This window comes from Hippocampus zosterae, chromosome 15 (assembly GCF_025434085.1).
Source record: "Hippocampus zosterae strain Florida chromosome 15, ASM2543408v3, whole genome shotgun sequence".
In the NCBI taxonomy this organism is placed as follows: Eukaryota; Metazoa; Chordata; class Actinopteri; order Syngnathiformes; family Syngnathidae; genus Hippocampus; species Hippocampus zosterae.
Genome location: NC_067465.1, coordinates 6,983,027 through 7,259,622, shown reverse-complemented (window position 1 = coordinate 7,259,622; position 276,596 = coordinate 6,983,027). Strand labels below are relative to the sequence as shown.

General features: G+C 47.1%; 23 protein-coding genes across 40 annotated transcripts in view; 13 read left to right on the top strand and 10 right to left on the bottom strand.

The window, feature by feature from the left end:
* LOC127616341 (guanine nucleotide-binding protein G(olf) subunit alpha) overlaps positions 1–37,833 on the bottom strand; it is a 39,896-nt gene extending 2,063 nt beyond the window's left edge. Inside the window, exons 1-9 of one of the 2 annotated variants that reach the window (XM_052087872.1) lie at positions 37,007–37,833; positions 27,803–27,875; positions 25,910–25,964; positions 24,520–24,639; positions 16,994–17,091; positions 742–796; positions 580–653; positions 187–245; positions 1–82 (exon numbers count right to left, since the gene is read on the bottom strand). The exon at positions 1–82 is cut by the window's left edge and continues 39 nt beyond it. In XM_052087872.1, coding sequence (XP_051943832.1) covers positions 1–82; positions 187–245; positions 580–653; positions 742–796; positions 16,994–17,091; positions 24,520–24,639; positions 25,910–25,964; positions 27,803–27,875; positions 37,007–37,490 — 1,100 coding nt within the window. In that variant the 5' untranslated portion in view covers positions 37,491–37,833. Of the gene's footprint in view, positions 83–186; positions 246–579; positions 654–741; positions 797–16,993; positions 17,092–24,519; positions 24,640–25,909; positions 25,965–27,802; positions 27,876–28,148; positions 29,282–37,006 lie in introns of those variants that run through there. The other variant, XM_052087873.1, reaches the window with a different exon arrangement.
* A 1,128-nt stretch (positions 37,834–38,961) lies between these two features.
* Positions 38,962–42,209, bottom strand: pak1ip1 (PAK1 interacting protein 1). Its single transcript, XM_052087877.1, has 10 exons — positions 41,902–42,209; positions 41,245–41,407; positions 41,056–41,176; positions 40,843–40,917; positions 40,686–40,738; positions 40,451–40,596; positions 40,263–40,360; positions 39,682–39,781; positions 39,468–39,612; positions 38,962–39,122 (listed from the first exon to the last, which is right to left on the bottom strand). Exons 1-10 carry the CDS (start codon positions 41,977–41,979, stop codon positions 38,983–38,985), a joined length of 1,119 nt encoding a protein of 372 aa, XP_051943837.1. The 5' UTR covers positions 41,980–42,209; the 3' UTR covers positions 38,962–38,982.
* Positions 42,210–42,464: 255 nt separating this feature from the next.
* On the top strand, positions 42,465–47,393 carry si:dkey-222f8.3 (Poly(U)-specific endoribonuclease-C-like). The gene is made up of 7 exons (XM_052087880.1): positions 42,465–42,600; positions 43,689–43,788; positions 43,928–44,039; positions 44,811–44,932; positions 45,012–45,124; positions 45,663–45,816; positions 45,891–47,393. The coding sequence occupies exons 1-7, from the start codon at positions 42,590–42,592 to the stop codon at positions 46,149–46,151; spliced, it is 873 nt and encodes a 290-aa protein (XP_051943840.1). The 5' UTR covers positions 42,465–42,589; the 3' UTR covers positions 46,152–47,393.
* A 447-nt stretch (positions 47,394–47,840) lies between these two features.
* On the bottom strand, positions 47,841–56,120 carry cc2d1b (coiled-coil and C2 domain containing 1B). 4 transcript variants are annotated; one of them, XM_052087867.1, is made up of 26 exons: positions 56,010–56,093; positions 55,625–55,737; positions 55,400–55,553; positions 54,418–54,521; positions 54,242–54,334; positions 53,762–53,908; positions 53,367–53,676; positions 53,081–53,199; positions 52,653–52,725; positions 52,502–52,570; positions 52,295–52,422; positions 52,143–52,215; positions 51,921–52,057; positions 51,216–51,342; positions 50,538–50,710; positions 50,338–50,463; positions 50,210–50,268; positions 50,013–50,129; positions 49,689–49,762; positions 49,557–49,615; positions 49,400–49,451; positions 49,233–49,332; positions 48,674–48,764; positions 48,390–48,512; positions 48,285–48,307; positions 47,841–48,219 (listed from the first exon to the last, which is right to left on the bottom strand). In XM_052087867.1, exons 2-25 carry the CDS (start codon positions 55,685–55,687, stop codon positions 48,296–48,298), a joined length of 2,583 nt encoding a protein of 860 aa, XP_051943827.1. In that variant the 5' UTR covers positions 55,688–55,737; positions 56,010–56,093; the 3' UTR covers positions 47,841–48,219; positions 48,285–48,295. The 4 variants fall into 4 exon arrangements, with proteins under 4 accessions (XP_051943827.1, XP_051943826.1, XP_051943828.1 ...); XM_052087866.1 differs by having other exon boundaries at positions 47,841–48,307; positions 56,010–56,120; XM_052087868.1 differs by having other exon boundaries at positions 47,841–48,307; positions 50,538–50,707.
* Positions 56,121–56,478: 358 nt separating this feature from the next.
* On the bottom strand, positions 56,479–60,853 carry alg3 (ALG3 alpha-1,3- mannosyltransferase). The gene is made up of 9 exons (XM_052087874.1): positions 60,618–60,853; positions 59,260–59,359; positions 59,033–59,180; positions 58,660–58,820; positions 58,439–58,559; positions 58,165–58,370; positions 57,878–57,953; positions 57,426–57,571; positions 56,479–57,352 (listed from the first exon to the last, which is right to left on the bottom strand). Exons 1-9 carry the CDS (start codon positions 60,799–60,801, stop codon positions 57,178–57,180), a joined length of 1,317 nt encoding a protein of 438 aa, XP_051943834.1. The 5' UTR covers positions 60,802–60,853; the 3' UTR covers positions 56,479–57,177.
* A 1,599-nt stretch (positions 60,854–62,452) lies between these two features.
* Positions 62,453–80,462, top strand: klhl24a (kelch-like family member 24a). 2 transcript variants are annotated; one of them, XM_052087870.1, is made up of 8 exons: positions 62,453–62,722; positions 65,072–65,175; positions 66,763–67,607; positions 70,061–70,245; positions 72,783–72,901; positions 76,691–76,879; positions 77,315–77,503; positions 77,690–80,462. In XM_052087870.1, the coding sequence occupies exons 2-8, from the start codon at positions 65,101–65,103 to the stop codon at positions 77,888–77,890; spliced, it is 1,803 nt and encodes a 600-aa protein (XP_051943830.1). In that variant the 5' UTR covers positions 62,453–62,722; positions 65,072–65,100; the 3' UTR covers positions 77,891–80,462. The 2 variants fall into 2 exon arrangements, with proteins under 2 accessions (XP_051943830.1, XP_051943831.1); XM_052087871.1 differs by lacking the exon at positions 62,453–62,722 and adding an exon at positions 64,692–64,803.
* A 953-nt stretch (positions 80,463–81,415) lies between these two features.
* yeats2 (YEATS domain containing 2) lies at positions 81,416–97,791 on the top strand. 2 transcript variants are annotated; one of them, XM_052088118.1, is made up of 29 exons: positions 81,416–81,562; positions 81,843–81,959; positions 82,068–82,165; positions 82,999–83,091; positions 83,170–83,400; positions 83,613–83,731; positions 84,193–84,354; positions 85,594–85,705; positions 85,871–85,915; positions 85,989–86,151; positions 86,265–86,501; positions 87,029–87,196; positions 87,863–87,954; positions 88,403–88,606; positions 89,301–89,529; positions 89,610–89,768; positions 90,754–90,878; positions 91,308–91,454; positions 91,839–92,021; positions 92,396–92,756; positions 92,826–92,960; positions 93,418–93,562; positions 93,708–93,784; positions 93,892–93,971; positions 94,724–94,928; positions 95,073–95,305; positions 95,440–95,514; positions 95,700–95,773; positions 96,680–97,791. In XM_052088118.1, the coding sequence occupies exons 2-29, from the start codon at positions 81,860–81,862 to the stop codon at positions 96,786–96,788; spliced, it is 4,161 nt and encodes a 1,386-aa protein (XP_051944078.1). In that variant the 5' UTR covers positions 81,416–81,562; positions 81,843–81,859; the 3' UTR covers positions 96,789–97,791. The 2 variants fall into 2 exon arrangements, with proteins under 2 accessions (XP_051944078.1, XP_051944077.1); XM_052088117.1 differs by having other exon boundaries at positions 86,259–86,501.
* A 142-nt stretch (positions 97,792–97,933) lies between these two features.
* map6d1 (MAP6 domain containing 1) lies at positions 97,934–104,346 on the bottom strand. 2 transcript variants are annotated; one of them, XM_052088136.1, is made up of 3 exons: positions 103,422–104,346; positions 102,360–102,639; positions 97,934–98,385 (listed from the first exon to the last, which is right to left on the bottom strand). In XM_052088136.1, the coding sequence occupies exons 1-3, from the start codon at positions 103,826–103,828 to the stop codon at positions 98,314–98,316; spliced, it is 759 nt and encodes a 252-aa protein (XP_051944096.1). In that variant the 5' UTR covers positions 103,829–104,346; the 3' UTR covers positions 97,934–98,313. The 2 variants fall into 2 exon arrangements, with proteins under 2 accessions (XP_051944096.1, XP_051944095.1); XM_052088135.1 differs by having other exon boundaries at positions 97,934–98,388; positions 103,422–104,342.
* Positions 104,347–109,318: 4,972 nt separating this feature from the next.
* LOC127617014 (growth/differentiation factor 15) lies at positions 109,319–111,927 on the bottom strand. The gene is given in 5 exon segments (XM_052088877.1): positions 109,319–110,446; positions 111,340–111,697; positions 111,699–111,748; positions 111,751–111,778; positions 111,919–111,927. Coding segments are annotated over 5 exon segments (978 nt in total). The 3' UTR covers positions 109,319–109,913.
* A 1,786-nt stretch (positions 111,928–113,713) lies between these two features.
* On the top strand, positions 113,714–116,415 carry tmem70 (transmembrane protein 70). Its single transcript, XM_052088139.1, has 3 exons — positions 113,714–113,931; positions 114,478–114,574; positions 114,911–116,415. Exons 1-3 carry the CDS (start codon positions 113,806–113,808, stop codon positions 115,345–115,347), a joined length of 660 nt encoding a protein of 219 aa, XP_051944099.1. The 5' UTR covers positions 113,714–113,805; the 3' UTR covers positions 115,348–116,415.
* Positions 116,416–116,701: 286 nt separating this feature from the next.
* Positions 116,702–122,690, bottom strand: LOC127616505 (junctophilin-1-like). Of its 2 annotated transcripts, XM_052088125.1 has the most exons (7): positions 122,174–122,690; positions 120,804–121,563; positions 120,292–120,410; positions 119,584–119,844; positions 118,321–118,721; positions 117,112–117,198; positions 116,702–117,007 (listed from the first exon to the last, which is right to left on the bottom strand). In XM_052088125.1, the coding sequence occupies exons 1-7, from the start codon at positions 122,550–122,552 to the stop codon at positions 116,789–116,791; spliced, it is 2,226 nt and encodes a 741-aa protein (XP_051944085.1). In that variant the 5' UTR covers positions 122,553–122,690; the 3' UTR covers positions 116,702–116,788. The 2 variants fall into 2 exon arrangements, with proteins under 2 accessions (XP_051944085.1, XP_051944087.1); XM_052088127.1 differs by lacking the exons at positions 116,702–117,007; positions 117,112–117,198 and adding an exon at positions 117,886–117,981.
* Positions 122,691–123,686: 996 nt separating this feature from the next.
* On the top strand, positions 123,687–137,431 carry LOC127616513 (proenkephalin-A-like). Of its 2 annotated transcripts, XM_052088137.1 has the most exons (6): positions 123,687–124,268; positions 124,391–124,663; positions 129,782–129,955; positions 134,316–134,458; positions 134,612–134,758; positions 136,644–137,431. In XM_052088137.1, exons 5-6 carry the CDS (start codon positions 134,615–134,617, stop codon positions 137,208–137,210), a joined length of 711 nt encoding a protein of 236 aa, XP_051944097.1. In that variant the 5' UTR covers positions 123,687–124,268; positions 124,391–124,663; positions 129,782–129,955; positions 134,316–134,458; positions 134,612–134,614; the 3' UTR covers positions 137,211–137,431. The 2 variants fall into 2 exon arrangements, with proteins under 2 accessions (XP_051944097.1, XP_051944098.1); XM_052088138.1 differs by lacking the exons at positions 123,687–124,268; positions 124,391–124,663; positions 129,782–129,955 and having other exon boundaries at positions 134,211–134,458.
* Positions 137,432–138,036: 605 nt separating this feature from the next.
* On the top strand, positions 138,037–145,936 carry LOC127616509 (epidermal retinol dehydrogenase 2-like). Its single transcript, XM_052088132.1, has 7 exons — positions 138,037–138,152; positions 138,666–139,005; positions 139,372–139,503; positions 139,605–139,704; positions 141,909–142,053; positions 142,253–142,378; positions 145,493–145,936. Exons 2-7 carry the CDS (start codon positions 138,685–138,687, stop codon positions 145,587–145,589), a joined length of 921 nt encoding a protein of 306 aa, XP_051944092.1. The 5' UTR covers positions 138,037–138,152; positions 138,666–138,684; the 3' UTR covers positions 145,590–145,936.
* Positions 145,937–146,070: 134 nt separating this feature from the next.
* Positions 146,071–159,164, top strand: LOC127616506 (choline transporter-like protein 5-A). Of its 3 annotated transcripts, XM_052088130.1 has the most exons (23): positions 146,071–146,304; positions 146,621–146,704; positions 150,083–150,131; positions 150,378–150,451; positions 151,123–151,207; positions 151,747–151,831; positions 152,761–152,889; positions 152,979–153,039; positions 153,150–153,273; positions 153,739–153,822; positions 154,379–154,491; positions 154,578–154,709; positions 154,856–154,955; positions 155,034–155,126; positions 155,615–155,702; positions 155,999–156,267; positions 156,898–156,992; positions 157,079–157,182; positions 157,265–157,338; positions 157,721–157,791; positions 157,883–157,971; positions 158,056–158,140; positions 158,522–159,164. In XM_052088130.1, the coding sequence occupies exons 2-23, from the start codon at positions 146,689–146,691 to the stop codon at positions 158,617–158,619; spliced, it is 2,118 nt and encodes a 705-aa protein (XP_051944090.1). In that variant the 5' UTR covers positions 146,071–146,304; positions 146,621–146,688; the 3' UTR covers positions 158,620–159,164. The 3 variants fall into 3 exon arrangements, with proteins under 3 accessions (XP_051944090.1, XP_051944088.1, XP_051944089.1); XM_052088128.1 differs by lacking the exons at positions 146,071–146,304; positions 146,621–146,704 and adding an exon at positions 148,639–148,777; XM_052088129.1 differs by lacking the exons at positions 146,071–146,304; positions 146,621–146,704 and adding an exon at positions 148,794–149,147.
* Positions 159,165–159,844: 680 nt separating this feature from the next.
* LOC127617013 (potassium voltage-gated channel subfamily H member 6-like) lies at positions 159,845–174,828 on the top strand. The gene is made up of 22 exons (XM_052088876.1): positions 159,845–160,313; positions 161,998–162,228; positions 165,377–165,541; positions 165,790–166,150; positions 166,510–166,607; positions 168,263–168,333; positions 168,582–168,686; positions 168,833–169,005; positions 169,633–169,771; positions 170,100–170,231; positions 170,573–170,727; positions 170,832–171,073; positions 171,207–171,406; positions 171,550–171,637; positions 171,775–171,939; positions 172,217–172,338; positions 172,427–172,498; positions 172,651–172,750; positions 173,164–173,266; positions 173,374–173,522; positions 173,609–173,813; positions 174,363–174,828. The coding sequence occupies exons 1-22, from the start codon at positions 160,238–160,240 to the stop codon at positions 174,826–174,828; spliced, it is 3,618 nt and encodes a 1,205-aa protein (XP_051944836.1). The 5' UTR covers positions 159,845–160,237.
* A 1,032-nt stretch (positions 174,829–175,860) lies between these two features.
* LOC127616503 (uncharacterized) lies at positions 175,861–276,322 on the top strand. 6 transcript variants are annotated; one of them, XM_052088122.1, is made up of 11 exons: positions 175,861–176,120; positions 177,098–177,182; positions 177,971–178,132; positions 178,261–178,458; positions 178,732–178,890; positions 179,469–179,549; positions 179,699–179,825; positions 180,025–180,069; positions 180,160–180,612; positions 180,957–182,299; positions 182,735–183,300. In XM_052088122.1, the coding sequence occupies exons 1-11, from the start codon at positions 176,059–176,061 to the stop codon at positions 182,780–182,782; spliced, it is 2,763 nt and encodes a 920-aa protein (XP_051944082.1). In that variant the 5' UTR covers positions 175,861–176,058; the 3' UTR covers positions 182,783–183,300. The 6 variants fall into 6 exon arrangements, 5 of the variants coding, with proteins under 5 accessions (XP_051944082.1, XP_051944083.1, XP_051944084.1 ...); XM_052088123.1 differs by having other exon boundaries at positions 175,862–176,120; positions 177,098–177,155; XR_007967126.1 differs by lacking the exon at positions 175,861–176,120 and adding an exon at positions 276,313–276,322 and having other exon boundaries at positions 176,640–177,182; positions 182,735–182,977.
* Positions 183,499–190,268, bottom strand: LOC127616510 (tissue factor-like). The gene is made up of 7 exons (XM_052088133.1): positions 190,095–190,268; positions 187,667–187,778; positions 187,312–187,401; positions 184,823–184,926; positions 184,456–184,634; positions 183,914–184,079; positions 183,499–183,839 (listed from the first exon to the last, which is right to left on the bottom strand). Exons 1-7 carry the CDS (start codon positions 190,159–190,161, stop codon positions 183,703–183,705), a joined length of 855 nt encoding a protein of 284 aa, XP_051944093.1. The 5' UTR covers positions 190,162–190,268; the 3' UTR covers positions 183,499–183,702.
* Positions 194,911–205,181, top strand: fam110b (family with sequence similarity 110 member B). Its single transcript, XM_052088131.1, has 5 exons — positions 194,911–195,360; positions 199,588–199,680; positions 199,788–200,120; positions 200,218–200,606; positions 201,755–205,181. The coding sequence occupies exons 3-5, from the start codon at positions 199,998–200,000 to the stop codon at positions 202,668–202,670; spliced, it is 1,428 nt and encodes a 475-aa protein (XP_051944091.1). The 5' UTR covers positions 194,911–195,360; positions 199,588–199,680; positions 199,788–199,997; the 3' UTR covers positions 202,671–205,181.
* atg10 (ATG10 autophagy related 10 homolog (S. cerevisiae)) lies at positions 206,177–209,620 on the top strand. The gene is made up of 7 exons (XM_052088142.1): positions 206,177–206,295; positions 207,448–207,554; positions 207,620–207,761; positions 208,014–208,178; positions 208,475–208,572; positions 208,681–208,778; positions 209,069–209,620. Exons 2-7 carry the CDS (start codon positions 207,450–207,452, stop codon positions 209,193–209,195), a joined length of 735 nt encoding a protein of 244 aa, XP_051944102.1. The 5' UTR covers positions 206,177–206,295; positions 207,448–207,449; the 3' UTR covers positions 209,196–209,620.
* Positions 214,292–221,637, top strand: cnpy1 (canopy FGF signaling regulator 1). 2 transcript variants are annotated; one of them, XM_052088140.1, is made up of 6 exons: positions 214,292–214,695; positions 216,179–216,280; positions 216,976–217,091; positions 220,355–220,576; positions 220,872–220,968; positions 221,484–221,637. In XM_052088140.1, the coding sequence occupies exons 2-6, from the start codon at positions 216,193–216,195 to the stop codon at positions 221,522–221,524; spliced, it is 564 nt and encodes a 187-aa protein (XP_051944100.1). In that variant the 5' UTR covers positions 214,292–214,695; positions 216,179–216,192; the 3' UTR covers positions 221,525–221,637. The 2 variants fall into 2 exon arrangements, with proteins under 2 accessions (XP_051944100.1, XP_051944101.1); XM_052088141.1 differs by lacking the exon at positions 214,292–214,695 and adding an exon at positions 215,451–215,604.
* Positions 225,137–229,812, bottom strand: en2b (engrailed homeobox 2b). The gene is made up of 2 exons (XM_052088134.1): positions 228,892–229,812; positions 225,137–226,785 (listed from the first exon to the last, which is right to left on the bottom strand). The coding sequence occupies exons 1-2, from the start codon at positions 229,352–229,354 to the stop codon at positions 226,469–226,471; spliced, it is 780 nt and encodes a 259-aa protein (XP_051944094.1). The 5' UTR covers positions 229,355–229,812; the 3' UTR covers positions 225,137–226,468.
* paxip1 (PAX interacting (with transcription-activation domain) protein 1) lies at positions 233,131–244,166 on the top strand. The gene is made up of 23 exons (XM_052088119.1): positions 233,131–233,355; positions 234,158–234,292; positions 234,594–234,637; positions 234,767–234,830; positions 234,957–235,067; positions 235,188–235,263; positions 235,345–235,848; positions 236,107–236,222; positions 236,338–237,175; positions 237,357–237,451; positions 237,724–237,819; positions 237,976–238,113; positions 239,062–239,183; positions 239,286–239,470; positions 239,550–239,593; positions 239,704–239,771; positions 239,898–240,000; positions 240,619–240,787; positions 240,930–241,030; positions 241,320–241,454; positions 241,913–241,988; positions 242,109–242,173; positions 243,891–244,166. The coding sequence occupies exons 1-23, from the start codon at positions 233,275–233,277 to the stop codon at positions 243,900–243,902; spliced, it is 3,378 nt and encodes a 1,125-aa protein (XP_051944079.1). The 5' UTR covers positions 233,131–233,274; the 3' UTR covers positions 243,903–244,166.
* On the bottom strand, positions 246,928–267,550 carry si:ch211-207d6.2 (sickle tail protein). The gene is made up of 22 exons (XM_052088116.1): positions 266,683–267,550; positions 261,423–261,715; positions 258,706–258,874; positions 258,387–258,585; positions 258,209–258,302; positions 257,364–257,640; positions 256,147–256,420; positions 255,731–255,973; positions 255,475–255,579; positions 254,889–254,914; positions 254,543–254,703; positions 254,281–254,456; positions 253,691–253,827; positions 252,973–253,120; positions 252,544–252,892; positions 252,235–252,285; positions 252,021–252,162; positions 250,869–251,001; positions 250,729–250,798; positions 249,977–250,129; positions 249,249–249,359; positions 246,928–248,243 (listed from the first exon to the last, which is right to left on the bottom strand). Exons 1-22 carry the CDS (start codon positions 266,960–266,962, stop codon positions 247,500–247,502), a joined length of 4,335 nt encoding a protein of 1,444 aa, XP_051944076.1. The 5' UTR covers positions 266,963–267,550; the 3' UTR covers positions 246,928–247,499.
* Positions 276,323–276,596: the final 274 nt, after the last annotated feature.

Genomic DNA, 276,596 nt, shown 5'->3' with positions numbered 1-276,596 from the left:
CGTAGCCGGTTGGTGTTGTTGTCTTCCCTTATTACCATGTTGTAGCTGCTGCTCGCCACGACGAAGATGATGGCCGTGACGTCTGAGACGGGAAGAAAGCGAGCGCACGAGGCAACAACGTGAGCCGGTACAAAGGGGTGGGGGCGAACACAAAAGAACCCAGAAGTAACAATCGTTGCATCTCACCGTTAAAGCACTGGATCCATTTTCTCCTTTCGTCCCGCTGGCCGCCAACATCGAACATGCTGTGAGGACGGGACAAAAAAAAAAAAAAACACCGTGAGGAACTCACTGCCGCCATCTTGTGCTCGCACACGTCATAACACACATGCAGCAAAATGCACATTCACTATATTCTTATTTATTACATTTAGTAAAATCCAAAATAACTATTTTTCCCACTCTCATAATCTAAATAATTACGACTATGTTAATTTGTTATTCTTGACTTGTAATTTCAGACTCATTTTGGCATGGGACGTTTTATTTAGGTTAGTTTAGTGAGGTTAAATAATTACTTATTATTTAAAAATCTAAAGAGGAATGAAAATCTATTTTTTCTTAATCCCCCAGACTTACTGAAAGTTGACTTTGTCTACTTGGAATCTCGTCTCAAAAATCCCTGAAGTTAACACTCGGCATCGCAGCAGGTCCTGAAAAACACACGATGAATAAAGATGTCTTGATGGCGAGAAAATAGGCAAGTTCAAGAACAAATTTGAGACAGGGGGGAGGACTTACCTGGTCTGTTGGTGTGTAGTCGCTCTGTCTTACAGAGTCGATTCTGTCGAGGAAACTGCACAAAGAACACACACAGTTATCAAAGCAAATAACACACGTTTTGCAAATATTAATGATCTGAAGTGAAGATGTTTGGTTCAACATCAAAGAAAAGTTACAGGCAATCAAAGACAATTTATCGTCTTCTACAATCATGACCTTAAAATAATGTGAAACAACCCCAGCCCATCTATCCATACATCATTTTTTAAAAAAAAACAGTTACCCGTCTTCTGCATCAAACCCAAAGCGGGCTTTTATCAAACTGACCTGTTTTTGGACACACCCATTGCAAATGTATTCAACAAGCATACCATACAGGTTTACGTAAATATCAAAGTAATTTAACTTCAAACGACCCTTTATTGAGTGAGTGCTTTCACAACAGCTGCACCTGCAACAAAGCGCTTAGCGTTTATGTCTTTATAAACATTAAAGACAAAATTATGTCTTCAATGAGTCCAACATGACCGCTTTTTGTTACCTCCGAGGATAATATAGACCTGAAAAAAATACATATATCATCAGAAACAAAATAGGCTTGTGCCCAAGTACCACATTTGCGTAAACTTTTAAAACAATTTAACATTGTCCATGAGCCTGCCGTACGAGTTATCGGAAACATGAAGAAAGCTTAAAAATAATTTCCTCTCAATGAAAGTTTTGGAAACCTCAAAGACAATGTGGCACACCGAAGTCAAATGAGCAGTATTTATGGCATCTTTGCAGTCAAGACAGTCCACTTATTGTTAAAAACAAACTACCAAGTCCTCTCAGTCCTGTTTTTTTTTTTCCCAGTCATGCATTTGGGCTCCAAGCCGCGATAGCTGACAAGAGGGGAGGGGGTGCAGAGGTGGGTTGTGTCCACAAGGGGGCAGGTCTGCTCAGCCGTAGCTATTTTTGGTCTCAACTTCCCCCTAGCTGGAGAGATTACATAAGGCAGACAGAGTGTGTGTGTGTGTGTGTGTGTGAGAGAGAGAGATAGCATCGGATGTAGCATCAACATCCTAGCTCCGGACACAAGGCAGGACCCAACCCGGTTTGGTGACCATAAGGCAAGACTCAGACAATACAATTACAGTTCGGAACATTCAACTCTCATTATAATATTAGAACGATTATAAACAGAGCAGCAACCCAAAGCAGCGATATCAGTGGACACTTAAATCGCCAGCACAAGAGTTACATCATTGAGCGTTACAGTACTTATTGCATCTTTACATATATATGACTTTTTAAAATGTTTGTACTTGCTCACTTCATCATCCTACAGAAACCTCAAAATTATGATTAAAAAATCCATTAAATATATGTAGTACACAAATTGCTTTTGTTTTAGTTTAGTTTTTTTAAAGAATACATCCAATTTATAAATCAGTTTTTCTTCAATTAAATGTACACTGAACAAAACTATAGATGTAACATTTTCATTTTTGCTACCAATTTCCATGAGCTGAACTCCAGACTTTTCCAGTGTAAACAAAAGGTCTATTTTTATCCAATATTGATCACAAGTCTGTCTCAAGCTGTGGTAGGAGCACTTTTCGCGCGTCGACATATTCTATGAAATAGCGTATGTCATATTTGATAATTTGTATAGTGTTGTAGTGTGTTTGACACTTAATTTTTTTTCTCTTATGGAGTTCATCGTGGCTGAGCTGGAGTCTCGCGAGATTTATAAACGCCATGCATGATCATGGATGGAAGTCTTTGATCGAGGCGATCCGCTCAGGACCGTTTCCCCATAGTATGTTCCTGTATTATTGTGGTTGGCGCACTGAGGCTTCAGCATGAGAGTATTTTAGTCTGCCTTTTCCCTGCACGGTTCAACAATGGTATAATTACAGAGTGCTTTGTGACTGTCATGTGACACCACCAGTGTGGTTAGTATGGCGGAGACGTACACCAACCGGAAAAGGGCAATGCAGGTCGAGGATTCAGATCCAGTCAAAACATTACATTAAACACCTTGGTGGTTTGCAATATATGAATTAACTTTGGGTGTGGAATAACAAGTTGAACACCAACAAGTGCTGTTATGTATGTCGTAAAAGGTTTCTCCTCTGTAGAATTAATCATTGACTTTCCAATTATAGACTGTACAGGATCATATTTGCTTGTCTGTGTTTATAAATGAGACAATTGAATCCCTCGCTGTGTTTTTCTCTACAGAGTACAGAGTATGAGAGATGGCAAAATACAGACAGGGACATTTGATGCAGTGGGCGCCTCGGGCCCCATGCGGTCCAGGTCACATGTTGCCACCCATCTAGTCCCCCCACCCCCCAAAAAGGGAGGGGGAAGCCTCAGGGTCTTGCATCTTGGATCACGGTAAAACAAGGCACTTGTACTCAACAAATACAGTGATCGCCACTCGAAACAAATCCAACCACTGGAACACTCATGTGTTCATTTGATAATTGGCTTGACTTTTTACAAATAGTACGACATCTTTAATTAGCAGCGCGGTCCGCAGGCCCGATCAATAGTTTCCATATTTTGAACTGCCCAGGCTGGCAGCATTATGTACTTTTTAACTCCAGCCACACGGACAGGAAGAGCGCTTCCTTCTTGTTGTGTATATCTATTATAACAGGAACCAATGCTTAAACCAGGGGTCACCAAACTTTTTGAGAGTGAGAGCTACTTCATGTGTCCTGATTGTGTGAAGGGCTACCAAATTGATACGCGTCTGAAATAACATTTGTACAAATTACATTTAATAATATTAGAACATTAGCTAGCTAGATATATACTGTAGCTAGCTAGTTAGATAGCTAAATAGGTAGCAATAGAATCTATAATACTGCCCATGTTTGTATTGTTAAATCATAATTTCTACGAGCAAATCACAATCCTAGCACTGGCGGGCTACTGGTGTGGTCCTCACGGGCTACCTGGTGCTCGCGGGCACCACGTTGGAGACCCCTGGCTTAAACCCTTAAAAAAATAATTAAAAAAAATCTGTATCAAAATACAGTATTCGCAAATGTACCCATTCAAGCGTTCTAAATTCGAGGGGGGGAAAAAAAAGTACTGATAACCATATTTTCACAATGAATTTCCTTGTAAGCATTGATTGTATTGAGACAACAAACATTACTGTCGGCTGTAAACATGCCCCCCGCCCAAAAAGTAGTTGTCCATTCCACCAATCATTTGCGGCGCAAGGCAGAAGGCTTTGGTCATCTTTGGATTCAGTTTTTTGGTTTAGGAACTTCCCTTGCATTTTTGGACTGCTAAAACTAAAAACAAGGCCAACAATGCCCTTTGCAACATCAGATTAAAAAGCTGATCGTCTATTTTGCCCGGTGCCAGAAAAAGTCACCAAACCTAGCTTTGATTCATTTGAAATGAGTGAAAGGCTCCAAATTTAAATGATTATCGCACAACATGTCAGTTGACTTTGTGGCAGAGCAGAAATGAATCCGGGTGACTGTGATCCTACTGTGGCGCTTATGGAACTTGTACGTTCACATTATCTTTCATGAACCAAGAAGTAGCCGACTCAACTAAGGCTAGCTACTTCAGGCGACATCATTCAGATTTTTTCTGCTGTTGATTTCGGTGCACCATTTAGGCCCTCAGAGTGTTGATGTACCTTTTAAGTTCACAAACCAGGAAGTATGCTGTTTACTAAATTAAGTGACAAGTCAGATTTTTATTTTATTTTTTGCATCTACTGCAGCGTTGATTTATCTGTAAGTTTATCCATAGAAGCGGAAAGAAGTTGATGGTTGGCTCGGTATCGGCCCTAAAAAACACACATCGGTCTATCGCAAATTGAAATACACCACCGCATGTGCAATATATATGACGACGTACACGTCTGTGCCCTCCCACGCACTAAAAGGCAATTCAAAGTTAACGAAAAAATAAAACATCGGCGGTGAACCCAAAACTAGAGCAAAAGCATAGACGATGAAATGTGAAGTAACTATATAAAAGATCTATCGAGCCTAAAAAATTACGTCAATATGCTAGATTAGAGATAAGATAATGTCAACTATGGGAAAGTAATCTAGAGTCATCCCAGTGTCTTGTCGGTCAGCCAGCAGAAAGATCTCAGGCTATCCATCCAAACAGGAACAAGAACGTCGTATGGACGAGATGGATTGCCGAATGAGACCAATCAATCAGCGGCTCTGTGGACCCGTCCTAAATATAGGAACAGCAGAACGGAGACACTCCTGAAAGTCAAACCAAATCTGGTGTAAACAAAAAGTGGCTGTTCTATGTCAAGTCGGCCGTGTTTCGGCCTTTCTCGTGGCCATGCTGAGAGGTAGTACATGCTAGTAGCATGTCGCTGCTCAATGTCCCGCTTAAAATGGAGGCAAACAGAATTGTGTAGAACAAAACAAAACATAAATATATAAATATTGTAACTAAAATAAAATCAAGTACCCCCTTTCGACCATCGCTGTCGTGGAAGCAGAAAAGTATGTAAAATTAGCACCGCCAGAACCATCGGGTGAGGGTTTTGATACGGCGGCTCTGATAGTCCGTTTTGTTTGGATGTTGAGTGGTGACCTGTCGACACTGAGGTTTTTCTCTCTCTGCCAGAAATCTTAAGTCAGGAGCAAGCAGTGACTAACACTTTAGCTGGTATAGCCGCTAATGGACTTGGAAGGCTTATGCTAAAACCAACCCTAACAACACTCTCTGGAACTAACACGAGTTTCGACGGCTGATCGCCCAGTTTGCGCCGTGAAGGAAAAACATGTGGAAATCATGGCAAAAATGTAGCCATTTGCAACGTGACCCATTGGTTGAATTTCCGGCACATCAGAAGTGAATCAGATCATTGTCCACAATCTGTTGTTGAAACCTTCGAGATGTGAGAAATTCCGATTTTCATGCAATGAGCCAGTTCAATTTTTGGCATACCAGAATATAATCTGATTGGTGAGTGTCCAGTTGTTGAATAAGACAGAGACACGACGAATGTCCAAAATACATTCAGTACATCTCTTGTTTTGGTTCTGTCTAAGTGTGAGGATCCTCAGGAGTGGGTGCTATTGCGCCCGGTGGCCTGCGGGAGGCATAGTTACTGTCACGCCACCAAAGCAGCACCAACAAACTGAGGCTGCCTGCTTTCAGCAGCTGGGTTCCCATAGCAACCCCATTCGGTCCATACCACTCACCTTTCTCTATCTTCTCGCCGGACCACTTCGATTGCATCCTGCCGTTCGCAAGCCGGAACTAAGCAGGACCGATCATTTAAAATCACCAACTAAGTCAGATATGAACTATACGGTGCGAATCAACCGTTCATTTATGTTTGACTTATTTTCGTGTATCATGAATGCACAATATATTTTCCCCAATTCAGGTCTATTTTCGACCCATTTTAAAGTTTAAAACTACAAAAATAACAAAAAAATTGTTTTAAACTAGTGTTCTTTTGCCGCGTGGAAGAGGGACGCAGGTGGGTGCGTACGTTGCAGCGGCCCCGTGCCGACAGACTGGGACAGCCGACGTCTCACTCGCGATAAATCCAACACGCGAGGGGTTATGCAAGTTGAGAGCTGAAGCGAGGGGGATAATTGATAAGGATGTTGCCTGTCATGGAGCAGTTAACAAGGGTCCCGTGAGACAGGCCGGCCCCACGGTAACACCCGCTATCACAAGTAGCTGTGTTGATGAAAATATACATCATATAAATAGAGGATTAGCTCATAAATGCTTACAAAATATTTCATTTCATAAGAATGATGATACAAATGATTAAAAGTAGCTTCCTGTTAATCCCATCTGATCATGTGGACACGGCAAAGAGGTGATTTGATGTGCGAGTGATTAACGGGATAACGTCAGTGGAATAATGAAGTGACACCGCAACAATTTAACTGGATGGAGCGCAGCTTAACTGAATGTGGAATCCAACAATTACCGTGCACACTGCACGGTTGGTTGACTCGACTGCCCACACTTTGTTAATGTCGTTCCACACAAGTCGTGTAGGTGTCACGAGTGTGCGTTTCCAACGGCCGACTGTCAAAACTCAACTAGAAGATCACACATTTCAGCTGCCTGTGCACTCGGATCGCTAATGCTAACAACAAAGCTAGCTCAATCTAAACTCATACCTTTGGGTATGAGTTTAGATTGTACAATCACCATGTGACCAACCGGGAGACTTCTCCGAAATCCAACTTGACGAGCGTTAATACATAACTGAAACTTAAGTGTTCACATTGGTTAGTAGCCCCCACCATCCGGCGCACTCGGCTCAAGCTGTCTATGCAAACAACCCCAGAGACTGAGAAGATATAAAAGCTTTCCATAAATAGCCCGTTGTGACCTGCTCGGACCACATTCTGCAGGAGGTTAAAGTTGAGTTGACTCAAGAAGTCTGAACGGAAAGTGCGACCTTTTTTACACTGCTTATTTTATTATTTATTTTTGCGCTCGGCCAGGTGTGGCCGGCTGGACGATGCTAACAGCAAGCACAATAACATCTCAATGGGTGGTAGGCAGTATGGTGATATGCTTAATTTCTCGGAATCAGTGTTTATCATTCTTCTTTTGACAAATAAATCGCCATATACATGACCAAAGTAGACTATTTGGCAAGTGTGTATACCTACGTGAAAATCTATTTATTGGTGTGGTTAATATCAGAGAAAACACAATTTGCACAATTTGGAACATGCTGTAATGTTCCATTTGCGCTAGGTTATAAGTTTTGGAGCAAATGATATCTTTTAAAAGCAGTAAATTGTGATTTGTGTGGCGTTGAAAACCCCGTCGGAATTTAAGCAAATTCGATTGTTCAACCTGTCACCCTATGTCAATGGAATAGATAGATGAAAAAAGATATATTTGTTAGTAGGGCTGCAACTAGTGATTATTTTAATAATTTAATCATCTGTTTATTTTTATTTTTTAATCGATGAATCAACTCCCACCCAACAAAAGACTAATTAATTCTCCTGGTGAAAATGTGTTTTATAGGTCTAACCATGACCCATCAAAAGTCATGCCCCCCCCCCAAATTAAAATAAATAAATAAATAAATAATATCTGCCCCGGACACCAGTGTCAAAGGGCATGTCTATCATGACAGACACTTGGGTGGTCTGACATAACAACGACGCTCAAAAGAAGTGTCAAAAACCCAACGTTCGGCTTGAAGCAGCCCATACTGGATGACTTCAAACTCCGACAAGGGAATTTGTCCAAATGAGTCCCATATGAAGTCGGAAGAAGCTTTCGTATGTTGCGGTCAGACTGAATGTGAGCCGAGTGTTTCTGGCAGCGCGTTTCCATATATAGTCAATGCAGTTTGCACAGTGAAGACACACACTTAAAACTACTATAACCCCTGCATATTTGCAGTTCGCCACCTGCGGATCCACATATTCATGGTTATTTTTCTTCCTTTCTTTTTATAATAAATTTAATTCACATTTTGGGTTTTTCTTTTTCATGATTCAACTCCAAACAAGTGCCAAATTCAAATTTTAGATGATGTCTAATCCACATAATTTAAAGCCTGGAAATGCTATCGTTTCAACACATAATCCTGGTCCCTATCCCCAAAACTCCCTTATGATGTAACCTAGTAAGATAGAACGAGCCATCAAAACGAGTTTTAAATTACGTTTATAAAAACAGTGATCATTATTTTTGCTGTATATTATTATTTGGGCTGGGAAAAAAAAGATTTGTCTAACTAGGCTAAGTCGACCACAAAAATTGGCCGACAATAGTACCTGCCTCATAACAGAGGGCAGTGCGATTAAAACAGAATAATCGAAAGGATAATCAATTCAAAAAATATATTTTCATGGCAGTTATTAATTAATAATGAATTACAATCATTTATGTGAAGACACACAAATGATTTCTCACAAAAATGAGGAAAACTGTAAATTCCAATACTATATGCAACACTATTTCTATAAATTGATCCCGTTGTTTGTATTTTAAAAGAATCAATCATGTGTTCCTTAGGGGCTACATTGGTGACCCCTGTTCTGGCATTTTCTCGCCATTCTTTGATGATCATCTCAAAATGGGGAGGGCATTTTGGGGGGGGGGGCGGCGGGGGATTTGCAAATGAGCGTATGTTCCAACAGGATGATACTCCTTCACGTGCGATGTGTTTACTATCATAAAATGAGGAGTTGAGCAGGTATGGTTGAGGGCATACGCACACCATCAAACATCAAACTCACACAGAAGCGTTTTGTGTCTCACCTTCTGCTACTGACCTTCCCTTTGTTTACAGCGCATTGCCGGGATACTCCCTTTGATTCGGCTGCGCACACGTGACCCGCTGCCAGTTTCTGCTCTGCAGTACTGCTGCTGCTGCTAAAAATAGCCTCCGCTTGCCCTGGCTCCACTGCTAGTTTACATAAGCTCTAAAGGGGAGGAGGGAAGGAGGTGTGTGTGTGTGTGGGGGGGGGGGGGGGGCAGCAGAAGTGGGGGTTGGGGGTGGAACGGGGGGCCTGTGTGGGGGTGGGGTGGGGTATGGACTACCATTCCACAATCTCTCCGAGCAGCGCCACTGCTGCTGTCCTCCAGCGGTCTGTGCTGTAACTCCCGGTCAAAATCACCGTGTGTGTTTGTGTGTGTGAGTGTGAGTGTGTGGTCGGCACACACACCGCCAAAACGCGCCATTCACCACATGCCTCACTCCCTCCTCTCTGTCCTTTAAAATGGAAGCACATTTAACCCAAAAATAAAGTTCTATTTATAGCTTGGCTCCCTTTGGCTTTAACATAAATGTTTTTCAACCCCACGACAGCTCGTGTTCACGATGAGGTGGAGGAAACCGGCAAGGAATGGAAAAAAGGTCACGTCGATGTCACAGGAAAAGTGACAAAGTCAATATCCTCACGTATTTTTTGTTTGATGTATTTTTTGAATAATTTGATGTTTTTATCCATTATTCGAACCGCTTACGCTCACGAAGGTTGCGTTTATATTATTTTTCAAATATTTTTACATGGATTTTTCATTTTACAGACTAGTAGTTTGGTCGAATATTTTAATATACTATCCATATGAGTTATGCATTATTTTCATATTTTTCTAGTATTTATGTATTTTTAATTGCATTGTTTTGTTTTTTCCTAATATTTTTCAAAATGTATTTTCAAATGAGGAGCTTCTGTCTTTGCATTTTCTTTCGACGTTTGAAGTATTTCTTTTCTAATATCTGTGTGTGTGTGTGTGAGCGCGCGCGCGTATTTTAGTATGTTATTAATACTTATCTATATCTTTTGTAGAAATTCCATATTTTTTGTAAATGTAATTTTTGGGAGTTTTGCATTTTTGTCAGGTACTTTGCATTACAATTTTGTAATGTTTTTGTATTGTACCTTTGCAGTATCTTTTTTTTGTCATGACATTGTTCGCATTCTTGGTGTATTTCAGTTTTGCATTTCTTTTGTAATATTTGTGTATTTTTATGCAACACACCCTAAAAAAATCCCAATATTTTTGTTCATTAGGTTTAGTTAAAATACAACAAATCCTCGAACCAATCTTTGCGGATGAGCATACCCAAATTTTGTAGCAGTGGTTATTTTTATGATACTATGACAGTAATTTAAAATATGACTTTAGCATTTATGATATGAGGCTAACGATTTTCTTCCGATGGTTTTGTATTACTTTTCCAATATCAATTATGTGTAAGACCGTTGTCTAATATTGTATGTTTCTTCAAATATTTTCAAATTTCTGTTGTCATTTTGGAGGGGAGGTTTGTCCAATATTTGAGGGTTTTTTTTCTTAACAGCTTGTGCACAAAGATAAGGGTACAACTAGATGACGACTAAAACAATGCAATGAATGCCAAGTCACATAACTAAAACTAGCATGGGATGACGAACAAGTAACGTAAACGTGACCAAGCAAATCGAGATGGACACATTGTCATGACGACCTGTGAGATACACACAGCGGCTAATCTTGTGACATGTTGCGTGGCCCGAGGCTTTCGATGCTTCAAAGCAAGACACACCCATAAAGTACGGCGAGAGACATGATACACGTGGAACTGTTTCAGTGTTTGCACAATTTGGAATTTGAACTTGTTCTTTTTTTCTTTTTGCATTTTCTTAAGACTTTCTGTGCGTGGTCTTTCACAAGCGTAATGTGATTACAATAATGAAAATGACAACATTAAAACTACATTAAAAGGGAAATTGTCTATGCAAAAATAAGTTTTTTTCAAACAGAAACTTATATTATGAGATTCTTTGTAGGATGAATAAAGTATGTAATACGGATGTGCATTAGAAACTGACATTTCTTGGGAAATCTTGCGGGATTTCCACAGGATGGGAGTCACCTTTACCTTTAATCCTGCGATCATTTTTGTTCTTTTCATTCAACATGTTGAATAACTTCCCAAAGGTTTTTTGTGTGCATTTTGTCAAGTATTTGTGTGTTTCGTCTAATATATTCCCATGTAGTATTTGTGGATTATTTTATTTACATTTTTCATTGTTGGCAAAATACTAATTATTTCCCAATGCTTTTGTAGTTTCTCAACTCATTTTCATATTTTTGATTTTTTTCCTAATACTTTAATATTCAGACAATAACATTTGTGTAAACGTCGCTAATATTTGTCTACTTTTCATTGAATATGCATGTATTTTTTCTCACCCAGTGGTTCTTAATCTTGTTAGCGGTACCGAACCCAACCAGTTCATATGCACTTCACCGAACCCTTCATTAATAAAAAAAAAGACTTTTTACAAATTCAATACATAAAAAGCATTTGTTAAAAACGTAAAAAGCATTTGTTAAAAACTGAAAAGTAAATAAAAATTTGAGAAGTTTTTTTTTTTTTTTTGGTACGACGTACTATCACTATGACGACTCAGCGAACTAAATTTCCTGCAGCACTGATTGGACAAGCAATGTAATGTGATCTGCAGCCAGCGATGGCCAAGCACGAGTGTCAAAACTAATTGACATATTGAGTAGGGTATGTCTTAACCTCCACGGCAGAGGCTCCATCGAACCCCTGAGACTGGTTCACCCAACCCCGAGTGTTCGATCCAACCCAGGTTAAGAACCACTGCTCTAACCCTTGCGATTTGACTAACCCTAAACAATCCCATTAGCCATTCCCTCTAAAATAGCAGTCATTTAGCTCCCTATGATCTTGATGGGAAATGTTCACAGGGTTTCCTTGCAAATCAGGCTAGAATATTCTGAAGAGATTCCACCAAGCGGCATTATGCAATGTCCTGCAAACACGATGGGAGAGACGAGTCGGCCAGAGAGCGCAAATGAGCGGAGGGGAGTGGGAGTCCCGCGGGGAGATGCAACAACCTTAAGGACAGTGGTTTGTGAAGATGGGAGTATCACTGAGCTTCCAGCAGATCACGTTGTGGAGTTGGTATTAACACACGTACACACACACAAATAATGCGCCTTTGATACAGCGTCAGTCAGCTGACAACAGTGTCATCTGATTCCGGCTACGGACATTTGGAAATCATCTTGATTATTAGAGATCTTTGAAAAACAGTTCAAATTTTAGGATGTGTGTCGACACATTTGCGACTTAACATCTTTCAATCTACTATCTGAGTGAGGAGGGTGTGAGCCAAAGGCAGCACAGAAAAGGCGGGGCCTTTTGCACAATGTGACTCAAAGCAACACATGTCCGGAGCAGGTGCTAAAGTGTAACTAATCAAAAGATTTTGCCGCAATTGACATTTTGTAGTTGCGGATGAGACAGAAATAGATGAGCATGTTTGCCTCGAGGGATACTTTATTTTTAATGTTTATTTATTTATTTGTATCGAGAGTTTAAGAGAAGGAGCCGTGACCAGGCAGTTTGTGATACTGTACTCAACAGTCAAAATTAGTCGACATTTTGGTAACCCCCCCCCCAATAGAATTGTATTTACTTTTTTGCACTGTTTGTTTTTACTCCCCTAATAGTTGTGTATTCATCTTTCTAATACTAGTTATTTTTCATCTAATTTATATTACTTTCCAATCCGCAGCGGACCCTGAATATCTGCGGAAGACAGGGGCCATAATAGCAAAAATCTGCGTTTAATTGCCGCCCACTGAAAAACATTGAAGAGGAGAAAAAAAGACTACAACAACAACAACAACAAAAAACATTTCTTCTAAAAATGTTGAAAGTCATGCCACATGCGTTTTCCACCAAAAAAGAGGGTGAAGGGGCGGGGGCAGGGGGACAACACCCTTCCTATTCATGTATTCCATGAAGGCAGATTGATTATCTTTGTGTTGAATCAAAATAAGACATTTGTTTCATGTTATATACCAAACCAGTAACTGAATCATAGTCAAATCACGTTTGTGCATTTTCTGAACTTCCAATTTGAAATAATGTCCTATTTTTCAAGCACAGGATGGAAAATATTTATCGGCCCGATCATTGACTAGTTGAAACAAATAAACTTTTTTTAAACAATATATTTGCATTAAAAATGTTGCTATTTTTCATTTAATATTTGTTTTTTCTAATAGTTGAATTTTTTTTGCACTTTTCTGAAAATGAACTGAATGATCACATTATTTTGCGGGAATTTCCTTGAAATCATCAATTTTGACATTACAAAACGGCCTCTAAAATCTCAACCTTTGCTAAAACATATATGTTGTAAAAAGCATTAAACTAAAGCAACTTAAGCTGTCGGGGTTGGGGGGGGGGCAGCATATATAAATACATCGCTCTCTCGGGCTCTTCTGTGAAGAGAAGAGGCTCCTTATTGAGACTGTTTGCAAAGCTCTGTTTCGCTGGACCCTCCAGGGGCCGGCCTGGCTGACAATGGCGGCCATTCTTAGCATTTTACTGCCCCAGATGACTGCGTCAGTGCCCCCGCCCCCTTCTACACACCCGGGGCTGGTGGCGGGGTCCCGTGACCGGCACGAAGAGAACCAGCCGCAGCCTGGCCCAAGACAACCAGAACACGGCCTGACTTCCTGTGACGCTGCCGCAGACACGTTTGTCTGTCCTGGACTCGCCATACCGAACCATTATAAAAAAACAAACTTTAAAAGCATGTTTCAGAATGTTAACTTCCAAACATCGATCTGCGGATTTTGTACTAAGCCACACAATTAGTTTTTCTTCGTTTTTTCTGAAGCGGAGCATATACGCGATCCCTTCCTGGAACAACTTAAACTCTTATCTCAAGGCACCATTGAATGTGCGCCGTGAATTTCAAAGCTATCATGATATCAATAATAGAGTCCGATGGTCCTGGACCTGAAAAGTAGTTGACAGGTGCCAGAAGTTTTTCGCACATGTGAAGCACTTGTCAGAAACAGCATTTATACAACTAACAACTAATTGATATCCGCGCTCACGCGCTCTCCTCCCATTTCCTGATTGTCAACCAACCAGCATCCGTGAAATTTAGAAAATTGTGACAGCAAAGTTTTCGGCCTGACACCAGCATATAGTTTCCCCACTGCGAATCTCTCTTAACTTTTCTATTCTTGATTTTCTTTTTTCACCCGCCACAGAGAGAGATAGGGAAGTTAGCTATCAAGCTATAATCTGATACAGAGCATCTCTATAAAGGATATTTTATCCTATTGTCAAATGTAATCTGTTCTGTACATGGTCCTTGGCAAATAAACGACGAAAATAAACAAATACAAAAGTATGACTGCATCAAAGCAGTCTGGCACGACACTGTTGGTATTATTTCATTGTTAATATTCCTTGTGATCACTTTCTGTGCCTTTGACTCATCCAAAGCTCCCTGCAATGGAACCAGTTCGGCAGCATCCGAAAATAACTGGCGATCAATCAACTGGCAGACACATATCTGTGCTGTTAAAACATATAAATGTGCAACGCACAGGGCCCATCGATTGATTCCACAAGCGTCAATAGGAACCGCCTCTTTGGCTCTGGCTTATTTCCTGTCCAGAGTGCTGGTTCTGGTTCCAGCTTGAGGCCTTCTGGAAAAAATGTGCATACGGATGTTTTAAGATTTTGTTTGTGTGTGTGTGTGTGTGGGGGGGGGGGGGGGGGGGTGTTCTAAAATTTCTGACCAAATTTTAGCTCGTCCGGACATAGAATTCGTAAAATGTGTAAGAAACAGGAAAAACGGAGTCAGCACGATATTAATCCCCGCATGACGTGATTAATGAGCGATTGTCTACATAACGTGATTTTTGAACACTTCCTAATGTTTATTTCATGAAAATGATTTTTGGGGAAGAATTTTGACCGACTGAACCATTACTACCTCGTAACTCAGAATTTACCCGAGTGAGTTCGAATTCATTTAACGATGGCAGTCACATATCTCCCCTTGAAAATGCTGATTATCGTAAAAAGAAAGAATATTCCATCGCCTTTTGAATTCCAAGGGAAATGCGGTTTTGTAATTTCTCTTGGAATAGGGAGCTTACAAGTTTTTTTTTCGAGGAAGATTACTTTGGTTGAGGCCTGTGAGCACATAGAATGCCTGAAAGCACAGAAAGAGGAACCATGTGCTTTAAAGGCGGAGCTTGGTGAGGCCATGTGAACGCCACCTCACCGACCCCTCCTCTCATTCCTGCTCTCAGGTCAGGACTTGACCAACAGTCAAATTTATGTTCAAAGAATCCGGTGTGTTTGAGAAGAAGGATGATCACAATAATAAGAATAAAGATAAAGAAAAAGAACAAAAGCCTCCTGAGACCTAGGCTGGATTTACATGACATGCTTTAAGTGACACAATTCAGAGTTTCCGCACAATTTGAATGTGGGTCGCAGCAGCGTCAAGAGAAAAAAAAATGCTACAATATACAATTTAAATCACAGGAACCCTTAAATTGATCAGCGGACATCAACCTTCATTCAAATCAATGATGGGGAAAGAACTAGTCCAGGACCAATAACACAATGAAATGTTTAACATTGTTCTTGTACACCTGATGGTGACACTGGTGTAGTTGCTCACATTCATTTGTGACATGGGAGCATGCACTTTAAATGCCAACACGATGAGACTGGAAAACACATGTTGAAAAACAGGCATTAAATCCAAATTGGACACTACGACCTGCATCATAAAACCACTAAAAGTAAGTCACTGATTAAGTGTGCCTTTGACCAAACCCTACCAGATAAAAGCAGCCAACCTTTGGGATAGGGAGGGGACACAATTGGCATGCGCATGTCCTCATGCTCACCGACAAGTCAATCCAGACGACAAGGAGAAGGCTTCTTTTGACAGTCACGCGAGGGCACTACAACAACCACCCAAACATCAGCAGCGGCCTTGCCACACACCATACTTATTATCAGCATTTCCAAACAGAGTCAGGGATTGTACAACTGTTTGAAGGGGAAAAAAACAGTCTGTGCAGGTGCTGGGCCCTTCAAAAAAATTAAGAAAAAAAAATACATTGTGACCCACATACGATACGCTTTTGTCCCACTGGGATTGAGCAATTCAAAGTAGATAATTGTTCAATGGATTTTATTACACACTGTAAAAGTCATTGCCCGCGACAAAGTCAAAGATACTTTGACTGCTCGCATTGCACGTCCGGCCTCCTGCTCCAATTAAGGTACCGCTAGTGTGCATTTATAACCAACTGTCAAAAATACTATTACAAGCAAGCCTCAAAAACACTTCGAACTAACTCGAGAACGAACTTACGAGGACACTGTTCCACTCCAGGCCATTTACAGAGTGCCTACTGCCATACACAGCAAGACTTTTCCTCACCTGCTGAAACTTGTGGGTCACTGCCCACTTGGCCCCCAATGCAAGTGGACTGTCATTGCTACATATGAAAATTGCTTCCTGGAACTACACAGACACTGAACGGCAAGAACCGCCCATGACCAAATTATTTCACAGTCTTGATATTGTAAGGCATACGACATTGCAATGTATTGGGTTTTGCCGGTGTATCTTATGAGGTATCTGATGAGGGGTATTTACAGTAAATGGGGGATGGGTGTCTTTATATTATGTAGGCCAGTTCAGACTTTTGCAAATATCACACACACAGATGCATACACAAACACACACACGTAATTTTCCAGAGGACAAACGCTCGACCGCCGCTTGTCTTGCTTGCCCCACCAAGAACAAACACAAATCTTGTCATATTCATATGTGACGCAGCAACGGCGCACAACGCGGGGCTTTTTCGCCACACAAAGACAACAGATGATGTTCACAGGGCTTTCAAAAAATAGATATTGCAAACTGTGGAACCTAGAAAGAAGTATCAAACTCACTATTGTGCGCAGTCGATCAGTTGGTACTCGTTGGACCTCTCGAAGCACGCCTTTACCCCTTCGTCGTCCCACAGCTTCTTCGCGTGGTCAAAGAACTCCTGAGGATGGGGGGAAAAAAACGCAGTGAGTGAGGCATGATGGGAAATAGACGGTGTTTTCTGTGGCAACATCATTACAGAGGAGTTTAAGATATCCTTTATTTGTCCCACACTGGGGAAATTTACAGCGTCCAGCAGCAAGAATGTGGGTAGAAAGAAGAAAAAACAAACAAACACCGTTCAATTAAGTGCAATATAATTACAAAATGGACAAATCGCAGTGCTATTTACAATTGTTTTTCACATCACACACATCCCATTATTTAATTGTTATTATTATTATTGTTGTTATTTTTATTCAGCAGCCTGACAGCAGTCGGTAGGAACGAGTGTCGGTATCTCTCATTCTTACAGCGCGGGTGTAACAGTCTCTGGCTGAAGGAGCTACCTAGTGCTGTCAGGGCGGGCTGGAGAGGGTGGGAGGGACTGTCCATCATAGCTTTTAGCTTAGTTAGCATCCTTCTGTTGCCCACCTCCTCCAGAGTGTCAAGGGAGCAGCCCAGGACAGAACTGGCCTTCCTGACCAGTCGCTCCAGTCTCTTTCTGTCCCGGGCTGAGATGCTGCCTGACCATCAGACAATGCCATAATGGATGGCCGAGGTCAAGTGATAAGAGGGTTGAAAGCAAAATTAAAAGGACAATTGTGGAAAAATCTGCTGAAACATAAACACGGACACAGACAACATTGTGGAACCAACACATAAGAATCGCCTTTTCCACAAATGGAACCACAAGACCCAGATTACAGAGGAGGAAGATTTGGTACAACAAATAAGTAGCAGCGAAAACTTGGCACATAGACACGGATGCACACAACATTGTAGAGTGGCCACACGTCAGCGTGTACGTGAGCCCAGATCACAGCGACGACGCCATTGCTACATAATAAAAGAACATCTACTTTGACGGAGGCAGACTCGTTGGAATAAATAAGTCGCCAGGGAACATACACTGTGAAACGAGTTGTCCTTTGAGAAACAAGTTTGAATTGGTTCCAAGTTATCTTTCCCCACTGAAATGAATGGAAATGCCATTAATCTGTTCCAGCCAATGGAACAAAAAAAAAGTTTGCAATGTGATTTCATGTATTAGTTTAACACATTTTAATCATGTGCAACTGAAAGTACTTTTTCTTTCAGTGTGGTATACGCAGTGTCTGAATCACCGACCCTACGCGAGATGTCATTTTATCGGGAATACAGTGTAAAAAGCGTCCCCGTGCTTAAAAGCAAAAATGGCCTCAAACATAGAGAGAGCCTTATTGTTGTAGTGACGATGCAGTAAATAACGTAGTCTTTCAGTCAGCATCCTGCTGCAGGACAACAGGGAGCATTATGAGAGGCGCTCCCGCTTATCAATGACTTTGAGACATTTCCCAGGACTCTCTGCTGTGTATGTGCCTTTGCACAAGACGATTGGGCGAGTGCATCTCTCCTCGTCCTCCTCCGTACAGCTCTGGGCTCCTCCCCATCGCCCAGAACCACCACATGACCGTGTGCGCTTTCTCACTGGCTCTGCGCTCGCACTGTGCAAAGAGGCTCAAAGTAGCTCCTGACCGGAGACTGATAAATGATCACATGCTCTGGGAGACATCCTCTCGGCAGATCCGGTGATTGAGTTCAGCAAGGAAGACAACCAATAACTGTTCACAACACACGTTTCAGAGAGAAGTCCTTTGCTAAGGCACTGAACATAAAGTGAAAAGCCTGGTTCTAAAATGTCATCAGAGGTGGCTACTGTTTTAACTCCAGTCCTGTAGGTGGAGGTAATGTGCATTTTCGCAAAGTGGTGGGCCATCTTAAAAAAAAAAAGAAATCTCAGGCACCATCTTCTTCAAATGTGCCCAGAAAATATTGACAGGTCAGTTGTAAATTGTTTTCGGTTACCATCAGACTGAATGAGGGAGGGAGGTCGTATATTTTACTCGCATGCAGATGAGGGATACATGTTAGATTTTTGGAACAATATTCCGGAGTTGTACCCAGTTCAGGGTGTACCACACTGACTGTCCGAAGAGAGCTGGGATAGGCTCCAGCTCACCCGCGACCCTCATAAGGATGAGCGGATAAGAATGATGGATGGATGGATGGAGAATTACTTGTTGCGATCTATTTAGTTTTAGTTGATCAGACACTTCCTACTTGGGTGGGAACCACTAGTGAGGTTGGCTCATCCAGACTCGCTGCCCACACACGTCTTTGTGCTAAAAGAATCTGTTTATCTTATTCCAGCAATCCGCAATGGCTGTGTGAGCGCACAATGTCCTGCTTGGTGAGTTCTGTCTAAAAGAGAGAGGCAAATAAATACCAGTCTACCATTCCACCTCCAATGCATCAAATTATCAGAAATGTAATGGTGAAAGGGTCAGCACGCTGTACTAGTGGTTCTCACGTTCGAGAAGTTTGGGATCAAATCGAGAGCTGCGGCCTTCTTGTGTGGGCATTGCACTCCCCCCGCCCCAATGCTTACTTGGGTTTCCTTTGCTTCTCCCAAATTTTTAAAAACACGTATGAGGGGTTAATTAAAGACTCAACTTGTCCTTGGGTGTGAATGAGAGTCGTGGTTGTTTGTCTCTGCGTCATTCGATATGCCAGCAACCTCTCCAGGGTGTACAAGGCCTGCTGCCCAAAGTCACCAGCTCAACCGTGACTCCAATGAAGATAAGCGGTATAATGAAAATGGATAGATTCAGTGTGAAACTTGAAAGCGGTTCCCATTTTAAATCAGCTAATTATCTTACTGTGGAAATTTGCAGCAGCCATGTGAACACACAGGCATTATTTCAGGAAATAAATAAGAAAACGTAATCACTAGTGCATTAGCTTCGCTTGGTGGGGTTACCTACTCATGAACAGGATGAACTCGCTAGGCTTTTTTGCGATTATACTTTTTTTTTTTTAACCAGCACGGTCACTGCGTTCAACCACACAAAGGCAACAGCTCCATGTTTACTTTCTTTTCAGCTGTTCTGAATAAGATTTACTGATAACATTCTACATGTGCCGCTTCTTGCCAAATCTCCCAACGAAGGAGGGGCTCAAAGTCCAAGGACAGGCGGCCCTATATGGATCACGGACGCTGGGTACAAGGTACAAGAATAAGGGCGCTGACGGTAGAAGGTGTTTTTTTTTTTGCTGTAAGTTGGAGGCTCCTTGGGCTCTTTTCCACAGAGGCGTGTGACACTGGGCCTTTGAATAAATGCAGTGTGTTCTGAGGTGCCCTACAGAGCAACTGATAACTTAGAGAACAGGAGGAAATTTGCTTAAACGCTTTTTTTTAACCCCTTCCAGTGATGATCATTCAGCATCTGATCTTGGCGACTGTGTGCGGGGAAACCGTTCACTTCAATCAAGTCAGGCATGTCAGGCAGGCTTAGCAAAAGAAGGCCGAAATCTATGGTTAAATTAGCTGGCGACAGCTAATTACAAAGTGCCATTTCGTTTGCAGTCTGGAAGAGAAGGGATGAACATCTGCCCTGGAGAGAGTGTCAAAGTCTCCAGTAGTCACAAAAGACACCACAAAAAGTCACTAGATGGCTGCTAGTCACTTTTGTGAAAAGGAGTTGTTAGCGGGGGTCAGAAGTTGCTAAATATAGCAACAAAGTGGCTAATTTTGAAAGTGCTGTGTCAATAAAAATGTACTGGATTGTATAGGTTGGCAACATGGAGTAGCCCTCGCTTTGTCACAATGTTCAAGCTCCGACAATAGGAGCCGTACTCTGCATTTGCATGAAACAGAACTCCTAACGTCGAGTCCAATCAGTGACAAGAAAATCTTAGGTGTGCTGTAATTCTTTATGTATTTTGAAGGCAGAATCTCAAGAGACCCCTTATTAAGACCCCTGGAAAGTCGATTGAATGATGGGAAAAAATGCACACATCTGTGTCCCTTAAACAAACGGGCGGCCTTTCCGTCTTTTAAAGCAATTCTATTGGGTCAAGTTATTAAAAGACAAAAGACGATACTAACAAACTTGTTCATCTAAAGCTGACCAATAAAGTAAAAGCTTGTTGTGAGAAAATCTTATTGCCCTGATTGAATCCCAAATTAGACTTGTTGAAACTGTGATGTTTGGAGCAAAAAAAAAAAAAAAAAAGATTGAGCTTTGTCAATCATCTGCTTAATACGCAACGCTCCTTTTCAAAAGTTGCTGCCATTTGGTTTATTCAAATAAACGTTTCTAAAAATGGCCAGCTTCATCGCTACTTGCAGCCTTATCCATGAATTTTCAAAGAAAAAAAAACTAGGGGAGTACATTCATTGTTCTTAATTTGTTTGTGAAATTTGGAGTTACATGCTTACATTCCTGAAGAGAAATATACATTTGGTGGTGGAATGTGGCGCTTGATTAATTATTATTCTCAGAAAGGCCCAGTTTATGCTTCGCTGTTCAAAAGGGCAAAACTGTGCAAGCGCACTAAAACAAACTGAATTCATCCATCCAACCATCATCTGAATCAAGTCCGCTTTAAGCCCGTTTATGGTTTCTTCACTTTGCTGGCACTGTGATTTTTGTTGAGAAGGCACATCGCTACATAAAGAATGAACAAAAGCAACTCATAATTATGGGTTTGTCATCAAAAGACACCATCGCGCAGAAGTTATGAGTATATGTCTGCATCAAAATTGGATGGGAGGATGTCAGATAATGTTTTCCTGTTTAAATTGCCATAATGTGTATCAAAATTTACCATGTTGTAATTGTGTCACTTGACACGTGCGGTTGAAAAAAATGAGCACAACTAGCGCTATGAGTGACTGCACCTGCTCACAAAGTAGAGCAGTGGGCGTGGCTAGTGTGAAGTTGAAGCTCACCTGCCACACGACACTGTAACTCTACCTGTGGGGCAAACAAACAAGACAAACCCTAACCCCCTTTTTTTTCACTCGCTGTGCAGCCCCTTGCAGGCATTCGCTCAATATTGATGATAAGTTTAACGACCAAAAGGTTTCGATGCTGGCTTTCCCAAAGCCTAACACGCTAAACTTTGAGTCGAGGACGTAGCAAGGCTAGCGTAGAAGTGGCGATGGCAATTGTTTCCATATGCATAGGTGAGCCCATATAGCTAAAAAAAAAATTTAATCAATCCATAAAAAGACATCCGTTATTTGCTGAATGACATAAGACTGTACCATATTTCATTTCATCCACGAGTCATATAAACTTGAACAAACAACACCACAATTTTGTCAACTGATGATCACACACGGACATCAAAGAGGTGAGCCCATTTCAACTCTGTCGCTAACCAACACAGTAGCACTAAAGCATGTAATACAATCTCTCAGATGAATTAATAACTAACAAATATTGGACACACAAATAAATAAATAAATACATTATGTGAACAACTGGAGTGATTAACTGACCGACCAGAAAACAAACTGACCGACTGACTCTCTAGCCACATACTATGCCTCTAATAAAATATTTGATTATTATTTCTAAACTGGTTACGGCGCAACGAAATGGACGGATGGAACGTGTGACCCATTAATGTGGCACTCATTTTTTTCATGCATCCCACGCATATGTAACCTGACCTGCACTGAGTCTGCCGGTCCCAGCTGACGAACACAGACCCATCGCTATGATGGTTTTTGTTCAACTCTGTTTAGCAATAAAAGTTGATAACATAGAATTAGACAGCCCTTAAAAGACAAAGGATAAATATATGTCATGATGATTAACCCTTTCAGGGACAGCGGTTACTACAGTGGACATCTTATCATATTATATCAGGTTACAGGTTATCATTATTGGTGCATGAATCGTCAGGTAAGGTGATCATCACTCGTGTATTCTTAATTGATTGTACATACATTCCGAAAAAACACTTCCCAACATAAATATGCCGTGCTACCAACAAAGCAGCCTTGGCTCACATGCAGCTGGCTATACAGTAGGTACAGCTGCGTGTGAGGTGCGGCTTTGGTCAGATATGTAAAATTGTGAATGATCATTCCTCTTTTGTATTTGATATAAATTGTAATATATTGACAATATTGTTTATCATTCATCATAAAATGCAAACAAATGAACAAACGTATGCCTCCCCCAATCTACAGGAGAGGAAAACAAGGATCCAAATGGCTGTGGTAATTCTACATTTGCACTTCATCGTATTTTTTGGCTTTCCGATAGTATTGAAAGGTTTCATATTACTACATATAGTTGTACACACTGTAATTCACTTTTTGTTTTCAGGTGGACTTTGAGTAATTAAGACATATTCCTCATCTAGAGAGGGAAAAGAAAAACATATTCAGTATTGTGCTTAAGCAGCCAAAGGAAGAAGGCTCAAGTGTGCAGCCGACCTCGTGAAACAAAGGAAATTGCTCGCGGGGGCAAGTTTTATGGTCGGACGAGGCAAAGGTTGAGAGTGTGGCCAACAGCAACATGTTGGTGGCCGCCATAGCATTTTGCTGCTGGTGTTTGGCTTTTGAACTGTCGCAAATGCGGGCGTGAAGGAGAAACATACAACACACTGGTTTGTAATCATTTGAAAGTGTGAGACCATGAAAGTAAACTATTATCCAATTACTGTATTGCAACAGTAAGATCCACCTGTTTTTTGGCTACAGTAAGATCCACCTGTTTATTGGCTAACGGGCTACTTCCTGGTTCATGGAGGCCGATGCTACAAACGGACCTTTCTTTATTCTGGAGGGTGGGTAGACTGTACCAAGGACGCTGCGGGGACTCAATCAACAAAAATACTGTACATTCCCCCGCAATGTCTACCAATCTTTGTGAGTCTATTTTATTCTATTTCATCTGAGATATATTTTCTTTATTGTCTTAAATTTCAATGCCAGTGCTCCATATTATTGAGAATGAAGTTACTTGCTGGCTACAATGGATGTTCTTGAATTATTACGCTCAACTACCATTATATATATATATATATATATATATATATTTTTTTTTAAAAACATTGGATGCTGTCGTACATCCTGATAGTTCCTCAAAAGAAATGTATTATTGTGTGAGGCCTACTCATTCTATAAAATTAATACAGGCCTGTGCTGCCTAGTTTCAAGGATTCATACTGTAGCAACATGCGTTGAGGTAGAACTACGCAATCCATTATGCAAAATTTGGGTAATAAAAACTAAGAGAGAATGCTGTTTACAGAGAGCGGCAAGCTGACCAAGTGTGGCGAATCAACAATCAAAATATAGCAAGCAGATAATAGTTTCTTTCGCCCACAATTCTGCCGCTGACAACAACAACAAGAGAGAAACATTTGAACCCCCAGTCGTCTTTCTCAAGCTCAGCGCTCATCTGCAGCCCTGCTTTGCCACACTGCACATCCGGCATAAAAAAGAGGGGTCCAGGGGTCTTTGACACACATGACCTTGTGTACACACAGGTAAAACTGAAACTTCAACCTGCATGCGGGGGGAAAACGAGGAGCATCGTACCTGTGAGTAGTCAAAGTCAGAGAGTGGTGCTATGCTCTCGATGTATTCGATCCTGAATTGGTCCTCTGGGTTGGCTAGCGGGACAGGGGGTATTAAAGTGCTCATCGCCGACACTATCGTCTGTACAGAGATTGGGAGAGAGAGAGGGGGGCGGGGGGGGGGGGGGGGGGACAGCATAAAAAGAGGAATTAAGTTATTGTGCTAGAGCATTGTTTCATGTGGCAGCTGTAAAGGAGCATAACTGCGCCGCACGAGAAAGCCATTGTCGTCATAGCTATTATACGGACCTTACCTTATAAACATGTTCTATTACGTACTTAATATATAAATCGCAAAGTAGCTTAAACATTAAACCTACGTCTTTCTAGTAATAAATTTTTCAAGCGACTGTTGTTTGCATTGTTTTTTCTAAAGTGCTGGGAAAGTTCGGAAAATGATGGACTAGCTCAGATAGCAATTCTCAGTGCCACTGGTGTTACGTGAGAGAATCACTGAATTAAATGTTCAATAAATACACTATGCAGCTTCTATTGGCATGTACTCATAGGCCACCGGGGGGGGGGGGCATTGTAATCATAACAGACATTCACGTACACAAAAAAAAAAACGACAGACACAACTGCTCACAAAAATGCTATAATAGTGTGACAACGCCTGTAAACATGTTGCCGCACCGTCTGTGTTGATATATCAATTGGACTGTGACAACAATGCAGGTTTTGTTAGCCGGTCTATAGAGTTTTACACTGTGTGTTATACCATTAAGCTCGCGGACGATGCTACATGTCAAAGTTATGTGGTCGTTTTTTTAAAGACGCAACATGTAATTCTGTTTTGCATTTACAATAAAAAGAAAGAGTTCACAATATGCCAAAGTGAACTGAAATGTAACACAAAAAAAGTTGTCTGTGTGATTACTTGCTACCTCCCCCAAAAAATCAAGTTAGTCTTAAGTTGCTTGACTTACGACATTATTTTTCTGAAATCCTTCTCTTCTTTCATCACACGTATAATGTGACAGATGTTTCTCTTCACAAGTATCAAATGCTAGACAGCGGAACCTTGGGTTATGAAGTGACCTAACCCAAATTCGTACAATGTCGGAATATGCACTGCATCAGTGGGACGGTCTTAAATAATTGCAGTAAATATTCACGTTAAAAATACAGACTCTTCTAGGCCACGAATATAAAACTATATAATAAAAAAACAGGAAGCACAGCAGTAACTGAGTATGCCATCTTGAACCACGACCAAGTATTCTTACGCAAATGCACAAACTAGTTCATTGCATGTCTCTAAAAGCCTGAAGATGTTGAATGTAGGCACCTTTGGAAACCGAGGACCAACTGTAATAAATGGGGTGAAATGTGACTGCGAGCCAACTCACCACTATGGCATCCTTGACGTTTTTCCGGATGTCCTGGATTTTCTGTTTCTTTTCCCTGCATGGGAAGACAAGGAGAGTGAGCCGGTTAGGGAGCCAGACGAGGCAGATGGCTTGTCAGGGTGGACAAAAGATGGGAACTGGGAGGAACGATTTCTGGAGGTACTTCCATTTCAATTTGCATGCGTCTTTGTTGATGCCTGTCATCCGTCCTGTGACGGATGTGATGGAAGATCGCTCAGTAAAGCGCCAAAACTATGCAGACATCTGTTTGTGAGTTACAAGGCCACTTCCTGGTTCGTGGAGGCCACCTCAAGACGCCAGGACAGAACCAGTTTGGATTCAAGGCGAGCTCAGCAGCTCTTCTCACAGTGAAAAATGAATCGTGCACTCAGTTATCTACCAGGCGGATCCTTGAAAACAAATTGAATTATCCTTTAAAATGACCACATTAAATCTGGAATTTAAAAAATCCCAGAAGCTACATATCATTGAGGTGGTCTAATCAAATGTGGCTTTGTTAAAACCTACAGCTGTAGAAAAACTATCAGTGAGTCAGTAACGTAGTTTTTGCTCAACTTACAAACCAAGACTAAACCTCACTGTTTAGTTGTACAAAGGCGAGGTTAAAAAAAAATGGATCGCACAACATAGTATTATAATAATGCTCTCGAGAGTGAATCGGACCTCGAACTTTTTAGGAAACCACAATCTCAAACGTAAAAGTCACAAAAGACACGGACAAGATTGGCTGATCTGCTGATCTACGCAGGGGTGTCCAAACTCGGTCTATAAGTGCGGATGCCTTGCCTGTTTTTCACCTCTCCCTGCTGAAACTCTCCTGATTCAAAGGATCAGCAAGCCCACAAAAAGCAAAATAATGATCGTGATGATGAATCAGTAGTGTTGCAGCAGGAGAGATGGGAAACAGGCAGGACATCAACCCTTTTGGACCAAGTTTGGACACCCCTGCCATAATGCATGCTTTTATCAGCATATTGAATAAAATATTGTTTAAATATGACTTAAAATGTGACCATTACAGTATTTGAAATTATCGTTTCTGATGAGAAAGTCCATGTGAAGGCATCAAGTGACCTCCTTTGCATGTGTTTTTTTTCTTTATCAGTACAAGCAAACACATGCCTCGGCAAGATAACTTAAAACAGTTCTTTTACTGGATTTAAAATGTTTTTTATGATGACAGGAGTGCTTGGGGCGCTTCTCCTTTCTGCATGATTTCAGGTTATCCATACAAAACAAATGATGACAACAAAAGCAGATATAGACAAAAGAATCTTATCATGAAAAAAATACAAAATAAATTTCGTATGACCTGGACTGTATTTAACATGGTTGCTTATGACACCAAACGTGCCTGAGAAGGCAATCGTTCCAATTTCCCAGGGCAAATGAACACAAAATCAGAACAAACACATCTGACTTCCGGCTGTACGCAATTGTGCGATTGCTGTTCTGTGATTGCAAACCGACTCCTGGACCGATCAATGGCGCGCGCCAGGCCCTCGCAGCAAAAACAAATTATCGATAGGCAACCCCTCGTCCCCCTCGTCGATGGCAACCATTCACCCGCCCTCCCTGCCCGTGGAATAGGAAGCAGTGAATCTGACATGTGCGTGACATGGTCATGCCAATCCTCGCATATGCATGGCCCCACGCATGGTGAGAGAAATGCAGGGAGGGGGGAAAGGGGTAAGAGAGAGAGAACAGGGGATAGATGGGATGTAACTGCCCAACAGGCGCTGCAGTGCCTGGGGAAGGAAGAACCACTGGGCAGGCGCTTTGCATGGTGTCGCGTCCTCAGGCTAGTGGATGATGATGGGTCATGAAAATGAGCCTCATCGGTCCATATACATATAGCTATTGTATACTTACTCAGCATTGAAACCATTCACGTGGAGAATCTTCATCTGCTTCACTATGGTGCTCTTTCCGGACTCCCCAGCACCTTTAAAGATATACAAAAATACATATAAAAGGTGGTGATGATGGTGTGTGTGTGTGTGCGCGCGTGTGTGTGTGTGTGTGTGTGTTTGGGGGGGGGGGGGTTGTAGGCATTTTGGGAGGTAGCCTTGCATCAATGCCCCCCCACCCCCTTTTCCCTCCGATGACATGTTAGCAAGGCGCTGCTGTCATAGACATGTTGGCTAATAAACGAGGAGCAAAATGGGGGTAGCGGGGGTTTACTAGCTCACATTTCATCATCCCAGACGAGTCTTACCGAGTAATAAGAGCCTATGCGTTGCTTTGTACGCTTGTCGCTCCTTCTGCAACTGTTTCTCGATCTTTTTATTCGCCTCTCGTTGAGCCTTCTCGTCGATGCGTTGGTCTTCAGTCTTGCTGTTGCCCAAACAACCCATCTTCCGTCGCCCCCGAAAAAAAGCCCTTCCTTCGCCGACAAAAAGAAAATGCAACGCCCGGGGTGTTCTTTCAAAATGGTGACGGAATGGTCGATTGTTTTTCTTGATAATAATACATAAAAAAAGAAAAAAAGAAACCAATCTCTCGAGAGGCTTCTCGGGAAGGGAGGAATCCGTCCCCCGTTATGATTCCGCTATTAGCCGCAGCCGAGCGTCATCCAATCCGCCTGGTAGTTGACTGAGCAGCCGAGAAACCAAGGGAAAGACCGAAATGTGGTTGAAAAAAAAAAACTAAAATAAATACCAGAGAGAGGGGAGGCCTTTGTAATGTCCGTGAATGTAGCTAAACGTTGCTATCTCTGGCCCCTCTCTCTTCTCGCTCCCTCTCTCTCCCTCCTCTATCTATCAAGATTTGTGTCTCCTCAACTCAGCACTGCCTCTCGCTGTGGAACCAGGAAGTAGCCGTGGCCCGTGGAGGTGGAAAACGAACGCGCACGCTAAAGTGGTACATTAACCAGCACGTAGCGACGCAGCGCTTCCGAAACCTGTGTGTCCGAATCGACAGGACCCATTCCCTGATTTAGTCCCTCGCTGTATTTTCTGTCAAACCAGTCGGCGGAGGGGTGGGAACCTGGACGCCTCTATCCGCTGCCTGACAAGAGGGGATGGGTCTACAGCACGGCGGCCTTGACCTGAACTAGCAACGAGCTTTAGTATCGGGATTTACCATCCTCCGCTGCCTTCAAAAAGCACAATCGCGGTGGTACATGAACGCACCTCAGCTCCCAGTAACACCAACGACACACAATGAGGTGCGTTTAAAAAAACGACAGTCGTGGTAATTCATGAATGCCTCTGGCTTTTTATCGGAACGTTACACCCGCCCTCCACTACTGTGATTAAAAACTACAAATATGGCGGTCCGTGAGCGCCTACTTAATTCAACGGAACAAATTTTGTACATAACGATGAACATAAATCAAAAAACATTTTAATAAAAAAATCTTTGGGAATTGTTGTTGTGATCTGACGTTTTTATGAAAATAAGTACATATGAATCTCTCTCTATCTCTCTCTCTCTCTATATATATATATATATATAAATATATACAGTATATATATATATATACACACACACAAAGTTGATGAAATTTCATGATGGGCCTAAAACTGATTCCAACCTTTATAGGTGAACTTAATGTGACCTCTCAGCTTTTGAATGCACATGTAAGACTGTTATCAGTACTTTTTGCAAAGTTGTTCTCTAGCGATGAGCTTAACGGCAAAATTCACAACAGGCGTTTGATCCTTGAATGGACGAATGTCCTGGTTCAATTAGAGCTGATGTTTAAACATTCATGCTCATTGTGCTCTTCACATTGTGACATCATGAGACCAAGACAACACCCAAAATTGGATCAACAGTACCTTACTACTGAGCTTATTATGTCACAGAGTGTCATCAGTAGGTTGCAACAGATACCGAGAGACTGGAAGAGTCACAGAAAGTTGTAGAAGTGAACGTTCTTTGCTCACATCCCATGCTGATAACCGCTACATTATAAACAATGCCCTGAGAAACCGGATGATGAATGCCACTCAACTCCAGGCATGTTTAAGGAAGGTGAGAGGCACCCAAGTGTCACGTCACACCATTCAAAACTGTTTACACCAGTGGGGTCTGCGTGTGAGACGACCTGCAAGGGTACCTGACCACTCCACCAGGCACAGGCGTCGTCTCGCATGGGCCAGGGAGCATTTACGCTGGACGAGGCACGAATGAGCTTTAGTGCTGTTCTCTGATAAAATTCAAATCACGTTGAGCAGAAATTATGACTGCCAACGATGTTTGGGATATCAAGGAGAGCGCTACGCATCAGCCATTGTGGTCATCAGACGAGCTTTTGGTGGTGGCTGTGTTACAGTGTGGGCAGGTATGTCCAGTCAGTACAGAACTGCCCAACACTTTGTTATTGGTACAGTGACAACCCCATACTAGCCAAACAATCCAATCCAGTGATTGTGTTCTAGATGAACAACACAGGCCTAATTTCATCTTCATGGACGACGATGCTCCAGCTCATCGAGGTCGCATCATCAGGGAATGGTTGTTGAAGACTGGTGTACCTCAAATGGAATGCCCTGCAGCTTCTCCAGACCTGAATCCTATTGAAAACGTATAGCTGAGTCGCCGTGTAGAGGTTCGAGACTCTGCAAACCTTCTGGGTTCCTCAATGACCCGAGGGCTGCCCTTCAAGAAGAGTGGGATGCTGTGCCTCAACAGACAATAAGTGGACTTGTGAACAGCATGAGACGTTGTTCTCGAGCTGTAAATGATGCTAAAGGGCACATGTGTGTGTGTGTATATATGTGTATACAGTATGTTTGTGTGTGTATATATATATATACGCACACATGCATTATAGATAGATTTCTTGCATATACCTAAATGTTATGTCTCTTCAGCTTTTAAGAAAAGGTTTATGCCTAGTTTGATCTATGTCCATGCAATAAAAAAAATAATCATGTATGTTGGAATGAAATCGTAATTTGATCAATCATTGTCAATTTTAGGTTGTGTTACTATTTCCTTATTTTTATCAGCTTCCTTTGCTTTTTTTCTTTTCTATTGGGTGGGCTGTGAGTGATTTTGTTTTCAAGCGGAGGATTTTATATAAGGCATTGGACTTTTTTTTCTCTCCTACACAATTGCTTGCCTTGTGTAACTCAAACTATTATTAATCACCGTGTATAGCAATTAATAAATAAATAAATTTGAGATACTAGGAATGATGCAGGCAGTGCGGTCACAATGCTAATACACTAAAAGTTAATGTAAAAAAAAGTTAACTTTGTGCAAAAACATTACAGACGCGCGCGCACACACACACCATTCATGCGCACGCACGAACACGCGTTCAGCATTTACTAGACGAAGCTGTCCCACACCTCCCTCGAGTGGTAAGATGTGGTAGTGCACACAGTTCAGTGTTGCAACCATCATCACATGGTATGTTGGTGTAACTCAGCATTGCGCTAAACATGATTCATTTCTTTGATGGCCCCACAATATTCACTTAACTACACTTCTACATTCGCACGGCACTACAGCTTCGTGAGCATCCAGAGCCTTAAAGTGTGTTGGCCTTGATCTTTGGCTTTTAATAACCATAGAAGATAAAATGGAAGACATGGGGAAAAGTCTGTCAGTTCTGTATAAAGCATGAACAACGGTTCCCAAACTTTATTTATTTCCTCAAACAGGATAAGTGGTACTAAAAATGGATGGCTGGATAATGAACCTGAACAAGCCAAATTGTCCCAGAACAAACTGTTGGAAACAAACAACAACAACAAAGCTGCATGTGTCAATGTGCGTGACGGGAAAATAAGACAGATGCCTTGTGTTATGCAACATACCGTAGATGAAACCATGAGTATAGTAGCTGGATTGAGAGAAATGTATAAATTAGGCATCCAGTTAGATAGTAAGTCCCACTTTTCAGTCAGTAGGTCAGTCTATTTATGTGAAAAAATATATATTTTTCTATTTGGGGCTTTTCATCTAATATTTAATATGTATTTTTGTTTCATAGCTGGTGCTATTTTGTAGTGCTTGTGTTTGTGAGTCATATCTGAGGATTTTTCTTAAACACATGTCAACAAAATTGTTGGTAACCCTCTATTAATGAAAGAACCCCCCACCCCACCCCCCGCCCCAGTCGTCACAAAAACAATTGAAATCTGACAAGGGTCAAAATCAATACAAAGTTCACGCAAACTAACTGATGACAATGAAATTGTGATTCAACTGAATTATTTTGTAAAAACTCATGAATAAGGCCTGGACAAAAATGCTGACCCTAAAAAAGACTGAAAATAATTTGACCACAAGGACATGTTCAACCAATTTGTGTCCTCTAATTAGCATCACATGTGTCTTCAAAACTGTAATCGGTCAGTCAGCCTATTTGAAGAGTTACAAGTGATCACTGTGCTGTTTTGTCACGTAGTGTATACCACAGTACACACAGACCAGACACATGCCTTTAGTTTCTGTTTTTTCATTTAATATTTCTTATTTGTTTCTCTTTTTTTATATTCTTCATCAAATTAAAAATTCATTTCCCAGAAATGTTATTGTATTTTCATTTAATATTTTTAAAACATATATTTTTGTATCTATTTTTTTGCATGTGCATATTTATGGGTATATTTTTGTTTTATTTTTGGCTAATCTACTTTATTTTTCAATCAACACTTGTGTAATTTAAAAATACTTCTGTGATGTTCTTCCAATACTTTTTTTGCCATTTAATGCTAATATTTCCTATTTTTCAGATAATATGTTACACGTTAAGCAGAATTAAGCACAATAATCCACCAATTTTCAGTCATCCAAGGAAGCTAAAATTCTATGCGGCACCACCCGCTACTGTCATCTGAAATTGACGTCAACGTGCCCGAGGGCTTGCATCGGGAGTGTCACATGACCAAACCCACAAAACAGATGAGCTGTGACCAGGCCCACCCACAAAGATGCGGGTAACCCCCCCACAATCCCACACCACTTTAGGCATGCATCTATAAAATAGATATGTTTTCTGAGCTCGGTCATGTGACGTTCACAAGCTGAGACGTGATTGCTTGTTACCCGAGCCCTGAGCTACTGTGATGTCATTTTCAGGTGACGCAAGCGGCAAAATGGAAGCCTCGCGAGATTACTAAAAACTGGTAATTATTCTGTTTAATTTTTATACTGCATCCACAAACGCAATATTCAAATGACTACTATGTTTAGACAGGTGGGGGGCACAGAACTTATTGCAAAGAAAATTTTGGACTTAACTTCCGCTTTAATAAATCTCATTTTGTCCTGCAAACATAACAGGAGGGTTATTAAACTATATAAAACGACCGCAAACAGTGGAAGTTCCTTTTTAATTTGGCCGCCTGTTTCATTTGACGTGACCTATAAGATGAGAGCGTCTCGTCGATGATGTCATGTGAAGTTATGTAATCATACAATATTGCACGGTGAGAGCGCGGCTTCTTGTCTACAACTCGGTCATTTGATAGTTTAGATTGTAAAAGTTTAAAAAAAAAAGGCTAGGCTGATTATTCGCGCAGTGCAAATACACAATAAAGCGATAAAGATAAAGTCCAATGTCCTTTCGGGGTTGTTTGCTTTAACACTCATGTTTTGTGAAGGGTAAAGTTGATGTATGTAAAAAGAAATGAGGTAAGAGTACAAACTTCTGTCAAACTGTCAACATGATAGGTCTGATTGGAATGGCCACATCAAAATCAGTACAGTGATCCCTCGCTATTTCGTTTATTGTGGCCTCAGTGCAAAAAAACATTTATTTTCCGATAGTTGTTGATGAAATATTTAACTATTTTTTTCTCATATCTTTTTTTCTATTTTGCGTTATATTTTAGTGTGTTTTTCATCTGTTTTTATTTCCCCTCAAATTTTCCAATTCTTTTCAATATTTCTGCTTTCCATCTCATATTTTTGTATTTGCTTCTGAAGTTTCCAATTTATCTACATAATACTTAAAGGTTTTCACATAATTTTTGTGAAAAAAAATCTAATATTTCTCTCACACACACACACACACACACACACACACAAACAAAAAAGATGAAGGGTTCATGTGAAGAAAGACGGTGGGTCAATTTGATCTTGAATAGTTCTAGCATCCATTTGTCAACATCAACACAAAGAAATTATTTTATTAAAGTAATTAAAATCAATGTCTTGTCTCTCCAAACAACATTCAAATCATTTAAACATGGACTGTGACTGAATCATTAAACAGCCTCAGGTCAAGTTGACCCGTCAACATAATTGCTGCTGCTTTGAAGAAAGCAAAGTAACAGAAGGGCTTACGATAGGGTTGTGTCTCTCTCCAATAAAAGATGTATTTTGAGACATGGGATGCGATAAGATCCGACAACGGTTAGATTTTTAAGTCTAACGATTTGATTCGGTTTGATTCAGTGGGATTATGATCGTTGTGGTACGGCTCAGTTTGAGAGAGTATGATGCAATTAGCTAGCTAGCTAGCTAGATATCTATTTAGCTTTTCTTTTTTTTGCTCCATCCTTAGTGCACCACAACTCCATTCATATCAACAACAGTGATGCTAAGTGCTAAGAGCGAGAAGACGATTCATTATCACAGCCCCCGCACAGGCGCAGCCCACGGGAGCAACAATAAAGTGGCTTCCTGTCCGAGACATAAAAGCCACTTCCTGTTCCCATCGTCGGTTCACCCACAAAAGAACGCAACCACTGAAAAAAAAAATCAGCAATTTCACAGACCAACGTGAAATATGACTTTGTTCTCCTGATTTTCATTTTCTTGCACTAATTCCTATGGCATTTAGTTGGGACCACATGATTGTTTTGTATTGGGCGAGGGCGAGCGCGCTGCAACACATTTACAGCCATCAAAACAATACAATTCCTTTTTCCAAACTAGCGATGTAAATTGAGTTAAAATGTGAGATGTGAAATTGATGTAATACATAACACGTGATGCTCATGTATGCGTAGATGACAAGCGAGTGTGAGCGCGACTATTAATAGTTTGTAGCAAATTATAATTAGAAATGGTTTTGTGTGTTTTTGACGCTGATTTTGCTGAATTTTGTTTTTTTCCTTCATAATAGTTTTTGAGGCGCTTTCATTTGATGTTTTTTCCAGTTTGATAGAATACTATAATGATATATTTTTATAAATCAACATATATTTATAGCTGACACCTGTTGCCAACCCTCACACTTAAATCATAAATATTATGACATATATTAATATATTTTTATTAAGATTATTATTATGAAAACCAGATGTACCGGAGAAAAGTATACTTACATCTCTGATTAAAACAAATTGGGAAATATTTTTGGACCAATCTAGGTAATGAGCTCCACTTCCTAACTCAGTGGTCCACTCATAGGACAGGAGTAGTTACAACAGTAGATAACAAGGCTATGTATTCATGTAGTCAGTTGGAATACTTGTGAGAGAGTCAAGAGCATTTTGAAAAACGTCGTAATCGGACAAGAAAAAAAAAAGTCCTCACAGTGTAACATAAAAAAGTCACCCAAAAAAATTAGGTAATCGCCGTAAATTTCATGAGGAATCAAATCTGTATTTTATTAGAATAACATATATTTCAGGAATAAAGTCATACTTTTATAAGAATAAAAGTGGTATTTTAAACTCACCTTTATCAATAAAAAATGTACCAAAGTGCTGGCTAAAAGTTGTTTTTCTCTTGTTTTCCCAAAACAATCCAATAACAATGATGACATTAGGCTCATGGTATGAAGGACAAAATAGTGGGGTGTGAGACAATTCTACGTCAATAAAGACATAGTACCCTGCAACGTCCCCGTGAATAATTTAGGGTGACATTTGCTGTTATAAGAGGGAAAGAAATTATTTCATGAGAATAAAGTTAAAATGTTTGGAGAAATTGCGGTAACAGGTATGAGGACAACATTGTAATATCGTCAGCCTCACAGCACAATCGCTAAGGTAATTACTGTTACAATATAAATAGAAAATAGCAATGTGCTTGCTATAAAAAGTTGGGGGGTTTTTGCGTTCCAAAATTGTCGAAAAACGATATAGGCAACTATACTATTATGGTAATTATATGACAAAGTTGTAGAGTTTTGCAGGGAAAAAAAAGAATGAAATTGTAATATTATTAGCCTTGTAGCATTATTGCCAAAGTCGCTCAGAAAATAGCAAAATAAAATGTTTGGGGTTTTTGCCTTGTTCAACGAAATCATCCAAATACGACAGGCAATTATGCTATTGAGGCACACTTATGTTGGGGGCGTGGCCATGTGTCCTGGGAAAAGGCTTTTCTTTTCTGTACTGTACTGGAATCATGTGTAATTGCACATGCACTACAGTGGGTGGCAGTGGCGCTCACATTTCTTTTTGTTTTATTTTGATACTGTTCTAAATTTTTCTGATTAGAAAAAACATGATTAATAAAGTTGATCTATATGTTTCCTTTTTGTTTTCTTTCAAGTTAATAAGGACAGTCTGTTATGCAGAGGTGTACTAATAACCCAGTTATAGTTAAATGATACGATTTATAGTCATGGCGGAGAGTTGGGGGGAGGGGCTTAACAAGAACATGGAGAAACACTGTATTAGGCTAATTGATATGACAAGTTGTCGAGTTTTGAGATAATTATACCATTTTACGAGCATTAAGTTGTCCCATCTCGAGCCTCAAAGCATAACTGCCGATGTCATTTTTAATTCACTGTCACATGCAAACCCAATCAAAATACAGCAATGATCTTGCTAAAAATGGCATTCCCCCTTGTTTTCCGAAAACACGACGTAGGCAATTAGTTTTGAGGACAATAACACCATTTTGCTTGCTTTATACTATCGAGTGTCGTCAACACAATACTGCTGATAGTCTAAATATTAGACTACACACTTAGTTTGACTACAGTGTGTGTCAGTCTACTTGTACGGCGAGTGCAGTACAAGACTATATTCCAGTGTGCTATTATATATTATTCTAAGTGCGAGGCCCAGCGTCAACGATGACAGCCCGCGTGTGGCACAATGAAGCAGTGCCTTGGAGGCCACGTTGCCTGCTCGCTGTCACAAAACCAAAAGAAGCAGAAGGTGGAGGTGGAAGCATGAGGAGGAGGAGGGCCGGGGGTCTTACCGAGAAGCAGTAGCCGGTGCGTCTGCTTGTATTCCCGCTTGAGCTCCTTGAGGGCCCGGTCGATGCTCTTACTGACTTTCCTCGCCTCCTTCTCGGCCTCCTTCTCCTCCATTAGGAGCTTGTCCCAGTTTTTCTGCTTGTTGCCGCTGTTGTTGCTTTTGAGCGGCAGCTGGAGGCGACGTCCTCCCCGTTCCTTGGCCGTCGCCGCCGCCGGCGCGGACGACGACGTCCCTTTGCCGCCACCTCCTCCGTTTTGAATGAGCACGCCGTCCCCAGCCGAGCCGTGAACCCGTCCGGGTTCGCATCCTCCACCGCCACCGCCCTCCGAGGGGCGAGCACCCTGGGCGCGGGTCGGCGCGGAAACGGCGGCGACGGAGGAGGCGGCTGCCGTGTCAGGATGCGGCTCCGAGTCCGAGGCGGCGTTGGAGATGGAGCCGCTCAGGTCGCCGAAGAGCCGCGGCCGCAAACTGTAGCACAGCCCCATGCTGAACGAGCTATGTGCCGAAAGGGATCGCTCATAAAGGAAGAATCTGCGCCAGCGGCCCTAGCGAGCCATCGTCACACACACGCAAAGACACGCGCGCGCACACACGGCCGTTAAGTCCGTCGGTACGTCCGTCCGTCGTTAAGCTGTCGCTCCAGAGTCGAGGCGGAAATGAGGAGCACCGGGTGGGCGCCGACATTCGCTACATGACATTGTGCCTTCGAGGCCCCCCTGGTTAATGTGTGTGCGTGTCCCCTTCTCTGGTGGGCTCGCTCGTAGCTCCGTCTTGGATCACCTGATCTTGTCAGTGGACTCGCACACTGCGGGGACAAACCAGCGTTTACCGTAAAGTGGACGTGTAGGACGCAAAATATATTTTGCAGTGCGCGTTTGTGGGTGGCATTACGGTATTGCAATTTGTGTTGCCAAAACTATGACACAAAAAACTGTTTTTAAATGTTCATACATTGACAAGAGACGATTTTATCCTCCATGTTGTGATTTTCTTCCCAGATAAAATATATTTTTTACACGTTCCATTGACAGATTTTACCTCTTTATTGCCATAAGTTAGAACTTTTCAGTGCTTAATTTTATTTCCCTCCTAAGTGTGGCTTTCTCCTGACATTGTACTACTGTTGTTGTATTATTTTGATTTATTTTAGTAAAATCGCAGCTTTTTCTCAAAAATATGCCTTGTCATTAATATTACAGGTTTACTCCAATAAAATGTTGCAAAATTACAACTTTCTTAAAGTTCTGACTGTTAAAATCGTATCCCCCATTAGCCACTATTTTTTAGCACACTAGATAGCACTTGTTCTATGATGCAATATGGCCATCATTAAAGCTTTAGTAAATATAGTCACAAATAAATATGAAAGAAAAAGAATAAAGTCCTACGATTGGGGTGATGCGGTGGGTGACTGGTTTGAACAGTGGTTCGAATCTGGGCTTCTGCCTTTCAGTGTGGAGTTTGCATGATCTCCCCATTTCGACGTGGATTCTCTTCACGTACTAGGGATGACTCCAAATTGTCCGCAGATGTCATCGCGTGTGAACGATTATTTGTCTTTGTGTGCCCTGTGATTGGCTGGCAACCAGTTCAGGGTGTCCCTTGCCTACTGCCCGAAGACAGCTGGGATAGACTCCAGCACGCCCACTTACCCTTGTGAGGATAAAGCGGTTCAGAAAATGGATGGATGGTCATACTAAACAGTAGCAATGACAGAATTACACACTCGCACGTGAAATATTCCAACAATAAAGTGGTCCAACATTCAGCACCGTAAAACATGAAATAACCGAACAGGGCAAGTTTCTAAAACCATCTATGGATTAAGTCTAAAATTAAGAAAAAAATAATTTCAAACAGCTGCTGTTACAAGTGTAATGTGTCTATACTAATGTTTTTTTTGTTAAATAGGTGTTTGTGGAGTGTGTGTACATCCAAAGGAGTCACACACGGGTGGATCTTTTTTTAAAAATACATTTATTTGGCTTCCTCCTGTTGCCCACCGACCTTTCTCTTCTTCCTCCTCTTTTTCTTCGGCTTGCTCTCATCTTCCAGGATGACTTCTTCATGTGTGAAAATTCGCACTCGCTTTGTCTTCAAAAGTGCCCCAGCCTCCTCTGCGGGCATACGGACAGGTAAAGAAAAAACAAAACATTTACATTAATGTAGTTGTTTTTTACATTTTACATTTTTTACAATAATCATATGAAGAGAAGAGACTTTTTCAGAAAATTTTAATTTTACAACAATAAAGTCCTAATACTGTGAAATTCATGTGTTGAGGAAAAAAAGAGTAAAACTTTTTTTTTTACAAGACTAGTTAAAGTTTCAATTTGACTAAAAGGTAATTTCTCAAAAAGTCAAAATTTAACAAGAATTAAATATATCCACGTCTCACAAAAAATGTTTCATTTGAGGGTATTTAAAACCACAATTGAATCAAGTCAGTATACATATTTTACCGGCTCCTTTTTGTGACGTTGTGGCCTCGGCTCCTTTGGCGTCTTTTTCTGTGGTGTGCTGTGGCGCAGATGGTTTCCACACAGCAAGACAGGTCAGCCTGGCCGTGGTGTTGACCTCCCCCAGGAGGGTGGGACATTCCAACTCCTGTCGGGTTACACCTTTGGTTAACATACAAGAGTGCGTTTTGACAATGCAGTTTGGAGGCCGACCGACTTCATTCAGACGGAGCTTCCACATTTTGATGAAGCCGTCGTTGGAGGCCGTGACCAACACGCAGTGGTCGGTCATCATGAAACTCTCAACTGCTTTCACCCTGCGAAAGGAGAGCGACACACCTCAGCACTTACGCGGTTGTTTCGGGCTAAAACGATTCAATCCAATCACTATTAGTATTCTGTGTTGCAGAAGTGAAACATCTAAAACATGCACGATAGTGGCCCTCGAGGACAAGAGTTGCCCAACCAAGGTCTCGGCTCTATTTCCGCAAGAAGATGCTGATTCCAGTTTAAATGCCAACATTCCTCGCCCTGGTCATTACTTTATCTAACTTGTGACTGGCTTTTATTTATTTTTTTACCCTTGGGGTTATTTTTGACAAAAGTGCACAGATATGTATTAAAGAGGGTTTTTTTTTTTCAAAATCGTGAAAGATGTCCCGCGCCTACTGCCCGAAGACAGCTGGGATAGGCTCCAGCACCCCGCGCGACCCTAATGAGGATGAAGCGGTTCGGAAGATGAATGAATGAATGAAAGATGCATCGCGTCTCCTTTTAAATAACTGTTTACTTGTGTACCTGGTTTCATGGGCCTTGAACTCGCACACCCATTTCTCTTGGGCAACATCACACAATCGCACTATTTCATCATCACCTACAACAGCCAGGATGGAGTTCTGGAACAAAACAAGCAAATAAGATTAAAAAAAAAAATAAAGAAAAACAAGTGTCGTGAGGCATCCATGGGGAGAAAAAAAAACACGGACGTTTAAGAAGTTGATGGCCGAGATCCTTTTGGGGTTCTTGAGCGTGCTGGTTAGCGAGGCTGTTTGCAGATTGTACAGGTCTAGCTGGTCATGGATGACTACCACATATTTCTCGCCGTTCGGAGACCACCGCACAATGTGGGCATCTATACACAAGGAAAAACACACACACACACAGTTTGACCTCAATGTGCCTCAGGAAAACCAGCGTCACATTTTATGGTAAAAAACTGACTTTGTTTGATGTTTTTGATGAAGGCTGATCTTCCATTAATTAGATTCCATGTACTGAGAGACAAAATCAAACATTACATCAGCGGCTGTGGCATTTATTCTGCGGCAATTGTTACTCTGACATTTATTGCGCACGCGTATATATGTGTGTGTCTCACCGCAGTGTTTTATCGGTGCCCACCGTCAGTGCAAGTTTACCAGACGGATGCACAGACAGCGATGTCACATGACCCCTGAAGAAAGAATATGATTAGAAATAAAATCTTGTTACGAGGGATACATTTTTTTGGTTCATATTAAGTGCTTCGTTGCATTTTTTTTTCTCAGCGTGTATTTGCCCTCTCCTCCTCATAGCATGACCCAGGGCGTACCTGTGCGCTTTGATGGACTTGAGACACTCCCACTTCTTGGTGCTCCACACACACAAGAGTCCATCTTCTCCTCCGCTCAGCAGATGCGTCCCACCGTAAAATTCCAGGCAGGTGATGGTGCCTGAGGAGTATTGGTTGTCAGGAGGAAGCATCGTCACGGCAACTGCATACCCCAAAAGCGCCACTCACCGTCGTGATGTAGCAGAGCGCCGTGTTCCACCTTCTTGTTCATGTCATACAGGAGCATGGTTTCGTCTCTACTGCCCGTCACCACAAACCTGTTGCTGGCCGCCACCGCCGACACAGATGCTGTGTGTGCGTGATGTGTGAAGTCCGCCTTGGCTGTCCACTCCTAAAGCACCACAGCCAAAAAATGTACAAAACGTGATGTCTACAAATTGAGGGGAATGCTGCACTTTTAACCGCATGGTTGTTTTTACTTTTTCGTAACACTGCAAAGTTTATGTGAAATTAGTCTTGTTCTTTTTTTGTAATGCAGTATTAGCCATTAGTCACCTCTTAAACACACACATACGGTAACCAATCCCTTAAAATAAAACCGATCTAATTACAGGTGAAAAAAGTCAGCCACTATCCTTTTCATTTCATCTATCTTGAAACTCTAAACCTTGCAGGAAACCCTAACGCTGGCCGTGAAACCGCATTTTAACGGGAATAGCTAATATTGACCAACCCCATACTGAAAACTATTGGCGTCAGAGTACGAAACTTTGAGGTTTCAAATCCCCGTTATCAAGTAGCTTTAATTAGAGTCACTAATGATGCCCACGGCCAAGCTGAAATTGTTTCGTAGAGATATACAAGGTAATGTGAAAATCCACTCACGGTCTGGTCAGTTCGAACACGGTAACCAAACACAATTTGCTCGTAGCAGCCAGCGACTAGCTCCACGAAGGCGGCCATGACGGAAAACTAGATTGGATCTTCCTGCGTTTTTGTCGTCTCAAGCTCTGCCACCTTGTCAGACCAACGGTAAATGTATCACGACTAGTAAAAACACAAGACGCGTGCAAAATTAGCGCAATAGAGCAATTTGGCGACGGACTTAAAACACATTATTGCCGCGTGCACGTTCACACACGTGAGGAACCAAAACAACGCAAAGACCGTGTACTGCACATGCGCGGTTGCGTTCCTCTTCGTCGTCGTCTGCCTAATGTCGCACTGGCGCCACCCAGAGGAAAGGATGGCTCCCGCGTGACAATTGAAATGGATAAAAGTGAACAAAATATGCGCGGTTACAAAATAACAGATAAACAAAAAAATACATATAAATATATATATTAAAACAATAATCCTTGTGCAAACATAATTGTCTTTATCGCATAAATAAGGATATCACGAGGTCGGGATCCGCCCGTGTCGCGGTGGGCGGTAATCGCTGAATTTGTCAATTTCCTCATTGGCTGGCTTTCAAAACGTAATGATTGACAGAATAACTAACTGTGCTGCAAAAAAAAACGGTGCTTTTTTTTTTGCTCTAGAGTAAATTCTGCCCAGTCTGAACGCAACAATGGCAAGACGGTAAGTAAAATTTGCCCAATCCATTTTTAAAGTCAATTTCTGTCATTTATGTTGTAATTGTGAGTTCTACGTCAAGACTTGGGAACGTTATTGACACTCCAAATAGCAGGTATTTAATGCAAACAAGCCTGTAGGCCAGGGGTCCCCAAACTTTTTCTTGTGAGGGCCACATAACTTTTCCCTTCTCTGATGGGGGGCCGGTTTCAGTTTGTAACAGAAAAAGTGTGACGATCGTAGGGGAGCTTAAAAATGTCTTGTTTTCCAGAAAGCCACACATAACCAAATAACCCTTTCTCTCACTCTCACTGGTGTGCTCTTTGCAGTGGACAAAAAAGTTTCGTTTTGATGGTTTTTACAGTTCCGCTTGAGAAAAAAACTGTTTTGTACGATGTGCGTAGCGTTACTGCGTTTGTGTGAAGGTCTGCTGATGATTATTACCGGTAGTTACACACAAACAAACAAAAACAGTCACACAACCCATCCGCTCAAAATGATGAAGTGGGCGGTTATGTAAAAACGGTTGAGTAATCCTTCAACGAGGAACCAGAAAATGAACACTTTGCATTTAGCCTCTGGGAAAACGGCATCTCAAAAGTATATACTAATGTATGGGGGAATGTATTGGGGGTTAAGGGTGTCATATTTTTTTTAAATCACATGCAATTTACATTGTAACTTGTCATTTCATGTGATTAGAAGTTGTTGTACTGTTAATAAAAGTATTTTTCTCCAGATAAGACATTTCTTGTGTATAAAGTTTTACATTATGAAAAAGTAGTAATGCTCCTGAAAAAGAATCAGATTTATTTTTTGAAAAAACAAAATTAATGCCACTTAAAATAAAGTCTTGCATGAAAAATGATTTCACTGGAGTAAAATTCTTATATTACAAGGAAAGTAATATATTTTCAAGGAAAATAAAACATTAATGTGAATAAAGTTTTTTTTACAAATATTGTTTGCAGGGAAACTGTTGTCATTTCACGTGAATAGAGTGTATAAAATACTACAAAATGTCATGTTAATTGTCAGCATTTTCACAGTCTGGCAATTTTTTCTATCGCTTTGACTTTTTGTAAATTTTTCAGCCAAGTGGCCAATCAGGAGTTGTCTGAGGTGTTGAATGAACTGTGGCGTCTGGACGTCAACCGCCTCAAGCCGGGGACTGATTACATCATTGCCCCTCAGGTGAGTGCACGCTGCACTCATCAACTGTCAATCTCAAGACATGAATAAATCTTTCTAATTGCAGCTATGGCCCTTTACTTACAATACATGTGGCAGTAAGTTCCATATCTTATACTCTGGTTATCATCGCACTTCGCAGGGACGAGCCGGCTACGTGGCTCAGGGCAGCAACTATGCCAGGGATCGCGCCCATGCGCCACTCTTCAAATATGTCGATGAGGACAAACTGAGGAGCATCGAGACATATGCACGTATGGCGAAAATGCATTTTATATAGAAATATATATTAGGGGTGTAACAAAAAAAAAGACAACAATTTGAATCGGAAAACCATTATTTGATTGACAAGATCCGAATGCATCGACTCTGAATCGTTCCACTTTGAAATATATCGAGATACATATCAAATCTTTTATTTGTCTATTGAGCCTCTTATTGGAGAGTTATATCTTACAAAGGAATGACACATTTTACACAAATGACAAGTTCATTAAAAAGTATATAAAATGACCATAAAAAAGTTTTTGCATCATACCCTTTCAAATTGAGCTGACCCAGTTTGAATAGAATCATAATCCCACTGAATTGAACCGAATCGAATGGTTCCACTTTCAAACCGAACCGTCCTTGAATCATTTTGTTTTGCACCCGCAGATCGAAAACTGTAATTGAATCTTTTGACTAATGCGCACTATATAAACAAATCACATCAGTTGCAGGTGGTCAAACAAAAAAAAAGATGGTCAATGCTGATTTCAAAAGACAGTCCTATCAACAGGAAGTCCAACCCTACCAAAATAAAACCAGCAATGGCACAGACAGACTCAAATACAGAAACCACATCACAATAGATCCAAATCAATGTCTTTTGTTGACAAAAAAATGGTCAACACCAGCTGTGAATGAGAACCCTGTCAATGGTACCAAAACATTAAGTAGGAACTCAAAATAAAGTAAATAAGTGAACAGGAAATGTTAACAATTGTTTTGGCCAGCATAGCATCGATTTTCCTCTTCTTCAGACTTCATCAACTTGCTGGACAATTACGAGATGTCGACAGGCGTGTCAGAGTCTGTGACCCATGAGGAGCTTCAGGAGAACCGCAAGTTCCTGGACGCCATCCTGGACACAGACGTCATGAAGGTGCAAAATTGGACTGTTGAGGGTGACAACAAGCATGCTGAGAAAGATGTTAACATGTGTTGTTGTTTCGCACTCACAGTGCGCTCACCAGTACCTGGTCAAGAAGAGACAGTCTCCGCCTGATGTGATGAGTTTCAAGAAGCAACTCTACAACATCTGGTTCCGCCTATACCACCGTGACAGGAGTGGAGGGTGAGACTGCAATGTTTTTTTAACTCACATTTTAATATTCTTAACCGTCCTGCAAGCTTAATGAGAAAAAATTGTGTGTAAGTAATAATCATTCAGCGGTTAGACAGATGTGGCTGTCTAAATCACTCTGTCAAGCACCACAAACAGATTAATCTCCACATGAGTCCCACAGGAAGTAGAAATAGAAGTCCTTTGTTTACAATAAATTAGCCAGACAATCATTGGTCCACCCCCCACCACTGCCCAAAGACTGCTGGGATAGGCTCCAGCACCCCCCGCGACCCTCGTGAGGATGAAGCGGTTCAGAAGATGAATGAATGAATCATGGGTCCAATTGAAAGCCTTAGTGACAGGAAATAGAAACCTACCAAATTAAAACTTTAAAAAAAACGAGTGCACAACGCCATTCCCAAGTGATCCAAATTGACACTCCTTTGTTCACAAGATCTTGCTCAGATCAATTAAGGGAATCAAAAGGAACTTCCAATGAAACCTCCTCATCCTTATTTTGTCAACATTTTCTGCTGGTTGTGTCCAGGGCGGACTCATGCGGCTTCGAGCATGTGTTCGTGGGCGAGACCAAGCAAGGGCAGGAGATTACAGGCCTCCACAACTGGGTACAGTTCTACCTACAGGAGAAGCACGGCCACATTGACTACAAAGGTTACAAAGCACGGGACAAAAAAGACACCGTAAGACAAATCCACACATTCATCGTAGCAACCGGGCGCTACCGTCCACTAACAGGAAGTCCATTTATCCATAGCCCGATGAGGACGACCACGTGCTCAACCTGCAGTTTAGCTGGAAGGGCCTGGTCAAGCCAGTGGGCGGCTCCTTCATTGGGGTCAGTCCCGAATTGGAGGTGGCGATGTTCACCATTGTTTTCCTAGAGTCTGGAGACAAGACCAGCACGCTGGAGTTGAAGGTGGATGAATACGTTTTGGAGCTTGTGGTCCACAGGCACGGCCGCTCCATCGGGTCATCTTATCCAAAACTCCTCAGCAGCAACCACCGGGACTTGTAGCTTGCTACCGGCATTAAAATTGATCGAAATTCTATACACAAAAGGGTTTCAAGAGAACAATATATTTATGAACATTCCTGCATATCTATTCAAAATAAAAGACCATTTTTGCAGTCATGTTGAAAATTGAGCTATTTTACATTCTATTCCTGATTTTTTACATTACATCAACATCACCTAGGTAATCACAATTTGTGTATGTAATTCATCATGTTACATGAGATTCCACCACTTGTTCTAGTCGTCACAATTTTACAGTGACACTCAAGGGAATGGGACCCCACCCAAAAAAAACCCAGGAAGTAGAATCACAAGCGCACACAAGAAGAATTTTAAGAATTGTAACATGATGAAACAAACACTAATATAACTAAAATGACTTACTGGTTCTCTAGTTGTTACACCTCCCTCCACCCATCAAGTTAAAAAAAGGTACAGATTAACATGATAAAAGGGACAGACAGAAAGAGCAGAGTACAACCAAATTTTATTATGATTTTCAAGAGGATCCAATAATAAAATAAACTGTCATCCATAATCCTTGTAAACAAACGTGAGCATGCTTTTCTTTTAATTTCCTCAATACAATGCTAAGAGCGTAGCAATGTTCATGCATGGTTTTGATGGTTGCAGCAGACACTTGACAGGCTTAATTTGTCAATATGGCTTCTTCTTGCATTGTCTACTAAGGTTAATGGCGCATTTGGTTAGCGCCTCACAGCAGCAAAGCCCCTTTTCACACCACCTTTTTTAAATTGTTCTGCATCATGGTTATAAGCGTTCAGATTCTCTTGTGTGTGAACAACATGGATGCAACTCCTACAGTTGGACCTCCTGCAAGGCAATCATTTCAGGCTTAACTGTCACGCAAGTGTGAAAAGAAGATCAAAAAGTCAACATGAAACCTTGATGATGCCGGGACAGACTGATATGTAACAGTATAAGTAAATAGCCACATGATATTTGCTTGGTAAAATTATTTGAAATTGCATGCATGTCATTATTGTATTCCTGAAATTGTGTAATAGAATTAACAGCCATATTGTTAGCTTAATTGCATAAAGTCATTTACTGTCACAGTATCAATTAAATATATCAACATGCTGACTAAAAACTCTGCCACTGGACTCATTTGTGTAGTTTGTTGGGATATTTTCTCATTTTCCAATAACGGTCAAGAACAACAGAGGCATCTTTGCTCCATTATTAGGCTAAGGATATTCCAAAACACATTTTACTTGCTCTCCCGTAGAAAAAAAAATTCCTCGCAAAATGCAGCCTCGGGTCAAAGATAAAAACAATTTTTGGACAACAGCTTACCTGTCAGCACGCTCAACCACATGGTAATTATGCCCATTTTTATTGTTTTAAATTTGAACACATTAGGGCGTTCCACTGTCATTTAATCATTTAATCATGTCAATTTAGTCATTTAATTTTATTTTTGATGGGATTACAACACTGTTTTTGTTGATCAAATATGAACAAAGAAACAGTTCTATTTCCTGTCCTCTGTTTTTCACTTCGACATTTGTTGCTGGTCCCTTAATCTGGTGATATGAATAAAAACAAAAGGGAAACAAAAAAAAAGAAAGAAAACCCCACACATACTTGGGTAATTCTTCAGCCCCGTCATATTTTCCATACCGAATTGCAATTTTTACTCACTTTTAAGAAATATGACAAGCATTTCTTTCCACTAAATCCGTTTTTAACATACAAAGGAGATTACACAGTCAGATTTGTGCATGGTTTGCTTACTTATTGTTTGTATATGAACAAATTCTTTGTGCCAATATATTACGCTGAGCCTTGGCTACAAATAGCTTCGGATTTCTTTTACAGCAACATGGATTACTTTGGTATATTAGTGCATAGACACCACTTGAGCTTGCACGTAGTCTTTAAGATGCAGTCTTACACTTGGCCACCAGATGTTGCTAAATGCCTTATGAGTGACTTGACCAAGCAGTTGGGTGTCTTGCCAGTGTGCAAATAGTTTAAAAGTGGTCCGAGGGGAAGGGGCGGGAGTTGGGTCACCTCCTGAGTAAGATCGGTTGCCTTCCACCTGCACAAGCATGAAGCATGGTCAAGCTCATTGGCGTAGCATCATGGCAGACGTGGTGTACTTACATCTTGTAGGTCTAGACGAGAAGCTTTGGGAGAGGCGGGGGTGGGGGGGCAGAAAGATGAGAAGCGGTGGAGATGGAAACGCGTGGCAGTGTGGTGAGTGCGTACCTGAGACCGCTCCACCACCAGCCAGCGCTCGGTGCTTGCCTGCGTGTCCTGCCCGTTTAGGGGCTCCCGGAGGCGGACACGGACTTCCACGCGACCGCCGGTAGGCTTGCGGCCATCCATCACCTGATAGGTAAGAGGCCATAGACATTAAAGGCCATTTACATTGAAGTGCTTTTTTCCTACAATTTGACAAATAATTTCCACGTATTCTAAAAAGTTTATCGTGCAATCAAATGGGGTGTTGTAATTCTCAACCTGTTATGAACATTACGTGGGTGCTTTACCTCGACGATCTCCCTGATTTCACTGTGGGACTCCAGCTGCTCCAGCTTTACGTGTGCCGTCCCGATGGGTTTGTCGCTCCGCAGGAAGCCGCTTTGCATCACACACACAGGAAATGTTAGTGGAACGAGTGCTGTGTCAAAACAAAGTCACTATCACACCCGCTGGTGCTCATTTCATTTCGATAGGTTTCAACTAGTGTACCAGTTTTTCTGCCAGTCCCTGTGACAGGAACCTTCTGCAGATGGTATTGTGCAACTTTTATGGAGCTTTGATTTTAATCTGCATGACAAGTGTGTGCATTTGACCCCATTAGTTTGGGTGCTTACTGCTTTTATTTTGGTAGGTTTGTACTTCCTGTTATCTTTTTGAATGAATAGTAGTACTGTCCAGCAAAAACGCCACATGTCCAATTCATTTTTTTTACAAATTGAAACTGATGGCCCCTCCCGATTTATTCTGTAATTTGTAGACTATGTCAACCAATTTACACCAGATACAGTATGTAGACTGCTGCGTTAGCGTCCCGAGCAAACTTGCTCACTGCGGCATAAGACTCACCCTTTGTGCAGCAGCTCCAGCTTGAGACCTTTGGACGTTACCACCCTCCTAAAGCCGCGGTGATTACGGTTGATTGACAGGCTGAAGCTCTGGTTGTACTCTGGTGCAAGACAATGAGGTTGCGTGTGTGAGTAATGCAGGGAGAAATCACATGCAAGGAGTCTCACCTGGACAGTTGGTGTTCTTTATGACGTTCGTTTTGTGTCTCTGCGGTTGCTCCTGGAGGCACAAATTAGGAACAAATGTCAAACAAGTATTAAAAAAAAAAAACAACAACAACGCGAGGAGGAGCAAATGAAAATCTGAGATGGCTGGGATGTTCACCGTGCTGGGGTAGGGGAAGTCGAACTTGACGTAAGCATCCAGGTCGTTCGTTTGGATGCCTGCAGAAAGAAATGTCAGACGCTTTCATCAATAGTTGATATCTTAAGAGTGTGTGTGTGTGTGTGTACATACCACTAGGAGCAGGAAGATTCATGCCTTTCACAATAACCACCACCATCTCTGTGCTGCTGAGATCCGGGAACATCCTGTAAGATATTAAACAGCAAATGTAGTGGCTGTCAAAATGTGCAGTGATCACCATTTGTCAGTGGACGCCACATGTGTACAAGTGTACTTTCAAACGTTATGCATGCTGTCGTCATGATGTCTCTGAACCACCGGTGAAAAACAAGTATTGTCAATGTTTAATGTGTTCTGGAGTATTATTGTTATTTTATGTTCAATGTTCTGGAAAGCGTTTTGTTACAGCTGTGGCTCTTGTGAATGTTTGCTCACCTGACCGTGTGGAAGGTTCTGTCTTCAAAGTGATGTTTGGGGGGAGGCAGACCCTTAGCTTGAGATATCTTCAGGACCTCCATACTCTTTTTACATGAGTCGGCCATCTTCTCGAACCTGACAGACCACCCCCCCCCAAAAAAAAGATAAGTTTACCCAATGGATGCACCACAAGTGTCCTCATCGTCATTCCTTACTTGGTGGTCTCTGTAATGTTTCCCAGGTGGGTGAATTGCTTGGAGTAAGTCAAACATTTCTAACAGGAAACATAAGGGTGATACAGAGTGGTGCCAAAAAGAGCAAAGGAAAGGTCGGTCATAGCTACCTCGTGCTGCTCTTTGAGGATCTTGATCAACTGTGAGTAGAGTTGCTCTGCCTTCTCCGAAAGCCCCACATCGCTGTGGTGCACCAGGACAAAGTCCTCCTCCTCATCACCCGGGGGCGACGGCACCTGTCAGCCATCATTCCCGTTTCGACGTTTATATCACAAGTCCATATGGTCGTTTATAATCGCCGCGTTCTCACCGAACTGACGTCCACCGCTTTTCCGCTGCGCGCCGCCTCCACCATGGCCTCGAGACCCTTGGCGGTGCGCAGGAAGCTCTTGGCCTGCTCCATGTCGTTCTTCTGCTTGGCGTGGAGCGCGGCCTTCATGTACTGTTTGCGGCGGCCCTCAAGGAACTCCAACTGCTGCGCTGCTGGAGGAGCAAGAAGAAGTGCTTTGTTGAACACAACGTCCTAATTTCATTGGAATTGTGTTTGTATTATTACATTTATTTTTAAATGGTAAGAACAAATGCTTGCAATCCCTCAACATTTTGAAAAGTGAAGACAATGTGTAATCTTTGTATTTTAGCAAGAAACCTGAAGTCGATGCTTAGCCCACAAAAAAAAAATTAGTACAAGTAGAAGTAGCAGTAGTAGAGGTACAGGTAGAAGAAGAAGTAAAAGTAGCACTCCGAGAAGCAATTGAACAGGTGCAAACGGAAGAAGCGTGGGTAAACAAAGTAAAAGTAGACAGCAGAAGCAAAAGCAAACAAAAGTAGTAGAGGTTGAAACAGTCGAAGTAGAATAAGAAGTGGTACCGGTAGAATAAGTCAAACTACAAAAATAATAATAGGGAGCGAAGGAGAAGAAACAGACGTAGTAGAAGCAGCTTAACCAACAGAAAAGGACGCTGTGATGACATGTGGCAGGAGTGACCTGCAGGTGAGAGATCTCTGGCGGATGTTCTCTCGGGCGAGGCAGACGGAGATCTTTGACCTCTCGATGCAGACGGAGATCTCTGACCTCTTGATGCAGCTGGGACGCTTAGTGTGCTCTTTTTTGGCTACAAAAGATACTTTCAACTTTAGCCTCTTTCACACAATGCAGCATGAGAGCTGTAATAGAACTGACAAGTGTACGAAATCAATTTTGCAGGATTGCTGTGTGGAAAAATAAAAACAGTAAAAATAAGAACAGCCGATCCGATCCGATCCGATCCTGGGCAGTCGGCCCCCGTCAGGGACTTGCCCCGAGCTTCAGTTCTGTTTCCCCCTTCCCGTCCCGCCCTTCCCTTCCTCCTGTCTCCCCTTCTCGCATTTCCTCTCTCTTCTTTTGTCGTTTCTTTCTCACCATCCCTATCCCACCCCCTGGGGAACCTTTTCGGTCCCACCTCGTCGCGCCACGTGCGGGTCCTGAAAGGGCCCTCGCCTGACTTTTGTTTAAGAAGGGTTGTGGGGCGGCTACTCCCACTTCCCTCCTTTCCGGCGGAGTGAGCATCGGGTGTCTCTCCTTCCGGTGAGGTCCCTCCTCCTTCCCCATCGGCTGGTGGGCACTCAGCCGCAGCAGGGGCTCGAGACCCCCGGCGTTCCCCCTCGCGCCACTTGGAGGCATCCCACCATGTGAAGAATAAGAGCTGCCCACCTCCACTTCCTTCTCTTGTTCCTCATCTGCACTCCCGGCATCATCATCAGTAGTGGAGATCTTGGAGGCGGCCTCCAGCGCAGCAAACAACCCTTGCTCGGCCGTCGTGGCCTTCTGGCCCGGGATGGGAGGAAAGCCTGGTCAAAAACAAAACAAAAATCCATGATCAATTTCTGAAATGTTGTCAAACGACATTTCCAACACACCACTCAAAAATGTCACCTGGTGGAACAGGGAGCTCATCAAAGTTGACTGTTTTTCCCGCTTTGTGAGCTCGGATGGCACTTTGGTATTGCTGGCGGAGGAGTAAGGTTACAGACGGCGTATGTAAATGGATGTTAACAAGCACGGAAGCACACGTTTGTCATTTGCACCTTAGCAATGCGGTCGTGCATGCGAGCCTTCCGCTCGTCCCCACCCACTTTGGCCTGAGCCGACGCCTCGGCGTACTTGGCTCGCCTCTGCTCCAGGGCCTCCAGTGCATCCCTGGGAGCCGGCGGGGCTAACGGGCAGGACGACAACCGTCAGTTCGGACCTTTGGGATTCATACTGTTGTATTCAATAATGAGTTCTCAAGGCACCTGGAGCTGCTGCGGTTGGCTCTGGGACTTGGACGTTTTGCTTGACTGATGCTGCACTTCCACCTGTACCTTGTGACAAAAGAGGGCAGGTAAATAACTGAAGCTTCTTAAATCTAATAGTTTTTAAGATAATAATGATGCGTAAACCAACCTGGAGGTGGTGGCAGGCCGCTCAGGTCAACAGCTTGTCCTTGTTTCAAGGCCTCGATCACGGAATTAAACTTCTGCCTCAAAACGGCAAAGAGGAAGTTTGTTTCGGCTATTATGTGATCATACCAACAAAGTAATTACTTATTTTGAAAAAGTAATTACACATTTTGAAAGCCTTTGAGTATCATTGAAAAGCACATTTTATTGTGTCACCAAATGAGGTCGTACGGACAAAAAAATAATGTTGAAATTGCCTCACCAAAATGTTTTAACTGAGATGTTACTGGATGTGGTTTGTTGCAAATGCATTTTTTTTTACCTTGACATTTTTCAGAACCTCTTGCCTCGATAGAGGTAAGAACATCAACAACAATGGTCAGCAAGCTCACTGGATTCATTCAACTGAACATGTGTCGTATTCGTACGCACCTTGCTGGTCCTGAAGTAGACCATGGCTTGCTGAACCTCTCCTGCCTTCTTGGCTGCCAGGGCAGCCATTTTGTACTCTTGCTGCCTTTGCCGCAAGAGTGTCGCCACTCGCTCGCTCGCTGCGACAGGAATGAAAAGCGGGTTTCACCTTTTGTGTGGTCATCTTGATGCAAGTCAGAACTAGAGTTCAGTTAGCCACATTTTTAGTTCCTAGGACTTGACGTAGAAATGAGGCTCTAGCTCAAAGGTTTGTTGCTTGGTTTACTTGAATTAAAATGACACTGACTGTCAGTATTAGGAGTTGGCGAGGTGTCTGCTTGCTCCGTTGAAGGAACCGTCTGCTCCTGTGAAGGTTTCGCCTGCTCCTGTGAAGGATGCGCCTGCTCCTGTGATGGCTCAACAGGGAGTGTTGGCGGGGAGGTGGATGAGTGCTGTTCCTCCTCTTCGCCATCAGGCGTGATGATCTCAGGAGGTGTGACGAGGGCCGGGGCGGCACGCGTCGTGGCGCTCTTGGTTCCCGTGGCGACCGGCGGAGGAATCTCCGCCTCGCTCACCTGGCGACCTTTCTTTACTGCAGCCAGCATGGACTCCAGCGTCTGTAAGGGCAATAAAAGGGAGACATTACAGTCATAACCTACGAATGGGAATGAATGCTGTAAAACGATTGATTGGTAGTCACACCTTTAATCCGCGTTGGAGCCGCCGGGCTTTGGCACCCTCGCCTGCTGTCTTGGCAGTGTGCAGCGCCGTCATGTACATGGAGAGCCTCTCCTCCAATGTGTGCTGCACGCTGCCAGGCACAGCTGCCACTGGAGGCACGCTCATTTCCTGTGAACATAGGCAGACGAAAGACAGTTCTTAAATTAATAAAAAAATAATAACAATTCATAAAGCCATTAATCATCCTAATGGTGATTTTTTTTTGCGTTAAAAGGGAGTGTTGCAACACAGTGGAATTACGGTTTCAAGCCTGCTTCACATGTTCTCCCCGTTTCCCCAGAAACCTTTTCCCACGTTCCAAAAACATGCGTTCAGTTCACTGAAAACTGCCAATGGTACGCATCTCATAAAAACGATTTTTCAAGGAGGACCTCTATACCTACAGTAAAATGGACAAAGAGTTGAATTAAAGCTTTTCAAAGTCAAGTAAACGGTGTGTACCTGCACTGAAGAGTCAACAGCGGCCACCGCAGATGAAGAAGAAACAACCTCAGGCTCCCCGCCATCCTCGCCCACCACTTCCTCTAGCTCAGCCTGGCAGGAAAAAAAAGCAGACAAAGCAGCCAATGAGAACAAAGCACAATGACCAAGGAAACATCAGAGAGAAAAGGGCCAACCAGGAGGTCTTCGTCATCCTCTACATTGTCGTCATCTTCATCCTCATCCACGTCTCGCATACATTCATCAGCCATTTTGGCGATGTCCTCCATCGGCAGTGGGCCTGTAACCCAAATCATGTGAAATTACAAGATTTATTCAGAGTCCAAATTGCACAACACTAACAGTAATATTGAGACACTGCTTTAATTCATATGTTTGAAGAAAAAAAATCATGCATGATCGAGTAGAGCCTCCACAAAGAAAGAAGGGTAAACACTAACAATCAATACAAATCTTATAGTGGTATTATGTACTCTGTACCGGGAGAGATGTTACAAGGCACACTTTTCAAGAAAAACTGGAATCGATGACGCTAGGTCAGCCTACACAGTTGTCGGCTGGCTTGTTTCAACCTCAAAATGGATTTTTGGGCACTTTCAAAGCAGTTTACATGAGTGCTACAGCTAATTTATACAGACTGGCAGGGGCGAAGAAATTAGGTCGGCTGTATCCGCATCAGCATTGCTGATGAATACGATGCACTTTATTTCAAGAGTTTACATTGAATACTGCTTGTGAACTGCTACATTTTAGTGTAGACGTTTGGGATTATTTGGGAGTGATGTACTGGACGTTAAAAGGTAGATAAATATTGATTGTAAACTGATGGATTGGCGTGTAGATGTTTGGAAGTGTTTAAAGGTAATGAATGCAATGGAAGGTAACGGTGATTGTGTTTCTTGCCTAGTAATAATGGTATTCATTCTTAAATACACAAAATGCCATTGTCTCTTTAATGCCTCGCATAGTTAAATAGGAAATTTGGACATGATTTATGAGAGGTGGATAAGGTTACTTAAGTGCACACTGAAAGCCCAGGTCAGAAACTCATCACCCGCCACTGATGCAGATATAAACACATGTATAAATAATGTGTACACACATATATAAAACACAATGCAGGTTTTGTGTGGAAGGGGCTTTGTTGTTACAACTCACTTCTTCCCTTGTGTTTGGCTTTTCCCCCTGCAACAGTAGCCGCTTTGCCCCCAGTGATGGCTGCTAGCTCAGCCTCTAATTCCGGGTCGTCCAAACTCTCTTCGGCAGCCATCGTCATCATGTCTTCGGGGTCCATGCCTAAGAAGAGGCCCATCTAAGCAGCAAAGACAGAGATGGGCTTGAAAGACTTTTCTAACAGGGTCTCCGTTTCACTCTTGTTGTTACCTGCTTGGCAGCGGCGGCGCCCTTTCCTCTTGGGAGGGGCTCACTCCTCTTCTTGCCGAACATGTTGTTTGTTGATTGAAAGTTGCTCGTCAACGATATACCGCTAAAACAAACTAAAAGACACAACGAGTGATCGTTAGAGTAAACGAGTCTTCCTTCAACCAGCTGCGCCGTTTCTCAATTAAAATCATGTGAGCAGCTGTCAGGTGCCTGACCCCGAACGCATACACACACATATGCTGAGTGGTGACGTTAGCCCGTTAACTAGCAGTTAGCTTATTTACGAGGCTGCGCCGGGATAAACGCATTCGTGAACTGACCAAATAGCGCAGCGGTTTAGCAAGAATAACCAACACTTTCATGACTGTCGTATTATGCGCTTTACCCGGTTGTCCAGCATTTTATCGGCAACTGTACTTTCTTCTTCATATAACTTGTTCTTCGTCGTCGTCTCGAGTGTAATAACCTAGGCGCCTTTGTGGCGCACTGCTGCCCCGTGTGTCCATAACCCTTATTGCATATTTAGCTCACTTCATATCGGTAGGGGGCGCAGATGGGATTATGGAATCTACTCAACTCAACTGCAGATAGATCTAAAACGTCTTTAATATCTCTCAGCAGCTTAGAGGTAACGTGCCTGTGTGTGTGAGTGTGTGGAAAATAAAATAAAATAAGAGGAACAAAAGGTGCTGTACTCATCGGGATCAGGAAAAATGGTCAAGGTGCTCTCTATCTATATATTCAATTAACCTACCATGCATGTTTTTGGAATGTGAGAGGAAACCGCAGTACCCGTAGAGAAAACCCATGCAAGCACGGGGAGAGCATGCAAACTCCACATAGAACGGCCGGAGTCCAGATTCTTAATATTTATTTTAAAAAAGAATTATTTTCAGTCAAAGCTTCTTGACGAGTGTTGCGATTCATTACATCACCAGATCACAACCAGCTATGATTGTCTCTGGGCTGATCTATTGCAAATGTAACGTCATGTGTACAGGAAATAAAAATACACACATTTAGATATCAGCATAAGCATGTTACAATTTTAACATGAGAGTGAAACACTGTCTCGGATACATTTGTGACCCACAATGCTTTGTAAGTACTGTAGTTAGTATCATTCTGATTGCACCATTGAGATATTACTGCAACGTTTGCTGAATCAGGTCACCGCAATGTGTTTTCTTAATATTACACGTGATATATTCTCCCTACATTTTTCATCATAACGTAGTACAGTATACTGATGGCACTAAAAGTTAATGTGACAAATTGTTGCAAAACAAGACACCTCCTCTCCATGATAAATTGAAACCTGAGAATCCATATTTTCCCCTCTTCATACCTGCAAACAAATACATGATGTGGACTTGTCTAAAAATTCAACCTCCTACCCTTTGTCACTTTTAGCACAAAGCTAAGAGGTAAACAATGGCTCCTTAAAAAAAAGGGCTAAAAGAGTCTGCCCCAGCACAATTCTCTGTGCAGGAGTCACGAGGCTCAGAGAGAGGATGCAATGACACACACACACCTCCCACTTCTACTTTTCCTCATTGACATTTGTCCTTGATGGGTCCTTTTGCCTGCGTTCCAGCTGATGCAAGGGGTGGAGCCAGCCATAGCCAAAAGAGAATGATGAGGTGACACACGTGAAGGGCTATGGAGCTGCTGCAAGTTGAAGGGTAGGTGTTCCACGAAAGCTCAACAAGACCCAGGATGAGGACCCTAAAAGCATAGCAACACTCTCCTAGACCACTGAATGTGTCTGTGATGTTGACTTATTTGTAGTGCATCTTACCTGAGGAGATGAGCCATCTTTTTAACTCCTCCACTCCACAGCAGGTAGGGCAGCGTGTGGAAGTACCACACGTAAAACTGGTAATGCAATGAGCGACTGAAGCACATGCCTATGAAGTTGGAAGTAAACAGGATGAGCACGATTTGTGATTGGCTGTTAAGGTCTGACCGAACACTTGGGAACTTCCAAACATATTCCGATCGGGTCCACATTGAGAAAAATACAAGTAAAAGCAGTCAATTAAGAAAAGGAGACAAAGTCCATTTGAAACTGCAGTCTTTTCCTATGTTGGGAATGAAGCACTTTTCATCTCATCCTGATCTGATGTTTTCCGCAAAATTTTAGGGAAGGTGGTGTAAATGTTCGGAGATATGACTTTGGAAAAAGGCCCAGAGTGTGGATAAAAGCCGATTAGTTTCAAACTGCTCAAACTCCTGCACATGAAGGATATGGTTGATGGTGTTCTTCTGAGCTGGGACTTTCCTCTTGCCAGGTTCCTTTAAAAGTTCCAGTGGGCTTTCCCCAGATCTTCAGAAAAAGAAACCCCGATTATTTTCTCAATACATGATAAGTATGTGACATCTGAATTTGAACGCAAGTCGAAATGTGCCAATGTCCATCACTAAATAAACTATGTTAGTGCAGTAAACGTGACATTGTCCATCACTAAACTATGCTAGCGCAGTAAGAGTCATAATAAAAATATCTTTTGTCTACTTTGCCACTTGGTATGTCTCACCTCTTCCAGCGGCGGAGGGCAAAGAGCAGCAGGCCCAGCAGGTGAGCTGCCAGGAGAAGGAAGTGGAAGTAGCGGTTTAAAAAGAGCCACTCGGGCAGGAAGCGCCAGTTGACGGTCCACTTGAATATGAACTGACGCCCCAGGTCGAAAGCCCGACTCACATAGCCGACAGGATTCTCCAAGAGGAAAGGCAGACCCAACAAGAGCTGCAATCGGCGTCGGTTAGAAAACACACTAGGCAATAAGAGATTGTAAGGCAGTGTACATTATTTACCTGTATGGCCGCACATAGACCAAGCTTTGGGATTGTCCTGATTAAACCAAACTCAGACAGCAGGAGGAAAAGTAGTCCCGGGGCAAACAGGAGCACGTTCATTTTCACAGACACTGCTAAACTGTCAGAAAGAGAGGAAGACTGGCCTGTAAATTGAAAATATCCCTACGATCAAAGGTAGGCATTACACAAGGAAATGCATTTAAGCAGCCCTCACTTGCCTGTAAATGCAACAGCCCAGAGACCAATGTCCATCAATGAAAAGGTTCACAGCTGCAAACAGCAGCATCATGGCCACTGGATCATTGAACAAACGCAGGACGAAGATGGAGTGGATCCGATAGGAGGCACAACACATGAAGAAGAACACATAGGGAGGAACCTAGAAAAAAACATGAGGACATTTGGGGGAATATTAAAATAAATTCCTGTCATGATATGGCCTCTCTATATGGTGTGGTGTTGTTTGATATCTATCTCGACAAGCACACACACAAAAAATAAAAATAAAAAATATGCAATGTAATGCTGTTTTTAGAATTCTTAGTGTGACCACTAGGCGGGATTACTCTAACTCTACAAACCCAAACTTACTTTCTTGATACGGCAGTATATTCTGAAGACCAGAAGCAGTGTGATGAGGTAGAACACAGCAAAAATGTATTGGCCAAGGCGGATGTTCACCCCGGAGCTGGTTATGTAGTAAAGAGCTGTGAAGATGTACACAAAACCAGCCGGGTACCTGCAACAACAGGGAAGTACATCCTCAATTCTGCATTGTTTTACACATGGATCACTCACAACTGCCTAGTAGGACTTACACTAAGGGGCCAGTGTCGCCTTTAAGCTCGGTGTAGTCATAGGTGCCATTGAGGACTCCCTCCACTTCGTCCATATAAGCCTTCCAGTCGATTTCAGTGTCTGGAGGAGAACAGGTTCATTGTTTTAAGCAAAATATTGTCCCTCCCTGCCCCTCGCTTCCAAAAATAGCAGATTATTTACACCAATATTGTGACTTTGTTTATCTATCTATCCATCTATCAAGCTACATATACTAACTGGTAAAACAATTTAAATGCTCTTTCACTAGATGGCAGAAGATACAATTAACCCTTGTATCCACCATCTTTTAAGTACAGTGTGTATACTTGTGACAATTTTGTTTGGTGGTGTCCCGGGAGATTTTTCTAATGTAAAACATGCGCCTAGGAAAACGGTCCTGTTGATGAATAAGTAAAATCTACTTAGCGGGGTAATTATAATGACTTACGGAATATGTTTAATGCAGGCGTGCCCAAACATTTTGGATCGAAGATCTACTTTTTGATCAACTAATCTCACGGGATCTACCCTTACCGGCGCGCGCACGCAAACACACACACACAAATTTAAGATTTACCTGCTTTATTTTATTTTTTATTTTTTTTGTGAAAATGAGACTAATTGGTGTGCAGTGTATATTAACACAAAAATACATTACTAACATGTACAAAGACACACAAATGGTTGGTTGTTTTTTTTCTTCTCGACACTCCTCGGATCTACTTGGGACCTGTCTTAGATCTACCGGTAGATCAGGATCTACCTAATGGGCACCCCTGGTTTAATGTATGTACAGTATTACAGTGCCTTAAACTTTTTTTAAACCTAGTACAGATCACTTGTCAAGTCTATCTCAGCCAGCGATGTACAGTGACAGGCAGATCAATTAAATGCTGTTCCACTAGATGGCAGAAGGTACAATGAATTTATATTCACCTGCTCCAATTCACACAACAAAATATTTAATTCGGGTTCAACGAAATTTAGTGATTGGACCGATATTTTACAGCGAGTAACATTTTCAGTAAATTATGGCACAATCATAATTTTTTCAGTCTATGGACACTTTGGGGACATTTTTAGTGGTGCACCTTTTTTAAAAAAATATTTAATGTACTTAAGGGTAGATACAAGTTGGAACGCAGTATTGGACTGTGAAAATAATTTGAGGTAGTTAAAAAAGTATGTACATATTTTAACTCGACAAGCTAGGATTACTATGCCATGCGTCGGCTGTAAATTCCATTTGACAGGTGGTTGCCTACGTGTTCATGCTAAGGCTAGCCTTGTAGCATTCAGATACGTTCGTTCAGAGGACACAGTGCCATAGCATGCTAACTAGCCCAGAGCTACTTACATGCCACTTTTTGAATGACCCACACATTGATCCCGATTTCTAAGAGCCACAAGACGGACACCACTAGGAAAGTGTATTCGGTCTTGAAGAGAACTAAATGTTTTTCCTGCCAAAGGGCTTGAAGCGTCGTTCGTAGAGGAAACGCGGAGCCGGGAGGCTTTTTTCTCACAACTCCACCAGCCATTGCTCAGCTAGCTGCGGAGTTGACACGAGCCGCTCATGCGCGTGCGCGATCTAGTTTAATGTGTGACATCATGACTCAAGCAGCGTCACGTGACGTGGGCCGTTAAAAACGGGCAACATGATTTAATATTATGACGAAACATCCACGAGGCGTTCATTTTAAGTAACTTTATTTTTCTGAAACCTACAATGAAAAATGTATCTACTAACTCAGACATTGGTGATACTTTATCGTATTTTATTTTGCAGGTGATTGTAATAGGTTTAGACGCCTTGTGTCATGTATTTTGGTGTAGCGGTTCACTCGTTTGACTTCCACGAAGGCAGCGTTCGTTCTATTCCTACTCAATGACAGTGAGAATACGAGCGTGAATAACTGTATTTCTCTATGTGCCCAGTGATTGGCTGACAAGCAGTCCGAGGGGCATCGTAATATGCCCTTCGTCCAAAATCAGATGGGACGGATTTCAGTTCCAGTTTACCTGTGACCATGAGCAAGATAAGTGATAAAAAATGGATTGAAGGTTTGAAAGTGATTCTGCGGTTGCCATGTGTGGAGAGACAGTGCATCAATTGAACAGCAGAGGGACACAGTCTTCTGTCACATAGAGCAAATAGGCACTGTTCAAAGCATTTAAAGAGCCAGCGGGGCCTCCGCAACTGGCCACATTTTAAAATGACAGCAAGTGGCCAAATGGACACAGCCCTAAAATGGATTAAAACGGGTGGATTTTTCGGAATGTTGGTAAACACGGGTAGCTGCTGATGAACAGCTAAATACCATATCCAGATGTGAATGTACAGCAACAAGAGTTAGATGCAATTAGCATACTCTCTGTATAAACCTTTGTGATTGAGAGCATGGATAATTGTGTTGTGAAATGAGAAAATAATTTAATGACACCCCGCTCCCAATTTTTTAAATATGTATTTTCTGTTTTCAAAATCAACTCTGTTGAATTGATTTGAAGGCCTCCACACATTTTTTGGATCATTTGCATACTTATTCAACCACCACAGTAACTTCCCATTGTTGTACAAAAGCAGTTCTTGTCACTTGTGGTTTTGAATGAAAACAATGTTAAGCGGGGGCCCTAAAAACAAGAGCTGAGACGAATTCGTGAAAATCAGAGGGGAACTCTCAGAAATATGTTGCAACGACCCGAGGAAGTTATGACGTCTTTTATTTTTGTCAAGCTGGGCTCCTCCTACCCACCCCATGAAAAAGGTGACAATTGTTTGTATAAGTTACGACCAGTTCCGTACTAATTAAAGCACATTCTTCGTATTTTTAGGTTCTGTTTCGAAATAAGCTAAATAACGACTGCTAAGTGTGTGCGCGTGTCTATCTATATGTGTTTTAATCTGATTTTGATTATTTGCGAATTGTTTTGTCGCACGGTCATCCAAACAGCGACATTGAAAAGGTTGAATTTTTTAAATCGTGCCCATTTGTTGTAGCTTCGTGCTTTGGTTTACTGTGTTCTTTCTTCGAAACTCAAGTTTGTTTGCAAACAAAAGCGAGCCACGTGGAGATCCTTGCTGACCTGGGAAGTGTAGTTTCTAACCAAGGCAAAGAGTCAGCAGTAAAGATTATATAAAATACATTACCCATAATCCACCAGTGACACCAGCTGAGTGGGCGCCCTGGGGAAGATTTTTTTTCTCGTGTCAAGTATAAATAGCTTGTGTGTTTACGTTTAGCTAGATAGAGTCCTTTGTTAGTCGCATCGTTTTGCTATCAAAAATGTGCGGGCCGTATAACAACCTACTTATTGTTCCGTAATTCCTCGTGGGGAGTTATTAAAAATATTTTCACAAACGTTTTTTTCTCTTGAGTGCAGTTTTTTTCTTCCTTAGCCCTTTAGTGTATACTTGGAACCGAAAAGGAAGCGTCAATTCAAGTGGAAACATTCTTTAAGGTAACACCTGTTTTCTAAAACTGATGGAAAGATAATTTCAAATAATAACGGTCTGTGTTTTGTCTAGGCTATATTTTAACTACAGAGAGTGAAAGCAAATGACCGTTAATTTGATTATTTTCTTGACGGTCGGCACGAGACATGTCCCCTTTGTTTGCCACATGCGCACGTTCTCCTGTACAGTATTCCTGTATCGCACGTTGAGCAGCATATCTACTTCATGATGCATTTAACGCTTCTAGTTATTCATTGAAATGCTTTCGTATTAGAACCGTTACTGGACATTTTATTTCAATATTTTGTTTCAAACTCATAAGTGTCACTATTACTGTATTACTATTATTTACATGTTAATTGACATAAAATACGTCTTTATTTGTGTTATATATGATTCATTCTGTATTTAATTCAATAAATGACATCAGTCCTCAGTCCTATTGAAGTACAGTGTAATAGCCATCCATCCATTATGGCGTATCCTCACAAGGGTCGCGGGCGTGCTGGAGTCTCTCCCAACTGTCTTCGGTAGTAGTACCGATAAGTATTGGAGTGATGCAGGCCTTCTTTTAAGGTATCAGGTACCCAAGAAGGCTGCTAATACCATATTTGTTCTTTATTATTTCACACCACTACCAGTGTCACTATCCATCGTCCATATTATTAGTAACTTTAAGATGACCAAAAAGAATTCTATTTCTATTGAGTGATGGAAGTAATATTCCACTTAATTCAGGTGTCATGTGTCACCTGAATTCAGCCAGGAGCATTGTGGCCCAACCAGTTCTCTTGTCTCGATGAGGTGCTAGTTCGCATGATGTTAGCAGGTTTACTTATTTACCTCGCACACGTGAGAAGAGATTGAGAGTGTTGAATGTGAGCCAAAGTCTAATAATAACCTAAAATAAATGACCTCACGCCTGCATCTGTCAGTCAGCTGCTTCTATTTTTTTTAACAGGACATATCACTGCAGGAAGTTATATTCAGGTCAAATACAGTTCTGATGGTTGGGCGGAAGGGATTGTTGATTAATCATGAATTTTGTTGATTAATTGGTGAAGCCCATTAAAAAACAAGTTTTAATTTCCACCCCTATATTCAAAAACAGAACCTCATTTGAAAAATGAGAAATCAAAACATTAATCATAAATTAATATTTAGTTGTGGTTTGGTCTGTAACATGTCAGAAAATAGGCAAACATGTCGATCGTTTTTTGCCAAAGTAAAAATAATGTTTGCAATTGTTTTATTTTGATTCAATGCAAAGAATGTAAAAACAATCTGGGAATATTTACTGTCCAGAGGCTGAAATTACAAAGGTTTTGGTCTCCAAACGATTAATTGGGTATCAAAAATAATTATCATTTCATACGATAATCCATTAGTTAATAAGTTCATTTTTACATTAATTTAATTTCAATCTTTACAAACAATTTTCGAATATTGATTATGCTGCATTTTTAAAATTTTAATTTATGTGCCATCCATCCATCCATCCTCTACTTAGCCTTATTATTGAAATTATTATGAAATAATGTTTTTAAAAAATTAAAAAATATATTTAAAATTTTAGGCCAGTTCATTGAACCTATTCTGGTACTGCATTTTAATGTTGGTCATGATGGTGGTGCTTTCAATAAGTGACTCAAGTAATATTACTTTTTTTTCTCTGGTGGTACTGTATTATTTGGTGTAAAAAGTTGGAGAGTCACGGCAATACAGTATAGATGGAATTTTCAAGGATCAAAATGGACCCCTACTTTTGACAGTTAAGTTTCTGGTCCAAGGACAAAGTAATTTGAGAAGCACTCGTCACATCTTTTCAAGTCTCAATCCAAGTTGCGAACCTGTGTTGTGTCAGCGTTAATGATGTACCGTCCCTGTTGAGAACCCGCCCCTACCGTTTCAAAACAAACCTGACTGACATGTAGGTTGGTCCTTCCAACGGTTGCACAACCTGTTTCCCGCTTCTTTCGCTCTTCCGCCTAGTTGTGCTCTGGGGCACAACTGTTTTAATGTCAGTGATGAGCTAGTGGAAGTGTCAACATACATTTTCATACATTTTCAACAGCCTTCCTGTGATGTACGTCATGTAAGACATTTCCAATATTGTCTCACACCTCTTACATATCTTCTCATTCCTTATTTTTCTTTTTTTTTTGTCTTTTGTGTGCTTGTTTTACCTTTGGTAATGGTTTTTATTTTGTTTGTTTAACCCCAGTGATTCAAAGTGGTTGCTATGTACTGTGTAATTCACAAGTACACTATGAATACTACAAATAACCCCAAAAAAACAGGAACTAATTCAAGATATGAAACTGTGCGCTGTAATGACAGGTGCTTTTCTACAGGTCATCTTTAGGCTTTTAAGGCTGCAGCCATGGTGTTGATTCTTGGCAGACGGATGAACAGGGAGGACACCGGCATCAGCGACTCACCGGCTGTAAAACGCAAGGTGTGTTGCAAAGCGTCTCACCATTTGTGGTAACTGAGAAAAGGGATAGCTTGTAACCATCACAGTCCTGGTCCTTTGATTTTCTTTTTTCTTTTTTCCCCTCTGCAAGGACCTTCTCATAATCTTAACGCGATTAAAGTGTGTGCAGAGGCAGAGAGTAGAGTGGAAAGTAGGCAAGTTACAATAATATTTACATTTATTAAATATAAAAGTAGTAATTTTAAAAGCATATTCTTAGAAGAGCCAAAATGTATATTTCCAAGATGAAGTTGTAATAGTGTAGTGAACAAAAATGAATATTTCCAAGATTAAGTCGTAACAGTGTATCAAAGTCAGAGTTCATTGAAGGAACAAAGCTCTATTTTCTTTTGACAAGAATTCCAATACTACAACTACTTTGTCGTGATATTCCGCCTTTTATTCTGGAAACTTGACTGTAGGTGTTAGAAAAAAGTGCCCTTATGTGATGATTTGTTTGTTGCAACCGTACAGATCATATACACTGACGTCAGTGTCATAAAGCGACAGACGTTTCTCTTTCAGTGTCGTAAAGTGACACAAGCGCGTTGTAGCAAACAACTTCTTTGAACGATGAAATTCCTGTTGGTAGTTACTGTTGAGGAATAAATTCCTCCCTGTGATTTTCTACCCCCCCCCCCCCCTCTGTTAGTTGGCTCTGTTTAAGCAGATATTTCCTGTGATTATAATCATCTCTAGTGCCCCTTGACCCCCACCACTTTTAGGACCCCTTCTGAGGACATGTTTAACATCAATAGAGGAACTGTTATCTCAAGTATCTGTGTTGCTGCCATTACGTCAAAGCTCAGACCGAAGTCAATGGTGGGTAGTGGTGGTCTGGTCCCACCTCACCACTCCCAACTTTTTCCAGCCAGATGACATGTTAACTGCTTTGTTTCCGGGATTTGCATGGAGGCGTAACGCCTTGCCTCATTATCATATTGTCTGTATATATTCTCATGACTGTATTTTTTCTGGGCTTCCTGACAAGATCTGAAACTCTCAGGAGCCCAAATCGATTCATAAACTGCAGAAAAGAAAAAAAACTTCAAAGGTACCGTTCATCGTCTCCAGCCTGTATTTGGATAAGCATCATCCTCATTATCCCAAAATTAACGAACACGTGGAGAAGGAGAAAGGCCGACTCTTCCCCCAACATTCCTACCAGTGGTCCTTGCATTAACTTAACATTTTGGCAACAAAGATGGCGCGCCACTTTGGCCCCCAGCCCTCATCCCTTGCCGCTAGTCCAAAGGTACATTTTGAGTACCGATCGAATTAGCCAAAACTAGCGAGGCCAACCGCTAGGGCTATGTATCTCTCAGAAAAAAATCAATTTGATACTAATCTTGATAGATGGGCTGCGATCAATCGTAGTAGGGACGAGGAATTTGTTTTGTATGTCTACTCGCTCACTGGTCCACATATGTCGCTTTGGACTTCTAAAAAATGAAATGACCAATTATTTATTACCAAATTATTTTTGTGATCCCCGAGTTATGGCTCCTGGACTACAATTTGAGCACCACTGTTTTTGAAATCTGCAACTAAAACTTTTTGTCCCCTCAGGTGTTTGAGGTGGACTCCAAGACCGTAGCCAATCAGGAGGTGTTGGACTTCTGCTCCGGCTCCTCCCACTCCGAGGGCATCCTGCAGGTGTTCAACGAGTTCCGCGACTGCCGCCTGTTCACGGACGTGGTCATCAGCGTGCAGGGCCGCGAGTTCCCCTGCCACCGGGCCGTGCTCTCAGCGTGCTCCTCCTACTTCAGAGCCATGTTCTGCAACGATCACCGCGAGAGCCGCGAGATGCTGGTGGAGATCAACGGCATTCTGGCCGAAGCCATGGAGTCCTTCCTGGCTTATGTTTACACTGGCCGTGCCAAGATCACCACAGAGAATGTCCAGTTCCTCTTCGAGACCTCCAGTCTCTTCCAGATCGCCACGTTACGTGACGCCTGCGCAAAGTTCCTGGAGGACCAGCTGGATCCGTGCAACTGCTTGGGCATCCAGCGCTTTGCGGATGCGCACTCCCTCAAGCAGCTGGCCAGTCGCTGCCGCAGTTACGCTTCGGCCAATTTCTCAGAGGTGGCTCAGCACGAGGAGTTCCTCGACCTCCGCAGGGAAGAGCTGGAAGAGTACATCGACAGCGACGAGCTGTCCATCGGGAAGGAGGAGGTTGTGTTTGAAGCCGTGATGCGCTGGGTTTACCACAGTGTGGAGCACCGTAAACCCATGCTGAAGGCCTTGCTGCACCATGTGCGCTTGCCTCTCCTGCACCCCAACTACTTTGTCCAGACCGTGGAGGGAGACCAGATCATCCAGAATGCTCCGGAGTGCTACCATCTGCTCCACGAAGCCAGGCGATACCACGTACTTGGAAATGAGATGATGTCACCCAGGACCCGGCCACGCAGGTACTCTGTGCCTTCTGGTTATTGGTGATGTGAGGGAAAACCGCTATCCGCACTCTAGATCAAAAAATAGGGATTGACTAAGTGGCCTTCATCAATTCAAGGGGAAATAAACGAACCAATGAATTAATGTGGGCGGCCCGGTAGTCCAGTGGTTAGCACGTTGGCTTCACAGTGCAGAGGTCCCGGGTTCGATTCCAGCTCCGGCCTCCCTGTGTGGAGTTTGCATGTTCTCCCCGGGCCTGCGTGGGTTTTCTCCGGGTGCTCCGGTTTCCTCCCACATTCCAAAAACATGCATGGCAGGCTGATTGAACACTCTAAATTGTCCCTAGGTGTGAGTGTGAGTGCGAATGGTTGTTCGTTTCTGTGTGCCCTGCGATTGGCTGGCAACCGATTCAGGGTGTCCCCCGCCTACTGCCCGAAGACAGCTGGGATAGGCTCCAGCACCCCCCGCGACCCTAGTGAGGATCAAGCGGCTCGGAAGATGAATGAATGAATGAATTAATGTCTTTTTTGGTTGATTCAGTGATACCTTGACCTTTGGCTTTTTCCTTCCCATATGGCATATGCATGTTCTTCTCCTACATTCCAAAAGCTAGGGCTGACAAATTGATCAAATTCAAATCTGCATCATGATGTAGTCATGCAGTTTTCAAATCACAAATCCAGCAAAAATATACTCCAGTCGGTTGGTAGTGGGACCTTGAATTTTGAATGCCCAAGCTATTTTTATTTTTTTTTTTGCGCTAAGTAAAGTATGCATTTGTTTTGTAGATCCTTTTCAAGTAGAAGTGATAAAGGAGGAAGCAGGGCATGTTGGTACACAGGACTCAGCAGCTGGTGGAGTATAAAAAAAGACTAATAACATGATGCAACAAATGACCACAAAGAAACGTCAGTCTTGTTTGTCATACCCGCAGCACGATTCAGTTCACTTCATTCCGCCATATTTGGTTGTCATTTAAGTTTTTCCGATAGGACAAAGCCCGGTGCTGATTGAGGCTTCATTAATGAAACTTAAAACGGAGTACATGTTGGGCCAGCTGTACAGCACACAGCAGCTGCTCCATTGAGCGAGGTGACCTGCTGTAGATCTTTGTGTTTTGAAGTCGTGGAGGCTGCCTGGTGTGTAATTTGGCTGTTATTGTGTCAGTATCCAGGCAGGTTTGTTTTGAGCGAGAAGCAAAGCAGCAGACACTTGGATGTCGTTTTTTGCAGTTTGCCCTGGGGGGGCATCAGTTCTCCTCCGCTCAAAATAGTGGATTGATTTTCTCCCTCTGCGGCTGTGCTTTTGGGAAGCTTCCAGAACTTGCAGACAACATCACGTGAACAAATTATTATTACCGGTAATAACACGAGCCACACCTGGTATAGACTGTCTCACACATGTACATTATACACGCATGGGGAATCCACTGTAATCAGCCTGACCTGCTTTCTTTATCATCACAACAATTTTCTCATCAACAACAAAGGGAAGCTGGATTTTTTTTCCATCCAGCAGTTTGGAGCATGTGATCATGGAAATGGAGCTCCGTGTCTTAGGCCAAGTTTTGTTTTTGTTGCGGCTGGGATTGATAGAAGTGCCTGGAAATGAACTTTGCCTTGGAGATAAGTTGAAGCTACTCATATAGGAACGTCACCTCTGTCTTCCCCGTCATAATAAATCCCTCAAAATGTTGGCGTGCGCCTGTGTACGTGTGCACGTGTGTTTACATGTTATTTATTGTCTTTGGCTCAGTCAGCTTTAGAACGGAATTAAAAGCAATGATTTCAATTCCATACATTTTTAATATGAGACATTTCTTCTTTCATCGGCCATATTACAGTAAGTACAACTACAGAATCTTTAAAGGGGAAGTGCACTCCCCCAAAAAATAATATGTTCTATGTCTAAACATGGTATTCAGATTAATAATGTTTGTGGAATATGAATTATGGAGCAAAGTCCACTCATTTTTATCCATGTCAGGGAGGCGTCCATTTTGCCACTTGCTGTCAACGTCAAAGTGCCAAAGAGATCTTTAACTCATTCACTCCCAAAGACGTTTTTAAACGTCTTTTCAGACTTGGTCCAGAATTGGCTGGTACTGAATGAGTTAAGATCTAATATTGTTGATTCAGTCATTGACACTATTTGGCACACCATATCAACCACGTCTTCGCTTTGCTACAACCTCAGGACACTTGTCAGGAAGCCTTTGTATCATTCATCTTTATTCATTGAACAGTGAGTATAATATTTGTTTTAAAATGTTCTCCGCCAAGAATCCTTTGTGTTGATAAAAACCAAAGTCTTTACATCTTGGCAAAGCTCAATGCTCTGCTGAGTGCTATTCTAGTTATTGTTGTAAGGACAGGATTATTGATTCTTCTGGGTCCTATTAAATTGTTGTATTATTCAAACATGTTTACCTTCCTGTGTTCCTCAACCTCAAATGTTTTCCTGTTTCTAGGTCGACTGGCTACTCTGAGGTGATTGTGGTGGTGGGCGGTTGTGAGAGAGTAGGCGGCTTCAACCTGCCCTACACCGAGTGCTACGATCCAGTGACAGGAGAGTGGAAGTCGCTGGCCAAACTGCCCGAGTTCACCAAGTCGGAGTACGCCGTGTGTGCCCTCCGCAATGACATTCTGGTGTCAGGTAAGAGCCTGGTGCGACTGAACTACTTTCCATACCAGGAATCTTCATTAGGGTCGTGAGTAAGCTGGGGTCGATCTCAGCTGACTTTGGCTGGTTGACAGCCAATCACAGGGGGACTTAAAAGACAAACAGAGAGAGAGGAGAAACAGCTGGAGCACAGGGCAAAATCCAGGGCAAGAAACAGTTGGATACTCAATATGTTTACGCAAATACAAGCGTGTAGAAATAAATCAAGATTAAAGGTAGTTCCTCTAATTTCTCCACGGGCGGCATTCCAGAATACTGGAGCCCAAAGAAAATGATTCTAAATGTAAAAATAATATGATTTTATTGTTTTAAAGATAATGATGGATCATTGGACAATTAAAAATGTTACCAGAATCCTCACGGGCTCATATTCCATACAGACTTGTTACCAATCTCAAACAGGGCATCTTGTTTCTTGCTCCCTCCACCCTTCCTCCCCCATACTATTTTATCTTGCTTAATTTATGGTATTAAGGTGTAGGCCAGTAATTTCTGCCAGCTAAGTGACTGCTTCCTATCCAATCATAGTTTTACCATTGCATCCCACTTGAATCGAAGGAAAATAAGAGCAACATTTGGGCGCACTTCTGTTGCTGGCCTGCTCCCTTCTCTCTGAGCCAGTTCTTAAGGCCACCATTTTTTCCTCATCAGTTTTTATATAGGATGCCTTCTGTTTAATATGAGATACAGTATAACATAATAACATAATATATAATATATATCTGATATCACTTAATGATTGGGCCTCGTTTTTATTGAAAGTTGCACTTTTGGATCCAAGCCTGTGTTAAGAATGCCGTAAGCCTTCTTTGGTAATGCGCAGATAAGCACATTATATTATTTATTTTTATTTTAGAGCCAAACTTTCATTGTCTAAAGTTCACTATTTTTCTTGTTTTCAGGTTGTAGATGTGGAAGTTTTTTTTTCCTTCCAAGAATAAGCCGTTTTAAATGTCTCTCCAAGCATAGGTCATGCTCAAACATGCCCAGCATAAGACTGAAACACACTGGACAAATAACAGCAGGAGCAGCAGTTAAAAAAGAGGGCGGAGGGAAAATGTGGTCTTTCCTTCAGTTGAGTGTGTGTCTTTTTTTTTTTATGAGCTGACTGTGCCAAGTCCTCACGTGTGCGATCTTTCTACGCTCAAGAACCCGCCTGGAAAAGTCAACACATCCCTTCCCCCCTCAAAGACACACATATGCAAACACATTTTCGTTAACCCATTTCCATCTTTTTTTTTTTTTGGGTGTCTGTTTTGTTATTGTATTTCCAACTTTCCTCAAGTTCTTACCCTCCTCCACTCTGCCTGTATCCCCCCTTGCGGGTTGGGGGCTTCAGTTCATCCTGCACAGCTGTAGTAAGCTGTGGTCTTAAATAGCCTGCGGCCCAAATGTTTACACAGAACCAGTCATGCTTATGTTCCAGGACAAAAACTCTTGACACCAACTGTATCGTTTCAAACCCACCACTAGGCTTAATCAAGTGCGACACATGGAACATTTGTCTCTTGTCATGTACGTTTGCCGACCACCCTTGCGTAGCTCATATGTTGTTTTACAGTTACCTCCATAGGCAACAGGAATAATTGGCAGAACTTTTAATTTGAAAATAGAACATCCGGTAACCGTCGTCAGCCTTATTGTATTTTACTTTTTAGTTGAAAATGACTTGCTTTAAACAACATCCCGCTCTGCATTGTGGCCATAGGTAGAATCCATGCCGGTTATTGCCCCTATTGGTGTCATACAAAAAAATACTCGTCGTCGCTGGCGGGGATCAGCAGCATCAAACTAATCTACCTAATCTAACTAGCTGGGGGTAATGGGGTGTGTTCTCTCTGGGTCTAACGGCCTTCATTTTTTGCCATGCGTGATGGCATGAGAGAGAAGCTAGCGACAGGGTTGTTGATCCACCGCCGAGATTAGCTTCATTGACTGAACAGCTGAATAGTTGATTCAAAGCTCATTTGCTGGCTAACTAACTACTCCAATACATGCGCATCCACTTTTGGGTGAAGGAACCCACCTGCATGTTCCTACACAACACAAAAGCGGTGATTAGCAGCTAATCTGAATCTAAAGTCAGTTTTCCATATGAAAAAAAGCCCCATACCGTGCTTGCTGGTGATGTTTTCAAAAGCTTTTTCCAAGATGACAAGGCAGCCTTTGTAGTGGTACTTCCTCCAATGGCCTTATGACTTATCTAAATAGTTGAAACCCATAAACCTTCAGGGCAGCAGGCTGTCTGGCTCTTTGACTTTGTACACAGCACATAATTGATCATGGACGGGTCTGACTCACTTCCTTTACAATCCGTAGTGTCACCAAAAACTTGTTTGGTCAACTGAAGACTCATGTCAATAGGTGTAAGTGTACAACGAAATGGTTGTCTGGATGTGCAGAACAGCAACTACTGAAACCTTGAACAGTTCGACATGCATTCAAAAGTTAACAGAAAGTCAGATAAAATGGTCCATTTAATATTGTCCGGACCACTGTCCCTATTACAGGTGGACGCATCAACAGCAGGGACGTGTGGATGTACAACTCACAACTCAACCTGTGGATCAGAGTGGCTTCATTAAATAAAGGCCGATGGAGGCACAAGATGGGTGTCCTGCTGGGCAAGGTGAGCGTGGTCTTTTTTTAACACACTTGTGCTGTGATGACAAATTTGGATCATGCACCTGTGTTAATGACGCATATTCTCTGTGCTTCTTGCCATGAATTTAATCCTGTTTAAAGGTTGTTGTTTCTTTAAGGTTTGGGCAATGAGGGTGAATTGTTCCAAGTAACAATCTCTCAATTGTTCACCACCAATATCCAGCTCCACTTGCCTTATAAAAAAAATATCTAGAGTCATACAACTGCCACATGGTGCCGCTGCCGCTGTTAAAACCAGAGTCAAAATAGTGTGTATACCACTCAGCACGAGTAAAGTAAATTTTACTTGCTATTCCTCACAAATGTTCATTTTAATTTGTGCTACGAAAAAAACAGGTTCACTCATTAAGCCCATAAAGCTACCAGGTGCGAAAGAGAGCTCCGCTCAACCCATAGCGCACACAAATCCATTTTGATGTCCTCTAGTTTTTAATCATTCCCAACTAATGTGCTGTGGAATGATATAATGTAGCTTTATTCATCTATCTATTCCAGTTACTTATCGTGACAGGCAGGACAATTAAATGTTCTTCTTGATGGCAGAAGGTAATTTTGATTGTGTATCCAACGCTTGTCGTTTATTACGACAGAAATATTTCACAGTAAATTAGTATATTAATGAGCCAGTTGAAACCATTGTTCTTTTGGTTAGTATAGTGTACAGTGAAACTCCTCTACAACGAAACCTGCATGGGCGAAAACCCCCGTAGTGTGAAGGTGTATTTATATATATATATATATATATATAGTGTTTTTGTTTGGTGGTGTACCACGAGATTTTGTGCCTTGGCTCAAAGAAAGTTGGGAAACATTCCTCTACATTGAATGGAATTCTGTCCTCGCGGTGACTGCAATACTTGACCTCACAGTTGCAATTTCTTACTTTGACGAATACAGTAAGTGCAGTACAGTTTTGACAAAAAAAAACATTTGTACACGTGACTTGATGCCTTGATCTGCCATCTCTGCTTTGGCACTACTCTCTGTGCTATTTACAGTCTAATGCACAGCCAGGTGCGCATTCCTGTTTAAGGGCAATCCAAGTTTCTTGGATCTTGTCCATTGCTCATGTCTGCATGTGGTCTACCACCGCTCACGTGTCTGCTCTTTTAGGTTTGATACCTATGCTTGGGAACGTAGTACTTGAACCTAATCAAGGCAAATCAGATTACGATTACTAGTTAGATATGTCTTCTGTTCTAAATATTCTGGTTCTGATTATCTGACAAAGAGAACAGCAATTGATCATCCTTGTTAAAGCAGTGAACTAAATAGGGGCGTGGATTTGGGCTTGCATATGTTTTGTGTTTGTCTCCTTTTTTCCGTACAAGTTGACACGCTTGTTTACTGCATGGAGTAGGGTACCATTTTAAGGGCTTTGTTCTGTATTTTTGTTGTTGTTTTTATGGTTGTGGGATGGTTTTCATTAGTAGCCATTGTTCATTATTATTTTTGGGGATGCCTTGTGCTGTGTGGACGGTCATTCATTCCAAAGACAGTTGCGCTCATTTACAGAACATTCGACCACCAACCAGCCGTGTTTACAAATGTGAGTTCTAAACATCATTGTGTGCTCAACGCGTTATGAGCTCAGCTTGCCTGATTTAGATGAGCCAAACACGATACGGTGACACAGTTATAGTACTCACACATACTTACACAGAGATATATTTCTCCTGGAGACAAATTCCATTTACTCCCAGTGGAGGTTGAATGGATGCACATGTGTGCATTTTTGTCTTCATTGCCCCCTGCCCCCTCCTCCTTTTAGGAGCAACTTTGTTTCTTTACATTTCTACAGTGTACATTTACATCTTGTATTGTTTCTGTTTAAAAACTATTCGTGATGCCGTTTTATTATTTCCACGTCAGTTCATTTTCCGAACCGTTTGAACCAATTGCTGTTTATGATGCTGTGTTTTACCCACGTTCCTCCCTTTCTTGTGTTTTGTTCAGTAAATGTTTGCGGTTGATGGTTCCCACATAGAGAGATTCAGTTCCTCGTCTGTCATTTCCTCATTCTATTTTCAATTTCCTCATGTAATTTCCCATTTTGAGCTGCAGCACAGTTGCTCGCATAATTTGTGTGTTGTAAACAAGCTGCTCAAGCTGCCTGCCTTGCTAGCTCTTTTAGCTTTTCAGCGCAATCGAGAGAATAGGTCTTATCCCACTGACAGCTGTTTTATTCCATCACTGTCTGTTCTTTGCACTAATGTACAGGCATTTGTTTGTATCAATTGCTCTTTGACTTGACATTATTCAACTCTTATGCATATTTAACGATAAATCACGAGATCAAGATGAAGATCATCAATCACATCATTCATCACTTTTGACGCAATGGCGTATGTGAGTTAGTGCCGAGTGTATGCTTGAAGCAGAATACCTACCTGTCTTGATGAAATGTATTACTTCATTGGCACCGTGGCAACTACTTATTATTGAATGTGGGATGGATTGTTTTGTAGCCACATGCAAAACACATCATTAACTGCTAGGCCAGGCAGTTGTTCCCTCAGGTTGGAAATGCAAATATTTATGTTCAACGTGTGTTGGCTCCCTATTGCCTCTTTCTTGGTATTTCTCACTGTCTTTGGCCCCTGCTCTCTCTCTTTGCCTCTTCACTGTACAGTATTTATTTTCACAGTAACGTAGAAGGCGAGGAAGAGCATGGGGGAGGAAGGGGGGCAGGGGTTCAGTTGCATGAGACCACGTTGCATTATTGACAGTACAGAACCTAATATAACATAGATGTCAAACTCAGGTCCTGGAGGGCCGCTGCCCTGCATGTTTTCCAAGTCTCCCTGTTGCAACACACCTGATTCAAATGATGAGATCATCAGCAAGCTCTGCGGAAGCCTGACATTCAACCTGTTCCTTTGAATCAGGTGTGTTGCAACAGAGAGACTTGGAAAACATGCAGGACGGCGGCCCTCCAGGACCCGAGTTTGGCACCTATGTAATATAACAATATTGCCATCGAAATAATGCAGTAATGAACACAACAGGTTCTCTGATGATTTTTGTTTGTGATCATGCTTGAGTTCTCGTTAGGTAATACTTCTAATTAGAGTTAGATGATCATGCTCGGCTTTGAAAATGACCGGCAGTGAAGGAGTTCATCTCTGTTTGATGGAGTGCAGTTTTTGCACTTTAAACCACAACCAAACATGATTTTGAGAGAGAGAGAGAGGGGGGGGGGAGGGAGAGGGAGAGGGAGAGGGAGAGGGAGAGGGAGAGGGAGAGGGAGAAGGAGAGGGAGAGGGAGAGGGAGAGAGAGTTTTTTTGTAAAAAGACAATATTTTAACTGGATCTCATTAGATTGTGCTGGTGTACCTAATATTATGACTGGCAAGTGTAATGCCTCATACCCGGGTTCACCTTTAGCTTTCAAGCCTCACCTGAGTGTTGAATAGTCTTATTGATACCCAAAGAAGTGTGTCAATGCGAAACAATGGCTCAAGATAGGTACTGTCTGTGGTCGTCAAAAGACATGAATTACAAGGGTGAGTCAATAACAATAGCCTGTGGGTTGGAGTTTACAGACGTCAGTCAGAGGCGAAATATTGAAAGCAGTGCGTCATTTATTTTCCTCTCTGCACTAGATAGACTGGTTCTCTTTGTGCTGATGTACAATCATGTTCACCTTTGTAATTAAATGAGTTGTTTACCATTTACCATTGTAAAATGTATTTTCTGACGCGAAAGCTTTTGGTACACAACTAATATATCCGTGTGGGCGTGTATATTCCAGGTCTACGCTGTGGGCGGTTACGATGGCCAAAGCCGCCTGAGCAGTGTGGAGTGTTATGACTCCTTCTCAAACCGCTGGACAGAGGTGGCGCCCTTGAAGGAGGCAGTCAGCTCGCCGGCTGTGGCCAGTTGTGCCAGCAAGCTCTTTGTCATAGGAGGAGGGCCCGACGACAATACCTGTTCAGACAAGGTGGGAAACAGATGTCTTCCTGCTTCAAACACACACTCTCGGACAAATAGTGATGACAGCCGCGGTGCCTTTTTATCACGTCCGTCGTATATTGTCAGGAGTATACCTATCGGGTCACAAACTCTCTAAAAGTATGTGTGATGCCATTCAGATTTTTTCTTGTCACTTTTTTATGCAATCTGGGTTTAGTTAGAGAATGAAAGGAAATTTATTGGATGGGATCAACGTTATTGTCAAATGTACTGTGTGTGTAACATACAGCACAGATGAAATTTCTTCCTATTGTAAAACAAAATAAAACAAAACAAAAGAAAAAACATGCTGCTCCGGCAGTACTTTGGACATCACTGCTTTATATATTGTCAGTATACACCTAATGAGCTGCCCATGGTATGTTTCATATTCATATTTGCATCTCTTGACTGTATGTCCCAGGTCCAGTGTTATGATCCAGAGACAGACACTTGGCTCCTCCGAGCTAACATCCCCATCGCCAAGCGCTGCATTACCGCCGTGTCGCTCAACAACCTTGTGTATGTGTGCGGCGGTCTCACCCGGTCCGTATTTTGTTACGACCCTGCAGAGGACTACTGGATGCATGTGGTGCATACATTTGCAAAACAGGTAGGACATATTTGTGGTCACTTTAATTACTATTGCCGAAAGCTTGTTTAACCTGAACGTCGTGCATGCATTCAGTACCTGCAGAAGTTCAGAATCTTTCTTTTTTTAATGTAATAACATGATGGCAAAAATATAAATAGATAAGGCTTTCCTGGCTGAAGGTCATTGCTTTGCTCCTGTGTGTAGGAGAGCTGTGGCATGTCGGTGTGTAACGGCAAGATCTTCATCCTGGGAGGCCGGGGCGAAAATGGCGAAGCAACGGACACCATCATGTGTTATGACCCAGCGACAGGCATCATCACAGGAGTGGCTGCGATGCCCCGTTGCATCTCTTACCACGGCTGCGTAACCATTCATCGCTTCAATGACAAGTACCATAGGCCATGATCAGAAACGCGCATGTACTTAGAGTGTCCGAGTGCGCAAACGCACACATAAACACACAATTCATTGCATCACGAGCATCAGTCAGTTAATTTATTTTCTCAGAATATCATGTAGCAACACGGAATTGCTCTGGACAAACAAAACAAAATGAACATCAACAGTCAAACATGGCAAACATGCAACATTTTGTTGTTATTAACAGCAGGTTTCCTAGAAAGTGTCCAAAGATCATCAAATAATGCCGCATCAGTTTGTTTGTTTTTTTGGATGCAGCATCCCTAAAAAGTTATTATACACTTCCGATTTCCTGTTTTCTCCATTTTGTTTCAGGTACCATTCGGACAACTAAGGCTTTTTTGGAAACACATTTCCTTGCCCATGGATGATCAATTGACATTGGAACAGCGTTGCAAAATTGCCGCCGAGCAAGCGGGTTTTCTGTTGCTTACTGCAGTTTAGTGCTAATTTCAGAAGCTGTATGGTGACGACACTGTTCCAATGCGTCGTGCACTTTGTGCTGTGCTTTGCAAGTTTCCCGAAACAGGATGTGTTTTTTTTTTGAACAACCATGCAGCTCTTTTGCCCGCCAATGAAGGGGCTGAGGAAAGTTAGCATGGATAGCGTAAATTGTATGATGCATAGGAACATTGTGAATGCTAAAGCTTCTCAAACAGGTTCTACACTGCCGTGGGGGACAGAATTACTTGTTGCCAGGTGGCAATTTTGAAACCCGCCTCCTTTGTCAATTGATGAGCCCCCTGCAAAGGATCTGCTAAAAAAAAGAGTTCAATGCATAGCTGTCAAATTCTGATGGCCTCATCTCATGCTGAATGATATGTGAAATTGAATTGTAAAAGGGAAGTGTATTGTGACTTGTGGAACACCCTATAAATAAATCATGTAATGTGGAAAAAAAATATTTATTTTTGAAGTTAGGTCAGACAAAACCAGCAATGCTAATTTTGTTTCCAATGCACTTTTTTTTCTCAAAGTGCTGGCGAGTTAAAAAACAAAAACAAACAAAAAAAACATTAAAAACAGTTCGGTAAAAAATTCAATAACAATGAAAATGACTTAGTGTAGTTTTTTTTGACAGCCTGCACTAATGTGCTTCGAATCAGAAATATATTTCCCTTCACCTGCAGGAATGATAGAAAACAAAAAGACAGTATCAAGTTATGGCAATACTATTAACATCCCTTTTTAGATCATTAAATTGAGCTCCTTCCATTTCTTCCATGTCCATTTACCGTACCTTTGCCACTTTGATTCACATCCATAGTTCTATCTAAGCTTTATTTTGCAATGTTGTCATTCATATTCATCTTATTACTGGTAATTGTAATTGTACGAACTAGAAGTTCTGTGTGTGCGTGTCGTGTGTTTTTTTTCTTTTTTAATTCTTGTGTATACGTTTAACCAAGTGTGTTCTGATTGTTTAATAGTGTGGTGGGCATGTGGGTGGTGGTGTAGATATAAAGAGAGGCCTTTTTGTAGATCAAACTCTCATCTTGAGTGTGCTCTGAATATTGAATGTGCCTGTACAGACACGGTTGATGCGTGCGTGACTTTTACAACGCAGTTTGGATGGTGTTAGCGATGCATGGCTGCTCCATGTTAACAAATGCTGCTTACACCATTGCATTAAACGACACAAGATGTAACTCGGGTCAACCGTAGATACCTCCGTGTGTGTTTGTGGATTTGAAAGTGGGAGGACATGTTTGAAGCACTACCCTTGACTTGAGGTCAGTAAAAAAAATTTTTTTTCCTTTTTTACGATAGGTGTTGGTAGACAAGATGTTGCTGTGAACTTTTTTTTCTTGTATTGAAATGGATCTTTCTTCCTCTAACTGAAAGCCCCAATTGTGCACTTTGATAGAATCATGTTAAAAATATAAGTTGACCAAAAAAAAAGAAAAACATAATAAAAACACTTTTTTTTTACTGTATCAGTAAATATTATTTGCTTTCACGTGAAACATGGAGGGGATTGAGTAGGACGCCTCTGTTTAGACATATCATGCCACGGTTCAGATATGACAACAAAGACACGAGAGGGCAAAGTTCAGTGAAAGGACTTTAGAAAGATTATAAAGATGTGAGAGCTTTGCTTTTGTTCAACATTTTTAGTTAAGAGGACATGGACAAAACAATCAATCCAGCAATCTGTTTTCAGCAAAGGGCCATAAAAGAAGGAAAAGCATCACAGGAGGCCAACCAGCCGGTAGGATATCGATAGCAGAAGCTGTTTGAGAAGAAGTGTGTGTGTGTGTCTGGGATTTCACTGAGTATTTACTCAAATGCGATATAGCACTTCCTCCAGTGTTGATTACCTTCATACATGTTTGCTTTAATAAGATTTATACTCATTTTGTGTTTGTATTTTGTGTGGAATTGTGTGTTTTCCACAACAAGCACCCCATGTGCAAAACGTATCAAGATTTGAGCTATTTTTTAAGAATTTATTTGATATGTACTTAAGTAGAAAACAACTTGGGTAAATTGGATTTGATTCTGATGTCACCTTGTGTAAAATAATGTGCCTTTAAAGAATAAACCAGCAAGGGAATTTTGATTTTCTTTTTATATGAACCACCACAAATGTATGTGTGATGCTATATTTTAAAATGTTGTTTGTAAGGATTCAAGGAGTTGTTTTTGCAATCGTTGACTTGTTTACAAGATCAATAAAGTTTTTTTCCTTTCCGTACAAAATACAGTCTACTTTCTTGTTGCTCTTTATCTTTAAAAAATACATTTGGATCTTGAAGACATTCAGCCCCATTCATCCATTTTCCATTGCGCTTAATCTCATTACGGTAGCAGGTGAGCTGGAGCCAGCTGACTTTGGGCAATAGCCTAGAGTTGGGGTACATCATGGGCTGGTTGCCAGACAATCAGAAATAGATGAGTGTTCAACCTCTCGTTGATTAATTGATTTATTTGAAAAGCAATTTTCAGTCAAAGAAAAACAGTCAATATAAAATTTTACAATAAAACAAAGTCAGCCAAAGAGACGAAGGGTGAAGCCGCAGGTAGTACAGTAAGTAAAAATACATTTATTCATTACATCGTGAAAAAAAAGTATGAAAACATCTAATAAATTACCTTTATTAAAATAGTGAGTTTGTGTGTGGAAATCCACAATACACATTCATTACTTGACAATATAATAAAAATAAATTTTCTTTTTTTAAAATAGTACGTCGAATGAAAAAAACAAATACATACATTCACCTATTAAAATTAGAATAAGAAGCACAAAAAAGGCACCATACCCATTATTTATTACATCACAATCATAAAAATATGTCTTTATAAAGCGTGTATATAAAATCAAAACAAATACATAATAAATTCAACAACTATATTCCCTGTTAAATAAGTATAAACCATAAAAAATTACACGAGTAGACAGTACAGTATACATTATTTATTACAAACACCCGAATTAGTACAATAGCGACTCCTAGTGGAATTTCCGAAGAACTTCCAAGACTAGCTATCCGCAATTTAGCTTTCTTGCCCACATCGAGATTTAGCAATTCCCCCCCACCCCCCAAACACGAGTGTGAAAGATGCAAAGTGTAACAGTTAAACGGCCAGCAGCGATTAAATAAGAAGGAAGGCGCCGCAAAGGAACCTTCCTACTCACTCCAAGGCTTTATAGTAAGTTTATATCGTAGCCTCCAACGCGTTTGTGTCGTAAAACGCTGTGCTAGGTTTTGCTAGCATACTAGCACGGCGCTGCTACCTGCAAGAGCAACTACAATCAATTTGCCCAACTTTGAGCTGACGAGATATGAAAAGCGTTGACGATCACGTTTATAATGTGCCCCTGTGTACACTTCGTTGTGGGATTTAAGTCAAATCGGGACTAAACGTATGTGATATTGGAGCACCGGTATGATTTGTTTTAATTGGACACCTTTTTTTGGTGCTTCCCCAGGTGATAAAAAGAAAATCATGTCGGGAATTAAAAGGAAAATAGAAGATGGTGATCCCGACTACGAGGACGTTGCACTAGTCCAAAATAGCAAGCGAAACAAAGCTGCGGAGTTAAGTGGTAAGTTCTTCCATACCTACACTGTACACCTGATTTTTGTCATGACATGCATTGAGTAATTCGCTCTCGTTGCGTTTGAAAAAAATGTCGCCTCCCTCTCTTTATTAGCTCGAGATGCTACAGTCCAGAAGATAGAAGCCATAATCACTGAGCAGTTCTCCTTGGAGATGAAGAACAAAGAGCATGAAATAGATATTATTAGTCAGGTAAATGCTCCTTGTATATTTTATGTTCTTTCCCCTTTCTGCCTAACTTTGTTCCGGGGTCACCTCCCCATTTCTCCTCACCCTCTGCATCTTCTGCTTGAACTCTTTTCTTCACCACATCATGAATCTCCCTTTTGGTCGTCCAGTTCCAGCATCCTTTTAACCATGCATCGTTTAATTTCATTATAAACCTTTATAGGTGCATCTCTAGATTTATGATAAAAAAAGCTAATATAATATAATCCCGATACAAACCAAAAGTTGTAAAAATATCACGGTTAAGGGTAAAGTATGAGCCTTAATGGAGACTTCTTCTTACTTTTTCTTTTCTGATTGATATAAAAATGATTTAGTAGATATAAACACATAACGGGGTAGGACTAGATAAGTTTTTTACTTCATCCTACTCCCTTGAACATAATAACTGTGTTGAATGAAGACTGATTTATTTCTTTTTACTTTTTTTATCTACCTTATTTTCTGTCAAATTATTACTGTATATGTTTTATGTTCAATGTTCAATAAACCTTTCTGACCCTGACCCTGAATATCTGCCAATCAAATGGTCAGGATCAACTATAGATGATGTCACCAAAATCCAAATCTTCTGTCTTCTGGTCATTGCCACAATCTCCAAACTATACAACATGGCAGGTGTCATTACCACCCTATAAAGCTTTTACTTTGCTTCAAGTGGTCCTTTTATGTCACCCCTGACAGCGTCTTTTACCTTCTTTATTCTTCCTGTATTCTCGACAGTCTAGATTGTCCAATCGTCTCTAATTTTCACAGAAAAAAATAAAATAGAGAGAGATCATCTTTTTGTGTTTTAGCGACTCAATGAAGCCCGAAGGATGATGGACAAGTTGAGAGCGTGCATAGTGGCCAATTTCTATGCCAATGCTGGGATGACAAAGCTCCAGGAGGTAATTCCCTCAATTTTTAATATCCAGTCTGCAGTCAACTTTTTTTCCACACCACAATGGTTCTTTGTATGTTTACAGAGCTCAAAGAGTGACTCCGGAGCGCTCAACCATCCAGCCATCCGCCGATTCCTGGAATTTCCCTCTCGTTCCTCTTCACCTCTCAACCAGGGTTCCGAGACGCCTTCTCTGGTCCAGTCTGAGTCCGAATCTCTCTCGCAGCACGGAGACAGTACTGAAAAGGATGCTGAGGGAGTATGGAGAGAGGACAGCTGCAAGAATGAACGGAGACCGGGTCGCAACACTGGAAAGGTTGACACATGTCTATGATGTATTTTTATTGTCATGTGATGGTGAAGGGCAAAAGTTTTTTGGGAGGTTCAATTATGTTACATCAACCGCTAAGCCATAGGAAACCGGAATGTGCCATTATTATTTCGAGCTATTTGCCTATGTAACCTATTGTTAGCCGAATAGCATAAGTACTTTAGAAAGTTAGAATATATTCCTATTGTTTGTTGGAGGACACTTTTGGTGTGCCGACAAAGTTGGGAAATGAGCAGAGGATGACGTGCCACACCCTAAGCGATGAGGCTTCCAGACTCTACGCAAAGAAGACAATCGTCGTGGGAAATGTTTCCAAGTATGTGATTTGGTGAACTACACAGTCCTTAAGTTCCTCAGTAAGTGCATGTGCTCACAATGGAAAGTTTCTGCCCACATCACCTACGATAACACCTTTTATTTCAAAGGCTCCTCACACTGGCCCTCACATGCCAGTCACATGGTTGAAACGTCACCAATGCACTTGCTCAACCAAAACTGTTTTTCTTCACTCAGTAACTCATTCTTTTTACACACAAAAAAGGACAAGGATATGGAATTTTTTAAAATTAATGATCTATCTTGGTCTCATTTTTGTTTTCACATCACAAAAACCTGGCTTTTGTGCATGGGTGTTTAAACTTTGTATATCCGCTGCAACTTACAGGCAGAAATACGTTTATAAACGCTTGAAGTTTCTATATAGAAACCCTGTTGCCTAAAACCTATTTTTACTGAAACTTTGACCCCCACCCTTTGTGCCCCCCCACCCCCTCTTAGATACATTCCTCCCGATAAGCGGGAGGAGAACGACCAGTCAACTCATAAGTGGATGGTGTACGTCAGAGGCTCCAGGAAGGAGCCCAGCATCGACCACTTTGTCAAGAAAGTCTGGTTCTTCTTGCACCCCAGCTATAAACCCAATGACCTGGTGGAAGTCAGGTTAGTGCCGATCAGCGCTCGCTTCATTTATTTTTATTTTTTTTCTTCAGGCCTCAGGTAGCTCAGGACAAAATAAACTTGATCCAATTAAGGTTTGCTGCCGCGTCATGCTCTTATGTGTCTACAGGGAATACTGTATTTCGTTCCAACCCGAAATCATTATTCTGGGTCATTAGTTTGTCTTCCCCCCCACCCCCTCAATTTTCCTAATCTCCCCAGCTAACCTGAAGGAACTAGGAAAACGAGATGCTTAATAAGAAATATCCTCTGCGACAGTCAGGTATTGATTGGAGGACGCACTGCAATGAAAAAAAAATCAACATATCAGCGGAATCATGACGTTCGATTATTTGGTACTTGTTTGAACTCACAAGTTCAACAACAGCTCAGTGCTGTTCCACCACCAGCCTTTTCGCATTTGACACCACAAACAAAAAAAAGTACACACGGGCTGCGTGGGCGAGTGTTGTCACGCCGCTCAGTATGACTCAAAGTGGGCACACCTTGTGATGTACTTGTTTTGCAGTCACCGAAGAATAACATGCAAATTTAGGGCATGTCTAAACTCAAATGACAGAGCTTTGTAACAGGAGATCTGTGTGGCACACAAACATTCAGTGAAGCCTCGATTGCGAAACGCCGTCTGAGTTGTCCGAATGAGAATTCAAGCTGGGCTCTGTTTGCGAAGTCAATGATGAAGTTCAAACGGCAGCCATCGTGCGTGAAGCGATGTGAGGTGCCAAGTCAAAACTTGAATTTACCGTGGCAGCTAGGTCAGCAATACGTCTGCCACGCTGACCTCCATGCACTTTCAAATATTAGAATGATTCAGAAGTCATCCAGTGTTGTGGAACAGGCTGCGTTGACTTAGATGGAAGCTAGTTCACACGATGAAAATGTTTTACTTTATTTTGAAGCACTCCCTCGATCAGACCTACGGAGCTGCTATGAGTCACCAGTCGACAAACCAGTAAAATAACCACTCCCATTCACGTGTTTTGTGTGTTCCGTGTGCCAGCGATTTAAATCCGTCAGGATTGTTCAGATCGGGTTTTTCGCTTTGCCATGGTACTGTGGAGCATAAGCGCTACTGTCTGATTCAAGTTTTCTTACACATGCAATGCATCATTGCAGGAAATAGTATATGATGTAGTATTTAATAACCATAAATAAATAAATGACGCATGTTTTTACAATTTGTGCATTTGAATGACGTGGGGACCTTGCTTCTATTCTCAGTGAGCCTCCATTTCATTTAACACGTCGAGGGTGGGGTGAGTTTCCTGTCAGGATCCAGATCCACTTCAAAGACCATCGCAACAAACGTATCGACATCATCCATCAATTGAAAGTAAGACCCATGTCATCCTTAAATTCATAAATGAGATTTGACCTTTTTAACTCATTCAGTACCAGTCAATTCTAGACCATGTCTGAAAAGACGTTTAAAAATGTCTTTGGGAGTGAATGAGTTTTAAGTGGGCTGATTGCCTTTGTGTTTTTTTTTTTTTTGCAGCTTGACCGAACTTACACTGGCCTGCAAACACTGGGGGCAGAGACGGTAAGATGTTTGGGGTTTTTTTTCGTAACATTTATTTGATTCAGAAACTATTTACCGGCTATTTTTGTTCCAGGTGGTGGATGTGGAGCTCCAAAGGAATTCTCTTGGTGAAGAATTTCCATTGCAGCCATCTTCCTCCAAGGTGACCCACAGAGCGAAGAGCCCAATGACGGTCTCCTCTCAGCCTTGCGGACATTCCAGTCCGCCCATCTCGTATGATTCCAATTTCGACAAAGGTAAACCTAAATGAACATTGATTCAATATAATAAGTCATAATGTCACATCTTCCAAAGTGTATATAAACATACAAACATGATATTCTTTCTTTGAACTTTGTCCCAGCTTCAGTCAAAGCAGAGACGGGCAGGTCAGCGGGGGGTCACCGCTCAAGTGTCTCAGCGGGGGAACGCACACCGACACGACCTCAAGCCAGTGACAGGATCACTCTGGGTTGCCACGGCAACTCGGCCTTCCAGCCCATTACGGCAAGTTGCAAGATTGTTCCCCAAGGACAACCGCCGAGCCCCGCTGAGTCACCTGGGAAGACGTTCCAACCGATAACCATGAGCTGCAAAATTGTTTCAGGTAGCTGCCGTCTCCTGGTGGTCATTTCCTTCACCGACAAGGGGAATGGGTGGGGATGGTTTCTGATTCTGCTCCAGTTTAAATCTCAACCTCGGAAACAACTTTACTGATGCACAACCTCCAGTAGATGGCTGCCGTGCATTTACTTGCCTAACCCAGAGATTAATTGGTCTGCTGATTTAACACGATGATTTTTCTCTTTTGTAAAGTTGAACAAATACTGAAGGACAAAGTGATGTAAAACAGTCAAATGTTCGACATGTAACACATCTTTCCTGTTGTTGTAAGTATAAATGGACCAAAAAAATATATGTAATTTTAAACATTAATCAGTCGATTAATCGGTTGTCAGGATTTTATTCTGCCAAAGGTCGGGCCTTAATTTTGTGTACATGTTATCTCTCCTATATATTGTAGCTGCAATTAAATCAACCCCATGTCATATCTGGGGCGTTGCAATTAATTACACACAATCAAAAAATGGTGTATCCAAAGAGCTGGTCCCTTGCGCTCTCTCTGTCGCACAGGTTCTCCAATCTCCACGCCAAGCCATTCGCCGCTGCCTCGCACACCCACCGCCTCCACTCCTGTCCACAGCAAACAGAGTTCGTCCTCGGTGCTCAATAACCCTTACGTCATTGTGGACAAGCCGGGCCAAGTGACCGGTGTGGCGTCCTCGTCGGCCGCCTCCGCAGGTAAGCGCGTCACTTCCTACTTGCTGTGAAGTAAACCCGCAGAAGCGGTGTCTGGCCGCCCACACACCCAAGTTAAAAAAGGCCGTGTATTATTGGTAACTGTAACCCTCCAGTGTCCCTTTTTCTTTCCCCTTTTGATCTCTGTACATCCTCTGTCCTGTTTCACCATCACAAATTTAGACTGCAAGCACTCCCACTGCTTTTTTTTTTCATGCCTCGTTGCAACCGTTGCCATTTGAAATGTGTGATGAGGCAGCAGGACGGATGCGGGATGAGAGGTTGCCATGGTGACCGGATTGGGTTTCATATGAGGAGAATGGTGAAAATTGGAATCATACTCAGTATTCCTCGCCTGCTGACAAGATGTGTAGTTTTTAGCCGATACTCTATATTCTCACCAACACGTCCGCCTCGCAATGAACTTGAAAATCCTTTCACCAAGATAGCTTTGTTTTTTTTCCCCTAAAGCTTGTGTGGCTGATGTGAGTGTTGCGGAACTTAATGCCGTAGGTGAAGATATAACAACACCAGCTCAAAGATGCTCTACCAGGAAAATACACTCTTGACAACATAGTTGGCTAAAAGTATTTGAAGCAGATGTCAGGAACTGCATCCTCTGTCATGGCTCTCATGACTTCCTCCGTTTATGTGGACATTACTCCGCAGGAAGTCCGTCGGCCAAACAATCTGCTGCTCAGGGAACCCGCTCTCCAGCTCCCAAAGTTCACACAGGCACGTTCCTCTCATCTGGAATGAAAGTGAGTTGTTTATTGATTGTTTTTTTACACCTTAATTTCACCCCATAAATTCATTTGTCTTACCATAGCTTTATTTTGTTGTCTTTTCTTTCAATCCTTCTTTCTTTATTTTTTTTTTAATTCAAGCAGGCTACGTCAATATTTCTTAACCATAATTGAGCCAAGGCCCAATCACCGTGTTCCAAATTATTATGCACATGATGTTTTTTTTCTCTATGTTCATTCATCTCATATGAAAGCAAATGAAACATCGTATAAATAGACTATTTACAAAAATCTGAGAAAAACAACACTTTTAAAATTCAGGTTTTACCCTAGCAACATGAAACTCAGATCATGTCAAATGCTAGACTTGATTTTTATATTTTTGTGATATCTGACGAGGTCTAAAAATTGCAACCCGTAGAATGGGTACACCTAAGTGCTTCCTGCATGTGTTTCCTTACAGGTTATCATTAAGCAAGAGCCTGGGGAAGTACCAACACAGCAGCAGCAGCAACAGCAGCAACAGCAGATGGCTTCGACAGTAACTACCCAACAGCAACCAGCTGCCACAGCGTCACATCAATTTGTTTCAGTCAAAGGAGGACATATGATCTCCATGTCGGCTCAGAAACAGACGGGAGGAGGTTCAGGGGCTACAACAAACAAGGTCGGTCTGTCTTACAAGGTCATTTTAGTGTCAATTGCTCATCACTCACCTAAAAAGATGGGGATATTGGGCATTTGGGTCAAATATCAGGATGAACCAAAAATCTTCTATAGCCTATGCAGGTCAACTTTTACAATTTTCACCCTCTGAGGAGAAGGAGGGCAAGCACCTGAATGGTAAAATTTACACCGAGTGTTTCATGCATGAATCAACCAATTAATGTGTCGGTTTAATTCAAATTGATATTGAAAAAAATAAAATCTTTTTTTAATTTTTTATAATGGTGTACACATTTTGAAATCAAACACCAAGATGAGGCCAAACTAAATATCAACAATACTTTGCTCCAACCCTTTTCAGCAGCAAGTGGTCACTGAGCTTAGTGTCACACAGTGTCATCAGCAGGTTATAACGGAGAGACTGGAAGGGCCACAGAAAGGTATCGAAGTCGACTTCCTTGGAAATGTATTGTGTCAATACATGGTTAGTGAACACCGTTCACCTAAAAAGTACTGAAACATTGAATATTTGGACATTCAAAAGTTTAGCGGTCAAATTAAATTCATCTGGAAAGGTCAGAGCACATTTCGGGTTTATCCTGGAATTTTACCCAAAAGCTGAATATCCCTGTATACGCAGTATGCGGTATATATTATGTTGTTGGACGCTCATGTGGAACTCTTCCTGTCACTAGATGTTAGGTATTCCGGTGAGTTCAACGCTGCAATCTGCAGTGAAGCAGGTGGCCATCAGCAGTGGGCAGATTCTGGTTGCCAAGGGGAACCCCTCCGTCTCTAAGGTGGTGGGTGGGAAGCAGGTGTTGGCGCAGGGGGTGGCAAAAGCCATAGTCAGCGGAACGAGTGGCATCTCCGGTCAACAGGTTACCGCCAAGGCAGGCGGGGGTTCAGGTGGCAAGACTGGAGGTCAGAGTTCACTCTGGTGCACAAATTCCCTCTTCGGTTTATTATATGTGTGAATCGTCTTCTGCGTATTTTGCATGTAGTGATGGCTACTCTTCAACTGCCTGCTAACAACCTGGCTAATCTTGCCAATTTGCCTCCGGGCACGAAGCTCTACCTGACCACCAACAGCAAGAACCCCTCAGGGAAGGGCAAGCTGCTTCTCATCCCACAGGGAGCCATCCTCCGAGCCTCCAATGCAGGTTAGACACTTTTTGTCCTATTTTTACTGCTGTGCAATGCAGAAACTTACAACATCGCCTTAGTTTTGTTACTCACGTTCTCCTACGAGTTTGTGATAAGTCGGGTTTTGAAGCGACACACTGTGATGTTGGCTTCCCGTTGTAGATGTGAGACACTTCTCTCTCATTGAGAATTAATTTTCTCAGCTGATGAAACTCGGAGTTTGTTCCTGAAATCTTGTGCAATTCTTCACTTTTATTCAACCGGACTACTGATTAGGCAAGCCCCGCTGTTAGGATTCAACGCAAGAACTTTTTCAGATTCTACTTTTACAATATCTTCGGTAACATTATCATTCTGACGATTTATATATTTTGATTGGATCATAATAGCTAAATCATGACTTAGGCCGTCATTCTAAATATGTCAGATAAAGCTGATTCTTTCTTTATGGCTTTATCATGTACAAAGTAAGTTCTGTACTTTTTTTTAAGGAATGTTTTAAAAGCAATGCCAGGTCAACTACAAAGTGCAAGTTCATTAAAAGGACGAGAGAACAATGGGCACAGCAACAGGCATATCAACAACAGTAATGCTCTTATGATGATGACATCAACGAGGAGGGCAATCTAAAATTGCTGAGTCAGTATCCAGGGTTAGCATCCTGGCCAAAAGCATTTTACCCTGACATTTCCTACATGCCCTCCGGCCCTGTATTAAATCGGTCACTGTTAGTCAAGGTTAGACCAGTTATCCTTGAGGAAACAACTTCCCCATCGCTTCTACAGGGTATTTTGGTGGCAGCTCCAGATTCAGATAGCTTTTCATTTCCCCTGGACTTTGAGTCATCCGTGATCTGTTAACCCCCCCCCCCCCCCCCCCCCGCCCCCCATTGCAAACTAGAGGCTTCACACAGCACATGAAAGAAAGAAAAACGTTTTTGATGAAAAGGATTGAGACAATTCTCAACGAGATTTGTGCCTGGTGTGCCCCTGTCTAATTAAGGTCAGCAGTCTCAGAGCAGCTCGTCAGCGGGCGCAGGGGGCACACAGACTTCTTCAACTTCCTCATCCAGCAGTTTGCCTTCCAACCTGTCATACACATCATACATCCTGAAACAGACCCCTCAGGTGGGTACAATTATGATGCAAACTTTAGACATGTTACATACTATGCTCAACGGTACTATTCCATTTTATATTTGAATCAAACGTGTTGGGAGACTCATTCAATGAATGTCTGACATCTTTTCGATACTGCGGGTAGGGATGTGCTTTTTATACAGTGGTAGGACATGCAAGATTCATTTCCATCATCTCTAATATTTTATTCTAGTCCATGGATGGAGACTTTCCAAATGCTTGAAGCAGCACTTATCCAGTAGCCACTTTTAGAACTGTTTTAGAACAGTGCCACCTTTGCATTGAGCCATCAAATCCACAGTTCACAAATCTCAGAACTGCTATCGGTTCAGTCATTGGGCTTAGGAAACGTATCACTTATTGATAACGAAACGATGCAATGTTTTTGGTGCCTTCGCATCCCATGTCTATTTTTAGGGCACATTTCTGGTGGGCCAGTCATCGCACGGGTCAGGGAAGCAGGGGAGTTCTGGTGCAGCGGCACATGCTACGTCATCTCCATCGACCGCTCCTCAGCAGGCCATCAGAGTCACAGCTGGACAGAAGGCTGCCATTCTGGCTCAGGTAGGAAACTCCTCTCTACCTTTTTGATCGCGTTCAGAACTTTTGTTGCATCTACCTTCCCTCCTTATTAAATTGAATGTGTAAAGTACAGGATATAATGAACCCCCATTTATCGCAGAGGCTATTTTCTGACCCACACACAAAGTGACACGTAAAACAAAAAGAAATGAGAGAGAAGAAAGAGATATTAACACACACCGGGTAGCAACACACATAAGCACAGCATACAACAATGCGACATAGAAGGTAACACCATTTTGACTTGTTTCTACTCTAAAAAACCCCAATAAGAATAATCTCAAAAACAAACAAAAAAATCTGTGAGGTAGCTGTAGAGCCCTTGGCTGTAGGAAAACATAATATTTGTGTTACAACAAACATCAGATGGCTGGCGGTTCCCAGAGTGCTCAAGTGAAGTTATCGGACGGCTCTGTGAAGACGGTGACCACAGCAGGCCACTTGTCCAAACCGGGGATGACTACACTGAGAATGACCGGCGGCGTCATCACTGCCGCTAGTTCCACTCCGAGCTCAGTCAGCACTGTGCCAGCTGGCAACCAGCAGCAGGTTAGTTTCTTGAGTCGTTTCCTTTCTTCCACTTGCATCAGCACGCAAGAGGCACGGTCAAAGTGCAGACATATAGAGTGACATGCTTGAATTTGAAAAAACTAAAAGAAATAAAAAAGGTAATGCCTCCTGGAAGTGCAGAAATTGTTCACGTGTGAAAAGCCGAGTTGTGGTGATTCAACATGAGCAAATGGAAAGACTTCATTAACCTAAAATTTAAAGCCAGCACCAAGTCCCAGTGGCTTTGGCATAAAAGAAACACTTTTTGATACACCAAAGGATCACTCAGCAGCTCTTTCCTTTTGGCATAGTTAAGGAAATTGTGTAAACTCTCTGTGAGACGAATGAACAAATGCTTTCTGTGTTTGATGCAGGCTTCTGATGGTCCGAAGTCTGCCTCGCAGTACCACTCTCTCCTAATGGCAGCCAATCAAGCAGCGGTGATCAATGCGGCTAAGAGCGCCAGTGCTGCAGCAGGCGGCGGTTTGTCCAAGACCGCCATGGCCACCTTAGTCAAAGGTGCCGCAAACTCTGCCGCACTGGCCAAAAGTGCTCCCGGTTCAGCTGGTGCGACGGTAAACGTCACCAAAGGCGTTGCCAGCATGCCCGTTGTCAGCATGGCAAAGAGCGCGGGTGCTGTGGTGCCCAAAAGCGGTAGCGCGTCACTGGTCACCGCCGCATCACTGGCCAGTGGAATGGCGACGGGAGGGGGAAAGACGACTTCAACCATATCAGGTAGGCTGAAATGAGCTCCCTAAATATGATCATGATGATATCACTAAAGTGTTTTTCATATGAAAACAGGCATGCTGAAAATCCACTCTGGAGGTTCCAACTCACAGCAGACCGTCTTGACAATCCCTGCTAACCAGTTCAAGCAGCTTGGGGTGGCCAGTGGGTCGGGACCAATGCAGACCATACTCATGCCTCTTGGCAAAGGTAAGATGCCTTCTGAAAGTGAGTTTTACGTACGGCTTCTTCTGGAAATGTTTTTGTCTTCCACTAACACTTCCAATTCCATTGATACTTCATTTTGCATTTGGCGATGTGTTGCATAGTCAAAACATGTCAGAGCTTCCCAAAGCACAAAACACTCTTTCAATGACAGCCGTTATTACCTCCTCCACACCGGTTGCCAACAGCAAATGTCCCTGTCATCTGATACAAAAGAATAGTGCCCGGTCATGTGCGTGTTGTACTATCACACCATTAAGTTAAATGGGATGCAGTAAAATTCTACATCCTAACAAATGTCAACCACAACAGTAAACATACGCTGAAATTATATGGCTGAATATTTCTGTAAATATCCTAATACATCCTGTACTCCAGACTCATCCAGGCCAGAGAAGGTGTGTTAGATGAATGACACTTTGCCACTTTGCCATTGCTACAGTGAAGACGGAGCCGTGTGCTGGCACAGCTGTTACAGCCGGTCCGTCACCCCCGGGCCCCATCCCCACATCTGTCCACGTTCTGTCTGCAGCTACCACGGTCAAGCAGGAACAAGGCGCAGATCATTCTACGCATGACCTCATCAAGTATGGGCGGCTGCTGCTTCTGTTACACTCACAGTGATTTAAAAAAAAATCATATATAAAATAAATATGTGTGTGTACATGCATGCATCAGAATGGAAAAGATTATCTTCACGAATGAGTCGATAATGAATTGCTCTTTCCTCAGCACGGAGCACATCGAGACCATGATGCAGCTGCTGACAGCTGTGGTGAAGAAGTTCCCGCTGATTGTGCCAGATAAGTGTAAGTGAGCGTTACATTTGGCTGAATTAGACGCTGCACACGAAATATGCAAACGGCAAGGGCAGTCATTCGAGTTGACATTTGCGTCTACGTTTCTTCCCATTTAGCTGAAGACTCGCATCCGTTCTGTGCCTCTTCAACAGAACAGTATTATTCTTGGAATATTGGAAAACGGAGGGCATCAGAGGTAAGTCGCTATTTTCCAGCTTGGTCATTTTCCATTTATTTTGCAATCCCTTACTTAAACCCTGCAGCACCTACGGCTTAATAAACAGCAGTTTCTAATAAAGCGGGAATTGAACCACGTCATATTTTCGGGTCATTCCACCATTTGCCTCGCCGCACACCCTGAGTCAGCTAGCTTTCTGCTTGCGTCATGTCTTCACGTCTACTCAGATGTGTGTATCTGCCTTGCCTCTTAATTGTTTCATCGATCCCATGCTGTAGCACTCTCTGCCTCCGAAAACGCCTTTCACACAAGCCCAGAAGGCAATATTTAATTGACAAATTTATTTAAAATGTACTCGGAGCGCATCCTCAGCAGGTCAAGGCGAAGTTCATGGAATAGATTAAAGTCGTCTTTCATAAATGTTGATTAATACATGTGATTTCTTTTAAAAATTCAAACACTTTGCTTGTTAGTACAAAAAAATGAAAATATTTGAATTTCATTCTCCAAATAATACAAAAGAAAAACATTTTGGGGCGTGATGTCATATTCTATTTAATTTAATGTGTTTATGGCAGTAAAGTAAATTCTACACAGAATACTAATTCTTTGAGATGCTTGAAAACAACCACAAAGTACTAGAAAAGCTTTAAATTTGAATTATTTGTTTGAATGAACCCATGATGGATGCTCTAGTTAATTGTCAGTCAAAACGCTGCATTGCAATTTAAAATAAATAAGATGTACACTGCACGTATGTCTGTTTGTAGCTTCAGCGAGCGGTGGCCGTCAAGCGAATCATCCAGAATGTGTTGGATCACGCACCTCGCCTCCAGGCTCTGACGCCCCCAAAGACCAGAGAGGTAGTTCAGTGGTGTCGGCAAAGGGGCTACACCCCGCCCGACCCCGAACCCCAGCACAAGAATGACGACGAATCCATAGAGGACGTCCTCACGCAGATTGACAGCGAACCAGGTATGTGTGCCTGGAATGTATTTGTTGCTTCTCTGTCTTTTTTTTTTTTTTAATGATTTCAACAGTGCATACCATGAACTGGAAAACCTTTTTACATTTAAAACAACTGGGTTAGAGCATTTATACGAGGGAATCTATCCGCAGAGTGTCCCACCACGCTGAGCAGCAGTGATGAGCTGGTGCTGCGGTTGGAGCAGATGCAAGCCCTCCTGAAGACCGAACCGGAGGAGGCCGACGACGAGATCATAGACATCGTCACTGTGACACCGCCGCCAAAACTCAAGGTCAAGGAGGAGGAACCGGAGGCCGACACGGAGCCCAAGTTCTTCTTGGGGCCTTGCATGGCGGCCCAGTTTGTCGATGAAGCAGCTCAGCAGGTTCGGAACATCTTGAACTAAAAACTGTTTCTCTCGGCGTGAAGCGCCGAGCTAAATCGACAATGCCGTGAATCTTTTCCGACTTAACGTACACGGGAGAATATAACCGACAGACTTGAATTTGTCTCTCTCAGATTGGGATCACTTTCCAGCCAGTGGAGGTGGAGAAGAACCTCTTTGCTCCGGTGATCGAAGACATGATTGTGAAGGTCAGTCACATGTGACTGCAGAGCCTCCATTTTCCTGCACTTGACGCGGATTGAGAGATGAATTATACAGTGTGCCACACCCCACTCTCCCCCCACAGTGCTGCACGCTTCACCTTGTGCTTTGCAGAGCCATGTGTTCCTTCTTCTCATGACTTAAAGCGTGTGGATGTGTTTGTACACTGCAGGCAACACAGCAGTTGGCCAGTGACATCCTGAGAGAAGCTCTGGCTGATGCCTTTGCCAAATCCCCTCACAACAGGTCAGTTCAAGTATAACACGCAACCTGCTCCATCCTTCATGCGCAGGACGTGTAGTATTCTGAATCCGTTGTGTTTACGATTAAAAAAAAAACTTGGTAGTATTTTTTATATTTTAAAAGAGCTCTCAGCTGTCTTCATGAAACAGTACTGCTGTGACACTTTCATCAAAATGTCCCAAGAAACAAGAACTAATCAGATTTACATGAGCCATAGCTTGGGGTTCTTGCAATAAATTTTCATATCATTTTAATCATGAATATTCAGGTTGAAATGTTTTTTAAAAAAATTAAATACACACACACACACACACACACAATATTACATGAACAAAGCTTAAAATAACATTTTCTTCTTTCGTGGAGCAATTTTGCTTCTCAACGACTTTCATTACGGCCCAGCGCAACGATGCAAACCGTCTGACATCCCCAAAGTGAGATTAGCGGAGTGTACATTGATGCAGAAGGCAGCTAGTAGACGCACTGACTCAACTGAATTGAACCACACATCGGCCATCAACACTTCAGACATACTTTGTGGTAATTCATGCTTCAGTTCGGGACAAAGACAAGCTCACACACAAGCAGGACACTTTTGCCCAAACGGTTACGAGAGAGCCAGCGGGGTTGCTGCGCTCCTGCCTTCCAGGGTCCTGCATGAAGGGAGCGGAAGGAAATCAAACCTATGGTAACGTTGGCCAATTATGATGATTTCTTTTTCAAATATTTTGAGCAATAATGAATGAATGTTGCGTTATGGGTGTAACCAGCGAACATTCGGGGATTTGACGGCTCAGCGTGTTCCTGCATAAACGCCCTTTTGCAGGTTTATATTCCGATATGTTTAACTGAAGTGCAAAATGGCAATTTTGACTCTTAAACTGCAATGCAAAACCGCTTATTTTCCAGGGCTCCAAGAGAAATCACAGCCATGAACATCCACCAAGCCATCTGTAGCATCCCAACCTGTGACTTCCTCACCAATGCGCACATGGGCTACCTGGCCAAGGACAACTGAGGCCGGACACAAACCGGGACCTCGCTAAGGTGACATGTACTGAACACTAACAACGAAGAGGTAGTCTGCCGAATCCTACATTCCCGCCACAAAGGTCCTCTCCCGGAATGATCTCATTGACTTGATCACTGAAGGGCTTACCACCTCGCTGCTCCTCGATGCCACAGCAGTGCGCCCGGTGGAGTCAAGTGGCTCTTTTTGTTTTCCACGGATAGTTGCACTCTCACTTACCTCATCACCAGATTATTTTTGTAGAATGAAAACATTTCCTGTCACAAAGCCTGCTCACGAAAACGAAGCCCGGGCCAACGCAACCATCGACTGATACTACTTTCTGGATTCCAATTCTGATTATTCACCTTCCTAGTCCATGCCCTCCCTTAAACACGGATGGAAAAGCAAATCTGCTGTTGCCATGGTAACCAAGGATCCGCTATGGGGAGTATCCTTTCATGTAGTATTGTATGCCGTGTTACCCTGCGGTCGTAATTATGCTCACGCGATTGCGCGGGTTTTATTCATGTGCCGCGTTCCAAACCTTTTAATTCCCAACATGAGTGCATAAATTGCTACGGTTCCTAATCTGTTGACCTAATTATTTTTACGACGGTGTGTGTTGTAGTCACCAATCTCAGTATTTATATCAGTCAACTCATGTTGTGCGCTCTTTGTGATCAATGTGAAATAGATGCGGTTTGCAAGTCTGCTTAATATTTTTATCCAGGATCGTATGCTGACAGCGGTGTGTGTGAGTGAGTGAGTGGGTGCGTGCGTGATGTCCGTGAACGTGTCATCGACAAATACTGTGTTAGTAATGACGTTTAGTCTATGACTTTGCATTTTGTGTGAGTGTCTTACTGAACAAGTGTTGGTCTGAGTGGATGTTGAGGCTATTGAACCAAACGAGAGTAGACAATATCCCCCAATGTCTTTTTTTTTTCATGTTTCAGTGAAAACCAAAAATATTTTCAATATTCTTGTAATAAAAAACAACAAAGCCCAAGCAAGTCTCGTCAAATTCGGACACACCAAAAATATTGCCCACACTGCACATCTTTTTCCTACTAACACACACACACACACCCACACACTCCATTTCAGGTTACTGAGAAATACTGAGAAAAAAATGCATCAGAGGAAAAGCGTTCGGAAAAAGGTAATCCCTTTTATTTTATTCACGTCATTCTTTCTTTTTTTACAATATTCTTACAATAGATTTACAAAATCATACGTTTGAAATTAGTTTCCAAACAAGGGAAATAAATATATAATTTTCAACGGCTAAAACCCAAGCGACATTAAGTGCACACACACTTTTTATACAGAAAACACACGCAGTTTCAGTTTCTTTTCTGTAAAAACAAAACAAAAGCTAGTCACTCACATGCATATTCACTTGCGTAGCAACCGGAGCAGATTCTAAAGGGGGAGGGGTCGCCATGTGATGTCATCATCTTTACTCTGCAGGGGTCACTCATGACGCATTCCCTTGCATAGATTTCCAAAAACATTCTTCTGTCCAATGTTAAAAGGCTCGTGATCCGCTTTGAAAAACGGCAGAAGGGTTTGGCGGCAACTTGTTCCGAACCAGATGTTCCTGCTGGAGAACACAGAGACATAAAATCAGACTGTTTTGCTGCCACCACTGACAAGTCGGCCAGATTCTTTTTTTTTTCTCTTGTAGCAATTATCAAATCCGTCGTAGTCAAATTGGGTCAGTGTTATTTTAAACTTCATTGCTACAATTTTTTTTATGTGGACGTCAGAGAGCAAGTCTTTGGGCGGCATGGTGGGATTGCTGTCCCAGAAGCCCTTGGGTGGGTGGTTGAGTGAAGACATGATAAAAAGCAAAAGTGTGTGTGTGTGTGTGTGTGTAGTCACCCCCTCCCACACATATCCTGCCATTATTTGTGCTTTGAATGCAGCAGCCTGTTTTGTCTCTCTTCATACAGTCACGTTCCCCATCTATCGCATTGTAAATAGTTCTCAAACTATTTACAAAATTTTTAAGTATAAAGTACGGAACTGTACTGTACAGTACTACATTTTAAAAAACTGCAGGCCATTGAACATTTAATTCAGTGATTCTTTTATTTACTGCTAGATGATGCCTGCATACCGCTATTGTACTGGTGCTATTACAGTGGTGCTTTGAGATACTAGTTTATTTCATTCCATGCATTTGTATCTCAAATTATCTTTCCTCTATGAAATAATAGAAATGCTCTTGTTCCAGCCTCTTGCTTTTAACAAGGAAAACTAACAGTCAATTATTTTGTACTTCATCAAAACAGATTAATAATCTAAAAAAAAATTATAATAATTGAGCACTTTGTGCATCCCGATTTTTTGCTGCAATCCTATTTGCTGTGCAACTCCTTCTGATGTGCTCGCTTTGGCCACTGGGAGGCAGTGTAATAGTCATTCAGACACAAAACAAGAAGAATAGCACTTCTACTACTATGATGTGACTCGGTAATCTTACTCATTTTCTCCAAAACAGTTTCCACCAAAATAGTTGCATTAATGTCTTAATTGAAATAAGAAAATGCACCCAGGTTTGGATGATGAATTTTGATGAAAAGGTTTTTATCCATTCAATGAGCACAAACCCAAATCCCTGTTTTGCCTTTCCCCTTTGCCAAATTGGCATGGGAAGCTTTTGTGCGATCGCAGGCAGCGTGGGAAAGGGAAAGAAGTCCAAGCCAGAGGAACAATGAGGACTGCAGATAGATGGGAAAAAAAGCGGGACGATGGATAAAAATATAAAAGGAATGCTGCATAGTCCCACAAGTGTTCCGATTTTTTTTCTTCCCCCCAGAATGATTCACAGGGCATACGGAAACGAGTTCTGCTTGGAAACGGAGCCACCATGTTTGCAAGGGAAACAGAGTTGTTTGTCACTCTGCATCCAAAATTTATTTCATTTGCAATTTGGTTTTGTCTTACTCATGTGTGACACGGCCTGAGCATTCACAAATCTCTTTGCTCACTAAAAGTGGAAGGCGATGACCACAAGGTGATGTTTTATTTTTATTTTTTTTACCCGTTCATCACCCGGTAACTTAACCTGATAACATGATAAGCTGTCCCTGAAAGGGTTGAAGAATTATTATGTTTTTCGTGTTATGGTCAATTTTCAGTGACTGAAAACTGACTTTTGGACAGCCTTTTGAAGACATCAGTGTCATTTTTTAAAATTTAGTCTTGGGTCAGTTGTGCCACGGTGTGTTCTGATGTTTAGTTGAATTGACTGCATCCATTCATTTTCTATCCTGCTTATCCTCATTAGTGTTGTAGGTGGAGCCTATCCTAGCTGACTAAGGTCAAGAGGGGTTGTGCATCCTGGATTGGTCGCCAGTCAATCGCAGGGCACATATGGACAAACAAGCATTTACGCTCACATTCACACTGAAAGATAATTTAGAGTCTTCAATGAACCGAACATGTTTTTGGAATGTGGAAGGAAACCTCGCGCAAGCCCGTGGTGAACATGTTGCACCAGAGATTCAAACCCGGAACCTCCTAACAGTGAAGCAGATGTACGAATCTAATCGCACCTTGTATTTGATGTTCATTCATTCATTCATTCATTCATTCATCTTCCGAGCCGCTTGATCCTCACTAGGGTCGCGGGGGGTGCTGGAGCCTATCCCAGCTGTCTTCGGGCAGTAGGCGGGGTACACCCTGAATTGGTTGCCAGCCAGTCACAGGGCACACAGAGACGAACACTCACACCTAGGGACAATTTAGAGTGTTCAATCAGCCTGCCACGCATGTTTTTGGAATGTGGGAGGAAACCGGAGCACCCGGAGAAAACCCACGCAGGCCCGGGGAGAACATGCAAACTCCACACAGGGAGGCCGGAGCTGGAATCGAACCCGGTACCTCTGCACTGTGAAGCCGATGTGCTAACCACTGGACTACCGGGCCACCTGTATTTGATGTTATTTTACTTCAATAGTTTAGATTTTCATGACTCCCGCGATTCATTTTCCTCAATTCCCTTTTCTAGTTTGATTCTATTTTCCAGAAAATGACTTTCTTCAGGCTTCTGATTAACAAGAGTTTATGGTGTAATCAACAGGTTACAACAGAGAGACTGGGAGAGTCACAGAAAGTCATAGAAGTGGATTTGACATTCTGAAAGTAGGGCTATGGGATGGGTACACACTTTGAAAATTTGTTTTGATGATTCACCGCCTAATGTCTTTGTCATACAAGGTCAGATTTAATTGCAGCCACTCATTTGGGACATCATTTAAATTTATGCTTCATCGACTGGTCGTAACGCAGTTTGGGGGAGGCCCTTCTCTGTTCAGCGTGAGTCCTGACCGTGCCCCAGTAGGTGCGGAACAACACCATCAAAACACTTTGGAGATGAACTCCCGACATAGATTGTGAGCCAGTGAGAGCTGACCTCGCAAGCGTTCTGCCGATGATGAAGTCGTGATAGATGCGGCGCTTACCCTCGCTAACCGGGCCACTCCGATTAATAGAATGCGTGCCCCGCCGTTGAACTCCCCTCACTTCCATTCCGTCCCCCACAGCACTAACATTTGATTGAACATCACATAGAGAATTATGCAGACCACCAAAGGGTCAAACTTTTCAATCTTGTATTCTGGTGTAAGTTGCCAAATTTTCTGTAGATCATTAGCATGATAGCATGATTTCCCCAAGTAGGTTCTCAAAACTTTTTACACCGAATACCACCCTGAGTACCACCTAGAAAAAAAAAATACTTAACTCTCCGAGTACTACAATCGTAACGGCGGTAGACTATTCTTACCACTAGAGGGAGTCGGCATCGACGTAAGCAGTGTTACTTGTACGACTTGGGTAATTATGCTGTTAGCCAAATGCCATGTAAAAAGATTCTTCACAGTTTTGTGTTGCCACAAACGGTGGGACAATGTGCCTGCCTGTCGGGGAGGGTGGGAGTTTTATCCCAATCTAATCTGGAACAATGTCCATGCTCTAATGAGTCGCCAGCTTGGCGCGCAAATCCTGTCACCTTCTTATCCATCAGTTCAGCTTTGTCTAGTGTTCAAATTTCAATTGGAGCACACACATCTGCTTCTTCAGGTTTTTTTTCTTTTTAGGGCTTCATCCACAATTACATTTACTTCTTTTAAATGGTAGTGAATCTTGTCTCAAAGCGTGCGCAATTGAGGTCAACCAAATGTGTTACCTAATGTGGCCTGTTTTGAAGAGCTGGGTCACTTTGAGACACATCCTGCCGCATCACTACCCTGGGGTGCCCCAACAGCGGGGTGCCACTTGGGAGACAAGTCAAGATGACTTTTAGCAGGATGAGCATGCCGTATAAAAAAAAAATAAAAAAATTAAATAAACCTCTGCCTTAAAGGAGACATGTTGAAATGTTTCCCACAGTTTTATACGTTTACCAGGTAGGTGTCTTAATAACAGGTCAGTGATATTGTATGCTTTTATCAAAATACCCAGGAAACTATACTCAATATAATGGCAAAATAAATTCTCGAATTTGAAAAGAACCTCCCGCTGACTGTACTATACTTTTTTTTTAAGGTACCCGAGTATGCTCACCTGACCCTTTGTTGATGTGCTCAGCTCTGTCTTGTCATGCTGGATGTCGCGCAGGACGACAGGGTTGTAAGATGGGCCGGCTTGCACCGTGCTGACGACGGGGCGGGGTACCGAGGTGGGCTGTATGTTGGTGCTAGCAGAAGCGATGCTCCCCTGGTGCGGCCCTATAGACCGGTGGGCTTCACCGCTGTAGGCAGCCTGATAGCTGGTCTCAGGTGGGATGTTTTGGGATGCCACGGGTTGTTTCCTGCCACTTTTCACCCATGGCCTGCACTCTTGTCTGAGGGAATAGCAATACATCAAAAGGTGATTAACCCCCAGTAACGTTCATCTGTTCTAGTCGGCTTTTCCTGTCTGTTTTGTCTTGTTACTTTCGTTTCTGTCTGTTTTGTTTTGTTGCTTTTTATCGAAAGTTTTTCAGCTAACACTACTATTTGGAACAATTGATAACCGCTAATTGAGATGAAATGTAACCCTTCCAGGAACAACAGGAAGCCTAAGACTTACACTTTCATTCGCTGACCTCCACGTAATTCAACAGGACAGCCTACGCCTTTGAAAGCCGCATACATTCAAAGTCACAGATACTACAGTGTAGAACGTGAGGATGGTGACCCCAAGTGGACGAAGGTAATATTTGCACCTCACATCTATATATTTTTTGTGATGCAATGTATAAAGCTTTAACATATAGATAAATAATAACGAAAGTATAGCGGTCATTACGGTGCAGATTTTCATCTATTTGTTCCTTTGCGCACTGTGTCACAGTCACTGTGGAACGAAAAAGGGCCTTCCCCGAACCAGTTTCGCAACGTTGGAAATATAAAATTGTTTAAGATGTCGATGTCCGATGTCAAATCATGAAAGTCAACTTCAGGGGAAACTAATATATCAAAATCACGTTTACAGTACTACACTGACAGTTATTTCACATTTCATTGGGGAGGGGGGGGGGCAGGGGAAGAGAATACAATCTCCTCCAATTCTCTACAAAAAGTAATGGACCCAACGTAAAATATTACGTCACAATGCATGGAAAGCGCTTTAACTGAGAGTTACCTGCAGACGCCCTCCCTGTCCTCCTCTTTCACCTCCAACCTTCCCCCTGGGCTGCTCCCATTACTGATCCAAGGGTAGTTGTCCTTCTTGGGAATGGGCCAGGGTTTAAAGTCCTGCTTGTACTGCGTGACACTGGGGAAAGGCACCACCGGAGGTTGGTAGTCCTCCCGGGGCTTGTAGCTGGGCTCCCTGCGCGCCCTAAAGGAGCCTCCGGTTGGGGAGTCGCCGGCAATTCGCGGTCCGGGGACAGAGGTGGGGCACGATACCTGCTTGGTGACGGATCGCACCTCTTGCTCGGATATGTCCGAGTAGTTCTGGATGGTGAGCGGCACGGAAAGGTCGGATTTGTCGAATTGGTTCCAGAACCGAGCCAAGCAACACACTCTGCTGATGCACGGCCAAGCCATAGCCGCCCTTCCCCGGATATTTTTCACTTGAGCAGGGATAAAACAAAAATAACAAAGAACGGATAAAGACGAAGCATTCAAAATGAGAATGTTGCTCCTTCTCGGTGCGCTTGTGGGATTCTGAGAGGGTCCATGTGACGGCAGGGATCAAGTGGTCCTCTGACGTGCTCTCATATAATGCCTCCACTCTGGCGATGGATCCGTGCAAAAATATGCTCCTCATTCCATCCCCGACATTCAAATTGAAGGATTTCCTCCCCACTTTTGGTCACATGCCCCATTCCAGCCTTGGAGTCCACTCGGTGATAAATCAGTCTTGCACCTGAACTTGTCTTCTGCATCTCCTCACGTTACATAATTGTGATGCAGCGTCGATCGAGCATGAAGAGCAGAAAACATACAGCAACCCCTACCAAAGGGGAAAAAAACCGGAAAAAGTAACAGAATGAGGAGTATCTTACTTAATTTAAGAAAAATGATTTCCTGCTAGAAGACGACAATCGCAGGCTACTTGGCAAGTAAATGGAAAGTTAACATAGCACTGCGCCCCCTATAAAAAATCAAACGTAGACGATATTACTCATAGTAGACCACTACATACAACTTTGACAGAATTATTTATTTTAAGATAAACTTACTCATAACCATTACTACAAGATAAATAAGAAGTTATACTTTTTTTGGGGGGGGGGCGGGGGGAGGGGGGCTGTTGAAGTAAATGAAATGCTTTTACACCTGAAAATGACCTGATTGTAGTCAAAATATTTCAGCAGGCAAAGATTTTTCGTACGATTAGATTTTGTTTGAAATGCAATAAAGGAATATATGCAAGACTAGTTCTGTGTCAAATGCTTGATACTGTAAAAAAAGCAGTCAATTGAATACTCTAAATTGTCCTAAACTCGCAACAGGTATTGTTATTAATAACACATTGTATTATTATTTATCGGGGAAGTCGACCCTAAAAAAAAATCCTTCCAATAATTTTAATTTAGGGGGCGGCCATTTTGCCACTTTCTGTCGGGTAAAGATGACCTCACAGTTTGCCACAACATACCTGTTTTCTGAAGCTGCGCTACGAGTGGTTGTTACCTATTCCAAATTCACAATATTAATCAAAATGCCGTGTTTATACTAGTGGGGCTACAAAGAACATATCGACAAATTTTATTTCTCGTTTAAGGTACAGATGCCATAAAGGTAAAATCATAAAGTAAATGTTTTGTTGTGCATGACTACCATCTAGTGGAGTGAAATGGTACTACTACACAGTACGGTCCCAAAATAATCTTTTTTAGTGTTTAGGGCAGGAGTGCCCAACCAGTCGATGCTCTATAGCACTTGGACTGGCAAAGATCTGCAACTTGACTCAGACGATCAAATCTCCTCAAAATTGATCAGATTTCAGGATAGTCAGACGAGAACGAACCCAACTGATGTTTCATTGCAGTTGCAGTGCCACCTCGTGGAGAGAACGAGAATTTCCCCATACAGCTTCACAATTTTGTCCTTTTTCATCGTGTGATGATGGTCTATGTTGCCCGATATGGAACGTGACGTTGCAATAAAATATCAACTATTTTTTTATGGGGGGAGGTGATAAGTAAAGGTCCTGCTCATGTCTATCTGCGAGCCTGTTGTGGAGTTGCGAAGCCAAGCCGGGGTCGCGCATTCTCCGACTCGAGCCGTCAATCGTCCCATTCAAAAACTCAATTTTTGGGGGGGCGAAAACACTCCTTATCCGATTCCTTCAAACATTTCCCTTTGAGGCATTCTAATGAGTAGCATGATACACGCGACCCGTGAAAAATGCACCAAAGGCGACGAGACAGGCACCAAAAGGGCCTAAGTGCAAGCATATTGCTTGATATGGAATGATCATGGTATTTACGTCAAGAGCTCTTACAGGAAGTCTGATTCGAGCTTTTTCTTCATTACATGAGAAAAGAGGAACTCTTGTGTTGCAAGTGTCAAGGGTTGACGCACAAGCACAAGCTGCTTGACTTTTCAGACAACTCTCGACTTTGGTGCCCTGAGCGGTAAGATGGCTGATTATTTTCAATTGCTAGGCTAAGAAAATAAAAAGTCTGATGCTCTCTACTTGATGTTTGGTATGCCAGCACTCGGAACGGAAAAGAAAAAGGTTGTAAGCATGGAACAAGACAATTTAGAATGAAAAAATATTTTGTAAAATACAGATCTTGTCTTGATGTTCTTTTCGATCGTGTACTCAATGTTATCGATGGGCGACACCATTCATGTCGGTTTGCTAAGGAGTAAGATCAAAATCACATTTCAGCTCTTAAGTTGTTTTTTTAGGTGAAGATTCTGTTCACATTTGGGACAGTCCATCTCTGATGTAAACAGGAAGAGACTTTTGGAGCTTCTTTTTCACCCAGTAATCCGTCATTAGTTTGTTTTCTTTTGAGCAAATGTTGAGATCTGTACATTTTCGCAATGATGTATATACACTCGGTTCCTATTTGCCACAAATAGCAGTGTGATAACATTTGACAGGCTAATGCAAGCCAATCGCAAGGCATGAGACAGCTGGATATACACTCTCTATATTTTGTATATTTATATTTCATTCTGTACTGTGTACAGTTCATTTTTCAAATGTATTTTGTGCATGCAAACACTTTGTTTTTCTACTTTGTCCCCTTCCCTTCAAAATGTTGCTGCTGTAAATTGCGAATTTCTCCATTGCGAGACAAATAAAGGTTCTCTTATAGTACAGTGCCACCAATACAATACATAGCCTACAGTACAAGTGTATTTCTAGAGCAGCACTACTATTGTACACAAAGCGCTGTACATAGAGCAAAAATAATTTGTTCAACAAACAATAACTTCATTTTGAAGACAGGAAGGAGCACAAAAAGAGTCAAAGTAAAAATCAAGTCAAAAGCCAAAGAATGAAGTTTCAAGACGAGTTTTTTTTTTTTTTTAAACGATGGGCAGCGAGTGGGGCTTGCCGAACCTTCAACGTGCTCATTCCAAAGAGAGGGCCCAGCAACGGAAAAGGCTTCATCCCTCTGAGCCTCCGCTTAGTCCTCTGTACCTCTCATAAGTCTCGGCGGTGTCCAACATATGGCCCGATTTGACAAAGGCATGAATGACTTCTTCAAAGTGCTCGCCAGAGAAAGGAGAGGCTTGACTTTAGCCAGCAGCCTAAGATGAAAGGAGCATTAGGTTAGGTTCAATATTTGTGATTGCCTAGCAGCTTGTGGAGTGTCTGATCCGATGTTCATTTAAAAAAAAAAACATAAAACCTTTATTTGCAGGTCATGCAGCTGAATGACACTTGCGTTCCTGTAAATGGCAGCGCATGTGCAGCCCCCAATTCTCCCATAGGTCTGGCCGTGGGCCTGACTCTCTTCTTTCTGCTGCTGGTTGCCATCGCCGTTGCGACCGTTGGCAAATTCTGCAAGCACAAATGGAATCCGCCTCCATCCGATCGCAAGAAAAGCCAGAAGAAGGAGCAAACGGGGACGCCGCGGTGGGAGCATCCGCATGCCAGCATGTCCAGAACGCAGGCGGCTGAGAACAACCCCATCTATGAAAACTTGGCGGGGCAGCGGAGTGGCGAAAGGCCGCAGAGCAGGTGCGCCGTTCTCTTCTTATGCAATCGTGTCGATTCAGAAAGTGTGACATATGAAAGTGAAGCCCTGTCGCCAAAGCGGAACGGAAACAGATGAAGAAACATTGCATGTGATGTGATTCCCCCCATCTGACTTCCTTCTGTTTGAGAGAAAAACCTCCATTTAGACTGCACGTGATCTTCCCTTCTTCTTGCCGGCGATTCACCGCTGGAGCTTTAAGAACGCAACTAGGGAAAGGAAATCCACCCAAGTACTCACACTTCTGTACTTAAAGTCAGTAAGTGGAGAAAAAAAGGCAAATTAGAATGCTTAAAAGTATACAAAGTCAGGCCTCAAAGTTCTGAAAAGAATACAGACGCCGCGGGCGTTTCGGCTGAGCGTGTGAAACCGCGCCATGCTGTAAAATGGATGCTACTCGATGTACCATTAATATTGGTTCACATACAGACACGGAGTTGTCAAGATATCTCCGCCGTGCGATATCTCCCGCCAGGTTAGCTGCGCGCGACGAGAGGCGTTAGCCACCAGCGAGCTCACGAGATTGGCTAATAATGGCAACGGAGAAAATAATACACACTACCACTTGTGTGCGTAGATTTCGGTGATTTGAGGCTAGCGCAAGACAACAGCTCCGCCACAAATTACACTTGAAGCCGGAACTATTGTTTTGCTGTCATGAAAAGAGATTCTGTTTCCCACTCTTCTTTGTTGAAATGGAAAGAAAGAAGGAGGGAGGGAAGAACATCTTGCTAATGGGAATTTGTTGCGTTACTGTCATTAAGTTAGTTCAAAACAAGGCAATCCCCATAACCCCCCCCCCCCTTCCACTGATAAACTCTCCCCTAGAGCTCAACCGAGATCTTCATCGATCAAAATCTCGAGCACAGGTCACTTTACTTGTCTCTGTTAATCATGTTGTCAACTGCAGAAGTAAAAAGAAAAGACCCCCCTAACCCCCGAAAAAAAATCATTTATACTCAAACCTCGGCTTTCAAATGTCTCTGTTCTCGACCAAATCAGGTTTCGACCAAAACATTTTTATGCCTCGGATGGCGACTGAATTTCAGTTCTCGACCAAACCGAGCGCACTTGAATGCACCAGTTGACTCCTCTCGCTTTCCTTACACGAGGAAGCCCTTCGTAGCATTCCATTGTGAGCAGACGTGTTCAATCAAGATTTTTTTTTTAAAGACCATGGTTTCGAACGGATGATAGCCGAAAACCGAGGAATGACTGTATAATGCTTATTTTCGGCAAAAAAGGAATCGAAAGTACAGCTCTCAATTTGGTCATTTGGCGGGCGCGAAAGTGAAAAATGGTTTGGAAATTCCAAGTCAAGCGCAGATCCTCGTTAAATCTCCTCAAGTAGTATCACAAGCGAACGTGGGGGTCCCGGGACGGCCCGCCGCCTCCTATTTGCGCGGGTGAGTTCGCTGGCGCATTTTGACCGCCGACCGTTTCTCCACAGGCCGCCTCGCGTCCCCGCCGAGGATTTGTACTTACCGGTACATTGCGATTCAGCCGACGACGCGATCTACAGCAACGATCCGGCGTGTCACCTGACCATTCTCCCGCAATCCCCAGACGACGACATTTATATTGTCCCGGAGTCGTAGGACCAGACGTCCCGAGCACGAACTTTCTCTCCCCGCGTCACGTCGACCTTGCTCGGAAAAGCATCGCGAGCTCACGCTGGTCTTCACTCTTGCCGCTGCGCTCTCAATGCCGCCGATGGGCGCCGTCTTACGGAACATTGTTGGATTCCAAACTGCTTTATGAGTTACTTTCAGCAGATGCCGACAACTCTGCTTGACATAAAAATGGCATCTGGTTTTGTCATTTTTTTTAGGGAATGCCTTTTTAACGGTGATGTTTAAGATTAGTGTTTGAAGAAAATTTAATAATGACAGCCTTTTGAACTGAAAAACAATTTCTGCATTTCATAGAGCATCAATGGTCTACTTGATTTTTTTTATTTTTATACAGCATCTGCCTAGACTTCACTTCTCAATACAGTAATACATTTTTTTCTCTATTTAATGTAAAATAAAGACTTTTTTGACCGGACATATTGAACTGTTCTTACTGCAGTGGTAAAACATCAAACATCTTTTATAAATAGGACCAATATGCTTCACACAACCTGTGGCTGCGACTCCAACAAGGTTTTCTTCAAAGGTTACGAAGCTAGATAACAATTTGTCTACAGTCCAGAGTGCACAATCGACCATAATGGCTTCATCTCGAGCTGTCACAAAGTCACTGCCCGACGTGGAAAATGTTGCTCATAAAAATCAGTCCCAGTTTTTTTGGAGCGCAGCTCTACTGATGGACGGGTAGTCAACGTCCTGGGTGCTAAACAGCGTGAGCAGTTTAGACATTGCTCTAGTTTCAGAGTGGGACAATAAATACAAGTTGGAATAAATACGGCGTTCCAAGAAAGATCAAAAATGAGCGCATCGTTGGTTTGGGTGGCGGCCTTAGGCACAGTGACACTTGGTGACTATGAGGTCACTAAAAGGCGCCACTTTCAACTGGCCCCCGGCGTCATAGTACATGAGGACCAGGGGCTCGTAGGAGGCCGGCACGCAGCACGGCCGAGGCGAGCCGCCCTTTGTGATCTGGTGCAGGCGAGACTTGAGCTGGGTGTGCATGCTGGCCGGCTTGTAGTTGTGCGGGCAGGCGCCGTCGCACAGGTGCATGGTGTACTCGGTCGGGGCCACGATCCAATCGGTCCAGCCCAGGTCTCCGAACGACACCTTGACCGACTTACGGCAGCACCATTCTTGTCGGTTGCACTCCTCGTCCCCGTCGGAGCGCCGGGGCCGAGGATTCGCTACGGCCATGGCCGTCCTTATGTGGGACTGGACTCGCGTCGCTTGGATGGGAAGCCGAAGCGCAGCCGGGGAAGGAACGGCCTCGCGCGGGACGTTTGGGTCCTTCTGGAAAGCAGCTCGGAACCGCTGCGTGCGTTGGCCGGGTGGCAAGCCATCTTTCCCCTGAGATGCTCTTACTGGCCTCACAAGAAAAGGAAAGAGCAAAGTGTGAGTCTAAGTACGAACAAACGACTCCATCAACATACGGCCATCACGTGACTTCATTTTTTTTCCCTAAAAGGAACATGATCGACAGAAATAGCCGAACAAGATGTGAGCCGAAGGAGATTAAAAAAAAATGTCGAGCCACTCCTGTTCAAATGTCGAGAAAAAACCCTTTTTTCTCCCCATTCCTCATCTGTACAGCTTAACTGAATTTGTGAAGGGTCCTTTTCGGTGTACTGTAGTAAAAAAAAAACAAACAAACAAGGGAATAACTCCGATATGAGCCCAAATCCACCTTGAATGTTCTAGTCGGCTTTCCCTGACAGTTTTTGCTTTCTAGTTGAATGTTTTGTGCCAACATTTGAAATTCGCCACGTGTACTTGAATACAGAGCCTCGGTTTTCGAACCGGCTTCTCCTCAGGAGGGCCGCGGCGCGCCGGAGCCTTTCCCAGCAGGCTTGGGGGCGGTCGACGGGCCTGTTGCCATAATTTAGACAAGTGGACAGATGCCCACTGTGGATTTGAACACTGGTGTTCAAAACAACGCATAAGAATAAAATACCCTCCCTGAAAGCAAAATGAAACTCACTAATAATACTGTACAACAATGGTGACTAAATAACAGACAGATACCATGGAATGGGGTTACAAGTCACCCCCCCCCCCCAAAAAAAAGTTGATATGTCATAAACAACAACAAGCAAAGTGGAACATTGGAGCTTTCGTTGTTCAGCTTTTTTTACGGGTAAACTCCCATGAGAGAAGATTTCATGAATGGGGCGTGCGTCCAAGCTTCCCTTTCTACTCCCACTCGCGCATTCCTTCTTGACTCACGAGCGTGAGTCACAAAGGCAAGCCGGCGTACCCGCAGCCGGAAAGAGCAGCGTCGACGCGGCGACTCCCGTCGGCCGGCTGACGTTTCTTCTCAACTCCCGGTACAGCCGATACGTCCTCCTCAACTCTCGCCGGGATGCCTTTTGGGTGAGCTCGGGTTCCTTGGCCATGCCCAGCGCGCTGAGGATTCCCGTCTTGAGCGCCTCCACCAGCTGGAGCCTCAGACTGTCCACGCCGAGCGTCGGCGGCGGGGACCGTTGAGGCCCGCACGCCCCCGAACCGGACACACAGAGTAGGAACAGCAAGGAGGAGAGGCGCGCGCCCGACCCGAGCATGGCGGGATCGGTCCGAGAGTCGGGAGCTCCGCCCCGGCCTGGATGGGAGAGCTCCGTCCGCGTCCTTCACCGAGTTCCGCTCGGAGGGCTCGTGCGTCGCAAGACTCTCGTTCGCTCAGGTGAGCTCTCGACGGGCTTTCGTCAGCGTTCCGTGGCGCTTTCCGGCAGCGGCGGGGTGTGGAGTGACCCTCCCACCACACACCCCTGCTGACTTCAAAAACAAACGTGTTGCGAATCGTTTGGAACCCGCTTTGGACCACTTACAAAAGTCAGACCGTGCCCATTTTAAGAACTGGCCACGACGATGAAGAAACCTTTGCTATTTTCCCTCTTTTCTTAACTTGCAAAGAGAAGAAGAAGAAGAAGAAGAGACATTTTCCCCCAAATATTGTCAAACAATGCGTTCCCATAGCTTTGCCAACATTGTTTATGTGACGATTCGGCTTAGGGACCAACAGGTGGCACTGTAGGGCTCCCCTGGCAGCTGCACACCTGTTGGTCATAGGTAATCAGGCCTATAAAAGGACTCCTGCCCGAACACTCAGTGTCGCGTCATTGTTGCTTTTGCTACTGTCATGTTTGAGTTGCTGTTATGTTTTATCTTCAGTCATGATTTTTGTTTGCTACTTTGGACTTTGCTTAGGATTTAGTTTTCAGTGTTTTATCAATACACATCTTCAAATACACCCTGCTCCTCTCTCCTGCCTGATTTTTGGGGTCCACCACCACCATGCAACATGACATGAGTTTACAGACGCATCAAAAAATGAGAACTCGGCTACATCATGATCACAGATGGAAAATATATCGCTCACCTCCACGGCATGGGTGTCTTTTCAGATGAGACGGACAAAATTCTTCTCAAAAGGTCTTGTCCACTCGTCAACGCTCCAAAACCGGTTCCACACCACTTCGACACAGTTCTGCGTTTTTACACGTTCTCGGCCATTACGAGCAAAACGTGTTTAATCATAAATCTCATAACGGTTTCCAACGACCGCAACATGGGATGGAGTTTGCTTTCGTCGGGTTGATCATCACCCAATTGCCTGTAGAAGCAGTGTGATTCTCCTTCTGAATGACTGACCAGTCCGGTCACAGGTTTGAATCAGGGGGTGCGTGGGGGGGTGTATTCTGAACGGCCCCAATAGCTTCCGTTTCGGATGATCGAGGGATCATTTCCCAAGGAGACAAGTTCAGGGACACAAGCTGTAAAAGCAGAAAGTGCGGCTGTCGGAAAGAAGACCTCCTCCGGGTAACTTGTCGTGAGAGATCGGTCCCTTTGAGCGGTAAGCGGGCTCAAGGCGTGAGGAGGAAGTCATTTCATTTCGCATCTTGCCTCAATTGTGATTTCCACAAAGATAGCCGGCTACCATGTTTGGTCTTGAATAACGACTTGAAACCTGCCGCCCACATTAAGAGTCAGATCATGCCCGGAAACCAAAAGCCATAAAGTCGAGGGCAACAAACAGTCTGCTGCGGCGTTTCTTTGCGCCGACATGTAGCTTGCAGCCGTGACTGCACATGGGGCGCAAATAACCTGGCACACAAAGGTCAAAAGAAGCATCAAGTGTCATTTTGACAGAAGTGAAGCTGCTGCGAAGCAAAGCTACTTTTGGGAGTTTGCTTTGCACTCTGCCTGATGCAAATCTGCTCAACGGGCACAGCTTGGCGTGGACAAGATAACCCCACCCGGCCATCTCGCTGGCAACCAAAGTGAGTCCCGACGCCCCGAAGGCAAACGGTCCAAATTTATTGAAATGCAGCTTCAATTTGGACAAAGGTAGCGCTGTGCCACCCTCTCGTGGCTTCAACTGGCAATTACAAACGCTTCGATTCTAAAATTAGCCACGCGTTTGGTGTTTCTAACAAACCAACTCGAGGCACAATTCGACGCGTTCTGATTAATTTGTCCGAGTGCAACAATAATTGACAAGCGATTGAAAGAGGTGGCCGGGGACTCCCGGTTCAAGATGGCGGCCCGACGTGCTCGTCGTCAACCAGCCGAGGCTTTCTCTAGTCGTTCTACATCTATGCTGCGGACGCCCAATAGGACGTCAGCGTCGATGTCGCAAACGAGAAGGAAATTGGCGTAGAAGAAGACGGAGGGCGGAAGTTGTTAGCATTCGGAGCTTCTGAAGTCACATTTCGGCCAAGCAAAAATGCTCTCTCTTTTTCGCGTCTTCACGGCGCGATGCGGAGCTCTTTGTGGCGCGTCTGGTTTTGGCCGGCCGAGGGGAAATCATCTCCATGCTGTCAAAAGGTCACCTCTTTGCCTGAAACCGAAGGTACAGACAGGCACACGTCAAGGACTCAATAGCAATAGCTAATGGACTGGCCGCTAGACCGGGGCTTGGCAACCTTAAACACTCACTTGGACACCGAACAATATCAAGAAATAAAAAGGAAGCGCGTGTCAATAGCATCACTGAATGTTAGCCATCTATAAACGCGTTTGAAATCAACCGAGGCCGCGTTATCACGTCTCGCTTTCATGCCGTCGCGCATGGCGAACCCCCCCCCCCCCCCCCCCCCCACACACACACACACACACACACAATAAACCTTTTCTAGCCACATTAATTTGATTTGCCTGATATTGACTTGAGTGCTCATTCTGGCGCTGGCACATCAAAGACATATTCATCCCACTTTTGTTTATTACTTTTGTCAGTGGCCATTGTGGGGGTTTCTTTGATTGACAGAGCAGAGTGTCAACAGTTTTGTCAACGTCAAAAGCCGGCCGGCCCTCTGCAGGACACGTGCCGTGTTTAAAAAAACGGATGGATGATGGTTGATAAATACGAATAGTGAATCTTGTTTTTTTTTTGCAGGCGCGGTCTCACACTCCAACGTCTTTTCTCTCTACCGAGGCCCAATCTGAAGATGGCAACCTTATTTACACGGGCAGTTTGGCAACTGCAGTTCGCGGTGAGTTGCTTGATTACGTGATGACGGGGTGACCATATTTGCCCATTTAGTGGTTGACATAACTGTAGTTGCGTATGATGTCAAGATTGTGGCTGAATATATAGTTGCACTAGCACAACTTAGCGACAAGCAGCGGCTGACAAAACGGGTCCGTTATTTGTCCAAACTTTTAAAGAAGACCAAAAAAAGAGAAGGGGGGGGGGGGGGTGACGACACCCCGGCAAAAAGTGAAGACATCAGTGAAATAAGTGACAGCTCAACCACTTGAAAATAGTTTTCGGTGTTCATCCGCACCCTTTTGGACTTGCTGATTTGTTGACGTTTTTCTGCTCGCAGGGGTGAAATTCTTCTCTTATAGCACCAGTGGAGCCAGTCTCTGTCTCATGCCGCAGATCCTCCTGAAAAGCGGCCTCGGAGTGCAGAGCCCGACCCTGCAAGTGGCCTTCTGCGGCATCGTTGGCTTCTTCACCTTCCTTACCCCCGCGCTCCTGCACCTGTTCACCAAGGGTTACGTCATCCGCCTGTACCACAACCCCGAGCGGGACACCTACGTCGCCGTGACCTACAGCCTCCTCCTAACTGAGCGAAGGACGCTTTTTCATCAGAGGCAGGTAAAAATACCGGCGGTGAGCAAGATGTTCACCACCTTCTACGCCAACGACACGGGGATGCTGGTGAACCCGGACATGTTCCGCCTCCCTCAGGATTACAACCACCTTATGGGCTACGACAAGCCCTTCACTTTCCCGACATCTTATCCGGACAGGCCGTGATCTCCGCGACTGTTGTTGTTTCAGCTCAATCGCTTCTATCACTTGTACGCGCTTCCCAAATTTTTACGCAGCAGCTCTTTTTGTTACAGCGAATCTTTCAGCAAAAACAAACGTTGTCTTCACTGCGACCTGCAAAACTCCTCCATCGATTTGACAGCTCGAGTTTCTGCTTGTGGCTATACGAGATGGCGCCAAAAAGTCACTATTTGGATTTGCTGTACATGCAACCCTGGCTTTGGTGACTTAACGGGCTGCGTTTTCGTGTTGAGGCCCAACAACTTTCACGTGGGAAAATATCAAGTCCCTCTACAAAACCGCTTCATTTTGTTTGGAACTATTTGATGAGGTCATTTAGCCCCCAGACTTATCAAAAAATTAGTGTGGCTAAATCCAGTCGAGCCGAGAGCATCTCGAAAGGCCGAAAGTGAGGCAACATTTGAAAAGAAATTCAAAATGGCCACCTTGGTGTGGAGAGTAGGGCTCCATCCAGAGACTTCCCCAAAGGTCTCCGCTTTTTGTCTGTGCCTCCAACTTTTGGTCCATCTTGGTGAAATGTTCAACTGGGGTTGTGTTGTTGAAAAAAAAATGTTAGAGGGCGCAAATCCTGGGGTAAAAAAAATAAATAATCACAATCGGTTAATAAAATTGTGCTTTGTCAAGCATTATGTGCCTACCAAGTTCCATATGTCATCACAAACCTTAAGGAGACCATCAAAATTAGCGTAATTTTTCTGAGCAAACGATGCGTTGCTATAGCAACAGTGTTGGATGAAACCAAATGCTTTGCTTTCACTTAAATTGGTGACCAGTTTTAGATGACAAAACCAAAGTTTCAACAGTTACAAATCTCTTCGAGGGGTTATTTAAGAAGGTGAGCCCTGTAAAAGCAAAAAACGGGGCCGCAAATTTGAATGAAAATTCCAATTTAGGTTAAGCAAATGTATGCGGGAGCCATTTTTTGTTTTTTACGGTACTATTCAAAATAGTTCAGATGGTGACTGTATAGTACAAAGTGCGCGAAAAATGTGAAAAGTATTATCGACAATAAAATGACAACTTGATAAACGAGACCTAAGATGTGCTCAATGTCGCCGCCTATCGCAATTCATTTGACTGATTTTGTGGCAGGCCTGGCCAAAGCCAGATAAAGCAGATCAATAGCGAGGCGGTTCGAAATAGAGCCACTCTCCGAGGACCGGCTTCACATTCCTGCCCGGGGGCCCTTTTCACCCATCAACACGTCACTCTGTAAAACGGTACGGCAGCTGTCCATGGCCGTCAGCTTAAAAAGTGCGCCGCTGAACATATGGGCAAGCGCAGTCAGACGCAAACCTGACGGAGCAAAACAAAGACGTTCTGCAAAGAGGCGCAAACTTTATTGCAGCGCTTTCGAATTTCAAGAGTTGCTTGGCGAAAACAGAAAGAAAACACAAAGGCCTTTTCAAAAGTCTGCACGCTCATGAGCAAGTCTCCTTGTGCGCCGTCCTTTTGAAAGCCGACTGAGAATCTCCTGTGGCGTCTCCGGTGTCATTTTCCTCCCTTGCCCTTTTTGCAACCGGCGCTTCGATTTCCTTCGGCTTTCACTGCGCTCCGAGTGGAATGGCCGATCGTCCCCAGACCAATCGGGTCGCGCCGAGCGCCCACGGCAGCACTTCAGTCCCTGCGGGGACGCTGTGTCGTGGCGCCGGTTTCATCTTTCTCTTTATCATCGTCATCATTTCTCCACCATCTTTTTCTCCATCTCTCTTTCGCTTTGTTCCTCACTCTGTCTGGCGATCTGATTGGAACCCCTTTGACAAGGGCCCCCGGACCACAGAGAGGTCGCGGCTTAGCCGACGAATTTGGAGAAATCTGAAAGATGGGAAAAGCTGCGCATCAATGCGTCGCCCAGTCACACCTTTGGATTCAATTATTGGGGTTTCGATTTGCTTCGGACCAAACATCAAACGCGAGAAACAAAATGTCATTCATGTTAAACCTGAAAAATAAAGCCGATGCGAAATGAATTCCGGGTTTGTAAAACCAAAAAACATTGCAAAACTCTTCCTTCCCCCTTATTAATTTGACCAACAACTTGCAGAACTTAACTGACGAAAAAAATCGTTTAAAGAGGGGGCAAAACTAGACATTTTTACCAGAGCGATACTAGGATGTGCGCTGACCCTTTGAGCGCACACTGCTAGCGAGTAGCAATATTTCATTCAACACGAGGACAAAAAAAAAAAACGAACAAAGAGCACAGATGATAATTCGTCTGTGGGTCAAACTGCCGCAGTATAGCGCCAACTACCGGCGTGGAGGACTTCCTAGTCATTTATTTTGCCGTTAAGTATCACTGGCCGGTATCGGCAGCCTCCCCGAGTATCTGGCACCTTGAAATAATGCAAGACGATGGACTTATTTCTGTCGCGCTTTCACAACAGCTGCAGCTGATGTCACGGCAGGTCTCAAATCGAGGTCGCCTATCCAGTTTTAGATATTGCAGCAGAAAAAAAGGAGAAAAAAAACTTAAAAAGACAGTACACACTTGTTACTTACCTTGGCTCAGATTTGTCAGGTCAGGAAATGGACAAAAAGAATGGCCAGACCGACATTTAATAGCATCACCAGAGCAACCAAGATCGGGTCGGGACCCTGGAGAGAAATTGACATTTGACTTGATGACAACGGAATGCAACGTCCGCCTTCATTGTTCACAACGACATCGGGCTGCGCTCTTCATACGATTGGATGTTTAACATCTCGCACGTTGCCTTCCCATGCACTCGGCGAGTGTTGGTGCCAACAAAACACGGTCGCGATACCGTTGCCGGCATTCCCCCCAAATTCTCGGAGAAATGGATTTCATTTGGGGCAAATCCTGATTTCTCTCTTCCAAAATCCAAATTCTCAAAGGTTGAAACCACAGAAGCCAGATAAGGCGTCCAAAGGCTCCTTGGCCTCTGCGCGCGCTCAACTACGCTAAACACTTACCGACTCCGCCCGGACCATTTCGGCACCGATTTCCACACTCGCTTTCTTGGTTTCCGCAAAACCCTTTGGCTTGTTGGACTCCGCCGGAGCTTTGGCGTTCTCTTTCGGCGGGAGCGGCGAAGGGCCGGCGACGGCCGAGACTTTTGGAGCCGGCGACCACGCCGGCTTGGCGGGGGGCGGCAAGCGCGCGAGGCACGACGGGTGAAAATCATCGCCTGCGTCAAGCGGTTCTTCGAGCGGCAGGGTCTTGACATCCTTGACGTAGTAACCGTGGTATTGGCAGTGGATTTGTCCGTTGGGAGCGGAACGGCTATTTGGCACGGGGGCCTGAACAGAGCAAGATTTCGTACGTTGCCTGGCTTCCTGCCCGAGAGAGAGATTCCATGCTGCCTTTGCAATGCCTGGTTCACAAAAAAAAAAGAGGAAAGTCACGTGTGTCCTGGATGGTCCGAACCAGAAACAAATGGCAGGAGGCCGACAACCAATTCAGCATGCTATTTATTTACTATATTGGCCTGAATATAAGACGGCGTTTGTTTGCATTGACATAAGACTGAAAAAGTGGGGGGTCGTCTTATATTCGGGGTCTGGGCGTTATACCCATTCACGACGCTAGATGGCGCCAGATATCATTAAAGCGAATGCTGTACTTGACTCACCAGGCCAAAGTGAACCCCTGCCACAAAGAATAAAAATAGCGGTAGCACAAAGAAGAAAAATAAAAAATAGTAAGAAAGAGAAGAAAATAGAAGAGATAACAGAAAATGGAGAAAAGTAGCGACAATCTGGAGAAAAGTGGATCGAAGATCGGCCAGGTTAACTGGCAGCTGAGGAGAAGTTATGATGTAATTTACAATTCAAAAACCAGATGTCAGATTTATGAATGTGATTGCACTTTAGTTTACATATTTAAATCTTCAGATATTAAGATTTGAATGAGGCAAAATAACATGCTTTTTCTCTCAAATATATTGGTACAATCATTTGTTTCAAATGTACCGTTATTATTTTCTCTATAAAAATTAATTTGGTGTTCAAAAAGTCTTTTTTTCAAACTTGAGTGTTGAAAAAGGGGGCGTCGTCTTATAATCAGGGCTTTTTTTTACGTGCCCGTCTTATAGTCGGGCACGTAAAAAAAAAACACAAACCAAAAAACGCTTTCAAAAGAGTCATGCCAAGCACGCGTGCTTTTATGTTGAGTTGCGAAAGACGGCAAATCCCAGCCTGTTGGGTAAAAAAAAAAAAAAAAGCCCAAACTGCTACCTTGATTGAGGGGTTCCGCCGTTGAGGTTTTGCCGCCTGTCCCGGGAGGCTTTGACAGCCCGCCAGCGCCGAAGCCCGTCTTCATGCCGGTTGGTGAGGCGGTGGGGCTTGGGGCCGGGCTCTGGTGAGGAGAATGCGTTGGGGTCGTGCCTTTGCGATAGAAATGAGGGCTACTCGGTGGCGTTTTTTGCAGCTGACACTCCTCGAGGATGTCCTTCGCCTCCGCCGCCACGATGGATTTCTGTCGGATGTAGTCCGGGCCTGGAAAACGGGACCCAGGACGACATCGTACAAGCTATCCCAAATACCGTATTGGCCTGAATATAAGACGGTGTTTTTTGCATTGTAATAAGACTGAAAAAGTGGGGGGTCGTCTTATATTCGGGGTCAAGACATTATACCCATTCGCGACGCTAGATGGCGCCAGATAGCATTGAAGCAAATGCTGAACTTGACTCCCCAGGCCAAAGTGAACCCCTGTCTTGAAAAAGAGGGCGTCGTCTTATCAGGGCCATCTTATAATCAGGGCCAATACGGTAGAAGCCCGTTTTAGGTTTTATGCTGTGCAAATTTGGAGAAATACGTGCTGAGGGCATGTAAACACATCGAGCGTGATCAAGAAAAGCCAGCGACTGCGGTGGCGGTGCGCAGGAGGGGAAAAAAAAAAGCCTCTCGTCTTTCGCCATGCAACTCCGACACCGTCGCTACCTGGCTGATGGAAACTAGGCGAGAGATCTCTGGCCAGGGCTCTGGCGATATCCGAGTCTCTGCTCGCCAACTGCGCGACCCGATCCGCCGCCTCCGCTTTGGCCCGAGTGTGAGACGTCCTGCAAAAATCCAAAAGGACAGATGGTGAGGCCATTCTGCCGGACACCTTTTGCAAATTGCACGCCACAAATCATCCCTTCGCAAAACGGCGCGAGGGCCGCCGCCGACTCCCTCCGCGGTCAACCTCGCGCAACAAATTGTGATCGCGAGTCCAAATCTTTTTGGGAGGAAACGGCCACGGCAAAGAAAAACTACAAGCCCAAAAAGGCAGGAAATGATGTCGAGGGATGAGAAGAACCCGGGAAGAAACGGCACCGTTTCCAGGTGTGCGGCCCTTAATGTGATCGGTCCCTCGAGATTGGACTTTCGGAGGAGGTCAAACGAGCGACGCCGGGGCACCCAAGTCGTCGGCGAGAAGGTCGCGCTTGATATCGGCGGGGACTCGAGCATACCTGGAGACGGCGATCTCCACTTTGGTTCGGGCGACGGCAGCGGCTGCGGCCGCTCGTTCGACGGCGCGATCCACCTTCCGTTTGGTCTTGGCGTCCTTCAGTGGGATGAAGTGCTTCCGGATCCCTCGGGCTAGGACGTTGTTTTTGTACTTGCCTTCTTCTCCGGCGCCGCCGGGAAAGACGGTGGCGCCGTAGCCGTGGCGCTTGTTGTTCAACCATTCGCCCGCGTACTTCAGGCCGTCGGAGCGCTCGGAGACGCCCAAGCCGTTGCGCTTGTCGTTCTTCCACTCGCCCGCGTACGACTCTGTGACGGCGGCGTCCACGTCGTCCTCCGGGGTCCAGTCGTCCTCGGCCGGGTCGCCGTCTCCAAAGCTGCCGGTGGAATTGCCGTCGCTCGAGCTGATCCCGCTCAGAGCGGTTTCGCTCGGCGCCGAGCTGCGCTTGCTGGAGACGGAGGAACGGGACTCCGATTTGCGCAATCGCTGCAGGCTGCCAAAAAGAGAGCCGCGGCGGAAGAGACCTCGCTTTTTCTCGCCGGCTTCTCCGTCCGAAGGGAAGTTGAGCACAAAGCCGCCGCGCGTGCCGGCGGGGCCGTCGGACGCGGCGCCCGCTAAAAGCGCGCCGTCGCTCCCCTCGCTACGCAGGGAGCCCAGCGAGGTTCGGAGCGGGGAGCGGATGAGCGAAGCCACGCCGTACGGGACGCTCTGACGCACGCCGTAGCCGTGGCGCATCCCGCCGCTCCACTGACCTTGATATGTGCCTGCGGCGACGATAGAGACACGAAAGCACAGGGAGAAGAAACAAAACACGTCACGGAGAAACACCGGCCTCGAAGACAGTCACAAGAAATAAAGTCCCCAAAAGCTCAAACGGGCCTCATTTCGCAGAGCGGGACCATGTAGACGACCCAGACGCCGTATGTTTGACACCGATGGGCTAAGCGGCGCAAGCTCTGGCCGTTTTTCTTCAAAAGTTCGATTTACTGCATGTTGCACTTGTCCGGTCTCACAGTGCGTTTTCCTGAGACGTCAGTCAAACTTGACAAGAATCGAGTAATAACATTTCCCGCAGAAGGGCCTTTTGGGAGCCTGACATTCAGACGAGATTCGAAGCCCCCGCGGAACAAATGTCGCTGGAAGGTTCGCTCGGGGGGTCCGCCTACGAGAGCTTTGGTCGCGGGCCTCGGCCCCGTCGGCGTGAGCTGTAGAATGTGAAACGGTGCTATTTTAAAAGAGGGAAAGTAACTCGAGTCACTCGCAAGTCTTTGGGCTGGCCAAAGATATCTCGGCGCAGCAATTTTGTTCAAGGGAAGTGGTCCGCGCGACCCGGCGACTGACGGGCGGAGTTCGAACGAACATCAGCAGGTTTACCTCCGTCGGAGTAGGTCTCGACGCCGTAGCCGTCCTGCAGCCCGTTGCTCCAGGTGCCCTCGTACCTGGCCGGCGTGCTCAGGCTCTGGCGGACGCCGTAACGCCCCTTGAGGCCGCGCGTCCACTCCCCCCGGTACAACCACTTGCCCTTGGTCTCCGCGCCGAGTCCGTGGCGTTTCCCCTGCGCCCAGTCGCCTCGGTACACGTTGCCGCTGGGCCAGGTGTACACGCCGACCGCCTCGAAGCCGCCGGACCACGAGCCCGAATATTCGCCCCGGCCGTCGGGTCCGGTGCACACGCCCTGGCCGTGAGCTTTGCCGTCCTCCCAGCCTCCGCAGTAGGTGCCTCCATCGTCGAAGTCAAAGCGGCCGCTGGTCATTCGGAAACTGAGTCCCAAGTGGAGTGCGTGCTCCCGCTACTTATTTCGGCACTCGAACTCTCTGTGGGGGCGGCGGGGGAGGGGGGAAACGCCGACGCGGGGCGGCCGGGGGCATCGGCGGCAACGGTGCACTGTGACGGACGGCGCCGCGACGGCGAGCGTCACTCCGCAGTTGAGAGACGGGACCGGATGGTCCCGCCGCTTGGGAGGTCGTGATGGGTCGTTCGCGAACGAACCGGCTCTTAGATCCGGCTCTTTGAAGTGAACAACGGGAGCTGGCTCCTAATAGGGAGCCGCTTTTAATAGGAGCTGACTTTTTTTTCTCCTGCCCCCCCCCCCCCCCTTCGGTTAAAGCCGCACGTGATTGGTCAAGATCCGTGGTAGAAGAGGGAGGGGAGAGTTACAAACACGCACACACACGTACACGTACACGCACGCAAGGTGAGAAAAAGGATAGGAAACGCAGTAAAATTTGGCTAATTTCTACTTTAATTGATAGTTCAAAGGCAGCGTGAAGACTGTGCAAGGTTAAAATAGCCAATATCAAATTTTAATTTATAATTTGTTGTGTGGTAATCAAAGCCTACTTGTTTTGTTTTACTGTGAATAGTTAAAAGCTTATAATTATAGACAATCAGAGATTGGAACTTTTTGTTGACCTTGTTTTGAGATGGATTTTGTTTTTTGTACTTTGTAATTTATTTTTTGTAGCACTCCGTGTTGTACTCCATGTTGAGTATGTTCAGAAGAATATAAATAAAGCCATATAAATAAAAAATATTTGATATACTGTATAATTTTTACATTTGTAATTCATTTTACTCATAATTTTACATTATTTTTGGTAGTAAATTAATTTAAGCAACAAAAAAACTGAGGAGCCATTTGGGAGCCGAAAGAGCCGGCTCTGTTTAGTGAGCCGAGCCAAAAGAACCGGCTCCCTAAACAGCCGGAATTCCCATCACTATTGGGAGGCGATCGCCGTAAGCGCGACGCTCTCCGAAGGGTGACGGCATCCGCTTCCTTTGCGGCTTTTCAAAATAAAACGGCAGTCGACCGCTGACTGAAGGTTTCACAAAATCCTATCGATACAGAGGCGTTTTCAAGAGATGGTTGGGAACCGGGGGCGTAATAAAAAAAGCTTTCTACGCTTTGTTGCTTTCGGCCCAAAGAGATTTTGTCACTCAAGCCCCCGGAGTTTCTATTGCAAATGTGTGGACGGGGGAATTTCATGTTGAACTTGCTCAGACTCGTCCTGATCTACTCGAGGGTCGTTAACTTTGCGGGATTTTTTTTTCTAAATTTAGAGACGGCCACACCTGTTGTTGCTGTTGAAACGCCACATGTATAGCCAGCCGCCAGTGAATCGTCGTTTCTTTTAAGGTGCAAACGTTTCAGTCAACGTCTCCGAATGGCAAGGACAAGATATTTGAGCAAGTGATTCGAGCTCACCAGCTTGAAAAGAAAAAAGGAGAAATTGTGCACTTTTTGGACAAGAAGGGGGATAAAGGTCGCTAAAGTCTAGCTAACAAGTGGGCAGTCAACTGACAGCATTTAGCCCATTGGTGTCCAAATCGGAGGGCCACCATCCCGCATGATTGAGATGTTTCTTTCCATCCTTCCACACAACTTGGCTGCTGGGCTGAACTTGGTCGCGCTGCTTACTTGGGGAAAGAGATGGAAGATTTACCAAACTCATCCGAATTGGACACTTGTGTAAGTTTATGTTATATTATTAATTATCATTTTACGTTTGAGCATCATATTATTTCATGTTAAGCATACCTAAATTATATTTTGTTGTTTAATAATTGCTTAGACATTTTTTACGTTGCTAGGTTCTGATTGGCTGTTAAAGTAAGAGAAGCAGGAAGTGATTTTAGTTACGGGGGTTGTGTTCTGGGACGTGCTGCGGTGCGGACGTTTATTTTTTATTTTTTCTCCTTTTATTAAACTACATTGAAGGATTCCATCTGTCCATCTGTCATTCGCAAAAAAGAGCCATCCACTGAAAAACAACGAACCCTTCAACTTACACGTGTGTGACCCTTCAAGCCATCGTGTGAGTGCAAACACTCACGAGAAGGAAATTAGACCGGATCATTCTCGAGGTACCGCAAATCTTCCGTCGGAAAAGGAAAGGCGCGTGTTTCCTTCAGTCGGACCGTAGCAGGTGGATGTTTTCCAGCCTTTTGTTTAACTTTAAGCACCGATTTTGAAAAGCAGATTCAACACACTTAAACGGGAGACTTGGGTGTCTATATTTCGGGGGAACGGATAACATTTTGAGAGATTGTTAAAAAAATTAAAAGAATAATTTGAAGTTATGTGCTTGGTCCAATTCAATCGAAAGTGAAGTGTCGCGTGGCCGCCTCTGCGGGGGTGCGGGCTTCGCTCACCTCCCTTGAAATCTGCCCCGCCTTCGAGTTGTGCTCGCTCATCTGAAACACAAGATGGCGCTGATTAGCTAGCTGACGCTCAAACTCAAAGGCGGCACGTGGAAAATGGAGGGAGGGGGGTCAGCGAAGTCAGCAGGCGACACACGCGTACAACCGGCATCCTTTTGAAAGCTTGAGCTTGAAGAGTGTCGACGTTTTGAACTTGGAAGGGCCAATCAGAGATGTCATCAAATATGAAAGCGCAAAGGGCCCAAATGAGTAAACGGCTGGTACACAAGCAAAATGTATTTCTCATGAGACAAAACAACAACAAATATTCAAAAACATGGACGCGTACAAAATAAATGATAAGACCCGCCGGTCTCCGCATCAACAGCAAGCTCCAGCTTGGGCGCTGTCAGGGGTCCCAACGCGAAGAGGCCCCAGGGAAGACACAGCCCATGCTGGACACACGCGTGCACGACGCACGTCCGATGCCTCCCATGTGGATGAGTGAAAGAAGAGGGTACGTTTCTGCTCAAGCCCGCCGCCCCGCCCCCATGACCTGACCCAAAGCCAGACAAGCGGAAGAAAAAGGTCGGAGGGATCATTTCAAATTTCTCAACAGGTTGTGAACCCAAGTGAGACCCCCCCCCCAAAAAAAAGAATGCCACACAAAAGAGAGATCTGGTTTCAAATGTTGCTTTTGTTTCGTTTGGCCAGTCTGCTTTCATCTTGCAATCCAAAACCAAACGCAGCAGGGATTCCGTGATCACGTGGCGACCTTTCAACATGCGACCAGTCACCTGAAACAGGACGTTGTCTGCAAAACAGATGGATGGGCGCAAAACAATTAAAAAACAAAAACGATTGCCAATCATGACACTGTAAGAACCCATTTCCCGCAGGCTTTTTCGGCAACAAATTACGTTTTGCGCACTGTAAAAGAGAAAGAGTCACGCTAATAACGCGTTAGCACATTTTTATCCAAAAGATTGACTGGGCTGGTGGGAAGTTGGATTTGCCTTGATGATGATGTTCCCGTCAAGACAAATTGGAACTGATACACGAGACGGAACATTGGATTTGAAACGACTTGATTAAAGAGAACGGAGAAATTCAAGAGGCGCACACCAAGACTCATTTTTGTGCGATTCATCCTGGAGTGTCCGATTACAGCCCAGCGGCGAGAGAGGAGACGTTCTCTCAAATGACTTTTCATTGTCTTCCAGCCACGCATCGCCGGCAGATGAAGGAGAATAAAAAGATTAGTGAGACGGGATTAGATTTGCAGGTGCTACGGCAAAACGAAGCTCGACCCGCCGCTCGCTCGCTCGCTCGCTCTACTTTTAGGAGTCTTTTCTTCTTGTGACAAGAAGACAACTTTGCTCCCACGGGATCCCCAAAAACAATTGATTTTTAACCTCGGCACCTTCACTTCACTTTGACTGCCGTCCCGATGAACTCATTCACTCCCAAAGACGTTTTTAAACGTCTTTTGCAGACTTGGTCCAGAATTGGCTGGTACTGAATGAGTTAATCAGCAGCACCATTTGATAGTACACAATAGATAGTATTTATTTATTTATTTTGTGTGTGCGGGGTGGGGTGGGGGGGCTGTAGGCGTGTATGCGTGCGATAACGGCTTCTGGTGTCACGGCATAATATGTCAACAATGTTTTTTATTAAGCCGTGACAGCGACGAGTAATTACCTTCATGCAGATAACATGTTTGCTCGGTCAATGTCCTGAATAGCTTATCTCGTGTCAGAAATGTACGTGTCGCTCAGCTAATCACAGCAAGGAGGCAAGGTGTGTTTTGGTATCATTCCTGAATCTCTTGACAGTAATTTTGAACTCGAAGGAAAAATTTTGAAGACATGTAGTCGACATGCATTTGATTGGTGAATAGAATAAACAAGGGAAGTTATGTGCTAGTGCTTCAGGGCTGCGCTGACAATTAGCACGGCCATCTGTGAGTCAGAGGGTGGCGCACGCACAGCCCCATGTCTTGCCCCTGCCTTCAGCGATGAAAGTAGCTTTTTCATTTTCTCAAACTCAGGGTTGCGCATTACTGTCAAGACATTTTGAATGCCGAGCTTCCATCAAGGAAGACCAAAGATTCTTTTTGACAAAACCCGTTCTGGAGAACGTATCCGCTCCAGAAATTGGATTTCTTTCATGGGGAATAGTGAAGGAAAATGAAGTGACGAGGAAATGTGCCCCAGAAACATGTTTCCAGAATGCGGTAAAATGGCCTGACAGATTGTAGCTCGGAGGAACTCCACGACAACAACAACAAAAGGATAGATTTGGTACTGGGCCGCACAGAAAGAATAAAAAATTGATATGAATGAACAATATGTCACTCTTGACGCAGGTCCAGGTGCGCTTTTCGTTCGCGGTGATAGGTCATAGCTAACATGAAACCCGGCAGCGAGCAAAATGAGTCAAGAAAACAAGCATCTTTGGGGTGGGGAAAAGTCCCTGCCAGGAGACAGAAGAGGACCATACGACGATCAAGAATAAGCAGGCTACATTGAATAGACATTATTGGGAGTCCTACTTCAAATACGGATTGATGTCAACGGGAGATTTCCACGCCCACTCTGCGTAATATGCGACAATGGCGAGTGGTAGATTTCATGCACTTTGTATTTGCCCCGCATCTTATTTTGAAGGCGCGTTTAAACGTTACCTCAGCGACCTGAGTGTTGCGGTCACATAGAACATTCCTCGTGTCATGATTAGTGTTTATTATTATGTTTAGAAATGTTAATGCAGTTCATCTCATATAATTTTGTTGTATTTAAAGGCCGGTCCCTGAAAATATTGTCTGACATTAAACTGGTCCGTGGGGCAAAAAAATATTTTGATCAGAATGTTGTATTTATTTTGTTTCATCTGAAAAATTGTATATAATATATACGTGTGTGTGTGCGTGTGTATATATATATATATATATATATATATATATATATATGGATGTATATATACCGGTATATTTATTTGGTTTTTGGAAAAAACATATATACGCATCATGTACTACGCAATACCATTTGCTTCTGTAACTAAAAAAAGAAGAAAAAAAAAGACTTGTCTCCAGGCACACAACATCAGAAATAAAACGGTTAAAATCACATTGAAACACAGTAAATGCGTTTGGGGCAGTTTTCCCCAAATTCAGCAAAGACCAAAGCCCAGCTGGAATCGGAACCGTCCAAACGGAAGCGCTTTGTTGAACAGCGCGGCTGACGCGCCCCCGTTGATCCCGGCTGGGCTCTGTGGCAACCGCTGCAGTTCCGCCATGTTTGTTGGAGCTCAACAACAGCACTCGAATGCCGAATGGTGGGAGCTGCTTGTCCTCGGGTCAAGTGCGGGAGAGCTTGCTATTTTCATACCTCCCACTGAGCTCAAACAACCTGCTTTCACTCATCCTGCTTTTCATAACAGACATCACGAAACATTCCCCATAACCACGCGCACCTTGTTCCCTCCCCCCGGCGATAATAATCGCATACATACATACACATATATGAAAAAATGCAGAAACGTTTAGCCTTTCAAGGGATGGCAGACACTCCCCTCCAAAACTAGTGGAACAGTCAGGCCAGTTCTTAAGGACACGCATTTAGGTTTGACATTCGACGAGGAGCGGGCGACAAACCATCAATATCATAAGTAGGACTTGCATAACGAGGGTGCACTAGGGCCAAAATTTGGCCCGGGAATATTCACCCTTGGTGGCCGTCGCGCACCGAATAATAGCAATAATAACAACCATAAAAAAAATGTTATCTGTATCTATATTTATATTCCACTTAATTGAACAGTGTACAGGCGGCCCGGTAGTCCAGTGGTTAGCACATCGGCTTCACAGTGCAGAGGTACCGGGTTCGATTCCAGCTCCGGCCTCCCTGTGTGGAGTTTGCATGTTCTCCCCGGGCCTGCGTGGGTTTTCTCCGGGTGCTCCGGTTTCCTCCCACATTCCAAAAACATGCGTGGCAGGCTGATTGAACACTCTAAATTGTCCCTAGGTGTGAGTGTGAGTGCGAATGGTTGTTCGTTTCTGTGTGCCCTGCGATTGGCTGGCAACCGATTCAGGGTGTCCCCTGCCTACTGCCCGAAGACAGCTGGGATAGGCTCCAGCACCCCCCGCGACCCTAGTGCGGATCAAGCGGCTCGGGAGATGAATGAATGAATGAATGAACGGTGTACATTGAAACGGTAACATTTATTTTGTGAATGCAAACACTTTGTTTTTCTTATTTCTTCTTTCTACCCACAATCTTGCTGTAGACTGTAAATGTCCCCAGTGTGGGACAAATAAAGTTGATCTTATAATAATAATAATAATAATAGTAGCATTACTAGTGGTTAGCAAGCGGCCATCACGCGGCCATTAAAAGTTGTCATTGACGGGCTGTCGTGCGCCGAAAACATATATATATATATAATATATATATATATATATTGTTAGCATCTTTCGACTTTGGGCAGGGGGTGGGGGGTGGGAGGCAGCCAGGCCAACTGAGAAGGGGAGAGTTCTCCGGCATTGTGATGTTGGTCTCGTGCAGGAATTCGTCAGCTGGCCAAAGTTGTCCTGCCACAACTGTCGCCATTGCAGATGTGCTGCTTGCTCATCTGGAGCGCAGTAAGGGTCCTCAAAAAAGGGAACCCCCCCCCGCCCCCCCCCCCCGCCTCCCTCAGATTTGATGATACAGTCCATCTTTTGAGACTCCAGTCATGCAACTTTTCTGACACGCATTGTGTCCCGCACGCGCACACATACAAACTTTTCCCTTCTCTGATTTGATTCTGCTAATTAGTCTCCTCCCTTCCTGTCATCAGATATTCCGAGAAACGATGACATTAAAACTTGGACAACGAACCCTCCCTTGACTGTTAATTGATGTTCGCTTTCGGAGACTCTTCTGCCACACATTTGGATCGGCCCGGCTCGGGCGCCCGAGTGGCCGTTTCCCAAGCTGAAGGTCCTCCATCGATCCTTGAGCGACTCTGCAAGTAAAATCTATTCCTAAACTCACCTTGTGAAATGTACTTTTGTTCAGAGTGTTTAAAAAAAAGCGTTTTTCTTCCACCCCCCAGAGTCAATTTTGCTATTTTGTGTTCCCTTTTTTCAGGTCATCTCTTTGAAATTGGCATTTAGCCGAGTATGTCAAAGTGCGTTTCATCTGTTGATTCTTTTGAATGCCGACTCTCGCCTGGCCAATTCCATTCCGCCCGGCCAAATCAACAAAACAGTCCAAGTCAAGAAACAAATAGTGAAAAATACTTGGACCTTTCCCAATTGGCTTTTCACAATTGCCGCCCTCAACCAAAACGATGCAATCATAAAAACACAACCGACAAACGGAGCGAATACCTCTTTGAGAGCGCAAAAGCTTTCGGACGCATTGTGCCCCCATTGTTGTGCGCTTTAGACAAAATGGCTCTTGGCAAATATTTGAAACGTCCTTGACGGACTCCTTTTGTGCGGCTGTTGTTTGCATCGCTGAAGGGTGGCCAACATGCACGCGGCCGATGCCTGTAGCCGTTCAGGGTGGATGCTGCAGGGTGGAGCCGGACAAAATGGCAACGCCGACACTTTCTCCACTTCCTGCAACGACAGCGCAGCCGGAGACCGTTTGATGTTGTGGCTCATCACGCTCATCCCAGCTCGTTTATTACATCTAATGACCTTCAATTTCCAAACCGCATCCACGTCGTTTCGTTTCTCTCGGAAAACGATCCTCTACTGTATATAGCAGGGGTCCCCAAACTACGGCCCGTGGGCCGTATCCGGCCCGCGGGCACATTTGACCCGGCCCTCTAACCCTCCTGTTGTCCTCGGGTTAAAATGACCCGTCACTGTGTTAAAAACGCCCCAAAAAACCCCTAAATTATCTTTTTTTTTTTTAAACTTGAAATGTTATTACTTTTCCTAGATTGTCCCCAACTGCAGAAAAATTGAAATGTTTTTATTCATATTTCCATGGAAGCTGTACAAAAAAGTACAAAGGTGGTCTTCGGGGCAAAATGACCCACGTCGCAAATAGGGTTGAAATCAAGGTCACAAAGTTATTTACACACCATAGAATGTTTCAGTGTTTTAGTTGCGTCTCAGATCAATTAGTAGAACACGTGAACAAGACGGTAGCAGACATAAACAAGACAAGATAGGTGGCGTTCTCGTACATGGCAGAACTCTTTTTTTTTGTGGATTTCATGGGGCTATAAAGAGAGAGAGTTGTTTAGTTATTATTTATTTCCTGTTTTTTTCTGTAAAGAACTCAGAGAGGGTTATTATTTATTTCATTAATAGTGTGATTATTTGTTTCCTGACTTTTTTTTCTGTAAAGAACCTGGAAAGGGTTATTTCTGTTATTTTGTGGTTATTTGTGTGGCTTTCTGGGAAAAAAATTTTTAAGCTCCCCTACGATCGTCGATGTTACAAACTGACACCGGCCCCCCCATCAGAGAAGGGAAAAGTTATGTGGCCTTCACAGGAAAAAGTTTGGAGACCGCTGATGTAAAGAGTAATTTACTTTCTGCCATTGTGACTGAATAGCAGTGATGCCGCTACGTATACCGATACGTAATGCCGTTACGTATACCGATCAATCTTGAGGCGGTACCTCAGCCAGTTGAACACGATGCGATCGGGCCAGTCGAGAAGGAAACGCCGATTGGCGGTTTGCTCTCTTGAGAATGCTGAGAGCGACGACGGGAACGCGGCGGTCGGCTGAGAAGAAGCCGAGCGCCAAAATCAATGCGCTGTAACCTCCCGTCCGCCACGGGTCAAACATTTGGGATTTGACTCGGGGCCAAATTCCTTTCTACGCGCTGCTGTACGGTTACATTTCTTTATTCTTTGTGGAATTCATTGAACGATTGTAAAAAAATTTGCAGCTGCGTTTGAAGAAAAGCCATTTTCCTTCTGCATCCATCCGTTTTTTCCTCACGAGGGTCGTCGTAGTCCGGCCCTGCATATCGATACGGTATTGTTTGCGCTAACGATACAATGCATTGTCAATAAATACGCAAAGGTCGGCGGTTGACAACAAAGTTCCGTTTGTACGATCTGACCCAAATTGTTCTGTAAGTCAAAATGCACCATCGCTCATAAAAGTCATAATCGCAGTCGATATTTGTATGAAAAACACGAGGCGAGAAATCTCTTACAAGCAAATGAAAATGAGCAAAGAAGGTGAGAAGTGGACATGGCAAGTGCACTTGCCATGTGCCACGTGATAGGATTTTTTTCACCGCTGCGCCACCTCGTTTATCGGGGCGCATTTTGGAAGCTCCGATCCTTGTATGCTCATAAAGACGGGGACCTACCTTGAATGTGCTACGCTGGACAGCTCTTTCCAACCCATTTCAGATCACTTTACACAATATCTGAGTTGAAAGGATATTGCTTACCTGATGCCTATTATTATTATTTTTTTATATCTCACATGGTCTTCTAATTTTCCACTAGTGAACACACACACACAAGCGTATTCTGAAACATGAGAACACACACACACACACAAAGAGTAAACAGTAAATGAAAAGTCCTCCTAACTGGCTTTGCAGTCTAATCTTTATTGCCGTTCCTGTTCCTGACAAATAGACGGCGAGAACAAACAACGAGCCGACTTTGTTATGTTAGCTCAACGCCTGCTCTTAATTAAAAAAAAACTTGCCTTTAGCCTGTTGTTATAGTAACAGAAATGATAACAGATTACTGCGCATATGAGTAAATGAGGATTTGGTTTGTCCCCCCCCCCCTGCCCCCCATGCATCCACTTTGACGAGAGAATCCAATTGGAGAATTTTCAAGTGTTCTTATCTGGCTCATCGTGGAGAGATTCTGGGTCGGAATCTCACCTCAGTCTGCTGCACGCGCAGGAAGACGTTCACTTCTCTCCAGGTGCGAACGTGAGTGTGAATGCAACGGTTGTTCTTTTGTGTTCACCGCGTCTTGCCCAGAGTCATTTTGGATCAGCGTCACCTCAACCGTGACCCCCCCTCCAAAGGGGACAAGCGGTATCGGGGAGGTAAACGCGTAGCTAATTTGGATGGATTCCATTTGGGTTCGTTGGCCTTCTAGTCTGGCGTATGGTGTTCGAACGACAGTCTGATCGTTTCTGTTGTAATGTGTGGAAAAAGCCCGGATGATGATGATGATGATGATGAAGATGATGGTGAGAACAGGCCCAAGCTTGTTCCTCGCCCGTTGGGGGTGGGGGCTGGGGTGACTTTAGCTTCGCAGCTTCATGAACACGTCGAGGTGACCAGCGCATTGCTACCTTCGGATGTCTCATCTCATCTCATCTTCCGTACCGCTTGATCCTCACTAGGGTCGCGGGGGGTGCTGGAGCCCATCCCAGCCGTCTCCGGGCAGTAGGCGGGGGACACCCTGAATCGGTTGCCAGCCAATCGCAGGGCGCACATAGACGAACAACCATCCACGCACACACTCACACCTAGGGACAATTTAGAGTGTTCCATCAGCCTGCCATGCATATTTTTGGAATTTGGGAGGAAACCGGAGCACCCGGAGAAAACCCACGCAGGCCCGGGGAGAACATGCAAACTCCACACAGGGAGGCCGGAGCTGGAATCGAACCCGGTACCTCCGAACTGTGAAGCCGACGTGCTAGCCACTGGACTACCGGGCCGCCCACCTCCGGATGTTTTTTTTTTAATTTTCTTGGGTTAGTTAGTCAGTCAGTCGTACGTTAAGCGACTTGGTTCACTCGTAATCAGACGGTGACTCTCCAAGAGTTGCGATTAAGATGAGGAATCATCACCAGGGTGCATCCGGCAAGTGGAGGTGCTCTTAGCTGCGTGCTTTCATCATAACCCCGCCACCCCACCCCCAACGTCACGATTCGGCATGGCTGCCGGCTGGTTTTGAAATGGAAATGGAAAATGCCTCACGAGTCAGTTCTCTGCATCCGAAGAGAGGAAAGGACCCGACGCGTTTGGTCGTCACGAGTTGGCCAGTCGCGTGCAATGAGCACCGGGGAGGATGTGATCAAGTACAGTACACCGATGAATTCAACAGGAGGGGGAAATTATTATCCAGGCTCCAAATTTCCCCCTTTCTCGACATATGATTTGCTGTATTTCGTCACATTTTAAGAGTCGGGCTGACAAACGAAGCCTTTCACTCCATCTCCGTCATCTCTTGCTCTCGAGCAAGATGTGACAAATGCGTCGCTCTTCCAACCTCACTTATACGTGACGTCAACTCGGAGGGGGGCGGGGGTGGGTGGGGGGGGGGGTTGAGAAACACTTCAGCGGCTTCGCTGCCGACGCGCGGATTGGAGTTCGGGTGCGAAGGGGCTATTGGGCAACCCGGGTTGATGTTTTTGTCTTTCTCTCCAAGTATTTGCTGATTGGCTGAAAAGCTGAGCGCCGCTCGCCCCGCTCAGCATAAATTGCGAGCGTCGGCTTCGTCCGTCGGCGGCGCGGTGGGTGAACACTTCGGGAAGGAATTTTGTCACTCGAGAACTTGACTCCAGTCATAAGGTAAGAGCTTTTGCGTACTTGAGCAAAAGACGATAGGGGGCAGGGGGTGGGAGAAGGGGGGGGGGGGGGGTTCCGGCCCAAACTCGTAGTCCAGGTATTCGAAGAGTTAAATAACAGTGGCCGTTGGTGATTGTCCTTTCTTCATTTTGTCAGCCCATGGCTTCCGCCGCACAGCGCAGTTGCATTTGGATGTTGGTCCTGGGAGCGTGCGTGTCCCCGGCGGTCGGAGCCCAATGCGCGAAGGAGTGCGCGCTGTGCGTCTACCGCCTGCTCGGACAACGCGCGGCCTTCTCCGCTTTGGTAAGTAAAAGGCGGTTCGTGGTGGTGGTGGTGGGGTGGGTGGGTGGGGGGGGGGATTCCTGACCGCTGAAACAAACAATCGATTGATGGCAAAGGGCGGGCGCAGCGCCTCTACAACCCCGCACCCCACCCCATCAACAAACTGACAAACAAACAAATTATAGCGGGTGATGGAAGGCTTCCACTCGACGCAATAGCGATTGTGGACTGTACTTTTCATCATTGCCCCCCCCCCTCCCTCCCCCGCCCGCCCCCGAAGTGCCAATCCGTCCTCAATCCAATTTTCCTGTTCATTAATTCCGTCTCCATAAACTCAGCGAGAATCCCTTCTCGGTGAGTTTCTGATGGTTGAAATAAGTGAAAACCAACGACACATCGGAGATTTGGAGCAGATGACTTCAAATGGGCAACCCCGGGGGCCATAAGGGGGCTTGCTTGCCCTGCTGCGTTTGAGAGCGTGGCGAGAGAATAGCATTTGGAAAGAGAGACTTTCATTAGCGGCGCCGCGGAAAATGCTGTCGTGACGGAGAAGCACGCTGCCCCTTGTTTTCCTTGAGCGTTAAAAAAAAGGAGTGCCACGCATGGAAACGGACAGACATTTTTTTTTGCTTTTTTCCACCCGATCCGGTCAGTGTCGAAGCCTCTCCCTTTGTCGAGCCACCGTGTCTGTCGTTCCCCCAGACCACCCGATCTCCTCTCCTTCCTTTGAGTTCAAGTGACCGTTGAGCAAGTGCTCGGCATGTGGGCCTCGGGAAGGGGGTAGTGGGGGGGGGGGGTGGCGCCTGAATTAAACATGCATCGATTAAGCGAGTCACATATGATTGAAAATCTCCCGCGGAAAGTGGCGAGGAATCAATTTCCATTAAAACGGCGCCATAGCTGCAGCCGGCATTTGAATAACAACATGGAACCTTTTCATCACCTCATGAGCAATTTTTATGTAGAGGGCTTCGCTCTTGACTGACAACATATTATATATATATAAAACTTGACTATTCCACAATATTTAGAAAAAAAACAGTTTTAGTCACCCATATTTGATTTGCAGCCAGATTTGATTTGCAGACACTGCCTGGCGGTTGCCTACTTGCTCCGTGTGGGCGGGGCAAGTAAATACAACATATTTCCCAGGCCAAACAATGCAATTATGCAATATTTTATATTAATATAAAATATTAATATATTAATAAAAATATTATATTAAAAATATAATATATTAATATATTTTTTAAAAATAATATATTATTATTTTATATTGTTGCATATGCAATGCAACAATAATTATAATAAAAGTGAACCCTTGCGGCAGATTATGGAGTCACGGCACTCGCAAGTCTCTGGAATGGAAATGACCCGGCTTGCGAATGCGCGCAGCGCTAATGCAAGTCGTCTTTTGGAGTTCTCTATTCTCCCAATGCCGAGGAACAGGAGCAAAGCAGCGAGATCCAAAGGGGCTCACCTACGCGTCAGTATCACCAAACGCAGCTGAGGATGGAGGGAATGAAGCTGAAGACAAATTTGTGCGACTCCTCGAAGCAGGTCGAGATGGCAAGCGAAGGCGGCGGCGCGTCATTTTTTTTTTTTGGTGCGGGCCTAATTGAACGAGGCGCAGGCCGAGCGATTCGGCGGACATACGCGATGGGTCGCTTTGTATTTCATTCATAAATATGACAACGACGTCCCTCTGAATCATCGCAGATAGCAATTGGTCGAACCAATTTGTCGTGATGGTCATCTTAACTGCAGCCCCGTGACTGACTTTTGGGGGGCCAAAAGATGCGTCCAGTTCGACTTTGCACCCGACTTGGGCAGAAAACCAAAACATTGTGTGTGTTGATCGGTGATTGATTGATCAGTTGATTTCCATTTTTTTTTCCCCGCCCAGACATGCTCACTTGAGTGTGATGGTGAGGTGGACCGTGAGAAGCTCCGCCTCTGCTGGGACATCCTCCTGGAGGGAGGAAATCCGATTCCTTCGGACGGGGACCTACGACCACAAGAAGAACCGGAAGCAGCCGGGCTCATTCTGAGCAATGACCGAGAGGCGACGTCGGCGGGACACCGGCTGGCCAAGAAATACGGTGGCTTCATGAAGCGCTACGGGGGCTTCATGTCTCGCCGCTCGTTTTCTGAAGCCTTGCCAGATGATTCCGCAAAGCGAGATGAGGAAGAAAAAATCCGGCTCGAAATCCTGAAGGTCCTGAATACGGTGCCCGAGCAGAGCACAGAGGGGGTCCATGAGGATGGCGAACAAGGGCGAGATGACGGGCGAGATCCGGGCGATCTGCTGGAGGCGGTGTTAGACCGCGGCTTGAGGAAGCGTTACGGAGGCTTCATGAGGCGGGTGGGCAGGCCCGAGTGGCTGGTGGACGGCAACAAGAACGGGGGAGTATCAAAGCGCGCGTGGCAAAATGCCGAGCTTCACAAAAGGTATGGGGGCTTCATGGACTAGGAGGACTCAAGCCCACAAAGCCCCCCGCCCCACCCCCTTCACTTCTGGCTCCTCGAATCCCATCTCATCAAGCTTCCACCACCCTTCTGGCTTTGTAGAAAGCCGATTTTGTTGCTTCAGTGGCTCCAGTGGTGACATAAAATAGATGCATTCTGTCAAAATCGATATCTGCCTGTTTTCAAGTTGAAGACATTATTTATTAAAATATTGTGTTGATTGAAGTCGCCTTGCCTTCTGTCTATTTTGATGACTCTTCGTTCCATCTCCGTGGCTAATTTGCCTTGCTTTGCTGTAAAAAAGTCACATGACGCGCAGTCTTGACATTTTATGTGGGAGCGCGAAGCTCGAGTCTACCCGATCCCGGTCAACGCGCACCAAGAGTTCCCTCTCATACAGGGGCAAGTTAGTCTCACAAAACGTCCCAAGGATAAATCGAGCTGGCAATTCATACAGGCGCATCTCTTTGCGTGTCATTTGTTGGGGATTAAAAAGAACAAAGGATGTTGTATTATTTCAACGGACACATGGATTCATCTTTTGGGCCAATGGCAGCCGGGTTCCCGCCTGACCGCTGCACTGGCGGGGGAGGGGGCGGAGGAGCGCTGCATCATGGGACTTGCGGTGTCACGCGGAAACGTGACAAGTGTCGCACGTTGGCCAAAAAAGAGCAAAGTGGCGAACGGCGGCAGTCGGTGGCCGTCGGTGTGCCTTCCGCGGACGGAAGACGAGGTCGAATGTCGATTTCGTGGGGGCGGTGGCGCGTCACGTGACCCGCCCGGCACCGCCCACTTGCTTGAGCTCCCCCAGCTGCCCTATCGCTGACGTCACATCCGGAAGTTGGGCTTTCGCACTCCGAGAGGCGACTTTGAGTTAGGTGACTTGTCCCTGCGGATCAGTTTGCGGTGCCGCGCCTACTTCTGCCGTACGACCCCGCCAGCCGCGGTACGTTCGCGGACTTCCACGTACTTGTTCTTTGATTCGCGTGTGGATTTGGGCTTTTCCGAGAAGCGAGCCATCATCCGACTTGTGTGCGTTTGCCTCTGACCTAACAGTCCTAGCGGAACAAAAGAAGGCTTCGGTCGGGGCGTTCGTGTGTTGTGCACGTCGAAGCGCAAACTTTCGGAGGGGTCCGGACGCCGCCGGTCTCGTGTCAACCGCTAAAACGGTTTTGCGTTTGTTAAAAATAAATAAATAAATAAATACACCTCCGTTATTGACGCAGTCATTTATTCGGAGGCGCCCTTTTTCATTATTATTTCTGAAACTAAACTTGCGAGTAGACTTTGACCTTTTTTTTCTTGGTCATGTTATTTTTTTTCACTAATTAATTCTATCCCCACCCTAAAAAAAAAAAAAAAGTAAAATGTCAGAAAAGTATGACTCCCTCGAAAAACAAATTGAACTCGCCATTTTGTGACTTACTCTGTCGTTCTCTTTGTCCTGTTTATGTTTTAGACCGGTGCGTCAGCTAACAATGAATTTTTTTCTGGAAACCCTCCGAGTCATCCTGTTGTCCATCTGGTACAACGTGGAAGCCTTCCTTTATTGCTTTCTACCCAAAAAGAGGAAGAACATATCCGGTGAGGTCGTTCTCATCACGGGGGCCGGCAGCGGAATCGGCCGCCTGATGGCTGAGGAGTTTGCGAGTCACGGTACTACTGTGGTGTTGTGGGACATCAACCAGGAAGGCATGGAGGAGACGGCCAGATTGGCCAAGAGCAACGGGGCCCTTCGAGTTCACAACTATATTTGTGACTGTAGTAACAAAAATGAGGTTTACAGAGTGGCGGACCAGGTAAGGATCGGAGCATACACCCACCACGCCCCCTTTTTACGGGGTACTAAAGTCTCTGCATGACGCTATTTAGTTCTTTTAGGTTTTTGAAAGTACACAATATTGCAACCACAGCTTTATTTTCTTCATGATTTAATTCATCAATGAATTAGTTATGAGGCATGCAAGTATTCTATACACTGTTCCATTTAATTTTTTTTGTTATTAAAAGAAAGATTTTTTCCAGAAACGTCCCCCCCCCAAAAGGCCATTTCTCTCCTTTTACAAAAACCTAAATTTCTCTAGAACCCCCACACCCCAAATTATCCAATCATGCATGTCATCATCCTAACGCAATGATTCACCCCCCCCCCCTCCCCCCTTCAGGTCAAGCGGGAGGTGGGTGACGTCGGCATTCTCGTCAATAATGCCGGCATCGTGACTGGAAAAAAGTTCATGGATGCTCCCGATTCCCTCATCGAAAAGACAATGGAAGTCAACGTCATGGCGCACTTCTGGGTCAGTCTCGCTTATGCGTCGCTTGTAGGAAATTGCCTAATTGACTCATTCACACAGATTTTTGTTCTTGTTGTTTTTTTTGTTTTTTTTTGCCCCAACAGACCTACAAGGCCTTCCTTCCCGCCATGATGGCAAATAATCACGGCCATCTGGTCAGCATTGCCAGCTCCGCAGGACTCATCAGCGTCAACGGATTGGCAGGTACACCATCCCATTTCAGTTTTTGATGCTACGTTTAAAAAAAAAAAAATTTTTTACGTGTGTTCAGATGGCACTGACGTGGCACCCATTTGCCAGCCAGTCCCCGCAAACCTCATTTGGGGTTCTAAGTTCAAAACGAGCCCCAAGCTTTGAACCTTGCTTTTCACTCGGCGCCATTACGACCGCCTTTTCATCACATTTGTTCTTGATTTTACTGCTTGGTGCTTTCTACCGCCTTTATTATGGATTCGTCTTACTGTTTATTGTGTATGTTAAATCGCTCCATGTACAGCACTTTGTATGCAGCGATGGCTGTTTGAAAGTGCTCGAGAAATACTGCTGACTTGACTTGACCTCTGTGGTTAGCATACAAGTGAACGCCAAAAAACTAGCCGGCAAACCCTCGACAGCCGCCAATCGGTCGTTTGCTATTAGCAGAACAGCACAAGCACCGACGCGCTGTTTTGAGCCGGTGTCGTTCAGGAAGGCGAACACGAGCTTCATTTCACCATCTCGAGGTTTCCGCCATTTTGGGTCAGTGACAACGCGTTCCAATTTGCGCCCGCTATTTGATTGGAATTTTTCGAGATTTTGGTATCGATTGATTTCGAAAGTGAAAACTGACAGGATGATGAGGCGTGACATGATCTGATCTCGGGAGAAACCGCGCTCCGGTGAACTCAAAGTAACGGTGAGCATTCCGAGTGAAGAGGACTTCTCCAAAGCCATCCCTTCGCACTTTGTTCTCCGGCCGACGCTCGGACAGACGGACGCAACGTCAGCATTTTACCCTTTGATCGATGGCTTATCGTTCAAATGACTCCTCGTGTAATCATCAACTCGACTTTAGCGAGCAGATGGATTCGACCGTGTTCGGCCGTCATTTGGCTGCTGTTGTTTGGAATTCGGTCGAGCGCGGCGACCAAAACACTACGGACGATGGCCATTGGATTTGGACATGTCCGAATGTATTTTTGACATAGTGCAGTCGGGAGGCGGAAGGACCCCCGCCCCCCACCCCCCTGTGAGGTGCGCTCTCCCGCGAGCAAAGTCTTTCTCGTGACGTGCGTGCGCGCCAGGTGCTGCAGCGTGACTGCGCCAAGAGTTCACAGATGTCTCTTTTCGAGCTCGCTGCGAGCTCATCAAACGCGCGGCCGCTGGCAGCGAGCGGCGGTGATGCGGTTGCGCTGTGGAAATCGACAAATCGTTGTTGTCATAAATGCGCCGCAGCTGTCCACTCTCTGCCATTGGATTGGAGTTTTTTTTTTTCCATTTTCATAAAGTGTTTTTTTTTTGGGGGGGGGGGGGCGAAGGGGTGTGGGGGGGTGGGGGCTTGCGCCTCTTTGCCCGGCTGTAGTTTAAGACTACCACTGATCATAATTTTTCCATGTTTGACTTTCCAAGGTGCCTGAACATTTGTATCTCATGGAGCAGAATTTAGAAAGTGCCAAGAAAAAGTATTTCCTTTTTTTTTCTCCAATTATGATTCTTTTTTAAAAAATTTTATTTATTGACATACTTTCCCCACGTCAGTGTTTCAGATCATCAAGCAAATGTAAATATCAGTCGAGATAACTCAAGTCAACAAAATGCAGTTTTCATTTGGCGAGCTCATTTGGGGAAGGAAAAATACCGGTCGAAAGCTGGCCCCCCCCCCGAAAACAACGTTCCCTCCGAGCTTTGTGTGCCAGCAATAATGCTTTGCTTTCTCCCTCTCGGCGCACAGCAGATAATAATAATAAATAATAATAATAATAATAATAAAGCACCCAAGCTGTATTTTCCTTACATCCTCATACAAGAGAAATTGAAACGTTGAGTTGACGAAAGAAAAATGCGACGTGGGGGGTGGGGAGGGGGGGGGGGATGTTGGGCCAGCAGATGCGCGCGCGTGGACGAGGATGAGGTGCTGTCCCGAGTGGAGGAGGGAGTGGCCTCTTCGACTCTGACAAGACGACGGTCTTGTGCGGATGCGTCGATATCCGGAGCTCAACGTGGGCTTCCACTTGAGTTTGACTTCCAAATGAGTCCAATTCCTTCCGGCCGCCGCGTTGCAAGTCGACGAATATCCCAAGCACGGACGATCGGCGCTCGCCGTGCGAACGGAATGTTTGAAAGGAGCAACTGACCCTGTTTGAGGGTCAATTTCTTTCTTTCTTTCTTTCTTTTTTTGTGACCTACGCTTTCTCGTCCAATCCTTGCAGATTACTGCGCCAGCAAGTTTGCAGCAGTCGGTTTTGCGGAATCGGTGGGTCTGGAGCTCCTGGCGAATGGCAACGACGGCATCAAGACCACCATTGTTTGCCCTTACTTCATAAACACCGGAATGTTCGATGGATGTCGAACAAAGTAAGGTGTCTTGACGGGGCTGCTCTGCTCACGCTCTCCACACCACGTCTATCGTCACCCAGAGGACCGATCCGTATTAGTGAAAGTGGGGTGGGGGGGGTAGATGGCGCTGCGCTGGTAGTGGGCATTACGGTGACCTCGCCTACTTTGGCCAAAGCGCAGGGAGCTTTTTGACCCCCTACCTTGTGGTGTTCCGCAGATGGCCAAGACTGCTTCCGATCCTCGATCCACGTCAGGTCGCCAAGAAGATCGTTCATGCCGTCCTGACGGAGCAGGTCTTTCTTCTGATGCCCAAGAGCATGTACATCATTGCCGCTCTCAAGAGGTTAGTCTCTCCCGCTTTTTTGCCCGCTTTCACGACCGACTTTGCTTCAAAAATGGAAACGGCTCGCCGTCGTCTCGGACGCTTTGCTGGCTCTTTAATAATTGCAAAACGGGGGGGGGGGGGGGGAAATGTACTCGACGTTCCCCAGAAAGTGAGTTGAATGGAGGCCATGTTGACGCTGCAGGTCAAGATTTTTATTCGTCCCCCCCCCCCCTTTGGAATGTGAACAGTCCAATTTTTTGCCCAAAACAAATGTCATGCGTATCATATCATAAGCTATCGTGTGAGATGGATGTCGTGTGTGTGTGTGCGAGAGTGAAGTGGGCCACCCCCCCCCCACCCCCGACTAAGTAGCCCCCCCTCTCCGAGGAAACGGATCAACGTGATTTTCTCATCTCTCTCCGCATTACCTTTGGAGAAACATGTGGTCCATTTCTACGTGCGCGCGCGTAAACATAGACGGATACACGCAAGCGCAAACGTCTCTGGTGAATAAAAAATGGGTGGGGGGAGGGGGGGCGCTGACCCGCGGGGCCCTTCTGGCCGATAATGGATGTGACTCGTTGGAGCTCTCAGGGACCGCGGCTGCGCGCGGCGAGGCCATAATTGCTGGCTAAATGGCGGCCCTCTACACATGAAATTGTTCTGCCCATGACGCACCGAAAGGAGTTACGGTGGGTGTGTGTGTGTGTGTGGGGGGGGGGGGGGGGGAGCTCACCGCAGCGGTCAGGTTTTGTTTCACTGGTTTCGAGCTTCCAAAGCGGTGCTGATAAAAGGCCTCGCTTTTCTTGACGCACGATTGCTGGATTCTTTGTCCGCGCTCTATAGCTGTGTTGAAATGCTTTGCTGAAGCAAACGATCCGTGTTATGGGAAGCGTGAAGAGGGGAGGACGGTTATAAGCAAATCGGCCGTTGGGGGGTCGTCGGCCGCCATGTTTGGATCAATTGGACGTCTGAAAGACGGGTGTTGGCTGCAGGCTAACGCCCCCGCACGCCGGATAGTCGGGAGCAATCGGTCATTGGAGCAACTCTCGGACCTCCGTGAGCAGTTGACACCTTGGCGAAGGAACTTCCACGCCGCACCGCGACATTGTCACAGGAGGGGGTGTGGGGGGGGCTCGCGACAGCATATCCAAATCCATAGACATCCGTCACAACGGCGCGAGATGTTGGCACCGGGCAGTTTGTGTCGTGGGTGGTCTTTGGGGTCCTCGGGTCACATCCGCTTCAAATCGTCTCGCCTTTTGCGACGACGCAGTATTCCTCCCGAAGGCGGCTCAGATTCCGCCTCTGGGCCGGACAAGCAGGCGGAAGGCTCGTTCTCCACAAACCCGATTTCTGTGGCTTCAAAATGAACGTCTCCCAAATCAAACAAAGCGGCGCCTCTTTGAAACTGAATGCCCCCCCCCCCGCATAATTCTTCAACCCCCGAAGGCGATGCGATTTTTTATTTTCAAAAAATATCTTGCACTTAAGCGCAGGTAAGGGTCATCCCCGCGGGAAGGCCGCTCGTCACCGGCTTGTCTTTGGCCTGCGTTTTGAGAGGGACGTGCCGTACAAAAAAAACAACAAAAAAACGTTCCCTTTCATTCGCCGCGCGGCTCAGCCTTCGCATAAACGTCCCGAGCGGGAGCAGCGCTTGCGGCGGCTTAAACAACATGAGACGTGTCCGCCGTGGCCAAACCAGTAGCGCGGCTGTCCGAAACCCCAGCCCCCAACTTGTGAGGTTTGGTGTGTTAGAATTAAAAGAAAAAAGGAAAAAAGAGAGAGAAAGGACAACATTCGCTGGAAATTTGTTTGCGGTCGGATTTGCACCAATCGATTTGCAAGGATTTTTTGGGGGGGCGGGCCCCAAATTGTCTTGCATAGTAATCAACGCAAGTGAATTTAGTAAGAATCCTCATTTTGAAAAGCCACATTATGGCTTTCGTAGTTGCTCTTTCAGGGGACAAAATAGAGGAACCGGAGCACCACACGAGCGTCGAAACGGCTGCCTGGCATGTTGCATCAGGTTCTGACTAATTGCTAGTTCAATGTTCAGATGCTTCAGCCGTTGGAAAATAAGTCGAGGAGTCGGCAAAGAGCGCCGAGGGGCGTTGCCGGACGGAAGCTTTGAGGAAGATTGGTCGCCCTGACTCGTCTTGATTCTTTGTCTTCTCATCGCCCGGCGAGTTTTGCAGACGCCTGCTTCCTTGGTGGCTCGGGGACCTCCTCGGCATTCGGGTGCGCGTGCGCGCTTTGCGTTCCCGCGTGCGTTGCCTCTGATGAGAACGCTTTCACCCGTGCCGTGTTCTCGTTGTCTCCGTGTGGGCCATTTGTCGGAGGAGAGAGCCATTATTGTGTCTGGCAAAGCTTTCCGCTTCATGCTAATGGGGCTCGCGCCTCGCCCGTCGTTGCTCTTTAATTCCGCTAAAAGCAGACTTGGAAGAAGGGCTTGTCGCACGAAGCGTGATTGTCTCGGTTTCCGAGGGTGTCGGTCCTCCAATAGCCGAAAGCCGCCACTGATTTTGGTAGGAAGACCCCATTACATTTGGACAAGCGATTTTATTTGACTTCATTTTCAAACGTCGGTCAATATTGACCGTGTCCAAGGCCGACCATCCCGCGTTGCGCAACCCCCGTTAGCCAGGAGGTTAGCCCGCCGATAAAGTCGCGTCCGGTTCTCCTTTTTAGTGGCTGCGTAGAAAAGCGACGCCAACAGAGGGAAAACATTGAAAAGTTTCAATTCCAGAAGCTCCCGACTGGAAGGAACCGTCCTGCCCACGCAAAATCATGTCTAAATGATTCTAATTTCTTTTTTTTTTTTTTTTTTTTGGAGCGTAATATCAACAACAGAGTTGAAAACGAGTCATTAGTTGTCCTTTCCAAATGACTTCTTCCAAAAAGTAATTGAGTTACTCAGCAAAGCCCTCGTGATGTTTTTTTCGATGATTGTTTTAGCGCTCGCGCAATGAATCAGGAAAAGGATCCATTTGGGAACATTGGGCATTTATTTGAAGTCTACAGACTGCAACTTGCCGGATGCATCCAGGTCAAATGTCTCCAAAGTCCTGATTGAGTACTCGTCGTCACGACATCCCTCTGACGGTGTTTTTCTTTGCTCCTTTTCCGCAGAGTCCTCCCGGTCAAGCAGGGCCTTCTGCTCGGTCACTACTTGGGAGCCTTCAACGTGATGGACTCGTTCCAGGGCCGGAACCGAAAAAAGGACTGAGGCCAGAGATGACGTGAAGATGAGAGGATGACCCAAATGGCGGCGGAGCGATGACGTCCTCCATTTTCACGTCAGCGCTTCAGATCGAGTCCTCTTTGCTTTCGGGGCAGTCGAGACGCCGTCCTCCTACTTGTGTATAATCTGTTTTTTAAGCAATTGCGGTCTGCGCTCTCTCTCCTGGTTTCCGAGCTGACCTGAAATACTCGAGATGATGGAAGGGAAACGCTTTGACTCGTCGAAGCGTGTTGAAATGTGCGCGGCCGCGGATTATCGCGATTCGATGGGCGGGGCCCTCGTAGCACGTTAGGAAAATTCTAATATACAAATGAAGCGACTGTTCCTTTTCATTGTTCAAAATGTGTCTGTCCTTTTCACTTGTGAATTCTCGACCGGTCACTCGCGGGACCCGTTTTTCTTTCCTTTGCCGAGGAGAGCCACGCCGCTCGTCTAAATTGTTTTTTCACGCCTTTGGCCGCCCCTCTCACATGTACTCGGGTGCGACTTGTCTTTCTTAACATTGGAACTCGGACCGGCACTCCAAATCCCCCGTTCTACAAGATTGGCGACGTTGTTTTGGGCCAATGCTGTTGCCGCGCGGCCACAAGGTGGCGGTAGCGTACCAAAAGTACTTGCCGCGCGCCAGAAGAAGAGCTGCTCGCAGTGAAGGCGCAATCATCGCCACAATTTTGCCAAACTTTCCCAGAGTGCAATTTCGGTCATCCTAGTGTAAGTTGAGGGGTTCGTAGGTTTTAAATGGATTGCTCTACGTTTAGAATGGGCAAAAAAAGGAGAGGACGACTTCGTTTGAACACAGCTCTACTCTTTTTATTTTTTTTCTTCTCAACCGCTCCCCCGCTAACTCTCCAAAGAACACTCCCCCTTCCGGTAACGACCCACTTTCCTGTTTTTCTTCCCCAATCACATGTAAGCAACATAAGAATATTTCAGGACGTATTAGAGTATAATTAAGGTAATTAACATAAAAGAAAATAATGCTTGAATATAAAATGATAATAACAATTTAACAAAAGCTTACACTAGCATGAAATCATACGATGCTCAAACATAAAAGAATGAACCATGTCACCTAAGCTTCCAGATGTTACCCACAACCGGTGAGTATTTTTTCAGTGTCTTGACGGACTGCCTTCGCTTGTGGTTTGCTGGGGCAGCTGTCTGTGGGCGAGGGGCGCGGTTGCCGACCCGTCGCCGCGCAAATTCGCAGGCCCGCATCGATTATACTGCATATTGCGGGCCCGGATAAATACGCAGGGTTCCGCGGTTGCCCGGATTATTCGAATGAGAATCGATCCACCTGGGCAACGTCGTCTCGGAACCGTCGGCGGAATCTCCGATTGATTCCGCGTCACTTTGCCACGACGATTCGAGCCGGTTCGCCGAATCTGGGGTGGAAAGACCCAACACGGTGACGTGAATGAGCGCCGGTTTCGATGCTCCAAAATCTCCAGCGGTGTCGTCAAATGGCTCAAGTCTGAGAGGATGCAATTACGGGCCAGATGGCGCGTTCACGTGATGAGTTCCGGCAGTATTTCACTTTGCCGTTAACTGCGTGATAACGCGATGCCGAACGCGAGCCAAAGTGCGTTTTGGGAGAGACGGCGTGAAGCGGCAGCGATTGTGACCTCCCAAACTCCATAACAGGAACATCCTGACGACACGGCGAGCGACATCTGCCAGCTCCGAGTGAGCCAACGACCAAAGAGATGACGACTCTCAGCTGGATTCTGAAATGAGCCGACTGGCGAATGCGTGCTCCACGGGCTTTCTCTAAGACGCGACACCACAGTGGTTGCTTTGGGATATGTCTGCGCGGCATGGCTCGCGCTTGCACGAAAAGTTGACGTCAGAGAGTGGAGGCAAAAGGCTTTCTGCAAACACAACTCGGGTACTTTTAGCCGCTCAAAGCGAGAATGAAAAGACGGCACAATTCAGGTCATCTTTTGAACGAATCCAAGGTCTCGGCGGACGACCGAACGCTGGGTGACACCCCGATGATGACACCCGGGGATGAGCTCCCACCGTCACCCGAGTGGGGAGCTTTCACCGTTTGAAACTATTTGCTGTTGATCCGGGCCAGGTCGAAGACTCGGGATGAAAATTCTCGGGGGAGAAAACATCCCGCGTTTGCATGTCGCGCGCACGCGAATTTAATTCAGACTCGGGAATGAAACGAGGCAAACGAAGTGATCAATTTAGACGTTATGAACGACGGGCCTCGGGAAGTCGATCCCAGTTTCCCAAATGGCCCACAGTCGCCTCATCTTGTCCTGGGTGGTGCGCTGCTGCCATCTGCTGGCGTTTTCCTGTAAGACATTTGAAATCATCGGTTTGGGATTTTTGCCTTCCGACACCGCCGCGATAGAATACAAAGCAAGTTGTCGTGACGTGAGGCCCTTAATTAGCGGCCTTGTCAAAATTGCCAGAAAGTCCGCTAAATTAAGGCTAAGCCACACAAGTGCCAGCTTGACCTCTCTTCCTCTCATTTTGCCCTCCTTTATTTCTTCCCGGTACTCCGGATAGTTGCGGGGCTCTTCTCATGTCTCTCAAATTCCAACGTTTCTCGCTCCTCAGGACACCGAATGCGACCCGGAAGCATTTGGACGCCGTCATCGTATTGTAAGTTGAGGGGTTCGTTGTTTTTCAGTGGATGGCTCTTCTTTACAAACGGAGAGATGGAATCCTTTAATGCAGTTTATTAAAAGCATTAAGGAGCTGATGGGCGCTTCTTTGAAACAAAATGTCCGTCTGGCATTCATGCAAAAGAACTCAAATCTTTGTCTGATCATTCCAAATAATTTTGTCGCATGGCTTCAGTTGCCTTTGGCCACTGCGGGTGGTCGGCCGGGTGGTTTGGACCTTTTTTTTTTTTTACTTACAATATGTGAGACCAGCAATCGGGAATTGGGTATTGAAATGCTTTGAAGGTATTCAAATGCTTTGAATTGACTGATTTGAACGGTGAGAGGCAAACGTGACAAAGTATGCGGTAGTTTGAGAGAGAGAGAGAAGTGGTGGGTAGCGGCGGGGGGGTAAACGTAATCCGTGAACTCAGCGATCCATCCGCTCTTCTGGCTGTTAAACGGCAAGCATGGCGCGGCAGCGGCACGCCTCCAGCAACTCGGCCGCTGTTCAAGCCACGACAGTCAATGAAGCTGAGCACTTCTATGGTGAGTAAGGGAGCAACAATATTTTCTGGAAGGGACAAAACCGCATTTCATTCAACGTGCCTTAATATCAACAAGTCCCAATCTGAAATACTAGGTTGAAGGCTCATTATTGTTAGATTTGTTGTTGTTGTGGTTGCAAAGCTCATTGAATGAATGACTGCGTATGGAGACTTGAGCCATTTTCTCCCGCTCCTGTTTGAAGCTGTCTTGTAGCTCGTGGGACACTCTTGCGGCTGTCCCAAGTCCCAATGGCAGCTGTGCTGCTTCACTGACAAAACGTTCAATTTGTGCATTTTCTCGGCGAGGCCAACGAAAGCGGACATGCGGATAAAAGCAGCTTGGAAAAGGGATGGCGGAAGACTGGAAGAAGGTGACGGCGTTTGATTGGACTTCAACGCTGCCCGTTGAGTTTGTTTCCTGTTGGCCTACGTATGAGAACCTGCAGCGCTTTCTTTTTCGGATTTCAAATTCAACAAGCCCACCGCCACACCTCGATGGTAGCGAATTGATTCGCTACGCTAACTAGCGCTCAACTTTTTCATTCGCGGTAACTTGACGATTTGAGGATGAGGACTCCTCATGGTTTTCTTTCTTTTGGATGACGGCAAGATGGGGAATCGAAGGTGGAAAATCTAATGTGTCATTCGTCATTTCCCGCCCGGTATCCTCCACTCTCCAAAAGCGTCACCATCCACAGTACCGAATTGTCTGACTCCCAGCAACGGAGTTGCTCCTGGAACCACCTGCTCCTATTTTAGTCGTCACTCGGATTAAGATGAGCTCAAGAGTGCATTAACGCTCGGGTAATGCTGTGGGATTACCTGAGCTCGGCCTATTTCACCAAGGCGCTGACGCCGTTTCCTTGCTCGTTGTTGTTGCGCCGCTCTTCCTCATCCTGGTACTTTACAGTCAAGCCTGGACATTGAAAGTGCTCGATAAATACAGTTGAGTTGAGTTCTTGCTGATGTCAGACTGGTGGTTGCGTAGGCTGTAGTCACCCCCGCCCCGCACCACCATTACCCCCCCCCCCCCCCCCCAGGTTGACTTGGGGACCAGCCCGCCTTCTACCGCAATTGACTTAGATAGTATCGTATCAGATAGTCGAGAAAAGTAGATCGTAGTCTTGTTACGTTTCTAAAAACATGCTTTGCGTACAATAACAACAATAATTCTCGTTGCCACGGCACGGTTGCCTTTCCGCCGGCTCCGAATCCGCCGGCTCCGAATCATTTCCTTTTGTCAAGCGTCCCTTTTCCGCAGATGATTCCGTTGCGGTTGAGGTTTTTATCTTTTTCATGTCCTCAGGTGAGCCACGCCCATTTGATCCTTTCTTCAGGGGTCCTGTCCATCAAAGGTCAGCCAGTCCTTCGTACTCGTGATCAAGGCCGCTCGGCGCCACTTGACGGGATTCAGCCTCACGTTGAGCGTTTTCATGTTCATCAAGTCGCTGTATTGCACGGTGTCGCGTTGCGCTGTATTTTAGGTCTTGGGCCTCGCGGGAGAGACTTTTCGTTGAACGCTTCGACCCGTAATGTCTGTTTAACGTCCGAATTTTGTAGAAAGAAACAGACGGCGGACTCCTTTTCTCCTGTCTCAACAGAAGCTACACCGATGTGTTCTGCTGTTGGATCTTTCTCCTTGCCGTTCTTTCATACGGTGCCCTTGGAATAGTGGGTGAGTCCTCTTCGGCACACGCGCCTTTCTTAGATTGTACGGCATCAACTTCCGTTGCAATTTTGAGGACCGATTGGATGAAAACTCCCCCAAAGTTTGCCTGCCTGGCGATAAGCTCCATCATTTTCAGTTGGCATACGCGATGATTTTAACTAAAGGCTCTGTAGCACCCCTATAGAGCTCCTTCCACTCAAGAGAGAGGGGCGGGGGGGGGCATATTAAAGGCATTGAGGGGGGCAAATATTCTGAATACCCTAGAGACGGTACTTGCATTGAGTCCATTGAGTGTTCAGTGTCCAGTCGAGTGTTACTTTTCTCAGCTCAAGGAGCTGGCGTGGCCTCTCGCCACCTCTGGAGGTCAGGAGGTCAGCTTGGGACTCCTCCTCCCTGTGGTGGGAGAGCCCAATCCGCCCCGTGATCGCACACAAATGTGAACATTTCAGATGTATGGATGGGCGAATCACCGCAGTAAGGAAGTTTGCAAGCCTTGCGCTTAATTCAAGCCTGAATGGGAGAATTGTCACCCCCTGTTGCATATCGTCAATGAAATCTCGAGATCGATGTGTACATTGGGAATGTAGCAAACGGAAAACTCCGAAAATGTTTCATGCTCGCTCGCATTGCTCATCATTTCATTTGGGGGTGAAATCTTTTGCTCTGTTTTTTTCCAGCCCGGTTCCACGGTGACCCCAGGAAGGTGCTCCTTCCAACAAATAGTTACGGAGAATTTTGTGGTCAGAAGGGAACCGCAAATGCGTGAGTCATTCATATCTCATTACTTCCGATGCATATTTGCGCACGGAACGCCTTGACAATATCCCAGCAATGGTCAATAACAACTGAGTTAAAAAAAACAGAATGACGGGTTGCTGTTTGGCGCTCCGAGATCTTAGAGGTGGGAAGAGGAGGGGGTGAGGGGGTAACCCCCATAGACAGACTCTAACCATTCATTAAAAATGAGGCTTAGTTGAATAAATGGGAAGAAGAGAAAGTCACTTGAAAGAGGAAAACACCAGCGACGACACTAAACACGCCACCTTAGGCGGAAACACTTCAGGATTGGACGCGGAAGCCGACCAGATGGGTAGGAAAGTCCGCTCGTCTGAACTGGGAGGAGATACGATTACAAAACAAGACAAGAATGCGCCACAAAAGGGACATGAGGCAAAATAAATGGCATTTCGTGGGCATGCCAAAGGCAAGACTTCATCAAGTGACATTGGAGTGCCTTGGTGAACTCAAGCTAACAATGCCGAGTTGATGATGATGATGACGACGATGCGTTTTTTTTGCAGGAAGAAGCCCGTTCTCTTCTATTTCAACATCTTGAAATGTGCCAACCCTTCTCTTCTCATCAACCTGCGGTGCCCAACAACTCAGGTAAGAACGGCAAAACGGGATTCGTTGAAAAGTGCCTCAGTTTCAATGATGGACGACGACGGCGGCGTATGCTCTTCACCCCGCCTTCCTGTTGCTGTTTATTTATTGACTGATCGATTTGTTTTTGCTTGTGTCAGATCCACAGAACAATAGCAACACAGTTTGGCCAATCGCAGTCTATTGACTTTTCAACTCTTTTTTTTCTTTTTTTTTCTTATTAGTTGTACAGTTCAAAATGTACACACACACGTAATTAATACCGTATTGGCCCGAATATAAGACGGCCCTGATTATAAGACGACGCCCTCTTTTTCAAGAATCAAGTTCGAAAAAAAGACTTTTTGAACACCAAATTAATTTTTATACAGAAAATACTTACAGTACAGCTGAAACAAATGTTTATAACAATATATTTGTGAGAAAAAACATGTTATTTTGCCTCATTCAAATCTTAATATCTGAAGATTTAATTATGTAAACTAAAGTGCAATCACATTCATAAATGAATGACATCTGGTTTTTGAAATGTAAATTACATCATAACTTCTCCTCAGCTGCCGGTTAACCTGGCCGATCTTCGGCCCACTTTTCTCCAGATTGTCGCTACGTATCGCTTCTATTATTTTCTTTTCTTTCTTACCGCTACTTTTTTATTTTTCTTCTTCGTGCTACTGCTATTTTTATTTTTGGCAGGGGTTCACTTTGGCCTGGGGAGTCAAGTTCAACATTCGCTTCAATGATATCTGGCGCCATCTAGCGTCGTGAATGGGTATAATGTCTTGACCCCGAATATAAGACGACCACCACTTTTTCAGTCTTATGTCAATGCAAAAAAACACCGTCTTTTATTGGGGCCAGTATGGTATTTGTGTATGTGTACGTGTTTAGCTCAGTGACTTGATGGTTCCCCAACCGTCTTGTGCTTTCAGATGTGCGTGTCACGGTGCCCAGACAAATTTGCCACTTATACCGAGATGCAACGGGAGCACAAAGCGCGCAACGGTTCCTGGCAGTATTACAGCCAGTTCTGCAAACCTGGTTTTAATAACCCTGACAAGGTACCGGTCCCAATCGACATCGCATCCAAGTCCATCCGCATCTTGGCCTGGACTGATATTGATTTGATTTGTTTGGCTTCTTCTTGCAGCCGCTATCGGAGGTTCTGCGAGACGAGGATTGTCCCTCGGTGATTGTGCCAAGTAGACCATGTAAGAATGACTCTCGTTGTTGTCACCTTATTCACAATCGATGAGGTTTTCGGAACACCACATCACATGAATAAATTGTGTGTGTGTGTGTGTGTGTGTGCCGCGGTCAGTTCTCCAACGATGTCTACCAGATGTGATCGCTCGTAACGGGACGGCGACGGTGGCCAATAAGACGAGGTTCCAAGATGCTCTTGAAACGGCGCGCAGTGTCACCGAGCTCCAAGATGCCGCCGAGTACGCCGTATTTTCCACGCTGCCCAGTTTGCAGCTTGTTTCAAAGCAATAAGCTATTTTTGTTTTCTTATCCGATCCAGTCGCTTAACTCATTCACTCCCAAAGACGTTTTTAAACGTCTTTTCAGACTTGGCTGGTACTGAATGAGTTAACACTGAACATCTTTTTTTTCTTGACAGTTCTATTAGCTTGTTTATGCATTTATGCCTTTTACAAGAAACAAAGCTATCACGGCGGCAAGAGTATTTTTCCAAATTTGTAGCCGCGGCCGTTTTGTGGCTAATAATGTGGCGGTTTAAAAGAAACGACCAACCAAAAATCCGGCAATGACGAGCTGGCAGAGTTTGTGTTCAGAATTGCGGTTGACGCTGATGCCCCTTCTTTTTGCGAGGAGGCTCCGCAGGTTCTCACTCGGGTTGAGGTGGCGAGTGATTCCTTACTGATGGCTGCCCGCTCCTTTTGCAGAGGCATCAGAGGACTCGCCGAGCCTCGGCAGCTGGCCTTGAAGATCGTGGAAGACTACGCCAAGTCTTGGCCGTGGATTGTTGGGTAACTCGCATGCTCGGAATTTGCAGCCACTGCACGTATGATGTCCTGGGAATTCCTTCACCGCCGTCTCGCTTTTGAGGATCATAGCTCAAGTCACCGTATCTCGTGACGGTTCTGTGTCACCCGTGATGGCGGACATCATTTCTTGAGTTTGGGGTTGTCTGAGAGTTCACTCGTTCAGAGCGCAAGGCTAGCGGTGCAAGTTGAGGTCCGACTTTCACGGATGTAGCAACGGAGCCAACGCTTCGCAGAGTCACTCGGAATTCGCAACATCATCCGGCAGTGATATTGTGTCATTTTGAGAAAAGCTCTCCCGCAGCAGGATATCCGAAGGGAGGCGTGAGGGGGCTTCCTTTGCGTCGTCATCTAGTACCGCGTTTAGCGGTCGCTGGCCGCCTCGTGTTCCGAACCCGCAAAAGAAATCCGCAACGGGCCCGTTGTCGGTCCAGAACATGCGTACATGTCGTGGGAACAAGTTAGCAATGACGACTTGGCTGAGCGTTTCCGAATTGTTTCAGATGCTGATGTCTTTCATTGTTGTCGTGTCCCCCCCCAGAGGTCTAGCGGTGTCCTTGTTGTTTAGCCTGGCCTTTATCGTACTGCTGAGATTCACAGCCGGGCTGATGTTGTGGGCAACCGTCATCACTGTCACGCTCCTCCTCGCACATGGTACGTTTCGCCCGTCGGCCGATTCGCTACAATCGGTGTTCACATTGTGAGCTGGGAGTGGCATTCACCGAGCCTTCCCGACGTAGGTCTGTGGCACTGCTCGGTGGCCCTCGCCGCACTGGGACACAATCGAGGTTCTGACGTCTCCATTGCGCAAGTTGGACTGCAGACGGATCTCGGAGTCTATCTGCAGCTCAGAGAAACTTGGATCATTTTATGTACGTAAGTGGCGCTTGGCTTCTTCCACCTTCTGTCATTCAGCTCAATCCTGACGTGCGGGCAACTCTATGAGCAAACAATTCATCTCGGACATCAACGAGCACGCATGTCAAGGTCGCGTTTGTTCTCGCTTTGCCTTTCCCAGTGGTGGCGCTCGGAGTGACGGAGGTTTCCATCTTGTTGATCCTTGTCATCATGAGGAGGAGGGTCAAGTTGGCCATTGCCCTGCTTAGAGAGGCCAGCAAGTATGTCCATCTGAATGGGGGGGGGGGGGGGGCGCGATTCCTGCCTGCTAACATGTATTTGCTTTGACTCTTTTGCAGAGCCGTCGGCCACGTCATGTCAACCCTCTTTTACCCGCTCGTCACGTTTCTTTTGCTGACTGTTTGTATTTCCTACTGGGCGGTGACCGCTGTGTATCCTTTGAGAAACGGTCCAAGATGGCAAAAAAGAGCTTGCCGTTAAATTTGCCCCAACCGTCCAAACACATCATGTTCATTTGCCCCAAGACGGCTGGGAGAGGCTCCGGGAGCATGCTCGTGAGGAGAAGCGGATTCAAAAGTGGATGGACGGATGGACGTTTTTATCTTGACCTCAAATTGGACAGACGATCCAAATTCGCAGTCTCCAAAGTCTCCAGTCGAGCGGCCCCAAAAAGGACGTCGTCGTATCACGTCCGAACGCAAAGCAGCGAAACTCACGCTTGCCTCAGCCTGGGGTTCCGTCCCAATTCGCGACAATCGGCGTCGAGGGGTTCGGAGATCGTCAGCAATGCAGACTTTGTTCGAGCATCGAGAGATTCTCTCAGTCATTCTCCCGCTCTCATACGTGCTTTGCCTTTGCGGTCAATGCGGCTCTTTTGCCACTCAATCGATCTTTCTCTTTCACTGACGCTGCAAACCAGTTACTTGGCATCCTCGGGTGACGCCGTCTATAAGGTGGTGTGCCCTGATGGAAGCTGTCCGCATAACAACAGCACTTGCAACCCGCAGGTAAGAGCATCTCGTTTCCAGTTGCAAGTTCAGAGATTCTTTGAAACCATTTTTGTTGTCAAGAGACAGTATGAAATGGAGGTTTATTTTTTATTTTTTTTTGGTATTACCTGAGAATGTTTGAGGTCAGTTCGATCCAAATAGATTCATCAAAAGATACTTTTTTTTTCAAAAGTTTGGAATAGCACGAAAAGAATAGCGTCAAGCCCTTAGAGAAACCGCAACACTAAAACGTGCAGCCCCCCCCCCCCCTAATCTTTGCAGTAACCGCTTTCTTCCGTTCCCTCACGCGGCAGACTTTCAACAGAAGCGACATCTCCAAAGAAAAGGCGTGCGCTGGTTCTCAGTGCCTGTTTGCATTTTACGGCGGGGAGACGGCCTACCACCGTTACATCTTCCCGCTCCAGATGGCCAACTTGCTGATTTTTCTATGGCTGGTCAACTTCGGCTCGGCCCTGGAACAATGCACGCTCGCCGGGACGTTTTCCAGCTACTACTGGGCCAAGAGGAAGCCTGAGGACATCCCTCCTTGCCCGCTCTTGTCGTCCTTCGGCAGGGCGCTCAGGTCGGACAAATATGCGGGATTGGGACAGCCTTGTAAGAAATGGCCCGGCGGCTCACGTTGATCAAGTGGAGGCCAAAAAGGCAACGAGCAATGTGCTAAGATTCTCTTTGCTCAGCGCATCTCTTTGTTGATGCTTTGAGAAGTCGCGCTTCTGGTTGGGTGACGTACATTCACCAACCGGGGATCGGCAACACGCGGCTCTGGAGCGACATCTAGTGGCTACCTGGAGCTTTATAAAAAAAATGATTGAAATGGAAAACGATTTTGATAGTAGGCTAATATAGCTTAAATAGATGTAGATACATGTTGCCGCTCCGAAAAAGGAGCGCTGTGGTGATGTCTTTTTAAAAACGTACACTTTATTTATGCTTTTAACAGTCTCGACAAACGCAGACGCGTCTGTGTCCGACTCTGTGCCTTCTCGAGTTCGACTCGAGGCGTTCAAAGACAGCCTCAGAAAATGTATGTGTGTGTGTGTGTGTGTTTATACTGTATATATCTATAGAGAGAGAGAGATTCTTTAAACTTCAACTTCACCCCCCACCACCACCAATTTTGTTGTCACCACTCCTCGAACCAGTGTCCAACTGGAACGAAAAGTAACTTTTGTCCACCTCGGACTGTGTGCAGGTATCACACGGGCTCTTTGGCCTTTGGGGCTCTCGTTCTCTCGGTTGCCCGTCTTTTTCGGATGACGCTGAAATACTTGGAGAAGAAACTAAAAGGTTGACACCCTTCCATACAGTGCTCCTGTAGCGAGTGTAGGCTTTCTTCCGTTCGCAGCTGACTTTTTGCTTTTGCGTCCCTGTAGGGGTTGACGGCGGCCCTTGCAGATTTATCCTGTGCTGCCTCACATGCTGTTTCTGGTGTTTGGAAAAATTCATTCGCTACCTGAACCAAAACGCTTACATCATGGTGAGTTTCATGGAGCGCGATGTGATGCGGCTCTGGGTAAGGCCGTGATTGCAGACAATATTGATGATATGTTTTCCATTAGGTGGCAATCGATGGCAAGAACTTCTTGAGGTCGGCTCAAGAGGCATTCTTCCTTCTCATGAGGAACGTGGTCAGGTCAGGCTCGCTTCGGCCCGATCCGGCCCGATCGTTCGGTGCCGTGAAAAAGTCTTTTGCGCTCTTCTTCACATTCTCATGATGAATGTTACTTTTCTCATTATGATGATGATGATTATTGCATAGTTTCCTCACTTCAGAATATTAAAAATCATCAAACGGAAAGATTGGATTTAAATGACCCATGTAAACTTAAAATGAGCATTTTTTTGATATACAGTGTGTGTGTGTGTGTGTGTGTGTGTGTGTGTGTGTGTGTGTGTATATATAATATATATATACACCGGTGTATATATAATTTGCTTGTGCTGTAGTTGCACGACAACGGTGCCATCCATTTTTATTGACATCCTTTTTTTTTTTTAAAATCTGTCTTCTCCAGGGTTGCAGTTGTGGACAGAGTAACTGATTTTCTGTTGTTTTTGGGAAAGGTAATGATAGCAGGAGGAGTCGGTAAGTCGTGAGTTTTTTATTTATATTTTTTAACGGTCCATGTGGAGAATCACACAAAAGCCCCCCCTCTACCCCCCCATCGATGTTTCAGGTGTGTTAACGTTGCTTTCGCTCACCAAGAAGATTGCTCTTTTCCAGGAGGAAGTCCCCCATCTCCACTACTATGAGGTTCCTGTCATGGTAATTCCCAGCAGCCATTTCGACCCGCAAACCGTAGCTTTTGGTCAACAGTAGGTGAGCATTCCTTTGTTACTTCTTTCTCAGACAACCGTGCTGGGCGCCTACCTGATCGCCGATGGTTTCTTCGGTGTTTACGCCATGTGCGTCAACACGTTTTTCCTCTGCTTCTGTGAGTACGGCACCTCTGCGTGAAAATATTCCCCCACCCGATCAGCAGGCAACTGCGCAGCCGGCCGCTACCTGTCACCTTGACGCCCGTCATCCAATCGCCGTTCAAGGAAGCGAATATACATGCGCGTCTGTATTTTCGGACGGTGGAAAGCAGACAACTCGCGCGAAAAACACGGCTATGGCATTCCTCACGGGAAAAGACAAAGCAAGCTCACGTTCTCTCGCTAGCGGCACCGCCACCGTTCCATTCAAAATGCGCTTCAGGTCGTTGAGGTTTGTCCTCACCTGTTTTTCCCTTCTCACTCTCCGTCGCCTTCCATGTCTGTATGGCGACCCGTTGCCTCTCCTCTCCCCGCTTTCCTTCCCGTAAGCAAATTAGGTGACGACTTGGAGCGAAACGACGGAAGCCCAGAAAAACCTTACCTCATGTCACCGGAGTTGCACAGGATTCTGGGGAAAGCCTCGCGCTCACGTTGAAGCCAATCCTTGCGGCAGGAACTGCGGAAGGAAGAAGAGACTTTTTTTCCAGGGTGGGCCGTGCAGTTTCATAACTTGACGTATCACGTTGGGCCGGATTGGACAAACGACACGGGAACCATTTGTCGGATTCTCTTCACGCTTCTGGCTCGGAGGCAGTCACAAGCAGAAGGACCTTGGAATCGTCACTTCTGTTCAACTCGAGAGGAATTACCTTGACTGCCTTTTGGAAGCGGCTTTCATCTCTTCCAAAGTCTGGTATAATATGAACGTGAATGTGCGATGGGTTGTTTTCAGACCAGTAGAAGTCGAGCGATGCAGAGAGGTCCTGGGTGGTCGAAAAGATCCCCCCGCCCCCTGTTCTGCAACTTCAAGTCAATGCGCGACCTGGCGGTGAAATGCCTGTCATTACAAGTCCAATTGAAATGAATGCAATCATTCACATCGAACCTTAATTGTGGACCAACCTTCGGCGGGCCGGATTAAAAAGACCAAAAGGTCGGATTCGGCCCGCGGGCCGTAGTTTGCACACCTCTGCACTACACCATCGGCGACGCTTGCACACGTCACTAAATGTCAAATTGAGTCACCCAAATGAGTCACAGTAGCGGTGCTCTTTGTTCAGAAAAGCCACAAGTGTTACTTGTAAATTTCAGGATCCGCTTAGTATCGATGCATAACAACCACGCTGCTGCTCCGACTACAACTATTCCAGTCATGACAATATCACATAAGAAAACACTGCGATTGGCTGGCAATCGGTACAGGGTGTCCCCCGCCTACTGCCTTAAGACAGCTGGGAGAGGCTCCGGCTCACCCTGAAGATCAGATAATGGATGGATGGATGGACCTAAGAAAACAAACAAAAAGAATACATCAAGGTTTGCTGCTTGTATGGTATGAGGAGTAATCCTAGATGAAAAGTGACATATTCGATGTTGTTCTTGTTGTCCCTCTGTTTCCTAAATAAGATGTTGTGTAAGATGCACCGCAATGAACGGATGCCCTTTTCAATCTGATGATTGTATGTTTATTGTACAGGGATATAGAAGCACTCGAGTATTTCCTGTGTATAATGTTACTGTGATGATCAATGTGGAAGTAAACCGTCATCATGTAAAGAAAAACGACATGTAGATTTGGGGGCTGATCTGTTTTCCCCAAAAAGGGTGTGTGGGGGGGTCTGTGCGGGTGCGTGTAATAGGTGACTGAAAGGTCTGAAGATCTTCAGCATCCCGGGGCTTTGTAGGTTTCGGCCGTCTGAAGTTGAGTGAACAGAAGTGCGTTGGTTTGCTTTGCGGACGGATGCGCCACATCCAATAGGGCGGACGAAGTGACGTGTCACTACAAGGCGGCAACCTTCTCGACGCAGGGTGCCGCCAATGCCTCGACAGTCCACCTGTGGGGAGGACCGTTTGGGTGTGTCCGTGCCGGTTGGATGGAGGGTTGAATCGGTCGGGAAAGAGACGCCGAACCGCCAGAGAGACGAGCAACAACCGCCACGCTCCCTCCCCGCGTCTTCTGCCCCGTCTGACTCGAAGGTGCAATTCCGCGTCAACTAACGAATTAGCTCACCACTTTGGACATTTCCGACTCGGACAGCGAAGAAGTCGTCACAATGCCGGTGAGAAGGGGCCATATGGCGCCCCCAAATACTTTCTTGGACACCATCATCCGAAAGTTCGAGAGCCAGAGTAAGTCGAAAACACCTCCGACACCCTGACGAAAACTTTCGCGCGTTCGCCGGTCGAGCTCTCGAGATCGTGATTCAAGCTCGATGGACATGTTAGGATGGAAAACCGGGAAGAAAAACCCAAACTAACTCGTGTCCATAAAATGCCCGGCTTGATGTTTTCTCACCTTGAAATCAATATTGTGCCATGCGAGAGCAGCAGTTTCACCAGCGCACACAAATCGGCGTCAAACTCATCCCCGACAGCCTTCTACATTGGGACGATGTTACCCAACCGACATGATTGAATTCCAAATGTACTCTTTTTCAAATGCCGTTTTACTTTTGAACGGGTTTATTTGACCAAGTCTATTACTTTAATGATTTGGGATTTTTAAAAAATATGACCATGATGTCACCTCCCCCGGTTTTTCATAATGGCCATATCATTCGGAAGTAGTTTCACTTCAACTACTAATTCGATGTGAGTTTTTATTTGGTAACACTACGTACAGTGTGGAATGTGGAATTAAAAAAAAAAATTTTACCCCGAAAGGTGTGCCTTATGTGACCAAGCATCCCGCATTTTGGCTGTGTTTTGACATTCTTGAGCGCAAAACCTGTGACCCAATATCGTGGGTATGGATCACTACTTCAACACGGGGCATGTTTGATCCACTTCTTTTCTCACCGACACCCGTACGGGTACTCAACCCTCGAGTGCTCATCGTCACACAGACCAAGTAACTGGATCCACTTTTGATGGATACAATTTAGGAGACAGCTGGGATAGGCTCCAGCATCCCCCGCGACCCTAGTGAGGATCAAGCGGTTAGGAAGATGAATGAATGAATGAATTTCTATGAAACCATTGTCAGGTCATTTGACAGAAAGACCTTGAGTTTGTTTCGGACAAAAGGCACCATATTCACTCTGCAGTAGATAATTTCAGATTCACAACAAAGACCTTAATTCGGATTGATTCGTAAAAAAAAAAATCAACAAAAGTAAATTGAAGAGTAAAATAATACAGGTTCAACAATTGATTGAGGCGAGACTCAATGAAGTTGAGAAATTGGGTTGTGCGATGCAGCTCATATAGGCGATTAAAAAAACTGGTTTCATGTTTTTTTAAACCTATCCAAAATAAGATTTGTGGCTTGTACTGTGTGCACATGATGTTCAGTCGGGGTTGGGGATTTGCGTCAAGCACGCAACATCGATCATCAGGAAGGGGACAATTTTATGCATTCGCTTGTGTGGAAACACTTTGGACTGAGCAAGAAAGGTCTCGACGGGACGGTTGCCGCGTATCGCCTTTGCAAATGCTGAGGGAAACGTAACAGCCACGCGACAGTTTGTCGACGCATCTTGTGCCGCCGCGTGAAAAAAAGGCAACAATCCCCAATGAGTCAACGGTGGTAGCTGCCATGCGAGGTATCGGCCAAGCCCCAAAAGGTGTTGCTGCCTTATTTCTTCCAAAACTCCATCGTAAATCTCCATCCGCTCAAAGATCGACTCATGTTGGCGACTCACGTGAAACACAGACCGCAGGTAATGGGCCAAGTCCTGCGAGGAAAAATCAGACACCTTCTCAGTAGATTGATCAACACTGAAATGTTTTTGTTATTGGGTTGTTGTTTTTTTCCTAGTAGCATTTCAAAATTGGTATTTTTTTATCTTCACTTCTCCTCTTTGCCCCACAGACCGCAAATTCATCATCGCCAACGCCCAGGTGGAGAACTGCGCCATCATCTTCTGTAACGATGCCTTCTGCGGGCTGTGCGGCTACAGCCGGGCAGAGGTCATGCAAAAAGCCTGCACCTGTACCTTCTTGTACGGACCTCTCACTAAAAGACCGGCGGTGGCTCAGATGGCCAAAGCTCTCCTGGGAGCCGAGGAGAGAAAGGTGGAGATTACTCTCTATACCAAAGAAGGTACGCCGCGCTCGCGGGTGCGAACCCTTTGTTAGCTTCTGACCCTTTCTGAGCATCGTGTCAACTTCTGTGATGGCTCGTCTGAGGTGATCAGTCCTCGTCACGAATTGCTGAGAAACAAACAAAAATAAACACGACTCGAAAGGAGCTCGTCCAAAGAAGTCAACCGCACGCTCAGTCCCGCTTGGGCACACGTGCACGCAATGTACGTGGCCTCGAATTAATGGGCTTGCTTCTCCTCGCACTTCGTCATGATAACTGCCACCTTTGCAAAATAAAAATATCCAGAGCCACTCGTAACAAAGCAGTCCGTAAAGTCCTTGCTCGGTCATGCATGATGGGAGTGATTGCTCACATCACAAGTTAATGAGAGCCACCACCTTTTGTGATTGGGGGGGATAAAATGCTGCATTGTGTGTACCCGTGCACCTAAATTGGCCCGAATGCGGTGTAAGTGCAAGCTGGGTAACAAAGGAAGGGGGGGCGGGGGGGTTGGCTATGTCCGGAATGGTTTGCATTCGGTCCTGGAGTAAAATTGAAGACGGCCAACCCCGACATCGGATCGAGCCGACCACAGAAGGCCGCCGCGACCTCAGCGTTTTCCTTCTTGCCTCTTGGGTGACCTCCTGTGATAGCGGCAGAGCACCGACCTGCACAGGTGTCAAAGTCAAGGCTTGCCCCACCGCGTCTTTTTATGTGCTGCGCAAACGCAAATCATGCGTGTTAACTTGCATGATGGCTCGTGCGAAAAAAAAAAAATCTCTCCCCAAATGTTAAATGGTCACGTGTCCTCAAGAACGTTTTCGCTGTGGTTTTCTTACCCCGTTCGTCGAATAAACTGTTTAGAGTGGATGGCTTTCAAAACTCGTAAGCCATCAATTGCTTGTGTACGGTTAAGAACAGGAGTCAAGTTTTTTTGTGGTTTCAACGTCATAACGGCCTTCCAAGGGAAGACCTCGCGTGACAAAAATGAGTTGGACGGTCCTGCCGTACTGCAGAAAATGACTGCACTTCCCAAACTTGCCAGAGTCGTACTGGGTTTGGGACCCGGGAGGGGGGGGGCAAGTCCCTGACGGGGGGCCGATTACCCAGGAGGGGGAAGAGGAGGAAGAGTCCATCCATCCATCCATTTTCCAAACCGCTTGATCCTCGCTAGGGTCGCGGGGGGTGCTGGAGCCTATCCCAGCCGTCTTCGGGCAGTAGGCGGTGGACACCCTGAATCAGTTGCCAACCAATCGCAGGGCACACAGAGACGAACAACCATCCACGCCCACACTCACACCGAGGGACAATTTAGAGCGCCCAATCAGCCTGCCATGCATGTTTTTTGGAATGTGGGAGGAAACCGGAGCACCCGGAGAAAACCCACGCAGGCCCGGGGAGAACATGCAAACTCCACACAGGGAGGCCGGAGCTGGAATCGAACCCGGTACCTCTGCACTGTGAAGCCGACGTGCTAACCACTGGACTACCGGGCCGCCCCAAGAGGCCATCCCAAAAGACTCGATCTCCTTCCAGTCACGTTTCTATCGCATTTCAGATGAGCTTCTTATTGATGGATTGAATTAGTTATGGAGAAATGTGATTATGGCGAGTTTAAAACGCGTGACCCCGTGGAAGAATTCTTCTGGCCGCTCTTCCCCAGTCCAGAACATCAAATCCGTCATTTTCGCATCGCCCGAGAGTCATCTTTTTTTTTTATTGCCTATTTTATGGGCCCCAAACAATTGGCACATTTATTGCTTGTGCCGGGAGACAAGGCACAGGGTCAATACATCCTGTGCGACTGTGCCGAGTCATTACTGATCCAGTCAATGTGGGGCGGGAGCTGACGCGCCGCTTTTGACAGCAACTTTGGCTCGGGTTATTATCGTTGTTATTATCATTCATTCAAAAGGGAGGGGGAGCGCAAAAGCGAGAGAATCTTTTGGGTCCATTCGCTAATCTGTAATCCTTTCAGACACATATTGCTTGATCTGGTACTTAATGCGGTCTTGTAATGAAACCTCTGATCCATTTGTCCTGACAGAGTGGAAATCGCCTCGCAAAGAGATATGAAATGAATTTGAGGAATTAAAGGGGAGGTCTGGAAGTCAATAAAACACCAGAGGAACGGCAAGCGCTAGCCTTCCGTTCGCTACGGGGCTGCTCTCCTCGGGCGATGGCGGGTCGCCGAGAAGACGACAACCTTCCATTGGCTCTTCGGCATTGACCGAGAGGAACTCGGCGCCCTCCTGCTGAGCACGAGAGACTGGACGTGGCGCACGTAATTTGCATGCCGCTGTTTCAAAGTCTTTGTTTGGGGCTCGTGGAAAAGCGGTGATAGGTTCGGGTTTGCCTGATGGTTAATCTCAATGTCAGTTGTGTACGTGTGTGTGAGGAGGACGGGGAGGGTGTGGGGGGGGGGATTATTGGTCGGACAAGAAGCCGACCTTGAGGTTGAGTCATTGCAAAATGATGATGAGGGAAGATTGCATGTAGCTAGCCTAATCCATTCTGCGGACATAAAACGACCACCCCTCTCTTATTGCCCTTCACACATTGATCTGCGCGCGCGCGCACGCACACAAAAGTGACGTAGTTTGGTAATTTCATGGCGACTTATTCCAACTGTAATGGTAAACATCTCTTTGAATATTCAAGTCCCCCCGGGCGGGACACTGTTGGGACCGACGACATTCTCGATTCTTTGATGAAGAAGTACGGGTAATTGTTGAAAATGTGAGAGGCACGTTGTTGTCCGTGTGTGAATGGCCCAAAGATCCCCATTCCGTTTTCCATTTGTCTTATTTGACTTTAATGGCTCGCCATGCCACTTTGCTGTCTCATTCCGCCATCTAGTGGAGACGGTAGGAATTACCGGAACCAAAGCCTTCCGTTTCCAGACCCAAATAAATAATGGCGACGCTCACGGTACTCCTACCTTGCAACGCTCGACACGGTTGCGCACACCTTGAGCGGTACAAGCCCCCCCCCCCCCCGGGAGACGAGAACACTGTCCCGATTGTCGAGCTCAGTTGCGCTTCCCGGAAGGTGAAAAGTCTGCACGGGGAACCCAGGCAGGCAAAACGTGTCCGACTGAAATTGAGCACACTCTGCACGTTGACTTGGCTCTCCAAGCGGTTAGCCGTGGCGTTTCTTTCCGCAGGAGTTTGCTTTCACTGCCTCATCGACGTGGTCCCCGTGAAGAACGAAGACGGTCGGGTCATCATGTTTATCCTCAACTTTGAGCTGCCGGCGGACATCCGACCGGCCAACAGTTCTCCAGCCAGGGAGCTTAGCAGAGTACTGCGACTCCCCTGGCTGACTTTGGGTAAGAACCTCAACATGCGCTTCTTCTCCTGCCACACAGGAGCCAAGACGTGCCACGGTTCACCAAATGATCATCAACTCCAATGTGACCGTTTTCATTGTGATCATTCTCTCCTTGTTGTCGTGATGTGTGCCCGACAGAATTTTTCTCGGGCTCAGGCACAAATGTCAAACAGGCCGTTGGTTTGGGGGGGGGACGGCACTCGCAAAAAAATCGCCACTCTTTGAGTCGTCCTTGTGCTCATCCAGCTCGACGGCAGCGCCTGGGCCTCTTCCTGGGCTCCTTCAGATCCAGGACGGGCGTCTTCTCGCGGGACACGGACCTCAGCACTCCATGTGCTGACCTCCCTCCCCTGGGCCACGAGTCAGTGGCCCTGGAAAAACTCCTGTCGCCCCCCGAGAGAGAGCAGCTGCGGGAGGCCGGAGCCGAGCTGCTGCTTTGGGACAAAGAAAAGGTGCGCGACGAGGACGCGTGGCGCCAAAGCGAGGGCCACGGAAAGAGAAGAGATGGCCACCTTTGGGCCTTGAAATGGGAAATGAGCGCAGAGGGGGGCCAGTCGGACGCCGCCTCTGCAGACCTGCCCCTGCTCTCCTCGCGTGCGGCAACAAGGCAAGGGCATTTGCTTTTGCTCCGACTTAGCTTCACGTTTGTTCTCTGACCTTTTCTCCAGAATGGAAGCCAATGACAGGAAATTGTCGCCGAACTCCTGCACTCGTTTCATCTTCTCATCTTGCAGTCACCCACGTCAATGCAATTTGTTGCGCCTAGCGAAAGATATGCCGACGAGGCTTCTGCCTATTTTTACGCCCCTTGGAGAGAAAGTGCGAACGTTAATAGGACCAAATTTGACATCCCTGTTCTCGATGATCAATTAAAAATGGAAATGCCGAGACCTGCCGATCGAATGACAGGACAAGATGGGAATGATGATGATGATGATGATGAGGAGGCGGCATTTGATTCCGCAGGTTAAATAGCAACTGTGGGAGTTTCAAGCTTTCATCTTCACTGGATGATCTGAAGAGTTATTGGCAAAAGGAGAGACACTTTGGACACGGCTCTCCTGGTGAGAAAATGACCCTCTCCGTTCTTCTTTGCTCTTCTGTCCGCGATTGAGCCGTCTGACAGATAGGCGGCGCTCTTTCGACGAGGAGTCCGTCGTTTTGGCCGATCGCCGCAAGAGGGCGCTTTTGCACAAGCGACTGCGCGTACGAGCGGCAGCGGTTGCTTGCTCGGTCTAAACAAATTCAAACGGGATACAAAAAAACCCACAAAACAATCCAATGTGAAATACATTATCAACAAACGTAGATAAATGGCCAGTATATTCATTAACATTGACGGGATGTAGAGTGATGTCCCTGCGCCATTCCTTTTTCGGATTTTCACTTTTGCTTTACAGCAGGGGTGTCCAAACTTTTTGCCAAGGGGGCCAGATTTTATGTGGTAAAATGTCGGGGGGCCGACCTTGGCTGACATTCGTTACATTGAACAACAATATTGTTCAACAAATTTTAGTAAGCCAGTCTGTTTCACATTTCCATTTTTATTTTAATTTCAACAATCTTAAGAATTTCTTTTGGTTCATTTGAAACAGGTATATCACATGCAACTGCTTATTCACTTGACTTTTTCTTAAACAGAAGTCTCCTGAGTGCAAATTGATTGATTTGAAACATAAAATGTATCACCATGACTTTTCAATAGTCACAAAACCTTTGACTCGAACAACAGGGAAATGAACAAGCAATACACATATCCACAACTGCACGGGTCATTCGAAATATGACATATCAGTCAATATAAACACGGAGTGATGTCTTGTTAACTCGTGAGTGATGCCCTCTAGTGTCTAAATGCTATTACTCATTTAGTGAATGCTATTACTCATTTAGCCACTAGAGGGAAGCAGTACTCTATGAAACATCACTCACCAGTCTACGAGACCTCAGTCAATGCAACACGTGTTCCATTGCGCCCAACCTGCGGGCCAGACGGCACTGATTTTATGACAGGGGCCGAGGGCCGGATGAAATTCGACCGCGGGCCGGATTTGGCCCCCGGGCTGGACTTTGGACATGCCTGCTTTAGACTCTATAGACAGACTTTAGACAGAGTAGCGAGACCCTTTAATCGAGAAACGATAGCACTAAAGACTAAGCTCGGGGCTAAGTAATGCTCATGTCTCTTCACTGCTCTGCTTCGGAAAGCCGCTGTGCCGGGGTTGGTCCTGACTTTTCTTTCAAAACTTTTTTTGTAAAATGACATTAATTGTGGCTGGTCAGGACAATTCCGTGTGACGGCGTCATTTGAAGAACACATCAAACAAGAGATTCGGTTAGATTTGAGATTTGTTTCATCGTACAATTCCAATAACATCGCGGCAGAATTTGCTTCAGTTGCAGACGTTAAGGAGGAGGGGAAAAAAGAGAGACCCCCCCCCATTTCTTTTTAAATTTGTCTTCTTATTTTCAGTCTTGGATTTATCACGGTCTCGATAATCCCTCGCTTGGAACACGTCTCGGTCTCGGTACTTGTGATTGGCACCTCACGCAGGCGGGGGGGGGGGGGGGGGGTGCACCACCAAAATGTCAGCACTGTACAGTCCATCTCCTCGATGTTTTGACCCGATTGGTTTGCCTGAATGTCGGATGTCTCAAGTGCTCGACAAGCCAGTGTCTACGGCGCTGTTCTCATTTTCTCCTTTTTGTGCACCGGCAGCCACCAATAGAAAGAGCAGCGCACCCGCTGGGACGTCAGACACCCATACAGCCTGTCGGACTAACACTCAGGTGATGAAATTAGACACAAAAGATATTTGCTGAGTTATTAAAATGTCAAACGATTCATTTTGGAATCCCTCCTTGCACAAATGATTCTTACCCTGTTTGCAAAAAGGCCTGTGCCAAAGTGATGGCACTTTTCCTCATTTGGCTTGTGTGTAATTGGTGCGGCTCTAAGCTTCCCTTGGGTTCTTTTATGAACCTTTGTTAAATATTCTTCAATTCCCGCTGTTTTTTTATTCTATGCGTCCCAGCAGATGTCCCACAAAGCGGACGCTTCGATGACACTTCCAGCGGGAGAAATCATACCTCCTTGCAAACTGATGGGCAAAACCCACAATGTCACTGAGAAAGTAACTCAGGTGAGTGAGTGAGTGAGTGAGTGAGTGAGTGAGTGAGTGAGTGAGTGAGTGAGTGAGTGAGTGAGTGAGTGAGTGAGTGAGTGAGTGAGTGGACAGGAGAAAGTGTCACGTGGACTGACACTTGAACCCCCCCCCTCTCCTTTTAGGTGCTTTCTCTTGGAGCAGATGTGCTACCGGAGTACAAGTTGCAGACTCCTCGCATCCACAAGTGGACCATCCTCCACTATAGTCCCTTCAAAGCGGTTTGGGACTGGGTCATTCTGCTCCTGGTCATCTACACGGCAATATTCACTCCTTATTCGGCGACATTTTTACTGAGGTAGGTCAACGGCCACATCGGTGTCTTGTTTGGACCATTTCGTTGTGTTGGATCGCGTTCCGACCCTGTCGAAATCAACTTCCTCAACACCGGATCTGAATTTCTACATTTGGATGTTCTTCGTTTCAAGCGGCATTGCGATGTCTCTATCGCTCGCCCTCGCTCATGACCTCACCTGCAAATACGACAAGAACCGGGGTATAGGAATGCATTTTCTCTGATGAAGCTACGGGAGCCTCTTCCCTGGTGGGCCTCGTCTGGAGGTGTTTGGTGGCTTGCTGAGAACGCGCCGCAATGTCAAAGACACCATCTAGGCTTTTATATTTCCCTTCCGGGAGCTGCGTTTTCTTCCAAAGGGAAATTTTGACTCTGAGCAAAAAACGTCCTGGTAAGACAAAGGTGGCACCCCCCCTCATCCACCACGAGGGGAGATGAAGAGATGGCGGTAGCGGGAGCGCATTGCTTGGGACAGGAACACCCCCTCTTTACCTTCTGATTTCAACTTGTCCTTAACTGGAGTGTCGTTCTTGATCATTGCGCTGTTGCTGGATTTTGACCAAGGCGGAGACATTTTCCGAAGAAAAAATGACCACACGTCTCTCTCCCTCTCTCTCTGTGTCACCCCAGCGACCAGGAGGAAGCGGCCATGCAAACATGCGGTTACTCCTGCTCTCCTCTCAATGTCGTGGATCTTATTGTGGACATCATGTTCATCGTTGACATTGTCATCAACTTCAGGACCACCTACGTGAACTCCAACGATGAGGTGAGTCACCGTTTTGCAGGAGTGGGGCGAAGTCACCCGGGCATGTGCGTGCAAGTCCACACGTAAGTCGCAAACTCGCTACCTTCAAGGCTCAAGCGAGTCAGCGCCATCGGTCGATTGCGGATGAGACTAACTTTGAATCAGAAGAAGACAAAACCGCCGATATCCGGTAATTGCAGATTGCTGACCGCTAACGGGTCGGGCACGCCTGACTCATCGTATCAAATACATGCCTGGACTTGAGTGGGCGAGAGGGACGCATGTCGTTTTTTTGGGCTCCGGTTTAGGTTTCCGTGCCCGCCTGAAGATAAATGCTTTGTGTTCTCAGGTGGTGAGCCAGTCGGCACGAATCGCCGTGCACTACTTCAAGGGCTGGTTCCTCATTGACATGGTGGCAGCCATTCCCTTTGACCTCCTCATCTACCGCTCAGGAGAGGAGGTGGTTAGGGGAGAGGGAGAGGTAGGGTGGAGGGAGGGAATGACCGGGTTGTGGATAGGGGGAGGGGGGATGAGATTGGCGGCACGATGAAAAACAACAACCGAAACAAAAACCGCCATCTTAAGCAAAGCGTTCCAGTGAAGGTTCTCACGGAGCCCCTTAACTCATTCACTCCCAAAGACGTTTTTAAACGTCTTTTCAGACTTGGTCCAGAATTGGCTGGTACTGAATGAGTCAAGTCAACGGGCTCGCTGTCGATTAGCGCAGTTTAGAACCATACGGAAGAAGGGGTTTTTTTGGGGGGGGGGCCGCACAGTAGTCCCTGATGCAAATGTCGACACTTCCCCCCCTGTCGCCGACAGACCACCACCCTCATCGGCTTGCTGAAGACGGCTCGTTTACTGCGACTGGTGCGGGTGGCCAGGAAGTTGGATCGTTATTCCGAGTACGGCGCGGCCGTGCTCTTCCTCCTCATGTGTACTTTTGCACTCATCGCCCACTGGCTTGCCTGCATTTGGTCGCTTCCTCTCTTTTTATTCTGCATTTCCAAAACGTTTTTTTTTCCTTTTCTGTCGAATGTCACGCCACTTGCGACTCATATTCACTGTCGCTCGATCACAGGTACGCCATCGGAAACGTGGAGCGGTCCACCTCCGCCGGCATCGGCTGGTTGGACACTCTGGCGGAGCAGCTGGGAAGGCCGTACAACGAGTCCGCGGCGGGATCGGGTCCCTCCATCCGGGATAAATACGTGACGGCTCTTTATTTCACTTTCAGCAGTCTGACCAGCGTGGGCTTCGGCAACGTGTCCCCAAACACCAACTCGGAAAAGATCTTCTCCATCTCCGTCATGCTGATTGGCGGTGAGTCCCGCAGAGCCGAGCGGCCTTCGGATTGGCCAGCGAAGCGCCGGGCCGCGGCCCCTTTCCGATCGCCGCCAGGCTTTTTGGCGACCCCGGCAAAGTGACGCCGTCTCTTGCTCAACCTCCTCAACAGCCCTGATGTACGCCAGCATATTTGGCAACGTGTCGGCCATTATTCAGCGGCTGTACTCCGGGACGGCGCGCTACCACGCTCAGATGATGCGAGTTCGGGAGTTTATCCGCTTCCACCAGATTCCCAACCCTTTGAGACAGAGGTTGGAGGAATACTTCCAACACGCGTGGTCTTACACAAACGGAATAGACATGAACGCGGTGAGTGCCTGCCGTATCTGCCGCTCTTCGGCTTGTGACTTGGCAATTGCCGCGCGCAGGCTGGAGAAACGAAATGTTCCAAGCGTCAGCCTCCAGCGGAGGTCCGACCATGGCGGTCTCATGTCCGCTTTTGTCGCCCTCAGGTGCTAAAAGGCTTCCCGGAGTGTCTTCAGGCAGATATTTGTCTCCACCTCAACAGATCTCTGTTGAAAAACTGCAAAGCGTTCAAAGGTCATTTTTGCCCGCGCCACCTCGGCCGTTGCAGTTTCGACAGCATTTGTCGCATGTTGTGTGTTTAACGTGAACGTGTCTGAAAATATGAGCGCTCAAGATGGATGAAATTGGCATCGTGTGCTGCGGCTGTTCAGGATCTACTCGGGGCTGTCTGAGGGCCCTGGCCATGAGGTTTAAGACCACCCACGCTCCCCCCGGTGACACCCTGGTACATGCTGGAGACCTGATATCTGCCCTCTACTTCATCTCAAGAGGATCCATCGAGATTCTGAGAGGGGACGTGGTGGTTGCCATTCTCGGTGAGTCTTCGTTTCGCTGACACGGGGGCAGGGGGGGCGGGGGGTGCTCTCTCGGAGTGGATCCGCCTCGTCTCCAAATTGCGCTTGTTGTCATATGATGGCAACAATAGCATTTATTGACATATACAGTGGACCACCGCTATTAACCCCGCCCCCCCCCAAAAAACAGTTAATGACAAACAAATAAAAACCGACTAAATGTTTGAAAAATGTGCGAACATGTCGGCCGTGACGGGGTTCCACTGTGACCCACTGACTTATTTCCTTCCTTTTTCAGGAAAGAATGATGTGTTCGGGGAGCCAATCAATCTTTTCGCTTTGCCGGGGAAATCCAGTGCAGATGTGCGAGCTCTGACCTACTGCGATCTTCACAAAATACATCGAGACGATATGCTTGAGGTGCTCTCCTAATCGCAGATATTTCTGCAAAGTTGAAGGAGAACAATCTCATGTTTGCCAAACGCGATGATGTGTTTTGTGTTTGCAGGTTTTGGACATGTATCCAGAATTTTCTGACTATTTCTGGTCCAACTTGGAGATCACCTTTAACCTCAGAGATGTATGTTTGTCATTTCAAAGGATAATACTGTGTTTTCATTTTTAGACAAGTACAGGTAGATACGCGTTTTGTATGTAAAATGTACATTTGGCAAACGACTGCATGATAACGCCCCGCTTGGCTCATACGTTTCACATGGCCTTTCTGTCCAGGTGAATCATGAACCTGCCGGACTATTAAGTGCGGAAGACTCGGACTGTGAAGACCGCCGAGCGCAGCGGAAAAAACAGAGACCGCGTACCACTCCTTCAGGTCTTCGTAGAAAAAGTGATGTCCTTGAGTCAAAAAATGCACAGACGCTTCCTTCCAAGAGTAGCAGAACCTTCCGAGTACACGGGTCGCCCAATTCCTTTGAGATGCATTTCGGTCATCGGCCTGGACAAAATTGTTCCTTATCGTTGAGAGAGAATCAGAATGATGATAAATGAAAACTTGATTGAAAAGGAACTGATAAAAATTCTGATAAAAAACAACACTGGCATTTTGAGCCAATCGCGACACCGTGACTCAGGACTCATTTTCATCATTTTCCACGAATAGCGTACCCGAGTCGACTGAGCATGAACGTCGGCGCTGCGATTGTCCGTGCCGAAGGCCTCTGCGATGGCGTTCCGGCCGCCGCGTTTGTGAGCGATTACCCTTATCTGCCCGTGACCTCCTGATAGGTGACCCCAGGAGAGGCGGAGGTGCCCACCGATGCATTCCCAGACACACTAATTGGGCGCAATGTGAGCACGGCCGCGCCAAAGACCATCGGCACCGTACGCTGTAAGATTTGAACCCTCCGTCATGTTTTTACAATGGTGCCGGAGGTCTGCGCGCCGAGAGTGGAATTTGCAACGACGTCACAGTCACCGCCGTTCATCTTCCTGCAGGTATGGTCCAGCGTCGCCTCGTGAAATCGAGGCAGGAGAGTCCGAACCGGCCAGCCCAGTTCAGTTCTCGACGGCCGCCGCCGTCGCAGAGACGCGCGTCAAGTCTCCTGAAAGCGGCATGAGAGAGAGGGCCCGTCAGTCTTTCAGAGGCTCGTAGAATGTCTCCAAAGTGGACCGTCTTTGTCTTTGTTTTTGTTTTTGCCGTGACTGAATTTGTATAAAAAATCTTTCTCAGGCGTGTCCGACATCTTGAGCTTCTGGGCATCAAAAGCGGAGCAAAAATATGAAGTGGTCCCGTGCGTTCGGAGCTCGGCCTCGCCCCCCCGTCGGCCATCTGAGGAGCCCTCCGGCGCACCTCCCACTCCTGCCCCTCCCATCGCTCGGGGGCAGAAGAAAGAGTTAGAGAACAGACTGGAGACTTTACAGCAACAACTCACCAGGTAGGTTTTTCAAAAGTCACGCCGACAAACATTAAATCCAATCCAATTATACAGTACCGCGCCTTCAAAAAAAAAGCTGCGACTGTATGGCGGGGGGGGGGTCCAAGATTTTGGCTTTGAGGGCCGCCTGCAGAGCGATGCGGAAGGATGAAAGGGCCACTTTCGGCTACTTTTTTCAAACGCACTCAAGTCGGTCAAGAAAGCGATTCTATCTTACTTGTGATGTTTATCGACTTTCTGTTCAATTTTTTTCGGGGGGTGGCCAACAGCCCTCTATGTCACCAGAATAGATCCGTCTGACTCTCTCTATCTATCTAGAGAGTATTTTTCCGTCCACATCGTTGCATTTCACAGAAAAGGACGGCCTCCGTTTTTCACGTCTGGTTGGGCAGAGGTCCTATTTCTGTCCTATGTGTAAAATGTTAGCGTACGCTACGCGGTGAAGGTTGATTTGAAGAAAGTCGAGCATCGAATCTCAATCGAAGTGGCTGGGCCCTCCATCGGCGCCATTTGAACTGCAAGTGATTGAGCTCATTTGGTGTTTTCTAGGTTGGAATTGCGCATGTCAGCAGACATCGGGGTTATCGTGCAAGTGCTTCAGAGCCAGATGTCAACGGTTCCTCCTCCTGGCGACAATACGTCGCCGGCACCCGGCGTCTCTTCTGCCACCGCGCGGCCTTCCGCCGAAGCGCTCCCGCCGAGCCCCACAAAGTCCACAGCAAGCGTTTGCAAACCACGGCCGTCCGCTGACAACCTACGTCGGCGCTTTCCAATATTCCAAATCGGAACGCGTGGCTCTTCCATGCCGCACTTTCCAAACTTCGATCCACTTAGCCAGCCTTCTGCTCCTCCTCCTTGTCCCCTGGTACAAGAGATCGGCGGCTGTCCCCCGCCTCCCTCCACCTCCGATGCGCCATCGTCGTCCGGGAGCCACCTGCGGCGTGGAGGAAATCTCGCGGATTTCCCCTCGTCAAGGCAAGACGAAACGCACGACGCGGCCGGTCCCGGGTGTTGACGACACACCGCGGAGCAGAACGCCCGACAAATAGGCCGCTCTTTTGGAAACCCTTGACTGAAATAATCTTGTGTTGGCAGGACGATGTGACCGCCGCGGACCGCTCGAGCCGGCGGCAACCGCGGATTCCTCACCTTTGCTCCATCGGTCAGTCGGACGCAGAGAGCCTTCCGTTGCCTGACAAAAAAGCCGGCGGAAATGAATCGAGTGAGAAGTCGTTTGTGTCTCTTTTCCTCCCTCTCGACCGTCATTCCGCCCCACCGCATTTCTCCAAAAGACCCGCGGCCAAATAAATCAGGCGCGGCTTCGGGTTAAGGAACGAAAAGCGGCAGTGTTGTGGCTTTTTCCAAAGGAAGAACTCCATTCCTGAGAAGAACATTCAAGTGTCACACGGACGCTGACGTTTTCCCATCGAGCGCTCGACCTTTTTTGGAGTTGGACTACTCCGTTACGATTGATGGAAACTCTTCAATGCCCGAATTATTAGTTGTGCGTGTGTCTGCATCTTAGGTGAAATGTCAACGCAATCACAAATCTGTTCGAAGCTTCTCCATGCGTCGCTCCAAAAAGTGGCTTGGGGGCTTCAGCAGCCCATGATTTGAATTCTTCACAATGACAAAAACAACTGTACTGTAGATGAAATATACGCATCGCCAAGATAGAAGAAAATGGTGACAATAATCGTACCTAAAAGGTTTTTTTTTCCGAGCAAGAAACTAGCTTTAAACTAGTTTTAAACTTACCACCTATACTTGTAAAGGATAGCGGCGTACTTAGGTTGAAGATTACAAATGGTGTGTTCCTTATCCATGTCATTTTATTCTCGTCCAAATGTGCCAGAGTGAAATGTACCCATTAAAATGACGGTAGCCTGTGCTAATCCCCCCAAATAATGGCGCTGATGAGCTGTTCTTTCAAAGTAAGAGCCGTTCTTGTAAAATGCTGTCAAAATGAGTCACTGTCGGCTCCCGAGTCGTCGATGCGTCTTTTTATTGTGAAGGTTCCCGAAAGGAAGCGTACGCTTTTTCTTCGGTAGTCTGGTTGCTCCGACTCTCGCTTGAATTTCTCCTCGTCGCGCCGGATGCTTTCGACTCGACGTTCACCTCGGGAGGCGTTTTGGAGAGGCGGGGGAAGAAGAGCGCGAGTGCGCTTGTTGACCTGAGTGCAAGCCCGCCGTACGATCGTTGACGGAGGCGACGATCGGAGGATGCGAGGGCGAGCGCTGCAGTCATGATGCGTTTTGTTCTGGACTGCCTGAGGACATCGAAAGCCAGAAAGCCAAAGGATGGACGGTACACACACACACACACGCGCGCGTCTGTTTCTCATGCCTTCCCTGCTTGCGATGGAAATGACATCATAGGGCGTGCAAACGTCACGAGACCCAAAATCTCGAATGGGCAATGAGGTGCACTTCAACTCCTGTTTTGGGGGGATTTGTGCAGATGATGTGGTTGAGGGAAAAGCCCGCCGGGGTCAATTTATTACTTTCCCGCAATGTGCTTTTGCACTCCTCCAGTAGAATTTAGATTGCTTTATTGATCGGCCGTCAGGGAGCCCTTCTTTTCAACCTTGTCATTTGATGTTTCACACATTATGGGTGGCGCATATGCAGATTTCAGGTCGAAATTGCACGTGTAAACTAATAAGTGATGAAAAAACGGGGGTTGGCAAGAAAGTTTTAGCAGGGGAAGCAAATGGCATACGTCATCATATTTTCCTTTAATGAAGAAAACGGTTGCCTCTTCGCGTGGCCGCTGAACCCTTGAGGACTTCTTATTGGTCTGCTGGCAGATGATATTGACCTCAGGGCATCTGTATGGGGGGGGGGGGGTAGGACCGGCCTTGTCACTCGTGCTGAACACGGCAGGCCAGAATAGCGGAGGTCGGGGCGGGGGAGGCACTTTGACGTGTGAAGCCTTGTGATGGAGAGAGAAAGAATGGCTTGGCATCAATACGCCCCCTCCGCCGTGTTCCTTCACATTTTGCCCTGCATCGCCTTGGTGCAGTGCCCCCCCAACACACACACACACAACCTCGCTTCGGCGACCGCAGACAGCCACGCCCATCCCGTCCCCAATCGCGGATGGAGCTCCGCCTCCTCTGCAGTGGAGCCGCGGCGAGCAATGGAGGAGCCGGCAGCGCAGCACCGCAGAGTAGACGGCTCGTGGCGAGGAAGGCAGGATGGAGGGAAGGCTGCTTGGAAGAACGAAAGCTCCATCTCCTCGCTCCTGAAACATTCTTGTCTTCTCTGCTGGTCGTCTCCCAGGCAAGCTGACGTCGCGGAAACGGACGAGCGAGTCCTCGGCAAGTCATCCGAGATCAGAGTAAGAAGACCGCAGCACCTCGCGCTGGTGTGTGGGTGTGTGCGTCTGCTTCGCATGCTTCTTCGGGATCCATTTGCTTACCGACGCGTACGCCGTTCCGTTCTCGGCACGAATGGCCGTCGCGGCGCGGCGCCATTTTCCGTTCGGCCGTCGCTCCGTTTGGCACGACGTCGCTGCGGAATGAATCCGCCGTGACGACAAACGAGAGCTTGAGTGGCAACGTCTCAAAGCGGCGCCCTCTGTTCGGTTTTGAAGGCTATCAAGTGTGTCTTCCGTTTCGAAATCACCTCCGGTAGTTCGGTCGGCTCGTATGAATCTTTCGTTCGCTTTGGCGTTCACGTGTGCCGATTGTATGTTTCGCTTTCACTGCTTGAGCTCGGAAATGACTGACGAGCAACGATGGCGCAGAAGAGCCTTCATCCTCGAACATCTTCTGCTTCTTCTTCTCAATATCTGTCATGAAAATGAAGAGTCCCGTAATGACGTGTATGCCTTTTGCACACATGGCTTTTAACAGGTTGCGTTTGTCTCCCCCCCCACCTAGTTTTCCAGCCGTTGACTTTTATCACCCAAAATGTGATTTAAACTGGATTTGATTTCACATGACATAGAACGCGTTCATGCGTGGGAAGTGTCGGGCTCAAACGTGTCGCCCACATGTCATCGTCGCCAATCAACCTGCTCACTCACTCCCGAGTCCGAAATCAGAATGTTGGGATTTTCTTTTCATTCGGTGTGACTTTTACTTACCATTTCATATGACGCCACGGTCAAATGCTCCAAAGTTGTCAGCGTGCGTGTGTGTGTGTGGTTAGGAGTTGGAGAATGCGGTCACGGTGGAGAATCTGGAGCTGCAGGAGCAGCAGTCAGACCGCAAGGAGCTGGAGGAGACGCTGCTCAAATTAGCCAAACACAAAGAGAAGCTCATTCAGCAGATAAAAGAGATCCGGCAGCTCTGCTATGAAGAGAGTCAACAGGTAAGCCGCCTCCTCTTCGTTCCTCCAACTCCACTGATATTGTTCCAAACTCACCGGTTGCAGTCTCGGGGTGTTTCGATTTTTTTTTTTCTTCCCAATAGCTGACTGCAAATCGTTGTCCTTTCCAGATCTTGTCTCTGCAGGCCGAAGAGGTTCAGAGGGAGAGTCAGGTTGAGGAGTACGAGCGAGAGCTCGCCAGAGCCAGATGGAGGCTGAGGAAGCTCAAAGAGGAGGTGAAACAGGCCAAAAGAAAGATGGAGGAGGCGGGAGAGAGGAACTGTCCTCTCCAGGATTCCATTCGACAGTCCTATGAAGAAATCTTGCAGGTACGGCCGAAAGGCTTTGTTCAAGAGGTTGCCGACCTCTGGATGACAAAGAAAGAGGATTGGCCCAAAGTATCATGATCGAGCGATTTCGTCCGTCGTAAATTTTTATTCATCCATACTGACCGTCGGTGTGTATCGTATTGTTGTTGTTGGTCGTTCTGTTTTTCAATCGTTCTGTATCCACCGACCTGTCGTTTGCGAAGCTGTGATTGTTTTCTTTTGCTGACTCACGTCGCTCGCCACCCAAAGCAGTCACCGGTGTCGCCCATGCAGGAAGAGCACACGCTTTGTTCTGTGTCAGGTGGCGCCGTCACTCCCGAGAGCCAGCTCGATGACTCGACATCTCCCGCCGACACCGCCGAGGATGAACCGCTTCCGATGAGACCGTGGGGGAGGAGCCAATCGCTGCCCGCGTACGCCGACCTCATCATGGTAAAAAATGCGCTCGGCCGCAAGAGAGCCGCCGACCCGCGCCGCCGGGCAGTTTATGGAGCGATCGAAGAGTGGGGCGCCGTTAAGAGGTGGCGGGGGGCTGGGGGGGCATTCATTTGTTTCCGATGGAAGGTGCCTTCTACCTGTTCGGTGTACTTGATTAGCATCCGAGCTTTGGGGTGCAAATGAGGATGGAAACATGCATGCGGGCTGAGAGTTATTTATTTTTTTTTTTTTTGGGGGGGGGGTTAGACCCTTTGACTTACTTCACTTGCTCAGCAGGCCCTGTTGAAGTGATTTCTGGATTAAACCGATGCCCATCTCGAAGCATTGCCACATTTGCTTCAAAATGGGCAGCAAGTACTTTTTCACGCAGGGCCGGTAGCCCCCCCCCCCTCCTACCCCCAACCCCACGATCTTAATCCATAAAATCCACCATTTCAAAAGTCCTCATCTGGTATTTGCATTGACGGATGATATTCAAAATGTAGACATTTGACACCCCCCCTACCCCCCGCCAAAAAAAAACTGTCTTGTCAATCACCTCCAGGTATGTGTGTATGTGTTTGTGTGAGCAGGTAGCCAACGGCGCGCCTTTCTGCAATAATTTAGCGGATACCAGAGAAGAGGTCGACGACAGTAGCAGCAGCTCACCCAAGGTTAGCCCAGTAAACACTCAACGCTCGACATTACCCCCCTTCAAAGAAAAAAAGCTCATCTGCCGTTATATTTACCGCCAAGACCAATCGTCAGATGTCCAAACAGGGAGGCAAGTTGTCACTTTACCCCCCCCCCCCACCCCTCCTAGATGGACAGATCCAACCTGGAAGACGATCCGGAAGACGTTGAGGAAGAAGGGGGAGTCGAGGAAGCGTCCGTTCTCACCAAGCTGGACTTCTATCAAGCCGACCCCTTTGCGCATTGTGACGCAGGCCGTATGTTTGTCATCCCGTCGCTTTCGCGCGTTGTCCGAGGAAGAGCCGGCCGGCGCCACCTTTGCATGGGCGCGTCCCCGTCCTTCCCCGTTTCTCGACTCCCCGAGCGCAGAATGACTTCCGCGTTTGTTCATTGTCGCCGCCGTCATCCGCGATGTCTGCATTTTCATGTTTTCCTCATCGCTTTTGGCTTTCGCAGATGAGCTATTCCACGAAGACCTTTTCCTCACAACGGACGCATCGGGTAAGCGCCAAGGCGCACGGTGCCACAACGCCGTCTGCCCCGCCGCGCGAGATTGCGCCGATTCGGATGCTAACGGTGTCCGTTTTTCAGATGGATTCGCGTCAGACCCTTTCAAAGGCAGCGACCCCTTTGCGGCCGACGTTTTGTTTCCCGAGCCGAACGTCACCGGCGATGAAGTCTGCGACGAGGTCGGCACCGGTCCGCCCGGTGCTGAAAACAAATCTTCGGCGGGGACGCAGTGTTTCGAATCGGAGTTTCCCGACGAAGAGAGCGACTTCGAGATCGGCGATAGTCCCGAGGATCTGGAAGCCGCGCCCGAGGCGGACGATCGCTCGGGATTTTTTCAGCCCATCCGGAGTTCATCTGAGGAGCTGGGCCCGGGGCCCGACCCGAGCTGGCGTTCGCGGGGTCACTGCTCCGTGGAATCGGATCCCAACGGCTACGAGCTGGACCTCGGCGCCGTCTCCCCGCCCTCTCACATCCAAGAGCGCGATCGCGCGTCTCCAGCTGGAGAATTTGAGGCCGCTGCTCAAGTGGAGGGAGGTACGTTGCGGAGCCGCCGATGTTTTGCAAAATTGTGTCGGTTCAAAAGCCGCTGAGTGAAAAGCCAAAAAATAAAGTTTTAAGATGATCAAAATGGGCTGCCAGGGGGCTTGCCGAAGGTTCAGCGGCAGGTCATTCCATGAAAATGAGCCAGTGAAAGGACGCCAGAGTAGCTCCGGTTGGGAAACAAATTTGGGACCAACTGGAGATGCTTCATGGAGGGGGTGGGGGGGGCATTCGGGGTACCATGCGTTGTGCTGTCGCCTGACAGTAAAGTTCCTTGAATCCTCCAAGGCGCTTTTTCCCACTGCCGGCCCTGACCTGAACTCTTTCTTTCCTTTCAGGGAACGGCGCCCCCGAGCTTGTTGCCGAAGCCTTGTTGGGGCCGGGCGGGAACGACCGCGCTCGGCCTCTTGACGCCGATCCCGAAGGAGCGGCGCATTGGAGCAGTGACATCCAAGAGGAACAACCGGGAAGCCCCGCTGACTCCCCCAGATTCCCAGATTCCGGACCCGAGTCACCGGACACCGACCTGAACTTGGACTATGAACCAACAAGCCGGTCTTCCTTCGACCCGTACGGCTTCAAGCTCAGTCCGGAACACTCCAGTCGAAGCCTCTTCGACCCCGATGAAACCGAGCTGAGCCCGCTATCCGGCGACCAAGATCTGTCTTTCGACCCGGAGCGCTGCTCCGGTCGAGCGGAGCCCCTGAGCTTCTACGCGTATGAAATGGCCTCTTCCCGGGCGGCGCCGGGCTCGGATCCCTACGGCTTTAAGCTCAGCCTTGAAGAAGAGAATCAGGAGGTGCCCGAACCCTGCGGCCACGATAGCACGGAAGACGCGGCGCCCCCTGGCGGCTCGGACGAGAAAGACAAAGGAGAGGCCTTGAAGTCGAGCGATCGAGAAGCACTTTGGCTTCTTCCCTGCGAAAACCAAGAAGTGCTCGATTTGCGTGGCGACGACCGCAAAGAACCGTCGCGTGCCTTTCAAAGCGCAAACCGAGAGGGGCCGCAATCGTCATCTCTGGTCACCGGCGAAAATGTGAAGTCGGTCGGCGCGGAGAATCGGGACTTCTTGAATCTTTGTAGTAGTCCCGAAAACCAAGAAGTGGTTGACTTTCTGAGTGACCGAGAAGTCGACCGCCGCGACGCCGATAATCAACAAGTCCTCGACTTCTGCCGCCGCCGCGACCCGCGGCCGCTCGATCTCACCCGCACGGAGAATCGGGAAGTGTTGGATTCCGACGGCCGCGGTGACGAAGAGGCCGGCGAAAATGGGCGGGTGCTCCTTTTCGGTGGCCGCGGGAACCGGGCCACGCCCACCCGCGATGGGAGGGGAGATGACGAGCCGCTCGACTCGGACGACCACGACAACCAGGAAGTGCCGGACCCGACCGTAGACGGCCCTGGCGCGGAAAGCGACGACGATCGCCGCATCCTCAAACCAGAGTCGAAGAGCAGCGCCAGCGATAGTAGCTCGGACGGCGACGCGGCATCGGAAGAGCCGCTCGGAGGGCGACCCGCGGATGATCCTTGCCATGGCAGCGTGCCGCGGGGTGATCTGGCTTTGGCGTTTGGGGCCGGGGGCTACGTTGGCTGTCCCGATGTAGCCGAGGACCTCCGACCTCTCCGCCGCAGACACGCTCGCGTCGGAGCGCCCGTCAGACCTCCCCGGCCTTCGCTCAGGGTAAGTTCCCACATTCTAGCGCTGCCCAATTGCGGCCCACTTCTCAATGGTCTGCCAAATAACCCCCCCCCCCCCCCCCCAATGAGAAGGGAGGACATCACGACCCCTCAGAAATGGAAGTGAATTGAGGTCATTCAATATAAGCGGCACTTTGATGGATGAAGACGTCACATGACGGATCCTCAAAGCAAAATGGCCGCCTCCCCAACAAATCCTCCGCTATAACGCCCCGAACAGAAAGCCGATGAACGACGCGAGCAAGATGGAACAAAGTTAGCGTCTTTCAAAAAGTGGCCCTTGCATCCTTCCGTGTAGGAAAAAAATGTGGACGCCCCCGCGATTGATCAAGCGCCGCGTGGGAAGGAGTAGCGTTCGTCACGTATCGCGACGTGGACCAATACGCGCCTTGTCTCTGTTTTTTTTTCTTTGTTTTAGGCAAAGGAGAAAGCGGAGTCGCCGACTCAGGGAATCGACCTGAAATGATCAATCGATCATCCCACCCGATCAATAAATCGACGAGGACTGAGATCGGATGAATGACTTGGAAAAGGGAACCGAAGAGCTGGACCGAAGCGGTTCTGAGCGCAGATTGACGGTAAACTAAGAACAAGGAGGGGCCTGCTTGCTGAGCGATCTGACGACGTACGCTCCGGCTCGATTTTGGAGTACCTGACGGTCGTTTTGGGGGCTCGCTCACTCGCTCCAGAGAGTTTGGGAGGAACTGTTTTCGGCCAATAGTGAAGTGAAACATATGATCTCTTTTCATCCAGCATCTGCCGCCGCCGCATGTTTGAGCTTTTACGGCCCACGCAAGGCCAATTGGGCCACTGGTGGAGAAAAAAAAAACAAGTTCAATAAGATTAAGATTAATGTTAGAGCAGGTAGAAGTCGACTTCTTTCCAAATCAAATGTATGTACAGTACACGAGGCTGCATTTTATCCCTTACGTCAATTATCTTAGTGAGTCGGTGAGTTAGTTGACGAATGACTAAAAAAAAGAATCATCATCATCTTTGACTGACCTGTCATTTTGTTTTCAGTTTTGGACCAAACTCCATGTCCAGTGTACATGATGTAACGCCCCCCCCCAAAAAAAAATATTCCGATGCTGCTCGAGGCTGTAGTCAACTTTCAATGTCATCCCAAAGCTCATCCAGGTCTGTCTCCGCGTCCAGGTTTTGAGAAATTACACCCCAAAATATGGACTACACGGTGTTTAATACACCCCCCCCAAATTCCCTCCGCATACGATCCGTTTCAGTCTCTTTTGGGAATTCTCTTTTCTGTACAAAAAAAAAAAATTGAGCTTTGTTGCTCAATCCACTAAAATGGGCATTGATGAAAATATCAAACAAATTTACACGGTGGTGAAATCTGGCGCGCATTCGCCAGCGACGAAGCAATCACACCGCCGACGATGACTGATACATGCGGGAGCTTCTCGCTCTGCGTCTGCAGCATACAACCGTCACGGCGACGATGACGACGAGGACGATGGCCAGGATGAAAAGGCCGCCGACCAAGGCTCCGAAACTCAGATCTAGAGGCGAAAAAGAAGCTCGCCGTAAGATGACGGAGAGCCGTAGCGAAGGCCGAACCCACGCGGCGGCGTACCTTGAAAGACGTTCTTGTGCCCGGGAGTGCACTGCTGGATGCTCCAGGCTCCTTGCTGGTACGCTTTGGCTCTCGACGGGATGAAAGCGGCCACCATGAAGCAGTAACTCTGACCTCCATCCAACCCAGATACTTCTCCTCTATTGGACGCAAATATGATGTCTCTCTGGAGCCCAAGATTGGAATACGTGGATTGGAGGAAAAAAAAAAGTCATCAGCATCATTTCATTCAGGCACTCTCGCTAACAAAGCGCCTACAGAGTCACATGAAAACTACTTTGATCCCAACAACAGCTTATTTCAATTCAACCCACCACCGTGAGGCCGGCTGGCGTTCTCGCCGAGTCGACCGCAGTCCCAACTTACCGGTAGATTTTTTTTTTTTTGGGAGGGGGGGTCAGTTAGTTTAAATTCTAAAGAGATTTCATTTGACTTCACCAAGATTGTGCTCGTAAAGGTTAGGGGGTGACCAAAGTCAGCCGAGACGCCGTTGCCTTTCGTGGCTTTTGCCTTCGAGGTCGTGGGCGTTTGACGCGATTTACCTTTCCAGTATTTCCGGACTTGTAATAGCTGATCTTGTACTGGAGGTCACTCTTGAAAATGTCTCTGATGCTGAGTTGCTTTCCATATTTATGGAAACTGGTGAGGGGATCTTGGATGGTCAAGCTCACTTTGCCGTCTTCCACCACTTCCACTGTGAAATTTGCAGCACTGATCTCACCTAAAAATGTTAAATAATACAAGAAGAAATGAATTTATATTGAGGATGCGATTTTGAGATAAGATTTGAATGCGGAAAGAAAATCAGTATTACGGATGTTCCAGAGTTTGAGGCCGAAAGCTCTGCACACCATCGTGCCGAGACGGGCAGAGGATACGCAAATTTGAAGATCAGACAAACAGACTTACTCTGTCCATAAGGGTTGAAGGGCGGCGAGTAAGTGTGAGGTAAGTCTTCCACGTCATAGTGGGTCGTCTCGTCAGGTTCTGTTTGGATGTCAGCAATAAATGTCCTGTCAAAGTAGCACAGAGGCATGAATTCCTCGTACATGCGCACATTTTGCACTGTGATTTCCACTATGATCTTTGGGTGACTCTGTTTTTTTTTCGTTCTTTTGGTTTGATTGACAGACACTACAATGCAGGCAGGCCAATTCAGCTCAGATTTTATCTCATTTCGCCGTTTGATGGACTGTAAGTATTGCCACATCCGGACTTGTGTTAAACGGAAATTCCCTTACCCGGAATAAAAAAAAACTACATGTTAAAATTTCGACGACGATGTTACATTCATAACAACGGCAGTTCCGGAACCCGGAAGCTACACGGAAGTCCCAACTCAAGCAAGTCCCGCTGGACACGACAGAATCGCTCTGTCCGCGCCGCTATTTACTCTCAAAGGATCGAAAACTGCAACATGTAAGTGACTCTATCGGCTTGAGTTTTACCGGAATCGCGAACGATTTTCTATTTCATGCATTTACATTTACGTCTTGTGGATCGTGGCACCCAAACGATCCTGACCGCGGAAGAGCGGGTGGAATACATCCAATTAGCTGCTCAGAGTAAATTGCTTGTGGCTCGACGGACAGTCGAATAAACGCTAAACTAAGGTTTCCTGGAACGCTTGACCTATTATCGTGCTAAAAAGCTTTCGCTCTAACCGGACCGCTAATTTGAGAGGAGGCGAGTTCCGTCGCGCTAACTCTTGGCGTCGAAGACTTCGAGGCGTCCGGTGGTTGCGTTCAAAAGTTGCCCTGCGCGACATCAGCTGAGCAACGTCGTCCTGTGCGCCGATCGAGAAGAGATCAAGTTAGAGACAGTGAGTGGTTGGAAAGAAAAGCCAACAGGTCTGTTAACTAGGCTCATTTTGGAGCAAATAATTCTCATTTTGTATCTCGTCTTGTGATATCGTGTTTCGCTCATATACCTGTACTGTATGCTGCAGTTTTTGTGTTCTGTATTTTGTTTCATTTCCCCCCATTTAATTGGACTCAATGGAATTTTTCACCCCATGATAATGGTTAGTCAGTATTTCTTTTTTGCGACATCATCTATTTATGTGATCAAAAAATGTGCCGGAATGAGCTCGTCAGACCCCAAGCACAATTGCCAGTCATTTGAGGGGGGGGGGGTGGGGGGGGGGGATTTCGCATCCTTTTATTTTCCTTTCACTGCTGCGTCATCCGTCATCCATTGTCCTTGCCGAATCACGACTGCGAAAATATCACGATCGACCTTTCGGTGGCTCACTTCTGACAGTGTTGGTGGTGGTGGTGGTGGGGGGGGGGGGTGTTAGCGACTTCCGCGCATTCCCCCCTCGGCTCTTTTATCAAGTGCCCAAAGTACATCGCGCTACGCCGACGCCAGAGGGCGCTATAGCCCTGTCAGAAATCTGACTGGACTCGCCCAGCTCCGCCAGCAAGCGATTCGTTCATTCATCCGTCCATCTATTTAAGTTTTTAAAAAGTTTCACAAGCAGCCGTTCCCACCCGGTACTATTCTTGTTTCTGTTTGTGAGGCCAGGGTTGGGGGGGGGGGGGGGGGGTAGGGAGGGGGGCGGTCAGAGTCTTTCAATAAAATAAGATAACCTTTATTTGTCCCACACTGGGCACACGTTAGGCTCGCGTCAGTATACGTTCGAATGTATTTTCGAAATTGTAGGGGGGGGGCTGATTCGTGAGCCAGACTTTCAGAATTGCACTCCAAACGAATACATTGAGGATTCTTTGGTCAGGCTTCATGCATGTGCAAAGGTTGGCGCGTCTCATGCATGTCAAACCCCTCCGAAGACTCGTTGTTTTCTTGTTGCCCCGGCAACAGCGCTCCACGACAACCCACCACACCACAGGGGCTTAAACACTTTGTCGGGCAAATGTGAGCTCAATGCGGTTCACGCGGTAGGAGGAAAAAAAAAAAGCAAAGAATAAAACGTGTGTTGCCTTCGGCCAAAATAAGCTTGAAGACGTCCTCCGGCCTGTACCAAATCTGTGCCATTTTGAGAAGCTAGCTTCATATGCTTCAAATTACAGCAGCTTTAATTGGCGGATTGCGCAAATTTTGCCATCAGCAGAGTCGGGCCCAGCGGAGTCACCAAACAAGTAGACACGCTCACCACATTGTTATATGTTTTGCGTCATGATGGAATAAGTGAGTCCTAGAACCTTAAAGAGGAACCCAAGCCCACGACGATATGTTCTAAGCACGCCCACTGGTCTATCATGATCCAATCATCATGAATGATTGCCTTTGAGCAATCCGAAGTGAGCAGCAAAATGCAGCCGCTTTAATCCATCTCGTTGGGCGGCCATTTTGCCAAACGCATTGAAATCAAGCTCGCGTAATCTTGAACGTTTCCTGCGATTGTCACGGAGAGTTGTGTTTCGGGAGGGACGTACCTGCGCAGGGGTTCAAGTTCTTTGGACAGATCACACTCGGTCTCGGCTATTTGGATGCAGTTGGGACTTCGCATCCAGTCGCTGTCGTCCCTGAGATTCACATCACATACGCGCACGTTACTCTCCGACGCATCGTCTGTTTTCTTTCATCTTCTTGCAAGTGGCTGTTACACACCGCACTGACATGGAAAAGGTATGCGGTCAATAGTTGGCACGTCGGAGCGTTCTAAAAAGCAGTTTAAAAAATCTGTCGAGTGTTGTATGGCATGGTCAATTCTTCCCTTTACGTATCCGCTAGTTACCAGCCACTTGGCGGGAACGTACGGTCGCCCGAAAAGCAAACGTGCCGACTCACCAAGAGTACCCGACGGTGAAGGTGTAGTTGGATGGCGTCGCGGACCACAGGAGGAGCGTTTTGAAATCCAGAGAGAGCCATCGCACGTTCTCCGCCTTGGGCGCGTCGCCATCTGTGACGTGACAAGATGCTCGTGTTGGCCAAAGGTTGTTGGCGCGTTCCCATTCAAGAAAGAGATCTCACAAAAACAGTCGCGGAAACCACGTGATACGGACAACGTGATCGTGCGCGGGTGCCTTTGTTGTCATTTTTATACCGTCGCGATGAGGCTCGAAAAAGCTTCTCGGTGAGAAAACGAGTGATGTGAATCAAACAACATTTGAAGGCTACGACAATGATGATGATCAAAAGTTCTTTGAAAAGGGCGAATGACAGTGGAAGCTCGATGCACTCATCTGTTTCTCCGCTTCGAAAAGGTCGCCGACCCCGGGTCTACGCTTAACCCCATCGACGAGGGAGAGACACGGCGGCCCTTTTGCTCCGCTCGGTCAGTGACGTCAAGACGCGCGCTGAAATGCTCCACCCGGGAAATGGATGGTGAACTGGATCGCTTTGAAGAGAGCTGCCCAATTCTGCTCAGGTTTGGCTGATTTCTTTTTTTTCTCGTCGCTGTTTTGAAATTTTTTTTTTTATTCCTGTTTCAATTATCTTCACTTGTCCTTTTCCCCGTTCGTGCTTCTCTAAGCCCTTGCTGGGCGCGGGTATTGCGAATGGACGACAAACACGATGATGCTCGTTTTCGCTTGGTTTGCATCACTCCCGAAAAAAATCAATAATCCGCAAAAAGTATTCACGCACGTGCTGACCGGCTTCTACGTCAGCGCAACGGGAATGACCGCATGCCGTGACTTGATTCGGGGCCAAATTACAGCGTCCAAATCAAAAGATGTGGCGAGTTACTTGCTCGGTGAGTCATTTGCACGGTGACATTGCGCAATATGTGTGGAAGAGATTCCGACGGAGAATCATCATTCGTGATTCATTCGCTCGATCACTCTTGTCGACGTCGCCAGCCGTTTCGAAGCTGATCCCCTGGCCGTCTTTGGGTGCATTTTTTTTTTAAGTATTCTGCACCCAACCATTTTGGAGCTCATCCTGTTCAGGGTCACAAGGTGAAAGTGATCCGTGTCCATTTCGGAGGAGCGGAAGGGAATTCCTCGATCTGCGCCCGTAAACTGGACTTGGGAAAGTAAAACGGCAATACGGCCCGCGCCGAGTTCTGCGGTCAAGGGGACATAAAAAGAGCAAAAGGAAGTTCCACTCGCTCATCTCCCAGTTCCGACAAGTCCGAAAAGAAGTAGGGAGAGTCATCTGAAAAGACTCCAGCGTGGGTGGCATTGTCACGGCAATGTTGCCGTTTATCATGCGGCTCCCCTTACGGACCCCCACCCCCCTCCCTCCCCGTGTCTTTCAATGACATTCATTCGTCAGCCACGTTTTGCAAGCGTTTCACAATATTCGGACACAACAATGTCGTCATCGGTGGAGCCTCATCGCGAAATCACCGCACTTCTCTTGGAACGCCCGCCTCGTCGTCCCACTCACTCTTTCCCGTCAGCGGCCCGTAAATGAAGTCACGCTTTTGGAATGGAGCAGATGTGAACCAAAGGGAAGTAAACATCTCGCCGAGCCACGAATCGCGCGGACGAGCCTTTCGCACCGTTCGGCGGGCCAGAGTCAAACGTCGCGAGCTGTTTTTTGGCCAAAGTTGCACAGAAAAGAATCCCGACTAGATTCTGTCAATTCCAAGGGACAAACCGTTGTCATCACAAACGCGAGAGAAGGTCCAGCAGTTGCCGTTAGGTTTCACGACCCCAATTATCCTTTGTACCGAGCGTGTGTGTGTGTGTGTCTGTGTATATACATATATACAGGTATGTGTGTGTGTATACAGGTATGTGTGTATATATGTATGTATGTGTATATGTATATATATATATATATATATATACGTATGTGTGTATATATATATATATATATATATAATATATATATACACATTTTTTTAATATACAGGTATATATATATATATATATATATATATATATATATATATATATATATATATATATATGAGGTCCGTCAGTTTCAATGTTGTCGCGCATCAGATGCTCGGGTGACCCGGGTTGACCCGGCGCGCGTTCATCAGGCGGCACTTCTTCAAAGTGGCACACGCCAAAGAGATACCGTTGACTCTCGAGTCACCAAAGTACGCACTTCCAAGCGAGTGAAGTTAGAGTTTATCTCGGTAACTTTGACGCACGAGCAAGCCTCGGCTTTCGGCACGTCATTTCACGCAAAACAAATGCTCATTTGTGTGGCGCAGATTCCAGAAAGGAATGCGAATCGGAGGCGCGTGAGAGACCGAGGTGGGTTGCGAAAACAACGCGCGGGTGAGTAAAGCGCTCCGGCGCGCGGCTTTCTTTACCTGCTGCCGTCATCATCCAAGCGGACAAGTAGACTCCGAGACAAAGAGCCTTTCTCAAGGAGGACATATTGCAACAGCACGTAAATTCTGCGAAAAGGAGTGAGCTTCCAACCCCCCCCACTCCTGAGTTTGAGGCTGCAGTGTCTTCACAGGAGTGAGGGATGGGAATCTGGGGGAACCAATCCGAGTTCCGCCCCCTGGGTTGCGCCGCCTGATCCCTCCCACACGGCCGGCGGCCCGAGCGGCGTTCCCACGGCACGCATGCCCCACTTCCCCGCAATGCAACAAGCGACTTGTAAAAGGCCATCCCATCCACTCGGGACCAGAAGCGTGCCTTGGTTGCCATGGCGGCAAGGGGGTGGGGGGGGGGCGTTGTTCCAAAGGAGGCCGGCCTGCGTTCGGCCAGAGAAAACTCTCCGGATCTCGCCGCGACGTGCCAAAACGTCTGCGCGCTCGTCGTCCGCGGGCGCAGAACAAAACGTTCCGACCGCGGACTTTTGCCGCAGAGAAAGTGGACAATCTGTTTTCGCTGCCAGTTCGCCGGGCCCTTTGCCGTACTCTTCTCCCGCCAGAGATTTTCCTTCGGGTGGTTTTGGAATCCTTTCCTCGGGGAAGCCCTCCGCGGAACTCGGATGACGGGAAAGCTCTCACCACCGCTCGCTTGCGTTTGGAGTTCATTTCCATGGCCGAATCTGACATTGGGCCCGTTTTTTTTTTTCTTTTTAGTTTTCAAAAGCCTTTTTCATCAACGCAATGACTCGGACGGAGCTGCAAAATTTAGTAGCGGCCGGCCAGCCCGAAGACCGCGTCGATGAATGTCGTTTGCTTTGATCAATGAAGGCGTTGGTTTCGAGCAGGCCCGCCCAAGAGCCGCTTTTCGAGCAACCGACTTCCCGACGTCCGATTCGAATCTCGGATAGACAATTCCATCTTTTTGTTTTTTTTTTTCTTCTCGCTCGGTCAAGCCGTATCTGAATCCGGACATCCTAGAGCAAAATGTAGTGAACCTCGCAGTGACCCAAAACCAAATGGGTGATGCCCCGCGAAAGAAAGCTGCGCACGCTTCTTCTTCTTCTTTTTTTGAATTTGCAGCGACGTTTCACCCGTTCTGCTCACTGCGGAACAACCGCCGGTTGATGATGCGGGAATCGGAACGCCTTTTCTCCACATCCGGATGTCGTAAGATGCGGGCTCCCGAACCGTGCTTTTCGGGAGCCTCCATCAGCGTTTTGCTGTGTAATAACTCCGAGTGCCTGTCAGTATCCCCCCCCCACGTCCCGCTCCCCCGAGAGCGGAAAGAAGCCGAGGAATGCACAAACCCGACACGCACACGTTTGAACTGCTGGAGGAATTTATTCATATTTTTTTCCTCACATTCTTCCTGTAGAAGATTCGCTTTGAGTTGAACGGTGAACATCTGGGACCCATTTGGAGAGTCACTGAGAGAGAGCGAGAGAGTGAGTGTGGGAACATGAGGGAGGGGGCTGTGCCGTGTCCGAATTTTGGGAAATCTTGCGAGCGGGCAAGAACAAAGTAGGCGACAGGCGCGCTTGCTCGAGTGAAACGATCTGATGCGAATACTCGCATTCCAGCAGTGCACTTTTGCAAAGAGGCGTGCCGAGTTAGCGGGCGCGCGGCCAAATGCAACGTTTTGACACCTTCAAACGCTGTCGGAAGCAAATGTTTCTTTCGGCCGAGCTCCGAGCTTTCTTTTCGCCGCTTGCTCTTCAGGTAATATTGCTGCCCGAAAATCTGAGCAGCAGGCACAGTCTCATCCTGGCAAGGAGTAATCTGCCGAGGGAGGTGGGGGGGGGGGGTAATTCGGCCAGTATTCGATGAGATCTACACTGTATGTACACGCAGATGCATAAGCACTCTTGCGTTCTCGCCCCCCCCCTCCCGCTCCCCCAATCCAGTCGGGGTCAAATATGTCCGCAAGAAATTTGAGGACCTGAGTGGAAAAAAAATGCTCAAGAACAGCAACTATTCTTCATTCTGAGCATGACGCTGAGACGGCGCCAAGGCCCGACCAAATAATACAAACACATACAAAAGACACCAACAAAACATTTAGAGTTTGTCGATCATAAAAGGGTGCGTGCGCCATTTCCCAGCGTTCTCCTCACTTCATCGGGTGGTTTGAAAAGGGAACATTTGTAAATTTGGTACTGAGAAGAATTGAGTGAAAGCTTCCCATTGACACGATATCAAATTGGATATCATCCAACCTCTTAAGTTTCTGGAAAACTTGAACTTTGGAGTTCATCCACTACAAAAAAAAAACCAAAAACCAAGCCAAAACTCTCTGAAAGACCTCAATCACTGGCATGGAGCCTCGTTTTGAACCTGGGCTTGTAAGTAGCTACGCTTGATTCTTGAATCATTAAGTCCTCTTTTCCTTCAACCAATTTGTGGGGGTAAAGACAATGGCCGTGTTTTGAAAGGGCGTGCAGAGGCGTTGCACAAGGGCTCCTGGGGAGCCACCCGGCCCGCTTGCGTGGCCGCCCCGGTGGCCGGTGGAACGTTTGCACCCCTGGCTACTCATTGAAAGCCATCCAAGGCACACAATGAAATGACATTCAAGTGTTGTTTGTGCATTTGTAAAGCGGGAGGAAGGAAAACAAAGGATGCCTTCAGTGCTCCGGTGCTAACCTGATCGAAATCTTACGAAAGCCCAGCTCATCGAAAACATATGCCTCCTTCCAAGTTCCAACAGCACGCATCAGTTATCACGCATCTGCTATGCGTGCGGGCACACACACACACACACACACACACACACATTGCCCTCCAGTGGCCATCTGGGGAACTGCAACCCTGCGTCCTGGAAAAAAGACTCAATCCCCGCGTTTGTTTCGTTGCAACAAAATTCTTGCCTTATTCTATGGATGTCATTTCAAGAAAACCGAAACAAATCCACCATTTCAGTACACAAATACAGGAGATATGTGTTGCCTTTTTTCTTTTTAAGCACAAACAAACATGTATACGGTATGTGCACCGATTTCTGATAGTATTTAAGTGAATATGCTAAGTTATTTTGTCAAGACTTTATGTAGATTTTTTTGGAGTGGCGGTCAAAATAATTATGATTTTTTTTTAAATGAAAACAATGAATTTTGAGAGGCTTCAGCACCCCCACAATGGGCCTAACAATTGCCATTGGATGCAACATTCAGATTTTTTAATGATGCTCCAAATACATCCAACAAATCTCACGACACTGCGATATCAATGCTCCGTTTTTCAAAGCGTCACAATCTGCTTCCGGTCGGTGCCTACTCTAAAGAGGGCGACCATTCCCCATCAGATCAAGTCGGTATGTGGTGGAAAACCATTGGGGGCTGCAAATTATTTTCACCGTTGCCACGAGCATGTCGACCTATCGGGTTGCATGTCACGCATGCAAAGAACCGCCGCCGCTTGCGTGCAGTCCGATGGTCACGTTGAGGAGCCTTCCACTTGTGACCGACATGCAGCAGAAAAACGAGATTCAAATGCATCCATCTACGGTATATTTATTCCCAAAGATTGCATTCAGGCGTTCCGTCGAAATAGCTGACGGGAATACATCAAGAGTCTGCATGGATCCATTTTAGCATCTATGATGATGAAGGAGAAGGGGGGGAAAAAGCCATTCACATAGCCTGGTTTCTTCCTGTTGCTAGGTAACAGTGGAAGGCTTGGCACGCATAGCAGAGCTTCTGAAGCTGTGTATGGCCCCGGCGTGCGCGCGCGCGTGTGTGTGTGTGTGTGTGTGTGTGTGTGTGTGTGTGTAATGAGAGAGAAACAGCACCGTCTTTCAGCAAGCACAAACTTAGCAATCCCTAGCGACCCCCCCCCTTGATTCTTTCTCACCAGCTGTGGAAGTCAGAGCAGTGTCGGTGATATTTGGGGTGGTCTTTGATATTCTTGAGGTACTACCAATTAAACATGTCTGGCGAAACGGATTTCAGACTGGAAGCTTGAAGGAAGACCCCTATGAGAGGGAGAATCCATCTCATATTTGTCGGGAAAAAGTGTTCTGGCAACCGGGTCAGGATGTAGCCCGCCTTCTGCCCGACGGCCGGGACAGGTTCTGGCACGACCGCGATCCTTCTGAGGAAAAAGCGGTTCATAGAATAGATGGAGTGAGATATCATTTCCTGTGTTTCTTTTCCTTGAGTCATGAGGGTATTTTGTCTCAATTCCAATTGTGTTGGCATTTGTTTCGATTTTGACGGCGAGTGGTTGGCGTTGAAAACCAAGATGGCCGACCTCACATCATGGATGGCGTCTTGACATCAACATCATCTTCACTTTGAAATAACCTCACCAGCAATATCTGGGGTCATGGAAACCCCAGCGGCTGGAAACGTTCATTTCAGAAGAGGCGTGTTTTTTTCCTGACGTCACGTCTCTTCTTCGCCGATTGGTTCAATTCGCTGTCTGTTCAGGTTTGCCCCGCCTCAGAAACAAACTGGATTAGACTGGGACCAGACTCAATCGCCGCCGGTACTGCGATGAGTCTGCATTTCTAGGCTGCCGCTCACTAACAGGAAGAAATTCTGATCGCTTCTCAGTTTCCTGATACTTTTGTAGTACCGTTACTAGTGATAATTAATAAAACTACAAAACTAACCTGAGTAAATGTAAATGTTACCTTAATGCGTTACTAAGTAAACCCTACCGCTGCTCCACGGGGTGCAAAATAAATACCATCAAAATCATCATGCATACAAACAGAGTTGGATTGCTTTCAACAATATGTGTCATATGTATCAACGCATTTACACAATACAGGGGGATTGTAGAAATGCATCCTTTCTTCCGACAAGCTTTTTTTGTTGTTGTTGTTGTTGTGGATTTGTCTCACCAAGACTGCTACTTACACACCGGATCGTTGCCGAACCAAGCTCCCAATAGTGACTTTCAAAACAAAGGCACGTTTGGCGCCTTCACCTCAGCCTCAATGCGAAATGCGTTCCTGATACACGGCCCTTTCTGAACGCCTGCTTCAAATGTCATGATTTTTGGAAAATGATACATTCGTGTCGTTGAAGTAACTCGTTGTCGGTCCGCTTTCAGACCGGCTATCAAATAACCGTGGCGGAGCATGCATGCTTTTATTGTGAAAACCGTGAGCGGACATACTCGTGTTCACGCTAAGTGACGCGCCCTCGATGCTGCCGGCTGCGAACAGGATGCTGTCAGGCCGAAAGGACGCAACGACCGAGCGGATGGCGAGCCGAGCCGCATCCTTTGTTTTCCCGGACCCAACATCAAGGTAGGACCCTCCGACAAACGCGATGGCGACGCTAACCTGGCCTACGGCCTACCGCCTCGTGACAGAAAGCGCTTCGCGCGCGGCACGCGGTACTTCTTGAAATTGCTGCGATGTCGGAAGACAGCCATTGTTCTCCGAACTGTCGTGCAGGCGACCGCTCGTTCACGTTCGCTCGTTACGGTGGAGTTTGATCGCGGCGAAGAGAAATAGCCCAAGTGGTGAGCGCGCGAGCTTTTCGCATGCGGATGAAAGGTGTGCGCGTGCGGCGACGCGGCTTGCTTCCAGGCACGGGGGGGTACTGTGATGGCGGTGGGGGGGTCGGCGTCGCTTTGCTGCATCACAGGCGCGTGCGCGCGCAGGTATACTTTGTGTTTACGGCCTATTGGCCGCCGCCTAACGGCCGCTCGATAGTCACCCGACACAGGTCCGACTGAGCTTCCGGTTTCCGTTCTGCGAGCTCAACATCAACGCGGGATCGCTCGCTTCTTGGATCGGACGAGGTGGCGCGGTCGGTCCCCCCCCCTCCCGGGAATGTGTTTCACATACCCCGACGAGGCGACTTTGGAGCTACTAAAACAGCAAACAGGCACCGCCAGCTTATTTCACGCCATGAAATCCAGACTCTTGGACATCGTTTGGACAATTGCGCCTTTCGATTTTGGTTGTTCAATTCCTGACAATTCTCGAATCCGATTCTTAAGAGAGAGAAAGGAGGGAGCTAACCGTAGTTTTTCACGTCCATAGTCCTATGAACTCTTTCCTGGACTTTTGACAGCCAGGCAAGGGCCGTATAAAGGGCCCTATTTTGATTTTGCAAAGTGGTGGTGAGAAAAAAAAAGGACATCGTCATGACACTGACGGCTACAAAATGGGACGCCCTCACCTCTAGAACTGTGTCGAGAAATAAATTCTGTCCATAAAGGTCTTGAACACAATCGGTGACAAAGGGGCAGTCTTGGCGGAATCCGATCATCGATGAAACAAATGTGACCAAATTCTGACATCGGTCGCACGGGGACTGAACTTTGGTAAGCCATCCTCCCGAAGCACGCCAACCGCAGGACACGATCAAACGCAAAGCACATGCGGACCAAATCCCGTGGACTGCGCAGTTGTCGAGCTGGTCCACTGTTCCGAATCCTCCTGAATCTGAGACTCGACTTCCCGATGGAACCTCCTCTACGGCACCCCAGAACTTAGCGGGGAGGCCGAGGCGTCGTGGGGAACCCCCCCCCCCCGCCCTCCCCAGCAGGCCTCCACTTGCACGGAAAGTGGTTTGGTGCGGGCGTGTTCTTCATTTCAGGGTGCAAATGTTGCCATGTCGTCGATGGTGGAGCTTTCCAGCGGGGCCCCGGCGCAAAGCCCGCTGACAATGCAGCGCTTCTTCTGTCGCCATTCATGATGACTAACGCTGGATCATTTAGTGCGGGCCAACACACGCTCGGGCCTTTTCCTGCCTCCGATCGGACTTTCGCTGGTTGGCCCGAGGTTGATCTGCTGAAAAGGTTTTTCAGCTCGTTCTAAATGAGTAACACACGTATTCGCACTCAAAGCGAGAGCACACGTCTGAACTGGGACTGAACGATGAATCGCATTTGCAATGTAGTCGCAATTTGATTCCTCATCACCAAGGCTGCGATTTGACTGGTATTGAGAGCGGAGACGGGACGTTCGCAGCAAGCAAAGCTGCAACGCTGGCGCACGCTAGCTAGTGCTAGCGTGTGCTAGCTCGCGCTAGCGTGTGCTAGCTCGCGCCAGCGTGTGCTAGCTCGCGCCAGCGTGTGCTAGCTCGCGCCAGCGTGTGCTAGCTCGCGCCAGCGTGTGCTAGCCCGCGCCAGCGTGTGCTAGCCCGCGCCAGCGTGTGCTAGCCCGCGCCAGCGTGTGCTAGCCCGCGCTAGCGTGTGCTAGCCCGCGCTAGCGTGTGCTGAGCTTTCTGTCGCATAAGACAATTGACTGTACTTTTCGCCTGGGGAAAAAAAAAGCATAGTTTGGGCTGTCATGGCGTGATTGATGAGGCCTTCCTTTTATTTTTCTGCCTTTGCCTCTTTGTCTGCCGCTTTCCTGATCTAACTGACAGTTGGGAGGTTTAGCTGATTTGCGTCAATGGTGGACCCGCGAAGGCTCGAGAGACTCTTGTGATTGAAGGCTGTAGCAATTAGCTCTGCCAGAATCGCATTCTTGAATCCCCCTTAATCACAAAAAGAGTCTCTTAGGGCTTTTTCCGTGCCCACCATGGACAAATCTTCACGATTGTCATCCCCTGACCGTAGCCCCTAACCCAGGAGGGCAGGGAAAAACTCAGAAACCAACCCCATCTGGGTGAAATCCCCTTCCGGGAAGACCAGGCCACAACACAATTATGATACAATACAAAGTCCATCCTAACAAAATGAAAACGCTGCAGGGACACGCCTTCGGCGAGCTCGTTTCGAAGCTCGGAAATCCCTCCGCACACGTCGCCTCCTCTTGGATGGGCGGCAAAGTCTGCTCACGGGACACACTACTGTCCCAATCGAACGCTTTTCATTCTAGGCGATCCTGCCACCTGCCACGCGCACACAAACAGAACGCACAACATAAATGAGTTTGTCGACATGGCGTCGTTGTTTATTTCAGGCTGACCCAGGTGGGCCCAGCGTGTCCCTCGTTGGCAACAGCCAATCGGCATCAGCAACTTGCGCTCCACGCCGCAGCCAAATACAGAAATGACAGACCCACGCGCACGCACGGCGTGGTGATTGGTGAATGGAAAACAAGACGCCACACACACACACACACACACACACACACACACACACACACACACACACACACGTCAGTGAGATCTGTTTGAGTTTGAAATGGTTTTTCTGTGTTTGCCTGTCGCTCGCAACTCGAATCGGACTAGGTCGGTCGGAAAGAGTGAAGGTGGCTGGGCCTCATTCAAACCGCGTTTACATGAGACAGGATTTTTAATCAGGGATCGAGATTCTCAATGGTACAAAAAGAAATAAAAAATCAAATCGAATGCACGAGTCGCCCACGCTCGCTTGGCAGCTCACGATCTGCACCGTGAGCACGAGCTCATCCTCGGGCTTTGTTGAATACGCTGTACGTTGACAGCGATGTTAGATAATAGATTATTACGTAAAGCAGATTTCCTCCGGAGCATCTGTTCCTGATGGTCTGGTCCTTACTTGAGTCAAACAGCTGCGGCTCGGATTTAGGCGCAAGTTGTTGTTGGGTTCTATATTGTGAAGCTTGGATGCTCGGAGGTTACGGGTGTCACTCTCGCATAAAAGCAGCTTGCAAAAGCACACAATTAGGTGCGTTTGTAACAGCAAAGGCCCGTTCTTAATACCCATTCCGAATACTGTCAACAATTCCCTGCCAGTCGGTTTTCTCCCAATTGGGAGAACCTCTGCCTGGCACTTTGGATCATTTTCAAGGCTGACAGGAAATGGAGTTCTCTAGCTGTAGAACCGACTAAGTGACCCCTCCCCTAAAAAAAGAAACAAAAACAAAAATTTATGACCATTCTTTAGTAATCAGCAGCTGAAAATGGGGTCCATCCATTTTCCGAACCGCTTGATCCTCACTAGGGTTGCGGGGGGTGCTGGAGCCTATCCCAGCCGTCTCCAGGCAGTAGGCGGGGGACACCCTGAATCGGTTGCCAGACAATCACAGGGCACACAGAGACGAACAACCATCCACACTTGCAAATGCTCGTTTCAAGGAAAAATCTGAGAAAAAGGACACCGCTGGAAGTGTGTGTGTGGGGGGGGGGGTTAGGGGGGGGGGGGGGTTGTTTCAGTTGTCGTTATGACCGAGTATTATTCACGTGGCGTTTGTTTCGCATCACTAAGTGGCTGTCTCGCTTAGCTTTGCGGATTGCAGGCACAACCCACTCAGTGCGCCTCCAAGAGCCGAAAGCCTGTAAGAAGATTAGAAGGAATCGGCCGCCGAGTTTGACTTCGACGGCGGTCGGAGGCGACGTGGCGCTCGGTATTTTCACTTTTTCACAAGACGCACGGCACTCCGCCGCTTCTTTCCGTCTTTTCCGTCCGAGGCAACACGGATGAGAAGCGGCCGCTCGTTTGGGTTAGTGCCGGAAGCGGACTCTTGCTTCACCATCTGCTAACTTTCAGGACTTTCCGTCGGACTGTGAACTGTCCCGCCGAAGTACTTGTGACATCTTCGTCTTTTTCGCTGAGCGATTGTCAACATTTGTGTTTTTGACTGCTGCAGTCGCTTCTGAGGAGGAGAAAGAGGCACACGACCAAGTGTGGAAAACCCGAGCGGTCGTCTCAAGCCAAGCTGCGATGCTCTGAAACGTCACAGGTATAGCTCTGCTAACAACACGTTGGCTTTTTTACGTGATGTCCTTCCGAACATGATGGCTAACCCGGCCGGTTTTCTCTTTCGTCGCTTTTTTGCTCTTGTTTCAGACAGCGAGGAGCGCTGAAGCGAGCGTGTTGACTGACAGAGGGGGGTTCGTTTGTTTTGTTCCTCAAGGCGTCGGTGAGGGGAGGGGCCTTGCAGGCTCTCTTTTCCACTTAGTGTCTTCATGTTTTGGGGGTCCTTCGGTGCCCCCGCCCTCTGTCAGTCCCCCCGCTCCCGCCGCCACCACGGCCGGCCACCCCAGCCGCTTCGTTGCCATGCCAACAGAGACCCTGTCTCCAGCTCTGCCAGATAGCAAAGCCGCTGGCACCGCAACGCCTTTCGGCTCCACCGTCCCCCTCCGAATCCTGAACAAGGGCCCGGACTACTTCCGGAGACAGGTACCGCTTCTTCACGCGCTGCGGCGCTCACCCCCAACTTGACCGAAATCGCAACCCGACGGTCGCTCGCCGTTGACGTGGCGCGTATCGGTTTCAGGTTGAACCCAACCCGAAGCGGCTCAGCGCCGTCGAGAGACTAGAAGCCGACAAAGCAAAGTATGTGAAGAGCCAAGAGGTGATCAACGCAAAACAGGAACCGATCAAACCCCCCGTTCTGGCCAAGCCCGCGACCGTTCACAGCCTTCAATCCAAGAGGACCTCCGGCGGAGTCCCTTTCAAAGCTTCCAATAACAACGCCAAGTCGGACACCTGCGCGCCGAGTAGCGCCGGCGGCAAACGGGAGAATTTAAACCTGGAGATCCTCAAAAATCTCCTCAACTCGTCGTCGTCTTCGGGCGCGGGATCCGAAGGACTCGGGGGCGGAGCCAAGAGTGCTGCCTGGATGAGGTCATCTGGGGGACTGACCAGGACTTGGACGCCTTCCAGGTAAAAAGGGCAATCGGCGCTACTCTTTTGGCTTGCCGGTTTTCCGTTTCTGCGCCCCCCCCAACACCGGGGGCTCTTGGTCCCCCCTCAGAAGGCAATGTTGACCAAAGGATTGTAAATTCGGAGATTCAAGTCAAAACGTGTACTCCTGCCATCTTTGTCTCAAATAGAAATACATATGTATATGATATATTTTATAATATGGCGGCCCGGTAGTCCAGTGGTTAGCACGTGGGCTTCACAGTGCAGAGGTACCGGGTTCGATTCCAGCTCCGGCCTCCCTGTGTGGAGTTTGCGTATTCTCCCCGGGCCTGCGTGGGTTTTCTCCGGGTGCTCCGGTTTCCTCCCACATTCCAAAAATATGCATGGCAGGCTGATTGAACACTCTAAATTGTCCCTAGGTGTGAGTGTGAGCGTGGATGGTTGTTCGTCTATGTGTGCCCTGCGATTGGCTGGCAACCGATTCAGGGTGTACCCCGCCTACTGCCCGAAGACAGCTGGGATAGGCTCCAGAACCCCCCGCGACCCTAGTGAGGATCGAGCGGCTCGGAAGATGAATGAATGAATGAATGCATATTTTATAATAATATTGTATATATATATATATATATATATATATATATATATATATATATATATATATATATACATCATATAAAATAAAAGTAGGAATAGCGGTGACCTATTTTCCAACGACACGAAAATTCCCTTTGGCGGCTTTTGCTGTCCGGCTTTCAACTTGAACTTGATGCAACTCTTTGAAGCCAATCAATTGCATTGGATCGATTGGAAGTGTGACGCCTATTGGTAGCCCCCGGGTGAGCTTGAGAACGTCGTCGTCTTTGCCGCTCTTCAACCGAATGCGCCCAAACGGTTTCAGGATGCTGCGACCCGTCAAGGGAGTTCATCCGGGGCTCAGTCAATGTCCAAACGTAAACCCTCGCCGAGAACCGAAAGTAGGACCGACGAGAATCCATCACGGTTTTGCGAGGCGCGGATGTGCGAATGCGCCCGTTCCAAAGCCCGACGGCGTCGGATTGCGGATTCTCATCCTTTTGACATGTACCCCTTCCGTTTCCCCGCCAAAATGTGGTCCTCCCTTGTCTTTTTCACTCTTGTGTGCGTGTCCATTTGTTTCCCGCTCCTAGGACGCCGTTGACCTACCGGTCCACGATGGCCCTGAACGAGCCCCCGCGAGAGTCGGCCCCGAGTCCGAGCACCTCCCATTCCCTGCGCTCCTTTCCCCATTCCTTGAAGGTACCTGCGGGCAGTAGCGGCGGACGGTGCAGTCCTCAGCCGGCGGCCAACCTCAATCTCAGCAGGGTGCCGGATGAAAGAGGAGGAGGCCGAGGGGGCCTGGCGGAACGCTCGTGCTCTCCGCTACCGCCGCTGCTGACCTCGCACTCCTCCTCGGACCTCCTGCGGCTGTGCAACGGCAAGCCGCTCCGCACGGCACGATCCGGCAGCTCCTCGGCCCCGCCGCTCCCGCCCAAACCCAACCCGGCTTTCCTGCCGCCGCCCGCCCTCTCGCTGTCGCTGCCGGCCCCCCGGCCCTGCCTCTCGCCGTCACCCGGCGGCAAGGCGAGCCCTCGGCCGCCGGCGCGCGAGATCGGCGACGCCGCCGTCGCCAACCCGTCGACGGATCCCGGCCCGGAGGCGGAGCCCACTTGGTCCGTCGCGCGCCGCTCCTCCCTGCACAGGTCAAAGTCAGACCTGTCGGACAGGTACGCCCGAGCCGGAGCCGACGTGGAGCGTTTTTTTAACTATTGCGGCCTGGATCCGGAGGAGCTGGAGGCGGTCGGCCCCGAGAACTTTGCTCGGGCCAATTCGGACATCGTGAGCCTCAACTTCAGATCGGCCTCCATGATTTCTTCGGACTGCGACCGGTCCCGGCGCTCCTCCAACGACGGCCTGTCGGACGGCGACGAGGGAGAAGACGAGGAGGACGAGGCCGGCCAGCGAGTCCCTTACGGCATCTCCGCCGTGGAGCGCAACGCGAGAGTCATTAAATGGCTGTACAGCATCAAACAGGCGAGAGAGACGCAAAAGGTGTCGCACGTCTAGGTTCGCCGACTGCCTCTCGTCTCCCGATCGGGACGGACCAAGGCAAAGGCTGTCGGGAAAGCCAAGCCAAATTACAGAATGGCCACAACCCCCCCAAACACGCCCAATATTGAGTTTGGCGGGACACGGATGAACATGAAGCGGCTCGTCGGGAAGTCCTTGTGGACGCTGACGGAAAAAAGGCCTCCGGCCGCACCCGATCAAAAGTCTCATTCGGTGAAATGAAATTCACGTGGCCTTTGCGCGCTAGCGACGCTCTTACCGCCTCAGCTGTTCAAATAGGTTCAAGTGACGTGCATGAAAGAGACACGGTGGGGGAACCGTCATGGCTACTTGAGCGATTTGACGTTCACGCCAAAGGTGCCGCATTTCCTCAAACGCTCGTCATTGACGCTCGAAGGCCTCCGGTGTTTTTTTTTTCCTCCCTCCGAGAAAACGACGACAACACAATGCGGCCGTCGTTCCGAGTGACGGGACGCGCCATCGCCGTCCTGCGAAAGGGTTGACGGCAACGAGGACGGCGGCAATTTAACCTTGCGATGTTTGTCTTGGGCTGGTTTGGCGGGGAACACACGAATTTGGGCTATCGTTTCCATCGCGGACGTGTAGACGACGGCGTATTAGCATCGCGGAGTAAAGTAGCGCGTCATACGTCGTCCGATCACCGCTGAATGCTATGAATATCGTCCGGCCCTCTTTTCCTTGCAATCCGGCCTGTTTGTCGCCCGCCCATTCTGCCGTGTTCCAAATGAGCTTTTGTCAGTGCTTAAAACGGAGCGGCGGCGTTGAAAAGAAATCACCGAATAAGACACGCACTCGCACGCGATACTGTACATGTCTGCATAGTTTGACACTGCTTTCGTCTGTTCTGGCAGGTACCGTATTGGCCCAAATATAAAAAACATAAAACTGGAAAAGTGGGGTCGTTTTATATTCGGGGTCTAGACATTATACCAATTCACGACGCTAGATGGCGCCAGATATCATTGAAGCGAATGCTGAACTTGACTCCCCGGGCCAAAGTGAACCCCTGCCACGAAGAATAAAATAAAAATAGCGGTAGCACGAAGAAAAAAAAAATTGCGTTAAGAAGGAAAAGAAGACAATAATAGAAGAGATAACAGAAAATGGAGAAACGTCGCAACAATCTCCAGAAAAGTGGGTCAAAAATCGGCCACGTTAACCGGCAGCTGAGGAGAAGTTTTGATGTAATTAACATTTCAAAAACCAGAAGCCATTCATTTATGAATGTGATTACACTTTAGTTTAGTTGAATGAGGCAAAATAACATCCTTTTACTCTCAAATTTATTGTTGTAATCATTTTTTTTTTCAGATGTACTGTAATTATTTTCTGGATAAACATTAATTTGGTGTTCAATAAGTCAGTTTTCAATCTTGAGTCTTGAAAAAGAGGGGGTCGTCTTATATTCAGGCCAATACGGTATGTTGATCCAAACAGAAGGTGAAGAAAGAAGCGGTCGCTCTAACCACGTCGCACTTTTGAGAGTCAAGAAAGAAAAGACTCGCGCTCGGAAAGGGATCGTGTATGTCCGGCTGTCGCGTAGACGAACGCCGCCCGGCCACCGTCTGAGGAAATGCGCCACTAAATGTGTTGCGGATCTACATGAGCGGTTGTCGAGGCCATTTTTGTCCACCGGATCCCTCGAGTAGAGGCAGAACCATCTCGAGCGTCGCCCTTTGCGCATCCGGATAAAAAAAATTGTTCCCCGGTGAAACGTTTGTGTTGCACCGTCAACGGGTCACTGAAGTGAAAAGGGACAGCGGACAGCTTCCAGGCGTGTTTGTTGCTTCGGGTTCAGTCTGTGTCTCTGATTTCAGCTCTCCGTCTCCCATTTCATCCGGCGGCGATGGAGTCCCTTTAATTGTATCCGCTTGAGCAGTATCGATGCCCGGCCCCCTCGTTTGTCGGAGAGGTTCTCTTGAAGGGTGTCCCACTTTGGAAACCCGTTGTTAAGTGTCACTATTTAAGCGCTGCTGAGGAACCTCGGGTCTGATTGACTCTGGAACGTGAAGGGAAGCTGGTACGAGACTTGGCGAGTATCCATCCGAGCACGTGTTACGGTATGTCGCGCTTGTCCTGTCATTCTCGTCTTTCCGCCAGAGTCCCTGTCAGCGTGAAGAAAGCGCTCGTGTTATTGTTGCGGCGTCCTCAGACTTTGCTGTCAGTTCTGACCACAAGATTAGATTTGGATTTGCAAAATTCTTCTGTGGTACTTTGTTTTTTTCTTTGTATGTGTCAACGATGTCAGAAAAGAATTTGGGGCGGAAATCGCTATCTTCTGTTCGTATCAAGGTTTGCATTTGGGGAAACCGCATTGTTTTGGTAACCTGCCCCCAGTACCAAACTCTCGGATCCGACCTCGGAAAAGAGCTTCGTGTCGGCTGCGTTTTGCCTCGGAAACGCTCACTTTGACTTGAGGGGAGAATAAAAGCGTTCGACGTTTAGGCTCTTTTTTGCATTATTGCAATAAATGGCTTTTTTTCTTGACCTTGTCATCAAACTCTTGATCCGTCATGTATCTTTGTGCTTGCCTGGCCTTCCATCTGCCACCCCACGTTCGAGAAACGTCCATGCTGGGTTGATCAAAAGACTCTCAGTTGCCAACAGGTCTGAATGTCACTCATTGTTGGTCGATACGTGCCCTGTAACTGACTGCCGACCAGTCCTTCGTTGCCCTGCCCAATGTCAGATGATGGCGACGGTGCCACGTGCACTGCTTCAATGTTAGAGAACCCCCCCTCACCAAGACTGAATCATTTTTAGCCTTAGCAATGCTGCAACCACAGAGTATGGTACTCTCAAGGCACACACATTTGTTGACAAAACACTCATTTGGAAGGCTTCATGGACTCATTGCAGTTAGTCGCCGCACATTGTGCGCAGCGGGCTTCATTCATGCCTGTCGCCCCAAATCCATATTTCAAGTTGGTCTTACCCCTTGTAAACCAGCAATCCAAGATTTGACCAAAAAAAGTCCCCATCACACCATGTCAAACTGCTGAGCCTCTCCCTCAGGCTTATAGACACAAACAAATACACATCCATAAAATATTAAATTCAAATATTTGAGATTTGTGTTGGGATGGGAAAGTGAAGCGTTACTTGTTGTTGCTATTGTATATATATTTATGTTATGATTACAAAAGGACCTAACATTAATTGGAAGTGACCTGAACATTCCCCCAAATCAACAGGAAGTGCCTTTTCACGACGTCAAATTTTCCACAGGATCGATGATGTGTTTGTTTGACTGTAGGCAGAACGGGCCCTTTTTAAAATATTTTACTTATAGGGACCGACTTTGCCAAATTCGAGCCTTGCGAAACTGTCTCTCCATCAGAATCAGGAAATAGTTTGCCTTGCCGCACCAGTCTACTTTTTTCATGACAATTTTCCTTCTGACGTCGCAAGTGCGACAATGCGAAGGGGATCCTTCCGATTTTCCCCGAATGCAGCACACGGTGGACTTCCGGGCGCTGCCGGGAGGCGGCGACGTTTAGGGTTCGGACGTCGGTCGTCACGTGACCAGATATCACGTCGCGGCAGAGCGGTCGGTCTCTCCCCTTCGTACCCCGGCTCCTACCGTTCAAGTCGACCGACGGTAAGTCGCAACTTTTCGGAGGCAATGTCGACGACAACCGCAAGCCGCAACTTCACTGTGACAGAGCTATCATTTGGGATCTGTCACAAACACATTTCCGGGGACATTACCACTCAATGCCTTCGCGAAGTAGCGCTTGAGCTCGAAAACATTTATCGTACGCAAACGAGTTATAGCATCGCTTTGCTGTTTCGTGAGCGCGACTATTGTGGCAGGAACGCGGTCCCGCTGCTCCGTTTTGAGCTTCCGCTTCTCCGCTTTGCGAATGAGCTGTAGTCGTTTTCGCTCCCTCGGTAAATGACGCTAAAGTTCCCCTTTTCGCCCCCTGGGGTTCGGAGGTCGCAACGACGTTGGTCCGCGTCCAACTGTCTCTTCGGAAAGCTCCATCTTCGAACCTATATGTCGCTTTTCCTCCACTTTTATTGGATTGCGTGAATATACTTTATGACGTTTGGGCCCCAAAGTTCAAAATTTGCTTCGTGCGACCATGAACAAACATGTTTTCCTACATACTTTGGGGAGATTATTAATGCCCCCCCCCCAAGGGTTAAGGCTTTCATCGTGTCGTAGAAAGACGGGAGATGGTTAAAAGGCTTTCAGTGTTGTCACGATCTCTCTGATGGTTTTGTTTGAATAGTTCCGGCTCACGATGGCTGTCTTCATTGAAAGTGACAGCTCCTTCTTTGTCATAATGAGCCGACTCCCACAGATTCCAAACGGGATCTTGAAGTGAACTGTACCGACCTTTTATTTGTTGGGAACGATGAATTTACCCGGCCGGCCACGGAACTCCTGAGCAGCCGCCTGTCTCGTTCCCGTTTGGACCACTTACAAGTGCGAGACATTCGAGGCGGAAAGTTGCACGTCTTCAATTGATCTGTCTGCCCTGCAATCCAGCCGGACTAGTTAACACCTTGACACATCATCTATCTATTATTTGAGCAACAAATGTCCCTTTGGAAAGATTGGTTCCGGGCATCACAAATATGGTTGAAAACCCCAAATCGTTGATTCATCCGTTCGTAATTTGGAGGTGGCCCCTCTTTTTGCGATCAACAGATTTGGTCGACATTTTCTCGCTGTCACCGAACGTCGATACTTGAGGGTTTATCACCGCTGTCTTCATGACGTCAGCTGTTGTTTGACGCGCAGAAATGAGCGCGTGTCTGCAGAGCGAGGAGAGCTTCCGTCAGTGCTGTCGGCGCTTCCTGAAGCTGTCCGACCGCTTGAGAGATGGCTGGAGTTGGGAGCCCCTCCAGGTGAGGAATTGTGCTCTGGTCACGGCCCGACACGGCGCGCGTGACGCGTGTGCTCTCATCATTAGGGTTCGGAGGACGGCTACATGAGAAAGACGGCTCTCCTCTCGGTCTCCGTCAATTCCGGGCCTCATCTTCATGGCTCTCGTTCCGACAAAGAGTCGCCCGCTTCTTGCCACGGCGTATGTCCTCAACGAGAACAGGTGAACGATGCAAAAAAGCGTCAGTCCTTTTCCCTTACACCTCATTCTCCAAATGTTTTATAGGTTTGAAATTTAGCTAGTGGTGATCTTGTCAGACGGTCAATCGGTGCTTCACCGAGCCCGACGACAGCCAAAAAGCGGCGACCTTGACGGTCCGATCCCCGGCAACAGAGACCGGCCTTGCGAATGTGCAACGTGGGCTCTCTGGCCCAGTAGAAGCACTCGGTGGGATGGATAGCGACTCAAAGACTCTTGCCGTCTTCTCCCCAGACCGATGTCGATGGCACCCACGACGACTTGGATCCCGACTCCGATGACGCCATCGTGTCCGGAGGCGGCGGTCGCGTGCTTCGGTTGGAGTACCACATCCTGTATTCCTGCAGCTACATGGCGCCCGTGCTCTATTTCCGAGCGTCCACTCTGGGTGAGTTCTCGTTCGCGACCGGCAGGCGGCTTTGTTGAGTCTCTGCCTGCTCGGCATATCGTCGGCCTCGGAGCGCGATTGTCGAAACGAATGAGAAGATCTCACGCCGAGAAACAGAAAAGGAGTCGTTTAGCCAGAAGTGCTTGTGCGTTAAAAATGGGCGCGTGGGATTTTCTCGGAAGGCGGAGCGTCCGTCCGTGCATTGCGCGTCTCCATTTGATGACTTCAATGACATTGAGTCGCTGGCTTCCGCCGGCTTTGTTGCACCCGTTTTCCTTCTTGTGTCTCCACGTCAGAGGGGAGGAGTCTTTCTCTGGACCAAGTGTGGCCTTGCGTCCATCCGAGCTTCAGGTCGCGGCTTCAGCGCAGCCCGCTGACAACCATCACGCAGCAGGTAGTCTTCGGATCAGTCGCTCGCTGGGCCTTTCTTAGCTCTTGCTTGAGTTCTCCTTTGAATCGAAGGACCCGGCGCTATTTTGTTGGTTTTGTGCGTCCGCCCCAGGAGCATCCCCTGCTCGGTCAGCCTTTCTTCATGCTCCATCCATGTAAAACGGAGGAATTTATGAGACCGGTCCTGCAGTTGGAAGGAGAGCAACGTGGGTAAGATTTGTGTTCTTGCGTATCGCAGGCGTCTGCCGCAAACTTCCGATCTGCACATTTGCTCAATTCTGTATGATGGACAATGCTGGTCAGTCCTGGCGTGGACTTTTCAAATGATTGCCCAATCTCAAGGATTCAAAATAGCTTGCTGTCTTCCACGATGTTCATGGCTGGACAAAATTTCGTTATGTACACACACACACACACACACACACACATACATACTGTATATGGGCACATGTGCGTCACATACTTCATTTCTGTTTTTGTGCATTTGTATCCTCATGTAGGCAAATGAACTACATTTTGACATGGCTGAGCGCGGTGGGCCCCCTGGTGGGTTTGGATGTTCCCCTGAAGTACTCCATCCTGCAGCCTCCCGCTACTCCACCCAAAGCCTCTCTTCAGCCCTCTTGACCATCCGGACTGCGGAGGTCACTCAGAGCTGAAGCCACTGTGACGCGACGGCACGAGGCGCACTGGAATGACGATCCGTCACCTGTCGCGGATCTCAAAAAGCATCCAGATGCAGGAAGTCTCGAGAGGAGAGCGGCACTTCAGCTTGGCAAACGTGTAAAAAGGTGGTGCGCTTTGATGGCCACTAGATGGTGCTGTTTATCATTGAACAAAAATGCCTGCACTAGTCATGCGCCCGCACAGGAACTGGAACGAACTTTTTTTTTTTTTTTTTCATATTAAATTAAGCAAGGACGAAAATCCGACGCACCTTTTGAGCCCACGCGAAAATAATATTCACTTGTGGACAGCCGAGCGCTCCTTTTTTTATTTATTTTATTTTATTTTTTTCCCCCCTTTGTTGCGGCACCCAAACGTCACAGAGATGACTCGGGCACCTGGTGGATTTGGGTTCAGATAAGGGCCGTGGAAGGACTGCCAAGCTGTCACCATCGGGCCCCAAAATGTGACTTTGGGCAATCCCGCGCGCTGCGGCTGACGATATGCAAAATGCTTGGCAGATCGAGCCTCCCCTTTCCTCGTCTCGTCTCCCTCCTGGCTCAAAACATTCAACCCTCTTGCCACCGCTACGCTTGCAGTCCGCAATAGAATTTAGGTGCCCAATCTTCATGAGTGACAAGTGAGGATTAGAGTTTAAAGAGCTGCTTAAATAGACGCTGCACGTGGCTGTTCTTGTTTGTTTGTTGTCCAGCGGCGGCGTGCATTTAATGAGCTTGTTTGCATCTCGAAAGTAAGCCGCGTGCGCCCCCCCCCCCCCCCTACCGTCCCCCCGTTTTGCACACAAGGCATCTCCCGTGGGTATTCTGGGTAAGAAAACGGTGAACCGTATCTTGCGATCAAGGTCACATGATGAATTGCGTGTGTAGTATACGCGTGTGTAGTATACGCGTGTGCACGCGCGTTGACTCAGGTCTGAGGGTCGAAAACGTTTTTGGGTGGTCCACTCTCGGTGCAGGTGGGCCAACATTTTCCCACGCGCTTGTAATTAGTGAGAATCAACATTTATAGATACTGAAGGTATATTTCTATTTAAATATCTCGATTTGATTATTTTGTGGTGCTCTTGTCCATTCTGCCCATTAAAGAAATTGCTAGCATGGCCACTGTTGAATTGACTTCTTTGTTTATCACGGAGCAGCTCTCTGATGCAAGTGGATTTGTTCCCTAGACATGAGGGCAAAGGCTTGCGGAGCCGCGTCGCCTAAAGACCCGTTGGCCACCTGCACGGCAAACCGAAGTTGAGCCAAGGAGTTACCCGCACAACCAATGCGCGCACCGGCATGACGGGACCTGGTGACAAGGCCCTGTGTCACCCTTCACCGAGGGTGAGAGCACCGCACGGTCCGCCGAGAGGGACTCAACATCGGTCATTCGATCCGAGCCGATAGCCGCTAAAGCCGATGGCCGAGCGTCACCTCGCCGGGCGTGAAGCCCTGACAGAGAAGGTAGAAGAAGGACATCCACTCTCAGGAGGCGACCTGGAGTGCGGAGGCCCAATTTGGCAGCAAGCGCCGCATGGCACTTTGCCAAGCACCCCCGACTCCAGGCAGCCGATGGAACGGTGGCAGGCGGGGCGGGGCGGGGTGGGGTAGCCGCAATCAACGCCGCGGTAGAGGCAGAAAAATTCTTGCCCGGCTGACAGTTTGGGCCGTCGCTTCGGCCTTCGTTGGAGCTGTCGCCGCTCGCCGGGGCCGTATCTTGAAAAACGGCGGTCGGGAAACCTTCCAAATGAGGCTCCCCGACCCGGCCAAGGTCGAAGCGGTGCCGCAACCCCCCCCCGCTTCCGCCCTTGAAACGTTATGTTCCAGATGTGCGGGAGCACACGAGCCCCCTCGTCATCCCCGTTGACGGTCACGTCTCCTCGCTTGCTTATTTTGATCGCCGCCTCTCGCTCGATCCGTTTCTGGTTTGCGACGCTATGACTTCCCCCTTCTCCCAGTCCGTGAGGCGATTGTTTCTTCTGCAGTCTGGGAGGAGAACAAAAGAACCCCCCCCCCCCCTTCGAACCGAATTACCCATTCCGTAGACGAGATGACGCTTGTGTCGCTGCTGTTTGGACTTTCCCTGACTGCTGGTTGCGTTCACCGTCTCATTGAAGTGCCCTTCAGATGCCTCCCCGAAGCAAACGTACACGCTCATGCGCATACACGCGTCCTTCCTTCCACAATAGTCGGAGGCCCGCTTGGTCCTCGGAGACACGCAGAGAGGAGCAGCTGCCGTCCACGCACGCGCGCAGTTCTGACATGCTTGTTTGCCATTTGTAAGGGTTGGTAAACATTGATACGCCTCCCTTCACACAACTGGTCGTCTGCGATATGAGCTTCAAGGATTTAATTATCCCCCCCCCCCCTCCCCTCTCTATTTATTAATGGTGGCCGTGCCGTTGGTATAAATGGGCCAAGGACGTCCAGGTAGATGTGTCGCCGGCGGCATGGCATCGTGCGCATCACCACCTGCTTCGGGGCATTCAACCCGAACAGGAAGGAAAAAATGCTCAAAAGAAAAGCCGACAGACAACTTATTCTTGGAAACTCAAATTGTCACCACCCGTCCGGTTGCGCATGAGGCCCAAGTCTCAGGATAGGCTACTTCAAGCAAGCTGCTTGGTGAAGGTTTCCAAAACGTGCCAATCCACTCACGGGCCGTCTCTGATGCTAACTGCGACGACTGCTGCCGCCGCTCTTCCTCAAAATACCTTCATTGATGCGATGCTTCTCGAAGGACACGAGATGGCCGGGACTCTGAGATATTTTTCTTCTGGAGTGTGTTGGAACAAAGTGTTCATTGCAAAAAAAAAAGGGAAAGGTGACTTTGCCGCTCACAAATACTTGTGAAGAAGATCACGAGTGACTGCTCCTGCCGCTTGGCAGATTTTCTAAACAAAAAAGGTTCACTAAAAGAATCGCGAACAGCTATTGTGACTTGGTGCAAAAATAACCGCTTCCCCCCAACTCTTTCACCTTGGAGAGAGAGAGAGAGAGAGAGTGTGTTTCATCTGCCTGACCATCATGGAGGGGGAGGAGGGTGGTGGCTCGCCCCCATGAGAGTGAAATTTTCCAGTGCCGAGATTATAAAAGGGCGTGGCAGATTATTGCGACAGTTGGTGAATGAAGACGTTGGCCCGCTCAGCCACGGTCCAGTTTGGAGCGCTGACAGCAGCCCACAGGCGGACTTTGGCATCCGGACTGCCGGAGAGCGTGCGGCAAACAAACGCGCAGAGCAGAATCCGCGGAATGTTTGGTATGTTGGCGGCTACCGCGACCGCATCTACGGACCGATGCGATCGAGCGGTGTCGTCAAAGAATGAAGAAGGAAGTGAAATGGGATTAGCATCTCATTGTCGCCTGGAAGCGATGACGGGTTATCGTGGTCCGCCGGAAAATATCGCGACCTCTTGACCTCTGTCGGCCTCTTGGGAGCGTTTCGGGAACGGCAGGTCTTCGTGACTCCAAATCCGATGAGTCATCCGCCTGGCTGCTTCTCAACGCGCAAGATCCATTGAGTTGACTTGAAGAAAGACAAAGATGATCGGGCCGGCTACGGAAACACCGCGCCTGCGCGCTGAAACTCGCAAACGTCCAAAGAAGGAAACTCGGCCAAACACGTCAATGAAAATTAGACGGCGACCGTCTTCGCAGAACAAATTTGTCTTTCCCCGTTCGTGCTCTCATCCTCTACTTTTCAATTGCAAGCAGGAAATCCCAAATTCACCAAACATTCGTGGCGTGCGAAGGGCACGTTGGGGGGCTACGAGCGTAACGGCGGCTCGCCGGCCCAAGCAAACGTCAACCTGGACCAAGAGGAGGATCTGATGAATCGTTGACGTGGAAAACCAAGACGTCACTTCAGCAGCAAGGACGCGCGTACACGTACGTGTAGCACGGGTATTCCGGCCCGTCCATTTTCTCCACCACATCTGAGCAAGAACCAAACTGGAACTGATCAAACGGATCCCTTTTGTCAGATGAAGTCGTCCAACTCTTGCTTTGGCCAGCTGTCGTGTTTTGGTGGCAACCATTCACCCTCCTCCCACCTTCTATCCGCCACCGCTTCTGTGCCCCCTTTTCCGCCCGCCCCCCAAAAACATCCAAATATGTTCCCTCTTCCGCCTCCTCCCCATCCAGACCCTACCCCCCACGCACACTCATCAACCCCATGTCCTTTGTGTTCAGTAGCATCAGCAAAGAAATTTCACATGCAGCCAACCTTTCGAGGCGCCGCCATGCTGTCTTAACGCATTCAGAATGAGGTTTAAAGAGGCAGGGATGCCCCCCCCCCCCCTACACAAGCTCATCATTTGTGTTGTCGTCTCGCTAAAAATCAACACGGAGCCCGGTTTTCCTTGTCCTTCGGCCGGTCCGACGGCTTTCCGACGATTTTGGCTTGCCGGAGATGACTCGGTTCACGATTCGCCTTGAAACGTTTCTTGACACACTTCGTTCCGGTTGCTGAACACTGAAGCCCTAACACTAAAATTTTCAAGCCCCAGTTTTTTTTTCATACTCTGTTCACAAACCAAACGATTGGCTGAAAAAAGCAAACGCTGTGCTCAGATCCAACCCAGAGTCGAACAAAATGATCGACGGATGTAAGTCTGTTCCGATGCCCGTCCTATGTTCTCGCACGGTCAGAGGCGCTAAAACGTTTGGGGGTCGCTGCCTTCAAAGAATCGTATTTACAATAAGAGTGATTATGTGGATGAATCGACGATTGCTTGCGCACCGTTCGAATGGCAATGCAAAGTAGATCCTTTCATCATTTTGTATAATTGTTGGATTCTTTGAAGAATTCATATTAGCGCGTTGGTGCGCAGACACAAAAGACCAAATCATCACAGTAACTCATATTAAAAAAAAAAAAAAAAACAAGCCCAAATTATTTCAGTTGGCAAAAGAATATTTCAGCTCTTCCTACAGAGGAAGAAGAATGAATGACTCGTGGTTGAACAGTGTCCAAATGAGGGCTGAGACAAACATGTCCCCATGACCAGATTGCGGCGCGGGGGACCCTTTGCGCAAAGGTGTGTTTGTGGGAGTCTTTCGATACGGAATGCGATTGGTTCACGGGCTTACGTCTTACTTTGACGTGGCTCCACTACGGGCAAGCACGTCACCGCGGCGGCGTCATTATCGGACGGTCAAACCGGAAAGGAAGTCGGCAGAGTGAGCGTTGGCCGATGTGCTTTCGAAATAAAGTGGTTGGCTTTTGGATTGACGTAATGAACTCGATTGAGACTAACCTGTTTGACGGGGTACTATGAGCTAGTCAGTCATATGCGCGGTGCTGTATAGGCGCTCTGACAAAAACAACTGACGTCGTTCCGTTTTTCCACTGATGTTTTACTCTGAAAGTTCTCCAGAAGTGACGCATGTAGCCTCGCGTGGTTGAAACCCGGGATGGTCGGAAGTCGTTTTGACAGTTCGTGTCAAGTGCAAAACAGGTAAAAGCTGCAAATGCAATCGATGACAGGCCGTTGTTGTGATTTGACCACATTGATTTAATGTCGAACAGCTCTTCGTCTTCCGCTTGGTCTCCTCGTTCCGTTACACGTACTTCCAACAAAAATTAGAAACGCAGCCAACTCCGATGCAACTTGTTTGAAAGTTTGATTCGGTAGGACGGTCGAAAGCGTCAATTGCGGATTTGTGTCGTGCGAAATAGAGCCGCCTCTATGAATAGTCGTGGGGACATTTTTCATTCGCCCATTGATTGAGCGTCAAGAAATTGGAAGTTGGCTCTTTCAGAATCGGAATCATCTTTATTGGCCAAGTATGTAGGACACACAAGGAATTTGTCTCGGATATAACACGCTGCACTAGTATCATCATAAACAAGGACATGACAAATGGGTAGGTTTTATTCGCGTTTATCATTTTCATCAAGTAACCAGGACAGTTACAATAGAGCAGTGGTCCCCAAACCCCTTGCTGCGGACCGGTACCGATCCGTGGGTCATTTGGTACCGGGCCGCACAGGAAGAATAAATAACTTGCATTACTTGCGTTTGATTTATTTTGGAATCTGAAGGATGTTTTATTTTGAAAAATTACCGAATTTTCTGTTACATCCGTCGACAGGATGTCACTCTTGACGCAGGCCAAGGCGTGCTTTTCGGTCACGTGATAGGTTACCGCTAAAATGAAATCCGGGAGCTAGCAAGATGAGTAAAAAAACAAACATCTTTGGGAAGGTAAAACGGCCCAGCCAGGAGAAAGAAGAGGCGCATACGACTTTTAAGAAAAAGAAGGCTACATTTAATCGACTGTATCCGGTGTCCTACTTCAAAAACGATTTATCTCAACGGGAGATTCCCACGCACCAAGCCCACTCCGCATAATATGCGGTGATGGTGAGTCGTACATTTCAAGCACTTTGTATCTTATTTTGAAGACACTTTTAAACGTTACCATAGCGACCAGAGTGTTCCGGCCAGATAGGCCGTTCCTCGCGTCGTGATTCGTGTTTATTATTATGTTTCGAAAATACCATACTTTTCATGCAGGTCATATCAGATTATTTTGTTGTATTTATCCGACACACGTTAAAGGCCGGTCCCTGAAAATATTGTCTGACATGAAACCGATCCGTGGGGCAAAAAAAGTTGGGGACCGCTGCAATAGAGGACGTGGTATTCATCCATTAAGATACATATTTGCAAAAATGTTTTTGTAGCAAACGCACACGCGCACACACAAATAAATCACCCCGAAGATTCTACTTCATTAGAAAGCCAACAACAGCTGTGTTCACGTGCCTAATGATATTAATAATAATTTTTAAAAAAGTAAATGGAATCCCGAGTTGAAAATAGTGTTGTAATTCACAATACAACCCCCGAAGTTCTTCTCTGTGCTTTTTTCGACTCGGCGATGCACGCTGCTTGAAAGGTTTCCCCAAACAAAGACTCCAACGTCCTCTCATAGGTCACCCAGCCGCAATGGGCCGATGGCTTCTTGGGATGACTGTGACGTTTCTCCTCATCTGCCGCTACCAAGCCAAGAGGGACCCGACGCTATACTGTTCTGGTACGTTCCCGAGTCGTACGAGTTCGTCCGCCGCCGTCATCCTCAATCCTCAAAGTGATCGAACGCGGTCTGATATTTTGAGCAAAGCGACTTTTTTAACATGAGTAACCATTATGTCACTCAAATGACATATATGAAATCTAATGACTTCTCCTGGGCGATGAGTGACGAGGTCGCTATGCTAAAAGCCAGTGCAAATCACAAATCCATTTTTTAGACAATCGTCTGTTGAGTCCCCCTTTTTTTCATGCTGAATTTTCGCTTGGTGCTTTTCACTCCCAAATCTTTTTAGCTCCGTTCCTGCTTGTATTTTGTACCTCGAATGCGTTTGACTTCCTAAATCCGTGACGGCGGCGATGACTTCTCAGCTATGTGACGTGCCCGCTGTGGCGTGAAAAGCGCCGAATGCGGCCCTTGACATTGGAGCGCGTCACGAGGCTCAGCAACCGTAACACGATGTGAGAAATGTCCGCTTTGTGATGCGTTACTCCCAACACTGTATGTACATGATCCCGTACTGCATTTGACTCTGCGATGCTCACACGATTCCGTTTGCGCAATCTCTTAAGATACGTTGCTTATTTCAACGGCTATTTCCATGCCACCCGTCCTAAGAGGTATGAACGGAAGACGTCCGGCACCCCGATTTCATCATTTTACTGAACTTATCACCTGTGGGGTGGGTTTTTTTTCAGCTTGCCGCGCACTTGTCGATGAATTGAATCACTCCATCGAGCAGGTGGATCCAAAGAAAACCATTCACGTCGGCGGCTTTCGACTCAATCCGGATGGAAGCATGAAAGACAAAAAGGTAAAACGCCCGGGGGGGGGGGTCGCTTCAAAGCAGCCGTGGCTTCCCCACCGTGCTTGTGCTCGCAAGGAGGGTGGCGGGGGTGGGGGGCATCATTTCAAATGTCTTTTCCATTTTTGCCCCTTTTTGGGCCCGGCATGGAGGTGGTATCGAGGTGGAACCGTTTGTACCTCATTTGCGATCCCAACGCGCCAGTACCCCAACGTGGCCGGCCCTCGCGAGGGCCCTCCTTGGCCGCTCGCCTCTCCCGACTGAAATTGAAATGCTTTTTAAATTGAAAAATCTCGGCCCAAGTTTTGCGTCGTCACCGTGGAGATGAATCGCTGGCGTTCCGTTCGGCAGGGAAGAAGAGCCCTCCACCTGCACTCGAGTCACGCTAGCGTTTTTGAGCGACAGAGGAAGCCGAGCCTTGATCCCCCCCACCCCCCCGGCCTCCCTCCTTTTCAGCGGCTTTTGACCTGCCGGCTCAGAGAGGCGGCCGCGTCACACCGTCGATGCCGTGGCCGCAAAGGATTTGCCGGTTCTCAGTCTCTGCCCTTTGGCCTCTTCACAGTCGGACTTCCTGGGGGCACGGGGCGGCCCCGGAACACAAAAGGGAAACCTGCCCGCTGTAACAATGACGCATTTAGGAGTCCCGCAGACATTGAACTTAGTTTGAAGGCGAGAGCTGATCTCATAGCGACCGCTGGGAAGTCATGCATTGAGAATGAGAGGATGCACAATAGCGCGCTTACGCGGCGACGCGTAGCAAGCTCCCAAAAGGGCAGCCAAGACAGCCGAGTGTCTAATTCCCCACGGACGGACGGATCCGATTGGCCCAAAGTGGTGTTCAAGGGAATTACAAAAGGGAACGCCGTGAAATGATCAATCGCCATTTTTAATGGAAGCTACCACAAAGATAACAAACTTGATAACTGGGACGGCGAGCGGTGGGGGGGGGGGGGGGGTGAACGCTCATCAAATCATCGTCCAGAGGTTCCGAGAAGCCAGGGGAAGAGACCTGCCACTCGGGCCGAGCGTTTCCGCTATCGAGGCTCGATAGCCTCCGTACACACCGACGAGGCTCCGCGAAACCTCACGAAGCTTCGTCCGCGATTCGCAGCAGGGATGACGTTCTTCGAAATCTCTTCTCAACAGCCGTGGCCTCCTTGATCGGCTCCCGTCAAGTCCGCTCAAGTGAATAGACTGCGGTCGCAAAATGTCCTCGCTCGACTCTTCCTCTGCGACGCCGACACGAAAGCGCTTCGGGCGACACGGCGTTCGAGCGCGTTTCGAAGAGCGAATATAAATTGCAACGCCGACTAAATCACACGTCATCCAAAGGGCGCCGTGCCGTCAAATCTTTTTACTCGACTGTTTTCTTTCGCCCAGTCAGTGACCTTTCGTTTTGGTTTTCCATCCATCTGCTTTGGAGTCAATCTCCTGTGTACTTTTTTTTTTTTTTTTTTTGAAATGGGTCTTCATTGGCCCATTTCAGCAGGACAATGAAAGCGAAAGGCCCCCGTCCACAGCGGTGTAATAATGCCGCCCCGTCCAATGGGAATTGAATGGAGGATCGCATCCCCGAGAAGCCTATTCTCTGGCCCAACCGATGCGCCCCCACCCGCACCCCCTCCACCTTATTCTTCAAACAACGCGCTGACTGACAGCTCCTTTTCACGGGGCTGCAACTGGCAAGGAAGGGCTTTAATTCCAAACCATTTTGGGCCGTGGCATGATAATGACTCCGACACAAGCCCCGGGGCGGCCGAGGACCAACGTGACTTTGTTGCGTTGGGCAGGAAAAGTTTTTTTTTCTTTGTTGGTTTGGTTGGATTGCTTTTTTTTTTTTTTTTTTGCTGCAGAGGAGAGGAATGAAGTCAAACAACAGTCCTATGAAAACCAATACTCTCACTTAAAAAAAAAAATGTAACCCTGGAGAACCCATGGGGTCAAAATTGCCCCCTATAAATTCTGCTACTCAAATGCTACCCTTAAATCCCCAAAGCCTCAAATTTGGCCCGAATCTTAAATTAGGATTAAAGCATTGAATATTTGAGTCAACAAATATTTTGGTGTTCACTGAACATATAACAATCATTTAATGTACAATTCATCATTTTCCAAAGAAGGAAAGGCTTCTTGAGTTCTCCAGGGACAATTGAACAAAGTACAGTATCGCCATGGTCTGTTTGCTGTGGGGGGGGGGGGGGGGGACCAAGCGAAGAGCGGGCAGATAATGATTGACAGATGAAGCTCATCGTCATGGGCCGGGGTGACCTACATCCTCGGTTGCTCGCCCTTCAGCCTTTGCCCCGGTGCTGTAACGTTCCGTTGTTCCGTCGACTTCCTTCCTGCTGAGCGCAACAACGTTGTCAAGCTCAAGGGATCCTCTTGTGAATGAGGCGCCTCGCTCCTGAATGAAGCGCATGTGCGAGGGGGGGTTGGGGGTGGGAGAGGGCGCGGGTGGGGGGGGGGATTAGGGAGCGCTTTCAGGATCTATGGCTCTTGCAAGTGGATGTACGGTGTTGCTCGAGGAACTGATGGCGAAATGAAAAAAAAAAAAGGAATCGAAGATGTGAACTGCGAAAGGTCCCGAAGGAAAAAAAAATCAGTTCTGAGATGACAAAGGGCTGGTGGCATCCATGTCACCTTTGCCTCTGGGATCTTCCCCGGCAAAGTCGAGTCACTCCCCCCCCCCCCCCCCCCCCCCCCCCGCCTGCGAGAGCGCCTCGGTCCCCGGATACCGAGATAGAGGGGCATCCGGTCGGGGCGCCGCACCTGGCTTGACCCGTCTAGACATGGCCGCTCTCTCTTTTGTCTTCCGACGGGGGCGCAGGAAAAAGAGCGCGGGCTCCGGATCCGGCGGCGGCGACGGCAAAAGCTATTGGCGCGGGTTAAAAGTCAGAGTTGGAGGGTGACGTCGGTGAGGGAGCCAGAAGAAAACAAGGCGGAAATCGGAGGTCGCAACTGTTGACCCGCCGAGTCTTTGGCCGCAGCGACAGGCGAGCTGACCTGACCCGAGCTTCCAAAAAGGTTTTTTTTCCCCTCTTCAGCCGTTTCTGCTTTGCAGTTATCGACAGCGCGACGCTGGACGTTTGCCAATATTGAGCCTATTTTGCTCAGTGTTGTGTCAAATGGAGAAAATGTCTCCATTTTATATGAACCGCTTTGCTTGCTCGAGTTTCCTCGCAAAGGAAAACGATGTGACGAATGCCATGACATGCTAACGCAAGTGTGCTAACACCATCGGATTAAAAAAAAAAAAATTTTGTGGGTCCCAGGTGCCTCTGGCTCGTTCCGAGACTCACCTCAGCGAGCTCTTGGATGGAGTTTGCAATTCCATGAGCGACTACGCTCTCCACGTGGACCCCGATACCCAGCGCAAGCAATACTTGAGGTTTGCACCTCGGAGCGACGGCGGCGGCGGCTCCATCGGGGACTTCCCCGACCTGAAGAACTTTCAGTTCACTGGACCCCAAGCTCCCGACGCCTTGAAATTCGCAGTGAGTGCAAAAGCTCCTTTTCAAGTTTTTTTTTTTGGGGGGGGGGGGGGGTTATTCCGATCACTCTCCGCTCTGAGATGTGCAGCGATGGAGACGGAAGGTCTCTTCTTCAAGGCAATATCGCCTCCATCCTCTGTCATGGGAATCGCGGTTGTCGTACGAATTGCGTCGAAAAACCAAGCAAAAGACGACGCTGCCTGCGCACGCGCACGACGAAGCTGCTCTCTCGCTACACCTCCGGGCCAAGTTTCCTCTCCTCTCTTTTCCTCTCATGTTTTTATTTTTTCTCGCCCAGTGTGAAACAATCGTGGAGGATCTCGAGGATGACATCATCACTCTTTTCAGCCAGAGCAGCGAGGATCCGCAGAGGCGGTTGTGCAACGTTGTCTCAGGTAGCGCGACTCCTTCGGGACCCTCAGGACGCCCCGTCGTCCGCTGACTTCAAGCCCTTATGATCGACTTGAGCATTTTTCAGGAATTGATTGAAAGCGCTTGAAGTCTGTTTATCGTTTCCCTCTCGAGAGGTGCTCCGTTGCTCGCGTGAACTCAGATCCAGTTCTCCGATCGGGACGCGTGGAGCGAGGTGGAGGCACTTTATTGCCCCCCAAAATCTCTGCGTTGCTTATTACACGTGGCAATTTGACATTTCGGTCGAGATTTTAGCAAGTTGACACACGTGATTTGCTTTTGCGGGCCACATAAAATGCTGCGGCGGGCCAGATCTGGCCCCGGGGCCTTGAGTTTGACACCGGCGGTCTAAAGGCTACTTTGCGGAGCAAAGTATTTCGCGGCGTTGACATCACTGATAAAAGGTGGAGAACCGCTGCTTTAATTCCTAATTCAAGAAATGGAATAAGACCCATCTTGCTGTCAAACTTTGATTTTGCTGTTCTGCTTTTTGTTTCAGACTACTGTAACGACACCAGTAACGGAAATGATGAGTTGTAGTTTTTCCAGGGACGGATATATTTCCGGCGACCAACATTGTTTTCAATGAAATGAGACCTTTTTTTTGGTCGGGAACTTTTGAAAAGAAAGAAATAAATGTTTTGTCAACATTGGTCTGAGGCTTCGAATTGATGCCATCGCTCACGAGGGAATATCGCTTGGTGTGAGTGTACACACCAAACGCTTTCGCTTTCAAATGACGGTCTTCAAAAAGTAACATTGAAACAAAAAGCAGGTGACCTTTAACCTATGGTGGCGCGTGACCGCCATCAACGGAAGTTGTGAGCGGTCAGCAGTCTGCAATGATGGGGCGCCATCAATATGTCTTCTGTTTTTTTTGTTTTTAAATGTTGATTCTTCATTTCATTGGCGCTTTGCCGATGGCACTGGCAGAAAACGGGAACGTGGAGCTTTTTTCAAAGGCTCCACGTGAGTCGCCGTCGCCAAAGTGCCTTCCGTGCCTCCGCGTCGGCTCTCGACAAAAGTAAGCATCCGTTTCCTTTTCACCAAATTCTTGATTGATCTGTTTCTGTTTCATTCATATTCGGGGCCTCGCACGCACAGAGCCAAAAAGGTTAGCGGCCATGGCATGGCTAACTCGCACACCGGTGAAGCCGGCATTCGTGCTGAAAGATGCATCCGGCGTTTGGCCAAAGATCCGCTGCCGTCCAAACGGCATCTTTTTCACGGACGCTCTGCTTATTTCAGCCAGACGAACCTTCCGCAGTGTTCGGAGTCAACGAGTGTACCAGCCCGCCTGCAGTCCAGACCTGTTTCCCAGACTGCAATCGGGAAACAAGTGAAAATGTATAGTATAATATATAATGGCCGTATCTTTTGACGATGATGCTCGGAACGCCGCCTTGTTACCTCATACTTGGAGGAGAAGCGTTTTGAGCAGTGGCTCGAAAAGAAGCAAACGGCGACATCTTGTCTCCCGCAGCCCCACGCGTGCTCCGATGCCCTCGCTGGTTGTTGCATCAAGGAAACTCCGTGCCATTGATTGCTCGTGGCTTTTCGTGGCATTGGTTTCTAAATTTAGATTGGTTTTGCTTGGAGCGAGGACTCTTGGCCAATGTGGGGGCAGGGCGGTGGTGGTGGGGGGGGGGGGTGTATGGAGCCTCCTTGTGAGACAAAGTGTGATTTTGTGTCCTTATGGTGCAAAGTTTGATCACTGGGCTGTGGCATTAGCTTGTATTCTAACAAGATTAAAATATATTTGTCCTGGAGCTTAGCATAGTTAAGTCGGCCCCCTTTTTGGGGCGGCGGCGGCAAGCTTTGATCAGTGTCGCGCAGCAAGGCCCGGGCTCGGCCCGGCCATCCGAAGCCCGGCTGTGAAATTGCTCTGATGTCATCCCCCCCATTCTCCCGTCTTTTGCAGCTTTCGGAGCCGTAATTATATTTCCGCCACAAAGGCCCCCGTCCCCTTCGCTCCACGCCTCGGCTTGGACCGGGAAGCGTTTTGGAGACCTCTGGCTAAATTACTCGGTGGGGGGAGGGGAACTTGATGGGCTCCTCTTTTGTCTGTTGGAGACGCACGGGGCGCATCGGTGCTGGTCGATGGACTTTTTCTCTTCTCCGTTGGGCTGCTGTTTAGGACAAGTGGAAGGACACCAATGGGGCTGAGGGGGGGTGGACTGTTCATCAATCGTTGCGGCTAGATGAGCAGGTGAAGACAATTTATAGGATGAGGTCAGAGGTCACGGACGAGAAGGAGCAATTGCAATATTTTTTCCGTTGAGATTCGGATCCTGTTGTGGCCGATGCTTCTTCGTGGCCGAGCGTGAGGTCAGACTTGAGAAGAAACAAAAGAAATTCATCTTAGGGGGCAGAAAAGACAGCTGCGTGCGGCCAATCAAGCGCCGGTGTCCAACATCGGGCCCGGCGCCCGGATCTGGCCGGCCGCATCATGCTAAGGGTCCCGCCGGAGCCAATCAAACGCGATGCTTACTGCTCAACTCTGCCGCCAAAATCTGTCGCAGATGCTCCCATGGAATAAACAAGAGCGAGATTGGAAGCCCCTTCTTGTCGCCAAACCCCTCATGACAGCAAGTTGCAAGACACGCCGAGGCCGGACTTCTTTCTCTGGTTTCCCAGTCCGAGCGGGGGAAGGTGACTCTGACCCACAAAAAAATGAGTGCGCCTTTGACTTTACAACGTCCCTTTTGGCTTGTTGGGCCAAAGCAAAAGCGGCTCACCTTTTCGATCCAAAGACCAACTTCTTTCTTTTTTGCCTTTCACCAGTGCGTGGGACGCGCCACGGTCACCTTTGGAGAGATGGGGGTGGGGGGGCGTACCCCATTGAGCCGCAGCAAGCGTTTGCACTGCGGCTGAGGAGACGCCCGTCCTTCTGTCTTTTTCTCACCCATCTTGGCACCGGCTCAGGCACCCGCTGCTACTAGCGTGGACGCTAGCGGTACTTCGACCTTGGTCCGGGTACTTTGGCCCCTCCGGCCCTTCGACTGACAATGCCCGACCGCACGCCGAGATCTGTCGGCCTCCTCCCCGCTTTGCCTTTGCCAGTCCCGAGTCAAGCGCTCAGCCCATTGAGTCGGCGAGCCTCGGGCGTTACTTCCACGCACGAGAAAACGCATGTCATGTCCTCTCGCAGCCGTTCAGCCGGGGCAAAGCTGTCGAGGAGCCAGCGATGACTCTTGCTCTTTCGTGATGAGCAAACTTTTTATATCCTTCCCACTTTTTTTTCGGAAAGGGGGAGGGGGGGTATTTTTCATTTTTTTCTGCGTTTTCACAGCAAAATTTGTGTGTGTGTGTATTTATATATACATGTCACCATGTCACATTGTAGTGTGTGTGTGTGTGTGTGAGAGACATGCTACTGTACTAAAAAAAATTGTAAAGTGAGTAAATCGTGAGGGCTGAATGCCACCAATTTTTCATCCCAAAAGCCATCCTTCATTCTTGACTCCAAATCAAGGGTGTCAAACTCATCCCATGCTTGATGCCAGCCTGAAAAACAACCCCAAAAAAAACCCACAACTTTTTTCCCCCCCAAAGTTATTCTCCACAGTTTGACGGGGAAAAAAACGTTTTTTGTGTGTTTTGTTTTTGTCAGACTGTCTACAATAACTTTGATTTCTGTTTATACCGCTAATGTTTGTGCAAAACAATGGCTTTGGGCCATCTTTTTCCTCCCCCCTCATCTTTCAGTCGGACCCGAATTTTTCTATTAGGGTATATTTGAGTGTCGCAGTCCTTTCGCCGCCTCATCTTTTGGCGATACGAGCCATCCACGGAGCTCACGTTTCGGGCTCCGGATCCAAATTTGATGTCAGAATGACCCATATTTGCCCTCGATTTCTTTGTCGCGGAACCACGGTCGGCCTCTCCGGAAACGCGAACACCGTGCGCACCGTGCGCGCGGAGCCTGCAAGACACATTTGGCGCAACTTGAATGCTTCCTTTTTTTTTTCTTTCCAAGTTTGGCCTTTGAGGCGGTCTGCCTGCAGTTTCAATGTCCGTCTCTGCGGTGATTGTCATGCAAATTCATTTCCAGACGACAGCCTCTTCAACTTCATTTACTGCTCAAAATAAACGTTAATTTTTCTCCCCACCTGTCCGTTGTGTGTTGTTTCGAAATAAAATCCCAACAAGGACTTTTCACTGTTTTTATTGACCTTTGCACCATCATTTCAAAAAACGCTTACATATCAGGACCGTGTCAAGGAGAACTTTATCTGGTCGCGGAGCAAATGACCAATTTCATTTTTTTTCTTTTTATTTGATTTTTTTTTGCCCAAAGTCCCCTTTGCCGCATAGAAAAACGCGACCCCTCCCTCTTCACAACACTGCAACATTTTCCGGCTTATGGTTCCATAAGGCAAACGGCTTGACTTGCCCAACAACTTTCTCGAGCGGCTGAGAAAGAGAGAGCGAGAGAGGAAAAAAAAGACACATTCACAGCATAGTGAGACCACCACTTGGTTTGGATCTCCATTTAGGCAACCCGGAAAAAAGGCATTTGAGATTTTGCCTTTTTTTTAAAAAAGCACAATTATTGCAGGAACGAAAAAAAAATGAATAAATTATGTAAACGCCAGTCCACGTGGCTGTTTTCTCATAAATACGAATAACGTTCATTTGTCGGTTTCTCAGAGGACAAACGACGGCTGTGTAGACGCGCGCGTGGCAAAATAGGTCCAGAAATGTCGGCGTCAACATGCTCCCATTCGAAGGGCAGCAGCCCAGCCGGCGAGACTTTCGGAAGGGCCTTTCGGGGCAATGTTGGGTCGCAATTTCGAGGGCCGCTCTTCTTTCAAACGATGAACGACTTCAGAGGTTGCGCCCGTCCACGTCGAGCTAAAGAAGGATCGTTCAAAAAAAAATCCTTTCTCCGAACGAATTTCGCCACGGGCACCCGGAAAAGGCTGCGCGGAGTCGGCTGCGTTCGCCTCGGCAAGCCGCAGAGCTGCACGACCAGCAAACAAAAGACACTCCGCGGCTGAGGAGGTGAAGAAAAACCGACAAGAAAAATTCACAATTCACAGCTTGGCGAGACGAGGTACCATAATACAGTAAAAACTCTTTGGACTTCAGCATATTGTTTTTTTTAATCATCACGCGTGTGAAGCGGGCTAGAGCAAGTTCGGTCGAGCCGTGTCTTTGTCCACCATTTGGGCTCACCGAGTGTCTCTCGGCTCCAAAGAAACGGCCCTTGGTTTTTCCTTGCGTGCCCACGCATTGAAAAGACACAAGAAAAAACTGTTGACGGCCATGTAACCTGCGAGCTATTTCCGAATCTGGCGTGCTCGGGCGTTTCGGACAAATGAAATGGCTTTTTTTTTCTTTCTTTCGTTTGTTTGTTTGTTTGTTTGTGCGAGCGCCAAGCGGCGGCACTCGAAATTGGCGAGTAAGGCGTTTCGTCCGTTTGCTTTCGGAAAGGAAAGAAGGGGGCGGGGGGGGGGGGGGCGACCGGCCCGCTGCGGGCTAATCGCTGTCCGACTTGGCGTCCTTGGCCGAGGCGTGGTTGTACAATCCCTGCGCCATGAGATGCAGCGCCAGCGAGTTCTTGCCGCCCGTGGCCTTTTTGAGTTTGGCCCGCTTGTTCTGAAACCAGATTTTAATCTGAGACTCGTTGAGGGCGAGTTGACCCGCCAGTTCCCGCCTCCGCTGCTCGGTCAGGTAGCGCTCGCTCTGGAACTCGGCCTTGAGCCGCCGCAGCTGCTCCTCGCTGAAGGCCGTCCGGGGTCGCTTGTCCTCTTTCGTCGGGGTCCGGGCCCTCTTCGGTTTACGGGATCTGGGCCCTTGGGTTAGGGGGAGGGGGGGGGGGCGGAAATGGGATACAGTCAATGGTTTGCCTGCCATCCGAGCTTTCGCTTCTCTATTACGGACCGGACGCCGAACTTGGCCACCAGTTTTATTGCAACGCCGAATCGACTCGAGGCCTTTTGGAGTTCATTTAGTTGCCGCAGACTCTCCAAAATCATCAATACGGCCATGTGCCCAAATCGTTGTACCTCAGATAAATAAACGCCGGCTGCCACGATCAACCGTTCAAAAGATGACACGAAAACGTACTTTTTGTATTCACGTACAAACGGCTGAAGGTCACTTTTCATCTTCCGAAGAAGAAGCCACTTGAGCCATGACGCGAAACGCGACGATCCCGTGAAACAAATTCCTTCGGGTCATAAAAAAAAAAAAAATAATAATAATAAATCCGCTCCGCAATGGGGGCGGTCGCAGAATCAACCGAGAACGATACCGAGGTGGCCTGGTGCCAGGTGTCTGCGTGCTGCACCCTCGGGAGGAGGAGCGCGGGGGGAGAGCGGGGGGATGCGCGAATGGGGGTGGGGCCAGGCTGGAATGGAGGAGGGGGGGGGGGGCGAGGCGCCTCTTTGCCTCTGCTCCCCAACTCCGACATTGTCATCTTATTTCCTAAAAAAAAAGGGCACGAGAAGCTCGTCTTTTCCAACTCTTTGGGAGATCGACGTGACAAATGAACGCAAATCCACTTAGCGCGTCTCTGCTTGTGGTTTAGCTCCAAAGCGCCCAAATATTTTGGGCCTTCATTCAATTGTCAATACGTTGTCCAAAATCAAAAAGTCTGGAGGCTCATTAAAAAGGCAAATGTGCATGCTTAGTAGGACAGCATTTTTTTTGGGTGGGGGGTGCTGCAGACCATTTAGAATTATAGTGCATTTAGGAAAATAGAATACATTATATTTTTGTGACGTCAGGTCGTTATTGCCCATTCGAGGGTCTTTTGGAGAGGCCGAATGCAGACCCCCCACCCCCCGGTCCTCTTTTTGCGATTTCCATCATCAGCTCGATGGAAACTTTTCTTGCTTCGAATGCCATATTTTCACATTTCCTAATTTTCTGGGTCTCCGACCTTCCACGACTATTTCTCAGTTTTCTCTTCACGTCACTCTCTGAATTTTGCGGAGGGGGTTGGGGGGCTGTCCACAAAATTTCACATATACAATCCGGAAAGAAAGAAAGGAAAAAGTTGCATTTCCAATATTCAGTTTGATTGTCTTCGAGCGAGGAACGAAAAAGTGGCGAAAAACGACATCTTTTTTTGTTATTGTTGTTGTCCGCCCCCCCCCCCTCCCAACGCGGATTTTTGCCTCCAACATTTTAGTTCAGGCGCGCGCGTAACGGGCAAATACTTGAAATTATATCTCCAGAGTTGCACATTGAGAGAGAGTTGAGATGCGTGTGCACGTTTTGGCCTTTTGGCAGCTTTGTGGCCTGCGTTTCGCATCCAAATTGGTCTGCGACGGACGCGGGCCTCGCCGCTCTCACTTTTTCGGCAGCCTCCATTGTCAAAAATATGCTAATAGAATATTAACAAAGAAGACTCGGGAACAATGGCGTTCAACTTGGTTTTACTTCATTTCCCACATTTGGACGTCTTTTTTTCCGCCCCCCCACGGCACATTCTTGTCCAACTTTATTTCCAGGAAACCACTGTAGGTAGAAAAAAGTCTAATTTTTCAGTGACGCATGAGAAGTTCCCGACTCAATTGTGGGCGATTGTTCTCCCAGTTTCTTTTTCATTTTTATAAAAGATAACGAAAAAGACGGGGGGAGGCGAGAGTGACATTTGACTGCATTTCGCGTCAAGTCAGGTCTGACAAAGAGAACCGTTGGCCGTCCGCTCGCCGCTTTGTCAATTGGCACGAAGTCGGTCGGGTTGGCTAATTTGCCCTGACCAGTGGAAACAAATCGTTCCCAAGCTTTTGCTTTCGGCGCGGAAACTTCGGCCCAAGTTTTTCACGCTCTCGCGGAGTATTTGTGACCGCCGAGATGGCGGCAATGTTTTTTCGAACCCTCGAGCTTATTCGATGGCCGGCCTTTTTCGCTTCTCTTCTCGACCGAGATGTTGTCGGCGCGTGACTAACCTGACGACGGACGATCGGAGTAGCGGGTGCAGTAAACCCAGGCCGGCCACAGCATCTGTTTGGCCCCCTCCGGTGCCGCGCCGCTGGCCCGGGGGCTGCGGCAGGGGCTCCGGTCGTCTCCTCGGAGCTGCTCGCTTTCTTCGCCGTCTCTCGGCTCACCCTTCCGGCCGAGGGGATCCGGACGGCGGTCGTCGTTCGGAGGCGAGCCGTCCGCTCCTCCCGCGGCGCTTCGCTGTCCGTCGGGGTTGGCGATTTTGGGTGCGCTTCCCATCACCTCTCTTGCCTCTCGGATCGGGGTGCCACCTTTTCTTTTGCGGCCAAAATCCGGCCTTAAGATGTTGTCGATGTAAAAGTTGGTGGTCCTGTGAGACTGCTGGTTGCCAGGGGGCAGGATAAGAGGCGGGATGGCTCCGTTTGACTCCTCGCCGGAGTCCTCCGGGTCTCGGCGAGCGTTTTCGTCCATAATGATGAGAATGATGACGAAGCTTGGGCCTCCTCGGAACTTCTGAGACAAAGTATGATTCCAATCTGACGATACCGCTTGGTGGTGATATTTACAAGATCTTGTTTACTACCGTCCCCTACGCCCCCCAAAAAAAACGTTTTCAGTATAGTAAATGACGACTGGTATTTTTTTTAAACGCTTCGTTTTTTTTAACGGAGAAAAATCATAGTTTGTTTTGTTTTTATTAGATCCCCCGCGCACCTTTTTGACGCGCTCAGCGTAAACCGTTCTGATTCAGACGACGCTCAAATACTTTCATGAAGGCTTTGGTTCTAATTTCTGATTGGCTGGGAGCCGCCGTACTACGCCGCGTTTGACACGTGCCTTGGACCAATCGAGATTCGCAGATCCTGTCACGTGACATTACCGGAATTCCTTCGTGGCTGAATTGGTCCGGCCCATACGCACGTGCTGCGTTCACATAAACCCCAAAAATGCCATTGCACTTAACTTGAATAGCAGACTGACTACCGGTAAATAACCACATGCGACAGTTGGAAAATAAAACACACGTTAGCTCAGTATCGCGTGGCAAAAAACCCCCAAAACAACCAAACAAAAAACGAACTAACCCAAATCGATATGTTCATCGACGGATTTGTAGGAAGTGTCATTATAACCCATACAGATTTGTGTTTAATGCTCATCTCACAGATTGACGTGTCCCCATATCACTACTGTTTAAGTATCTCAATTTGATGTCGTCTCAAAGACCAAATTCGTTGTTTTGTTCTTCAAATTGCCGCCCAAAATGCACATGCCAATTCACGTATCACAATGGCATTATAACATCACAATATAGCCCGAGAAATGGTAGCATTAATTATTGGCCATTAGGAAATGCAGAAAGTTAATGGGTAAACATGGGCGGAAACAGCAATTTGAGAAAAAAAAGTGACATTTATATTCGTTAACTTTCTCATGCATATTTCTCATTCCACTGACGGAAACAAGTTATTATATATATTTTTTTGTTTTGTTAAAGAACTTTGGAACATTGAAAATACAAACACTCACAGAGGATAATACAAATGCGGTAACAATATATGAAGTAAACGAGGTAATTCGGTTGTGATTATTTTCCAAGCCACAACACTACTTGGTTAAATGATTTCGCAGCCTATTTCCGATGGAACGTGCATGCAGCAGGGGCAACTGCACTTGTGCGTGCGCGCGCGCGTGCGTACGTGTGTCTAGAATACTTTGCGTGAACGAAGTCAACAGGTCAGAGTCGAATGTATTCAATAGAAATAAAACTGTGGACCACGTCACTGAGTAACCCCCCCCCCCCACACACACACACACCAATGCTTGGGAGCAGCGAAATCGGATGATTCCTTTCAATTGCACACATTTTAAGTTGCCACATGAACGCGACCTTCATCAAAAGGAAGTTGTGAGTTTGGCAGGAGAAGTTCCAACTCGACAACAGGGATGCGAATCAGACTGGAAAAGCACGCTCAATCGTTTGGAGATTTGTCTCACTTGGAGACGTCAATGTATGAGGATCATTATTTTCCACTTTGGTGGATTATGGTCACTCCAGGAAGAAATTGAATCATCACCTTCTATCTGCTTTGATTTGCGTTTTTTTTAAATACTGAACTTACATATTATGATTTGCACCACATTATTGGACAGCCTCCACTTGTGAGAGCCGCGCAGGAAAAACAAATAGAACTCATATCTATACCATTCACGAATTTGTAGGCTGTTTTCAAAAGACATCATTGGGGAATTGGACATCCATTTTTGCAGCCTCATCATGGTTCACTTGCAAGCCTCAAATCTCTTCATGTCGCTCACGCGGCCTTCAAGTCTTTGTCCTGTACTTTGCCTACTCTATGCTTGAAATACTTACTTGTCGGTTACTGAAGCCAAGAAGAAAACAATTCTCATGTTTCAATCAAAGATGAAAGGTAGCGGAACGATCAAATCAGAAAAAAACGAAACATCGGAAACTCGTCTTTTCATTTGCTTGAAGTGTTGCAATCAAAAATAAAATCATCAAGGGTCATCCAAATGTTGCTTGGACGCACTAACGCACTAACGCACTAACTAGAAGTCAGACTTTGTGTTCTCGAAGAGCCACTTATCGTTCTCCGCTGCGCTGATAAAGATGTCTCCTTCTCATTTATTGGGCTTCTCCATTTGAAAACTTGAATCAAACGTTGTGGTATTCAGGAAGAATGTTAACTTGCGTCTCGTCTCCTTGCGTGAAAACTTTGGAGCCCATCCATTTCCTTGTGTCACTTCTGGTCAGGATTATTTTCCAATTTGTGGTCAAATGCGGGCTTTGTGATCCTCTGAATGCTGCTGTCTCCTCCGTTGTGGGGGTACCCACATGCAAGAGCAGTCAAAAGACAAAGCCGGAGGTCAGCCGCTGCCATCGGCTTCCCGTCCGCTTTACAAAACCTCCCGGAGGGGGAGGAGGGATGGGAGAGGGCACTTCCCGTTCCGCGCCGTGCCTGCCATGCTTTGAAAAGTGTGCGGGATTCTCGCAGGTCAACATGGACGCGTTTGTCGCATCTCAGCCTGCGCGCATCACGTTTATTGGCTGTTGCGCAGAAGACTGGCCGTCAATCAAACAAAAATACCCCCCACTGTTTCCTTTGAAGGACAATCCGAAGTATTGCATTGACCTGCGATCTGTAAAAAAAACATCCAACCGGACGTGTTTTTGTATGTCACATTGCCCTTCATTCTACTTTGTATGAAAGCTTCATTTGACTGACAATGGATCAGAAATTGGTGAATATAGAAGCGAAATTTACCATTGGTAAAAAAACATGGCAGCATGGAATAAACGAAAACTGGAAGCCGGTACGCTTTTGAATCTTTCCACTGGGAATACGCCATGAGCGGCCGTACGTAGGCCAGTTGCATGTTGTCACACATAAGAAGGACGTCTCTATCAAGACTCCGGCGTGAGTGGTTCTTTCACATTCGTACGCCATGTGTCATTCCGGTACTGCGTTTAATGATGATTAGTCAATGGAGTCGAGGAGGTGACACGATGGATTTCACGTCCTAAAGTAAGACGGTAATGATAGGTGATGTGTCGAAAGGATAATGTCTCCATTTCACACCTGCAAAGTCAACAGGTGACATATCATTAATGCGGCGGAGAGAGAGAGAGAGAGAGAGAGAGAGAGAGAGATCTTATCCAATTATAGCTCTCAATTGGCTGCGGCTCACTTTGTCACTCAAGGTTTTAAGATGGAAAATTAAAAGAGAAAGAGAAAAAAAAACATCCACAGAAAAAACATGACTGGTGTTGAGCTGAAACCTCGTATGACCAGAGTTGGTTTTCAACAAGCTTTTTGCCAAAAGGAAGTCAGTGTCGTGGAGATGTCTTCAAGTCAAAAGAAGTCCAGTACACTTGATGGAAGGAACCTTCAAAGTGAATGTCAATGTCTTTCCACTGTAATATTACAGTGCGTGTGATTCTGTTTCTGTGTACTGAAGTTATGGCCTCGACCATCCAGTCTCATCCCACAGGGGCGGAAAGGGTTACTGCCAAATAAGACAAAACCTTAGCCCGTACAATACAGGGGTGTCGTCTATTTCTGAAGAAAACCACTCACGATCTCGAGAGCCACAAAATGTTTTTGACCGCTCAGAGTGACTGCAGCCGGTACGTATTTTGGGGGGACTGAGTTGATGCGCCGAGTATGAATCGAAAAACGACATTTCGACTTCGGCCCTTTGTTGACAGCACCCCTCCTCATTTGAGGATGATGTAGTCCGTGGCGCGCTCGGCGATTTGGCGCTAGCGAAGCCCGGGTCTCCCGCCGCAGCCACACTATCGTCTCGTTTTTAAACGCGTCGCCCTTGACTTGTCTAAATGTTTCGTCATATGACCTTAATGGACAGTCATGTCTGAAGAGGAAAGTAAGGTGGTTGGTGAACTTTTTAAAGATGTCAAATTCTACGTGGTTGGAGACATTGACCCACAGGTAAGGCTGGCTGGGTGGTAGCTTCTCTTAACTAGCATGCTAACTTGTTAGCCCCATTGGATTGCCATAGGTTTTTGCGGCACAAGCTAACAAGCTGGCTAACAGGCGGCAAGGGCTCAACTCGAAATAGCGCCCTTGCTCTCGCGAACATTTGACCGAATGGGGACACTCGAGACTCTTTTCTCTCGCGGCCTTTGCCTTCCGAGTTCATATGCTCTCACCCATAACGTGTCGCGTGAAGAACTTTGCCCCGAGCAGCCCTTTCCGTACTCGGATCTCAGACGCACTTGAGTTTCCCCATTCGCACCTTACGGCTAGCCACTCGATGATCGCGCCGGTTTATAATTCCATCGTATCGCGGCGGAACAATGTCCATTAAGTTCTTTTGGTCGACCTAAAGGGTAACAAATGTAGACCGCATCGCATTGAGCCGCGTTGAAGCATCGAGGTGAAGAACTCAGACATGCTGAACAGTGTTGATTTGCAGCAACCTGTGACTGTCAACATTTTACTCGATCGAGCGTCCACGGCATCGCGCTTGGTACCAAATCCTGAACCGTTGCCCCGCTTCGCCAAATCATCGTTTGGTTCTTCTGAAGTTGGTCGTGCAAATTAAATAAAGCGGGCGAATGCAGTTTCGGGGGGAACGATAATGATGATGATGACGTAGGACGTCACGTGGGCGCGCCCGAAGCTGAAATTGAAAACAGCGCCTTGTGCCCAAAGCATCATTGGACCGACTGAACTGTAATTATTCCCGTTTTGGTTGATGCTGGCACTGTTTGCGCTTCTGATATTGTAGGTGGTGCAGCTGTTGAAAGATGGCAAAGGCAAGGAGGTCTCCTACAATGCTCTCGCCACTCACATTATTGCAGAGGACGGGGACAACCCTGAGGTGGGGGAATCTCGCGAAGTTTTTGACCTGCCGGTGGTCAAGGTAAGAAGCCGGAGCGTTTCCTGTGCGTGGGGGTGGATGCTTGTAAGCACAAAAATTGAAAAGAAATACACAAATCAATCCAAAAGTCTCCTCGTTGTCGCTGATCATGAACATGATGCATCTCCATCGCGGGCTTTCCCCTACACACATTAGCCTCTTCATGGATGGATGTTGTTATTTGATGTTTTTCTTTGGGGGGGAGAAAAAAAAACGCCACAACTCTTGACTTCAACTTGCGGCAAAGTCTTGTTGACGATTTCAATGGCACGATGAGCTCATCAGAATCACTTGTGTTTTCCAGCCATCCTGGGTGATCCTCTCGGTTCGATGCGGCGACCTTTTACCGTATCCTTCTGAGAGGCGTCATTTTGGCAGACGATGCGTTTCTTGATGTGGGCGCAGCATCATTTTCTGGCAATTTCACGGAAGCGCGTTGTTGCACGTTGATGTTTTCATAACCAGTCATGCCCGCAGAGTCACAGGGTTCTCCCCAGAATCAGGACAGATCTTCTTCGGAGTAACGGCCTGTCTTCCTCACGTGAGTGAATGCGGAACGTATACATTTTCCGAAACGGGGCGGAACCTTGCGGGCTACCTTTTGGACGCCGCATTGCTGTCCAATGAGTCTTGCTTTCCATTTTGTCGACTGCTTGTTTGTCCACAGCTTCCAGATGACCTCAACGCATTGTGGGCCTGCGTCACCTTTTATGGGGGAGAATGTCAGCTTAACCTGAACAAAAAAGTGACTCATTTGGTGGTGAACGAACCCAAAGGGGTACGTTTCACTCCACACCCGTTTGCTTCATTATGATCATGAGCTAAAAGGGCAAACCGGTTTTAGTGTCGCAAAGACGTCCCTGTATCAGACACCAGCGTGTTTTTCTTTTCACTCCAGGCCAAGTTCGAGTGTGCCCTCAAGCACCCCGCCATTAAGATTGTCACTCCAGACTGGATAACGGATTCCGTCAAAGGTGACGCTCGGGTCTTTCTTGCGCTAAGAATGTTTTCTTGTGATGTTAAGATGATTCAAGTGTCTCCGATTTTCAATCCAGCGAAGAGCCGGAAGGAGGAAGCCCTCTACCACCCTCGACTTACCTATGTGCAGCCAGAAGAAGTGGACGAGAGTGAGCCCGAGTCCCACTCGGACGGAAGCTATAGCCCGCGACGCTCCCGCATGTCCAGCGGCGACTCGTCCCAAGAGTCGAGTCCCCGCAGACGACCCGGCCCCAAAAAACTCAACTCCATCTCCCCGTCGCCCCCGCGCAAAACCGAAGGTCGCGGCGAGCGCATGTTTGACGACTCTGACGACGACTCGTCCGCGGAGAAGGAGGGGACCAACCTCAACTGGACTCCGGCGGAAGTGGCGACGCCGACCCCTCCCTTCGCGTCGGCCGGCGCCAGGCGGCGAAGCGGGCCGCCCGGCACCAAAGACCCCGCGTCCTCCACCGCCGGCGGTGGGCTGATCAACCTGTGCGCCAGCGTTCCTCCGGTTCCCGGCAGTGGCCCCCTATCGGCGGAGGGCCGCGCCGCCGTCATCGGTCCAAATGCACCGCAAGGTCAGTTGGTTCGGCCGTGCGTGGCCCCGATAACCCCCCCCCCAGTAAATGTCATGGCCGTGCCTGCTCATTTTAGGTGAAAAACCCTTTGGAAATGAACCGACGCATAGTGAAATGTTCACCATGTTTGTTGTAACAAACTAAACGGCAAAGTTGCCCAATTTTAATACTCCGACCTGCATTCTGTGTTCTTCTGAGTAGCCGGATGACTTCTCCTGTGAATGATTTCTTCTATTTTTTTTTTTTTTTTTTTTTTAGGAGGTGTGTCGCTTCCCGACAGCCTCCCCGGTTGGAGCCCAGCGGCTCGAACCCTGCGCAACATCACCAACAACTCGGACATGCCACCCACCATTCGACCCACCAGCGTAGCGCATGTAAGAGATGAAATGAAAGCGCGGCCTTTGCTCTCTTCTTCTCCACGCAATTCACCTTTGCGGTATTCTTGCGACGGGACACCCGCTTTAGATTGAAGATGCTTTTCTTTGCCAGATTATCCAGAATCTGACCGCCAACCAAGGAAAGCCAATGGAGCACCAAACCAATCAGAGTCACGCTCAGACTCCAAACACTGCCAATCCACTTCTGTTCGGTCAGTCCAAAATGGCCGGGCAACAACTCGCTGCCCAGCAGCAGCAGCAGCAACAATTAATGCAGCAGTCACACCAGACGGTCCAACAACAACAACAACAACAACAGCAACACCACCACCAACAACAACAGTTAGCCCAACCGGCGCAACATCCCATGCTGCAGCTCCAGCAGCAGCAGCAGCAGCAGCAGATGATGCAGCTCCATCACCATCACCAACAGCAACAGTCACAAGTTGTACCACAGCAGGGTTTCCCCCAGTTGTCCCAACAGCACCAGTTCCTCCAGCAGCAGCAACTGCATCAACAGCAGATGTTTTCACAGCAACAGCAACAGCAGCACAACTTCTCTCAGCAGCAGCAGCAGCAGCTGCGGCCTCAGCCTCAGCAGCTCTTACGCCCTGGTCTTCAACAGCAGCTGCAGCAGCAGCAGCAGCAAGCGTTGCAACAACAGCTCCAGCAATTCCAGCAGCAGCAACGCATGCAGCTACTACAACAGCAGCAGCAGCAGCAGCAGCAAAATCAGCAGCAGTTACACCAACAGCATCTACAGCAGCAGCAGCAGCAGCAGCAGCACTTCTTGCAGCAGCAGCAACAAATCCAGCAGCTGCAGAATCAGCAGCAGCAGCAGCAGATTCAGCATCAGAACCAACAAGCCATGCAGCAGCAGCAGCAGCAGACTCTTCAGCCGCCGCAACCTGCTCATATCTCCCTGTTTGGACACGAGCCAGGACAAGAAAGTGAGGAGGCGATAGGCTTTTTGTCATACTCCACATACAGCGGCTTCCAAAGTTCAACACCGAGCCGTTTCCTTCAATTGAGCATTTAACGAATGACACGACTCCATTCGCCCATCTCTTGGTCTCCATGGTAACAACGGGCTCTTTGGTCTGCTCTTTGTTTCTTTTTCTCGTGTCACAGTTCCCCAGGACGGCTTTTTGGTGGGCTGCGTGTTTGCCATCGCCGACTACCCCGAACAGATAGCGGACAAACAATTGCTGGCCACGTGGAAACGGGTAAGATAACGCGCTCGCGCCCAAAAGAGGCGGTCCGTGGCCGACTCCTTCACCGCCAAGCCGCATCGCAGCACTTGTGACTTTTTTTGGAACACGCACAATGATTTTATCTCGGCACACCGACTGGAAGAATACGACTTTCGTTTGACTGGGAGGGGGAGGGGGGTGACTTGAATTCCCCACTCGTGATTGAAAACTCAGGGACTTGAATTCAGCGACTGTGCCGTGAGACGGCGATGACCGGCTTGATTGTTCCCTCCTTCCACTTGAAGGTGATCCAAGTCTACGGTGGTGCCGTGGACCCCTCCCTCACCAGTCGCTGCACTCACCTGCTCTGTGAGAGTCAGGTCAGCAACATGTATGTCCAGGTAAGGATGCCTTTGGGCCCCGTCCGCTTTGAGGACGGCGGGGGCGGCACACACCGGGCCTTTGAAGGGGCCTGGTGGCAAATCTTTGACACTATCGTACGCGAACAAGATGTGACAAAGTTTTTTTTTGGTCTGCTTGCGTCTCTTTCCCCTCAGGCCCTCAGAGAGGGAAAACGCTGCGTGACAGCCCACTGGCTCAACACGGTGCTGAAACGGAAGAGGATGGTGCCTCCTCATCGGACGCTTCATCTGCCGTTCGCCTTCCCTCCCGGAGCCAAGCCTTGCTCTCAACACGTATGCCCGCCCGACCACTACCGATTTGATTCTCCCAAAGGGCACCCGTGACGCCGCGGACATTTTTTTTCATCCTCAAAACTTCGTCGCGGTTCATGTCCGTCCGTTTCCGTTCCGCGATGATCGGCCATTCAAACTCTGCACGTTGGAGTCGCGGCCGCGCAATTGCAACTCGCCGTCACTTTATTTTACAGCCGTGACTATTTTGTCCTTCCGCCATTCGACGAGGAGTCACCTTGATGGTCATGCAAAGCTCCCGCCGAGCCCCGGGTGCACCTTTCCGTGATTAAATGAAAGCGAAACGCATTTGGGTCTTTCCAAAGAGGAATCTCAACGTCAAAGAAAAGATGCTCGTGCCCTTTTGCGACTTTCTCGGTAACATTCATTCATTCATTCATTCATTCATCTTCCTAACCGCTTGATCCTCACTAGGGTCGGTAACATCTGATTGCAAAAGTCATCCGTTCCAAAACATCATCAACAAAGTCTCTCCATTTATCCGTTGGGGTCCTTTCAAAGTGGAACCGCCTCCTTAGCGGAAGCACTAAGAATCGGCCAAATCGATTTATCGGTGGAGGAAGAATCCCCCGGTGGCCGAGCCATGAATTGCAGAAGAAAAAAAGTGAAACGGGCACCACATAGGTTCACTTGGACGGCAAAAGGTACGAGCCCGACTTGTTTTGGGTCATGTACGACGAGCAGATAAATCTCATTTCATGTCGCGGACCTGCCGAGACATACTTTCCAATATTTCCCTCGTTGTTGGAGTGACGTTTTCAATACTTAATACGATGGCGCGTAAAGACAACTCGAAATCGCCGACGAGAGGCGACCTCTGTCGGCTCAAAATCAAGCTCCGTTCAAATGGGTTTGGAAGTGGACGCAGCGATGCGCTTTGCATTTCAACCGTGCCCGCTTGTGGATGGACCGCGTCTTTCCTCCTTTCAGATTCTCTCGGTGACCGGCTTTGTGGATGCCGACAGAGATGACTTGAAGTTGATGGCTTACCTGGCCGGCGCCCGATACACCGGCTACCTGTGCCGGAGCAACACCGTCCTCGTCTGCAAAGAGTAAGGAGGGCGACCCGGGCAGACGGCGCCAACAATCCCTTGAACTCGTGAGTAAGTGTTGTGAATTTGTCTGCATCTGGTGATTGGTCGCTCCCTCTCCAGAGCGGCCGGGCTCAAGTACGAGAAGGCCAAGGAGTGGAAGATTCCGTGCGTCAACGCTCAGTGGATGTGTGATATTCTCCTGGGCAACTTTGAAGCATTAAGACAAATCCAGCACAGCAGATACTCGGTTTATACGCACCCCGAGCCTCTGGTGCCGAACCTTCAGCTGGTGCAGAACCTGCTCGGTGGGTAGCGGTCGCGGCGCTTGGGCTTCCCGTTGCCCGGCAGGTCGTTCACCAGCTTTTGATTTGCGCTTTGATGCAGCTCCTTGGAGAACGCCAATCAAAGTCTCTCAAGAAGCTTTAGCGGTGAGTCGGGCGCCGCTCGCTTCTCACGTTTGTCGCCGGGCTGCTCCGATTCAAGAGCGCCGAGAGGGAGGGCGCCTTGCCTTGATTCCCTCGTCGTCTTTTCCGTTTAGAACCTGCAGGTCCTCCAGAAACAAAAGCTGGCCGACTCCACCAACCAGCCGGCCAACAAAAAGGCCAGGTGAGACCTGCGCATTTTGCCGCTCGCAGCCTTCTCGCACCATCTCCGCTCCCTTTAATTTTTATTTTATTTTTAATAGCCAATCCCGATCATATGTGTGTGTGTGTGTGTGCGCGCTTCACACAGACTGGAGGAGATCCCGTCTCCCAGCAAGAAGCTTCCCCCGGAGTCCACTCCAAGAGTTATTTTTACAGGGTTCGAACCCACCCAGGTTCAGCAATACACCAAGGTAAACTGAGCACAAGAGTCCAGTGCCGCTTTTTTCTCCAGTTCACAGTCGACTATTTTTTGAGGGGGGTGGTGTAGGGGGTGGGGGGGTAAACGATTGTACAGTATGTAGGTCAGGACATTGGGTGTCCTTCCCGACGACTTGCCGATCCATGTCGGCTTTCCTTTTATCCATCCATCCATCCATTATCTACTGCTTATCCGGGGCCGTGTCGCGGGGGCAACAGCTTTAGCAGGGAAGCCCGGACTTCCCTCTCCCTAGCTACTTCTTCCAGCTCTCCCCGGGGGATCCCGAGTCGTTCCCAGGCAAGCTGGGTGACGTAGTCTCTCCAGCGTGTCCTGGGTCTTCCTCGGGGTCTCCTCCCGGTGGGACATGACCGGAACACCTCACCGGGCAGGCGCTCAGGAGGCATCCGAATCAGATGCCCAAGCCACCTCATCTGGCTCCTCTCGATGTGGAGGAGCCACAAAATTTCCTTTTGTGGAAAGCAGATTTTGCTCGCGTGGCGAATCCCGAGCCTTCGCCGGGCATTTTCCGTCGGCGCTAAAATCACCGAGCCGTTGTTCCGAGCCGCCACGTACACGTCTAACACATACACCCCCCCACCCCTCTCCACAGAGGCTGCATGCTTTGGGCGGTGAAGTCGCCGAGGGCGGTCTGAAGGTGACTCACCTGGTGGCGAGCAAAGTCAAGCGCACCGTCAAATTCCTGGCGGCCATGTCCGTGGCCAAACACATCGTCACCCCAGAGTGGCTCGAAGAGAGCTGGAGGACGCAGAAGTTTGTCGGTACGTCGGCGCCGAGGTGACTGCGTGTGCGAGTGCGGCCGACTCGCACTTAGCTGATGCGACGTGAGCGCAGCGTTGTGCTCCCCCCCATCCCCCGCTGCGGTCGTTCACGCACGAGCGTACTTGTGTCTGTGCGTTCCAGATGAGCAGAACTTCATTCTGAGGGACGCCGAAGCGGAGGTCTTGTTTGGCTTCAGTCTGGAAGAATCCCTCAAGAAAGCCCACAACGCGCCACTTTTCAAGGTTGGATGGACAAAATTCTGATTTTGGTGGCGTCGCGCTTCAGTGTTTGGGTGGCCCCGCAAAGATGCATTCGTGTTGGCTTCACATGGAAGACGGCCCGCAACGGTCGGAAAAAAAATTCCCACCGATCCCAAAATGAAATTGTCATGCTTTCGGAAGATAGTTGCCAAATGACCAGCGCTCGTTTCGGCCCGAACATCTCGGCATCCGAAGTGGGCAAAATATAAACGGGGGCCCCCCCCCACCCCCCGCCTTTGACCGTGTGCTTTTGTCTTTTGCTGGCACGTAGGGAAAGTATTTCTATCTGACCCCTGGAATGTGCCCCAGCCTCAGCACCATGAAGGCCATCGTGGAAAGTGCCGGAGGAAAGCTGCTCGCCAAGCAGCCCTCCTACAGGAAGATCATGGAGCATAAACACAATAAGGTGACCGTGGCGCTTCCGTCCTCCCCCGACCCCAATGAAGTTAATCAGCTGCGCTGAGTTTTCCGGAGCCACTCCGCCCCTTTTTGGAACCAATATTTGGCAAGCCCCCAGCCGTCCCATTTTAAAAACTTGTCTTGCTTGTTCTTTGCCGTTTGACCCAACGTGAGACTCGGCTCGGAGTCCGTTGTTTTTTGATGGCTGCTGTAATTCCGTTGGCATCCACCGAGTCATAAATTGACTGATTGAATAATGACGAATGAACTAAAAATTAATTTATTCATGTAATGTTCGTTGTTCCCGTTTAGTCCATGTACAGCGCTGTCTGTGGCAAGACTTGTTTTCAAGTGCTTGATTTAAAAAAAAAAAAAAAAACGACTTGGGTGAATTGTCTAATTACTTTTTTTTTTGGAAGTCTCAATATGATGAGAATTACAAAAGGCCATTTTGTCTCTCTGCAGAATCTCCCAGAGATCGTCTTGATTTCCTGTGACAACGATCTACATCTGTGTCGAGAGTACTTCCTTAAAAACATCGGTAAGGTCGACGCTGCGCTCCACAAAAAATGAGGCCCATTCATGCAAGAATGTAAAAAAGTGTGTGTCTGTGTGTGTGTTGACCTTGCGACGGGTGTCTCCCTCCTTCTCTCTCGTTCAGATGTCCACAACGCAGAGTTCATTCTGACCGGAGTGCTCACCCAGAAGCTCAATTATGATTCATATCCTTTTGACACTTTGACAAAACAATTTGAGCCACTGCATTAAGGGTGGTTCCAACACCAAAACAACCCCCTCTCGCCCCCCCACACACACACTCGATAACAGTCAAGCGCTCGCGAGACACTTTGCCTATTCAAGCACATTTTTAAAGCTTATATTTAGCCAATAAAATGTCTCCCTCTGGAAAATGCACCAATTGCAAGTAAGCAGCCGCTTTGCCGTACCGCTCACGAACGGGACGCTGCTTAGATGTTTGACGTTGATCGATTTCAGTTCATTCCCCGTGTGTCCCAGCTCCATTTTTGGATTCTTTTGTGTCGCCGTTATGAAGACCGACGGGCTCCTACTCGTCTTCTACAAATCCATGAAAAAAACTTTGCGTGGATTTAAAAACGACCATGTATAGTAAGGCGTTTTTAGCCGGAAAAAAACGACCATGTATAGCAAGGCGTTTTTAGCCGGAAAAAAAAAGACCGAAAAAAACGACCATGCATAGTAAGGCGTTTTTCGACGAAAAAAATGACCATGTATATGGTAAGGTGTTTTTAGCCTAAAAATACGACCATGTATAGTAAGGCGTTTTTAGCCAAAAAAAACGATCATGTATAGTAAGGTGTTATTAGCCGAAAAAAATGACCATGTATAGTAAGGCGTTTTTCGACGAAAAAAATGACCATGTATATGGTAAGGTGTTTTTAGCCTAAAAATACGACCATGTATAGTAAGGTGTTTTTAGCCGAAAAAAATGACCATGTATAGTAAGGCGTTTTTCGACGAAAAAAACGACCATGTATAGTAAAGCGGTTTTAGCTGTAAAAAACGACCATGTGTAGTAAGGCGTTTTTAGCCGAAAAAAACGACCATGTAGAGTAAGGCGGTTTTAGCCGAAAAAAACGACCATGTATAGTAAGGCGTTTTTAGCCGAAAAAAACGACCATGTATAGTAAGGCGTTTTTCGAAGAAAAAAATGACCATGTATATGGTAAGGTGTTTTTAGCCTAAAAATACGACCATGTATAGTAAGGTGTTTTTAGCCAAAAAAACGATCATGTATAGTAAGGTGTTATTAGCCGAAAAAAACGACCATGTGTAGTAAGGCGTTTTTAGCCGAAAAAAACGACCATGTAGAGTAAGGCGGTTTTAGCCGAAAAAAACGACCATGTATAGTAAGGCGTTTTTCGACGAAAAAAATGACCATGTATATGGTAAGGTGTTTTTAGCCTAAAAATACGACCATGTATAGTAAGGCGTTTTTAGCCGAAAAAAACGACCATGTATAGTAAGGCGTTTTTCGAAGAAAAAAATGACCATGTATATGGTAAGGTGTTTTTAGCCTAAAAATACGACCATGTTTAGTAAGGCGTTTTTAGCCGAAAAATACGACCATGTATAGTAAGGCGTTTTTTGACGAAAAAAACGACCATGTATAGTAAGGCGTTTTTAGCCGGAAAAAAAGACAGAAAAAAACGACCATGTATAGTAAGCCGTTTTTCGACGAAAAAAATGACCATGTATATGGTAAGGTGTTTTTAGCCTAAAAATACGACCATGTATAGTAAGGCGTTTTTAGCCGAAAAAAAACGACCATGTATATGGTAACGGCGTTTTTAGCCGAAAAAACGACCATGTATAGTAAGGCGTTTTTAGCTGAAAAAAAGCTCATTCAAAACTGGGATGCGTCGACCGTTCCGGAATTTGTTTCCTTGACATTGACACATATAAGTTCACTTGATGAAGCGCCGGAGACCTGGAGAAGAAGAGGAGCGACTAGCGTCTCCCCACATGGACTTTTCTATGTTTTTACCTTTTGTGCAGAGATAGTCTTTTTTTTGTAGTTTTGCTTACATGTTTCAGAATAAATAAATGGATGTTATTTTTGTCAAATGAATGTTCAGATGATGGCCTATTTTAAACCTCGCTCTCATTGTTCAATGTGTACAGGCGTCACAGTAAATATGATGCTCTTTTTGAAATAAAATGGCTCATTATTTGTCAAGCCGGTTCCTTTTTTCAACTCGCAGCGTGAGTTTCTCCAAAGTGAACTTGGTGTTCGGCTTGCGAGCGCCTCGAAGTCTTCGGCTAGCCACGTGCCGACGATCCCGCTCGTTTCCGGATGAGAACGGCGGACCCTGCCTGCCGAACAAAAGCTTGCTCTGATTCCGAAGCTCTCCCTTCAAGCTTTGAGCCCCTAATTCCTGATAGATTTGATTTAATTAACCGTTCATGATGCTCCGGGGTGGTTCCTGGTGAAGTTCTAATTGCAGACTGTCAAGCGGATGGCCCGAGGCCGTCTGGAGTGAAGGGCGAGGCGCTTCCCCGTCGCTCGCGGTGCCGCCCTCCAAACTGCCGAGGACCGAATTAGACAACCCGAGCCAAGGTCATGTGCTACATATCGTTGTACTTGAGCGTCTCTTCCCTGTGTCTTCCAAGGGGCTGCAAAGGTACGACTCGAGTTCATTGACGATGTGGCCGCATCGATCTGCACCGTTCGAGTACACATCGACGCATCGTTTTTTTTGTGTTCTCCAAATCATTTCATACTCAAAAATCCCAATGACCTTTGATTTAAAGACCTTCCACGTTCGTTTAAGGCTTCAACTTTAAGCCTTGAACGATGATGATTTGACCCAAGGCTTCGCCCTGGGATTGTATGTTTCAATGTGATTCTACTGCTTGATATATTTAAAAAGAAAAGAGGAGCAACAATACAAACGTTCTGCACATCACAGAATATCTGGGCTCGTTCTTACCGTCAATGGTGACGTCAAATGAAAACATCCCGTTGTGTGAAGAGAGCACCTACGCTCGTGTTAAATGCTAATTAATCCCAATTCGAAATGCAAATCAGGAACATCTTTGATTAATAAGCGCCAAGTTCCTTGTTGGTTTGTGGTGTCGTCCTCTGACGCTGTGGAGGGAAGGCAAGACACAAAAGTACCGGGACACAGACTCCATTTGTAATTAATACACAAGCGCTTCATGTGAGATATTTATAATTACCTGCCCCCACCCCCTGGAAGAAGACACTTTCGGGCCACCAATTTCCTTCGTCGCTGTTCCGTCGAACTACAGGCTAATTACACAGAGGCGTGCGCTGGGATTCATGAACGCAGGAGCTACCCAGTGGCAAAGGCATCTGGCCCGGATTCGGCATGAAGCTGGCACAGCTGGCCTTGAGTCGGCACTGGCATAATGCATGTGGGCTGAACACGGCCCACGAGTGTCAAAGGAGGCACTGGCTTGACTCTGGCAAACCAGATGAGGGCCAGTTGTGGAGTGAAGTATATGGGCCAGTGATCAATTTACAACTATGGCCTGTATATGGCCAGCCAGTATTGAGCGACCCTTAAATGCAGTTTCAGACTTATTTTTTCAACACAACAGCCTTGTTTTACAATTGCACACCGATGCGGAGTTCCATTCATCACAGACACACACACACACGTGAGATTCAATCAGGCCCGCAGGATAATTAAAAAAAAATGCATAAAATACAGAATTTATATTTGCAGGTTCGTTGAATATCCGCCAGGGGTCAGTGTTTTGACCAGAGAAGAAGACAACAGCAGCCTCAGTCCGTCACTGAGACAGACCCATGACAGCAGACGCTATTGCACTCTCACATTTACACATTCTATATTCTTTCCCGGCTAAAAAACGACCATTTATAGTAGGCCGTTTTTAGCAGAAAAAAAGGGACCTAAAAAAAGAACATGGATAGTAAGGCGTATTTAGCCGGAAAAAAACGACCATGTATAGTAACCATGGTCGTTTTTTTCGGCTAAAAACGCCTTACTATACATGGTCGTTTTTTTCGTCGAAAAACGCCTTACTATACATGGTCGTTTTGGTCCGCTAAAAACGCCTTACGATGCATGGTCGTTTTTTTCGACTAAAAACGCCTTACTATACATGGTCGTTTTGGGCCGCTAAAAACACTTTACTATACATGGTCGTTTTGGTCCGCTAAAAACGTCTTACTATACATGGTGGTTTTGGTCCGCTAAAAAAGGCTTACTATACATGGTCGTTTTTTTCAGCAAAAAAATGCCTTACCATACATGGTCGTTTTGGTCCGCTAAAAACGCCTTACGATGCATGGTCGTTTTGGTCCGCTAAAAACGTCTTACTAGACATGGTCGTTTTGGTCCGCTAAAAACGCCTTACTATACATGGTCGTTTTTTTCAGCAAAAAACGCCTTACTATACATGGTCGTTTTTTTCAGCAAAAAATGCCTCACCATACATGGTCGTTTTGGTCCGCTAAAAACGTCTTACTATACATGGTCGTTTTGGTCCGCTAAAAACGTCTTACTATACATGGTCGTTTTGGTCCGCTAAAAACGCCTTACGATGCATGGTCGTTTTTTTCGGCTAAAAACGCCTTACTAGACATGGTCGTTTTGGTCCGCTAAAAACGCCTTACTATACATGGTCTATCTTGATGAGATGGGCTTTCAATAGGGAGCAGCAGCAGCAGACTTGTTTTTGTCAATTGGGATGACCAATCTAATCCGAAGCGACAGTACCAAACAGTCACCAAAACAAACCGTGAGTGCAGCATCAACAGGATTTTCAGCTTCCTACATTTTGCACCTTGGCCTCGTTCTTCAATGCTCATTCGCAGTCACCACTCAAAAGAAACGGAATGGGGTTTCAAAATACGGGCACATTTCCTAACTTGAAATGGACAGAAAAGCAAAAAAAGGAATGTATTCCGCCGCATTGTTACGTACAAACAAAAATAAACCAAAGAATCGACAGCAACATCCAAAAGCCATTTTATTCAATGGTTCAATGAAAAAAATAAAAATCATCACAGAAATCATAAAATAGTTACCGTGCCGATTCAAAATTAGCATGCACATTTTCGCCTGCCGCCCACTTCCTTCCGATAATCAGCGAGTCCCCCGAATTACATTTCGTCCTTTCAGCATGGTGGGTTTGACATTACTCAAAACAAGTTCAAGTCACAACAAGCCGACAAATGAGTGAGCACAACAACAGCTAATATATAAGAGATTAGATATTCGAGAGTACTCCCAACCCCCCCCAAAAAAAACAAAAAAACAAAAAGGAGACCGAGGCAGGTCGACACCAGCCACACGCCAAGTATACAAAGGGAACAGCGAGAACAGATCTGGGACTGGAGCAGTACTCGCTCCGCTCGGAGACGAGACCTACTTGTAACCTGCTCAAATGATTGGCGCGTGTCAGCGCGGAAACCAAAACAAAAGGTGGCGGCGACCCATCCGACTTGATGCGAGAGGAAGGGACAAGTTGTTGGAAGGGAAGATCCGGAGCTTTCCCGGCGCGGAGGAGAAGAGCGTCACGGTTGCGGGAGAGGAAAGCTCGGGAGCTTGCGCTCGTCTTTCCCCTGCCCAGCGTCACCTTGTGTCCTTTGGGTGCGGCTGCCTTTCTTGCGCCGAGCGGGAGCGGCGGGGCGGGGCCCGGAGCTCGGGTGGTGGAAGGACGAGGACGGAGAGAGCGCAGACGGTGACGAGGAGGCGGGCGAAACCGAGGTGGCGGAAGAGGATGACGATGACGACGAGGAGGAACAAGTGAGCTGAGCCGCGGCGGCGCCGGCGAGCGGGATGCCCCCGCTGCCCGAGCCTCTTCGGGCGAGGCTCGGGTTGCCGCTAGCGAGGGACGCTGACCAGACTTTGCTAGACGAGGGGAGCAGACGACTCAGATTCAGAGAAGGGATGAGAGACTTGTGAGGAGGCAGAGCGCGGGGCAACCAGGAGGAACAATGCGGGGAGCCGGACGAGTTTTTCCGCCCCGAGGAGCGGCAGGAAGGAGGAGGGCGGGGCCGCGCCCGCCCGGATTCTCCAGTGCAGGACGGAACGGACAAAGCGGAGGCGTTCGCGGAGCTTTTGGAAGGAGAAGACCAAAGAAGCGAGGGGGAGACGCTGTGGAGGCCGTCTGAGCAGCGAGGAGTGGACAAAGAGGCGCACGAGCGAGGCTGTCGCCCCGACTTAAGATGGCGCAAGGCGGCCTGCGTCTGAGAGGGGCGCAAAGCAACGACTGAACGCGTACTCTCCCCGGCTGCTTTTGTGCCGCTCTTGTCAGCCTGCAAACAGGAAGACTGCAAGTCAACACCAGCGCAAAAGCCGCACTCCAGGCCTGTCACATACCGTACGTCCTCTTTATCCTCTGGAGGGAACGACTCCATAAGGCCGCGCTACCGTCCGCCTGCCTTACGCTGCCCCCGGGTGGCCGAGGCGGGCGCACCAGAAAGAGCTGCGTGACCGAAACTGTTCCACTCTTTTGAGTTTGATTTTAAATCTGCCGTGACTGCGTCAACGTCATTTTATTGTTGTTGTCGTTGGATAAGATAAGATAAGATATCCTTTATTTGTCCCACACTGGGGAAAGTTACAGCCTCCAGCAGCAAGAATGTGGGTAGAAAGAAGAAAGAAGAAAAAAAACAACAAACACCGTTCAATTAAGTGCAATATAAACACAAAATGGATAAATCGCAGTCCTATTTACAATTGTCTTTCACATCATTTAATTATTATTATTATTATTGTTATATTTTGTCGTGCGGTGGCGACACCACTGAGTGCATCGTGCGCTGGCGACACCACCGAGTGTATCGTGCGCTGGCGACACCACCGAGTGTATCACGGGAGAGCGACGGCGGAAGGAAGACTTCCGGCAAATCAAGAGAAACAAAAGGCGGACGGCGAATCAGGGAAACCTACCGAGCCGCTTCCGATGGCGCCGGCACCCGGCGGTCAACAGGAAACAATGCTTTGCCGGTCCGGTTCAACACGTGCTTCCTTGAATATTTGCCGCACCATCTCGGCTGAGGCGGACGGCCAAATCATTGTTTCCGTTGAACGCGAGGTCCCAACGTCATCGGAATGGGCTCCGTACACAACGTTGACGAGCATCTCGAAAGGAATCTCCCGAAACGTCCTTTCGGACAACATGTTCAATTATTTTCGTCGCCGGGCGTACGGATTCAAGACGGGCGATTCGATTCCCGTAAAACGGACGCTTTTTCTCGTCCGGCGCTGCTCATTGGAGCTATTCCTGTTCCAAATGTCTGGCGGGGCCAAATTTTTACCTGGCGCGCTCGTTCGGGGGAAGCCTCTCGCTGCCCTTTGGTGGTCTTTTCAGGTGAGCCGGAAGAGTGACGGAACCCGCTGTGAGTTCGCCGCGTACAAGCACCGGAGGTCTGAATGGAGCATACGTTCACCCAAAAAACAAAAAAAGGCGGAGCTTTTAGGCGGCTCCAAACAACATCATCGAAGAAGCAATCGAACGAGACGGGAAGTCGTGACATGAAACAAATCACAAAGTAGAGCAAAACCCCCACCCAAAAAAAGACGGCAACTAGTTCCAAGTCACATGACCGTATCCATCGCAACCCCCGCCCCCCATATCCAGGTGGCACCTCTTACATCGCAATGGCAGAGAACTGACATAAATACTAGCCAGCGAGGCAGATGAATTTTCCAGAAAACCGTTTGGTTGTTTCCTTTCTTTTGCGGCAAGAGCCACTGGGAGTCATAAGTGTCATTTCCGACATTTGATCAACTCCAACATCAAAATGGGATGATGATGTAAGGAACGGAAAGACATTTTCAACGAAGAAACGCATTAGCGTCAAAGTGTAAAACTCGGTCGCCTGCTCCGAGCCATGAAACTTCACTCACTCGGCCGTGCTCTCGACATGACGTTTAAAATGTGGAAACTGAACCTCTCTCCGTTGGCGACCGAGACGGTTCTACTGGGAGTGCTGACGGGCGTCACGGTGTAGTCGTGCCATCAAACTCAGACAAATAAACATACCGGCGGTTCTTTCGGAAAGGTGTCATTGTCTTCTTTCTCCTCGTCCGCATTTTCGGAGGCAGTCGCTGGAGTGGTGCCCAAAGCTTTGGCTTTGACCTCCGGCGGTCGTCTCGGGGGTTTGGCTTGAGGAATACCACTCGCCTCTTTCTCACCCTTACGGTGATGACACGGACACAACAGAACGAATGAAAATATGCCTATTAATCCATCAAATCCACACTGAGTTTTCATGTTCAAAACACACACACACACAATGTTGGGAGAATATGCGGGGCCCTATTTTGGTGCCCAGCATTAGTCTGGCACAAAAGTCGATGGGAGCAGGTAAGAAGGGGCGTTTGCACCGTTGTGGGAGCGAAGACAACAATTACTTACGGGCCAATGAAAGTCACGCGCACACAGTCCTGACATTGCGGAAGAAAGAAATCGATTCACTGGAGTCCATCCAGGAGATGGAAGAGAAATACGATGGGCCCCGCCACAAATATCGACGGCGAGCAGAATCTTTACGCCCGCACTTTGAGCAAATGCACCCAAATCACGCGCCGGCGCCACTACTTTGACAAACTTTTAGCCGGTGGAAGGTCTCGCCTATTTTCCGTCATCAAATGAAGTGATTGTTTCCAAATGGCATTGTCCCATTGGATGTGAGAATCGGGGATCATTCCATTAAAAATAAATAAATAAAAAAATCATCATAAATAACGAAAAGTGAGGACACACACAGAGACACTAGCCTGGCGTCCACCCACCTTGCTGCTGGTGGAGACCGGCTCTCCAGTCCTGGCAGCGGCGGTGAGGCCGACGGTCGCCGCGTGACACCTGAGAACAATCGGACAATGCGGGTGAGAGTTTTGTTGACGCCGCAGGGGTCATCGACGGTGAGCGACACCTCCTCGGGAGCGCCGGAGAGGACTGGCCACTCCGATCGGGACTTTGTTTCTTTTCCACACTGGCGCGTCGAGGTTTTTCCATCGGTGGACGCTTGGCCAACTGAGAAGCGGGTGGCGGCGGTTCCGGTCGCGCTGCAGAAGCAATCCAGAGCAGATTTCATGGCTGAGATATTCGATGCCGCGTTCAAATACGCCAGGCTTTTCCATTGTGCGGCTGTAACCGCACGATGAATTGTGTGTTTTAAGATCCGGACATTGAAAAAAAAAACAACAACAAAAAACATTCAAATAACCCCCAAAAGAAGGCGGCCCGGTAGTCCAGTGGTTAGCACGTCGGCTTCACAGTGCAGAGGTACCGGGTTCGATTCCAGCTCCGGCCTCCCTGTGTGGAGTTTGCATGTTCTCCCCGGGCCTGTGTGGGTTTTCTCCGGGTGCTCCGGTTTCCTCCCACATTCCATAAACATGCGTGGCAGGCTGATTGAACACTCTAAATTGTCCTTAGGTGTGAGTGTGTGCGCGAATGGTTGTTCGTTTCTGTGTGCCCTGCGATTGGCTGGCAACCGATTCAGGGTGTCCCCCGCCTACTGCCCGAAGACAGCTGGGATAGGCTCCAGCACCCCCCGCGACCCTAGTGAGGATCAAGCGGCTCGGAAGATGAATGAATGAATAACCCCCAAAAGTCTGGATAGCCATCTTTTTAGAGCTATTGTCATATTTTTCTTTGTCGGGCAACACCCAAAATAAAACCATGACGGAACTACGACATGGAGCGCCCAAAGGTAAAAATAATATAAATATGAATAAAAATTATAAATATAAGATGCGGTTGTATGGCCCGGGGGCTTCCGCCGGCAGAAATTCCCTTTGTCATTTTGCCAAGCGGGGTTTTGATCCTGAGGTTCGGCCACAGAAGCCGCGCTGAAGAACGGCAAGATGTCACGGCTGCTACGCCAGTGTAACGTAGCCTTGGGTCTTTGACTCTCTGAGCGCACAGTTGTCATTGTTTTGGGAAACTGAAAACGAGACCACAGCGAATCAATCAAATGAATCAACTGAGCTCAGGCGTGTGTACGCCGCCTCTCTTATGTCATATTCGCATTTGCGCTACTTGAGGCGATGCGCCGATGACGTTCACAGAAATCGGAGTCAACCTGGCAACGGGTCCGCAGGCGGCTCCGCGTCTGGCTTGCGAGGACGGGGACGGATGTCTCCGGAAGCCAAATCCGAGTGAGCCGCGTTAGGGTCCGACCCATCCGGATGAGGAACGGAGTCCGTCGGATTGGCCCGGGCTTCCTGCGGGACCCGGCGGAAATGTTGGCCGGACATTGAGGAGCGCTTTGCTCGACGGCTGGTCGGCTGGCTTACACTGCTGGCGTCTGGACTCCGACGTCCTTCCCGAGATTCTCCTTGGGTATTCTGTCAAAGAGTCGCACCGAGTTCAGGGTCGTCATAGTCATCGGAGACCATTTTGTGATGCGCGTGATCGCAGACGTGCCGCGAGGAAGTGTTAACAAACAGGCCGCCACTAAAGTCCAAAGATTTTAGTGGCGGCCTGACAACCCGCTAACCGCAGAATTTGCCCGACAAAACGGCTCACGGAAAGCTCACCCCCAAAAAGAATCATCAGAGAATTTGTGAAAATAGCCCGCTCTTCTCTGGAACTGTCATGCTCACCTCAAGAGGCTTGGCCGTGGGTTTCCCAGAGCTTTGGACTTGGCTTGCCGCGTGAGTCCACCGAGTTCCTTCTGGAACGCTCGAACTGCGCCGGTGGGTCTGGATCCCGGCGGCTTGAGTCGTCTTAACTCTCCGCTCTGCGGCCGGCGAAGCCGAGGCTGCGTCGCTGAGCTCGGGCTGAGCGAAAGCAGACGACGGAACGGACTGAGGACCTCCGACTGAGGATCGAGGCTGCGGTTGCGGCGAGGACCAAGGATTCCGGGTCAACGGGGCACCTCGGTCCGCTTCGGAGACTTTGGGAGATTCCACCTGGGCGCCTTTGGTCGGGGAACTCGATTCGGAGACACATCTGTTGTGAAGCACAGACGTAGAGCTGCGTGCTCACATCGTATGACTTTAGACTGTCGCCGCAGCAAAACAGCACCGTACCTGCGGAGGGAGCCGAGCGCTTCGGTGAGGGCTTTGACTCTTTTTAACATGCTATCCATTTTATGAGGCTCTTCCTTCAGAAAGCGAACTGCATCCATCTCCAGCCTGAGCACGTAGCGCATCTTTGCCTGCAGTTCTGGAAAGTCCCCTGAGGTATGGGGGGGGACCAAATAAGCCCTCATCACAACCCGCATCGATATTATTTGGCTCCTGTGTTCAATGAGCATTTCAAAGATGCAAGAACATTCCGCGTACGAGGAAAGGCCCCTTCTCACACTGCACTTGGGACAGCGCGGCGCACCGTTGACCAAGCTAACTGGTGGATGCGCCGCGGTTGGCAGCGTGATGGAATCGCAGCTCATGCAACGAAGCAACGTGGGTGCCCGGGTGAGCGCTACAGTAGTCCACCCTACCGGTGATGAATTTCTCACGGTCTTGTATAGACACGAGAGCTCTGAATCTCTATTTAAGGTGAGAGAGCCCGATTTAGTTATGGCCTTCACGTGACTGGTTCAGAAGAAACCAGGGTCATCTTTCAATTCTTCCCCGCGGTTGTGTACATCCCTGCGACCGGCTGCCGACCGGTCCCAAATGTAGTCTGCTTTTGCCCCAAAATAGCTGGGATCGGCTCCAGCCACCGTGGACCCTGGGTCCAACGGGATAAGCTGTTCAAAAAAAAATCAATCGATCAATCAATCAATGATGTCCAATCAGTGACCTTTCAGGACGGCCAGAGTCTCTCCAACTCTGCGCAGGTTCACCGCTCCCTCTTCCACATCACTCAGCGTGATCGGCAACTGGCCCGAGAGAGACACGGGGGTGCCTTGCAAACGGCTCACGTAGGCCTCCAGGTCACTGAGAGAAGGAGAGAAAGAAGAGTCCGAGAAGTAGAGCGCACCCTGCCTGCTCACCCTCCGCCTGCGACTCGACAACTGCCGGATTGCTCGCCAAACCACGGCTGGACAATTCACCCGACCTTTGACTCAAGCAACTCGCCAAAGCATTCATCAGTTGGCCTCCAGCTCCCACGTTTTCCACGGTTTGAGTGCAATTGGAAAAGGAAGCTCCGAGTCGAAGACGGGAGCTTGCGTTTCACCCAAAACCTGCCGTAAGGGTGTGTCTGGGAACAAACCGTTCCGTTTCGCTGGGGCTATGGATAACGGAGACGCAATTGCTTCGCATCCGCGGGAAAACGCCGACCGATCCGCAACTTGGCCGGTGGTTTCTGGGTCTTCACTGGCCAGTCAGTCATCACCCGTACGCTTGACAAATGTTGTTCTCGCGCTTGAGCAATCGAAGAGATATCACCTGAGCTGTCTGAGTATTTTCTCTTCAGCATCCAGGTAGTCAATCCTCTCCTCGTCTATCTCGGCTCTTCGTCCGCGTGGCCCCTCCTCAGACGAAACTGGGCGATCGCTCAGCAAAAGCAGCAACTCCTGACCAGCCATGCGCAACATAGACTTCATGGTTTGCTGGTGTGCCATCTGCCGTACAACAGTGATGGGTTATGCTGAGGCCTGCGGCCATGCCAACCCCCCCACCTCCCTCCCTCCCCAGGATGGACATTCACCTGTAAATGTCTGAGTTGATTTAATTGCAGCCGCAGTTCCGACACACTGCTCTTGACTTGGACCAAGCGCCGCTGCAGGCCACTTTCAGCGGTCGGGGCCTGAAGAGTTCTGGAGGCAGACCCGATCAATTCGTCCGCCGCACTTGGCACCTCCGACGGAACTGCAGACAATAGTTCAAATATGTTCAATGGCGTTTGCTAAAAGGCGCCATACAAGTGACATGCTGCACTTTATTTTGAAAGTCAACCCAATCAAAGTTTGACCGCTATCAGGCAATGGATTGCGGTCCATCTTCAAGGTTTGACCGTCATGAGGATGAAGTAGATCACAAAATCAAAAACTCACCTTGGTGACTTTTTCCGACGCTGCCACTGCAAAGGCACATAGAGCGAGTTAATATCAGAAAGTTACGGAACTCGGATTTACTTGCCCCCCTCATTTCCAGGCGAAAAATACGACTTTGGAATGACTCCAATGTTTACCGAGTGTCTGAGGCAAGAGCCTTGTGGAATAATTGTGCCAAATAATTATCGTACACAATATACAGACCGGGCGGCCCGGTAGCCCAGTGGTTAGCACGTCGGCTTCACAGTGCAGAGGTACCGGGTTCGATTCCAGCTCCGGCCTCCCTGTGTTGAGTTTGCATGTTCTCCCCGGGCCTGCGTGGATTTTCTCCGGGTGCTCCGGTTTCCTCCCACATTCCAAAAACATGCGTGGCAGGCTGATTGAACACTCTAAATTGTCTCTAGGTGTGAGTGTGAGTGCGAATAGTTGTTTGTTTCTGTGTGCCCTGCGATTGGCTGGCAAACGATTCAGGGTGTCCCCCGCCTACTGCCCGGAGACAGCTGGGTTAGACTCCAGCACCCCCCGCGACCCTCGTGAGGATCAAGCGGTACGGAAAATGAATGAATGAATGAATGAATATACAGACCTGATCAGGTCTTTGTCTCTTGGATTATTTCCTCCCACAGACAAGGCGTGGTGGACCAGCTCTGCTAGACTGGCGATTTGCTCCTCCATGGCTTTCAATCTCTCACTGAAAAACAGTATTTATAGAAATGCACGTTACTTTTCTCGTTTTCTTATTTGTTGTTGGGGTTTTTTTCCCCAAGGTCTTAACTTTGTAAGTATAACAAATGGAATGAAATGGACTCTTGAGCGATCCGTCTCTCTTGATTTGCCTTCACCTCTGAGCATCAAAGGCAGTCCTGGGACCCGGAATCAGCATTTCTGGGTGTCTCAGGGGGCTGTCCAAAAACACAGACGAAGTGGAAGATGACGAGGCGCTCCCTCTGCTTCTGTTGACCATCTCCACGCTCGCTCCACTACTTTCCCGCCGCAAGGATCGCCGGATCGGGGACATCCGCTCAGGTGAGATCAGGCCCACGCCACCGATGATCTGTCCCTCATTCATTCCAACTTCATGTAACCTGTGCGGGGAGGTGGGGGGGCAATAGTCGAGAGCAATAGGTCTCTCATCACACCGTCATAATCCTCTTGGCTCGTCTAAAGCGTCAAAACATATTCAACACGTCGGCGTTCCCTCTTTGTCCGAGCGCTGATGAACGAGTACCTGATCGGCAAACTGCTCGAGTCTGCATACCTGTGCGGGGATTGCGCATGGCGCTCCATGATGTCCCCGTAGCCCATCAGAGGCTTGATGGAGGCACGGAACTGCGGCAAGCCCCCGGGAATCACGCCCACTCCACCGTCTCCCATCTCGGAGGCACGGGACAGGGAACCGCTACACCGGGAGGAGGCAAAGGCGCTCCTCCCTCCGTCCTGCAGTGAGGCGCAGCGGTAGATGTCCGGGTGGCGTGCTCCTCCCTCCCCGTGGACCACCAGGGCCACGCTCTGGCAGCTGCCGCCGTCTTCATCTAAGGCACACATCGATAGACTCGGAAATGTCTGACTGTGGTCAGAAGATTACATGACGTGGGGTCCCTCAAGTGTCAATCCTAGGACCCCTTTTGCTCAGTCCGTATGGTCCCCTTGGGTCAGTTGACTCAGAGCACCAGTGTTGGCCATCAAAACCCTCAGCAGATGATGCACTGTCAGTGAATGCGTGTTGTGTCACTGTTTAAAGCAAACCAACAACTGGATGAAAGATTTTTTTTCTCCCTTACCCTAAATCAAAACAAACCTCATTGAATTGTTTTGTCGATCAAGAAAAGAGGGTTGCTGTGAGAAGACAACTAAGACCAAGTCTGAAATCTCGGGGGGCCGGTAGACTCGCACCGGACTTCCAGAAGTCCTGTCAAAACGATCACAAAAAAAAAAGACACGAAAAAAACCCCAAAACCGAAAAACCAGCATGCCGAGTGTAAGAATTTGCATATGCACAATTTTCGGTTGGCGCGAGTTGAAACGGCGTCATCGTCTTGACAGGCACTGTTTTTTTTAAATTCACACTCGGGTCTCTTCTGCAAGCTGTCGGACAGACTCAGCACACTCGCCGACTAGCTCTCGTCTTCTCATTGGCGAGATCCAGCCCGCTGTTAAGACACGCGCTGGCTGGCGAGATCAGCCTGCCATTCGACGTAAAGGCTCTTGTCTCCAAAGCTCAGCCTCCTTCCCCGGTCTTTAGAGTAACAAAAGCCGGATATTGACACACACGCCCACATGGCAGTGGATCGGAAGGTTTGAAGGCGGGCTGGCTCGAATGCAAAAGGAAAAATAAAAAGATGCGCTAACCAATGTTCCCTCTGATTTTCCATCCATCTGAGCATTGACAAGAAATGGACATTTGGATACAAGTAGGTCGCATCTTTTCAATTATATGTGTGTGTGTGAGCGCGTTTATCGGTTTCTTAATTTTACCAGGCTTGACATCTCTCCTCTCTAGTATGGCGCTACTGCTGGTGCACAAACTGCTGGAACGTCCTGCGCATGTTAGCCGGTCGGCGTTGCCCGCATCCGTCCGTGCCAGCGAGCCTTGCGAGCGCCGCCCGCCGTAGGCCACCCTGGATGGAGAGGAGGGCATGGAGCGCACCGTGGGTGGGGACATGGAGCCTTGCAAGCCGTGGAGGGGGCCGCGACTGGACGACGATAGTCTGTGGACTGGACTGTGGCTACCGTAGAGGACTTCTTTGGAGATCTGCACAAAAAAATTTTGGTTGTAGCCAATAACGACCTACAATATATTTTGCACCATCCGAATAGTATTGAATAAACTTCAAATGTGGTACAGTCCTGAAAAGCTGCTCTCGCAAGTCCTCCTAAAATCCGGGAAATAATTTTGTTATGTTAGCTTGGCCATAGCGAAGCGATTCATCTCTTTTTGCTCTATTAATCTTGTTCACGTCGTTTCAACATCGCTGTACAAATTGTAAGCCAACAGCGCATAATAAGCGAAGTGAGCCGATTTCCTTTCAACATGAACTGAAAAGACGGGAGGTAAAAGCGGGAAAAACAGCCGTCAAATTAGTTGCAGAATTTCCATTTTATGTCAGAACAATTATGTTGACTACTTTCATTGGTGATATTTAACAATCTATGGCCATGTGAAAATAATAAGAAGAATGTACGGGATTTCAAGGGTGAACCAAGGACACCGAAGAGTGCAACGGAACCTCCAGTTGTGAACTTAGGTGAGCCACTTTTGTCCTTGAAGGGTTCGTTAATGTTCAGGGTCATAATATTTCCCAGCCGACGGCTTGACTCACCCTTCCTTCTGCGTTGGTCGCCCCGGTGGGGTGGTTGAACACATGCGATGGATCTTTGTGATAAACCTTCAGACAGGAGTGGCTTGTAATATTTCTGAAAGCAGACAACACACGACGTGGGCATGCCGTCAGTTGTAAATGGAGCTCAGCGCTCGGAATGATTTCTTGCCCCGCCCACCTGATGTCCTCCAGGTCAAAGTAAACGTTGCGACGTGTGTCTTTGATGTAAATGGCCATATTGGGAGACTGAAGCTTCTTCATGGTGAGCTGCTGTGGAAAAGCGGCGACAAAGAGAGCCCGCAGGGTCTCTTCGCTGCTGATCTCCGCAGGCATGCCAATCTGCTTTGTCTGGTCTCCATACTGAAGGTAGAGCACACCTGGACGGGAAACCGCATTCAGAGTTGGCGAAGAATCTCAAATATTGTGACAGTGAGATGACAATCCATTTTTGGCCGCACTGACTGGATGAATGCGACCCTTCTGAATCGGTGTCATACCGACGGACTCTCCTGCCTGACTGCTGGACCGTCCGATTGGTAGACTTGATCGGGCCTTTGTGCCCCTCGCGAAAGGAACCGTCAGCAGCAACTCTCCGTCAGACATTTTGCCCGCCGCCACCGCCCCTTCTTCACAGAGGGCGCTGTCGGGGGGTCGAGGGCTCCCCAACTGCTTGGAACACAGAAGCCGTGAGCGTCACAGGGACAAAACTCGATTTTTCTTTAAAATTGTGACACAAATACAAAATAAATAAATAATAACACTAAGCTCCTGACCGAGCTCCAGCTGGAAGAGCCGGCCCGGCGCACCGCCCGTGCAAAATGTGCGCGCGTGTCTGCGTTCGACCTGAAAATGTGACGCTCTAAATGAAATTCCTGCCAAGATATTTGGTCATCAAATGCATGACAGCTGTCGCATGTGATGACTCAAACGGTGGTGATTGCGTGCTTGGGCTCGGGGGCCACGGTGGGTGCCGTGCTGGTGGAAGTGAGTTGCGTCGCCACTCTGAAACGCTGACGTCGAGCAAAAAAAAAAAAATAGAAAAATCCCCAAAACATTTCATCCGAAACTCCGATTGAAAGAAATATATTGGCATGGGATTCTTCACGCTCACAGGGGTCGGGGGGCGTGGCCAGAGGCTATCCCAACCGCTGTCTTCGGGGACTGCGAACCGGTTGCCAGCCCATCGCGGGGCACACACAAAGCAACGGCGAAACTTCAAATCATCATCAGGAATTGCCATCGGCAGGCCCCCCATTTTAGATTCATCGACAGGAGTCGGGAGGGAGGAGTACAAAGGAGGACGTAACAAAAGGAATTTGACCGAATTGGTGCCTATCCACAGATTCATTCATCTGTTTTTCTTATTTTTTTGCGTGTGTGACATTTTCTACATTTGGCCACACGCCGTCTTTCGGCCGGGAAGTCACGCAAGTCCAGGAAGCCCTCCGTGCCCCCGGGGTTGCGCCGTTGCACCATCCCGCCTCATTTTGGCTGAGATGGGACACTCGGGAATGGTCGACAGTCCATTGCGGGGGAAAAAGAAGAAGAAAAAAAGACACCTTCGTGCAATTTATCAGTTAAACTACAAAGCAATCCTTTGGAATGTGGGAGGACGCTGCAAAAGACAAGATTTCAAGCATGAATCTTTGGCATGATTTGGATGTCACATTCTCTTGTCATAGGAGTGCCTCGTTTGTACACCACATGCAGGAGAGGCCTCATTAGCAAGGAAAAAATGCCCGAGCAACATGTTGAAATATTCGGCGGGGAAACGGGTGTCCCGATCGGTGATGTTGGGCGCGCAAAGCAAGTTTGGTCCAACTCGACGGAAGACAGCAGAGCGCACGCAAAAACCTCCGCTTCCGAGCGCCGGCTTACCCCTATGAGCCGCGTGACGTCACTTGCAGTCGTTGGCAGTCTGGGGACGCCAGTACGAGTCGGAAAAAAAGGATTTGCCGGCTTTCCCGCAAGCCACCTTCTAAACTGCGGCGCGGATGTGCGGCCGCATTCGACGAAGTGACAAAGGCCGCCTCTTCTCTGTGACAACAAAAACTCCACCTTGACAAATAATGCCGGCTCGACCAGTTTGACGAGCGGCCCGACTGTCATATTTCATGGTATGGCGTGACAAGAGCAACGAGTCACGAGGTCGACTTCAGATGCGAGCGGCGGCGCACGAGCACACGCTTGCGCACAAACACACACGCGCGGGTATGAACGCTAACGCACGGCTCATTCCAATTTGCCCTCAAATACTTGGAGGCCGACAAAATCATCAGCCAATATGGTGGATGATGTCAAATAAATACGTAAAAAAAAAAAAAAAAGACATTAAGACGGGTTCCGCTCAAACAAAAATAGTTGAGATGACTCATTTTACACCGGGGGAGGGGCGCACGTGAGCAGTGCAGTGAATATTTCACAACAGCGCAAGCGCGTCTTTGCGCGTTTGCACACGAAAACTGGCTGGGGCCAGTTTCCAGTTAGCCGCCGGAAACCAAAAGCTCGGTGAAGGCCTTACGCCACATCGAGGACTGAAGATGTTTGGATTGGATTGGATAAACTTGATTGTCAAATGTACTGTATGTGAAAGATACAGTACAGATGAAAATTTCGTCCCTCTCACACAAAACAAAACAAGAGGAGCCGTTGCGGGTGTCCGCGTCGCCATCAAAAGAAAAGTTAACAAAAAAATACAAAACAACACATGAGACACAGACAGCCGTGCACTCTTAACCACTTTCCTGCATCCACTTTGTTGTCTGAAGCAGTTCTAGATGAAATCAATCAAAGTGTCCTTTTCACCAGTGGATCAAAGACGTCATGCTGCAGCGTTGCGCACGTCTGCTACAAGCTAAGCTTGAAAGCAACAAGAAGCCGTCGCATCCATTAACCAAAAAGAGAGATTGGCTCGCTTATCCCGTCCCATGTAAATCCGCTTCAATTCCAAGCCGCGACTCCCAGTTCCAGATAGGCAACAAACTATATTGCTCTTATTTGGAAATGACCACATTGCGGGACTTGCTGCGTCATCGCATGTTCTCATTAACGCCAAGGGAGGAAAAGATCGATTCCCGACACGATCGCGGACCGGGGCCCGGAGATGGAGGGGATGGCAAAAGCGCGGCCGGCCGATCCCAAACGGGTGTGTGGCGCTTTGTGCAAAAGAAAGTAGGCAATCGAGTTGGAGAGATGACTTCTCTCAGGAGCTTACCGAGTCTTTGGCGGGTTCCTGCTGTCCCAGGACGATGGCGGCGTGGTGCGGATACTTCCGTCTCAGATGATCCAGGAAGGCCTCCTTATTTCTCTCCGCTTGGGAGCGTTGCGTTCGGAGGCCCTGCGGGGGGTCGCCGTCCGTCCCGGCGGCGCCGCGGCTTCGGGGTAAGGTGCTCGCAGAGTGCGGCATCCCATCAGAGTTGCACAGAAGGTTGGCAGTCGCGTGATCTTTCTTGGGGAGCCGATGCTCGGTTTTTCTGCAAGAGGATGGGGCGATTGATGGCGAGGGCCCTGGGAGGGGGCGATGGCACGGAGGTGTCACGGACAATGACGAGACGGACGAGGGAGGGATATAAAAGAGACCAACGACCAACAAACGAAAAAAAATAAAAATAAATCATCTTCATCACCAAGCATGAACTGAAGACTCGGCGATCCGAGCGCATGTCGTGCACGCGTTGCAACTTGTGGGCTCCCGTGACATTTGAAAAGGAAATTCAGGCCCAGCAGTGTTTGATGCGCTCGACGGAGACTTCTCGTGGCTGCCTTGTCACGTTGGCTTCTTTGCCGCAAAAAGGTCATACGGCGAGATCTTGTCGCTTCAGCTCGTCATGTCCTCAGTTCAACCTCACTGCGCGTCCATTTGATCGGAACGCACAACTCAATGAGAAGAGGCGTGACGCAAATCGCTAATAATGGGACATTGTACACCCCCCCCCCCCCCCCCGCCTCTCCCGTCTCCTTCGCTCAATTCAGGCAAGAGGGTGCGATACGCCTCACGTGTCAAACGATACGTCAGAAGAACCGTTCTCCTCAATCAAATACCAAACGGAATATCTCCTTCGCCCGCTGTCCCTTTTGGAGCCTCGCCAAATGGCAGCGGTGGTCCATCATCTCAATGCTGATGCAAAGAGGCTGCAGTGGAGCTTGGCCTCAAACCCGCAACCTTTATGTTGAGTGCTCAACGACCCGATCCAGAGCAGAAAAAGCTCTGCAAAAACACCCATCCATCCATCCATCCATCATCTACCGCTTATCCGGGGCCGGGTCGCGGGGGCAACAGCTTTAGCAGGGAAGCCCAGACTTCCCTCTCCCTAGCTACTTCTTCCAGCTCTCCCCGGGGGATCCCGAGTCGTTCCCAGGCAAGCTGAGTGACGTAGTCTCTCCAGCGTGTCCTGGGTCTTCCTCGGGGTCTCCTCCCGGTGGGGCATGACCGGAACACCTCACCGGGGAGGCGCTCAGGAGGCATCCGAATCAGATGCCCAAGCCACCTCATCTGGCTCCTCTCGATGTGGAGGAGAAGCGAAACTCATTTCTTTTCCCTTCATGGGCTTGGCCCACATCCTTGCTTAGAAATACACTCGTCCGACTTTTGGTGAAGATCTAAATCCGAGGCGACAAAGGATCCTTTACCATCATGATGTTGCTTGTAGCCTCCCAATCGTCCCATCCCCTTCCTCTCACTCGCTCTATCCCAATCCTTGACAAAGTAGATTTGATTGATCTAGTTCAGCGGAGGCCTAGAGGGAAATTGGAGCGTTTCTTTTTTTTTTTTACTGTGCTGGCCAGCGCTTTGTGGATCCGTGGCTCACAATTTGCCCCTCCATTAATGAGCCCGTCAAAATGTGCTGACACTGCCCAGTGAGACTGTCGGCGTACGAAAGCCAAAGAGTGTGTGTGTGTGTATATATATATGGGTGGTATTCCCAGAGGTGTTTGCCCCAAAACACCAATGGGAATATACCACATTCCAAACGATACCGTGTATAGACCGGCAAGATTTCACATTCAAATTTTTAAACATGTGACTCCAGAAGTATTGAAACTGTCTGGCAAATTCGTTGCTTGATTTTTTTTTTTCTGTCCACCCGAACTCTTTTGGTTCGGCATCCATGATAGTAACGACTACTTCTACTTCTCACGTGACTCGCATTTTTTCAGAAAGAAAAAAAAAGTATTGGGACAGTTCAATGTCCCTCATCAGCCGAACATTTTAATGTGCGGGCCTGGAAATTGTGATTGAACAGCAAACTCGCTCAACTTGATTTCAAACGACTTTTAAAAGAGGAGTGCACACCCCCAGAAAAAAACTAAAACAAAATACAAACTTCTGTTTTTTGGTATTCTATCCATTTTCAACACCGCTTGACAGGGAAGAGGGTCGACCGCTTGGAGAATGGGGAGTTGGGGGGGGGTGAGTTCGTGTGTCCAGATTGACGGAAACCCGCCGTACGGTTTTCCAAAACCATGTTGAATTTAGAGTTGGAACGGCTAACCAGAAGTGATGGCTCTCTTCTCGTTAGCTAGCACAACACGTGACATTGTTTTCAGAAACATGCCCCAATAAAAAAAAAAAAAAACGCCACGCTGTGACCATGCCTAAAAATAGGCGCAAGAAATTGTAGCCTGAGTTTGATCTGAAGAGACACGAAGCTCAACGCGTAGCCCGGATTCTCAGGAATGCTCTCTGAAGAGGTTTTCCAGACCAAGCAGCTGTTTCCCGGGGCCTTCATTGCTCAATGATGCAGAGTGTGCCACATTATATGACAACCCCACCCCCCAAGAAATGCCACCCATATTCTTTTCAATAGGACCTGGGAATGCAAAGACGTCTCATCTGAAATTGTCCCGCTGCTGTCGGTTCACATTAAGAACACGATAAAGGAGCAAGCAGCCACTGAGATTTGTCAAAAGAGGAGAAGAGACGAGTTGCGATTGGGAAATATGTAAAATTTGGACTATCCCATTACCGAGTGATCTCCAGACCTGCAAAAAGGTTCTGAGAAATACAAAAGCGCAAATGTTTATCTCACTTTGGTCCTATGTGCAAATACTCTCATTACAAAAAAAAAACAAAAAAAACTCCAGAATGGATTCTTGTTCTTGTTCTGCGATACAATGAGCTGCACCTCCGAGAGCGCCAGTTACCACAGTGGTGCCTGAGGTATTTGGAGCAGACGGGGACCATGCCTTTCCATTTTTTTTCTCCATGTTCTTCCTTTTGTTACATACAGTCTCCGCGTGCTGCACTTGGGGTGAAATCCCGCATAGGTTGGGAGGAGTTTCCTTTTCTGAATGTCACGGCCTTTTATTTCCTCCCCGAGGCGTCTTAGGAGACCGGCGTGCTTTCTGAGGACCAACGAGCATTTTCTATTCCATTTTCTTGAGAGGGTGCGAAATCCCGACAGAATTTGTCTCTCGGCATTTCACACGCGGACCGGGTTTTGAAGCACACGTCTCATGGGAGAGAGTGTTCGATGGAGGCTGCCTCCACGAAAAATGGCGTCAGTCGCAAGAAGTGTTGCCATTTTTCATCGCACGTGCGGAAACGCGGCGGGATGGAGTTAGTGGGAGGGAAAGTGAGAGCTTAGTCATATGTCAAGGCAGAATGAGGGACAAAAACATGCAGGGTGAAGGCAGTTCAGCCGTTCAACCGGGGACCGCCGCCAAGTGGAGAACCAAACCAGCAAAAGAGAAAGCAGATGGAGAAGCAACGCCAAAAGGAGTCATACGAGCATCGACACGGATACGGTCAACGCCAGCTCCTACATCAGAGTCAGACACACCGAGCTTTTCTCATCCATTTTTCCCCTGACGGGGGTCGCGGGGGGGGGGGGGGGCGGAGCCTCTCCCAGCCATCTTCGGGCTGGAGGCGGAGTCCGCCCTCGACGATTGCCGGTCGATGGCAGGGCACGCAACCATTGGCACTCACAATCACACCATCCGGGCTGACGGCGTGCAAACTCGGGCCCGGACGGCCGCTGTCCTGCCCGCTTTCCGGCTCTCCCGGGAGCAAGAATCCTGTATTTGGACTTCAATATAAAAAAACTAATCGGTGAATTGTGCCAGGCGGACTGACGTCCACTGGAGTGGAGCAAAATGTTCATCATCTTTTTTTTTGTTTTTTGTTTTTCCCCACAGGGGGCAATTTGTTTTTAGTCTCGCCAAGGTATACGAACGGAGTCAGGATTTGAACCGGCGAGTCTTCGGACAACACGCTCTGCCAAGTGAACCACAGCCACCCCTGCGAAAGTACCTATCCTCATACAAAATATATATATATTATATATATATATAGGGCGGCCCGGTAGTCCAGTGGTTAGCACGTCGGCTTAACAGTGCAGAGGTACCGGGTTCGATTCCAGCTCCGGCCTCCCTGTGTGGAGTTTGCATGTTCTCCCCGGGCCTGCGTGGGTTTTCTCCGGGTGCACCGGTTTCCTCCCACATTCCAAAAACATGCGTGGCAGGCTGATTGAACACTCTAAATTGTCCCTTGGTGTGAGTGTGAGTGCGAATGGTTGTTCGTTTCTGTGTGCCCTGCGATTGGCTGGCAACCGGTTCAGGGTGTCCCCCGCCTACTGCCCGAAGACAGCTGGGATAGAGTCCAGCACCCCCCGCGACCCTAGTGAGGATCAAGCGGCTCGGAAGATGAATGAATGAATATATATATACAGTGCAAGCGTAGAGCTTCCCCAATTGCCGGAATTGTTGTCGAGCTTCCGGATTTTTTGAACTAGGTGAACATTTTTTTCATTCAAAGTCCTCTGTGTTTGTTTATAAGCTCTTTTCAAACTTTGGCTTGTTGTTGTTGTGTCATACTACGGGGAGTGGGAAATGTTTTTACTAAAAAAATAAAAATAAAAATCCAAAGTCAAATCCAAAGCTAATCAAGAGGTCAGGAAAACGTCGGATGAGCCAACTCCACGTTTGCCGCGTGTCGTCTGGCCGGACCTTCGTGTCATGCCAAACGGTTCCCAATGCGTGTGCGCCACTTGCAAACGCCTCCGTCGGCCATACGGTGACCTCATCCGAAGCGGCGAAGCCTGCGACATGCCGTGCCTGCGTTCAAATCGCGCTGGCGCGTAGCAACACATTAGCGCAGGACTGAGTCACGTTACCTAATGACTGAATAAAGTGCCGCTGGAGTCGTCTATTTGTGTGGCCAAACAACCCCCCCCCACCCCCCCACAACAACACGCATGCACGCACATTTTGCTCCGGGGCGTTTGACTCACTTCAAGAAGAGTGCGTTTGAAAAGCAATTGCATTCATTCTTCTCATGATGATTTGGGGGCTTCTCAGAGGTGTGGGGGATGGGGGGGGGGGTCTTTTTGAGACCGACTCCTTTTGATTTGAGTCGACTGACAACAAACGAAACTTTTCAACTCCGGTGTTGTCGCCGCTCACCAGGGAAGGCACGACGGACTTCCGGCATTCAAAGTTTTCGCACGACACCGCCCGGTCCGCCGCCGGCTTACCTTCACGGCGGGACGTGTCCGCGTGCTCAGCGGCTTTGTCCTCCCCGTCCGCTTTTGTCGCTCCGTCGGCTTCTCGTCCCGAGGCAGAAGTCCGGCTCGGGTTCTGGTTCTGGCTCTGGCAGGGTCTCGGGACCAAGTTTCCTTCGCTGCCCGCTCTCATCAGCCTCTCTCCGATGCGCAGCATGCACGAGCGGTTCCCTTGGAGGTCCTTTTTCAAGTCGGGGGGGTGGGACCCCGCCGATGATCCGGGTCGACCCGAACGGGCGGAGGTCTTGGACATCTTCCCCGCCGGCTCGTGCAGAGCACTTGTTAGTTACTCGAGGACTTGGCCGTCTTTGAGCTTTTCTTGGCATCTACGCTTTGGAGCGCTTCTCTTTTTCGTCCAATCCCCTGCCGGGTTGTTTTTTTTTCCCCCCTCCAATTTGTGCGATCGGTCTGTCCATCAGTTTCCTTTTCCCGTTGGTCTCCCGTTGCCTGCGTTCGGGGAGGATTCTTGTGCTACACGCTCTTGCCTCACATTCTCGATGAGGGTCTTCCAGCTGAAAATGTACTCCCACCCAAATGTCCAAAAATGCAAAATTGTGCTCGCTTGCTTCTTGCTGGCACGCTCGGTGAGGACGGACTCCTCCGTGTCTCCTTCTTTCTCAGTCATGTTCTGCTCGCTCCCTCCCATCTTTCCTGCTTTAAATCTTTTCCCTCTATAATCCCCCTCACGGACTTCAGTCTCACTCTCACGCCCTTTCTCATCACATCCAGGCTAAGTTGATACGAGACACTATAAAGCCATCCTGATGTCTCAATAATTCCATCGTACAAGAAACACTTTTTGTCTTTTAACCTTTTCTTAGTATCGTTTGACCCTTTCTGAGGTTTCCCGTGGGCAATCTTGACATTATTCCGCAGGAGATGCTTGGGTGAGATTCTATGGATGGAGCTGGGCGGAGGTCAGTCACCAAATTGTTGACGTTCTCGCGACAAAAATTGAATTTCAAGTGTTCAGTTAACCTATCACGCACGTTAGGGGAATGCGGGGAGGAAAGCGGAGTACCCCGATGAATCGATACGCGGTACGAATGTGACGATGTGTAAGGTCAGCCAGGGGTCAGCCTGGAGGGGGTCATGTACATCACGGCAGTGGCCAAAGCTTCCCGCTCGCTACAAATGAAGGCCGACAGAGGAAGACAAAGAGAGAAAATGCCATCTCGTTTGAGCCTTGCATTTTTCTGTTCTTTTCTTCGGCCCGCGTATCCAGTCAGATTGCATTCAGTATGGTTTGGAAACAAGCGAGTTCTGTCGTTTTTTTTTTTTTCTTTCAAGCTTGAGTGGAGTTATGGCGAACCGACCCTGTTCACGCACGTCATAAACCAATGATGACAAAAATCATCCTTGCTCCCTTGTTACATCTCATTTAAACACACGACAGTACATCTCATGTTTGCGGCCAGCACCATCCACTCTTTTCATGATCATCGTAGAATATATGAAATGAACAACGATCGACTCACCCTTCTTCGACGACTTGGAGGGCTGCCGGGACTGTCGCTGTAGAGCTCTGTTTTTCCCCTTTTTCTTTCTTGAAGTATTTCGAATTTCTGTGTATATATGCTGTCATTTTGAGGTCAGTGAAGAAAATTGCTTGAATTCTACAGTACATACAGTATGTCATGCCGCACACACGATGCGTTATTTTTAGCGGTTCAACCTCCAGGCAGCACACGCGGAGACTGAACACACTCCTTCCATACCAGAAGCGGTGCACTGGGGCTGAGCGACAAAGAAAGTAACCTTAAGGCAGAACAAGACACGGGAACCAAACGAGAGGGAATTTGACTTGAAATTCATTCAAAAAGGAAAGTACTTCCAGTCATTTGGGATAGAATGGCAATTTGCAGAGGGCAAGTCAGCTGAAATTGCAAGCCACAGATCCATCATCAAATCCCCTCGTGATACTGACCGGACAATATTTAACAACCAGAACTTGACACTGACTTTTTGGTGAAGCAGCCGCTGTGGCCTGGTGATTCCCAGTTACGAGTTCCTCCGCATTTTCACTCGCCACAACAGTTTGTTGGACCAATATTATTGCTCAACCAACTTCTGCAATGGGGAAAATACATCATAAGCCTTTTTTTCTGATCAACAGTTTGTTTGGAGGTGGGGGGGGGGGGGGGTTCCTCTTCTTTCCACGACATGTCTTTGCGATTTTCAGGCTTCGTGTTAACATAGATCATGTCACACAGTACAGTATATGTCTTTTGAAACACTTACGGAAACCCAAATGGAGCAAATGTACAAAAACAATGTCACTCACTTTGTCCACCTTTTTTTTTCTCTCAAATGGAATCACACTTTACCCAACTTCTCCATGTTCCTCCCCTTGGTGAATCGGGTCCTCCTCGTGATGTTTTTGTTCTCCGTAGGGAACTCCATGATGTCGGCTTTGCATCTTGCGGTCATGCAGCAGGTCCTTCTGGTGTACTTGTGGAGGATGAAGACCAAGTCCTGTAGGGGCGACGCCAATGACAATCGATGGGGTCAAACTTTGAACTCGTAAATAGGGAGCAGTGGTGTGCTGAATGCAAGCAGAGCGCGATGGTAAAGAAAAAAATAGATGAGAACAACAGTGCTAATTCCAAATAGGTATTGCCATTGACTGCTATCCACTATTATTTGGGAAAACACGTTAAGCTCTTTCCACGCTGTACCAAACCAATCCTGATTTAAAAAAAACTGTATTTTGACGTTTATTTCACAATTCAAAAGGACACTTTGATTCTCTTCTCTTTCATCTCAAACTGCTTCAAACAACAAAGCGTGTGACGGAAAAGTGGTTAGGACTGCAGTCGCCGTATTGCCAGATGGCCACTAGAGGGAGACATGAGCCAACTCACCCCTGCGAAAGCCGAGTGGTGGGACTGAGGCATGACAGGCTTGAAGGAAGTGATTTTCTCTAGCTCTCCGTCCGACTGTCTGTCTGCCAAGGCTTCTCGTTCTCTGGCCGCCAACACCCCCTCCCCCCGTCTACATTGCAATTGTTCTTGACCACAGATGGTCTATTGTTCGTTGACTGGGGTCTGAAACAAACGTGGCCCTCCCAATTCTGGATCGGAATTATAAACAACAAACAAAATCATTTCATGCAGTAAAATATCGTCACATACTGGGACAATTAAACTTCTCCGAATAGTTTTCATAGCTATATAAATGCCTCGCTTCAGCACGATACATTTTCAAAACGTGTCGGTTCGCAGTCAGTCAAGCCTTCGTTTGACGCTTCGGTCTCACTTGACAGTTGTACACGACGTCGAACACAAGTACTCGTTTTTGCTCAGGGTACTGACAATTAATTCGAGGGTATAAAAACAAGCCGTAAAAAGAACGAGGCGTAAAAAATGAGGTAGAAAACGCAATCAATGAGAGAGGACCAACAAAAACTGCGTGGCTCTCCTCCGTGTTGCATTCAAGTGCCGTGCAGCACAAAGCTCCTTCCGCCTAAGATGAAATCAAACAGGTGCGCCAGGAAACCAGAAAACCGTGAGGCAATCTTCAATATGAAGGCTATATACAATGTTACACCCTCGAAAATATTTGAAATACAATTAATGTGGACAGTGAACTCATTATAATATAAATAACGTCAAATTAAGGTTATCTTTTCTGATCTTACTAATAACAACAACCTATTGACCGTACACATAAAGTATCAACATTTCAAGTTGTAAATAATGTCAACAGTTTCCTTTGACCAGAAAAAAGAAATCGTCCATTTTCTGATGCGCTTCCCCTCACAAGGGTCTCCGGACGTGCCGGGGCCTCTCCCAGCTGTCTTCGGGCTGTAGGCGGGGGACACCCTGAACTAGTTCCAAATCCATCACGGGGCCCACAGAGACGAACAACCAACCGACAATTTACAGTGTTCCATTAACCTGCCGCGCATGTTTTTGGAATGTAGGAGGAAACCTGGGAAAAACCCACGCAGGCGAACCAGTCGCCCGCCGGTCTGTCCACACAAATCACCCCCCCCCCCAATATTACTTAACTTAAAATCGCATTGGTGCCGAAATGTTATTGTAAACAGTGATCGTGACTGTTCTGCATGTTAATTTGCAGCTATGAGGAACCGATATCGAAAAACGGACCCTTTAACTGGAAAAGTTTTGGTAAATTAAATTTTTAAAAACTCCTCATATTGTCCCACTCCTGCAATGCTGCAGGGATTTGAAAATCTACTCATGGCCACTAGAGGGTGCTTGAAAAGCAGGGAACGGAACGCAATGACAAACGCTCAGCTCTTTGCTCATGTCATCCAATATCAACGGCATATTGACAACAGTTTGGCTAGCACATGAATGAATTAAATGAATTAAAAAAGAAACAGTATTTTAGATATCGCAAGACTTTTAATGGAGCTTTCCCGGTTGACTCGAGAGGTGTGATAGACCTTTTTGCACTGGCTGCTAGCCAACCACGAGGCACAAACAACAGTTCACCCTCACAATCAAGCAGTTTGGCAAATTGTGAGCAATTCATGAAGAAAGAGCACGGATTCAAGCTGTTTCATGCAACTCCCAGTTGAAGTTTACCCTCAAACTTAAAAAAAAAGAATCTAGAATTCAATGCTAATGCTAATTAGCGCCTACGTTGCGCTGCTTTAACCATTGAAACAAGGGATTTAACACACACGGTGCAGTGGGGTCTTGATTAAAGAAAAGGGGGGGGGGGGGGCGAAATGGACGCGTGATGACTGGAAGTGAACGCAGGGGGGCAGGACGCATTCATTGTTTACATGGTGGACATTGAAAGGAACTACGACATGCGGCCTAAGTGGCCAGGACAGGCGAGGATAGAAACAAAGACAACTGGCAGAGGAGAAAAAGGTGGGGCAGGGGGGGCTGGAGGTGAAGTTGGAGGGAGTAAAAGAGTGTCGGCGAAGGACAACTGAGAAAAGACCAAAGCTTTCGTTTACTCAACACACACACACACACACACACACACACACACACACACACACACACACACGCACACACACACACACACACACACACACACACACACAGCCTACATCACATATCAAAATCATCCGCCAGACTGTGGAGACCCACAGATTTAAGTTTGCTTAATTAAGAAAACTAGAGGCATATTGTTTCGCCCCCAGGGCAGACTCATACAGTAGAGAAGCTACGCCAGAAGAGACGGGGGCGGGGTCATCTCTCCAGCCAGCGGAGACACCCAATAGATGCTCGAGGGGCAGCGGGGGTAAGGGGCCGGCCGGCTCGCTTGCTCGGACTCTTCCCTCACGCAGGGATTACGCAGCTCAATCAGACTCGGGCAGATTATGTCTGAACGGAACAGACTCGACATGGGAATGAGATTAACAGCCATGTTCCAAATAATTTTGCTGGGTGAGAACAATCGGCTTTGTGATTAAGCGCAGCGCTGGAGGCATCAAATGGCTCACAGATGTAAAAGCCGTGATTTAAGAAGATCATTGGGTCGGGCAAATCCTCAGAGATCCATTTGGCTCAATATGCTGCAAAGGTTTGTTTGTAATTAGTCTGATTTTACTCCTGCGAAAACATTAATCGAGAGCTTCCATAAACCAATTAGGGGCTTTGAAATGTGTCCGCCTTGAGCATCATCGCGACCCCTAATCCCAGCGAGGTCAATCGATGCATCGGTGTCAGTCACTGGACGTCAACAAGGAAGTAGTAGCTTCACGTTTTGCGCTCAGCCCGATCAACAGTTGGACATATAGTTCCGTAGAAATGTGGCACTCAACACAAGTTCAATCTTTTCATCTCAATCCGCGTGCATCTAGCGTCTCATGTTCTTCGAAACAGCTCACCCCGAAATGGTGATCATTCCCGATGACCTCACTTCTGGACTTTTTTTTCCCCGTAGTACGTATGCATGGTAGGATTCATTTCACTTTGTGATATTTGAAACGGATCGCGCTCGGAATAGCACACTCCCGAGACCACGTGAAATCCAATGTGAGTTTGTGGAACCCAGTGGCTATTAAAAAAAAAAAAAGCTCTTTCATGCCATAATTCTATTACAAACAAACCATGTCAATCTTATGCCACTTGGTCATGACCAACACTCGCTAACAATCCTGAAAATAGGATTAGGCTTGTCGATTCAAGTCATGACAGTGAAATTGCATTAGCCTCCGCACCATTTGAAAGTCCTTAAGTTGTCGGCATTGCAGGCTCGCTAAGCGGACCGCAGAGCTCGGATGATGACTGACACCCCCGAATGTGCTTCCGCGCTTCAATTCACTGATGGTCATCCTTTCATCCTATGAGCTCCAAATTCCTACCACTGGCTCTGGTAAACGCACGGGGGCCCCCCATGTCAAGGCCCGTCCCTGCCGGGAGGGCATATGGCTCTCATTGTTTTCGGGAAGGCAGTGCATGTGTGTGTGTGTGTGTGCATACAGAGTCCAACGATGGCCGCCCTCTCCCGGGGAGTTAAACAAATTGATTGGCAGGCTAGCGACGGCCAGTTCCAGACAGCGCCGTCCCCATTCATCCCAACACAGCACTCGCAAAAGGCCGACGGTGCGCCGGCTGAAAGGATGGGCCTGGGGCCACTTCAAGGAGGCATCCAGGCGCAGGCGGGAGGGAGACCGTCACGTACGAGAAAGCCAAATCCTCATTCAGGTCAATAACGAGGGGGGGTCCAAACTGCGGCCTCATGACCACTTCCAAAAATTTTAAAAAAGGGTATACTATATGTCAGAGTTATCAATTAGACATTCAGAATAAAGACCCAATGGGGAGAAGGACACACTGGATTCTGGTACCTTAATAATATGCAACTGTGTGATCACTACATACGGGCTGTTCGGTCACTATACCACCGATGTCAGAGTTTGGTCCGCATTGCCGGCAGTAAGTCGGAATCGTTTCCAGTGGGGGTAGCACTCCGCCAAGGCTGCCCTTTGTCGCCGATTCTGTTCATAACTTTTATGGACAGAATTTCTAGGCGCAGCCGAAGCGTTGAGGGGGTCCGTTTTGGGGGTCTCAGTATTGCATCCCTGCTTTTTGCAGATGATGTGGTGCTGTTGGCTCCTTCAAACGGGGCTCTCCAACTCTCACTGGAGCGTTTCGCAGCCGAGTGTGAAGCGGTTGGGATGAAAATCAGCACCTCTAAATCTGAAACCATGGTCCTCAGTCGGAAAAGGGTGGAGTGCCCCCTCCGGGTCGGGGAGGAGAGCTTGCCCCAAGTGGAGGAGTTCAAGTATCTTGGGGTCTTGTTCACGAGTGGGGGCAGGAGGGAGCGGGAGATCGACAGGCGGATCGGTGCAGCGTCTGCTGTGATGCGGACGTTGTATCGGTCTGTCGTGGTGAAGAAGGAGCTGAGCCAAAGGGCGAAGCTCTCAATTTACCGGTCGATCTACGTCCCAACCCTCACCTATGGTCACGAGCTATGGGTCGTGACCGAAAGAACGAGATCCCGGATACAAGCGGCCGAAATGAGTTTTCTCCGCAGGGTGTCCGGGCTCTCCCTTAGAGATAAGGTGAGAAGCTCGGTCATCCGGGAGGGGCTCAGAGTCGAGCCGCTTCTACTCCACATCGAGAGGAGCCAGATGAGGTGGCTTGGGCATCTGATTCGGATGCCTCCTGAGCGCCTCCCTGGTGAGGTGTTCCGGGCATGTCCCACCGGGAGGAGACCCCGAGGAAGACCCAGGACACGCTGGAGAGACTATGTCACCCAGCTGGCCTGGGAACGTCTCGGGTTCCCCCGGGAGAGCTGGAAGAAGTAGCTAGGGAGAGGGAAGTCTGGGCTTCCCTGCTAAAGCTGTTGCCCCCGCGACCCGGCCCCGGATAAGCGGTAGATGATGGATGGTGATCACTACAAATCCTAATCACTTTAACACAATCAAATCTATTTGTCTATTTTAATTTTTTTTCATCCTCCGTTTTTATTTTTGCGTTTCTAAGTCACGCAAGGTCCAACTCGGCATCGGAGGCCCGACAAGTGAGGACAACATCTTCGCACAGCCGAGGTCATCCACCCGTGCCGCATGGAATGGCTCGTTGCCCAAAGGCGGTCAAAACCCACCAGCAATTAGCCACGGCCGCCCCCCCCCCCCAGCCGCAAACCAACAAATCAAGCTCAACTACCTGTATAGCAGCAGCATCACCTGCAACGCAATCCTTTGGTCCTCCATCGATTTCTCTTATATTTTTTCACAACAGTCCACGAGGCTCAGTCACGCCTCCGACATTGAGCAGCATTCACACTCATGGCCTAATGAGTGTGACTCGTGACTCTGAGTGAAATGACTTTTCCGCCCACTTTTTCTTTTTCTTTGTTTTTGACTCTGTCAGTTTGCAAACCTGAATGAAAGTTGGTGTAAAAGAGGGGGCTTTGTCATCTTTTCGCTATTGAAAGGCCTCTGGACTCCTTCCAGAGGAGACAGAAAAGCCTATTCAGGGTTTTTTTCTTTTGTCAAATATGATCTCCACTTGCAAAACACGCTTGATGGACATTCAAGTCAAACTCCAAACTGTGGGAGGTTTGGAGGAAGGGGGGGGGGTCACAAACACACACACACTGGCATTGAGAAAAGCATTGAAGCGTGGATTTCTTCAGGGATTTTGCATCTCATGATTTTCCCCGTAGGTTTCACTGTGTTCAACGGGATGGGGGCAGGGGGGTCCCAATTAACTCTTGAGATTGACTATAATTATCAAATGGTTGTCAAAGGCCATTCTCGCACGTGTTTGACGACCTTTTTCGACCCAAGAGCTAAATTTCCTACGATTGACCAGTTACCGTACGTGCCCCCCCCCAGACTCGGGGGGGGGGGGGGGTCATTTGCAAATGATGACTCAGCATTTGAAAACCAATTTGATTTGACAATCGTCAGCCAAAGTGTGGGAGCCCTGTGGGAGAAGACAAACAAAATACAGGTGGATTAACAGCTTTCAAGGGCTTCTTTATCTCGTCCAAATGTTTGACCGCTGCTCAGCTCGCTTTATGTACCTTGGCCGGCCGGCTTCCTCGAGGGCTGCCAACGGGAGCCGGGGGGAGAGCTTTTCCTGCCAGTCATTGATGAATCTCGCAGCCGGAAGCAGCCGTCACGTCCACGTATGCTCGTGACAACCTGTATGAACAAAATCTTGAGAAAGCGAAATCCAGAAACAAACAACAAGACTCCAAAGTAACAAGCCCGAAACCCACGGCCGAAGCAAAACAAAGACCTGACACCGAGCGGTCGGGCCGGGAGTCCCTTGAGCAGAGAACCTCCTGACGACATGATGAGTCACAGGTGTGCCGCTGCAGAGGAGCCCTACAGAGCCCCCTGCTGGCCGCTAACAGAACAACCGGGACAGCTTCAGTCACTCCAATGGATGATGAGCCAATTCTTGAAACTTCAAGCTGCCATTTGAGTCTTCGTCACCCGGTGTTCGGGCTCTCCTCTGCTTCGGGGCCTTTTGTCGCGAGTCGGATGTTTTCTCGGATTGTGTCAAGAACCATTTCGACAACAGATGCAATGAAACGCATTCGAAAAACTGCGCGTGGCAAAATGAGGCATTTCGCCGACGATGCAATGTAAAGGACTGAAGAAACAAGCCGTTTTTGTGGGGGGTGGGGGGTTGCTCCTGAAAAGTGGAGATTTCGGGAGGGAGAAGGATTCCACCCGACGACAATGATTTGTCATCATCCCAAACAACGATGGTGTCGGATTCGTGAAAGTTTCTCCTTCTCCGTGTGTCAGCTTGTGTTTGAACAAGCGGCCGTCGATGAAAATTGATGCCAACCAGAGTGGAGCCTGTCTTACAGCAAACCAACAGACAAATAACCGAGTGACACGCCAAATGACTTTATTGGGTTTTTATCAGCATTTCCATGCCAGCACAGGGACCGTTAATGATTAACAATTCATGTACTTATTGATC

Excerpts from the sequence above, each read along its gene's own strand:
- LOC127616509 (XM_052088132.1), top strand. The coding sequence starts at position 138,685 with ATGAATTTTTTTCTGGAAACCCTCCGAGTCATCCTGTTGTCCATCTGG. Across the intron at positions 139,006-139,371 it reads TTTACAGAGTGGCGGACCAG|GTCAAGCGGGAGGTGGGTGA; the intron begins GTAAGGATCGGA and ends TCCCCCCTTCAG. Across the intron at positions 142,379-145,492 it reads ATCATTGCCGCTCTCAAGAG|AGTCCTCCCGGTCAAGCAGG; the intron begins GTTAGTCTCTCC and ends CCTTTTCCGCAG.
- cnpy1 (XM_052088140.1), top strand. The coding sequence starts at position 216,193 with ATGGGCCGATGGCTTCTTGGGATGACTGTGACGTTTCTCCTCATCTGC. Across the intron at positions 216,281-216,975 it reads CCCGACGCTATACTGTTCTG|CTTGCCGCGCACTTGTCGAT; the intron begins GTACGTTCCCGA and ends GTTTTTTTTCAG. Across the intron at positions 220,577-220,871 it reads CCGACGCCTTGAAATTCGCA|TGTGAAACAATCGTGGAGGA; the intron begins GTGAGTGCAAAA and ends TTTCTCGCCCAG.
- LOC127616505 (XM_052088125.1), bottom strand. The coding sequence starts at position 122,552 with ATGACCAGCGGCCGCTTTGACTTCGACGATGGAGGCACCTACTGCGGA. Across the intron at positions 119,845-120,291 it reads GCCTAGTTTCCATCAGCCAG|GCCCGGACTACATCCGACAG; the intron begins GTAGCGACGGTG and ends CCCGTTTTCCAG. Across the intron at positions 117,199-118,320 it reads AAATGGTCCGGGCGGAGTCG|ATTTCTCCAAATTCGTCGGC; the intron begins GTAAGTGTTTAG and ends CCCATCTTTCAG.
- en2b (XM_052088134.1), bottom strand. The coding sequence starts at position 229,354 with ATGGACGAAAACGCTCGCCGAGACCCGGAGGACTCCGGCGAGGAGTCA. Across the intron at positions 226,786-228,891 it reads CTCCGATCGTCCGTCGTCAG|GGCCCAGATCCCGTAAACCG; the intron begins GTTAGTCACGCG and ends CCCTAACCCAAG.
- yeats2 (XM_052088117.1), top strand. The coding sequence starts at position 81,860 with ATGTCGGGAATTAAAAGGAAAATAGAAGATGGTGATCCCGACTACGAG. Across the intron at positions 82,166-82,998 it reads AAATAGATATTATTAGTCAG|CGACTCAATGAAGCCCGAAG; the intron begins GTAAATGCTCCT and ends TTTGTGTTTTAG. Across the intron at positions 94,929-95,072 it reads GCAGATTGACAGCGAACCAG|AGTGTCCCACCACGCTGAGC; the intron begins GTATGTGTGCCT and ends ATCTATCCGCAG.
- atg10 (XM_052088142.1), top strand. The coding sequence starts at position 207,450 with ATGAGCGCGTGTCTGCAGAGCGAGGAGAGCTTCCGTCAGTGCTGTCGG. Across the intron at positions 207,555-207,619 it reads GGAGTTGGGAGCCCCTCCAG|GGTTCGGAGGACGGCTACAT; the intron begins GTGAGGAATTGT and ends TCTCATCATTAG. Across the intron at positions 208,573-208,680 it reads TGACAACCATCACGCAGCAG|GAGCATCCCCTGCTCGGTCA; the intron begins GTAGTCTTCGGA and ends CGTCCGCCCCAG.
- LOC127617013 (XM_052088876.1), top strand. The coding sequence starts at position 160,238 with ATGCCGGTGAGAAGGGGCCATATGGCGCCCCCAAATACTTTCTTGGAC. Across the intron at positions 160,314-161,997 it reads CCGAAAGTTCGAGAGCCAGA|ACCGCAAATTCATCATCGCC; the intron begins GTAAGTCGAAAA and ends TTTGCCCCACAG. Across the intron at positions 173,814-174,362 it reads TTACAGCAACAACTCACCAG|GTTGGAATTGCGCATGTCAG; the intron begins GTAGGTTTTTCA and ends GGTGTTTTCTAG.
- map6d1 (XM_052088135.1), bottom strand. The coding sequence starts at position 103,828 with ATGGCTTGGCCGTGCATCAGCAGAGTGTGTTGCTTGGCTCGGTTCTGG. Across the intron at positions 102,640-103,421 it reads GACAGGGAGGGCGTCTGCAG|ACAAGAGTGCAGGCCATGGG; the intron begins GTAACTCTCAGT and ends CTATTCCCTCAG. Across the intron at positions 98,389-102,359 it reads GCACATCAACAAAGGGTCAG|CAGGAACATCTGGTTCGGAA; the intron begins GTGAGCATACTC and ends TGTGTTCTCCAG.
- LOC127616510 (XM_052088133.1), bottom strand. The coding sequence starts at position 190,161 with ATGTCCTCCTTGAGAAAGGCTCTTTGTCTCGGAGTCTACTTGTCCGCT. Across the intron at positions 187,779-190,094 it reads TTGGATGATGACGGCAGCAG|ATGGCGACGCGCCCAAGGCG; the intron begins GTAAAGAAAGCC and ends GTCACGTCACAG. Across the intron at positions 184,635-184,822 it reads CTTCAACCCTTATGGACAGA|GTGAGATCAGTGCTGCAAAT; the intron begins GTAAGTCTGTTT and ends TAACATTTTTAG.
- alg3 (XM_052087874.1), bottom strand. The coding sequence starts at position 60,801 with ATGGCTGGTGGAGTTGTGAGAAAAAAGCCTCCCGGCTCCGCGTTTCCT. Across the intron at positions 58,560-58,659 it reads CTGGGCTGTTGCATTTACAG|TTTAGCAGTGTCTGTGAAAA; the intron begins GCAAGTGAGGGC and ends TCTTTCTGACAG. Across the intron at positions 57,572-57,877 it reads CTCAGAAGAACACCATCAAC|CAAATCGTGCTCATCCTGTT; the intron begins CATATCCTTCAT and ends AACAGCCAATCA.
- paxip1 (XM_052088119.1), top strand. The coding sequence starts at position 233,275 with ATGTCTGAAGAGGAAAGTAAGGTGGTTGGTGAACTTTTTAAAGATGTC. Across the intron at positions 239,184-239,285 it reads ACCGTCCTCGTCTGCAAAGA|AGCGGCCGGGCTCAAGTACG; the intron begins GTAAGGAGGGCG and ends CTCCCTCTCCAG. Across the intron at positions 241,989-242,108 it reads GTACTTCCTTAAAAACATCG|ATGTCCACAACGCAGAGTTC; the intron begins GTAAGGTCGACG and ends TCTCTCGTTCAG.
- klhl24a (XM_052087870.1), top strand. The coding sequence starts at position 65,101 with ATGGTGTTGATTCTTGGCAGACGGATGAACAGGGAGGACACCGGCATC. Across the intron at positions 72,902-76,690 it reads TGGGTGTCCTGCTGGGCAAG|GTCTACGCTGTGGGCGGTTA; the intron begins GTGAGCGTGGTC and ends TGTATATTCCAG. Across the intron at positions 76,880-77,314 it reads ACAATACCTGTTCAGACAAG|GTCCAGTGTTATGATCCAGA; the intron begins GTGGGAAACAGA and ends TGTATGTCCCAG.
- tmem70 (XM_052088139.1), top strand. The coding sequence starts at position 113,806 with ATGCTCTCTCTTTTTCGCGTCTTCACGGCGCGATGCGGAGCTCTTTGT. Across the intron at positions 113,932-114,477 it reads CTCTTTGCCTGAAACCGAAG|GCGCGGTCTCACACTCCAAC; the intron begins GTACAGACAGGC and ends TTTTTTTTGCAG. Across the intron at positions 114,575-114,910 it reads TTTGGCAACTGCAGTTCGCG|GGGTGAAATTCTTCTCTTAT; the intron begins GTGAGTTGCTTG and ends TTCTGCTCGCAG.
- LOC127616506 (XM_052088128.1), top strand. The coding sequence starts at position 148,699 with ATGGCGCGGCAGCGGCACGCCTCCAGCAACTCGGCCGCTGTTCAAGCC. Across the intron at positions 151,208-151,746 it reads CAGAAGGGAACCGCAAATGC|GAAGAAGCCCGTTCTCTTCT; the intron begins GTGAGTCATTCA and ends TTTTTTTTGCAG. Across the intron at positions 157,972-158,055 it reads ACTATGAGGTTCCTGTCATG|ACAACCGTGCTGGGCGCCTA; the intron begins GTAATTCCCAGC and ends CTTCTTTCTCAG.
- fam110b (XM_052088131.1), top strand. The coding sequence starts at position 199,998 with ATGCCAACAGAGACCCTGTCTCCAGCTCTGCCAGATAGCAAAGCCGCT. Across the intron at positions 200,121-200,217 it reads CGGACTACTTCCGGAGACAG|GTTGAACCCAACCCGAAGCG; the intron begins GTACCGCTTCTT and ends TATCGGTTTCAG. Across the intron at positions 200,607-201,754 it reads AGGACTTGGACGCCTTCCAG|GACGCCGTTGACCTACCGGT; the intron begins GTAAAAAGGGCA and ends TCCCGCTCCTAG.
- si:dkey-222f8.3 (XM_052087880.1), top strand. Across the intron at positions 44,040-44,810 it reads GAGCATCGAGACATATGCAC|ACTTCATCAACTTGCTGGAC; the intron begins GTATGGCGAAAA and ends CCTCTTCTTCAG. Across the intron at positions 45,125-45,662 it reads CACCGTGACAGGAGTGGAGG|GGCGGACTCATGCGGCTTCG; the intron begins GTGAGACTGCAA and ends GGTTGTGTCCAG.
- cc2d1b (XM_052087866.1), bottom strand. The coding sequence starts at position 55,687 with ATGTTCGGCAAGAAGAGGAGTGAGCCCCTCCCAAGAGGAAAGGGCGCC. Across the intron at positions 52,423-52,501 it reads GCCAACCGCAGCAGCTCCAG|CCCCGCCGGCTCCCAGGGAT; the intron begins GTGCCTTGAGAA and ends CCTGCCCGTTAG. Across the intron at positions 50,711-51,215 it reads CAGAGATCTCTCACCTGCAG|CAGCGCAGCAGTTGGAGTTC; the intron begins GTCACTCCTGCC and ends TTGCTCCTCCAG.
- si:ch211-207d6.2 (XM_052088116.1), bottom strand. The coding sequence starts at position 266,962 with ATGTCCAAGACCTCCGCCCGTTCGGGTCGACCCGGATCATCGGCGGGG. Across the intron at positions 257,641-258,208 it reads CGACCAACGCAGAAGGAAGG|ATCTCCAAAGAAGTCCTCTA; the intron begins GTGAGTCAAGCC and ends TTTTTTGTGCAG. Across the intron at positions 250,130-250,728 it reads CGGTCTCCACCAGCAGCAAG|GGTGAGAAAGAGGCGAGTGG; the intron begins GTGGGTGGACGC and ends CATCACCGTAAG.
- pak1ip1 (XM_052087877.1), bottom strand. The coding sequence starts at position 41,979 with ATGGCCGCCTTCGTGGAGCTAGTCGCTGGCTGCTACGAGCAAATTGTG. Across the intron at positions 39,782-40,262 it reads TTCAAGGCCCATGAAACCAG|GGTGAAAGCAGTTGAGAGTT; the intron begins GTACACAAGTAA and ends CTCCTTTCGCAG. Across the intron at positions 39,613-39,681 it reads GGAAGCTCCGTCTGAATGAA|GAGTTGGAATGTCCCACCCT; the intron begins GTCGGTCGGCCT and ends GTAACCCGACAG.
- LOC127616503 (XM_052088120.1), top strand. The coding sequence starts at position 176,754 with ATGGAGAGAGAAAGAATGGCTTGGCATCAATACGCCCCCTCCGCCGTG. Across the intron at positions 178,133-178,260 it reads GCTATGAAGAGAGTCAACAG|ATCTTGTCTCTGCAGGCCGA; the intron begins GTAAGCCGCCTC and ends TGTCCTTTCCAG. Across the intron at positions 178,891-179,468 it reads CGTACGCCGACCTCATCATG|GTAGCCAACGGCGCGCCTTT; the intron begins GTAAAAAATGCG and ends TTGTGTGAGCAG.
- LOC127616513 (XM_052088137.1), top strand. The coding sequence starts at position 134,615 with ATGGCTTCCGCCGCACAGCGCAGTTGCATTTGGATGTTGGTCCTGGGA. Across the intron at positions 134,759-136,643 it reads GCGCGGCCTTCTCCGCTTTG|ACATGCTCACTTGAGTGTGA; the intron begins GTAAGTAAAAGG and ends TTCCCCGCCCAG.